This window comes from Rattus norvegicus, chromosome 8 (assembly GCF_021556685.1).
Source record: "Rattus norvegicus strain SHRSP/BbbUtx chromosome 8, alternate assembly SHRSP_T2T, whole genome shotgun sequence".
Taxonomy (NCBI): Eukaryota; Metazoa; Chordata; class Mammalia; order Rodentia; family Muridae; genus Rattus; species Rattus norvegicus.
Window position 1 is genome coordinate 45,716,130 of NC_141541.1, and position 288,358 is coordinate 46,004,487.

Here is a 288,358-nt window from a genome sequence, read left to right on the forward strand (position 1 = left end):
TCCCTCACTCCAGTCTGTCCAAAATCAACGTTCACTCTCCCAAAATGCTTGCGAAGACGGGAATACATGTCTTCCTGTGTATCTGCAAGCAGGGACTGAGAAAAAGTAGGGCACTGGTGGTTACTACAACACTGGTGACATCACAGAGGATGCCAAGAACTCTCTAGGACACAATAGAATGTTCAAGAAGGGTCAGCTGATGTCATGGTGAACAGACTTTGCCTCTCTGCTAATAATCTCCCTGTATAGTGCATAAGCTGAGGTGCCCTTTCCAGGATACCTTCCCAGGGCATAGCCCCTGAGTACCTCCTGCTTCCAAGGCCAAATTTTCCTCAAGGCTTGATTATAAAAACCTGAGTAATTCCTATGCATTTTAATGAATGTTTCCCTCCAAATCCTGCCCAAAAATGTCTCATCTTAAGTCAAATTATCCTTATTCATCAATATTAGCCATTAAAAATTCCTGAGAAATAATACCAGTTTGAATATGCAGTCAAAAGTTTCTCCTGTGTCCTTATGTACATGTGCTTGAAATCACATCAAGAAATAGACTGCAGGATAGGTTGCAACATGGGTGTGTGTTATGGGAAAACTCATGAAGCCTTGTACTTAGCATTCGACAGTTGCCCCAAAATCCCTTAGGAGAAAGAGTTGAAATCATTATGGTGCTAGGAACAGTGTGGAGTCAAATTGCCAGAGGAAAATGAAATGCTTTAGCCACCAATGAAGGCACCCGCATGGTGCTTGTGGGGTTCTCCTCTTTGCACCAACGTCACCAAAGGAGCATTGCTCACAGGCCTATGTAAGCTCTATCATGAGATTCTGTCTGACAGTTTGTATCTTGGGCCTCTCACTGAGCACGTGCTATCTTCTCTATATTTAACCCCACTCTTCTAGTTTGGAGACCCAACGGGTGATTATCTCTTTACAAGTATGCCGTGTTTTGGTCCATATCTCTTCCCTACCATGTCTATTCTGAATCTCCAGCTTCAGCTTGTCTCACCCTATGTTCCTCTGTTTGCCTGGAGTTATGCCCACATACTTTCTGCTGCAGCTCTGGGCCATCAGATCTTTATTTCGTTCAATCGAAATCAGGTGAGACAACAGCTGATAGATCTCTTACCTTAGGTTGAGCTGGTAAGAAGGTCAAACATCTACAAAAAAGCAAACCTCATGCTGGGCCCTAGAAATGACAAGAAAAAGTCCTGCCAGCTCTTAGCTCTATGCCAGTAAAGAACAAAAATTGAAAGCTGACACACCTTAGTACAGAGGGAGGTCACCTAATCATTACCCATTTTACACCTAAAAAATACCTTTATCTTTAACACTGATCAGCTAGATAAAATTAGAATATTTATGGGATGCATCAGATAAGAATGACTGTCACAATATTCAGTCCATTTGTATTTGGCAAAATTGGAAAAGGTACTTCATGAACTAAATTATATTAGTGTAAAATGTTGTACCGGAATCATTTTCTCTCACTTTTTAAGCTTTTATATTCTCTAATTATCATAGTTTGCACTTATTAGCCATAATAACTCTCTTGAAATGAAAAGTAATTTTGTAAATTTTAAATAATATAAGGGTTTATGTCCTTCATCTTTATAATTTTACACCTCTTTTGTGGACATATTGGCATTTTTTTCTTTTTCTTTTTTCAACTTCCACAAGTAGATTATTTTTTCTCTGATATGGAGAAGGATGCAAGGGTGGACTTCAGATATGAGGTGATGGTGGATATCAATGGAGTTGAGCTGCATGATGCGAAATTCACAGAGAACAAAAAAGGAGTTTAAAAAAACTAAAATGAGCACATTGGGGATGAAGAAGTGAATGCTTAGCATGAAGAGGATTGGCAGTGGACTCGGGATTTGTGGCATGGGCTGGGTTTGGGTGGGGTTCTGGAGTAGTCAGAATGTTGTCTGTTCTGGTCCTTCCAGGGAAACTCCTCCCTCTTCTCTCATCCCTCCTCTGCCTCCACCTCCACCTCCAACTGCCATAACTGCCTCCTACTACAGCAGCAGCTTCTGGGCATCTGCCTTTCTCCTCACTCTTGTAAGTGCTCGGGGGTGATACAAGCTTTGAAAAGTCCCGGGCTGCAGTCAGGCCATGCACACTCTATTGTCATCCCCTTCAGGGCTCAGGATTTATGGTGCCACAGCGGTTGTGGCGGGCATTTTTATGCTGCAGTGGGTTGTCTGTCGAGCCCCTCATTCTGGACCTCCCATGTCCCCCCTGGTCCTGTCAGGTTCCTAGTTGTCACATTCCTATGTGATGGTGAACTCGTTTTCTTTTCTGTGTCTCATAACAAGAAAAGGTTAAGAGTAAACTATCTAATCATCTCCATCTGAGACCTGAGAAGGAGAAATGTTGCCTGAGTAAACAGGAAATTCAGAGCAAACAGCTTCCAATTCTACAGAAATGACAGAAAATGTTGGCTACCGTGTCAGACAGTCAGCAAATATTCTTGTGTCATTGTGGTATACCCTGTCAATAGAATAGGCCAGGGGCTCTGACAACCATCCTTTGAAGTAGGTCCTTTGATGGACTATCCTCTTCTTTTTCCCTCCCAAGCCTGGGACAATAGACTTCCCATGATCTCCTTCTCCACAGTCTGGACAGCTTTCTGGCAGCAGTGGAGGTAAGTGGGTAGTATTTCACTCGATGGCCACTTTGCCACATTTGAAGGACACTCCAGTTAGGGTTCTTTAGTGCCCATCATTTTCTTCAGACATACTGGGGACACTGAAAGAGATGAGGTCTCTCCCACTGTGAAAAGCCTTTAACTATTAGGACATCTGAAATGGGAGATTCTTCAGATCTCTACAGGATTTGAAAATCACCTTTAGAAGTAAAGTCTATCTCAGTGGAAAAAAGTGGCTTTTTTCCAAGGGATTTACTTTCAGTTTAACTTTGAAATCATACAAGAAGATTCATAAAGCTGCACTAACTAAACTGTACCTGATTTCCCCAGAAGAGTGAGTATTTATAGTTGGACAGTACTAGCTTGCATTCCTTAATTATCCATGGCAGTGTACAGTGGTAATTTTATACAATTAGAATTTATACCAAAGTGTGAATAAGCTTCATATACTTATATCTTAAACAAGAGTTTAATCATTTATGCAAGTACAATTTTAAATTCTATCATCATTCAAAATCCATGCCATCCTAAAATATTTGAGACTTGGAGTTGCTTTCTAGTATAAAAAGAGATTGAATAATCTATGCTTTTTATCATTTTAGCCCCTTTCTCCTGCTTCCAAAACCATAGATAGCAGAGAAAAAGGTTTGAGGAGAGAAAGAGCAAGTAAGAAATATATCCCTGATTCTAATCTCCTTTACTGTTTCCTCACTGACCATGACCAGTAAAAATTGCAACCAACCCCCTGAATGACAATGAACATCTATAACCCACTGCTGACAAATAAGCAGCCACCCATCCTTCCTTTGAGAGTTTGGGTGTCATGTTCAATAAAGTTGTATCCATATGTTTGTGGGGTGACAACAATTTTGGGGACCTTACAATAATTGGGATATTTTCCAAATCCTGTGAGATCTTGCACTTTCAAATGCTTCCAGGTACTGAATGTGGAGGGATTAACTGAAGTCCTGGCTACATTAACAATTGAAAATATGAACACATACATTCACACCTTTTGAGGAAGGTCACACATTATCTACCTTTGAATTTGCTCAAAACTATTGGTCCATTACTTTTTTATTTAGATTCAGGTATCTTGTTAGTATACAGGCCGAAAGGATATAGATTGTTTGCCAAAATATTGCTAATTGCCTCTAAGCCAGTCACCAATAGAATTCCTCCATCCTTTCAAGTCTCATCAGAGAGGCTCTATTTTGCACACTACTCACAATACTTATGTCACCCATGTGGCAAACTAATAGGGAGTGTTATGATCTGCTTAAATATTTCAAAATTCTCCCTATCCAAAGTCTTACACCGTCCTCCAAAAAAAAAAAAAAAAGAGAGAGAGAGAGATTCCTCACAAGGACAAGTCTACTAGTGCTGGTACCAGTTTATATATCAGTCACATTTCTGTTACTGCAAAAAAATACCATGACCAAAAGCATCTCAAGGAATACAGTTTTTCACCTTATGGTAACCAACCCCCAACTACAAAATTATTTCGTTGCTAAGTCATAAAGTTAGGTTACTACTCTTTTGAATGGTGATGTAAATATCCTGTATAAAGTATGTCTCTATGTGATTGCCCCAGGAAGTAGTTGGAACCAACGGGTTGAAAATTGCACTTTGTGTGTGGAGGTGGTGGTGGTGGTGGGTTTTTTGTTTTGTTTTGTTTCTTAGTTTGGCCTCTTTTTCAAAACTCAGAGGCTGATAAGTACATACACCAATATCTGGGTCTTTTATATAATTCCTATAGACTTTGTGTCTCTTCTCATGATATCAACAGACTTGGTTTCTTTTTTACTATTCCCCAAAATGAACTTGAAATTATTAAAGGTGATGCGTTCTGCAGTGATGTACTGTATACTATGTAGTAGTATCTGACTTCCCTGCTCATTTGTGCTTTCATTGGTTGAGATCTTTATTTCATTCCCTGAAGCCCTACATCAGAATTAGGACGGGATGGATTTAAGCATGTAGATGATTCTGGTAGGATTTGATATAACAATATTAATCCTACTGATGCATGAAAATGAGAAGTGTTTTCATTTTCTGGTTTGTTCAATTTTTTGTTATTTTTCTTAATGTTTTCATTGTAACATGTCTTCACTTTCTTAGATTTATTACAAGATTTTTAAGGCTATTCTGAATGTGTTTGTTTTCTTGGTATGTTTGTTGATATTTATTGTTGGTATACAGGAATTTTATTGATTTTAATGTGATTTCAGTGTGTGGGTCCATGAGCTGGAAGAATTTTCTAGTGGAACCGTAGTGTTCTTTACATATGGATCATATCACCTGCAAATGAGAATACTCTGACTGCTTTCCTTCATATGGACATGCCTTTACATATTTCTGTTTTCATATTGTTTGGAGAAGACTTCCCATACTACTTGGATTAGATGAAAAGATTGAACATCTGTGACATATTCCTTATTTTAGTGGAAATGCATTAAGATTTTCTCCAGTTAGGATGCTGTTGGCCTTCTAAATTGTCTTTATAATGTTAAGGTATATCTTCTCCATATCCCAGAGTCTCCAGGACTATTTCATGTATCACTGTGAGAATTGGCCAAAGAAATTGTCTGCCTCTAGTGCAATGATCATGTGTTTCCTGTTCTTGATTTCATGTTGTGTATTGTTTATTCATTTGTATTTGTTGAAACATTCTTGCTCTCTGGAGGCAAGCCAACTTGATCATGCTACCTGATATATCTGAATTTTATTTGCCAGGATTTTATTGAGAAATTTTTCACTTAAGTGTTCCTTCCAATCTTTTTTTCTAGGCTTCGAAGAGACACCATGAGCAAGGGAAATTTTCAAAAAAAGAGTTTATTGGAGATTTTTGTTTCAAGAATCATGAGTCTGTGATCAGTATGTGGGGGTACATGGCAGCAGGTAGGCCACCATGTTTCTAGAGAACTAGCTGAGATCTTACATCTTATCTGCAAGTTGGACACAGAGAAAGTAAGAGTTAAGTATAAATGGTATGGAATTTGGGAACCTCAAAGCCCAATCCCATAACAATCCGACAAAAAAAAAAAAAAAAAAAAAAAAAAAAAAAAAAAAAAAAAAAAAAAAAAACATATCTTCTACTTCTTCCCGCACATTTCCTCTAATCAGCAACAAACATTCATACATGTGAGTTTATTGGAGCCACTATTATTCAAAAGACCACATTCTACTCCCAATTGTCCATAGGATCTTAAACATATCATAATGAAAAATGCACTTAGCTCGCTTTCCAAAAGCCCTATAGTCTTTCACAGTCTACACAGTTTGTCCAAAGAGCTTCTTAAAACTGCAGGCAGTCCCTTAATTATTCCCTCTATGAAATCAAATGGCCAATTACACACATCCAATGTGTAATGCCAAATCACATATGTTATCATTGCAAAAGGGAAGTTGGGAAGGTGGCAAGCCAATTCAAGGCATAATCCCAATAGCGCACACTCCACATTCTCTACCTCTGACAGAAGATGAAGAGATTATATGGGTTCACTCCTCTGGCTTTGGTGATTGTAACATAATTCATAAACTTTTATTGTATCATATAGATCTGTGGATGGTGGTTGTGTTTTCAATGTCACTCATTTCTAGGAATCTTAATATTTCCTTATTTTTTTCTCACCTGATCCTTCAGTAGTGTATTGTATATGTTACTTACTTTCCATGAGTGTGTGTATTTTCTGTACTTTTAATTGTGTGATACCAGTTTGATTCCTTTGGGCTCAGATAGAATGCACAACATTCCTTCAACTTTCTTATATTTTCTGAGGCTTATTTTTTTTCCTAATCTGTGGTCAATTTTGGAGTAATGTCCACAGGCTGATAGAAAATATATGTATAGTTCACTGTAGTTTTTTAGTTCCATTTGCCTGATCATGTCACTTAATTCTGCTTCTCCTATTTTGTTTATTTGCATATGATCTCTTAAGTTGTCAGAATGGAGAAGTAATACAAATCACAACCACTATTATAACTAATCTGTAGTTTCACTATAATAACTACCTGTAGCTATCTGATAACATATATTTGTAAATTTGGGAAGTCTTTGTTAACATGTATATATTTAGAATTGTAGTAGGTTTTAGTAATTGCAAAGTATGAAGTGAATATCCTTATATCTTCTGGACAGGATGAGTTTGAAATCTATTCTGTCAACTAGATAGAGAAACTGCATAGGATTGCTAAAGGGACATGGTTCTTTGTTCTGTTTCCCTAGTATTCCCTCTATATCTCTCATGATGGCAATCCTGTTTCAGGCGAAATATATGATTGTTTACTAGGGAATTGAGGTTATTGATATGTAAATATTATTTAAACTTCTGTGTTAACTATTGTCAGTTTGTTAATTTTTAAGACTTTTGTAGGCTACTTTTGATTGACTGTCCTAGTGGTGTAAATTTTTTTCCTGTGTCCTCTGGTATTTTATCCTTCCCTGCAAATAAAGTATTCCTATTAGGATCCTCTATAGAGGTGGCTACTGGTTATACGTAGTTTTTAATTTATTTATAATATCACATAATCAGCACAGTAGCTGGGCAGCTGCCTGTTTTGCATGGAACTATGTCTAATTTCCAAATAATGACTCTGAACTCTTTCTTACAGTGTGGCATCTTGGCTGCTCTTTTTTCCACTTGGACAGCCCTCAGGACCAGGTTTTCCTCTGTCGTAACTCATGGCTGCTGTCCTGCTTCCTCCCTCCTCTCCATCACATCCATTCTTCCTTTCTTTTTTTTTTTTATTAACTTGAGTATTTCTTATATACATTTCAAGTGTTATTCCCTTTCCCGGTTTCCGGGCAAACATCCCCCTCCCCCCTCCCCTTCCTTATGGGTGTTCCTCTCCCAACCCTCCCCCCATTGCCGCCCTCCCCCCATAGTCTAGTTCACTGGGGGTTCAGTCTTAGCAGGACGCAGGGCTTCCCCTTCCACTGGTGCTCTTACTAGGATATTCATTGCTACCTCTGGGGTCAGAGTCCAGGGTCAGTCCATGTATAGTATTTAGGTAGTGGCTTAGTCCCTGGACGCTCTGGTTGCTTGACATTGTTGTACTTTTGGGGTCTCGAGCCCCTTCAAGCTCTTCCAGTTCTTTCTCTGATTCCTTCAACGGGGGACCTATTCTCAGTTCAGTGGTTTGCTGCTGGCATTCGCCTCTGTATTTGCCATATTCTGGCTGTGTCTCTCAGGAGCGATCTACATCCGGCTCCTGTCGGTCTGCACTTCTTTGCTTCATCCATCTTGTCCAATTGGGTGGCTGTATATGTATGGGCCACCTGTGGGGCAGGCTCTGAATGGGTGTTCCTTCAGTCTCTGTTTTAATCTTTGCCTCTCCCTTCCCTGCCAAGGGTATTCTTTTTCCTCATTTAAAGAAGGAGTGAAGCATTCACATTTTGATCATCCGTCTTGAGTTTCGTTTGTTCTAGGGATCTAGGGTAATTCAAGCATTTGGGCTAATAGCCACTTATCAATGAGTGCATACCATGTATGTCTTTCTGTGATTGGGTTAGCTCACTCAGGATGATATTTTCCAGTTCCAACCATTTGCCTACGAATTTCATAAACTCGTTGTTTTTGATAGCTGAGTAATATTCCATTGTGTAGATGTACCACATTTTCTGTATCCATTCCTCTGTTGAAGGGGATCTGGGTTCTTTCCAGTTTCTGGCTATTATAAATAAGGCTGCGATGAACATAGTGGAGCACGTGTCTCTTTTATATGTTGAGGCATCTTTTGGGTATATGCCCAAGAGAGGTATAGCTGGATCCTCAGGCAGTTCAATGTCCAATTTTCTGAGGAACCTCCAGACTGATTTCCAGAATGGTTTTACCAGTCTGCAATCCCACCAACAATGGAGGAGTGTTCCTCTTTCTCCACATCCTCTCCAGCATCTGCTGTCACCTGAGTTTTTGATCTTAGCCATTCTCACTGGTGTGAGGTGAAATCTCAGGGTTGTTTTGATTTGCATTTCCCTTATGACTAAAGATGTTGAACATTTCTTTAGGTGTTTCTCAGCCATTCGGCATTCCTCAGCTGTGAATTCTTTGTTTAGCTCTGAACCCCATTTTTTAATAGGGTTATTTGTTTCCCTGCGGTCTAACTTCTTGAGTTCTTTGTATATTTTGGATATAAGGCCTCTATCTGTTGTAGGATTGGTAAAGATCTTTTCCCAATCTGTTGGTTGCCATTTTGTCCTAACCACAGTGTCCTTTGCCTTACAGAAGCTTTGCAGTTTTATGAGATCCCATTTGTCGATTCTTGATCTTAGAGCATAAGCCATTGGTGTTTTGTTCAGGAAATTTTTTCCAGTGCCCATGTGTTCCAGATGCTTCCCTAGTTTTTCTTCTATTAGTTTGAGTGTGTCTGGTTTGATGTGGAGGTCCTTGATCCACTTGGACTTAAGCTTTGTACAGGGTGATAAGGATGGATCGATCTGCATTATTCTACATGTTGCCCTCCAGTTGAACCAGCACCATTTGCTGAAAATGCTATCTTTTTTCCATTGGATGGTTTTGGCTCCTTTGTCAAAAATCAAGTGACCATAGGTGTGTGGGTTCATTTCTGGGTCTTCAATTCTATTCCATTGGTCTATCTGTCTGTCTCTGTACCAATACCATGCAGTTTTTATCACTGTTGCTCTGTAATACTGCTTGAGTTCAGGGATAGTGATTCCCCCTGAAGTCCTTTTATTGTTGAGGATAGCTTTAGCTATCCTGGGTTTTTTGTTATTCCAGATGAATTTGCAAATTGTTCTGTCTAACACTTTGAAGAAATGGATTGGTATTTTGATGGGGATTGCACTGAATCTGTAGATTGCTTTTGGTAAAATGGCCATTTTTACTATATTTTTTTTTATTAACTTGAGTATTTCTTATATACATTTCAAGTGTTATTCCCTATCCCGGTTTCCGGGCAAACATCCCCCTCCCCCCTCCCCTTCCTTATGGGTGTCCCTCTCCCAACCCTCCCCCCATTGCCGCCCTCCCCCCATAGTCTAGTTCACTGGGGGTTCAGTCTTAGCAGGACGCAGGGCTTCCCCTTCCACTGGTGCTCTTACTCGATATTCATTGCTACCTATGGGGTCAGAGTCCAGGGTCAGTCCATGTATAGTATTTAGGTAGTGGCTTAGTCCCTGGAAGCTCTGGTTGCTTGACATTGTTGTACTTTTGGGGTCTCGAGCCCCTTCAAGCTCTTCCAGTTCTTTCTCTGATTCCTTCAACGGGGGACCTATTCTCAGTTCAGTGGTTTGCTGCTGGCATTCGCCTCTGTATTTGCCATATTCTGGCTGTGTCTCTCAGGAGCGATCTACATCCGGCTCCTGTCGGTCTGCACTTCTTTGCTTCATCCATCTTGTCCAATTGGGTGGCTGTATATGTATGGGCCACCTGTGGGGCAGGCTCTGAATGGGTGTTCCTTCAGTCTCTGTTTTAATCTTTGCCTCTCCCTTCCCTGCCAAGGGTATTCTTTTTCCTCATTTAAAGAAGGAGTGAAGCATTCACATTTTGATCATCTGTCTTGAGTTTCGTTTGTTCTAGGGATCTAGGGTAATTCAAGCATTTGGGCTAATAGCCACTTATCAATGAGTGCATACCATGTATGTCTTTCTGTGATTGGGTTAGCTCACTCAGGATGATATTTTCCAGTTCCAACCATTTGCCTACGAATTTCATAAACTCGTTGTTTTTGATAGCTGAATAATATTCCATTGTGTAGATGTACCACATTTTCTGTATCCATTCCTCTGTTGAAGGGCATCTGGGTTCTTTCCAGTTTCTGGCTATTATAAATAAGGCTGCGATGAACATACTGGAGCACGTGTCTCTTTTATATGTTGAGGCATCTTTTGGGTATATGCCCAAGAGAGGTATAGCTGGATCCTCAGGCAGTTAAATGTCCAATTTTCTGAGGAACCTCCAGACTGATTTCCAGAATGGTTTTACCAGTCTGCAATCCCACCAACAATGGAGGAGTGTTCCTCTTTCTCCACATCCTCGCCAGCAACTGCTGTCACCTGAGTTTTTGATCTTAGCCATTCTCACTGGTGTGAGGTGAAATCTCAGGGTTATTTGATTTGCATTTCCCTTATGACTAAAGATGTTGAACATTTCTTTAGGTGTTTCTCAGCCATTCGGCATTCCTCAGCTGTGAATTCTTTGTTTATGCTCTAAGATCAAGAATCTACAAATGGGATCTCATAAAACTGCAAAGCTTCTGTAAGGCAAAGGACACTGTGGTTAGGACAAAACGGCAACCAACAGATTGGGAAAAGATCTTTCCCAGTCCTACAACAGATAGAGGCCTTATATCCAAAATATACAAAGAACTCAAGAAGTTAGACCGCAGGGAAACAAATAACCCTATTAAAAAATGGGGTTCAGAGCTAAACCATTCTTCCTTTCTTCTTTGGTAGCTTCTTCTTCCTTCTTCCCTCCTAGTGATCCTCTCTAGCAAAGCCCTCAAAAACTCACCTCCACCATCTCTCTGCTGTGCTTCTTTATAATCAAAATTAACTGGGAGCAGAGTCACTTTTTTGGGAGGTTTAACCAGTCTTACTTTCTACAAATTTACCAATTAGCTTTAAAATACATGCAGAATTAGGTCAGTCCCCTACAGGGTTTTCTTTTCTTTCTTTCTTTTCTTTTTTTTTTTTTTGGTTGGTTTAATTTTTCCTTTACCTTTTTACTTTTTATTTGATTTTTGGCTATCTCTTATTAATTGTTTATTTTATTTATTTACATTTCCAATGTTGTTCCTCTCTTCAAAATCCCCTAATGAAGCCAACCATCACATTTCTGCTCAGCTTTCCCTATATAACAGTGCTCCCCAACTCACACATATCCATTCCCACCTCACACCTCTAGGATCTCCATTTGGTGGGGCAACAGGCCTAGCAGAATCAAGGTCCTACAACCACATTGATACAAAATAAATCAATCCTCATACACAGTACCTAGGACCATAGACCCATACTTGTATACAAGTTGGCTGGCAGTTAAATCCCTAGGAGCTGTGGGTTTGGTCACAGAGGGTCTGGTTAGATATTAAAGACCAATGATTGCTGCTTTCTCTTCTTTTTCTGGTTATAGAGGAAATTATGTTTGTGTGCTTCTCTTTCTTGAAATTATTGTGAGATGATTAATTTCTTGGATATTCTTGGGTAAAATTTAGTTCGTTGTCTTGTAGTTTAACTCCTATGTTGTGCTTTCTTAGAGAAAAATATTGTTTAAATTTAGTTTTGTCATGTAATATCTTGGTTTCTTCATTTATGGTGATTGTGAATTACACAGTGTATAGGAGCTTGGGTCTGCATTACATCTGCCCAAGATATTCTGGCTATTAGTGTATCTATTGAGAACTCTGGTGTAATTCAAATAGGTCTGAATTCATTTGGTACTGGATATTTATACCTTACCCCTTTTTAATGTTCTTTCTTGGATCTGTGAATTTAGTGTTTTAATTTTTATGTGAAGGGAGGAATTTTTCTGGTACAATTAATTTGGCATTCTGTAGGCTTTTTGTATTTTTTTGGCCATTGCAATTCACTTCTATATCTATTATCCTTAGGTTTGGCCTTAAATTGTGTCCTGAAATTCATGGCTATTTTGGATTCAATACACCATACATTTTCATCTGAGATGGATTCTTTTGCTTTGTGTGGTGACCTCCTTGATCCCAATTCTTCCATTTATTATCCCGCTGGATAATGAGATATGGTCAGGAATGATGACCTCTTACCATAAACTATATGAAAATAGGGAGGTAAATTTGTGTGTCAAGTATCAGTAGCCTCCTGGATAGGTTTCCTTCCTGGTTGGCCATATACAACAGTTTCAAAAGCCCATGATTTATGTTCCCTGGGATTCCTACGATGATGCAATCAGACATGACAGAGAAAGACCAGAATACACATGAGGGAACTTGATTTATATAATAGAGAACATTTGAAAGTTGGGTTACAAAATATCTGATCACACTGTGATCTCCAAGAATGTATTGTTTAATGAAAAACTATTTTGTGGTATAGCATCGCCAGGGCAGAGACATTTATGCAAGAGCTGTTTCCTGTGAACATCGAGTTTATTACTGTATGGCTCACCTACCACACACCTTTTTTGCAAAGGTAAAGAGTGCACTTAGGTCCAGAGCATTCAAGGCAGGACTTGAAAGGAAATGAAGGTAGCTAAGGCAATGGAAAGTCTTAGAGTTGAAGGATTTTTAGGAAAGTGTTCAGAGGGAACAAGAATTCCCTTCTTCTGGGAGGTCAGTGAATTAGGAAGGACCCTTGGGAGTTTTGTTGACAACAGCATCTGAGTCCGGGAACTTCATTGGTAAAATTAATGTCTGGATTTTGTGTTGTAAAACAACACATTGGCTCTGCAGCGTTTGGCAAGGTCCATGGACAGAGAGATCACACCAGCTGGGAACAATCTGACAAGAAATCAGGTTTCCTTTAGTCACCTGAGAGGTCCTCAAGGAGAGAGGAATGGATGGGTAGCACTTTAATAGAAGGCTTTAGGATCTCAATAGTGCTACTCTAGATGTCTTCAATATAGATGCAGAAAAAGAAAAACTAAATGACTTCACAGGAATTAGCTCAATTCTGATCATGATTATTTCATATTGGCAGTTTGTACTTGATTCGTCTTTTTAAATTTAAACAAGAGCATAGGGTGTAAATTCGAGGTAGCATTACAGTCACAGTACGTTTATACCATCTTTAAGGTGCCCAGCATCTAACCCCACGTGGGTGGAGATTCTACTTTTAAATGCATCACCAGAGAAAATTTCCAATTAACCATGCCAGGGAAGCCCGATCAGTGTGTATGCTCTGTCCATCTCCACGACAACCCAATTCAGCAGAAACGCCTCCATTTTACAGGTGAAGAAATCACAGCTCAGAGCCAATTATCATCAGATCCCTCAGTCTCACTGGCTGTCACTTACACCCACATCCTTCTCTGTGAAGGGAAGCTTTGGGCCTGATGTGGGCTGTGCAAGCTGACTCTCCTGAGAAGATCAATGCTATTCTTGAACCTGGGAGAACTGAAGACAAGATGACCACACAGACTCCTGGGATAGATCCTGCCTCTGGGTCCTAGGATGGGACACAGTATCCCTTGCCATGTGCCTCTCCTCATCTGAGGAGTCTGTTCCCATGTGTCAGCTTCTATGGCAATGGGTCTCAAAACACCTAGTGCTGCAACTCTGCAATACAGCTCTTCATGCTGTGGTGACCCCAACCATAAAATTGTTTCATTGCTACTTCGTAATAAATATTGCTGTTCTTATAAGTCATAATATGCAAGGTATCTGTTATCAAGGTATCTGATATGCAATCTGTGTGAGAGGTTGTGCCTCACAGGTTGATAAACATTGCTTTATACAATTTATTTTTAAAAGAAAGGCCTTCATATAAGGAGGACCTGAGGCAGTCCTAAGTGCAGAGACACCATGAAGTAGTGACAAGTTTTAGCAGTCCCAAGGCTGCTTGCATTATCAACAGCAGAGCTTTCTGGCTAAAGGCACAATGTGAAATCACGGTCCCCATTACTTTTCTTACCTCAATTTTCTCCATTACGTCTGTCTGCTTGGACATGTTTGTCCAGGAAGCTAGTCTCTGTAGTCTCTGATAAAGGCAGAATGCTAAAGGCAGGAATGGTTTCCCTCTTTCGGCCCACAGTCACTTTTATAGAAGTAAGTTCAAATCCCCCGTGGGTAACTGTCTGTTTCTCACATAGTGGATGAGAATTGAAATATCATCTGTTTGAGTTGACAAAAACCAACTCCCACTTCAGATTTAGAGCTGACCAACAATTACTTCCAGGAGAATGAAGAAGCCTGCCAGGCCTGGATACTCAGATCCCCTCCCTGCCGGGATAATCCCACCCACAGTAGACTTCAGCTTCACCTAGCAGGTGTTACAGAAAAGTCTGTCCTTAAGATTCTGTAATCCACAATATGCACAAACCCTTTAGTTGTTAGGTGGCAGATTTGGGGAGTTTCTCCATGTTATAATAATTCTGCCCTCTTCTCTCCCCTTGGATGCACTCTGTTCTCTCTTGTCTGTTGGTCCTAGAAGGACCTGGGTCAACTCATGGGCTTCTAGGGGAGGAACTTTTGTTGTAGGAGTGAACATGGATCAAGAATGCAACCCCATTCTGACTGGGCAACTAAGCTCCAGAAAATTTCCCCAGGCAAAGACTTGGGTCATGTGGGAGCCTACACTGTTTAACAATGAGATCTGGTTGCTTTCTCCAGGAAGAAGCACTTGGGGGTTGAGTATCACTTCTCAACCTTCTGTTTTAAGTCACTTCTCAGAAGAGATACTTTGTTCTAACTCCTCCATGGGACCTACCCTTCAGTGTGGCTGGAGGATCCTATGGTGTTAGAGCTCTGAGCTGGGAGTAGGAGCACTCAGAATGACTTGGAGAAGCCTATTTTCAAGTTTATCTAGATGTGAGGAACAGGTGCTTTTAAAGAAGCATGTGAAAGTTTTTCTTGCAGGAAAGCCCACTCTGCTGGCAAAGTCAGGCAGGACAGGGAAAAGGGAGTTCATTTGCTGCCATCACAACCTACCAGACTCTCTGTGGGGTGAAGTATTCCCTCACCTTGGTAACAAGAGCATGTAATAAATGAAGTTTTGCCACTCTCTGTAGTGGAGCCGATGTCAAAGTCTCACTGAGAATCATGCATAGCCTGGATTTAGGCTGTATTAATGTAGGCAACAATTTCAGTGTTATCTGCAAGGTACCATGGGAGAGTAGTAACCCAAGTCTGCATGCACCTCGACAGTTTTCACTGTAATCTTCTAATTCATTTTGTAAAATTTTATAGTGAGTTCATGGAAGAACAGGCTCAAACATAGACATAAACAATCAAAGACACCCACATACACACACAAACACACACACACACACACACACACACACACACACACACACACACGCCCATACTTTACTGACATGGTGCATATTTTTTGCAAACCACAAATATGGTGAGCATTAATGAAAATACACTAATTATTAAATCAATGGAAGAAGCTGTGGTGAAGCTGGGGCTTAGAGTTACTTAAAAGGTCCTATGAAGGCTCTTCTTTTGATGGAGGCTAAACTTCAAATGCAATTGGGGTTCCCTATTTTCTTTTTGCATAGCACATAGGACTAGGGTGGAAACCAGGGTTTTCAGCATGTTTGGCAAGTACTGTAACATTGAATTAAATCCTTAGGCTGGAACACTATTAATGTTACACAAAATTACAGGGCAAGCTGGATGAAGACAGCTAGCTGACAGTGTGGACATCTTAAGATTTGTACTGGACAGTGACAGACTTTTCTGAAGACTGGAAATGTTTACAAAGTCAGAGAGAATGGAAGGCCCCTCAGACTACAATTTACTCTAAGAACAGTTTATTCAAGTAAGGGATAACTTGAACTATTGTCTCCTGTCACAGATGTCAGTAGAAATTATGCAAGGTATTGTATGCCAGTGGTAGCATTAGCAAGACAAAGCACACCTTGTCTTGAAGGCTAATAAATTAGGAATATGTATAGCAAGACCCTAGCTCTTCCAGGTCCTTTCATAGTAACTGAGAAGCTCAAATACACTGGCAATGTGAAAGTGTGGTGGATATCTAGTTACCACTAGCTTCTGTTTTGATACAGACGACACTTTCTGTGGCATGGTCAGCTTATAATGAATGACTAGAGGACCTATGCTTGAGAATAAACAAACAATACATTGCTTCTCTAGATGCTGAGCTCTTAAAAGCCTTGGTGTCGCAGCAACTGTTTGTGGACATTCTGGATCATTCCTTCTGAACTTTAACTTTCTGAGTAACTCAGACTCTGAGTAAGTCAGTTCAATTCCATAAATTGGAAATCAGTCACCTGGAAAAAAATACTTTTAAAACAGGAACCCAGATTTGCCACGGAAAAAGGGCAGCTTGAACTGGCCCACCTAGGTTCTGGGTTTGCACAGGCTTGCTATCCAAAAGAAACATGTGCTCACAGCTGTAGGCTGCATTCACTATGGTTGCTCTTGAGGTTCCTCCCTAAACGGCTTAGATTAAGATAATTTTCTTAATATCTATCAAAAGAATTCATTATGTGCAGCAGGCCTACAGGAAGATGGTTTCCATTCTGTATTTTATAAATGTGCATAGTAGATATGGTCATCACTGATACTAGGTGAAGTATCTGCTCTAATATGGAAACTAAGTGATGCTGGAGGAACATCCTGAATCCTCAATGAGCAGTGGGGCCACCTGAGCCCTGTATGGATGCCTGGTAGACTAACACATTGAGCCTGCACAGCCCAGTAAGAATACACATTTCCTGAGATCTCTCTGTTTAATTTGAGGTACCCTGTCCACCTAAGGGAGCACATGCCCTGGAAAGACAAAAGCCACCTGCAGGATCTGTGGTGATGCCTCACAGGTTAGAACCTGCAGGATCTGTGGTGATGACTCACAGGTTAGAACCTGCAGGATCTGTGGTGATGACTCACAGGTTAGAACCTCTGCTGCTCTCTCAGAAGAAGCATGTGGTTCCCAACAATCATCTACAACAGGGAATGTGATTCTTTCTTTTGGACTATGAGGGAAATTCACCCAGGACAGGCCACAGACATACAGTAGAGAAAAAGACCCATTGACATAAATGATCATTCTACGCCTAATCCACAACAATAAAAACACAGCATATGTATGGTCTAGGACAACAGCATTTATCAAAACCTATTTCCCAACATGACTTTGGAGGTCATTATCTGTGGGGGTATATTGACAGTGTATTGCAAGAAAGACTGAAGCATATGGTTCTCCATTAGGATTACTTCCATATACCTTTGGAAATTTCAATTTGTCTACAGCTCTACAAATATGAGTGTATATTAATCAAAATGTGCTACACAGGATCAATAATGAACGTGTGTTGTAGACTGTTTTATTAAGATTAGCAGAAAACATGACCGCATGGATAAAGTATGGCAGTGATCACATCATAAAATGTGCACCCAAGAAAAGAACACATTATCCACACAAAACACACTATCACTCTAGGTAACCATTGGTGGCTTTGAATTTACTATTTAGCCCAGCAACTCTGGACCGTGCAGAATCCATCTTTAGCTGTCAGTTCTAAGAGCACAAGAGGGGACAGAACACTTGAATAAGCAAGATGGTCTTAAGAGTCAAGAGTTACAAATCAAGTTTTATTCATAAGGAATACAATTTAAAACAAAAAAGGATTAAAATGAATATTAATATAAATATCTAAAAGTATTTTCAGATGTGAAAAATATTAACAAGAACATATAACTATGAAATAACAAAACAAAAACTTCATTTAAGATCATAACAAAAATATTTTAAACAGCATATTCTTAGTGAACATTTAGAAGCACAGTTATATTGCTGTTTCTCCTCTAGCAGGCAAAATGGCAATGCAGTCCCCAAGTGGTCTCTCAAATGGTGTTATCCTAAACAGGAAGAGAATAAGATATCAATCAGTCAGGCTAGCTTAGTGAAAGATAAATTTAGGGTTTCTTAGCAAAAAATAAATTAAACTATGAGGGAGAGTATTCATCCAAAAAATGTTGGTATTATCCAGGATGGAGGTCCACAGGGGAATCCTGAGAAAGCAACCTACTCTTCAGGAGGCTCTCTTCCTGCTGTGTGTCGCATTCCAGCTCTTTTGCAATTTCTGAGACCAGGGAGAGGAAGGCAGTTATTCAGAAACTGATGTGTTGGGGACTTGCATGCCAGCTGTCAGGTTGCTGCCTTCTACCCATTCAGCTCTATTTTAGGTCACCATTGATGTGTTAACTGATAACATTGCTGGTGTGTCTGTGGGCAGGGCAAAATCTACAGCAACCCTGACAGTAATGTGGGCTGCCCATCTGGGCCTCAGACTTTAACCAGTGCAAACCAAGAACAGGGCAATGGGAAGAGACCTCACTGGGTTGCAGGATGAAAGGAGAAGTCAACCTGTCACCAAGATTAAAACCAATGACAAAGAATAATTTGTCATTTGCACTCGGTTCTTATCCCTGAAAGGTGCTTCCCAACTTGGAGGTCACATGACCACAGAATATCATTTATCACAGGAACAAAACTTGTTCAAAGCGCTACATAGCATCCATTCTATCACAGGGACATGCAGTAATATGATAGGTTATTCATCTGTCACCATTTCCAGACTGCAGCTTCAAAAAGAGGACCAAAAATAGTTGTTAATAAGTCAGTTCCTGAAAAGTGGTTGTCTTCCCAGAATACTAGTGCACAGACAGAGGAATGAACATTCCATTGCATGAGGTGGTTGTATTGTTGGAGTGTACATTATTAAGGTGGTAGGGAAAGCAAACATGTATCAAATTGGCAAATGGAATCAGATAATTTTAGGCTGACACAGCTGCTTGTCCCTACCAGATGTTGCTTGGTCTGGAGGTTGCTGGTTTTCTCCTGTTCGTCTTTATCTTTCTTGTTCAAATCAAACAAAATTTCTGTAGCAGCGGTGCAGAATCAAGCTGTTCTGCTTTGCTCTCCTTTCTGAATGAGAACAACTTCTTCTGCATAAATATCTTGTCCATATGGTTCCGGCTGGGCAGGTTCCTGGAAACACACACTGCATAGTTAGATCCTGCACCCTCTTCCTCCCATTCCTACTCCCAAGTCTCACAAACTCGCTCTGGACCCAGATACCAGTGAAAACTTCATAGAATACATCTTGATACACACAAGGCTGCTGCACAAACATCAAACAGCCAATTCAGGGAAGACTAAATTGTTTCTGTGACACAAGTACCAAAAAGCGTTCATTTCTCTCCAAAACAACAGGGGATATACATCTATCCATGGAAGCAAAAGGCATGGGGACAACATTAATAAATAGTGGGCAAATACCCTCAAAGGAGGTCAGTAGAATTAAGGGAAGGTCATGTTATCCATGTGATCCACACACTGAGTTTTGTTAAACCTGGTGTGACCGCAGAGGCCCAGTTCAGCCTATTAGCCATTTGGTGAGCTGAATAAGTACTGGTCTACCTAGAGCCTTCTGAAGATGCCTAGACACTCTCGGTATGAGTAACAGTCTCCTGTGGTCCTAAAAACTGAGTCCAAAAGGCCCAGGACACAGTGATGTTTAAAGAGCACAAGACATGGAGCCAGAGCTGCTAGACCTCCAATCAGAACAAAGGATGGCACCTGTGGGCAAAGCACAGTTAATGGCCTCTCTGACCAGTGCTCACCGATAGAAGTTAATTTCCTTCTGGAGCTCCTGAAATTTCTCACAATGCTCGATGTTCCTCATCTCTAAGTTGTGCAGTAACGACATGACCTCCCTCTCCTTTATCTTCAATTTTTCATAAAATGGATTTGACCTGATGTAGCGGCTGGCCCTAGGAGAGTAAAACCCAATGAACATCTGCGTTTAGGAATATATGAACTCAGGCTGGGTCTTCTAGTACCCCAGCCCTGGGAGGACAATTTCTGACTTCTACATATTGGGAGCTTCTTCAGCTTCAGAAACTTGTTATTCTGGGCCCAGGACCCCATAAGCTTGGCATCGAGATAAAGGGTTCCCAGGTTCCCTTTCTTCACTCAGAAGGGCTGGATCTGCAGTCAAGCTAGTTATGCTAACAAGGGCCTAGGCCACAGCTCTCCCACTTCCAAGACCTAGAAAACTGTGATTTCATTTTTCCTGTTTTGACAACAGGAATTCTACATCCTGAATAATTAATATTGTAGAGACACACAATTCACACAATTATGGAGTTGAGACCATAAATTGCCACAAAAGTATAATCTGCCCAAATGGCACAAATATACAGACAAATGTGACCACATTGTCAAAGAAGTGTGCAGTTGAAAGAGGGGCTCCAAAAACAAAGCACTCACATCACCATGAAATTGTTATACATGAATATACTCAGGAAAGAATATAGACCCCTAGATTCCAAGTGTGGGGGGAAATATAAACATATAAAAATTGCGCATATGCATGTAGGTGTGTACACACAGAGACACAGAAACTGGGACACACACACAGGAAAAGAAAAGTAAACAGTAAGAGAATGAAAAAGGGAGCGAAATATGCAAACGGAGAACACAATCAGAATCAGAAAAAATGCATGCCACATTATTGGTTCAGAGGTAAACAAAAAAGAAGGAAAAGCCCTGTGTCTCTGGCCGTCTAGTCAAACATTGAGATAAACAATTTGGGATCTGTCACCTCAGGCTACTGCAACAAGAGTCCTCACTCAGTCACCTTCCTAGCACACACCCAAACACACAGCAGCTAGAACCTTGCAAAGCTACCACCTGTCAAGGGCTTTCCAAATGCACACTGGGAACTCATGCTCCAGGAACGTTATCCCTGAATCCTCACTAAGGCCACAAGTTCAGATTTTCAGCTGGAGGCAGCAGATGAGACCATTTCCCATCTCACTCCTGACCAAGGGTCAGGTTCTGAATCTCCTCTATATCAGAAATGAGGTTTAGGACAAGTATTTTGGGAGGCACAGCTTTCTAGACCCCTACAGCTTAATAGAATAAGATGTAGGTGACACTGCAGATCCATGAATGACACAAGGCAGTTTGGAGCAATGCATACCTGTTGTTCCTTTATCTCTCTGTCACGTAAGTCAGGAGATCTCTTAGCTCATTTCTCTCCTCAGTAGCTGACTGCAGCTGTCTAATCAGTCTCTGCTCTTCTGTGTTGTCCGTGTTGGTCTCCTTGTTGATTACCACAGGGCCAGGGGATGATGTCAGTCTCCCATCCTCTGTTGGTAGAAGAACACAAGTGAACATTTTTGGGGAAACTGATGAGTGTGCTTAGACCATGGCAAGCCCCAAACAGGAGGAGAACATGTGTACAACACAGTGTCACCACAAAGAGTTTGTTGATGCCTAAGAGACCTCCTCAGTGGAAGTCAACTCTCCCAGCCCTCTATAGAGACCAAGAGATGTCAGATGCCGGGTGTTCCCTATGCCTGCTGACCCATGCTTCATGTACCGCAGAGATGGCTTCTCCGGGATTGTTATCGAGTTAACAGGGTACAACTTTCTTTCAGGACCCTCACCGCTGTACTTTCAGAAGTCAGATGAGAAATTCAACCTCCAAAAGATTTGAGTGATTTGAGATACTAAAATGTCCTGCACTGATACTCTAGGCCACACCATTTGGATTTAAAAAGCATTGCGGGGGATGTCATGGTCAACAGACTTATCAATTCCCCTAACTGAAACACCAAATGCCGCAGAAGTGCCAATTGGTTACAGGCTGAATCTTGGTCTACCTGCTACAAATAGTTTTAGTACTGTAAAAAAAATGTTTGTAACATAAACTCTAATTTATAATGCTAAGGATGTCCCATCTCTGCCAATTAGAAAAAGTCAGAGGAGTTCTAAGAACATAAGGCCAGAAGCATAATTCTCTCCCTGATACTAAAGACAGAGATCTACTTTATTTAAAGAAGCAATGAGAGTATAGTAGATTGATGCCCTGTCTAAATTCAATAAAGTTGGACACTCAGTGTCTCCTGATCGTGTTATTATATCAATGTAACGTATCATATGCACGTTAAAAGTGAAGGCCAGAAGTTCACAGAATAATAGCATTGGCCTTACCATATCCTTCCTTTGGGGATGGGCAAACTAATGTTCTGAAATCCTTGACTTTTAGGAATTGTGATCTTCATGGAAATTCAATTCCTTTGCAGATACTCCAGTTGTTCTGGCCTATTGCTAGACAGGTCAGACTAAGCCTATTCTCCCTCTGACAGAAAGCTCAGCATACAATTCACAGAACTTACTAAGCATTCCCCAGGCCAGCTTTCTTTGTCCATCATATATTTTTGATGAAAGGCGAGATTCCCTCACTCCAGTCTGTCCAAAATCGGCGTTCACTCTCCCAAAATTCTTGTGAAGCCGGGAAAACATGTCTTCCTGTGTATGTGCCAGGCAGGGACTGAGAAAAAGTAGGGCACTGGTGGTTACTACAACGCTGGTGACATCACAGAGGATGCCAAGAACTCTCTAGGACACAATAGAATGTCCAAGAAGGGACCGCTGATGTCATGGTGAACAGACATTGCCTCCCTGCTAATAATCTCCCTGTACAGTGCATAAGCTGAGGTGCCCTTTCCTGGAGACCTTCCCAGGGCATAGCCACTGAGCAACTCCTGCTTGCAAGACCAAATTTTCGTCAAGGCTTGATTATAAAAACCTGAGTAATTCCTATGCATTTTAATGAATTTTTCCCTCTAAATCCTGCCCAAAAATATCTCAAGTCAAATTATCCTTACTCATCAACATCAGCCATTAAAAATTCCTGAGAAATAATACCAGTTTGAATAAGCAGTCAGAAGGTTCTCCTGTCTCCTTATGTACACGTGCTTGAAATCACATCAAGAAATAGCCTGTAGGTTAGGTTGCGACATGGGTGTGTGTTATGGGAACACTCATGAAGCCTTGTCCTTAGCTTAGCATTCGACAGTTGCCACAAAATCCCTTAGGAGAAAGAGTTGAAATCATTATGTTGTTAGGAACAGTGTGGAGTCAAATTGCCAAAGGAAAGTGAAATGTAGGAGCTAGTAATGGAGGCACCCTCATGCTGATTGGGGGTTCTCCTCTTTTTACTAATGTCACCAAAGGAGCATTGCTCACAGGCCTCTTTAAGCTCTACCATGAGATTCTGACTGACAGTTTGTGTCTTAGGCCTTTCACAGGGCGTGCACTATCTTCTCTAAATTTAACCCCATTCTTCTTGTTTTGAGACCCAACCGGTGATTATCTCTTAACCCCTATGCCCTGTTTTGGTCCATATCACTTCCCTACCATGTCTATTCTGAAGCTCCAGCTTCAGCTTTCCTCACCCTATGTTCCTCTGTAAGCCTGGAGTTCTGCCCACATACTTTCTGCAGCATATCTTGGCCTTCAGATCTTTATTCTGTGCAATCGGCAGTTAGACAACACCTAAGAGATCTCTCAGCTTGTGTTGAGCTGGTGAGAAGGACAAACATCTACAAAATAGCAAACTTGATGATGGACCATAGAAATGACAAGACAGTAATTCTGCCAGCACTTAGCTCTATGCCAGTAAAGAACTAACAATTGAAAGTTGACACACCTTAGTACAAAGGGAGCTCACCTCATCATTTCCCCTTTCACACCAAAAAAATAACTTTATCTTTAACACTGATCAGCTAGATAAAATTAGAAAATTTATAGGATGCATCAGATAAGAATGACTGTCACAACATTTAGTCCATTTGTATTTGGCAAAATTGGAGAAGGACTTCATGAACTAAATTATATTAGTGTAAAATTTTGTACCTGAATCATTTTCTCTCACTTTTTAAGCTTTTTTATTCTCTATTTATCATAGCTTGCACTTATTAGCGATAACAACTCCTGAAATGAAAAACAATTTTGTTAATTTTAAATAATTTAAGGGTTTATGTGCTTCATCTTTATAATTTTACACCTCTTTTGTGGACATATTGCCATTTTTTTTTCTTTTTTCAACTTCCACAAATAGATTATTTTTTCTCTGATATGGAGAAGGATGCAAGGGTGGACTTCAGATATGAGGTGATGGTGGATATCAACGGAGTTGAGGTGCATGATGCGAAATTCACAGAGAACAAACAAGGAGTTTAAAAAAACTAAAATGAGCACAGTGGGGATGAAGAAATGAATGCTTAGCATGGAGAGGTTTGGTAGTAGACTCTGCATTTGTGGCGTGGGCTGAGTTTGGGTGGGGTTCTGGAGTAGTCAGAATGTTGTCTGTTCTGGTCCTTCCAGGGAAACTCCTCCCTCTTCTCTCATCCCTCCTCTGCCTCCACCACCACCTCCAACTACCATAACTGCCTCCTACTACAGCAGCAGCTTCTGGGCATCTGCCTTTCTGCTCAAGCAGAAGTGCTCGGGGGTGATACAAGCTTTGAAAAGTCCAGGGGAGCAGTCAGGCCATGCACACTCTGTTGTCAAACCCGTAGGGGCTCAGGATTTATGGTGCCCGAGCAGTTGTGGCGGGCATTTTGATGCTGCAGTGGGTTGTCTGTCGAGCCCCTCATTCTGGACCTCACATGTCCCCCCTGGTCCTGTCAGGTTCCTAGTTGTCACATTCTTGTGTGATGGTGAACTCGTTTTCTTTTCTGAGTCTCATGACAAGAAAAGGGTAAGAGAAACTAATCATCTCCATCTGAGACCTGAGATGGAGAAATGTTGCCTGAAGAAACAGGAAATTCAGAGAAAATAGCTTCCAATTCTAAAGAAATGACAGAAATTGTTGGCTACCAGACAGACAGTCAGCAAATTTTTCCATGTCATTGTGTCATCCACCCTCAGTTGAACGGGTCAGGGGCTCTGACAACAATCCTTTGAAGTAGGTCATTTGAAGGACTATCCTCTTTTTTTCTCCTAAGCCTGGGACAATAGACTTCCCCATCATCCACTTCTCCACAGTCTGGACAACTTTCTGGCAGCAGTCGAGGTAAGTGGGTGGTATTTCACCCCATGGCCACTTTGCCACATTTGACGGAAACTCCAGTTAAGGTTCTTTAGTTCCCATCATCTTCTTCAGACAGACTGGGGACACTGCCAGGAGTTGAGGTCTCTCCCACTGTGAAAAGCCTTTAACTATTTGGACATCAGAAATGGCAGATTCTTCAGATCTCTAAAGGATTTGAGAACCACCTTTTTATGTAAAGTTTATCTTAGTGGACAAACGTGGCTTTTTTTCAAGGGATTTACTTTCTCTGTACCTTTGAATACATATGAAAGAAGCTAAATAAAGCTCATTTTTGTACCAACTGAACTAGTACCTAACATCACTTGAACACTGATTATTTATAGTTGGATAGTACTATTTGCATTCCTCAATTATCCATGGCAGTGTACAGTAGTAATTTTATACAATTAGAATTATACACCACATTGTGAATAATATGCAGATACTTATATCTGAAACAAGATTTCAATCATTTATGCAAATACAATTTTAAATTCGAAATCCATGACATCCTGAAATATTTGAGACTTGGTGTTGCTTTCTAGTACAAAAAGAAATTGAATAATCTATGCTTTTTATCATTTTAGCCCCTTTCTCCTCCTACCCAAAACTTCTAGATAGGAGAGAAAATGTTGAGGAGGGAAAGAGAAAATAATTAAGACATCCCTGATTCTAATCTCCTTTACTCTTTCCTCACTGACCATGACCAGTAAAAACTTGCAACCAACCCACTAAATGACAATAAAAATCTATGACCCACTGCAGACAAATAATCAGCTACCCATCCTTCTTTTGAGAATGAGGGTGTCATGTTCTCTAAAGTTGTATCCCTATGAGTGTGGGGTGACAACAAGTTTTGGGGACCTTACAATAATTGGGATATTTTCCTAATCCTGTGAGATCTTGCAGTTTCATATGCTTCCAAGTCCTGAATGTGGAGGGATTAACTGAAGTCCTGGCTACATTAACAATTGAAAATACAAACACACATTCATACAATTTGAGGAAGGTCACACAATATCTACCTCTTGAAGTTTTCTCAAAACAATTGTTCAGTTACTTTTTTTTTTATTAACTTGAGTATTTCTTATATACATTTCAAGTGTTATTCCCTTTCCCGGTTTCCGGACAAACATCCCCCTCCCCCTCCCCTTCCTTATGGGTGTTTCCCTCCCAACCCTCCCCCCATTGCCGCCCTCCCCCCATAGTCTAGTTCACTGGGGGTTCAGTCTGTGCAGGACCCAGGGCTTCCCCTTCCACTGGTGCTCTTACTAGGATATTCATTGCTACCTATGGGGTCAGAGTCCAGGGTCAGTCCATGTATAGTCTTTAGGTAGTAGCTTAGTCCCTGGAAGCTCTGGTTGCTTGACATTGTTGTACTTTTGGGGTCTCGAGCACCTTCAAGCTCTTCCAGTTCTTTCTCTGATTCCTTCAACGGGGGACCTATTCTCAGTTCAGTGGTTTACTGCTGGCATTCGCCTCTGTATTTGCTGTATTCTGGCTGTGTCTCTCAGGAGCGATCTACATCCGGCTCCTGTCGGTCTGCACTTCTTTGCTTCATCCATCATGTCTAATTGGGTGGCTGTATATGTATGGGCCACCTGTGGGGCAGGCTCTGAATGGGTGTTCCTTCAGTCTCTGTTTTAATCTTTGCCTCTCCCTTCCCTGCCAAGGGTATTCTTTTTCCTCATTTAAAGAAGGAGTGAAGCATTCACATTTTGATCATCTGTCTTGAGTTTCGTTTGTTCTAGGGATCTAGGGTAATTCAAGCATTTGGGCTAATAGCCACTTATCAATGAGTGCATACCATGTATGTCTTTCTGTGATTGGGTTAGCTCACTCAGGATGATATTTTCCAGTTCCAACCATTTGCCTACGAATTTCATAAACTCGTTGTTTTTGATAGCTGAGTAATATTCCATTGTGTAGATGTACCACATTTTCTGTATCCATTCCTCTGTTGAAGGGGATCTGGGTTCTTTCCAGTTTCTGGCTATTATAAAAAAGGCTGCGATGAACATAGTGGAGCACGTGTCTCTTTTATATATTGAGGCATCTTTTGGGTATATGCCCAAGAGAGGTATAGCTGGATCCTCAGGCAGTTCTATGTCTAATTTTCTGAGGAACCTCCAGACTGATTTCCAGAATGGTTTTACCAGTCTGCAATCCCACCAACAATGGAGGAGTGTTCCTCTTTCTCCACATCCTCGCCAGCATCTGCTGTCACCTGTGTTTTTGATCTTAGCCATTCTCACTGGTGTGAGGTGAAATCTCAGGGTTGTTTTGATTTGCATTTCCCTTATGACTAAAGATGTTGAACATTTCTTTAGGTGTTTCTCAGCCATTTGGCATTCCTCAGCTGTGAATTCTTTGTTTAGCTCTGAACCCCATTTTTAATAGGGTTATTTGTTTCCCTGCGGTCTAACTTCTTGAGTTCTTTGTATATTTTGGATATAAGGCCTCTATCTGTTGTAGGATTGGTAAAGATCTTTTCCCAATCAGTTGGTTGCTGTTTTGTCCTAACCACAGTGTCCTTTGCCTTACAGAAGCTTTGCAGTTTTATGAGATCCCATTTGTCGATTCTTTATCTTAGAGCGTAAGCCATTGGTGTTTTGTTCAGGAAATTTTTTCCAGTGCCCATGTGTTCCAGATGCTTCCCTAGTTTTTCTTCTATTAGTTTGAGTGTGTCTGGTTTGATGTGGAGGTCCTTGATCCACTTGGACTTAGGCTTTGTACAGGGTGATAAGGATGGATCGATCTGCATTCTTCTACATGTTGCCCTCCAGTTGAACCAGCACCATTTGCTGAAAATGCTATCTTTTTTCCATTGGATGGTTTTGGCTCCTTTGTCAAAAATCAAGTGAGCATAGGTGTGTGGGTTCATTTCTGGGTCTTCAATTCTATTCCATTGGTCTATCTGTCTGTCTCTGTACCAATACCATGCAGTTTTTATCACTATTGCTCTGTAATACTGCTTGAGTTCAGGGATAGTGATTCCCCCTGAAGTCCTTTTATTGTTGAGGATAGCTTTAGCTATCATGGGTTTTTTGTTATTCCAGATGAATTTGCAAATTGTTCTGTCAAACTCTTTGAAGAATTGGATTGGTATTTTGATGGGGATTGCATTGAATCTGTAGATTGCTTTTGGTAAAATGGCCATTTTTACTCTATTAATCCTGCCAATCCATGAGAATGGGAGATCTTTCCATCTTCTGAGGTCTTCTTCAATTTCTTTCCTCAGTGTCTTGAAGTTATTATTGTACAGATCTTTTACTTGCTTGGTTAAAGTCACACCGAGGTACTTTATATTATTTGGGTCTATTATGAAGGGTGTCGTTTCCCTAATTTCTTTCTCGGCTTGTTTCTCTTTTGTATAGAGGAAGGCAACTGATTTATTTGAGTTAATTTTATACCCAGCCACTTTGCTGAAGTTGTTTATCAGCTTTAGTAGTTCTCTGGTGGAACTTTTGGGATCACTTAAATATACTATCATGTCGTCTGCAAATAGTGATATTTTGACCTCTTCTTTTCTGATCTGTATCCCCTTGATCTCCTTTTGTTGTCTGATTGCTCTGGCTAGAACTTCAAGAACTATATTGAATAAGTAGGGAGAGAGTGGGCAGCCTTGTCTAGTCCCTGATTTTAGTGGGATTGCTTCAAGTTTCTCTCCATTTAGTTTAATGTTAGCAACTGGTTTGCTGTATATGGCTTTTACTATGTTTAGGTATGGGCCTTGAATTCCTATTCTTTCCAGGACTTTTATCATGAAGGGGTGTTGAATTATGTCAAATGCTTTCTCAGCATCTAATGAAATGATCATGTGGTTCTGTTCTTTCAGTTTGTTTGTATGATGGATCACGTTGATGGTTTTCCGTATATTAAACCATCCCTGCATGCCTGGGATGAAGCCTACTTGATCATGGTGGATGATTGTTTTGATGTGCTATTGAATTCGGTTTGCCAGAATTTTATTGAGTATTTTTGCATCGATATTCATAAGGGAAATTGGTCTGAAGTTCTCTTTCTTTGTTGGGTCTTTGTGTGGTTTAGGTATAAGAGTAATTGTGGCTTCGTAGAAGGAATTCGGTAGGGCTCCATCTGTTTCAATTTTGTGGAATAGTTTGGATAATATTGGTATGAGGTCTTCTATGAAGGTTTGATAGAATTCTGCACTAAACCTGTCTGGACCTGGGCTCTTTTTGGTTGGGAGACCTTTAATGACTGCTTCTATTTCCTTAGGAGTTATGGGGTTGTTTAACTGGTTTATCTGTTCCTGATTTAACTTCGATACCTGGTATCTATCCAGGAAATTGTCCATTTTTGAAGATTTTCAAGTTTTGTTGAATATAGGTTTTTATAGTAAGATCTGTTGATTTTTTGAATTTCCTCTGAATCTGTAGTTATGTCTCCCTTTTCATTTCTGATTTTTTTAATTTGGACGCACTCTCTGTGTCCTCTCGTTAGTCTGGCTATGGGTTTATCTATCTTGTTGATTTTCTCAAAGAACCAACTCTTGGTTCTGTTGATTCCTTCTATGGTCCTTTTTGTTTCTACTTGGTTGATTTCAGCTCTGAGTTTGATTATTTCCTGCCTTCTACTCCTCCTGGGTGTATTTGCTTCTTTTTGTTCTAGAGCTTTTAGGTGTGCTGTCAAGCTGCTGACATATGCTCTTTCCTGTTTCTTTCTGCAGGCACTCAGCGCTATGAGTTTTCCTCTTAGCACAGCTTTCATTGTGTCCCATAAGTTTGGGTATGTTGTACCTTCATTTTCATTAAATTCTAAAAAGTTTTTAATTTCTTCCTTTATTTCTTCCTTGACCAGGTTATCATTGAGTAGAGCATTGTTCAATTTCCACGTATATGTGGGCATTCTTCCCTTATTGTTATTGAAGACCAGTTTTAGGCCGTGGTGGTCCAATAGCACGCATGGGATTATTTCTATCTTTCTGTACCTGTTGAGGCCCGTTTTTTGACCAATTATATGGTCAATTTTGGAGAAAGTACCATGAGGAGCTGAGAAGAAGGTATATCCTTTTGCTTTAGGATAGAATGTTCTATAAATATCCGTTAAGTCCATTTGGCTCATGACTTCTCTTAGTCTGTCTACATCTCTGTTTAATTTCTGTTTCCATGATCTGTCCATTGATGAGAGTGGGGTGTTGAAATCTCCCACTATCATTGTGTGAGGTGCAATGTGTGTTTTGAGTTTTAGTAAGGTTTCTTTTACATATGTAGGTGCCCTTGTATTTGGGGCATAGATATTTAGGATTGAGACTTCATCTTGGTGGATTTTTCCTTTGAGGAATATGGAGGGTCCTTCCTTACCTTTTTTGATGACTTTTAGTTGGAAATTGATTTTATTTGATATTAGAATGGCTACTACAGCTTGCTTCTTCTGACCATTTGCTTGGAAAGTTGTTTTCCAGCCTTTCACTCTGAGGTAGTGTCTGTCTTTGTCTCTGAGGTGTGTTTCCTGTAGGCAGCAGAATGCAGGGTCCTCGTTGCGTATCCAGTTTGTTAATCTATGTCTTTTTATTGTGGAGTTGAGGCCATTGATATTGAGAGATATTAAGGAATAGTGATTATTGCTTCCCGTTATATTCATATTTGGAAGTGAGGTTATGTTTGTGTGCTTTCATTCTCTTTGTTTTGTTGCCAAGACGATTAGTTTCTTGCTTCTTCTAGGGTATATCTTGCCTCCTTATGTTGGGCTTTACCATTTATTATCCTTTGTAGTGCTGGATTTGTAGAAAGATATTGTATAAGTTTGGTTTTGTCATGGAATATCTTGGTTTCTCCATCAATGTTAATTGAGAGTTTTGCTGGATACAGTAACCTGTGCTGGCATTTGTGTTCGCTTAGGGTCTGTTTGACATCAGTCCAGGATCTTCTGGCCTTCATAGTTTCTGGCGAGAAGTCTGGTGTGATTCTGATAGGTCTGCCTTTATATGTTACTTGACCTTTTTCCCTTACTGCTTTTAATATTCTTTCTTTATTTTGTGTGTTTGGTGTTTTGACAATTATGTGACGGGAGGTGTTTCTTTTCTGGTCCAATCTATTTGGAGTTCTATAGGCTTCTTGTATGCCTATGGGTATCTCTTTTTTTAGGTTAGGGAAGTTTTCTTCTATGATTTTGTTGAAGATATTTACTGGTCCTTTGAGCTGGGAGTCGTCACTCTCTTCTATACTTATTATCCTTAGGTTTTATCTTCTCATTGAGTCCTGGATTTCCTGTACGTTTTGGACCAGTAGCTTTTTCTGCTTTACATTATCTTTGACAGTTGAGTCAATGATTTCTATGGAATCTTCTGCTCCTGAGATTCTCTCTTCCATCTCTTGTATTCTGTTGGTGAAGCTTGTATCTACAGCTCCTTGTCTCTTCTTTTGGTTTTCTATATCCAGGGCTGTTTCCTTGTGTTCTTTCTTGATTGCTTCTATTTCCATTTTTAATTCCTTCAACTGTTTGATTGTGTTTTCCTGGAATTCTTTCAGGGATTTTTGTGTCTCCTCTCTATGGGCTTCTACTTGTTTATTTATGTTTTCCTGGAATTCTTTCAGGTATTTTTGTGTCTCCTCTCTATGGGCTTCTACTTGTTTATTTATGTTTTCCTGGAATTCTTTCAGGCTTTTTTGCGATTCCTCTCTGTAGGCTTCTACTTGTTCTCTAAGGGAGTTCTTCACGTCTTTCTTGAAGTCCTCCAGCATCATGATCAAAAATGATTTTGAAACTAGATCTTGCTTTTCTGGTGTGTTTGGATATTCCATGTTTGTTTTGATGGGAGAATTGGGCTCCGATGGTGCCATTTAGTCTTGGTTTCTGTTGCTTGGGTTCTTGCGCTTGCATCTCGCCATCAGATTATCTCTAGTGTTACTTTGTTCTGCTATTTCTGACAGTGGCTAGACTGTCCTATAAGCCTGTGTGTCAGGAGTGCTGTAGACCTGTTTTCCTCTCTTTCAGTCAGTTATGGGGACAGAGTGTTCTGCTTTCAGGCGTGTAGTTTTTCCTCTCTACAGGTCTTCAGCTGTTCCTGTGGGCCTGTGTCTTGAGTTCACCAGGCAGCTTTCTTGCAGCAGAAAATTTGGTCTTACCTGAGGTCCCGAGGCTCAAGTTCGCTCGTGGGGTGCTGCCCACGGGCTCTCTGCAGCGGCAGCAACCAGGAAGACCTGTGCGGCCCCTTCCGGGAGCTTCAGTGCACCAGGGTTCCAGATGGTCTTTGGCTTTTTCCTCTGGCGTCCGAGATGTGTGTGCAGCGAGCAGTCTCTTCTGGTTTCCCAGGCTTGTCTGCCTCTCTGAAGGTTTAGCTCTCCCTCCCACGGGATTTGGGTGCAGAGAACTGTTTATCCAGTCTGTTTCCTTCAGGTTCCGGCGGTGTCTCAGGCAGGGGTCCTGCCGCTCCTGGGCCCTCCCCCACGGGAGCCCAGAGGCCTTATACAGTTTCCTCTTGGGCCAGGCATGTGGGCAGGGGTGAGCAGTGTTGGTGGTCTCTTCCGCTCTGCAGCCTCAGGAGTGCCCACCTGACCAGGCCGTTGGGTCTGTCTCTCTCACGGGGTCTGGGAGCAGAGAGCGTTCAGTTACTTTTTTATTTAGCTTTAGGTATCTTCTTAGTATACAGGCAGAAACGAGACAGATCGTTTGCTAAAATAATGTTAATAGCTTCTAAGCCAGTCACGAATAGAGTTCCTGCAATCCTTTGAAGTCTCATTAGAGAGGCTCTATTTTGCACACTACTCACAATTCTTATGTCTCCCATGCAGCAAACTAAAATGGACTGTTATGATCTGCTTACATATTTCAAAAGTTTTCCCAATCCAAAGTATTCCACCCTCCTCCAAAAAACAAGAGATTCCTCACAAAACAAGTCCACTCCCTCTGGTACCAGTTTATATATCAGTCACATTTCTGTTACTTCAAATCAAATACCATGACCAAAAGCATGTCAAGGAATACAGTGTTTCACGTTGTGGTAGCCAACCCCCAACTACAAAATTATTTCATTGTTAAGTCATAAATGTAAGGTTACTACTCTCTTGAATGGTAATGTAAATATCCTGTATAAAGTATGTCTCCTATGTGATTGCCCCAGGAAGTAGTTGCAACCAACGGGTTGAAAACTGCACCTTATGTGTGGAGGTGGTGGTTGTGGGTTTTTTGTTTTCTTTTGTTTGTTACTTTGGCCTCTTTGTCAAAACCGAGATGCTGATGAGAACATACACCAATATCTGTGTCCTTTATTATCTTCTTTTAGACATTGTGTTTGTTCTCATTGTATCAACAGGCTGGGTTTCTTTTTTACTATCCCCCAAAATGAACTTGAAATTATTAAAGATTATGCGTCCTGCAGTGTTTTACTGTCTTACTATTTGGCAGTGTCTGACTGCCCTTCATTTATGCTTTCATTGGTTGAGATCTTTTTTTCATTCAAATGAAGCCCTGCATCACAATTAGGACGGGATGGATTTAAACTTGTTGACGATTCTGGTAGGAATTCGATAAAAAATATCAGTCATATTGATACATGAAAATGAGGTGTCCTCATTTTCTGCTTTCTTCAGTTTTTTCTTATTTTTCTTAATGTGTTCTTTGTAGCAAGTCTTCAGTTCCTTAGATTTATTACAAAATTTTTAAGGCTATTCTGAGTGGGTTTCTTTTCTTGGTATGTTTGTTGATATTTATTGTTGGTATACAGGAATTTTATTGACTTTAATGTGATTTAGTGAGTGGGTCTATGAGCTGTAGGAGTTTTCTAGTGGAAACTTCGTGCTGTTTATATATGGATCGTATCACCTGCAAATCAGAAAATTCTGACTGCTTTCCTTCATATGGACATGGCCTTTCCATCTTTCTATTTTTTGTTTTGGGTAAGACTTCACATACTACTTGGATTAGATGAAAAGTTTGAACACCTGTGACTTATTACTTATCTTAGGGAAATGCATTAAGATTTTCTCCAGTTAGGATGCTGTTGGCCTTGTATATTGCCTTTATAATGTTAATGTATATCTTCTCCATATCCCAGATTCACCAGGACTATTTCATGTATCACTGTGAGATTTGTCCAAAGAAATTGTCTGCCTCTAGTGCAATGTGTTTCCTGTTCTTGGTTGCATGTGGTGTATTGTTTATTCATTTGTATTTGTTGAAATATTCTTGCCCCTCTGTAGTCAAGCCATCTTGATCATGGTACCTGATATGTTTGGTATATGTCTGAATTTTATTTGCCTGTATTTTATTGAGAAAATTTTCACTTAAGTATTCCTTCCAATCTTTGTTTTATAGGCTGTGAAGAGACACCATGACCAAGGGAACTTATAGAAGAAAGAGTATATTGTTCCTTACAGTTTCAAGGATTCTGAGTTATGACTATTATGCTGAGGTACATGGCGGCAGGTAGGTCACCATGTTTCTAGAGAACTAGCTGAGAGCTTACATCTTATGTGCAAGTTGGGGACAGAGAAAGTGAGAGTTAAGTATAAATGGTATTGAATTTGGAAACCTCAAAGCCCAATCCCATAATACTCCTCCAACCAATGCATATCTTATAATACTTCCCACACATTTCCTCTAACAAGAAACCAAACATGCATACATGTGAGTTTATGTGGGCCATTATCATTCAATTCACCATATCCTACTCACAATTTTCCATAGGATCTTAAACATATCAAAATAAAAATGCATTTCCCACACTTTCGAAAATCCTTGTAGTCTTTCACAGGTTACAGAGTTCATCCAAAGAGCTTCATAAAACTCCAGGCAGTCCCGTAATTATTTCCCCCTATGAAATCAAAAGGCAAATTACACACTTCCAATGTGTAATGCCGAATCAGATATCTTATCATTGCCAAGGGAAATTGGGAATGTGGTGAGCCAATTCAAGGCATAATCCCAAGAGCACACACTCCAAATTCTCTCCTTCTGATAGTAGACAAAGAAATTAGACCTATTTTAAATTACCTTATTTATTTCTCCCCTGACCCTTTCAGTTGTTGTATTGTTTATGTTACTTACTTTCCATGAGTGTGTGTATTTTCTGTACTTTTAATTGTGTGATACCACTTTGATTCCTTTGTGCTCAGCTAGAATGCATGACATTACTTCAACTTTATTATATTTCCTGAGGGTTGTTTTGTATCCTTATATGTGGTCAATTTTGGAGAAAGGTCCACAGGCTAATAGAAAAATATATGTATAGTTCAATGTAGTTTGTTAGGTTCATTTGCCTGACGATGTACCTTAATTCTGCTCCTCCTGTTTTGTATATTTGCATGTGATCTGTTAGGTGGTCTGAATAGACAATTTAAACAAATCACAACCACTATTATAACTAATCTGTCGTTTCATATCTATCTGATACTGTATATTTTTAAATTTGAGAAGCTTGTGTTTAATATGTGTGTATTTAGAATTGTAGTATCTTTTTGTCATTGCAAAGTATGAAATGAATTTCCTTACATCTTCTGGACAGGATGAGTTTGAAATCTATTCTGTCAGCTACATAGACAAACTGAATAGAATTACTACAGGGACATGGTTCTTAGTTCGGTTTCACTAGTCTGTTTATACCATTACATAAACAAATGGTAATCCTGTTTCTGGCTTAATATATGTCTATTTACTGGGGAATTGAGTTTATTCAATTCAATTGTAAATATTATTCAAACCTCTGTATTAATTTTGTCATTTTTTTTAAAATTTTTGTCTTTTTCATCGATTTCATTTGATTGACTGTCCTAGTGGTGTTAATTTATTTCCTGTGACCTCTGGTATTTTATCCTTCCCTGCAAACTATAGTATTCCTATTAGGATCCTCTATAGAGCTGGCTTACTGGTTACACATAGTTTTTAATTTATTTATAATATCCCTTAATCAGCACAGTAGCTGGGCAGCTGCCTGTCCTGCATGGAATTAGGTCTACTTTCCAAACAATGACTCTGAACTCTTACTTACTATGCAGCATCTTGGCTGCTCTTTGTTCCACTTGGACAGCCCTCAGGACCAGGCTTTCCTCTGTCTTAACCCATGGCTGCTGTCCTCCTTCCTCTCTCCTCTCCATCACATCCATTCTTCCTTTCTTCTTTGGCAGCTTCTTCCTTCTTCCCCCCTTATGATCCTCTCTAGGAAAGCCCTCAAAAACTCACCTCCACCATCTGTCTGCTGTGCTTCTTTATAATCACAATTAACTGGGAGCAGGGTCACTTTTCTGGGGGTTAAACAGTCTTACATTCTACAAATTAGCATTAAAATACAAGCTGAATTTTATCAATACACCACAGGGTTTTCTTTCATTTTGTTTTGGTTTAATTTTTCTTTTAACTTTTTACTTTTTATTTTAATTTTGGCTATCTTTTATTAATTGGTTATTTTATTAATTTACATTTCAATGTTTTCCCGCTTTCCAGACTCCCCTCATCAAGCCTCATCATCATATTTCTTCTCAGCATTTTCTATATAACAGCCTTCCCCGAACTACACATATCCATTCCCACCTCACACATCTAGGATCTCCATTTGGTGGGGCCACATTCCTACCAGCGTCAAGGTGCTACCACCACATTGATACCAGATAAGTCAATCCTCTTCTACCCAGTACCTAGGACAATAGATCCATACTTGAATACACATTGCCTAGTTATTTATTCCCTAGGACCAAGGAAGATTGGTGAGAGAGGGTCTAGTTAGATATTTAAAACCAATGATTGCTGCTTTCTCTTCTTTTTTTGGTTATAGGTAAAATTATGTTTGTATACTTCTCTTTTTTGTAATTATTGTGAGATGATTAATTTCTTGGATTTTCTTGGGTAATATTTAGTTCATTGTCTTGGAGTTTTCTTCCTATTATCCTCTGGTGTGCTTTATAGAGAAAAATATAGTTTAAATTTGATTTTGTCATGTAATATCCTGGTTTCTCCATTTATGGCGATTGGGAATTACTCAGTGTATAGGAGCTTGGGTCTTCATTACATCAGCCCAAGATATTCTGGCTTTTAGAGTCTCTCTTGAGAAGTCTGGTGTAATTCAAATTGGTCTGAATTAATTTGGTACTGGATATTTGTACCTTACCCCTTTTAATTTACTTTCTTGTATCTGTGCATTTAGTGTTTAATTTTTATGTGAAGGGAGGAATTTTTCTGGTATAATTAATTTGGCGTTCTGTAGGCTTGTTGTATGATTTGGCCTTTTCTTTCTTCAGCTTATGGGAGTATTCTGCAATGATTTGTTGAAGATATTTACTGAACCTATGAACTGGAAATCTTAATTCTCTTCAATATCTTTTATCCTTAGGTTTGGACTTACATTGAGTCCTGAAATTCATGGATATTTTGGATTCAACAAACCGTACATGGTTATCTGAGATGGATTTTTTGTGCTTTGTGGGGTGACCTCCTTGACCTCAACTCTTCCATTTATTATCTTGTTGGATAATGAGACATGGTCAGGAATGGTGACCTCTTGCCATAAACTATATGAAAATAGTGAGGTCAATTTATGTGTGTCAAGTATCAGTAGTCTCCTGGGTGGTTTTGGATCCTGGTTGGACATATGCAACTGTTTCAAAAGCCCAGGATTGATGTTCCTTGGGATTCCCATGATGATGCAATCAGACATGACAGAAAAGACCAGAATACACATGAGAGAATGTGATTTGTATAATAGAGAGAACATTATTAATGTTCTAACTTATTAAGTTAGGATACAGAATATCTGATCACACTGTGATCTCCAAGAATGTATTATTTAACAAAAAACTATGGTTTGGTATAGCATTGCAAGGGCATTTACGCTAGATCTGTTTGTTTCCTGTAAACATGGACTTTATTACTGTATGGTTCACCTACCACACACCTTTATTGCAAAGGTAAAAAGTGCACTTAGGTCCAGAGCAGATCGAGGCACGACTTGACAGAAAATGAAGATAACTAAGGCAATGGAAATTCTTAGAGTTGAAGGATTATTAAGAAAGTGTTCAGAGGGAACAAGAATCCCCTTCTCTGTGAGGTCAGTGAATTAGGAAGGACAGTTGGGAGCTTTACTTGACGTCAGCATCTGAGTCTGCAAACGTCATTGGTAAAATTAATGTCTGGAATTTTGTGTTGTGAATCTGCACATTGGCTCTGCAGCGTTTGGCAAGGTCCATGGACAGAGAGATCACACCAGCTGGGAACAATCTGAAAAGAAATCAGGTTTTATTCAGTTACCTGTGAAGTCCTCAAGGACAGAGGAATGGACGGGTAGCACCTGAATAGAAGGATTTAGGATCTCAATAGTGCTACTCTAGATGCCTTCAAGATAGATGCAGAAAAAAAAAAACTAAATAACTTCACAGGAATTAGATCAATTCTGACCATGATTATTTCACATTGGCAGTTTATACTTGATTCGTCTTTTTAAATTCAAAACAAGAGCCTAGGGTGTAAATTCGAGGTAGCATTAGAATCACAGTATATTTACACCACCTTTAAGGTGCCCAGCATCTAACACTCCGTGGCTAGAGATTCTACTTTTAACTGGATCACCAGAGAAAATCTACAATCAACCATGCTAGGGAGGCCCTGATCAGTTTGTATGCTTTGTCATCTCCACGACAACCCACTTCAGCAGAAACACCTCCAGTTTACAGGTGAAGAAACCACAGCTCAGAGCCAATGATCATTAGATCCCTCAGTCTCACTGGCTGTCAGTTGCACCCACATCCTTCTCTGTGAAGGGAAGCTTTGGGCCTGATGTGGGCTGTGCAAGCTGACTCTCCTGAGATGATCAATGCTCTTCTTGAACCTGGGAGAACTGAAGACAAGATGAGCACACAGACTCCTGGGATAGATCCTGCCTCTGGGTCCTAGGGTGGGACACAGTATCCCTTGCCATGTGCCTCTCCACATCTGAGGAATCTGTTCCCATGTGTCAGCTTCTATGGCAGTGGGTCTCAACACTCCTAGAGCTGCAACTCTATGATACACCTCTTCATGCTGTGGTGACCCCAAGTATAAAATTGTTTCATTGCTACTTCCTAATGAAGTTTGCAGTACTTATAAGTCATAATATGCAAGGTATCTGATATGCAATCTGTGTGTGAAGTTGTGCCTCACAGTCTGAGAAACATTGCTTTATATAATTTTTTTAAAAGAAAGGCCTTCATATAATGAGGACCCTGAGCAGACATAAAGGCAGAAACACTGTGAAGTAGTGACAAGTTTTAGCAGGCCCAAGGCTGCTTGCCTTAATGCCAACAGAGATTTTCTGGCTAAAGGTACAGTCTGAAATCACTGGCCCCATGACATTTCTTACCTCAATTTTCCCCCTTACAATGTCTGTCTGCTTGGACATGTCTGTCCAGGAAGCTAGTCTCTGTAGTCTCTGATAAAGACAGAATGCTAAAGGCAGGTATGGTTTCCCTCTTTTGGCCCACAGTCACTTGTATAGAAGTAAGTTCAAATCCCCTGTGGGTAAATGTGTGTCTCTCACATAGTGTATGAGAATTGAAATATCTCTTTGAGTTGAGAAAAACCAACTCCCACTTCAGATTTAGAGCTGACCAACAATTACTTTCAGGAGAATGAAGAAGCTGGCCAGGCCTGAAGACCCAGATCCCCTTCCTGCCTGGGATAATCCCACCTACAGTAGAGTTCAGCTTCACCTAGCAGGTGTTATCAGAAAAATCTGACCTTAAGATTCTGAAATCCACAATATGCACAAACCCTAGAGTTGTTAGGTGGCTGATTTGGGGGATTTCTCCAGGTTATAATCATTCTGGCCTCTTCTCTTCCCTTGGATGCACTCTGTTCTGTCTTGTCTGTTGGTCCTAAAAGGACTTGGGTCAACTCAAGGACTTCTAGGGGAGGAGCTTTTGTTGTGGGAGTGAGCATGGATCAAGAATGTAACCCCATTCTGACTGGGCAACTAATCTCCAGAAAAATGTTCTGCAGGCAAAGAACTGGGTCCTGTGATAGACTACACTGTTTAACAGGGAGATCTGGTTGCTTTCTCCAGGAAGAAGCACTTGGGTGTTGACTCTCACTTCTCAACCTTCTGTTCTAAGTCACTTCTGAGAAGGGGCACTTTTGTCTAACTCCTCAATGGGACCTACCCTTCAGTGTGGCTGGAGGATCCTATGGTGTTGCAGCTCTGAGTTGGGAGTGGGAGCACTCAGACTGACTTGGAGAAGCCTCTTTTCACAGCTGATCTAGGTGTGAGGAACAGGTGCTTTTAAAGAAGCATGTGAAAGTATTTCCTGCAGGAGAGACCTCTGCAGGCAAAGACACACAGGACAGGGAAAAGCGAGTTTATGTACTGCCATCACATCCTACCAGTCTCTATATGGGGCAAGGCTTTGCCTCACCTTAGTAACAACAGCATGTAAAAAATGAACCTTTTGCTGATTTCTGTCGTGGTTCCGATGTCAAAATGTCAATGAGCACCATGCAGAGCCCGGACTTAGGCTGTTTTAAAGTAGGCCACAGTATCAGTGTTATCTGAAAGGTACCATGTAGTAACGCACGTTTACATGAACCTGGACAGTTTTCACTACAGACTTCTAAGTCATTTTATAAAATTTTATAGTGAGTTCATGGAAGAACAGGCTCAAACATAGACAGGAACATACACACAAACACACACACACACACACACACACACACACATACATACATATACTTTACTGACATGGTGCATATTCTTTGTACACCAAAAATAAGGTGAGCATTAATTAAAATATACTAATAATTGAATAAATGGAGGAAGCTGTGTAGAGACTGTGGCTTATAGTTACTTAAAAGGTCCTTTGCAGGCTCGCCTTTTGTTGGTTTGTAAACTTCAAGTGCAACTGGAGTTGGTTATTTTCTTTCTCCATAGCACGCAGGACTAGGGTGGAAGCTAGGGTTTTCAGAATATTTGGTAAGTACTGTAACATTGAATGAAATCCTAAGGCTGGAACACTATTAATGTTCTACAAAATTACTGGGCAATATAAAGTCAGATATCTACTGTATTTAAGAAGCAATGAGAGCGGGGTAGATTGATGCCCTGTATAAATTCAGAAATGTTTGAGCCTAAATGTCTCCTGATGGTGTTATTATATCAATGTAACATAACATATGTAACATATACTCTTTAAAATAAAGGCCAGAAGTTCACAGAATAATAGCATTAGCCTTACCATATCCTCCCTTTGGGGATGGGAAAACTAATGTTCTGAAATCTTTGACTCTCAGGAATTGTGATCTTCATGGAAATTCAATTCCGTTGCAGATGCTCCAGTTGTTGTGGCCCATTGTTAGAAATATCAGCTTAACCTATACTCCCACTGACAGAAAGCTCAGAATACAATTCACAGAACTTACTCCACATTCCCCAGACTTGTTTCTTTTGTCCATTTTTTTTTTTTTTTGATGAAAGGCCAGATTGCCTCACACTACTCAGTCGAAAATCGCCATTCACTGTCCCCAAATTCTTGGGAAGATGGGAAAACATGTCTTCCTATGTATCTGCCAGGCAGGGACTGAGAAAAAGTAGGGCACTGGTTGTTACTACAACCCTGCTGACATCACAGAGGATGCCAAGAACACTCTAGGACACAATAGAATTTCCAAGAAGGGACATCTGATATCATAGTGAACAGAATTTGCCTCCCTGCTAATAACCTCCCTGTATAGTGCATAAGCTGAGGTGCCCTTTCCAGGAGACTTTCCTAGGGCATAGACACTGAGCAACTCCTGATTCTAAGGCCAAGTATTCCTCAAGGCTTGATTATGAAAACCTTAGTAATTCCTATGCATTTTAATGAATATTTCCCTGCTATTCCTGCCCAAAAATGTCTCATCTTAACTCAAATTATCCTCATTCAGCAAAATTAGCCATTAAAAATTCCTGAAAAATAACACCAGTTTGAATATGCAGTCAAAAGATTCTCTTGCCTCGTTATGTACATGTGCTTGAGATCACATCAAGAAATAGCCTGCAGGGTAGGTTGCGACATGGGTGTGTGTTATGGGAACTCTCATGAAGCCTTGTACTTAGCATTCCACAGTTGCCACAAAATCCCTTAGGAGAAAGAGTTGAAATCATTATTGTGCTAGGAACAGTTTGGATTCCAATTGACAGAGGAAAAGTAAGATGTTGGAGCCACCAATGAAGGCACCCTCATGCTACTTGTGGGGTTCTCCTCCTTGCACCAATTTCACCAAAGGACCATTGCTCACAGGCCTCTGTAAGCTATACCATGAGATCCTATCTGACAGTTTTTACCTTTCACTTGGCATGCCCTCACCTTCTGTAAATTTAACCCTATTCTTCTAGTTTTAAGACCAAACTGGTGATTATCTCTTTTTACAAGTACGTACTGTTTTGCTCCATATCGCTTCCCTACCATGTCTATTCTGAATCTCCAGCTTCAGCTTGCCTCACCCTATGTTCCACTGTATGCCTTGAGTTCTGCCCACATACATTCTGAGGTAGCTCTTGGCCATAAGATCTTCATTACGTACAATCAGCAGTGAGACAAGACCTGATAGATATCTCAGCTTGTGTTGAGCTGATGAGAAGGACAAACATCTACAAAGTAGCAAACCTGATGATGGATCATAAAATTATTAGAAAGAAATCCTGCTATCACTTAGCTCTCTGCCAGTAAAGAACTAACAAATGAAGTTAACATACCATGGTACAAAGAGACGTCACCTCAGCATTTCCTCTTTTACAACAAAAATACCTTTATCTTTACATTGATAAGCTAGATAAAGTAAGATAAATTTTGAGATGCATCACATAAGAATGACAGTCCCAATATTCAGTTCATTTCTATTTGGCAAAATTGGAGAAGGTACTTCATTTACTAAATTATATTAGTGTAAAATTTTGTACCTGAATCACTTTCTCTCAGTTCTTAATCTTTTTTATCCTCTGTCTATCATAACTTTCATGTATTAACCATAAAAACTGCCCTGAATCGAAAAGAACTATTTTTCATTGTAAACAATTTAACGGTCTATGTCCTTCTTCTTTTTAATTTTATACCTCTTTTGTGGACATATTGCCATTTTTTAATCTTTTTCTTTTTTCATCTTCCACAAGTAGATTATTTTTTCTCTGATATGGAGAAGGATGCAAGGGTGGACTTCAGATATGAGGGCGTGGTGGATATCAACGGAGTTGAGCTGGATGATGCGAAATTCAGAGAGTACAAATGAGAAGTTTAAAAAATTAAAATGTGCACATTGGGGATAAAGAAGTGAATGCTTAGCGTGCAGAGGTTTGGCAGTGGACTGGGTATTTGTGGAGGTGGGGTGTATTTGGGTGGGGTTCTGGCATGGTAAAAACAGTGTCTGTTCTGGTCCTTCCAGGGAAACTCCTCCCATCTCTCCTCTGCCTCTATTTCCACCTCCAACAGCTGAAACTGCCTCCTACTACAGCAGCAGCATCTGGGCATCTCCCTCTCTGCTCAAGCTCTTCTAAGTGCTCGGGGGTGATACAAGCTTTGAAAAGCCCGGGGCAGCAGTCAGGCCATGCACACTCTGTTGTCATCCCCATTGGGGCTCAGGATTTATGGTGCCAGAGCGGTTGTGGTGGGCATTTTGATGCTGCAGTGGGTTGTCTGTCGAGCCCCTCATTCTGGACCTCCCATGTCCCCCCTGGTCCTGTCAGGTTCCTAGTTGTCACATTCCTGTGTGATGGTGACCTCGTTTTCTTTTCTGAGTCTCATGACAAGAAAATTTAACAGTAAACTATCTAGTCTTCAACTCCATTTGAGACCTGAGAAGGAGAAATGTTGCCTGAAGAAACAGGAAATTCAGAGCTAATAGCTTCCAATTCTAAAGAAATGACAGAAATTGTTGGCTACCGGGACAGACAGTCAGCAAATATTCTTGTGTCATTGTGGCATCCAGTGTCAATTGAATGGGTCAGGGGATCTGACAACAATCCTTTGAAGTAGGTCATTTGAAGGACTATCCTCACTTTCTCTCCAAAGCCTGGGACAATAGACTTTCCCATGATCCCCTTCTCCACAGTCTGGACAGCTTTCTGGCAGCAGTGGAGGTAAGTGGGTAGTATTTCACCCCATGGCCACTTTGCCACATTTGAAGGACACTCCAGTTAGGGTTCTTTAGTGCCCATCATTTTCTTCAGAATAGCATGAGGACACTGCCCGGACTTACGGTCTCTCCCACTGTGAAAAGCCTTTGACTACTAGGACATGTGAAATGGCAGATTCTTCAGATCTCTAAAGAATTAGAGAACCATCTTTTTATGTAAAGTATATCTCAGTGCACAAATGTGGAATTTTTTCAAAGGATTTACTGTTTAATTTGAATATATATACAAGAAGCTAAATAAAGCTTATTTCTGTACCTAACTAAACAAGTACCTAACATCACTAGAACACTGAGTATTTATAGTTGGATAGTACTATTTGCATTCCTTAATTATCCATGGCAGTGTACAGTAGTAATTTTATACAATTAGAATTTTACACCGTATTGTGAATAAGATGCATATACTTATATCTTAAACAAGAGTTTAATCATTTATTCAAGTATAATATGAAATTCTATCATCATTCAAATTCCATGTCATCCTAAAATATTTGACACTTGGTGTTGCTTCTCAGTATAAAAAAAGATTGAATAATCTATGCTTTTGGTCATGTTAGCCCCTTTCTCCTGCTTCCCAAAACCCTAGATAGGAGAGATAAATGTTTGAGGAGAGAAAGAGAAAGTAAGTAAGATGTCCCTGATTCTATCCACCTTTACTGTTTCCTCACATTCCATGACCAGTAAAAACTTGCATCCAACCCACTAAATGAAAATAAACATCTCTAACCCACTGCAGACAAATAAGCAGCCACCCATCCTCCTTTTGAGAATTAGGGTGTCATGTTCTCTAAACTTGTATCCTTATGAGTGTGGGGTGACAACAAGTTTTGGTGACCTTGCAATAATTGGGATATTTTACAAATCCTGTGATTTCTTACAGTTTCCTATGCTTTCAGGCCCTGAATGTGGAGGGAACAACTGAAGTCTTTGCTACATTAACAATTGAAAATACAAACACACATTCATACAATTTGAGGAAGGTCACTCACTATCTACCTCTTGATGTTTGCTCAAAATAATTGGTCAATTACTATTTTATATACCTTCATTTATCTTCTTAGTATACAGGCAGAAAAGAGAGAGATTGTTTGCCAAAATAATGTTAATTACTTCTATGCCAGTCACCAATAGAATTCCTGCAATCCTTTGAAGTCTTTCAGAGAAGCTCAATTTTGCACAATACTCACAATACTTATGTCTCCCATGTGGCAAACTAAAATGGACTGTTATGATCTGCTTATATATTTCAAAAGTTTTCCCACTCTAAAGTCTTACACCCTCCTCCCAAAAACAAGAGATTCCCCGCAAAAAAAAAGTCCACTAGTGCTGGTTCCAGTTTATATATCCCTCACATATCTAATACTGCAAAAAACTACCATGAACAAAAACATCTCAAGGAATCCAGTTTTTCACATTGTGGTAACCAACCCCCAATTACAAAATCATGTCATTGCTAATTCATAAATGTAAGATTACTACTCTTTGGAAGTGTAATGTAATTATCCTGTATAAAGTATGTCTCATGAGTGATTGCCCTGAGAAGGGGTTGCATGAAACAGATTGAAAACTGCATCTTGTGTGTGGAGGTGGTGGTGGTGGTGGGTTTTTTGTTTTCTTTTGTTTGTTAGTTTGGCCTCTTTTTCAAAAACCAGAGGCTGATGAGAACATACACCAATAACTGGGTCTTTTATATAATTCCTATAGACTTTGTGTCTGTTCTCATGACATCAACAGGCTGGGTTTCTTTTTTACTATTCCCCAAAATGAACTTGAAATTATTAAAGGTGATGAATCCTGCAGTGATGTACTGTCTTACAATTTAGCAGTGTCTGACTGCCCTGCTCATTTGTGCTTTCATGGATTTTGAGATCTTTTTTTCATTCCCATAAAGCCCTGCATCCTAATTAGGACAGGATGGATGTTAACTAGTAAATGATTCTGGTAGTATTTGATATAACAATAATAATCATAATAATGCATGAAAATGAAAGGTCTTTTCATTTTCTGGTTTCTTCAAATTTTTTCTTAATTTTTGTAATGTTTTCATTGTAACAAGTCTTCACTTTCTTAGGTTTATTACAAGATTTTTAAAGCTATTCTGAATGTTTTTGTTTTTTGGTATGTTTGTTGATATTTATTGTTTCTAATAAGGAATTTTATTGATTTTAATGTGATTTTAGTTAGTGGGTCCATGAGCTGTAGGAGTTTTCTAGTGGAACCGTAGTGTTCTTTACATATAGATCATATCACCTGCAAATGAGAATACTCTGACTGCTTTCCTTCATATGGACATGCCTTTCCATCTTTCTATTTTCTGTTTTGGATAAGACTTCACATACTACTTGGATTAGATGAAAAGATTGAACATCTGTGACTTATTACTTATTTTAGTGAAATGCATTAAGATATTCTCCAGTTAGGATGCTGTTGGCCTTGTATATTGCCTTTATATTGTTAAGGTATATCTTCTCCATATCCCAGATTCTCCAGGACTATTTTGTGTATCACTGTGAGACTTTGCCAAAGAAATTGTCTGCCTCTAGTGCAATGATCATGTGTTTCCTGTTCTTGGTTTCACTTGGTGTATTGTTTATTCATTTGTATTTGTTGAAACATTCTTGCTCTCTGGAGTCAAGCCAGCTTGATCATGGTACCTGATATGTTTGGTATATGTCTGAATTTTATTTGCCAGGATTTTATTGAGAAATTTTTCACTTATGTGTTCCTTCCCATCATTGTTTGTTTTATAGGCTGCAAAGAGATACCATGAGCAAGGGAACTTTTCGAAGAAAGAGTTTATTGGGGCTTACAGTTTCAAGGATTATGAGTCTGTGATCAGTATGCAGGGGTACATGGGAGCAGGTAGGTCACCGTGTTTCTAGAGAGCTAGCTGAGATCTTACATCTTATCTGCAAGTTGGACACTGAGAAAATGAGACTTAAGTGCAAATGGTATTGAATTTGGAAACCTCAAAGGCCAATCCCAGAACAATCCTACAAAAAACAAAACAAAACCAAACCAAACCAAACCAAACAAAACAAAACAAAACAAAACAAAACTATATCTTCTACTGCTTCCCGAACATTTCCTCTAACCAGCAACAAACATTCATACATGTGAGTTTATGGAGACCATTATCATTCAAAAGACCACATTCTACTCCCAATTGTCCATAGGATCTTAAACATATCATAATGAAAAATGCTCTTAGCTTGCTTTGCAAAAGCCCTATAGTCTTTCACCGTCTACACGGTTTATCCAAAGAGCTTCATAAAACTGCAGGCAGTCCCTTAATTATTCCCCCTATGAAATCAAATGGCCAATTACACACATCCAATGTGTAATGCCAAATCACATATGTTATCATTGCAAAGTGAAGTTGGGAAGGATGGCGAGCCAATTCAAGGCATAATCGCAATAGCCCACACTCCACATTCTCTCCTTCTGACAGAAGAGAAAGAGATTAGATGGGTTCACTCCTCTGCCTTTGCTGATTGAAACATAATTCATAAACATTTGTTGTATCATATAGATCTGTGGGTGGTGGTTGTGTTTTCAATATCACTCATTTCTAGGAATTTTTCATTTTTCCTTATTTATTTCTCCCCTTACCCTTTCAGTAGTATATTGTTTATGTTACTTACTTTCCATGAGTGTCTGTATTTTCTGTACTTTTAATTGTGTGATACCAGTTTGATTCCTTTGGGCTCAGATAGAACGCACGACATTATTTCAACGCTCTTATATTTTCTGAGGCTTGTTTTTTTCGTACTCTCTGGTCAATTTTGGAGAAATGTCCACAGGCTGATAGAAAATATATGTATACTACACTGTAGTTTGTTAGCTCCATTTGCCTGATGATGTCACTTAATTCTGCTCCTCCTGTTTTGTTTATTTGCATATGATCTGTTAAGTGGTCAAAATGGAGAAGTAAAACAAATCAAGACTACTATTATAACTAATCTGTAGTTTCATATCTATTTGATAACATATTTTTAAATTTGGAATGCCTGTGTTAATATGTATATATTTAGAATTGTAGTAGGTTTTAGTATTTGCAAAGTATGAAGTGAATTTCCTTACATCTCTGGACAGGATGAGTTTGAAATCTATTCTGTCAGCTAGATAGAGAAACTGCATAGGATTGCTATAGGGACATGTTTCTTAGTTCTGTTTCCCTAGTATACCCTCTATATCTCTCATGATGGTAATCCTGATTCATGCTAAATATATAATTGTTTACTAGGGAATTGAGTTTAGTGACATGAAAATATTATTTGAACCTCTGTGTTAACTGTTGTTAATTGGTTAATTTATGAGATTTTTGTAGGCTACTTTTGATTGACTGTCCTAGTGGTGTAAATTTATTTCCTGTGTCCTCTGGTATTTTATCCTTCCCTGCAAATAAAGTATTCCTATTAGGATCCTCTGTAGAGCTGGCTTAATGGTTATACATAGTTTTTAAATTATTTATAATATCCCATAATCAGCACAGTAGCTGGGCAGCTGCCTGTCCTGCATGGAAATAGGTCTCATTTCCAAACAATGATTCTGAACTCTTACTTACTATGCAGCATCTTGGCTGCTCTTTCTTCCACTTGGACAGCCCTCAGGATCAGGCTTTCCTCTGCCTTAAACCATGGCTGCTGTCCTGCTTCCTCCTTCCTCACCATCACATCCATTATTCCTTTCTTCTTTGGCAGCTACTTCTTCCTTCTTCCCTCCTAGTGATCCTCTCTAGCAAAGCCCTCAAAAACTCACCTCCACCATCTCTCTGCTGTGCTTCTTTATAATCACAATTAACTGGGAGCAGAATCACTTTTTTGGGGGGTTTAACCAGTCTTACATTCTACCAATCAGCATTAAAATACAAGCAGAATTAGGTCAGTCCCCTACAGGGTTTTCTTTTCTTTTATTTTTTATTTTTTGGTTGGTTTAATTTTTCCTTTACCTTTTTACTTTTTATTTGATCTTTGGCTATCTCTTATTAATTGTTTATTTTATTTATTTACATTTCCAATATTGTTCCTCTTTCTAAAATCCCCTAATGAAGCCTATCATCACATTTCTGCTCAACATTCCCTATATAACAGTGCTCCCCAACTCACACATATCCATTCCCACCTCACACCTCTAGGATCTCCATTTGGTGGGGCAACAGGTCTACCAGAGTCAAGGTCCTACAACCACATTGATACAAAATAAATCAATCCTCTTATACACAGTACCTAGGAACATAGACCCATACTTGTATACACGTTGGCTTGCAGTTAGATCCCTAGGAGCTGGGGAATTGGTCACAGAGTGTCTGGTTAGATATTAAAGACCAATGATTGCTGCTTTCTCTTCTTTTTCTGGTTATAGAGGAAATTATGTTTGTGTCCTTTCTTTCTTGAAATTTTTGTGAGATGATTAATTTCTTGGCTTTTCTTGGGTAAAATTTAATTCATTGTCTTGGATTTTACCTCCTATCATCCTCTTTTGTGCTTTCTTAGAGAAAAATATTGTTTAAATTTGATTTTGTCATGTAATATCTTGGTTTCTCCATTTACGGTGATTGGGAACTACACAGTGTATAGGAGCTTGGGTCTGCATTACATCTGCCTAAGATTTTCTGGCTATTAGAGTCTCTGTTGAGAAATGTGGTGTAATTCAAATAGGTCTGAATTCATTTGGTACTGGATATTTATACCTTACCCCTTTTTAATGTTCTTTCTTGGATCTGTGCATTTAATGTTTTAATTTTTATGTGAAGGAAGGAATTTTTCTCCTACAATTAATTTGATGTTTTGTAGGCTTGTTGGTTTTTTTTTTTCTGTTTTTCTTTTTCTTTTTCTTTCTTTTTTTTTTTTTTTGGCCTTTTCAATTCTCTCTATATCTGTTATCCTTAGGTTTAGACTTAAGTTGTGTCCTGAAATTCATGGATATTTGGATTCAATATATTGTAAATGTTTATCTGAGATGGATTTTTTGTGCTTTCTTGGGTGACCTCCTTGACCCCAACTCTTCAATTTATTATCCTGATGGATAATGAGACATGGTCAGGAATGGTGACCTCTTGCCATAAAGTATAGTAAATAGGGAGGTGAACTTGTGTGTCAAGTATCAGTAGTCTCCTGGATGGGTTTCTTTCCTGGTTGGCCAAATACAACAGTTTCTAAAGCCCAGGATTCATGTTCCCTGGGATTCCTACGATGATGCAATCAGACATGATAGAGAAAGACCAGAATACACATGAGGGAACTTGATTTATATAATAGAGAGAACATTTGTAAGTTAGGTTACAAAATATCTGATCAGACTGTGATCTCAAAGAATGTATTATTTAATGAAAAACTATTTTGTGTTATAGCATTGCCAGGGCACAGACATTTATACAAGAGCCGTTTGCTTGCTGTAACATGGACTTGATTACTGTATGGCTCACCTACCACACACCTTTATTGCAAAGGTAAAAAGTGCACTTAGGTACAGAGCAGATCAAGGCAGGACTTGAAAGCAAATGAAGATAACTAAGGCAATGGAAAGTCTTTGATTTGAAGGATATTTAAGAAAGTGTTCAGAGGGACCAAGAATGCCCTTCGTCTGGGAGGTCAGTGAATAGGAAGCACACTTGGGAGCTTTACTTGACGTCAGCATCTGAGTCCAGGAACTTCATTGGTAAAATTAATGTCTGTAATTTTGTGTTGTAAAACAGCACATTGGCTCTGCAGCTTTTGGCAAGGTCCATGGACAGAGAGATCACACCAGCTGGGAACAATCTGACAAGAAATCAGGTTTCCTTTAGTAACCTGAGAGGTCCTCAAGGAGAGAGGAATGGATGGGTAGCACTTTAATAGAAGGCTTTAGGATCTCATTTAGTGCTACTCTAGATGCCTTCAATATAGATGCAGAAAAAGAAAAACTAAATGACTTCAGAGGAATTAGCTTAATTTTGATCATGACTATTTCACATTGGCAGTTTGTACTTGATCTGTCTTTTTAAATTCAAAACAAGAGCCTAGGGTGTAAATTTGAGGTAGCATTACAGTCACAGTATGTTTACACCACCTGTATGGCACCCGGCATCTCACCCCACGTGGCTGGAGATTCTACTTTTCAATGCATCACCAGAGAAAATTTCCAATTAACCATGCCAGGGAGGCCCTGACAAGTGTGTATGTTCTGTTCATCTCCACAACAACCCAATTCAGCAGAAAGCCCTCCATTTTACAGGTGAAGAAATCACAGCTCAGAACCATTGATCACCAGATTCCTCAGTCTCACTGGCTGTCAGTTAGACCCACATCCTCCTCTGTGAAGGGAAGCATTGGGCCTGATGTGGGCTGTGCAAGGTGACTCTCCTGAGATGATCAATGCTCTTCTTGAACCTGGGAGAACTGAAGACAAGATGAGCACACAGACTCCTGGGATAGATTCTGCCTCTGGGTCCTAGGGTGGGACACAGTATCCCTTGCCATGTGCCTCTACTCATGTGAGGAGTCTGTTCCCATGTGTCAGCTTCTATGGCAGTGGGTCTCAACACTCTTAGTGCTGCAACTCTTTAATACAGCTCTTCATGCTGTGGTGACCCCAACCATAAAATTTTCATTGCTACTTCATACTTGATATTGCTGTTCTTATAAGTCATAATATGCAAGGTATCTTATATGCAACGTATCTGATATGCTGTCAATGTGAGAGGTTGTGCCTCACAGGCTGAGAAACATTGCTTTATATATTTTTTTAAAAGAAAGCCTTTATATAAGGAGGACCTGGAGTAGTCATAATGGCAGAGACACGGAGAAGTGGTAACAAGTGTCAGCAGGCTCAAGGCTGCTTGCCTTAATGACAACAGAGTTTTCTTGCTAAAGGCACAATCTGAAAACACTGTCCCCAGCACATTTCTTACCTCAATTTTCCCCCTTACAATGTCTGTCTGCTTGTACATGTCTGTCCAGGAAGCTAGTCCCTGTAGTCTCTGAAAAAGGCAGAATGCTAAAGGCAGGAATGGTTTCCCTCTTTCGGCCCACAGTCACTTGTATAGAAATAAGTTCAAATCCCCCGTGGGTAACTGTGTGTCTCTCACATAGTGTATGAGAATTGAAATATCATCTGTTTGAGTTGAGAAAAACCAACTCCCACTTCAGATTTAGAGCTGACCAACATTTACATTCAGGAGAATGAAGAAGCTGGACAGGCCTAGAGACCCAGATCCCCTCCCTGCCTGGGATAATCCCACCTACAGTAGACTTCAGCTTCACCTAGCAGGTGTTATCAGAAAAATCTGACCTTAAGGTTCTGAAATCCACAATAAGCACAAACCCTAGAGTTGTTAGGTGGCCGATTTGGGGGATTTCTCCAGGGTATAATCATTCTGGCCTCTTCTCTTCCCTTGGATGCACTCTGTTCTCTCTTGTCTGTTGGTCCTAAAAGGACTTGGGTCAAGTCAAGGACTTCTAGGGGAGGAGCTTTTGTTGTGGGAGTGAGCATGGATCAAAAATGTAACCCCATTCTGACTGGGCAACTAATCTCCAGAAAAATCTTCTGCAGGCAAAGAACTGGGTCCTGTGATAGACTACACTGTTTAACAGTGTGATCTGGTTCCTTTCTCTACAAGAAACACTTGGGTGTTGACTATAATTTCTTAACCTTCTTTTCTATGTCACTTCTCAGAAGGGGCACTTTGCTCTAACTCCTCCATGGGACGTACCCTTCATTGTGGCTAGAGGACCCTATGGTGGTGCAGCTCTGAGCTGGGAGTGGGAACACTCAGACTTACCTGGAAAAGTCTATATTCACAGATGATCTAGATGTGAGGAACAGGTGCTTTTAAAGAAGCACGTGAAAGTATTTCCTGCAGGAGAGACCTCTGTGGATGGAAAGACAGACAGGACAGGGAAAAGCCTGTTTATTTGCTGCCATCACATCCTACCAGTTTGTCTATGGGGCGAGGCTTTGCCTCACCTTGGTACCAACAGCATGTCTTAAATGAAGCTTTTGCTGCTCTCTATAGTGGTGCCGATGTCAAAATGTTACTGAGAACCATGAAGAGCCCGGATTAAGGTTGTATTAAAGTAGGCCATAGTTTCAGTGTTTCCTGCAAGGTACCATGGGACAGTAGTAACACAAGTCTGCATGCACCTCGACAGTTTTCACTAGAGTCTTCTAAGTCATTTTATAAAATTTTATAGTGAGTTCATGGAAGAACAGGCACAAACCTAGACATGAACACACACGCACACACACACACACACACACACACACACTTTACTGACATGGTGCATATTCTTTGTACACCAAAATAAGGTGAGCATTAATGAAAATATACTAGTAATTGAATAAATGGAGGAAGGTGTGGGGAAATGGTGGCTTAGAGTTACTTAAAAGGTCACATGCAGCCTCTCCTTTTGTTGGAGGTTATCCTTCAAGTACAATTGGGGTTCGTTTTTTTCTTTTGCCATAGCACACAGGACTAGGGTGGAAAGTAGGGTTTTCAGCAGGTTGGCAAGTACTGTAACACTGAATGAAATCCTAAGGCTGGAACACTATTAATGTTCTAGAAAATTACAGGCCAAGCTGGATGAAGACACCTAGCTGACAATGTGGACATCTCAAGACATGTATTGGACAATGACAGAAATGTCTGAAGACTTGAAATGTTTGGGAATCACAGAGAGAATGGAAGGCCCCTGAGATTACACTTTACACTAAGGACAGTTTGTTCAGAAAGGGATGACATGAAATTTTGTTTCCTGTTACAGAAGTCAGTTGAATTTATCCAAGGTATTGTATGCCAATGGTAGCATTAACAGGACAAAGCCCATATGGTCTTGAAGTCTTATAAATTATGAGTATGTGTAGCAAGACCCAGGTCCTTACATAGTAACTGTGGACCTCAAATACAGTAACAATGTTATAGTGTGGTGGATGTCTAGTTACCACTAGCTTCTGTTTTGATACAGATGACACTTTCTGTGGCATGGTTAGCTCATAATGAATGACTAGAGGACCTATGTTTGAGAATAAACAAACACTACATTGCTTCTGTAACTGCTGAGCTTTAAAGCCCTGGTGTGACAGCAACTGTTTGTGGACATTCTGGATTATTACTTCTGTATTTTTACGTTTTGAGTAACTCAGACTCTGAGTAAATCAGTTCAATTCCATAAATTGGAAATCAGTCACCTGGAAAAAATACTTGTTACAACAGGGACCTAGATTTGTCATGGAAAAAAGGCAGATTTTACTGGCCCACCTAGGTTCTGGGTTTGCACAGGCTTGCTATCCAAATGAAACATGTGCTTACAGCTGTAGGCTGCATTCACTATTTTTGCTCTTAGGTTCCTCCCTAAACTGCTTAGATTAAGATAATTTTCTTGCTGTCTATCAAAAGAATTCATTATGTGCAGCTGGCCTACAGGAAGATAGTTTCCATTCTGTATTTTATAAAATGTGCATAGTAGATATGGTCATCACTGATACTAGGTGAAGGATCTGCTCTAATATGGAAACTAAGTGATGCTGGAGGAACATCCTGAATCCACAATGACAGAGGGCCCTGTATGGATTCCTGGTAGCCTAACACATTGAGCCTGCACAGCTCAGTAAGGTAAATTTGAATACACATTCCCTGAGATCTTTCTATTTAATTGGAGGTGACCTTGTCCACCTAAGAGAGCACATGCTCTCAAAATACAAAAGCATCCTGCAGGAGCTGTGGTCTTGCCTCACAGGTTAGAGCATCTGCTGCTCTCTCAGAAGAAGCACATGGTTCCTAACAATCATCTACAACAGGGGATGTGATTTCTTCTTTTGGACTATGAGGGAATTTCACCCAGGACAAGCCACAGACATTCAGTAGAGAAAAAGACCCATTGACATAAATGAGCATTCTATGCCTAATCCGCAACAATAACAACACAGCATATGTATGGTCTAGGACAACAGCATTTATCAAAACCTATTTCCCAAGATGATTTTGAAGGTCATTATCTGTGTGGATATATTGACCGCGTACTACAAGAAAGCATGAAGCACATGGTTCTCCATTATGATTACTTCTATATTTCTTTGGAATCATTGTCAATTTTTCTGCAGCTCTACAACTATGAGTGTATATTAGTCAATATGTGGTACACAGGATCAATGATGAATGTGTGTTGTAGACTATTATATACTAAGATTAGCAGAACACATGACCGCATGGATAAAGAATGGCAGTGATCACATCATAAAATGTGCATCCAAGAAAAGAACACATTATCCAGCCAATATACGCTATCACACTTAGTACCCCTTGGTGACTTTGAATTCACTGTTTAGGCCAGAAACTCTGGACCATGCAGAATCCATCTCTAGCCATCATTTTTAAGAGCACAGGAGGGGACAGAACACTTGAATAAGCAAGATGGTTTCAAGAGTCAAGACTTACAAATCAAATTTTATTCATAAGGAATGCAATTTAAAACAAAAAAGGATTAAAATGAATATTAATATAAATATTTAAAAGTATTTTCACACGTGAAAAATATTAACAAGAACATATAACTATGAAATACCAAAAAGAAAACTTCATTTAAAATCATAACAAAAATATTTCTAAACAGCATATTCTTAGTGAACATTTTGAAGCACAGTTATATTGCTGTTTCTCCTCTAGCAGGCAAAATGGCATTGCAGTCCCCAAGTCTTCTCTCAAGTGGTGTTATCCTAAAAAGAAAGGGAGTAAGACCTCAATCAGTCAGGCTGGCTTAGTGAAAGATAAATTTAGGGTTTCTTAGCAATTAATAAATTAACTGTGAGGGATATTATTCATCCAAAATATGTTGTTACTATTCAGGATGGTAGTCAGCAGGGCACTCCTGAGAAAGCAACAGATTCTTCAGGATGCTCGCTTCCTGCTGTGTGTCCCATTCCTGCTCTCTTGCACTTTCTGAGACCAGGGAGAGGAAGGCAGTTATTCAGACACTGATTTGTTGGAGACCTGCATGCCAGCTGTCAGGTTTCTGCCATGTACCACCTCAGCTCTATTGGACGTCACCATTGATGTGTTATCTGATAACATTGCTGGTGTGTCTGTGGGCAGGGCAAAGTCTACAGCAATCCTGACAGTAATGTGGGCTGCCCATCTGGGACTCAGACTTAAACCAGTGCAAACCAAGAACAGGGCAATGGGAAGAGACCTCATTGGGTTACAGGAAGAAATGTGAAGGCCATGTGTCACCAAGACTAAAGACAATGACAAGGATTAATTTGCCATTTGCACGCGGTAATTATCACTGAAAGGTGCTTCCCAACTTGGAGGTCACATGACCAAAAAATGTCATTTATCACAGGACCAAAACTTGTTCAAAGTGCTACATAGCATCCATTCTATCACTGGGGCAGGAAATATTATGATATCAATTGTCTGTCACCATTTCTAGACTGCAGCTTCAAAAAGAGCAGCAAAGCATACTTGTTAATCATTCAGTTTCTGAAAAGTGCTGGACTTCCCTGAATACTTGTGCATAGACAGAGCAATGAACAGTTCAATTGCATGAGGTGGTTGGCTTGTTTGGAGTGTAAATTAGTAAGGTGGTAGGGGAAAGCAAACAGGTATGAAATTAGCAAATGGAATGAGATGTTGTTAAGCTGACACAGCTGCTTGTCCCTACCAGATGTTGCTGGGTCTGGAGGTTGCTCTTCTTCTCCTGTTCATCCTTATTGTTCTTGTGCAAGTCAATCAAATATTTCTGTACCAGCGGTGTACACTCCAGATGTTCTGCTTTGCTTGCCTTCTTGAATGGGAATAACTTCTTCTGCACACATATCTTGTCCATATGGATCCGGCTGGGAAGGTAGCTGGAAACACACTCTGCATAGTTAGATCCTGCAGCTTCTTCCTCCCATTTCTACTCCCAAGTCCCACAAACTTGCCCTGGACCCAGATACCAGTGAAAACTTCATATACTACCTCTCTATGCACACAAGGCTGCTGCACAAACATCAAGCAGCCAATTCAGGGAAGAATAAATTGTTTCTGTGACCCAAGTACCAATAAGTACCCAAGTACCATGTCTCTCCAAAACAACAGGGGAACTACTTCTATCCATGGAAAGAAAATGCATGGGGGCAACATTAATAAATAGTGGGCAAATACCCTCAAAGGAGGTCAGTAGAATTAAGGGAAGGTCATGTTATCCAGTTGGTCCACACATTGAGTTTTGTTAAACCTGGTGTGACCGCAAAGGCCCAGTTCAGCCTATTAGCCATTTGGTGAGCTGAATCAGTACTGGTCTACCTAGAGCCTTCTGAAGATGTGTAGACACTCTGGGTATGAGTAACAGTCTCCTGTGGACCTAAAAACTGAGTCCAAAAGACCCAGGGCACAGTGATGTTTAAAGAGCACAAGACATGAAACAGAGCTGCAGACCTCAAATCAGAACAAAGGAAGGCAGGTGTGGGCAAAGCACAGTAATGGCCTTTCTGACCAGTGCTCACCGATAGAAGTTAATCTCCTTCTGGAGCTCCTGAAATTTCTCACAATGCTCGATGTTCCTCATCTCTAAGTTGTGCAGTAATGACATGACCTCCCTCTCCTTTATCTTCAATTTTTCATAAAATGGATTTGACCTGACATAGCGGCTGGCCCTAGGAGAGTAAAACCCAATGAACATCTGCGTTTAGGAATATATGAAAGCAGGCTGGGTCTTCTACTACCCCAGCCCTGGGAGGACAATTTCTGACTTCTACATATTGGGAGCTTCTTCACCTTCAGAAACCTGTTATTCTGGGCCCAGGACCCCATAAGCTCGGCATCGAGATAAAGGGTTCCCAGGTTCCCTTTCTACACTCAGAAGGGCTGGATCTGCAGTCAAGCTAGTTATGCTAACAAGGGCCTAGGCCACAGCTCTCCCACCTCCAAGACCTAGAAAACTGTGATTTCAATTTTCCTGTTTTGACAACAGGAATTCTACATCCTGAATAATTAATATTGTAGAGACACACAATTCACACAATTATGGCGTTGAGACCATAAATCGCCACAAAATTATACTCTGCCCAAATGGCACAAATATACAGACAAATGTGACCACATTGGCAAAGAAGTGTGCAGTTGAAAGAGGGACTCACAAAACAAAGCACTCACGTCACCATGAAATTGTTATACATGAATATACTCAGGAAAAAACATAGACCCCTAGATTCCAAGTGTGGGGGGAAATATAAACATATAAAAATTGTGCATATGCATGTAGGTGTGTACACACAGAGACACAGAAACTGGGACACACACACAGGAAAAGAAAAGTAAACTGTAAGAGAATGAAAAAAGGGAGCGAAATATGCAAACGGAGAACACAATCAGAATCAGAAAATATGCATGCCACATTATTGGCTCAGAGGTAAACAAAAAAGAAGGAAAAGCCCTGTGTCTCTGGCCATCTAGTCAAACATTGAGATAAACAATTTGGGATCTGTCACCTCAGGCTACTGCAACAAGAGTCCAGCACTCAGTCACCTTCCTAGCACACACCCAAACTCACAGCACCTAGAACCTTGCAAAGCTACCACCTGTCAAGGGCTTTCCAAATGCACACTGGGAACTCATGCTCCAGTAACGTTATCCCTGAATCCTCACTAAGGCCACAAGTTCAGATTTTCAGCTGGAGGCAGCAGATGAGACCATTTCCCATCTCACTCCTGACCAAGGGTCAGGTTCTGATCTCCTCTATATCAGAAATGAGGTTTAGGACGAGTATTTAGGGAGGCACAGCTTTCTAGACCCCAACACCTTAATAGAATACGATGGAGTTGACATTGCAGGTCCATGAGTGACACAAGGCAGTTTGGAGCAATGCATACCTGTTGTTCCTGTATCTCTCTGTCACGTAAGTCAGGAGATCTCTTAGCTCATTTCTCTCCTCAGTAGCTGACTGCAGCTGTCTAATCAGTCTCTGCTCTTCTGTGTTGTCCGTGTTGGCCTCCTTGTTGATTACCACAGGGCCAGGGGATGATGTCAGTCTCCCATCCTCTGTAGGTAGGAGAACACAAGTGAACATGCATGGGGAAACTGATGAGTGTGCTTAGACCATGGCAAGCCCCAAACAGGAGGAGAACATGTGTAGACCACAGTGTCACCACAAAGAGTTTGTTGTTGCCTAAGAGACCTCCTCAGTGGAAGTCAACTCTCCCAGCCCTCTATAGAGACCAAGAGATGTCAGATGCCGGGTGTTCCCTATGGCTGCTGACCCATGCTCCATGTACCACAGAGATGGCTTCTACGGGATTGTTATCAACTTAACAGGGTACAACTTTCTTTCAGGACCCTCACCGCTGTACTTTCAGAAGTCAGATGATAAATTCAACCTCCAAAAGATTTGAGTGATTGGAGATACTCAGATGTCCTGCACTGATACTCTAGGCCACATCATTTGGATTTAAAAAGCATTGCGGGGGATGTCATGGTCAACGGACTTATCAATTCGCCTAAGTTAAACACCAAATGCCACAGAAGTGCCAATTGGTTACAGGCTGAATCTTGGTCTACCTGCTACAAATAGTTTTAGTACTGTAAAAAAATGTTTGTAACACACAAACTCTAATTTATAATACTAAAGATGTCCCATCTCTGCCAATTAGAAAAAGTCAGAGGAGTTCTAAGAACATAAGGCCAGAAGCATAATTCTCTCCCTGATACTAAAGACAGAGATCTACTTTATTTAAAGAAGCAATGAGAGTGAAATAGATTGATGTCCTGTCTAAATTCAATAAAGTTGGACACTCAGTGTCTCCTGATCGTGTTATTATATCAATGTAATGTAACATATGCACGTTAAATGTGAAGGCCAGAAGTTCACAGAATAATAGCATTGACCTTACCAAATCTTCCCTTTGGGGATGGGCAAACTAATGTTCTCAAATCCTTGACTTTCAGGAATTGTGATCTTCATGGAATCCTTTGCTGATACTCCAGTTGTTGTGGAGTATTGCTAGACAGGTCAGGCTAAGTCCATTCTCCCTCTGAAAGAAAGCTCAGCATACAATTCACAGTACTTACTCCGCATTCCCCAGGCCAGCTTTCTTTGTCCATCATTTGTTTTTGATGAAAGGCAAGATTCCCTCACTCCATTCTGTCCAAAATCGACGTTCACTCTCCCAAAATGCTTGCGAAGAGGGGAATACATGTCTTCCAATGTATCTGCAAGCAGGGACTGAGAAAAAGTAAGGCACTGGTGGTTACTACAACACTGGTGACATCACAGAGGATGCCAAGAACTCTCTAGGACACAATAGAATGTTCAAGAAGGGTCAGCTGATGTCATGGTGAACAGACTTTGCCTCTCTGCTAATAATCTCCCTGTATAGTGCATAAGCTGAGGTGCCCTTTCCAGGATACCTTCCCATGGCATAGCCCCTGAGTACCTCCTGCTTCCAAGGCCAAATTTTCCTCAAGGCTTGATTATAAAAACCTTATTAATTCCTATCCATTTTAATGAATGTTTCCCTCCAAATCCTGACCAAAAATGTCTCATCTTAAGTCAAATTATCCTTATTCATCAATATTAGCCATTAAAAATTCCTGAGAAATAATACCAGTTTGAATATGCAGTCAAAAGTTTCTCCTGTGTCCTTATGTACATGTGCTTGAAATCACATCAAGAAATAGACTGCAAGATAGGTTGCAACATGGGTGTGTGTTATGGGAACTCTCATGAAGCCTTGTACTTAGCATTCGACAGTTGCCCCAAAATCCCTTAGGAGAAAGAGTTGAAATCATTATGGTGCTAGGAACAGTGTGGAGTCCAATTGACAGAGGAAAATGAAATGCTGGAGCCACCAATGAAGGCACCCGCATGGTGCTTGTGGGGTTCTCCTCTTTGTACCAACGTCACCAAAGGAGCATTGCTCACAGGCCTATGTAAGCTCTATCATGAGATTCTGTCTGACAGTTTGTATCTTGGGCCTCTCACTGAGCACGTGCTATCTTCTCTATATTTAACCCCAGTCTTCTAGTTTGGAGACCCAACGGGTGATTATCTCTTTAGAAGTACGCACTGTTTTGGTCCATATCTCTTCCCTACCATGTCTATTCTGAATCTCCAGCTTCAGCTTGCCTCACCCTATGTTCCTCTGTATGTCTGGAGTTCTGCACACATACTTTCTGCTGCAGCTCTGGGCCATCAGATCTTTATTTCGTTCAATCGAAATCAGGTGAGACACAGCTGATAGATCTCTTACCTTAGGTTGAGCTGGTAAGAAGGTCAAACATCTACAAAAAAGAAAACCTCATGCTGGGCCATAGAAATGACAAGAAAAAGTTCTGCCAGCTCTTAGCTCTCTGCCAGTAAAGAACTAAAAATTGAAAGCTGACACACCTTAGTACAGAGGGAGGTCACCTCATCATTACCCATGTTACACCAAAAAATACCTTTATCTTTAACACTGATCAGCTAGATAAAATCAGAAAATTTATGGGATGCATCAGATAAGAATGACTGTCACAATATTCAGTCCATTTGTATTTGGCAAAATTGGTGAAGGTACGTCACGAACTAAATTATATTAGTGTAAAATTTTGTACCGGAATCATTTTCTCTCACTTTTTAAGCTTTTCTATTCTCTATTTATCATAGTTTGCACTTATTAGCCATAATAACTCTCCTGAAATGAAAAGTAATTTTGTTTATTTTAAATAATTTAAGGGTCTATGTCCTTCATCTTTATAATTTTACACCTCTTTGTGGACATATTGCCATTTTTTTCTTTTTCTTTTTTCAACTTCCACAAGTAGATTATTTTTCTCTGATATGGAGAAGGATGCAAGGGTGGACTTCAGATATGAGGTGATGGTGGATATCAATGGAGTTGAACTGCATGATGTGAAATTCACAGAACAAAAAAGGAGTTTAAAAAATTAAAATGAGCACATTGGGGATGAAGAAGTGAATGCTTATTATGAAGAGGTTTGGCAGTGGACTCGGGATTTGTGGCGTGGGCTGGGTGCGGGTGGGGTTCTCGATTAGTCAGAATGTTATCTATTCTGGTCCTCCAAGGAAACTCCTCCCTCTTCTCTCATCCCTCCTCTGCCTCCAGCTCCACCTCTAACTTCCATAACTGCCTCCTACTACAGCAGCAGCTTCTGGGCATCTGCCTTTCTCCTCACTCTTGTAAGTGCTCCGGGGTGATACAAGCTTTGAAAAGTCCCGGGCTGCAGTCAGGCCATGCACACTCTGTTGTCATCCCCGTCAGGGCTCAGGATTTATGGTGCCACAGCGGTTGTGGCGGGCATTTTGATGCTGCAGTGGGTTGTCTGTGGAGCCACTCATTCTGGACCTCCCATGTCCCCCCTGGTCTTGTTCAGGTTCCTAGTTGTCACAGTCCTGTGTGATGGTGAACAAATTTTCTTTTCTGAGTCTCACAACAAGAAAATTTAAGAGTAAATTATCTAGTCTTCAACTCCATCTGAGATCAGAGAAGGAGAAATGTTGCCTGAGTAAACAGGAAATTCAGAGCAAATAGCTTCCAATTCTAAAGAAATGACAGAAATTGCTGACTACCGTGTCAGACAGTCAGCAAATATTCTTGTGTCATTGTGGTATACCCTGTCAATAGAATAGGCCAGGGGCTCTGACAACCATCCTTTGAAGTAGGTCCTTTGATGGACTATCTTCTTTTTCCCTCCTAAGCCTGGGACAATAGACTTCCCATGATCCCCTTCTCCACAGTCTGGACAGCTTTCTGGCAGCAGTGGAGGTAAGTGTGTGGTATTTCACTCGATGGCCACTTTGCCACATTTGAAGGGCACTCCAGTTAGGGTTCTTTAGTGCCCATCATTTTCTTCAGAATAGATTGGGGACACTGAAAGAGATGAGGTCTCTCCCACTGTGAAAAGCCTTTAACTATTAGGACATCTGAAATGGGAGATTCTTCAGATCTCTACAGGATTTGAGAATCACCTTTTGAAGTAAAGTCTATCTCAGTGGAAAAAAGTGGCTTTTTTCCAAGGGATTTACTTTCTGTTTAACTTTGAAATCATACAAGAAGATTCATAAAGCTGCACTAACTAAACTGTACCTGATTTCCCCAGAAGACTGAGTATTTATAGTTGGACAGTACTAGCTTGCATTCCTTAATTATCCATGGCAGTGTACAGTGGTAATTTTATACAATAAGAATTTATACCAAAGTGTGAATAAGCTTCATATACTTATATCTTAAACAAGAGTTTAATTATTTATGCAAGTACAATTTTAAATTCTATCATCATTCAAAATCCATGCCATCCTAAAATATTTGAGACTTGGAGTTGCTTTCTAGTATAAAAAGAGATTGAATAATCTATGCTTTTTATTATTTTAGCCCCTTTCTCCTGCTTCCAAAACTATAGATAGCAGAGAAAAAGGTTTGAGGACAGAACGAGCAAGTAAGAAAGATATCCCTGATTCTAATCTCCTTTACTGTTTCCTCACTGACCATGACCAGTAAAAATTGCAACCAACCCCCTGAATGACAATGAACATCTATAACCCACTGCTGACAAATAAGCAGCCACCCATCCTTCCTTTGAGAGTTTGGGTGTCATGTCCATTAAAGTTGTATCCATATGTTTGTGGGGTGACAACAAGTTTGGGGACCTTACAATAATTGGGATATTTTCCAAATCCTGTGAGATCTTGCACTTTCAAATGCTTCCAGGTACTGAATGTGGAGGGATTAACTGAAGTCCTGGCTACATTAACAATTGAAAATATGAACACACATTCACACATTTTGAGGAAGGTCACACATTATCTACCTTTGAATTTGCACAACACTATTGGTTCGTTACTTTTTTATTTAGATTCAGGTATCTTGTTAGTATACAGGCTGAAAGGATATAGATTGTTTGCCAAAACATTGCTAATTGCCTCTAAGCCAGTCACCAATAGAATTCCTCCATCCTTTCAAGTCTCATCAGAGAGGCTCTATTTTGCACACTACTCACAATACTTATGTCACCCATGTGGCAAACTAATAGGGAGTGTTATGATCTGCTTAAATATTTCAAAATTCTCCCTATCCAAAGTCTTACACCGTCCTCCAAAAAAAAAAAAGAGAGAGAGAGAGAGATTCCTCACAAGGACAAGTCTACTAGTGCTGGTACCAGTTTATATATCAGTCACATTTCTGTTACTGCAAAAAAATACCATGACCAAAAGCATCTCAAGGAATACAGTTTTTCACCTTATGGTAACCAACCCTCAACTACAAAATTATATCGTTGCTAAGTCATAAAGTTAGGTTACTACTCTTTTGAATGGTGATGTAAATATCCTGTATAAAGTATGTCTCTATGTGATTGCCCCAGGAAGTAGTTGGAACCAACGGGTTGAAAATTGCACCTTATGTGTGGAGGTGGTGGTGGTGGTGGTGGGTTTTTTGTTTTGTTTTGTTTTGTTTCTTAGTTTGGCCTCTTTTTCAAAACCCAGAGGCTGATAAGTACATACACCAATATCTGGGTCTTTTATATAATTCCTATAGACTTTGTGTCTGTTCTCATTGGTTTCTTCTTTACTATTCCCCAAAATGAACTTGAAATTATTAAAGGTGATGCGTTCTGCAGTGATGTACTGTATACTATGTAGTAGTATCTGACTGCCCTGCTCATTTGTGCTTTCATTGGTTGAGATCTTTTTTTCATTCTCTGAAGCCCTTAATCAGAATTAGGACGGGATGGATTTAAGCATGTAGATGATTCTGGTAGGATTTGATATAACAATATTAATCCTACTGATGCATGAAAATGAGAAGTGTTTTCATTTTCTGGTTTGTTCAATTTTTTGTTATTTTTTTTAATATTTTCATTGTAACATGTCTTCACTTTCTTAGATTTATTACAAGATTTTTAAAGCTATTCTGAATGTGTTTGTTTTCTTGGTATGTTTGTTGATATTTATTGTTGGTATTCAGGAATTTTATTGATTTTAATGTGATTTCAGTGAGTGGGTCCATGGGCTATAAGAATTTTCTAGTGGAACCGTAGTGTTCTTTACATATGGATCATATCACCTGCAAATGAGAATACTCTGACTGCTTTCCGTCATATGGATATGCCTTTACATATTTCTGTTTTCATATTGTTTGGAGAAGACTTCACATACTACTTGGATTAGATGAAAAGATTGAACATCTGAGACATATTCCTTATCTTAGGGAAATGCATTAAGATTTTCTCCAGTTAGGATGCTGTTGGCCTTGTATATTGTCTTTATAATGTTAAGGTATATCTTCTCCATATCCCAGATTCTCCAGGACTATTTCGTGTATCACTGTGAGAATTTGCCAAAGAAATTGTCTGCCTCTAGTGCAATGATCATGTGTTTCCTGTTCTTGATTTCATGTTGAGTATTGTTTATTCATTTGTATTTGTTGAAACATTCTTGCTCTCTGGAGGGAAGCCAACTTGATCATGCTACCATGTCTGAATTTTATTTGCCAGGATCTTATTGAGAAATTTTTCACTTAAGTGTTCCTTCCAATCTCTGTTTTCTAGGCTTCGAAGAGACACCATGAGCAAGGGAACTTTTCGAAGAAAGAGTTTATTGGGGCTTATTGTTTCAAGGATCATGAGTCTGTGATCAGTATGTGGGGGTACATGGCAGCAGGTAGGCCACCATGTTTCTAGAGAACTAGCTGAGATCTTACATCTTATCTGCAAGTTGGACACAGAGAAACTGAGAGTTAAGTATAAATGGTATGGAATTTGGGAACCTCAAAGCCCAATCCCATAAAATCTTACAAAAAAAAAAAAAAACAAACAAACTTATCTTCTACTTCTTCCCGCATATTTCCTCTAATCAGCAACAAATATTCATACATGTGAGTTTATGGGAGCCACTATCATTCAAAAGAACACATTCTACTCCCAATTGTCCATAGGATCTTAAACATATCGTAATGAAAAATGCACTTAGCTCGCTTTCCAAAAGCCCTAAAGTCTTTCACAGTCCACACAGTTTATCCAAAGAGCTTCATAAAACTGTAGGCAGTCCCTTAATTATTCCCTCTATGAAATCAAATGGCCAATTACACACATCCAATGTGTAATGCCAAATCATATATGTTATCATTGCAAAGGGAAGTTGGGAAGGTGGCAAGCCAATTCAAGGCATAATCCCAATAGCGCACACTCCACATTCTCTACCTCTGACAGAAGACGAAGAGATTATATGGGTTCACTCCTTTGACTTTGGTGATTGTAACATAATTCATAAACTTTTATTGTATCATATAGATCTGTGGATGGTGGTTGTGTTTTCAATGTCACTCATTTCTAGGAAGTTTAATATTTCCTTATTTTTTTCTCACCTGATCCTTCAGTAGTGTATTGTATATGTTACTTACTTTCCATGAGTATTTGTATTTTCTGTACTTTTAATTGTGTGATACCAGTTTGATTCCTTTGGGCTCAGATAGAATGCACATCATTCCTTCAACTTTCTTATATTTTCTGAGGCTTATTTTTTTCCTAATCTGTGGTCAATTTTGGAGTAATGTCCACAGGCTGATAGAAAATATATGTATAGTTCACTGTAGTTTGTTAGTTCCATTTGCCTGATCATGTCACTTAATTCTGCTTCTCCTATTTTGTTTATTTGCATATGATCTCTTAAGTTGTCAGAATGGAGAAGTAAAACAAATTACAACCACTATTATAACTAATCTGTAGTTTCACTATTATAACTAACTGTAGCTATCTGATAACATATATTTTTAAATTTGGGAAGCCTTTGTTAATATGTATATATTTAGAATTGTAGTATGTTTTAGTAATTGCAAAGTATGAAGTGAAGATCCTTATGTCTTCTGGACAGGATGAGTTTGAAATCTATTCTGTCAACTAGATAGAGAAACTGCATAGGATTGCTAAAGGGACATGGTTCTTTGTTCTGTTTCCCTAGTATACCCTCTATATCTCTCATGATGGCAATCCTGTTTCAGGCGAAATATAAGATTGTTTACTAGGGAATTGAGGTTATTGATATGTAAATATTATTTAAACTTCTGTGTTAACTATTGTCATTTTGTTAATTTTTAAGATTTTGTAGGCTACTTTTGATTGAATGTCCTAGTGGTGTAAATTTTTTTCCTGTGTCCTCTGGTATTTTATCCTTCCCTGCAAATAAAGTATTCCTATTAGGATCCTCTATAGAGCTGGCTACTGGTTATACGTAGTTTTAATTTATTTATAATATCACATAATCAGCACAGTATCTGGGTAGCTGCATGTTTTGCATGGAATTATGTCTAATTTCCAAATAATGACTCTGAACTCTTTCTTACAATGCAGCATCTTGGCTGCTCTTTGTGCCACTTGGACAGCCCTCAGGACCAGGCTTTCCTCTGTCTTAACTCATGGCTGCTGTCCTCCTTCCTCCCTCCTCACCATCACATCCATTCTTCCTTTCTTCTTTGGCAGCTTCTTCTTCCTTCTTCCCTCCAAGTGATCCTCTCTAGCAAAGCCCTCAAAAACTCACCTCCACCATCTCTCTGCTGTGTTTCTTTATAATCACAATTAACTGGGAGCAGAGTCACTTTTTTGGGAGGTTTAACCAGTCTTAACATTCTACCAATTAGCTTTAAAATACAAGGAGAATTAGGTCAGTCCCCTACAGGGTTTTCTTTTCTTTTCTTTTTTTTTTTTTTTTGGTTGGTTTAATTTTTCCTTTACCTTTTTACTTTTTATTTGATTTTTGGCTATCTCTTATTAATTGTTTATTTTATTTATTTACGTTTCCAATGTTGTTCCTCTCTCCAAAATCCCCTAATGAAGCCTATCATCACATTTCTGCTCAGCTTTCCCTATATAACAGTGCTCCCCAACTCACACATATCCATTCCCACCTCACACCTCTAGGATCTCCATTTGGTGGGGCAACAGGCCTAGCATAGTCAAGGTCCTACAACCACATTGATACAAAATAAATCAATCCTCTCATACACAGTACCTAGGACAATAGACCCATACTTGTATACATGTTGGCTGGCAGTTAAATCCCTAGGAGCTGTGGGTTTGGTCACAGAGGGTCTGGTTAGATATTAAAGACCAATGATTGCTGCTTTCTCTTCTTTTTCTGGTTATAGAGGAAATTATGTTTGTGTGCGTCTCTTTCTTGAAATTATTGTGAGATGATTAATTTCTTGGATTTTCTTGGGTAAAATTTAGTTCGTTGTCTTGTAGTTTAACTCCTATTATCCTATGTTGTGCTTTCTTAGAGAAAAATATTGATTAAATTTGGTTTTGTCATGTAATATCTTGGTTTCTTCATTTATGGTGATTGTGAATTACACAGTGTATAGGAGCTTGGGTCTGCATTACATCTGCCCAAGATTTTCTGGCTATTAGAGTCTCTATTGAGAACTCTGGTGTAATTCAAATAGGTCTGAATTCATTTGGTACTGGATATTTGTACTACCCCCTTTAATGTTCTTTCTTGGATCTTTGAATTTAGTGTTTTAATTTTTATGTGAAGGGAGGAATTTTTCTGGTACAATTAATTTGGCGTTCTGTAGGCTTTTTGAATTTTTTTGGCCATTGTAATTCGCTCCTATATCTATTATCCTTAGGTTTGGCCTTAAATTGTGTCCTGAAATTCATGGATATTTTGGATTCAATACACCATACATTTTCATCTGAGATGGATTCTTTTGCTTTGTGTGGTGACCTCCTTGACCCCAATTCTTCCATTTATTATCCCGCTGGATAATGAGACATGGTCAGGAATGATGACCTCTTACCATAAACTATATGAAAATAGGGAGGTGAATTAGTGTGTCAAGTATCAGTAGTCTCCTGGATAGGTTTCCTTCCTGGTTGGCCATATACAACATTTTCAAAAGCCCATGATTTGTGTTCCCTGGGATTCCTACGATGATGCAATCAGACATAACAGAGAAAGACCAGAATACACATGAGGGAACTTGATTTATATAATAGAGACAACATTTGAAAGTTAGGTTACAAAATATCTGATCACACTGTGATCTCCAAGAATGTATTATTTAATGAAAAACTATTTTGTGTTATAGCATCGCCAGGGCACAGACATTTATGCAAGAGCGATTAGTTTCCTGTAAACATGGACTTTATTACTGTATGGCTCACCTATCACACACCTTTCTTGCAAAGGTAAAAAGTGCACTTAGGTCCAGAGCAGATCAAGGCAGGACTTGAAAGGAAATGAAGGTAGCTAAGGCAATGGAAAGCCTTTGAGTTGAAGGATTTTTAGGAAAGTGTTCAGAGGGAACAAGAATACCCTTCTTCTGGGAGGTCAGTGAATTAGGAAGGACAGTTGGGAGCTTTACTTGACGTCAGCATCTGAGTCCAGGAACTTCATTGGTAAAATTAATGTCTGTAATTTTGTGTTGTAAAACAGCACATTGGCTCTGCAGCGTTTGGCAAGGTCCATGGACAGAGAGATCACACCAGCTGGGAACAATCTGACAAGAAATCAGGTTTCCTTTAGTCACCTGAGAGGTCCTCAAGGAGAGAGGAATGGATGGGTAGCACTTTAATATAAGGCTTTATGATCTCATTTAGTGCTACTCTAGATGTCTTCAGTATATATGCAGAAAAAGAAAAACTAAATGACTTCACAGGAATTAGCTCAATTCTGAACATGATTATTTCACATTGGCAGTTTATACTTGATTCGTCTTTTTAAATTTAAACAAGTGCATAGGGTGTATATTCGAGGTAGCATTACAGTCACAGAACATTTATGCCATCTTTAAGGTGCCCAGCATTGAACCCCACGTGGCTGAAGATTCTACTTTTAAATGCATCACCAGAGAAAATTTCCAATTAACCATGCCAGGGAGTCGCTGATCCGTGTGTATGCTCTGTCCATCTCCACAACAACCCAATTCAGCAGAAACACCTCCATTTTTCAGGTGAAGAAACCACAGCTCAGAGCCAATGGTCATCAGATCCCTCAGTCTCACTGGCTGTCAGTTAGACCCACATCCTTCTCTGTGAAGGGAAGCATTGGGCCTGATGTGGGCAGTGCAAGCTGACTCTCCTGAGAAGATCAATGCTATTCTTGAACCTGGGAGAACTGAAGACAAGATGAGCACACAGACTCCTGGGATAGATTCTGCCTCTGGGTCCTAGGATGGGACACAGTATCCCTTGCCATGTGCCTCTCCTCATCTGAGGAGTCTGTTCCCATGTGTCAGCTTCTATGGCAGTGGGTCTCAACACTCCTAGTGCTGCAACTCTGTAATACAGCTCTTCATGCTGTGGTGACCCCAACCATAAAATTGTTTCATTGCTACTTCATAATAAATATTGCTGTTCTTATACGTCATAATATGCAATGTATCTATTATCAAGGTATCTGATATGCAATCTATGTGAGAGGTTGTGCCTCACAGGTTGATAAACATTGCTTTATACAATTTATTTTTAAAAGAAAGGCCTTCATATAAGGAGGACCTGAGGCAGTCCTAAGTGCAGAGACACCGTGAAGTAGTGACAAGTTTTAGCAGGCTCAAGGCTGCTTGCATTATCGACATCAGAGATTTCTGGCTAAAGGCACAATGTGAAATCACGGTCCCCATTACTTTTCTTACCTCAATTTTCTCCGTTACGTCTGTCTGCTTGGACATGTTTGTCCAGGAAGCTAGTCCCTGTAGTCTCTGATAAAGGCAGAATGCTAAAGGCAGGAATGGTTTCCCTCTTTCAGCCCACAGTCACTTGTATAGAAGTAAGTTCAAATCCCCCGTGGGTAACTGTGTTTCTCTCACATAGTGGATGAGAATTGAAATATCTGTTTGAGTTGACAAAAACCAACTCCAACTTCAGGTTTAGAGCTGACCAACAATTACTTTCAGGAGAATGAAGAAGCTGGCCAGGCCTGGATACTCAGGTCCTCTCCCTGCCAGGATAATCCCACCCACAGTAGACTTCAGCTTCACCTAGCAGGTGTTACAGAAAAGTCTGTCCTTAAGATTCTAAAACCACAATATGCACAAACCCTATAGTTGTTAGGTGGCCGATTTAGGGGATTTCTCCAGGTTATAATAATTCTGCCCTCTTCCCTCCCCTTGGATGCACTCTGTTCTCTCTTGTCTGTTGGTCCTAGAAGGATCTGGGTCAACTCATGGGCTTCTAGGGGAGGAACTTTTGTTGTAGGAGTGAACATGGATCAAGAATGCAACCCCATTCTGACTGGGCAACTAAGCTCCAGAAAATTTCCCCAGGCAAAGACTTGGGTCCTGTGATAGACTACACTGTTCAACAGGGAGATCTGGTTGCTTTCTCCAGGAAGAAGCACTTGGGGGTTGAGTATCACTTCTCAACCTTCTGTTTTAAGTCACTTCTCAGAAGAGACACTTTGTTCTAACTCCTCCATGGGACCTACCCTTCAGTGTGGCTGGAGGATCCTATGGTGTTAGAGCTCTGAGCTGGGAGTAGGAGCACTCAGACTGACTTGGAGAAGCCTATTTTCAAGTTTATCTAGATGTGAGGAACAGGTGCTTTTAAAGAAGCATGTGAACGTTTTTCCTGCAGGAAAGCCCACTCTCCTGGCAAAGTCAGGGAGGACAGGGAAAAGCGAGTTCATTTGCTGCCATCACAACCTACCAGACTTTCTATGGGGTGAAGTATTCCCTCACCTTGGTAACAAGAGCATGTAATAAATGAAGTTTTGCCACTCTCTGTAGTGGAGCCGATGTCAAAATCTCACTGAGAATCATGCATAGCCTGGATTTAGGCTGTATTAATGTAGGCAACAATTTCAGTGTTATCTGCAAGGTACCATGGGAGAGTAGTAACCCAAGTCTGCATGTACCTTGACAGTTTTCACTGTAGCCTTCTAATTCATTTTATAAAATTTTATAGTGAGTTCATGGAAGAACAGGCTCAAACATAGACATGAACAATCACAGACACCCACATACACACACACACACACACACACACACACACACACACACACACACGCCCATACTTTACTGACATGGTGCATAATTTTTGCACACCACAAATATGGTGAGCATTAATGAAAATACACTTATTATTAAATCAATGGAGGAAGCTGTGGTGAAGCTGGGGCTTAGAGTTACTTAAAAGGTCGGTCCTATGAAGGCTCTTCTTTTGCTGGAGGCTAAACTTCAATGCAATTGGGGTTCCCTATTTTCTTTTTGCATAGCACATAGGACTAGGGTGGAAACCAGGGTTTTCAGCATGTTTGGCAAGTACTGTAACATTGAATTAAATCCTTAGGCTGGAACAGTATTGGTGTTACACAAAATTACAGGGCAAGCTGGATGAAGACACCGAGCTGACAGTGTGGACATCTTAAGATTTGTACTGGACAGTGACAGACTTTTCTGAAGACTGGAAATGTTTACAATGTCAGAGAGAATGGAAGGCCCCTCAGACTACAATTTACTCTACGAACAGTTTATTCAAGTAAGGGATAACTTGAACTATTGTCTCCTGTCACAGATGTCAGTAGAAATTATGCAAGGTATTGTATGCCAGTGGTAGCATTTGCAAGACAAAGCACACCTTGTCTTGAAGGCTAATAAATTAGGAATATGTATAGCAAGACTCAAGCTCTTCCAGGTCCTTTCATAGTAACTGAGAACCTCAAATACAGTGGCAATGTGAAAGTGTGGTGGATATCTAGTTACCACTAGCTTCTGTTTTGATACAGACGACCCTTTCTGTGGCATGGCCAGCTTCTAATGAATGACTAGAGGACCTATGCTTGAGAATAAACAAACAATACATTGCTTCTCTAGATGCTGAGCTCTTAAAAGCCTTGGTGTCACAGCAACTGTTTGTGGACATTCTGTATCATTCCTTCTGAACTTTAACTTTCTGAGTAACTCAGACTCTGAGTAAGTCAGTTCAATTCCATAAATTGGAAATCAGTCACCTGGAAAAAAATGCTTTTACAACAGGAACCCAGATTTGCCATGGAAAAAGGGCAGCTTGAACTGGCCCACCTAGGTTCTGGGTTTGCACAGGCTTGCTATCCAAAGGAAATATGTGTTCCCAGCTGTAGGCTGCATTCACTATGGTTTCTCTTGAGGTTCCGTCCTAAACTGCTTAGATTAAGATAGTTTTCGTAATATCTATCAAAATAATTCATTATGTGCAGCAGGCCTACAGGAAGATAGTTTCCATTCTGTATTTTATAAATGTGCATAGTAGATATGGTCATCATTGATACTAGGTGAAGGATCTGCTCTAATATGGAAACTAAGTGATGCTGGAGGAACATCCTGAATCCTCAATGAGCAGTGGGGCCACCTGAGCCCTCTATGGATGCCTGGTAGCCTAACACATTGAGCCTGCACAGCTCAGTAAGAATACACATTTCCTGAGATCTCTCTGTTTAATTTGAGGTACCCTGTCTACCTAAGGGAGCACATGCCCTGGAAAGACAAAAGCCACCTGCAGGATCTGTGGTGATGCCTCACAGGTTAGAACCTGCAGGATCTGTGGTGATGACTCACAGGTTAGAACCTCTGCTGCTCTCTCAGAAGAAGCACATGGTTCCCAACATCATCTACAACAGGGAATGTGATTTCTTCTGTTGGACTATGAGGGAAATTCACCCAGGACAGGCCACAGACATACAGTAGAGAAAAAGACCCATTGACATAAATGATCATTCTACACCTAATCTGCAACAATAACAACACAGCATATGTATGGTCTACTACAACAGCATTTATCAAAACCTTTTTCCCAACATGACTTTGGAGGTCATTATCTGTGGGGGTATATTGACAGTGTATTGCAAGAAAGACTGAAGTATATGGTTCTCCATTAGGATTACTTCCATATACCTTTGGAAATGTCAATTTTTCTACAGCTCTACAAAGAAGAGTGTATATTAGTCAAAGGTGCTACACAGGATCAATAATGATCGTGTGTTGTAGACTGTTTTATTAAGATTAGCAGAAAACATGACCGCATGGATAAAGTATGGCAGTGATCACATCATAAAATGTGCATCCAAGAAAAGAACACATTATCCACACAAAACACACTATCACTCTAGGTAACCATTGGTGGCTTTGAATTTACTATTAACCCAGGAACTCTGGACCATGCAGAATCCATCGTTAGCTGTCAGTTCTAAGAGCACAAGAGGGGACAGGACACTTGAATAAGCAAGATGGTCTCAAGAGTCAAGAGTTACAAATCAAGTTTTATTCATAAGGAATACAATTTAAAACAAAAATGATTAAAATGAATATTAATATAAATATCTAAAAGTATTTTCAGATGTGAAAAATATTAACAAGAACATATAACTATGAAATAACAAAAAAATTCATTTAAGATCATAACAAAAATATTTCTAAACAGCATATTCTTAGTGAACATTTAGAAGCACAGTTATATTGCTGTTTCTCCTCTAGCAGGCAAAATGGCAATGCAGTTCCCAAGTAGTCTCTCAAGTGGTGTTATCCTAAACAGAAAGAGAATAAGATATCAATCAGTCAGACTGGCTTAGTGAAAGATAAATTTAGTGTTTCTTAGCAAAAAATGAATTAAACTATGAGGGAGAGTATTCATCCAAAAAAGGTTGGTATTATTCAGGATGGCGGTCAGCAGGGGAATCCTGAGAAAGCAACCTATTCTTCAGGAGGCTCTCTTCCTGCTGTGTGTCCCATTCCAGCTCTTTTGCAATTTCTGAGACCAGGGAGAGGAAGGCAGTTATTCAGAAACTGATGTGTTGGGGACTTGCATGCCAGCTGTCAGGTTGCTGCCTTCTACCCACTCAGCTCTATTTTAGGTCACCATTGATGTGTTAACTGATAACATTGCTGGTGTGTCTGTGGGCAGGGCAAAGTCTACAGCAACCATGACAGTAATGTGGGCTGCCCATCTGGGCCTCAGACTTTAACCAGTGCAAACCAAAAACAGGGCAATGGGAAGAGACCTCATTGGGTTGCAGGATGAAAGGAGAAATCAACCTGTCACCAAGATTAAAGCCAATGACAAAGAATAATTTGCCATTTGCACTCAGTTCTTATCCCTGAAAGGTGCTTCCCAACTTGGAGGTCACATGACCACAGAATATCATTTATCACAGGAACAAAACTTGTTCAAAGCGCTACATCGCATCCATTCTATCACAGGGACATGCAGTAATATGATAGGTTATTCATTTGTCACCATTTCCAGACTTCAGCTTCAAAAAGAGCACCAAAGCATAGTTGTTCATAAGTCAGTTCCTGAAAAGTGGTTGTCTTCCCAGAATACTCGTGCACAGACAGAGGAATGAACATTCCATTGCATGAGGTGGTTGTATTGTTGGAGTGTACATTATTAAGGTGGTAGGGAAAGCAAACATGTATCAAATTGGCAAATGGAATCAGATAATTTTAGGCTGACACAGCTGCTTGTCCCTACCAGATGTTGCTTGGTCTGGAGGTTGCTGGTTTTCTCCTGTTCGTCTTTAACTTTCTTGTTCAAATCAAACAAAAATTTCTGTAGCAGCGGTGCAGAATCAAGCTGGTCTGCTTTGCTCTCCTTTCTGAATGGGAACAACTTCTTCTGCATACATATCTTGTCCATATGGATCCGGCTGGGCAGGTTCCTGGAAACACACACTTCATAGTTAGATCCTGCACACTCTTCCTCCCATTCCTACTCCCAAGTCCCACAAACTCGCTCTGGACGCAGATACCAGTGAAAACTTCATAGAATACATCTTGATACACACAAGGCTGCTGCACAAACATCAAACAGCCAATACAGGGAAGACTAAATTGTTTCTGCGACCCAAGTAACAAAAAGCGTTCATTTCTCTCCAAAACAACACGGGATGTACATCTATCCATGGAAGCAAAAGGCATGGGGGCAACATTAATAAATAGTGGGCAAATACCCTCAAAGGAGGTCAGTAGAATTAAGGGAAGGTCATGTTATCCATGTGGTCCACACACTGAGTTTTGTTAAACCTGGTGTGACCGCAGAGGCCCAGTTCAGCCTATTAGCCATTTGGTGAGCTGAATAAGTACTGGTCTACCTAGAGCCTTCTGAAGATGCCTAGACACTCTGGGTATGAGTAACAGTCTCCTGTGAACCTAAAAACTGAGTCCAGAAGGCCCAGGACACAGTGATGTTTAAAGAGCACAAAACATGGAGCCAGAGCTGCTAGACCTCCAATCAGAACAAAGGATGGCACCTGTGGGCAAAGCAGAGTTAATGGCCTCTCTGACCAGTGCTCACCGATAGAAGTTAATTTCCTTCTGGAGCTCCTGAAATTTCTCACAATGCTCGATGTTCCTCATCTCTAAGTTGTGCAGTAATGACATGACCTCCCTCTCCTTTATCTTCAATTTTTCATAAAATGGATTTGACCTGACATAGCGGCAGGCCCTAGGAGAGTAAAACCCAATGAATATCTGTGTTTAGGAATATATGAACTCAGGCTGGGTCTTCTAGTACCCCAGCCCTGGGAGGACAATTTCTGAGTTCTACATATTGGGAGCTTCTTCAGCTTCAGAAACTTGTTATTCTGGTCCCAGGACCCCATAAGCTCGGCATCGAGATAAAGGGTTCCCAGGTTCCCTTTCTTCACTCAGAAGGGCTGGATCTGCAGTCAAGCTAGTTATGCTAACAAGGGCCTAGGCCACAGCTCTCCCACATCCAAGACCTAGAAAACTGTGATTTCAATTTTCCTGTTTTGACAACAGGAATTCTACATCCTGAATAATTAATATTGTAGAGACACACAATTCACACAATTATGGAGTTGAGACCATAAATCGCCACAAAATTATAATCTGCCCAAATGGCACAAATATACAGACAAATGTGACCACATTGTCAAAGAAGTGTGTAGTTGAAAGAGAGGCTCCCAAAAAAATGCACTCACATCACCATGAAATTGTTAAACATGAATATACTCAGGAAAAAACATAGACCCCTAGATTCCAAGTGTGGGGGGAAATATAAACATAAAAATTGCGCATATGCATGTAGGTGTGTACACACAGAGACACAGAAACTGGGACACACACACAGGAAAAGAAAAGTAAACAGTAAGAGAATGAAAAAGGGAGCGAAATATGCAAACGGAGAACACAATCAGAATCAGAAAAAATGCATGCCACATTATTGGCTCAGAGGTAAACAAAAAAGAAGGAAAAGCCCTGTGTCTCTGGCCATCTAGTCAAACATTGAGATGAACAATTTGGGATCTGTCACCTCAGGCTACTGCAACAAGAGTCCAGCACTCAGTCACCTTCCTAGCACACACCCAAACTCACAGCACCTAGAACCTTGCAAAGCTACCACCTGTCAAGGGCTTTCCAAATGCACACTGGGAACTCATGCTCCAGTAACGTTATCCCTGAATCCTCACTAAGGCCACAAGTTCAGATTTTCAGCTGGAGGCAGCAGATGAGACCATTTCCCACCTCACTCCTGACCAAGGGTCAGGTTCTGAATCTCCTCTATATCAGAAATGAGGTTTAGGACAAGTTCTTTGGGAGGCACAGCTTTCTAGACCCCAACACCTTAATAGAATACGATGGAGGTGACATTGCAGGTCCATGAGTGACACAAGGCAGTTTGGAGCAATGCATACCTGTTGTTCCTGTATCTCTCTGTCACGTAAGTCAGGAGATCTCTTAGCTCATTTCTCTCCTCAGTAGCTGACTGCAGCTGTCTAATCAGTCTCTGCTCTTCTGTGTTCTCCGTGTTGGCCTCCTTGTTGATTACCACAGGGCCAGGGGATGATGTCAGTCTCCCATCATCTGTAGGTAGAAGAACACAAGTGAACATTTTTGGGGAAACTGATGAGTGTGCATAGACCATGGCAAGCCCCAAACAGGAGGAGAGCATGTGTAGACCACAGTGTCACCACAAAGAGTTTGTCGTTGCCTAAGAGACCTCCTCAGTGGAAGTCAACTCTCCCAGCACTCTATAGAGACCAAGAGATGTCAGATGCCGGGTGTTCCCTATGCCTGCTGACCCATGCTCCATGTACCACAGAGATGGCTTCTACGGGATTGTTATCCAGTTAACAGGGTACATCTTTCTTTCAGGACCCTCACCGCTGTATTTTCAGAAGTCAGATGATAAATTCAACCTCCAAAAGATTTGAGTGATTGGAGATACTCAGATGTCCTGCACTGATACTCTAGGCCACACCATTTGGAATTTAAAAGCATTGCGGGGGATGTCATGGTCAACGGACTTATCAATTCCCCTAACTGAAACACCAAATGCCACAGAAGTGCCAATTGGTTACAGGCTGAATCTTGGTCTACCTGCTACAAATAGTTTTAGTACTGTAAAAAAATGTTTGTAACACACAAATTCTAATTTATAATGCTAAGGATGTCCCATCTCTGCCAATTTGAAAAAGTCAGAGGAGTTCTAAGAACATAAGGCCAGAAGCATAATTCTCTCCCTGATACTAAAGACAGAGATCTACTTTATTTAAAGAAGCAATGAGAGTGAAGTAGATTGATGCCCTGTCTAAGTTCAATAAAGTTGGACACTCAGTGTCTCCTGATCGTGTTATTATATCAATGTAACGTATCATATGCACGTTAAAAGTGAAGGCCAGAAGTTTTCAGAATAATGGCATTGGCCTTACCATATCCCCCATTTGGGGATGGGCAAACTAATGTTCTGAAATCCTTGACTTTTAGGAATTGTGATCTTCATGGAAATTCAATTCCTTTGCAGATACTCCAGTTGTTCTGGCCTATTGCTAGACAGGTCAGCCTAAGCCTATTCTCCCTCTGACAGAAAGCTCAGCATACAATTCACAGAACTTACTCAGCATTCCCCAGGCCAGCTTTCGTTGTCCATCATTTATTTTTGATGAAAGGCGAGATTCCCTCACTCCAGTCTGTCCAAAATCGGCATTCACTATCCCAAAATTCTTGCGAAGCCAGGAAAACATGTCTTCCTGTGTATGTGCCAGGCACGGACTGAGAAAAAGTAGGGCACTGGTGGTTACTACAACGCTGGTGACATCACAGAGGATGCCAAGAACTCTCTAGGACCCAATAGAATGTCCAAGAAGGGACCTCTGATGTCATGGTGAACAGACATTGCCTCCCTGCTAATAATCTCCCTGTACAGTGCATAAGCTGAGGTGCCCTTTCCTGGAGACCTTCCCAGGGCATAGCCACTGAGCAACTCCTGCTTGCAAGACCAAATTTTCGTCAAGACTTGATTATAAAAACCTGAGTAATTCCTATGCATTTTAATGAATTTTTCCCTCTAAATCCTGCCCAAAAATATCTCATCTTAAGTCAAATTATCCTTACTCATCAACATCAGCCATTAAAAATTCCTGAGAAATAATACCAGTTTGAATAAGCAGTCAGAAGGTTCTCCTGTCTCCTTATGTACACGTGCTTGAAATCACATCAAGAAATAGCCTGTAGGTTAGGTTGCGACATGGGTGTGTGTTATGGGAACACTCATGAAGCCTTGTCGTTAGCTTAGCCTTCGACAGTTGCCACAAAATCCCTTAGGAGAAAGAGTTGAAATCATTATGTTGTTCGGAACAGTTTGGATTCCAATTGCCAAAGGAAAGTGAAATGTAGGAGCTAGCAATGGAGGCACCCTCATGCTGCTTGGGGGTTCTCCTCTTTTTACTAATGTCACCAAAGGAGCATTGCTCACAGGCCTCTGTAAGCTCTACCATGAGATTCTGACTGACAGTTTGTGTCTTAGGCCTTTCACAGGGCATGAACTATTTCTCTAAATTTAACCCCATTCTTCTAGTTTTGAGACCCAACCGGTGATTATCTCTTAACCCCTATGCCCTGTTTTGGTCCATATCACTTCCCTACCATGTCTATTCTGAAGCTCCAGCTTCAGCTTTCCTCACCCTATGTTCCTCTGTAAGCCTGGAGTTCTGCCCACATACTTTCTGCAGCATATCTTGGCCTTCAGATCTTTATTATGTCCAATCGGCAGTTAGACAACATCTAAGAGATCTCTCAGCTTGTGTTGAGCTGGTGAGAAGGACAAACATCTACAAAATAGCAAACTTGATGATGGACCGTAGAAATGACAAGACAGTAATCCTGCCAGCACTTAGCTCTCTGCCAGTAAAGAACTAAAAATTGAAAGTTGACACACCTTAGTACAAAGGGAGCTCCCCTCATCATTTCCCCTTTTACACCAAAAAAATAACTTTATCTTTAACACTGATCAGCTAGATAAAATTAGAAAATTTATAGGATACATCAGATAAGAATGACTGTCACAACATTTAGTCCATTTGTATTTGGCAAAATTGGAGAAGGTACTTCATGAACTAAATTATATTAGTGTAAAATTTTGTACCTGAATCATTTTCTCTCACTTTTTAAGCTTTTGTATTCTCTATTTATCATAGCTTGCACTTATTAGCCATAACAACTCTCCTGAAATGAAAAACAATTTTGTTAATTTTAAATAATTTAAGGGTTTATGTGCTTCATCTTTATAATTTTACACCTCTTTTGTGGACATAGTGCCATTTTTTTTCTTTTTTCATCTTCCACAAATAGATTATTTTTTCTCTGATATGGAGAAGGATGCAAGGGTGGACTTCAGATATGAGGTGATGTTGGATATCAACGGAGTTGGCTGCATGATGCGAAATTCACAGAGAACAAAAAAGGAGTTTAAAAAACTAAAATGAGCACAGTGGGGATGAAGAAATGAATGCTTAGCATGGAGAGGTTTGGCAGTGGACTTGGGATTTGTGGGGTGGGCTGGGTTTGGGTGGGGTTCTGGAGTAGTCAGAATGTTGTCTGTTCTGGTCCTTCCAGGGAAACTCCTCCCTCTTCTCTCATCCCTCCTCTTCCTCCACCACCACCTCCAACTGCCATAACTGCCTCCTACTATAGCAGCAGCTTCTGGGCATCTGCCTTTCTGCTCAAGCAGAAGTGCTCGGGGGTGATACAAGCTTTGAAAAGTCCCGGGCTGCAGTCAGGCCATGCACACTCTGTTGTCAAACCCGTAGGGGCTCAGGATTTATGGTGCCAGAGCGGTTGTGGCGGGCATTTTGATGCTCCAGTGGGTTGTCTGTCGAGCCCCTCATTCTGGACCTCCCATGTCCCCCCTGGTCCTGTCAGGTACCTAGTTGTCACACTCCTGTGTGATGGTGAACTCGTTTTCTTTTCTGAGTCTCATGACAAGAAAAGGTTAAGAGTAAACTATCTAATCATCTCCATCTGAGACCTGAGAAGGAGAAAGGTTGCCTGAAGAAACAGGAAATTCAGAGCAAATAGCTTCCAATTCTAAAGAAATGACAGAAATTGTTGGCTACCAGACAGACAGTCAGCAAATTTTTCCATATCATTGTGTCATCCACCCTCAGTTGAACAGGTCAGGGCCCCTGACAACAATCCTTTGAAGTAGGTCACTTGAAGGACTATCCTCTTTTTTTTTCTCCAAAGCCTGGGACAATAGACTTCCCCATAATCCACTTCTCCACAGTCTGGACAACTTTCTGGCAGCAGTGGAGGTAAGTGGGTGGTATTTCACCCCATGGCCACTTTGCCACATTTGAAGGAAACTCCGGTTAGGTTTCTTTAGTTCCCATCATCTTCTTCAGACAGACTGGGGACACTGCCAGGAGTTGAGGTCTCTCCCACTGTGAAAAGCCTTTAACTATTTGGACATCTGAAATGGCAGATTCTTCAGAGCTATAAGGATTTGAGAACCACCTTTTTATGTAAAGTTTATCTCAGTGGACAAACGTGGCTTTTTTTCAAGGGATTTACTTTCTCTGTACCTTTGAATACATATAAAAGAATCTAAATAAAGCTCATTTCTGTACCAACTGAACTAGTACCTAACATCACTAGAACACTGATTATTTATAGTTGGATATTTGCATTCCTTAATTATCCATGGCAGTGTACAGTAGTAATTTTATACAATTAGAATTATACACCACATTGTGAATAAGATGCAGATACTTATATCTGAAACAAGATTTCAATCATTTATGCAAATACAATTTTAAATTCGAAATCCATGACATCCTGAAATATTTGAGACTTGGTGTTGCTTTCTAGTACAAAAAGAGATTGAATAATCTATGCTTTTTATCATTTTAGCCCCTTTCTCCTCCTTCCCAAAACTTCTAGATAGGAGAGAAAAGGGTTGAGGAGGGAAAGAGAAATTAAGTAAGACATCCCTGATTCCAATCTCCTTTACCCTTTCCTCACTGACCATGACCAGTAAAAACTTGCAACCAACCCACTAAATGACAATAAAAATCTATGACCCACTGCAGACAAATAATCAGCTACCCATCCTTCTTATGAGAATGAGGGTGCCATGTTCTCTAAAGTTGTATCCCTATGAGTGTGGGGTAACAACAAGTTTTGGGGACCTTACAATAATTGGGATATTTTCCTAATCCTGTAGGATCTTGCAGTTTCATATGCTTCCAAGTCCTGAATGTGGAGGGATTAACTGAAGTCCTGGCTACATTAACAATTGAAAATACAAACACACATTCATACAATTTGAGGAAGGTCACACAATATCTACCTCTTGAAGTTTGCTCAAAACAATTGTTCAGTTACTTTTTTTTTATTTACTTGAGTATTTCTTATATACATTTCAAGTGTTATTCCCTTTCCCGGTTTCCGGACAAACATCCCCCTCCCCCCTCCCCTTCCTTATGGGTGTTCCCCTCCCAACCCTCCCCCAATTGCCGCCCTCCCCCCATAGTCTAGTTCACTGGGGGTTTAGTCTTAGCAGGACCCAGGGCTTCCCCTTCCACTGGTGCTCTTACTAGGATATTCATTGCTACCTATGGGTCAGAGTCCAGGGTCAGTCCATGTATAGTCTTTAGGTAGTGGCTTAGTCCCTGGAAGCTCTGGTTGCCTGGCATTGTTGTACATATGGGGTCTTGAGCCCCTTCAAGCTCTTCCAGTTCTTTCTATGATTCCTTCAACGGGGGACCTATTCTCAGTTTAGTGGTTTGCTGCTGGCATTCGCCTCTGTATTTGCTGTATTCTGGCTGTGTCTCTCAGGAGCGATCTACATCCGGCTCCTGTCGGTCTGCACTTCTTTGCTTCATCCATCTTGTCTAATTGGGTGGCTGTATATGTATGGGCCACATGTGGGGCAGGCTCTGAATGGGTGTTCCTTCAGTCTCTGTTTTAATCTTTGCCTCTCCCTTCCCTGCCAAGGGTATTCTTTTTCCTCATTTAAAGAAGGAGTGAAGCATTCACATTTTGATCATCCGTCTTGAGTTTCGTTTGTTCTAGGGATCTAGGTTAATTCAAGCATTTGGGCTAATAGCCACTTATCAATGAGTGCATACCATGTATGTCTTTCTGTGATTGGGTTAGCTCACTCAGGATGATATTTTCCAGTTCCAACCATTTGCCTACGAATTTCATAAACTCGTTGTTTTTGAGAGCTGAGTAATATTCCATTGTGTAGATGTACCACATTTTCTGTATCCATTCCTCTGTTGAAGGGCATCTGGGTTCTTTCCAGCTTCTGGCTATTATAAATAAGGCTGCGATGAACATAGTGGAGCACGTGTCTCTTTTATATGTTGAGGCATCTTTTGGGTATATGCCCAAGAGAGGTATAGCTGGATACTCAGGCAGTTCAATGTCCAATTTTCTGAGGAACCTCCAGACTGATTTCCAGAATGGTTTTACCAGTCTGCAATCCCACCAACAATGGAGGAGTGTTCCTCTTTCTCCACATCCTCGCCAGCATCTGCTGTCACCTGAGTTTTTGATCTTAGCCATTCTCACTGGTGTGAGGTGAAATCTCAGGGTTGTTTTGATTTGCATTTCCCTTATGACTAAAGATGTTGAACATTTCTTTAGGTGTTTCTCAGCCATTCGGCATTCCTCAGCTGTGAATTCTTTGTTTAGCTCTGAACCCCATTTTTTAATAGGGTTATTTGTTTCACTGCGGTCTAACTTCTTGAGTTCTTTGTATATTTTGGATATAAGGCCTCTATCTATTGTAGGATTGGAAAAGATCTTTTCCCAATCTGTTGGTTGCTGTTTTGTCCTAACCACAGTGTCCTTTGCCTTACAGAAGCTTTGCAGTTTTATGAGATCCCATTTGTCGATTCTTGATCTTAGAGCGTAAGCCATTGGTGTTTTGTTCAGGAAATTTTTTCCAGTGCCCATGTGTTCCAGATGCTTCCCTAGTTTTTCTTCTATTAGTTTGAGTGTGTCTGGTTTGATGTGGAGGTCCTTGATCCACTTGGACTTAAGCTTTGTACAGGGTGATAAGGATGGATCGATCTGCATTCTTCTACATGTTGCCCTCGAGTTGAACCAGCACCATTTGCTGAAAATGCTATCTCTTTTCCATTGGATGGTTTTGGCTCCTTTGTCAAAAATCAAGTGACCATAGGTGTGTGCGTTCATTTCTGGGTCTTCAATTCTATTCCATTGGTCTATCTGTCTGTCTCTGTACCAATACCATGCAGTTTTTATCACTATTGCTCTGTAATACTGCTTGAGTTCAGGGATAGTGATTCCCCCTGAAGTCCTTTTATTGTTGAGGATAGCTTTAGCTATCCTGGGTTTTTTGTTATTCCAGATGAATTTGCAAATTGTTCTGTCTAACTCTTTGAAGAATTGGATTGGTATTTTGATGGGGATTGCATTGAATCTGTAGATTGCTTTTGGTAAAATGGCCATTTTTATTCTATTAATCCTGCCAATCCATGAGCATGGGAGATCTTTCCATCTTCTGAGGTCTTCTTCAATTTCTTTCCTCAGTGTCTTGAAGTTCTTATAGTACAGATCTTTTACTTGTTTGGTTAAAGTCACACCGAGGTACTTTATATTATTTGGGTCTATTATGAAGGGTGTCGTTTCCCTAATTTCTTTCTCGGCTTGTTTCTCTTTTGTATAGAGGAAGGCAACTGATTTATTTGAGTTAATTTTATACCCAGCCACTTTGCTGAAGTTGTTTATCAGCTTTAGTAGTTCTCTGGTGGAACTTTTGGGATCACTTAAATATACTATCATGTCGTCTGCAAATAGTGATATTTTGACCTCTTCTTTTCTGATCTGTATCCCCTTGATCTCCTTTTGTTGTCTGATTGCTCTGACTAGAACTTCAAGAACTATATTGAATATGTAGGGAGAGAGTGGGCAGCCTTTTCTAGTCCCTGATTTTAGTGGGATTGCTTCAAGTTTCTCTCCATTTAGTTTAATGTTAGCAACTGGTTTGCTGTATATGGCTTTTACTATGTTTAGGTATGGGCCTTGAATTCCTATTCTTTCCAGGACTTTTATCATGAAGGGGTTTTGAATCTTGTCAAATGCTTTCTCAGCATCTAATGAAATGATCATGTGGTTCCGTTCTTTCAGTTTGTTTATATGATGGATCACGTTGATGGTTTTCCGTATATTAAACCATCCCTGCATGCCTGGAATGAAGCCTACTTGATCATGGTGGATGATTGTTTTGATGTGCTCTTGAATTTGGTTTGCCAGAATTTTATTGAGTATTTTTGAGTCCATATTCATAAGGGAAATTGGTCTGAAGTTCTCTTTCTTTGTTGGGTCTTTGTGTGGTTTAGGTATAAGAGTAATTGTGGCTTCGTAGAAGGAATTCGGTAGGGCTCCATCTGTTTCAATTTTGTGGAATAGTTTGGATAATATTGGTATGAGGTCTTCTATGAAGGTTTGATAGAATTCTGCACTAAACCCGTCTGGACCTGGGCTCTTTTTGGTTGGGAGACCTTTAATGACTGCTTCTATTTCCTTAGGAGTTATGGGGTTGTTTAACTGGTTTATCTGTTCCTGATTTAACTTCGGTACCTGGTATCTGTCTAGGAAATTGTCCATTTCCTGAAGATTTTCAAGTTTTGTTGAATATAGGTTTTTATAGTAAGATCTGATGATTTTTTGAATTTCCTCTGAATCTGTAGTTATGTCTCCCTTTTCATTTCTGATTTTGTTAATTTGGACGCACTCTCTGTGTCCTCTCGTTAGTCTGGGTAAGGGTTTATCTATCTTGTTGATTTTCTCAAAGAACCAACTTTTGGTTCTGTTGATTCTTTCTATGGTCCTTTTTGTTTCTACTTGGTTGATTTCAGCTCTGAGTTTGATTATTTCCTGCCTTCTACTCCTCCTGGGTGTATTTGCTTCTTTTTGTTCTAGAGCTTTTAGGTGTGCTGTCAAGCTGCTGACATATGCTCTTTCCTGTTTCTTTCTGCAGGCACTCAGCGCTATGAGTTTTCCTCTTAGCACAGCTTTCATTGTGTCCCATAAGTTTGGGTATGTTGTACCTTCATTTTCATTAAATTCTAAAAAGTTTTTAATTTCTTTCTTTATTTCTTCCTTGACCAGGTTATCATTGAGTAGAGCCTTGTTCAATTTCCACGTATATGTGGGCATTCTTCCCTTATTGTTATTGAAGACCAGTTTTAGGCCGTGGTGGTCCGATAGCATGCATGGGATTATTTCTATCTTTCTGTACCTGTTGATGCCCGTTTTTTGACCAATTATATGGTCAATTTTGGAGAAAGTACCATGAGGAGCTGAGAAGAAGGTATATCCTTTTGCTTTAGGATAGAATGTTCTATAAATATCCGTTAAGTCCATTTGGCTCATGACTTCTCTTAGTCTGTCTACATCTCTGTTTAATTTCTGTTTCCATGATCTGTCCATTGATGAGAGTGGGGTGTTGAAATCTCCCACTATTATTGTGTGAGGTGCAATGTGTGTTTTGCGCTTCAGTAAGGTTTCTTTTACGTATGTAGGTGCCCTTGTATTTGGGGCATAGATATTTAGGATTGAGAGTTCATCTTGGTGGATTTTTCCTTTGATGAATATGAAGTGTCCTTCCTTATCTTTTTTGATGACTTTTAGTTGAAAATTGATTTTATTTGATATTAGAATGGCTACTCCAGCTTGCTTCTTCTGACCATTTGCTTGGAAAGTTGTTTTCCAGCCTTTCACTCTGAGGTAGTGTCTGTCTTTGTCTCTGAGGTGTGTTTCCTGTAGGCAGCAGAATGCAGGGTCCTCGTTGCGTATCCAGTTTGTTAATCTATGTCTTTTTATTGGGGAGTTGAGGCCATTGATGTTGAGAGATATTAAGGAATAGTGATTATTGCTTCCCATTATATTCATATTTGGATGTGAGGTTATGTTTGTGTGCTTTCATTCTTCTTGTTTTGTTGCCAAGACGATTAGTTTCTTGCTTTTTCTAGGGTATAGCTTGCCTCCTTATGTTGGGCTTTACCATTTATTATCCTTTGTAGTGCTGGATTTGTAGAAAGATATTGTATAAATTTGGTTTCGTCATGGAATATCTTGGTTTCTCCATCAATGTTAATTGAGAGTTTTGCTGGATACAGTAACCTGTGCTGGCATTAGTGTTCTATTAGGGTCTGTATGACATCAGTCCAGGATCTTCTGGCCTTCATAGTTTCTGGCGAGAAGTCTGGTGTGATTCTGATAGGTCTGCCTTTATATGTTACTTGACCCTTTTCCCTTACTGCTTTTAATATTCTTTCTTTATTTTGTGCGTTTGGTGTTTTGACTATTATGTGACGGGAGGTGTTTCTTTTCTGGTCCAATCTATTTGGAGTTCTGTAGGCTTCTTGTATGTCTATGGGTATCTCTTTTTTTTAGGTTAGGGAAGTTTTGATCTATGATTTTGTTGAAGATATTTACTGGTCCTTTGAGGTGGGAGTCTTCACTCTCTTCTATACCTATTATCCTTAGGTTTGATCTTCTCATTGAGTCCTGGATTTCCTGTATGTTTTGGACCAGTAGCTTTTTCAGCTTTACATTATCTTTGACAGTTGAGTCAATGATTTCTATGGAATCTTCTGCTCCTGAGATTCTCTCTTCCATCTCTTGTATTCTGTTGGTGAAGCTTCTATCTACAGCTCCTTGTCTCTTCTTTTGGTTTTCTATATCCAGGGTTGTTTCCATGTGTTCTTTCTTCTTTTTTTTTTTTTTTTTTTTCAGAGCTAGGGACCAATCCCAGGGCCTTGCGCTTGCTAGGCAAGTGCTCTACCGCTGAGCTAAATCCCCAACCCCCATGTGTTCTTTCTTGATTGCTTCTATTTCCATTTTTAATTCCTTCAAGTGTTTGATTGTGTTTTCCTGGAATTCTTTCAGGGATTTTTGTGTCTCCTCTCTATGGGCTTCTACTTGTTTATTTATGTTTTCTGGAATTCTTTCAGGGATTTTTGTGTCTCCTCTCTATGGGCTTCTACTTGTTTATTTATGTTTTCCTGGAATTCTTTCAGGGATTTTTGCGATTCCTCTCTGTAGGCTTCTACTTGTTCTCTAAGGGAGTTCTTCATGTCTTTCTTGAAGTCCTCCAGCATCATGATCAAAAATGATTTTGAAACTAGATCTTGCTTTTCTGGTGTATTTGGATATTCCATGTTTGTTTTGATGGGAGAATTGGGCTCCGATGGTGCCATGTAGTCTTGGTTTCTGTTGCTTGGGTTCCTGTGCTTGCCTCTCGCCATCAGATTATCTCTAGTGTTACTTTGTTCTGCTATTTCTGACAGTGGCTAGACTGTCCTATAAGCCTGTGTGTCAGGAGTGCTGTAGACCTGTTTTCCTCTCTTTCAGTCAGTTATGGGGACAGAGTGTTCTGCTTTCGGGCGTGTAGTTTTTCCTCTCTACAGGTCTTCAGCTGTTCCTGTGGGCCTGTGTCTTGAGTTCACCAGGCAGCTTTCTTGCAGCAGAAAATTTTGTCTTACCTGTGGTCCCGAGGCTCAAGTTCGCTCGTGGGGTGCTGCCCACGGGCTCTCTGCAGCTGCAGCAACCAGGAAGACCTGTGCCGCCCCTTCCGGGAGCTTCAGTGCACCAGGGTTCCAGATGGTCTTTGGCTTTTTCCTCTGGCGTCCAAGATGTGTGTGCAGAGAGCAGTCTCTTCTGGTTTCCCAGGCTTGTCTGCCTCTCTGAAGGTTTAGCTCTCCCTCCCATGGGATTTGGGTGCAGAGAACTGTTTATCCGGTCTGTTTCTTTCAGGGTCTGGCGGTGTCTCTGGCAGGTGTCCTGCTGCTCCTGGGCCCTCCCCCACGGGTGCCCAGAGGCCTTATACAGTTTCCTCTTGGGCCAGGGATGTGGGCAGTGGTGAGCAGTGTTGGTGGTCTCTTCTGCTCTGCAGCCTCAGGAGTGCCCACCTGAGCAGGCGGTTGGGTCTCTCTCTCTCACGGGGTCTGGGAGTAGAGAGCGTTCAGTTACCTTTTTATTTAGCTTCAGGTATCTTCTTAGTATACAGGCAGAAACGAGACAGATTGTTTGCTAAAATAATGTTAATAGCTTCTAAGCCAGTCACGAATAGAGTTCCTGCAATCCTTTGAAGTCTCATTAGAGAGGCTCTATTTTGCACACTACTCACAATTCTTATGTCTCTCGTGTAGCAAACTAAAATGGACTGTTATGATCTGCTTACATATTTCAAATGTTTTCCCAATCCAAAGTATTCCACCCTCTTCCAAAAAACAAGAGATTCCTCACAAAAACAAGTCCACTCCCTCTGGTACCAGTTTATATATCAGTCACATTTCTGTTACTTCAAAAAAAAAATACCATGACCAAAAGCATGTCAAGGAATACAGTGTTTCACGGTGTGGTAGCCAACCCCCAACTACAAAATTATTTCATTGTTAAGTCATAAATGTAAGGTTACTACTCTCTTGAATGGTAATGTAAATATCCTGTATAAAGTATGTCTCCTATGTGATTGCCCCAGGAAGTAGTTGCAACCAACTGGTTGAAAACTGCACCTTGTGTGTGGAGGTGGTGGTTGTGGGTTTTTTGTTTTCTTTTGTTTGTTACTTTGTGTCAAAACAGAGATGCTGATGAGATCATACACCAATATCTGCGTCCTTTATTATCTTCCTTTAGACATTGTGTTTGTTCTAATTGTATCAACAGGCTGGGTTTTTTTTTACTATTCCCCAAAATGAACTTGAAATTATTAAAGACGATGCGTCCTGCAGTGTTTTACTGTCTTACTATTTGCCAGTGTCTGACTGCCCTTCATTTATGCTTTCATTGGTTGAGATCTTTTTTTCATTCCCATGAAGCCCTGCATCACAATTAGGACGGGATGGATTTAAACTTGTAGACGATTCTTGTAGGAATTCGATAAAAAATATCAGTCATATTGATACATGAAAATGAGGTGTCCTCATTTTCTGCTTTCTTCAGTTTTTTCTTATTTTTCTTAATGTGTTCTTTGTAGCAAGTCTTCAGTTCCTTATATTTATTACAAAATTTTTAAGGCTATTCTGAATGGGTCTCTTTTCTTGGTATGTTTGTTGATATTTATTTTTGGTATACAGGAATTTTATTGAATTTAATGTGATTTTAGTGAGGGGGTCTATGAGCTGTAGGAGTTTTCTAGTGGATACATCGTGCTGTTTATATATGGATCATATCACCTGCAAATCAGAAAATTCTGACTGCTTTCCTTGATATGGACATGGCCTTTCCATCTTTCTATTTTCTGTTTTGGATAAGACTTCACATACTACTTGGATTAGATGAAAAGATTGAACACCTGTGACTTATTACTGATCTTAGGGAAATGCATTAAGATATTCTCCAGTTAGGATGCTGTTGGCCTTGTATATTTTCTTCATAATGTTAATGTATATCTTCTCCATATCCCAGATTCTCCAGGACTATTTCATGTATCACTGTGAGATTTTGCCAAAGAAATTGTCTGCCTCTAGTCAATGATCATGTGTTTCCTGTTCTTGGTTTCATGTGGTGTATTGTTTATTCATTTGTATTTGTTGAAATATTCTTGCCCCTCTGTAGTCAAGCCATCTTGATCAGGGTACCTGATATATTTGGTATATGTCTGAATTTTATTTGCCTGTATTTTATTGAGAAAATTTTCACTTAAGTATTCCTTCCAATCTTTGTTTTATAGGCTGTGAAGAGACACCATGATGAAGGGAACTTATAGAAGAAAGAGTGTATTGTTCCTTACAGTTTCAAGGATTCTGAGTTATGACTATTATGCTGAGGTACATGACGGCAGGTAGGTCACCATGTTTCTAGAGAACTAGCTGAGAGCTTACATCTTATCTGCAAGTTGGGGACAGAGAAAGTGAGAGTTAAGTATAAATGGTATTGAATTTGGAAACCTCAAAGCCCAATCTCATAATACTCCTCCAACCAATGCATATCTTATAATACTTCCCACACATTTCCTCTAACAAGAAACCAAACATGCATACATGTGAGTTTATGTGGGCCATTATCATTCAATTCACCATATCCTACTCACAATTTTCCATAGGATCTTAAACATATCAAAATAAAAATGCATTTCCCACACTTTCGAAAATCCTTGTAGTCTTTCACAGTCTACAGAGTTCATCCAAAGAGCTTCATAAAACTCCAGGCAGTCCCGTAATTATTTCCCCCTATGAAATCAAAAGGCAAATCACACACTTCCAATGTGTAATGCCGAATCATATATCTTATCATTGCCAAGGGAAATTGGGAATGTGGTGAGCCAATTCAAGGCATAATCCCAAGAGCACACACTCCAAATTCTCTCCTTCTGAGAGTAGACAAAGAGATTAGACCTATTTTAAATTTTCCTTATTTATTTCTCCCCTGACCCTTTCAGTTGTTGTATTGTTTATGTTACTTACTTTCCATGAGTGTGTGTATTTTCTGTACTTTTAATTGTGTGATACCACTTTGATTCCTTTGTGCTCAGATAGAATGCATGACATTACTTCAACTTTATTATATTTCCTGAGGGTTGTTTTGTATCCTTATATGTGGTCAATTTTGGAGAAAGGTCCACAGGCTGATAGAAAAATATATGTATAGTTCAATGTAGTTTGTTAGGTTCATTTGCCTGACGATGTACCTTAATTCTGCTCCTCCTGTTTTGTATATTTGCATGTGATCTGTTAGGTGGTCTGAATAGACAATTTAAACAAATCACAACCACTATTATAACTAATCTGTCGTTTCATATCTATCTGATACTGTATATTTTTAAATTTGAGAAGCTTGTGTTTAATATGTGTGTATTTAGAATTGTAGTATCTTTTTGTCATTGCAAAGTATGAAATGAATTTCCTTACATCCTCTGGACTGGATGAGTTTGAAATCTATTCTGTCAGCTACATAGACAAACTGAATAGAATTACTACAGGGACATGGTTCTTAGTTCGGTTTCACTAGTCTGTTTATACCATTACATAAACAAATGGTAATCCTGTTTCTGGCTTAATATATGTCTATTTACTGGGGAATTGAGTTTATTCAATTCAATTGTAAATATTATTCAAACCTCTGTATTAATTTTGTCATTTTTTTTAAATTTTTGACTTTTTCATCAATTTCATTTGATTGACTGTCCTAGTGGTGTTAATTTATTTCCTGTGACCTCTGGTATTTTATCCTTCCCTGCAAACTATAGTATTCCTATTAGGATCCTCTATAGAGCTGGCTTACTGGTTATACATAGTTTTTAATTTATTTATAATATCCCTTAATCAGCACAGTAGCTGGGCAGCTGCCTGTCCTGCATGGAAATAGGTCTCATTTCCAAACAATGACTCTGAACTCCTACTTACTATGCAGCATCTTGGCTGCTCTTTGTTCCACTTGGACAGTCCTCAGGACCAGGCTTTCCTCTGTCTTAACCCATGGCTGCTGTCCTCCTTCCTCTCTCCTCTCCAGCACATCCATTCTTCCTTTCTTCTTTGGCAGCTTCTTCCTTCTTCCCCCCTCATGATCCTCTCTAGGAAAGCCCTCAAAAACTCACCTCCACCATCTGTCTGCTGTGCTTCTTTATAATCACAATTAACTGGGAGCAGGGTCACTTTTCTGGGGGTTAAACAGTCTTACATTCTACAAATTAGCATTAAACTTCAAGCTGAATTTTATCAATACACCACAGGGTTTTCTTTCATTTTGTTTTGGTTTAATTTTTCTTTTAACTTTTTACTTTTTATTTTAATTTTGGCTATCTTTTATTAATTGGTTATTTTATTAATTTACATTTCAAATATTATCCCGCTTTCCAGACTCCCCTCATCAAGCCCCATCATCATATTTCTTCTCAGCATTTTCTATATAACAGCCTTCCCCGAACTACACATATCCATTCCCACCTCACACATCTAGGATCTCCATTTGGTGGGGCCACATTCCTACCAGCGTCAAGGTGCTACCACCACATTGATACCAGATAAGTCAATCCTCTTCTACCCAGTACCTAGGACAATAGATCCATACTTGTATACACATTGCCTAGTTATTTACTCCCTAGGACCAGGGAAGATTGGTGAGAGAGGGTCTAGTTAGATATTTAAAACCAATGATTGCTGCTTTCTCTTCTTTTTTTGGTTATAGGTAAAATTATGTTTGTATACTTCCCTTTTTTGTAATTATTGTGAGATGATTAATTTCTTGGATTTTCTTGAATAATATTTAGTTCATTGTCTTGGAGTTTTCTTCCTATTATCCTCTGGTGTGCATTATAGAGAAAAATATAGTTTAAATTTGATTTTGTCATGTAATATCCTGGTTTCTCCATTTATGGCGATTGGGAATTACTCAGTGTATAGGAGCTTGGGTCTGCATTACATCGGCCCAAGATTTTCTGGCTTTTAGAGTCTCTCTTGAGAAGTCTGGTGTAATTCAAATTGGTCTGAATTAATTTGGTACTGGATATTTGTACCTTACCCCTTTTAATTTACTTTCTTGTATCTGTGCATTTAGTGTTTAATTTTTATGTGAAGGGAGGGATTTTTCTGGTATAATTAATTTGGCGTTCTGTAGGCTTGTTGTATGATTTGGCCTTTTCTTTCTTCAGCTTATGGGAGTATTCTGCAATGATTTGTTGAAGATATTTACTGAACCTATGAACTGGAAATCTTAATTCTCTTCAATATCTTTTATCCTTAGGTTTGGACTTACATTGAGTCCTGAAATTCATGGATATTTTGGATTCAACAAACCGTACATGGTTATCTGAGATGGATTTTTTGTGCTTTGTGGGGTGACCTCCTTGACCTCAACTCTTCCATTTATTATCTTGTTGGATAATGAGACATGGTCAGGAATGGTGACTTCTTGCCATAAACAATATGAAAATAGTGAGGTCAATTTATGTGTGTCAAGTATCAGTAGTCTCCTGGGTGGTTTTGGATCCTGGTTGGACAGATGCAACTGTTTCAAAAGCCCAGGATTGATGTTCCTTGGGATTCCCATGATGATGCAATCAGACATGACAGAAAAAGACCAGAATACACATGAGAGAATGTGATTTGTATAATAGAGAGAACATTATTAATGTTCTAACTTATTAAGTTAGGATACAGAATATCTGATCACACTGTGATCTCCAAGAATGTATTATTTAACGAAAAACTATGGTTTGGTATAGCATTGCAAGGGCAAGGACATTTACGCAAGATCTGTTTGTTTCCTGTAAACATGGACTTTATTACTGTATGGTTCACCTACCACACACCTTTATTGCAAAGGTAAAAAGTGCACTTAGGTCCAGAGCATTCAAGGCAGGACTTGAAAGGAAATGATGGTAGCTAAGGCAATGGAAATGGAGTTGAAGGATTTTTAGGACAGTGTTCAGAGGGAACAAGAATCCCCTTCTCTGGGAGGTCAGTGAATTAGGAAGGACACTTGGGAGCTTTACTTGACGTCAGCATCTGAGTCTGGAAACGTCATTGGTAAAATTAATGTCTGGAATTTTGTGTTGTGAAACAGCACATTGGCTCTGCAGCATTTGGCAAGGTCCATGGACAGAGAGATCACACCAGCTGGGAACAATCTGAAAAGAAATCAGGTTTCCTTTAGTCACCTGAGAGGTCCTCAAGGAGAGAGGAATGGATGGGTAGCACCTTAATAGAAGGATTTAGGATCTCAATAGTGCTACTCTAGATGCCTTCAAGATAGATGCAGAAAAATAAAAACTAAATAACTTCACAGGAATTAGATCAATTCTGACCATGATTATTTCACATTGGCAGTTTGTACTTGATTCGTCTTTTTAAATTCAAAACAAGAGCCTAGGGTGTAAATTCGAGGTAGCATTAGAATCACAGTATGTTTACACCACCTTTAAGGTGCCCAGCATCTAACACTCCGTGGCTAGAGATTCTACTTTTAACTGGATCACCAGAGAAAATCTACAATCAACCATGCTAGGGAGGCCCTGATCAGTGTGTATGCTTTGTCCATGTCCACGACAACCCACTTCAGCAGAAACGCCTCCATTTTACAGGTGAAGAAATCACAGCTCAGAGCCAATGATCATCAGATCCCTCAGTCTCACTGGCTGTCAGTTACACCCACATCCTTCTCTGTGAAGGGAAGCATTGGGCCTGATGTGGGCTGTGCAAGCTGACTCTCCTGAGATGATCAATGCTCTTCTTGAACCTGGGAGAACTGAAGACAAGATGAGCACACAGACTCCTGGGATAGATCCTGCCTCTGGGTCCTAGGGTGGGACACAGTATCCCTTGCCATGTGCCTCTCCTCATCTGAGGAATCTGTTGCCATGTGTCAGCTTCTATGGCAGTGGGTCTCAACACTCCTAGTGCTGCAACACTGTAATACACCTCTTCATGCTGTGGTGACCCCAAGTATAAAATTTTTTCATTGCTACTTCCTAATGAAGTTTGCAGTACTTATAAGTCATAATATGCAAGGTATCTGATATGCAATCTGTGTGTGATGTTGTGCCTCACAGTCTGAGAAACATTGCTTTATATAATTTTTTTTTAAAGAAAGGCCTTCATATAAGGAGGACCCGGAGCAGTCATAAAGGCAGAGACACCGTGAAGTAGTGACAAGTTTTAGCAGGCCCAAGGCTGCTTGCCTTAATGCCACCAGAGATTTTCTGGCTAAAGGTACAATCTGAAATCACTGGCCCATGACATTTCTTACCTCAATTTTCCCCCTTACAATGTCTGTCTGCTTGGACATGTCTATCCAGGAAGCTAGTCCCTGTAGTCTCTGATAAAGACAGAATGCTAAAGGCAGGAATGGTTTCCCTCTTTTGGCCCACAGTCACTTGTATAGAAGTAAGTGCAAATCCCCCGTGGGTAACTGTGTGTCTCTCACATAGTGTATGAGAATTGAAATATCTCTTTGAGTTGAGAAAAACCAACTCCCACTTCAGATTTAGAGCTGACCAACAATTACTTCCAGGAGAATGAAGAAGCTGGCCAGGCCTGGATACTCAGATCCCCTCCCTGCCTGGGATAATCCCACCTACAGTAGACTTCAGCTTCACCTAGCAGTTGTTATCAGAAAAATCGGACCTTAAGATTCTGAAATGCACAATATGCACAAACCCTAGAGTTGTTAGGTGGCCGATTTGGGGGATCTCTCCAGGTTATAATCATTCTGGCCTCTTCTCTTCCCTTGGATGCACTCTGTTCTCTTGTCTGTTGGTTCTAAAAGGTCTTGGGTCAACTCAAGGACTTCTAGGGGAGGAGCTTTTGTTGTGGGAGTGAGCATGGATCAAGAATGTAACCCCATTCTGCCTGGGCCACTAATCTCCAGAAAAATCTTCTGCAGGCAAAGAACTGGCTCCTGTGATAGACTACACTGTTTAACAGGGAGATCTGGTTGCTTTCTCCAGGAAGAAGCACTTGGGTGTTGACTGTCATTTCTCAACCTTCTGTTCTAAGTCACTTCTGAGAAGGGGCACTTTCGTCTAACTCCTCCATGGGACCTACCCTTCATTGTGGCTGGAGGATCCTATGGTGTTGCAGCTCTGAGCTGGGAGTGGGAACACTCAGACTGACTTGGAGAAGCCTCTTTTCACAGCTGATCTAGATGTGAGGAACAGGTGCTTTTAAAGAAGCATGTGAAAGTATTTCCTGCAGGAGAGACCTCTGCAGGCAAAGACACACAGGACAGGGAAAAGCAAGTTTATGTACTGCCATCACATCCTACCAGTCTCTAATATGGGGCGAGGCTTTGCCTCACCTTGGTAAAAACAGCATGTAATAAATGAACCTTTTGCTGATTTCTGTCGTAGTTCCGACGTCAAAATGTCAATGAGTACCATGCAGAGCCCGGACTTAGGCTGTATTAAAGTAGGCCACAGTATCAGTGTTATCTGCAAGATACCATGGGATAGTCGTAACGCATGTTTGCATGAACCTGAACAGTTTTCACTACAGTCTTCTAAGTCATTTTATAAAATTTTATAGTGAGTTCATGGAAGAACAGGCTCAAACATAGACAGGAACATACACACAAACACACACACACACACACACACACACACACATATACTTTCCTGACATGGTCATATTCTTTGTACACCAAAACTAAGGTGAGCATTAATGAAAATATACTAATAATTGAATAAATGGAGGAAGCTGTGTAGAGACTGTGGCTTATAGTTACTTAAAAGGTCCTTTGCAGGCTCTCCTTTTGTTGGTGGGTAAACTTCAAGTGCAACTGGGGTTCGTTATTTTCTTTCTCCATAGCACGCAGGACTAGGGTGGAAGCTAGGGTTTTCAGCATGTTTGGTAAGTACTGTAACAGTGAATGAAATCCTAAGCCTGGAACACTATTAATGTTCTACAAAATTACAGGGCAAGCTAAAGTCATATTTCTACTGTATGTAAAGAAGCAATGAGAGCGAGGTAGATTGATGCCCTGTCTAAATTCAGAAATGTTGGAGCCTGAATGTCTCCTGATGGTGTTATTTTATCAATGTAACATAACATATGTAACATATGCCCTTTAAAAGTAAAGGTCAGAAGTTCACAGAATAATAGCATTAGCCTTACCATATCCTCCCTTTGGGTATGGGAAAACTAATGTTCTGAAATCTTTGACTCTCAGGAATTGTGATCTTCATGGAAATTCAATTCCGTTGCAGATGCTCCAGTTGTTGTGGCCCATTGTTAGAAATATCAGCCTAAACCTATACTCCATCTGACAGAAAGCTCAGAATACAATTCTGTTCTGGTCCTTCCAGGGAAACTCCTCCCATCCCACCTCTGCCTCTATCTCCACCTCCAACAGCTGAAACTGCCTCCTACTACAGCAGCAGCTTCTGGGCATCTCTAAGCTCTCTAAGCTCTGAGCTCTTCTAAGTGCTCGGGGTGATACAAGCTTTGAAAAGTCCGGGGCAGCAGTCAGGCCATGCACACTCTGTTGTCAAACCCGTAGGGGCTCAGGATTTATGGTGCCAGAGGGGTTGTGGCGGCATTTTGATGCTGCAGTGGGTTGTCTGTCGAGCCCCTCATTCTGGACCTCCCATGTCCACCCTGGTCCTGTCCAGGTTCCTAGTTGTCACATTCCTGTGTGATGGTGAACTCGTTTTCTTTTCTGTGTCTCATGACAAGAAAATTTAACAGTAAACTATCTAATCATCTCCATCTGAGACCTGAGAAGGAGAAAGGTTGCCTGAAGAAACAGGAAATTCAGAGCTAATAGCTTCCAATTCTAAAGAAATGACAGAAATTGTTGGCTACCTTGACAGACAGTCAGCAAATATTCTTGTGTCATTGTGGCATCCAGTGTCAATTGAATGGGCCAGGGGCTCTGACAACAATCCTTTGAAGTAGGTCGTTTGAAGGACTATCCTCACTTTCTCTCCAAAGCCTGGGACAATAGACTTCCCCATGATCCCCTTCTCCACAGTCTGGACAGCTTTCTGGCAGCAGTGGAGGTAAGTGGGTAGTGTTTCACCCCATGGCCACTTTGCCACATTTAAGGACACTCCAGTTAGGGTTCTTTAGTGCCCATCATTTTCTTCAGAATAGCATGAGGACACTGCTCGGACTTGAGGTCTCTCCCACTGTGAAAAGCCTTTGACTACTAGGACATCTAAAGTGGCAGATTCTTCAGATCTCTAAAGAATTAGAGAACCGTCTTTTTATGTAAAGTCTATCTCAGTGCACAAATGTGGAATTTTTTCAAAGGATTTACTGTTTAATTTGAATACATATACAAGAAGCTAAATAAAGCTTATTTCTGTACCTAACTAAACAAGTACCTAACATCTCTAGAACACTGATTATTTATAGTTGGATAGTACTATTTGCATTCCTTAATTATCCATGGCAGTGTACAGTAGTAATTTTATACAATTAGAATTTTATACCGTATTGTGAATAAGATGCATATACTTATATCTTAAACAAGAGTTTAATCATTTATTCAAGTATAATATGAAATTCTATCATCATTCAAATTCCATGTCATCCTAAAATATTTGACACTTGGTGTTGCTTCCTAGTATAAAAAAAGATTGAATAATCTATGCTTTTTGTCATGTTAGCCCCTTTCTCCTGCTTCCCAAAACCCTAGATAGGAGAGATAAAGGGTTGAGGAGAGAAAGAGAAAGTAAGTAAGATGTCCCTGATTCTATTCTCCTTCACTGTTTCCTCACATTCCATGACCAGTAAAAACTTGCATCCAACCCACTAAATGACAATAAACATCTCTAACCCACTGAAGACAAATAAGCAGCCACCCATCCTTCTTTTGAGAATGAAGGTGTCATGTTCTCTAAAGTTGTATCCCTATGAGTGTGGGGTGACAACAAGTTTTGGGGACCTTGCAATAATTGGGATATTTTCCAAATCCTGTGAGATCTTACAGTTTCCTATGCTTTCAGGCCCTGAATGTGGAGGGAAAAACTGAAGTCTTTGCTACATTAACAATTGAAAATACAAACACACATTCATACAATTTGAGGAAGGTCACACACTATCTACCTCTTGATGTTTGTTCAAAATAATTGGTCAATTACTATTTTATATAGCTTCATTTATCTTCTTAGTATACAGGCAGAAAAGAGAGAGATTGTTTGCCAAAATAATGTTAATTACTTCTATGCCAGTCACCAATAGAATTCCTGCAATCCTTTGAAGGCTTTCAGAGAAGCTCTATTTTGCACAATACTCACAATACTTATGTCTCTCATGTGGCAAACTAAAATGGACTGTTATGATCTGCTTATATATTTCAAAAGTTTTCCCACTATAAAGTCTTACACCCTCCTCCAAAAAACAAGAGATTCCTCGCAAAAAAAAGTCCACTAGTGCTGGTTCCAGTTTATATATCCGTCACATATCTATTACTGCAAAAAACTACCATGACCAAAAACATCTCAAGGAATCCAGTTTTTCACATTGTGGTAACCAACCCCCAATTACAAAATTATGTCATTGCTAAGTCATAAATGTAAGATTACTACTCTTTGGAATTGTAATGTAATTACCCTGTATAATGTATGTCTCATGAGTGATTGCCCTGAGAAGGGGTTGCAAGAAACAGATTGAAAACTGCATCTCGTGTGTGGAGGTGGTGGTGGTGGTGGGTTTTTTGTTTTGTTTTGTTTGTTAGTTTGGCCTCTTTTCAAAAACCAGAGGCTGATGAGAACATACACCAATAACTGGGTCTTTTATATAATTCCTATAGACTTTGTGTCTGTTCTCATGACATCAACAGGCTGGGTTTCTTTTTTACTATTCCCCAAAATGTACTTGAAATTATTAAAGGTGATGCATCCTGCAGTGATGTACTGTCTTACTATTTAGCAGTGTCTGACTGCCCTGCTCATTTGTGCTTTCATGGATTTTGAGATCTTTTTTTCATTCCCATAAAGCCCTGCATCCTAATTAGGACAGGATGGATGTTAACTAGTAAATGATTCTGGTAGGATTTGATATAACAATATTAATCATAGTGATGCATGAAAATGAAAGGTCTTTTCATTTTCTGGTTTCTTCAATTTTTCTTACTTTTTGTAATGTTTTCATTGTAACAAGTCTTCACTTTCTTAGATTTATCACAAGATTTTTAAAGCTATTCTGAATGTTTTTGGTTTTTTTTTGGTATGTTTGTTGATATTTATTGTTGCTATACAGGAATTTTATTGATTTTAATGTGATTTCAGTTAATGGGACCATGAGCTGTAGGAGTTTTCTAGTGGAACTGTAGTGTTCTTTACATATAGATCATATCACCTGCAAATGAGAATACTCTGACTGCTTTCCTTCATATGGACATGCCTTTCCATCTTTCTATTTTCCGTTTTGGAGAAGACTTCATATACTACTTGGATTAGATGAAAAGATTGAACACCTGTGACTTATTATTATTTTAGTGAAATGCATCAAGATATTCTCCAGTTAGGATGCTGTTGGCCTTGTATATTGCCATTATATTGTTAAGGTGTATCTTCTCCATATCCCAGATTCTCCAGGACTATTTTGTATATCACTGTGAGACTTTGCCAAAGAAATTGTCTGCCTCTAGTGCAATGATCATGTGTTTCCCGTTCTTGGTTTTATGTGGTGAATTGTTTATTCATTTGTATTTGTTGAGACATTCTTGCCCCTCTGGAGTCAAGCCAGCTTGATCATGGTACCTGATATGTTTGGTATATGTCTGAATTTTATTTGCCAGGATTTTATTGAGAAATTTTTCACTTATGTGTTCCTTCCAATCTTTGTTTGTTTTATAGGCTGCGAAGAGACACCATGAGCAAGGGAACTTTTCGAAGAAAGAGTTTATTGGGGCTTATTGTTTCAAGGATCATGAGTCTGTGATCAGTATGCAGGGGTACATGGCAGCAGGTAGGTCACCGTGTTTCTAGAGAACTAGCTGAGATCTTACATCTTATGTGCTAGTTGGACACTAGGAAATGAGACTTAAGTGTAAATGGTATTGAATTTGGAAACCTCAAAGGCCAATCCCAGAACAATCCTACAAAAAACAAAACAAAACAAAACAAAACAAAACAAAACAAAACTATATCTTCTACTTCTTCCCGAACATTTCCTCTAACTAGCAACAAACATTCATACATGTGAGTTTATGGAGACCATTATCATTCAAAAGACCACATTCTACTCCCAATTGTCCATAGGATCTTAAACATATCATAATGAAAAATGCACTTAGCTCGCTTTGCAAAAGCCCTATAGTCTTTACCGTCTACACAGTTTATCCAAACAGCTTCATAAAACTGCAGGCAGTCCCTTAATTATTCACCCTATGAAATCAAATGGCCAATTACACACATCCAATGTGTAATGCCAAATCACATATGTTATCATTGCAAAGTGAAGTTGGGAAGGATAGCGAGCCAATTCAAGGCATAATCGCAATAGCCACACTCCACATTCTCTCCTTCTGACAGAAGAGAAAGAGATTAGATGGGTTCACTCCTCTGGCTTTGCTGATTGAAACATAATTCATAAACTTTTGTTGTATCATATAGATCTGTGGATGGTGGTTGTGTTTTCAATGTCACTCATTTCTAGGAATTTTTCATTTTTCCTTATTTATTTCTCCCCTTACCCTTTCAGTAGTATATTGTTTATGTTACTTACTTTCCATGAGTGTCTGTATTTTCTGTACTTTTAATTGTGTGATACCAGTTTGATTCCTTTGGGCTCAGATAGAACACACAACATTATTTCAACGATCTTATATTTTCTGAGGCTTGCTTTTTTTCCTACTCTCTGGTCAATTTTGGAGAAATGTCCACAGGCTGATAGAAAATATATGTATAGTACACTGTAGTTTGTTAGTTCCTTTTGCCTGATGATGTCACTTACTTCTGCTCTTCCTGTTTTGTTTATTTGCATATGAGCTGTTAAGTGGTCAGAATGCAGAAGCAAAAGAAATCACAAACACTATTAGAACGAATCTGTAGTTTCATAGCTATCTGATAACATAACATTTGGTTAATTTATGAGATTTTTTAGGCTACTTTTGATTGACTGTCCTAGTGGTGTAAATTTATTTCCTGTGTCCTCTGGTATTTTATCCTTCCCTGCAAATAAAGTATTCCTATTAGGATCCTCTATAGAGCTGGCTTACTGGTTATACATAGTTTTTTATTATTTATAATATCCCTTAATCAGCACATTAGCTGGGCAGCTGCCTGTCCTGCGTGGAAATAGGTCTCATTTCCAAACAATGACTCTGAACTCTTACTTACTATGCAGCATCTTGGCAGCTCTTTGTTCCACCTGGACAGCCCTCAGGATCAGGCTATCCTCTGCCTTAAACCATGGCTGCTGTCCTGCTTCCTCCTTCCTCACCATCGCATCCATTAGTCTTTTCTTCTTTGCCAGCAACTTCTTCCTTCTTCCCTCCTAGTGATCCTCTCTACCAAAGCCCTCAAAAACTCACCTCCACAATCTCTCTGCTGTTCTTCTTTATAATCACAATTAACTGGGAGCAGAATCACTTTTTTGGGGGGTTTAACCAGTCTTACATTCTACCAATCAACATTAAAATACAAGCAGAATTAGGTCAATCCTCTACAGGGTTTTCTTTTTTTTCTTTCTTTCTTTCTTTCTTTTTTTTTTTTTTTGGTTGGTTTAATTTTTCCTTTACCTTTTTACTTTTTATTTGATTTTTGGCTATCTCTTATTAATTGTTTATTTTATTTATTTACATTTCCAATATTGTTCCTCTTTCTAAAATCCCCTAATGAAGCCTATCATTACATTTCTGCTCAGCTTTCCCTATATAACAGTGCTCCCCAACTCACACATATTCATACCCACCTCACACCTCTAGGATCTCCATTTGGTGGGGCAACAGGTCTACCAGAGTCAAGGTCCTACAACCACATTGATACAAAAAAATCAATCCTCTTATACACAGTACCTAGGACCATAGACCCATACTTGTATACACGTTGGCTTGCAGTTAGATTCCTAGGAGATGGGGAATTGGTCACAGAGGGTCTGGTTAGATATTAAAGACCAATGATTGCTGCTTTCTCTTCTTTTTCTGGTTATAGTCGAAATTATTATTGTGTCCTTTCTTGAAATTTTTGTCAGATGATTAATTTCTTGGCTTTTCTTGGGTAAAATTTAATTCATTGTCTTGGATTTTACCTCCTATCACCCTCTTTTGTGCTTTCTTGGAGAAAAATATTGTTTAAATTTGATTTTGTCATGTAATATCTTGGTTTCTCCATTTATGGTGATTGGGAATTACACAGTGTATAGGAGCTTGGGTCTGCAATACATCTGCCTAAGATTTTCTGGCTATTAGAGTCTCTGTTGAGAAATGTGGTGTAATTCAAATAGGTCTGAATTCATTTGGTACTGGATATTTATACCTTACCCCATTTTAATGTTCTTTCTTGGATCTGTGCACTTAATGTTTTAATTTTTTTGTGAAGGAAGGAATTTTTCTCCTACAATTAATTTGATGTTTTGTAGGATTGTTGGTTTTTTTTTCTTTTTTTTTTTTTTTTTGGCCTTTTCAATTCTCTTCTATATCTGTTATCCTTAGGTTTAGACTTAAGTTGTGTCCTGAAATTCATGGATATTTTGGATTCAATATATTGTAAATGTTTATCTGAGATGGATTTTTGTGCTTTCTTGGGTGATCTCCTTGACCCCAACTCTTCAATTTATTATCCTGTTGGACAATGAGACATGGTCAGGAATGGTGACCTCTTGCCATAAAGTATATGAAAATAGGGAGGTGAACTTGAGTGTCAAGTATCAGTAGTCTCCTAGATGGGTTTCTTTCCTGGTTGGCCAAATACAACAGTTTCTAAAGCCCAGGATTTATGTTCCCTGGGATTCCTACGATGATGCAATCAGACATGACAGAGAAAGACCAGAATACACATGAGGGAACTTGATTTATATAATAGAGAGAACATTTGTAAGTTATGTTACAAAATATCAGACTGTGATCTCAAAGAATGTATTATTTAATGAAAAACTATTTTGTGTTATAGCATTGCCAGGGCACAGACATTTATACAAGAGCCGTTTGTTTGCTGTAAACATGGACTTTATTACTGTATGGCTCACCTACCACACACCTTTATTGCAAAGGTAAAAAGTGCACTTAGGTCCAGAGCAGATCAAGGCAGGACTTGAAAGCAAATGAAGATAACTAAGGCAATGGAAAGTCTTTGATTTGAAGGATATTTAAGAAAGTGTTCAGAGGGACCAAGAATGCCCTTCGTCTGGGAGGTCAGTGAATACGAAGGACACTTGGGAGCTTTACTTGACGTCAGCATCTGAGTCCAGGAACTTCATTGGTAAAATTAATGTCTGGAATTTTGTGTTGTAAAACAACACATTGGCTCTGCAGCTTTTGGCAAGGTCCATGGACAGAGAGATCACACCAGCTGGGAACAATCTGACAAGAAATCAGGTTTCCTTTAGTCACCTGAGAGGTCCTCAAGGAGAGAGGAATGGATGGGTAGCACTTTAATAGAAGGCTTTAGGATCTCATTTAGTGCTACTCTAGATGCCTTCAATATAGATGCAGAAAAAGAAAAATTAAATGACTTCACAGGAATTAGCTTCATTCTGATCATGACTATTTCACATTGGCAGTTTATACTTGATTCGTCTTTTTAAATTCAAAACAGGAGCCTTTGGTTTAAATTCGAGGTAGCATTACAGTCACAGTATGTTTACACCACCTGTAAGGTGCCCGGCATCTAACCCCATGTGGCTGGAGATTCTACTTTTCAATGCATCACCAGAGAAAATCTACAATCAACCATGCCAGGGAGGCCCTGATCAGTTTGTATGCTTTGTCCATCTCCACAACAACCCAATTCAGCAGAAAGGCCTCCATTTTACAGGTGAAGACATCACAGCTCAGAACCAATGATCACCAGATCCCTCAGTCTCACTGGCTGTCAGTTAGACCCACATCCTTCTCTGTGAAGGGAACCATTGGGCCTGATGTGGGCTGTGCAAGCTGACTCTCCTGAGATGATCAATGCTATTCTTGAACCTGGGAGAACTGAAGACAAGATGAGCACACAGACTCCTGGGATAGATTCTGCCTCTGGGTCCTAGGGTGGGACACAGTATCCCTTGCCATGTGCCTCTACTCATGTGAGGAGTCTGTTCCCATGTGTCAGCTTCTATGGCAGTGGGTCTCAACACTCCTAGTGCTGCAACTCTTTAATACAGCTCTTCATGCTGTGGTGACCCCAACCATAACATTTTCATTGCTACTTCATACTTGATATTGCTGTTCTTATAAGTCATAATATGCAAGGTATCTTATATGGATACAGCTCTTTAATACAGCTGCAACTCTTTAATACAGCTCTTCATGCTGTGGTGACCCCAACCATAAAATTTTCATTGCTACTTCATACTTGATATTGCTGTTCTTATAAGTCATAATATGCAAAGTATCTTATATGCAACGTATCTGATATGCTGTCAATGTGAGAGGTTGTGCCTCACAGGCTGAGAAACATTGCTTTATATAATTTTTTTTAAAAGAAAGCCTTTATATAAGGAGGACCTGGAGTAGTCATAATGGCAGAGACTCCGAGAAGTAGTGACAAGTGTCCGCAAGCTCAAGGCTGCTTGCCTTAATGACAACAGAGTTTTCTTGCTAAAGGCACAATCGGAAATCACTGTCCCCAGCACATTTCTTACCTCAATTTTCCCCCTTACAATGTCTGTCTGCTTGGACATGTCTGTCCAGGAAGCTAGTCCTTGTAGTCTCTGATAAAGGCAGAATGCTAAAGACAGGAATGGTTTCCCTCTTTCGGACCACCGTCGCTTGTATAGAAGTAAGTTCAAATCCCCCGTGGGTAACTGTGTGTCTCTCACATAGTGTATGAGAATTTAAATGTCATGTGTTTGAGTTGAGAAAAACCAACTCCCACTTCAGATTTAGAGCTGACCAACAATTACTTTCAGGAGAATGAAGAAGCTGGCCAGGCCTGAAGACCCAGATCACCTCCCTGCCTGGGATAATCCCACCTACAGTAGACTTCAGCTTCACCTAGCAGGTGTTATCAGAAAAATCTGACCTTAAGATTCTGAAATCCACAATATGCACAAACCCTAGAGTTGTTAGGTGGCTGATTTGGGGGATTTCTGCAGGTTATAATCATTCTGGCCTCTTCTCTTCCCTTGGATTCACTCTGTTCTCTCTTGTCAGTTGGTCCTAGAAGGACCTTGGTCAACTCAAGGACTTCTTGGGAAGGAGTTTTGTTGTGGGAGTGAACATGGATCAAGAATGTATCCCCATTCTGACAGGGCAACTAAGGTCCAGAAAATCTTCCCCAGGCAAAGAACTGGGTCATGTGGGAGCCTACACTGTTTAACCGGGAGATCTGGTTCCTTTCTCCACAAGAAGCACTTGGGTGTTGACTATAATTTCTTAACCTTCTTTTCTATGTCACTTTTCAGAAGGGGCACTTTGCTCTAACTCCTCCATGGGACCTACCCTTCATTGTGGCTGGAGGACCCTATGGTGGTGCAGCTCTGAGCTGGGAGTGGGAGCACTCAGACTTACTTGGAAAAGTCTATTTTCACAGCTGATCTAGATGTGAGGAACATGTGCTTTTAAAGAAGCATGTGAAAGTATTTCCTGCAGGAGAGACCTCTGTGCATGGAAAGACAGACAGGACAGGGAAAAGCCTGTTTATTTGCTGCCATCACATCCTACCAGTTTCTCTATGGGGGGAGGCTTTGCCTCACCTTGGTACCAACAGCATGTCTTAAATGAAGCTTTTGCTGCTCTCTATAGTGGTGCCGATGTCAAAATGTTACTGAGTACCATGCAGAGCCCGGATTCAGGCTATATTAAAGTAGGCCATAGTTTCAGTGTTTCCTGCAAGGTACCATGGGAGAGTAGTAACGCAAGTCTGCATGCACCTCGACAGTTTTCACTAGGGTCTTTTAAGTCATTTTATAAAATTTTATAGTGAGTTCATATAAGAACAGGCACAAACCTAGACATGAACACACACACACACACACACACACACACATACACACACACACACACACATACACACACACACACACTTTACTGACATGGTGCATATTCTTTGTACACCAAAATAAGGTGAGCATTAATGAAAATATACTAGTAATTGAATAAATGGAGGAAGGTGTGGGGAAATGGTGGCTTAGAGTTACTTAAAATGTCATATGCAGCCTCTCCTTTTGTTGGAGGTTAACCTTCAAGTGCTATTGGGTTTCGTTATTTTCTTTTGCCATAGCACACAGGACTAGGGTGGAAAGTAGGGTTTTCAGCAGGTTGGCAAGTACTGTAACACTGAATCCTAAGGCTGGAACACTATTAATGTTCTAGAAAATTACAGGCCAAGCTGATGAAGACACCTAGCTGACAATGTGGACATCTCAAGACATGTACTGGACAATGACAGAAATGTCTGAAGACTTGAAATGTTTGGGAATCACAGAGAGAATGGAAGGCCCCTGAGATTACACTTTACACTAAGGACAGTTTGTTCAGAAAGGGATGACATGAAATTTTGTTTCCTGTTACAGAAGTCAGTTGAATTTATCCAAGGTATTGTATGCCAATGGTAGCATTAACAGGACAAAGCCCATATTGTCTTGAAGTCTTATAAATTATGAGTATGTGTAGCAAGACCCAGGTCCTTACATAGTAACTGAGGACCTCAAATACAGTAACAATGTTATAGTGTGGTGGATGTCTAGTTACCACTAGCTTCTGTTTTGATACAGATGACTCTTTCTGTGGCATGGTTAGCTCATAATGAATGACTAGAGGACCTATGTTTGAGAATAAACAAACACTACATTGCTTCTGTAACTGCTGAGCTTTAAAGCCCTGGTGTGATAGCAACTGTTTGTGGACATTCTGGATTATTACTTCTGTATTTTTACGTTTTGAGTAACTCAGACTCTGAGTAAATCAGTTCAATTCCATAAATTGGAAATCAGTCACCTGGAAAAAATACTTGTTACAACAGGGACCTAGATTTGTCATGGAAAAAAAGGCAGCTTTTACTGGCCCAACTAGGTTCTGGGTTTGCACAGGCTGGCTATCCAAAAGAAATATGTGCTCACAGCTGTAGGCTACATTCACTATTTTTGCTCTTAGGTTCCTCCTTAAACTGCTTAGATTACGATAATGTCCTTGCTATCTATCAAAAGAATTCATTATGTGCAGCTGGCCTACAGGAAGATAGTCCCCATTCTGTATTTATAAATGTGCATAGTAGATATGGTCATCACTGATACTAGGTGAAGGATCTGCTCTAATATGGAAACTAAGTGATGCTGGAATAACATCCTGAATCCAGAATGACAGAGTGCCCTGTATGGATTCCTGGTAGCCTAACACATTGAGCCTGCACAGCTCAGTAAGGTAAATGTGAATACACATTTCCTGAGATCTCTCTGTTTAATTGGAGGTGATCTTGTCCACCTAAGAGAGCACATGCCCTAGAAAGACAAAACCCACCTGCAGGAGCTGTGGTGATGCCTCACAAGTTAGAGTACCTACTGCTCTCTCAGAAGAAGCACGTGGTTCCTAACAATCATCTACAACAGGGAATGTGATTCCTTCTTTTGGACTATGAAGGAAATTCACCCAGGACAAGGCACAGACATACAGTAGAGAAAAAGACCCATTGACATAAATGATCATTCTACGCCTAATCCGCAACAATAAAAACACAGCATATGTATGGTGTAGGACAACAGCATTTATCAAAACCTATTTCCCAAGATGATTTTGAAGGTCATTATCTGTGTGGGTATATTGATCGTGTACTGCAAGAAAGCATGAAGCACATGGTTCTCCATTATGATTACTTCTATATTTCTTTGGAATCATTGTCAATTTTTCTGCAGCTCTACAACTATGAGTGTATATTAGTCAATATGTGGTACACAGGATCAATGATGAATGTGTGTTGTAGACTATTATATACTAAGATTAGCAGAACACATGACCGCATGGATAAAGAATGGCAGTGATCACATCATAAAATGTGCATCCAAGAAAAGAACACATTATCCAGCCAATATACGCTATCACACTTAGTACCCCTTGGTGACTTTGAATTCACTGTTTAGGCCAGAAACTCTGGACCATGCAGAATCCATCTCTAGCCGTCAGTTTTAAGAGCACAGGAGGGGACAGAACACTTGAATAAGAAAGATGGTTTCAGAGTCAAGACTTACAAATCAAATTTTATTCATAAGGAATGCAATTTAAAACAAAAAAGGATTAACATGAATATTAATATAAATATTTAAAAGTATTTTCAAACGTGAAAAATATTAACAAGAACATATAACTATGAAATAACAAAAAGAAAACTTCATTTAAAATCATAACAAAAATATTTCTAAACAGCGTATTCTTAGTGAACATTTTGAAGCACAGTTATATTGCTGTTTCTCCTCTAGCAGGCAAATGGCATTGCAGTTCCCAAGTCTTCTCTCAAATGGTGTTATCCTAAAAAGAAAGGGAGTAAGACCTCAATCAGTCAGGCTCGCTTAGTGAAAGATAAATTTAGGGTTTCTTAGCAATTAATAAATTAACTGTGAGGGATAATATTCATCCAAAAAATGTTGTTACTATTCAGGATGGTAGTCAGCAGGGGACTCCTGAGAAAGCAACAGATTCTTCAGGATGCTCCCTTCCTGCTGTGTGTCCCATTCCTGCTCTCTTGCACTTTCTGAGACCAGGGAGAGGAAGGCAGTTATTCAGACACTGATTTGTTGGAGACCTGCATGCCAGCTGTCAGGTTTCTGCCTTGTACCACCTCAGCTCTATTGGAGGTCACCATTGATGTGTTAACTGATAACGTTGCTGGTGTGTCTGTGGTCATGGCAAAGTCTACAGCAACCCTGACAGTAATGTGTGCTGCCCATCTGGGACTCAGAGTTAAACCAGTGCACACCATGAACAGCGCAATGGGAAGAGACCTCATTGGGTTACAGGAAGAAATGTGAAGGCCATGTGTCACCAAGATTAAAGACAATGACAAGGATTAATTTGCCATTTGCACTCGGTAATTATCCCTGAAAGGTGCTTCCCAACTTGGAGGTCACATGACCAAAAAATGTCATTGATCACAGGACCAAAACTTGTTCAAAGCACTACATAGCATCCATTCTATCACTGGGACAGGAAATATTATGATATCAATTGTCTGTCACCATTTCTAGACTGCAGCTTCAAAAAGAGCAGCAAAGCATACTTGTTAATCATTCAGTTTCTGAAAAGTGCTGGACTTCCCAGAATAGTTGAGCATAGACAGAGCAATGAACAATTCCATTGCATGATGTGGTTGTACTGTTGGGAGTGTAAATTAGTAAGCTGGTAGGGGAAAGCAAACAAGTATGAAATTAGCAAATGGAATGAGATGATGTTAAGCTGACACAGCTGCTTGTCCCTACCAGATGTGGCTGGGTCTGGAGGTTGCTCTTCTTCTCCTGTTCATCCTTATCGTTCTTGTGCAAGTCAACCAAATATTTCTGTAGCAGTGGTGCACAATCCAGATGTTCTGCTTTGCTCGCCTTCTTGAATGGGAACAACTTCTTCTGCACACATATCTTGTCCATATGGATCTGGCTGGGCAGGTTGCTGGAAACACACTCTGCATAGTTAGATCCTGCAGCTTCTTTCTCCCATTTCTACTACGAAGTCCCACAAACTTGCCCTGGACCCAGATACCAAAGAAAACTTCATACAATACATCTTGATACACATAAGGCTGCTGCACAAACATCAAGCAGCCAATTCAGGGAAGAATAAATTGTTTCTGTGACCCAAGTACCAAGAAGAGTCTATGTCTCTCCAAAAAAACAGGGGATATACATCTATCAATGGAAGTAAAATGCATGGGGGCAACATCAATTAATAGTGGGCAAATACCCTCAAAGGAGGTCAGTAGAATTAAGGGAAGGTCATGTTATCCTGTTGGTCCACACATTGAGTTTTGTTGAACCTGGTGTGACCCCAGAGGCCCAGTTCAGCCTATTAGCCATTTGGTGAGCTGAATCAGTACTGGTCTACCTAGAGCCTTCTGAAGATGCCTAGACACTCTGGGTATGAGTAACAGTCTCCTGTGGACCTAAAAACTGAGTCCAAAAGGCCCAGGGCACAGTGATGTTTAAGGAGCACAAGACATGGAGTCAGAACTGCAGACCTCCAATCCGAACAAAGGAAGGCAGGTGTGGGCAAAGCACAGTTAATGGCCTTTCTGACCAGTGCTCACCGATAGAAGTTAATCTCCTTCTGGAGCTCCTGAAATTTCTCACAATGCTCGATGTTCCTCATCTCTAAGTTGTGCAGTAATGACATGACCTCCCTCTCCTTTATCTTCAATTTTTCATAAAATGGATTTGACCTGACGTAGCGGCAGATCCTAGGAGAGTAAAACCCAGTGAACATCCTCTTTTAGGAATATATGAACTCAGGGTGGATCTTCTAGTACCCCAGCCTTGGAAGCACAATTTCTGAATTGTACATATTGGCATCTTCTTCAGCTTCAGAAACTTGGTATTCTGGGCCTAAGACACCATAAGCTAGGAATCCAGATAAAGGGTTCCCAAGTTCCCTTTCTTCAATCAGAAGGGCTGGATCTGCAATCAAGCTAGTTATGCTAACAAGGGCCTAGGCCAAAGCTCTACTGCCTCCAAGACCTAGAAAACTGTGATTTCAATTTTCCTGTTTTGACAACAGGAATTCTACTTTGTGAATAATTAATATTGTAGAGACAGACATTTCACACAATTATGGAGTTGAGACCAGAAATCGCCACAAAATTATAATCTGCCCAAAGGCACAAATATACAGACAAATGTGAGCACATTTGCAAAGAAGTGTGCAGTTGAAAGAGGGACTCCCAAAACAAAGCACTCACATCAGCATGAAAGTTTTATACAGGTAAATACTCAGGCGAAAACATAGACCCCTAGATTCCAAGTGTATGTGGGGGGAATATAAACATATAAAAATTGTGCATATGCATGTAAGTGTGTACAAACAGAGATACAGAAAGTGGGACACAGGCACAGGAAAAGAAAAGTAAACAGTAACAGAATGAGAAAGAGAGCCAAATATGGAAACAGAGAAACAATCAGAATCAGTAGAAATGCATGCCACATTATTGGCTCAGAGGTAAACAAGAAAGAAGGAGCAGGCCTGTGTCTCTGGCCATCTAGTCAAACATTGAGATGAACAATTTGGGATCTGTCACCTCAGGCTACTGCAACAAGAGTCCAGCACTCAGTCACCTTCCTAGCACACACCCAAACTCTCAGCACCTAGAACCTTGCAAAGCTACCACCTGTCAAGGGCTTTCCAAATGCACACTGGGAACTCATGCTCCAGGAACGTTATCCCTGAATCCTCACTAAGGCCACAAGTTCAGATTTTCGGCTGGAGGCAGCAGATGAGACCATTTCCCATCTCACTCCTGACCAAGGGTCAGGTTCTGATCTCCTCTATATCAGAAATGAGGTTTAGGACGAGTATTTTGGGAGGCACAGCTTTCTAGACCCAACACCTTAATAGAATACGATGGAGGTGACATTGCAGGTCCATGTGTGACACAAGGCAGTTTGGAGCAATGCATACCTGTTGTTCCTGTATCTCTCTGTCACGTAAGTCAGGAGATCTCTTAGCTCATTTCTCTCCTCAGTAGCTGACTGCAGCTGTCTAATCAGTCTCTGCTCTTCTGTGTTCTCCGTGTTGGCCTCCTTGTTGATTACCACAGGGCCAGGGGATGATGTCAGTCTCCCATCCTCTGTAGGTAGGAGAACACAAGTGAACATTCATGGAGAGACTAGGGGAGTGTACATAGACCATGGCGATGCCCTAACAGGAGAAGAGCATGTGTAGAACACAGTGTCACCACAACGAGTTTGTTGTTGCCTAAGAGACCTCCTCAGTGGAAGTCAACTCTCCCAGCCCTCTATAGAGACCAAGAGATGTCAGATGCCGGGTGTTCCCTATGCCTGCCAACCATACTCAAGTACCACAGAGATGGTTTCTACAGGATTGTTATCAACTTAACAGGGTACAACTTTCTTTCAGGACCCTAACCCCTGTACTTTCAGAAGTCAGATGATAAATTCAACCTCCAAAAGTTTTGAGTGATTGGAGATACTCAGATGTCCTGCACTGATACTCTAGGCCACCCCATTTGGAGTTAAAAAGCTTTGAGGGGGAAGTCACCATCAACAGACTTATCAATTCCCCTGTCTGAAACACCAAATGCCACAGAAGTACCAATTGGTTACAGGCTGAATCTTGGTGTACTTGCTCCACATCGTTTTGGAACTGTAAAAAGATGTTCGTAACACACAAACTCTAATGTATAATGCTAAGGATGTCCTATCCCTGAAAATTAGAAAAAGTCAAAGGAGTTCTAAGAACATAAGGTCATTGCCAGAAGCATAATTCTCTCCCTGATACTAAAGTCAGAGATCTACTTTATTTAAGAAGCAATGAAAGTGAATTAGATTTATACTCTGTCTAAATTCAATAAAGATGGACACTCAATGTCTCCTGATGGTGTTATTATATCAATGTAACTTAACATATGCACTTTAAAAATGAAGGCCAGAAGTTCACAGAGTAATAGCATTGGCCTTACCATATCCTCCCTTTGGGGATGGGCAAACTAATGTTCTCAAATCCTTGACTTTCAGGGATTGTGATCTTCATGGAATCCTTTGCTGATACTCCAGTTGTTGTGGCCTATTGCTAGACAGGTCAGGCTAAGTCCATTCTCCCTCTGAAAGAAAGCTCAGCATACAATTCACAGGACTTACTCCGCATTCCCCAGGCCAGCTTTCTATGTCCATCATTTGTTTTTGATGAAAGGCGAGATTCCCTCACTCCATTCTGTCCAAAATCGGCGTTCACTCTCCCAAAATGCTTGCGAAGACGGGAATACATGTCTTACAATGTATCTGCAAGCAGGGACTGAGAAAAAGTAGGGCACTGGTGGTTACTACAACACTGGTGACATCACAGAGGATGCCAAGAACTCTCTAGGACACAATAGAATGTTCAAGAAGGGTCAGCTGATGTCATGGTGAACAGACTTTGCCTCTCTGCTAATAATCTCCCTGTATAGTGCATAAGCTGAGGTGCCCTTTCCAGGATACCTTCCCAGGGCATAGCCCCTGAGTACCTCCTGCTTCCAAGGCCAAATTTTCCTCAAGGCTTGATTATGAAAACCTTATTAATTCCTATGCATTTTAATGAATGTTTCCCTCCAAATCCTGCCCAAAAATATCTCATCTTAAGTCAAATTATCCTTATTCATCAATATTAGCCATTAAAAATTCTTGAGAAATAATACCAGTTTGAATATGCAGTCAAAAGTTTCTCCTGTGTCCTTATGTACATGTGCTTGAAATCACATCAAGAAATAGACTGCAAGATAGGTTGCAACATGGGTGTGTGTTATGGGAACACTCATGAAGCCTTGTACTTAGCATTCGACAGTTGCCCCAAAATCCCTTAGGAGAAAGAGTTGAAATCATTATGGTGCTAGGAACAGTGTGGAGTCAAATTGCCAGAGGAAAATGAAATGCTGGAGCCACCAATGAAGGCACCCGCATGGTGCTTGTGGGGTTCTCCTCTTTGTACCAACGTCACCAAAGGAGCATTGCTCACAGGCCTATGTAAGCTCTATCATGAGATTCTGTCTGACAGTTTGTATCTTGGGCCTCTCACTGAGCATGTGCTATCTTCTCTATATTTAACCCCAGTCTTCTAGTTTGGAGACCCAATGAGTGATTATCTCTTTAGAAGTACGCACTGTTTTGGTCCATATCTCTTCCCTACCATGTCTATTCTGAATCTCCAGCTACAGCTTGCCTCACCCTATGTTCCTCTGTATGTCTGGAGTTCTGCACACATACTTTCTGCTGCAGCTCTGGGCCATCAGATCTTTATTTCGTTCAATCGAAATCAGGTGAGACAACAGCTGATAGATCTCTTACCTTAGGTTGAGCTGGTAAGAAGGTCAAACATCTACAAAAAAGCAAACCTCATGCTGGGCCATAGAAATGACAAGAAAAAGTCCTGCCAGCTCTTAGCTCTCTGCCAGTAAAGAACTAAAAATTGAAAGCTGACACACCTTAGTACAGAGGGAGGTCACCTCATCATTACCCATTTTACACCAAAAAAATACCTTTATCTTTAACACTGATCAGCTAGATAAAATTAGAAAATTTATGGGATGCATCAGATAAGAATGACTGTCACAATATTCAGTCCATTTGTATTTGGCAAAATTGGAGAAGGTACGTCATGAACTAAATTATATTAGTGTAAAATTTTGTACCGGAATCATTTTCTCTCACTTTTTAAGCTTTTCTATTCTCTATTTATCATAGTTTGCACTTATTAGCCATAATAACTCTACTGAAATGAAAAGTAATTTTGTTTATTTTAAATAATTTAAGGGTCTATGTCCTTCATCTTTATAATTTTACACCTCTTTCTGGACATATTGCCATTTTTTTCTTTTTTCTTTTTTCAACTTCCACAAGTAGATAATTTTTCTCTGATATGGAGAAGGATGCAAGGGTGGACTTCAGATATGAGGTGATGGTGGATATCAGTGGAGTTGAACTGCATGATGTGAAATTGACAGAACAAAAAAGGAGTTTAAAAAATTAAAATGAGCACATTGGGGATGAAGAAGTGAATGCTTATTATGAAGAGGTTTGGCAGTGGACTCGGGATTTGTGGCGTGGGCTGGGTGTGGGTGGGGTTCTCGATTAGTCAGAATGTTATCTATTCTGGTCCTCCAAGGAAACTCCTCCCTCTTCTCTCGTCCCTCCTCTGCCTCCAGCTCCACCTCTAACTTCCATAACTGCCTCCTAGTACAGCAGCAGCTTCTGGGCATCTGCCTTTCTCCTCACTCTTGTAAGTGCTCAGGGGTGATACAAGCTTTGAAAAGTCCCGGGCAGCAGTCAGGCCATGCACACTCTGTTGTCATCCCCGTCAGGGCTCAGGATTTATGGTGCCAGAGCGGTTGTGGCGGGCATTTTGATGCTGCAGTGGGTTGTCTGTGGAGCCACTCATTCTGGGCCTCCCATGCCCCCCCTGGTCTTGTTCAGGTTCCTAGTTGTCACAGTCCTGTGTGATGGTGAACAAATTTTCTTTTCTGAGTCTCACAACAAGAAAATTTAAGAGTAAATTATCTAGTCTTCAACTCCATCTGAGATCAGAGAAGGAGAAATGTTGCCTGAGTAAACAGGAAATTCAGAGCAAATAGCTTCCAATTCTAAAGAAATGACAGAAATTGCTGGCTACCGTGTCAGACAGTCAGCAAATATTCTTGTGTCATTGTGGTATACCCTGTCAATAGAATAGGCCAGGGGCTCTGACAACCATCCTTTGAAGTAGGTCCTTTGATGGACTATCTTCTTTTTCCCTCCTAAGCCTGGGACAATAGACTTCCCATGATCCCCTTCTCCACAGTCTGGACAGCTTTCTGGCAGCAGTGGAGGTAAGTGTGTGGTATTTCACTCGATGGCCACTTTGCCACATTTGAAGGACACTCCAGTTAGGGTTCTTTAGTGCCCATCATTTTCTTCAGAATAGATTGGGGACACTGAAGAGATGAGGTCTCTCCCACTGTGAAAAGCCTTTAACTATTAGGACATCTGAAATGGGAGATTCTTCAGATCTCTACAGGATTTGAGAATCACCTTTTGAAGTAAAGTCTATCTCAGTGGAAAAAAGTGGCTTTTTTCCAAGGGATTTACTTTCTGTTTAACTTTGAAATCATACAAGAAGATTCATAAAGCTGCACTAACTAAACTGTACCTGATTTCCCCAGAAGACTGAGTATTTATAGTTGGACAGTACTAGCTTGCATTCCTTAATTATCCATGGCAGTGTACAGTGGTAATTTTATACAATAAGAATTTATACCAAAGTGTGAATAAGCTTCATATACTTATATCTTAAACAAGAGTTTAATCATTTATTCAAGTATAATATGAAATTTATCATCATTCAAATTCCATGTCATCCTAAAGTATTTGGCACTTGGTGTTGCTTCTTAGTATAAAAAAAGATTGAATAATCTATGCTTTTTGTCATGTTAGCCCCTTTCTCCTGCTTCCAAAACCATAGATAGCAGAGAAAAAGGTTTGAGGAGAGAAAGAGCAAGTAAGAAAGATATCCCTGATTCTAATCTCCTTTACTGTTTCCTCACCGACCATGACCAGTAAAAATTGCAACCAACCCCCTGAATGACAATGAACATCTATAACCCACTGCTGACAAATAAGCAGCCACCCATCCTTCCTTTGAGAGTTTGGGTGTCATGTCCATTAAAGTTGTATCCATATGTTTGTGGGGTGACAACAATTTGGGGACCTTACAATAATTGGGATATTTTCCAAATCCTTTGAGATCTTGCACTTTCAAATGCTTCCAGGTACTGAATGTGGAGGGATTAACTGAAGACCTGGCTACATTAACAATTGAAAATATGAACACACATTCACACCTTTTGAGGAAGGTCACACATTATCTACCTTTGAATTTGCACAACACTATTGGTTCGTTACTTTTTTATTTAGATTCAGGTATCTTGTTAGTATACAGGCTGAAAGGATATAGATTGTTTGCCAAAACATTGCTAATTGCCTCTAAGCCAGTCACCAATAGAATTCCTCCATCCTTTCAAGTCTCATCAGAGAGGCTCTATTTTGCACACTACTCACAATACTTATGTCACCCATGTGGCAAACTAATAGGGAGTGTTATGATCTGCTTAAATATTTCAAAATTCTCCCTATCCAAAGTTTTACACCGTCCTCCAAAAAAAAAAAAAAAGAGAGAGAGAGATTCCTCACAAGAACAAGTCTACTAGTGCTGGTACCAGTTTATATATCAGTCACATTTCTGTTACTGCAAAAAAATACCATGACCAGAAGCATCTCAAGGAATACAGTTTTTCACCTTATGGTAACCAACCCCCAACTACAAAATTATATCGTTGCTAAGTCATAAAGTTAGGTTACTACTCTTTTGAATGGTGATGTAACTATCCTGTATAAAGTATGTCTCTATGTGATTGCCCCAGGAAGTAGTTGGACCCAACGGGTTGAAAATTGCACTTTGTGTGTGGAGGTGGTGGTGGTGGTGGTGGGTTTTTTGTTTTGTTTTGTTTTGTTTCTTAGTTTGGCCTCTTTTTCAAAACCCAGAGGCTGATAAGTACGTACACCAATATCTGGGTCTTTTATATAATTCCTATAGACTTTGTGTCTGTTCTCATTGGTTTCTTCTTTACTATTCCCCAAAATGAACTTGAAATTATTAAAGGTGATGCGTTCTGCAGTGATGTACTGTATACTATGTAGTAGTATCTGACTGCCCTGCTCATTTGTGCTTTCATTGGTTGAGATCTTTTTTTCATTCTCTGAAGCCCTTAATCAGAATTAGGACGGGATGGATTTAAGCATGTAGATGATTCTGGTAGGATTTGATATAACAATATTAATCCTACTGATGCATGAAAATGAGAAGTGTTTTCATTTTCTGGTTTGTTCAATTTTTTGTTATTTTTTAATGTTTTCATTGTAACATGTCTTCACTTTCTTAGATTTATTACAAGATTTTTAAAGCTATTCTGAATGTGTTTGTTTTCTTGGTATGTTTGTTGATATTTATTGTTGGTATACAGGAATTTTATTGATTTTAATGTGATTTCAGTGAGTGGGTCCATGGGCTATAAGAATTTTCTAGTGGAACCGTAGTGTTCTTTACATATGGATCATATCACCTGCAAATGAGAATACTCTGACTGCTTTCCGTCATATGGACATGCCTTTACATATTTCTGTTTTCATATTGTTTGGAGAAGACTTCACATACTACTTGGATTAGATGAAAAGATTGAACATCTGTGACATATTCCTTATCTTATGGAAATGCATTAAGATTTTCTCCAGTTAGGATGCTGTTGGCCTTGTATATTGTCTTTATAATGTTAAGGTATATCTTCTCCATTACCCAGATTATCCAGGACTATTTCGTGTATCACTGTGAGAATTTGCCAAAGAAATTGTCTGCCTCTAGTGCAATGATCATGTGTTTCCTGTTCTTGATTTCATGTTGTGTATTGTTTATTCATTTGTATTTGTTGAAACATTCTTGCTCTCTGGAGGGAAGCCAACTTGATCATGCTACCATGTCTGAATTTTATTTGCCAGGATCTTATTGAGAAATTTTTCACTTAAGTGTTCCTTCCAATCTCTGTTTTCTAGGCTTCGAAGAGACACCATGAGCAAGGGAACTTTTCGAAGAAAGAGTTTATTGGGGCTTATTGTTTCAAGGATCATGAGTCTGTGATCAGTATGTGGGGGTACATGGCAGCAGGTAGGTCACCATGTTTCTAGAGAACTAGCTGAGATCTTACATCTTATCTGCAAGTTGGACACAGAGAAAGTGAGAGTTAAATATAAATGGTATGGAATTTGGGAACCTCAAAGCCCAATCCCATAAAATCTTACAAAAAAAAAAAAAAAACAAACTTATCTTCTACTTCTTCCCGCACATTTCCTCTAATCAGCAACAAATATTCATACATGTGAGTTTATGGGAGCCACTATCATTCAAAAGAACACATTCTACTCCCAATTGTCCATAGGATCTTAAACATATCGTAATGAAAAATGCACTCAGCTCGCTTTCCAAAAGCCCTAAAGTCTTTCACAGTGCACACAGTTTATCCAAAGAGCTTCATAAAACTGTAGGCAGTCCCTTAATTATTCCCTCTATGAAATCAAATGGCCAATTACACACATCCAATATGTAATGCCAAATCATATATGTTATCATTGCAAAGGGAATTTGGGAAGGTGGCAAGCCAATTCAAGGCATAATCCCAATAGCGCACACTCCACATTCTCTACCTCTGACAGAAGACGAAGAGATTATATGGGTTCACTCCTTTGACTTTGGTGATTGTAACATAATTCATAAACTTTTATTGTATCATATAGATCTGTGGATGGTGGATGTTTCAATGTCACTCATTTCTAGGAATCTTAAAATTTCCTTATTTTTTTCTCACCTGATCCTTCAGTAGTGTATTGTATATGTTACTTACTTTCCATGAGTGTGTGTATTTTCTGTACTTTTAATTGTGATACCAGTTTGATTCCTTTGGGCTCAGATAGAATGCACATCATTCCTTCAACTTTCTTATATTTTCTGAGGCTTATTTTTTTCCTAATCTGTGGTCAATTTTGGAGTAATGTCCACAGGCTGATAGAAAATATATGTATAGTTCACTGTAGTTTGTTAGTTCCATTTGCCTGATCATGTCACTTAATTCTGCTTCTCCTATTTTGTTTATTTGCATATGATCTCTTAAGTTGTCAGAATGGAGAAGTAAAACAAATCACAACCACTATTATAACTAATCTGTAGTTTCACTATTATAACTATCTGTAGCTATCTGATAACATATATTTTTAAATTTGGGAAGCCTTTGTTAATATGTATATATTTAGAATTGTAGTATGTTTTAGTAATTGCAAAGTATGAAGTGAAGATCCTTATGTCTTCTGGACAGGATGAGTTTGAAATCTATTCTGTCAACTAGATAGAGAAACTGCATAGGATTGCTAAAGGGACATGGTTCTTTGTTCTGTTTCCCTAGTATACCCTCTATATCTCTCATGATGGCAATCCTGTTTCAGGCGAAATATATGATTGTTTACTAGGGAATTGAGGTTATTGATATGTAAATATTATTTAAACTTCTGTGTTAACTATTGTCATTTTGTTAATTTTTAAGATTTTGTAGGCTACTTTTGATTGAATGTCCTAGTGGTGTAAATTTTTTTTCCTGTGTCCTCTGGTATTTTATCCTTCCCTGCAAATAAAGTATTCCTATTAGGATCCTCTATAGAGCTGGCTACTGGTTATACGTAGTTTTTAATTCATTTATAATATCACATAATCAGCACAGTATCTGGGTAGCTGCATGTTTTGCATGGAATTATGTCTAATTTCCAAATAATGACTCTGAACTCTTTCTTACAATGCAGCATCTTGGCTGCTCTTTGTGCCACCTGGACAGCCCTCAGGACCAGGCTTTCCTCTGTCTTAACTCATGGCTGCTGTCCTCCTTCCTCCCTCCTCACCATCACATCCATTCTTCCTTTCTTCTTTGGCAGCTTCTTCTTCCTTCTTCCCTCCAAGTGATCCTCTCTAGCAAAGCCCTCAAAAACTCACCTCTACCATCTCTCTGCTGTGTTTCTTTATAATCACAATTAACTGGGAGCAGAGTCACTTTTTTGGGAGGTTTAACCAGTCTTAACATTCTACCAATTAGCTTTAAAATACAAGAAGAATTAGGTCAGTCCCCTACAGGGTTTTCTTTTCTTTCTTTCTTTCTTTTTTTTTTTGGTTGGTTTAATTTTTCCTTTACCTTTTTACTTTTTATTTGATTTTTGGCTATCTCTTATTAATTGTTTATTTTATTTATTTACATTTCCAATGTTGTTCCTCTCTCCAAAATCCCCTAATGAAGCCTATCATCACATTTCTGCTCAGCTTTCCCTATATAACAGTGCTCCCCAACTCACACATATCCATTCCCACCTCACACCTCTAGGATCTCCATTTGGTGGGGCAACAGGCCTAGCATAGTCAAGGTCCTACAACCACATTGATACAAAGTAAATCAATCCTCTCATACACAGTACCTAGGACAATAGACCCATACTTGTATACATGTTGGCTGGCAGTTAAATCCCTAGGAGCTGTGGGTTTGGTCACAGAGGGTCTGGTTAGATATTAAAGACCAATGATTGCTGCTTTCTATTCTTTTTCTGGTTATAGAGGAAATTATGTTTGTGTGCGTCTCTTTATCTTGAAATTATTGTGAGATGATTAATTTCTTGGATTTTCTTGGGTAAAATTTAGTTCATTGTCTTGTAGTTTACCTCCTATTATCCTATGTTGTGCTTTCTTAGAGAAAAATATTGTTTAAATTTGGTTTTGTCATGTAATATCTTGGTTTCTTCATTTATGGTGATTGTGAATTACACAGTGTATAGGAGCTTGGGTCTGCATTACATCTGCCCAAGATTTTCTGGCTATTAGAGTCTCTATTGAGAACTCTGGTGTAATTCAAATAGGTCTGAATTCATTTGGTACTGGATATTTGTACTACCCCCTTTAATGTTCTTTCTTGGATCTGTGAATTTAGTGTTTTAATTTTTATGTGAAGGGAGGAATTTTTCTGGTACAATTAATTTGGCGTTCTGTAGGCTTTTTGTATTTTTTTGGCCATTGTAATTCGCTCCTATATCTATTATCCTTAGGTTTGGCCTTAAATTGTGTCCTGAAATTCATGGATATTTTGGATTCAATACACCATACATTTTCATCTGAGATGGATTCTTTTGCTTTGTGTGGTGACCTCCTTGACCCAAATTCTTCCATTTATTATCCCGCTGGATAATGAGACATGGTCAGGAATGATGACCTCTTACCATAAACTATATGAAAATATGGAGGTGAATTAGTGTGTCAAGTATCAGTAGTCTCCTGGATAGGTTTCCTTCCTGGTTGGCCATATACAACATTTTCAAAAGCCCATGATTTGTGTTCCCTGGGATTCCTACGATGATGCAATCAGACATAACAGAGAAAGACCAGAATACACATGAGGGAACTTGATTTATATAATAGAGACAACATTTGAAAGTTAGGTTACAAAATATCTGATCACACTGTGATCTCAAAGAATGTATTATTTAATGAAAAACTATTTTGTGTTATAGCATCGCCAGGGCACAGACATTTATGCAAGAGCGATTAGTTTCCTGTAAACATGGACTTTATTACTGTATGGCTCACCTACCACACACCTTTCTTGCAAAGGTAAAAAGTGCACTTAGGTCCAGAGCAGATCAAGGCAGGACTTGAAAGCAAATGAAGGTAGCTAAGGCAATGGAAAGTCTTTGAGTTGAAGGATTTTTAGGAAAGTGTTCAGAGGGAACAAGAATACCCTTCTTCTGGGAGGTCAGTGAATTAGGAAGGACAGTTGGGAGCTTTACTTGACGTCAGCATCTGAGTCCAGGAACTTCATTGGTAAAATTAATGTCTGGAATTTTGTGTTGTAAAACAGCACATTGGCTCTGCAGCGTTTGGCAAGGTCCATGGACAGAGAGATCACACCAGCTGGGAACAATCTGACAAGAAATCAGGTTTCCTTTAGTCACCTGAGAGGTCCTCAAGGAGAGAGGAATGGATGGGTAGCACTTTAATAGAAGGCTTTATGATCTCATTTAGTGCTACTCTAGATGTCTTCAGTATAGATGCAGAAAAAGAAAAACTAAATGACTTCACAGGAATTAGCTCAATTCTGAACATGATTATTTCACATTGGCAGTTTATACTTGATTCGTCTTTTTAAATTTAAACAAGAGCATAGGGTGTAAATTTGAGGTAGCATTACAGTCACAGTACATTTATGCCATCTTTAAGGTGCCCAGCATTGAACCCCACGTGGCTGGAGATTCTACTTTTAAATGCATCACCAGAGAAGATTTCCAATTTACCATGCCAGGGAGTCGCTGATCAGTGTGTATGCTCTGTCCATCTCCACAACAACCCAATTCAGCAGAAACACCTCCATTTTTCAGGTGAAGAAACCACAGCTCAGAGCCAATGGTCATCAGATCCCTCAGTCTCACTGGCTGTCAGTTAGACCCACATCCTTCTCTGTGAAGGGAAGCATTGGGCCTGATGTGGGCAGTGCAAGCTGACTCTCCTGAGAAGATCAATGCTATTCTTGAACCTGGGAGAACTGAAGACAAGATGAGCACACAGACTCCTGGGATAGATTCTGCCTCTGGGTCCTAGGATGGGACACAGTATCCCTTGCCATGTGCCTCTCCTCATCTGAGGAGTCTGTTCCCATGTGTCAGCTTCTATGGCAGTGGGTCTCAACACTCCTAGTGCTGCAACTCTGTAATACAGCTCTTCATGCTGTGGTGACCCCAACCATAAAATTGTTTCATTGCTACTTCATAATAAATATTGCTGTTCTTATACGTCATAATATGCAATGTATCTATTATCAAGGTATCTGATATGCAATCTATGTGAGAGGTTGTGCCTCACAGGTTGATAAACATTGCTTTATACAATTTATTTTTAAAAGAAAGGCCTTCATATAAGGAGGACCTGAGGCAGTCCTAAGTGCAGAGACACCGTGAAGTAGTGACAAATTTTAGCAGGCTCAAGGCTGCTTGCATTATCGACATCAGAGCTTTCTGGCTAAAGGCACAATGTGAAATCACGGTCCCCATTACTTTTCTTACCTCAATTTTCTCCGTTATGTCTGTCTGCTTGGACATGTTTGTCCAGGAAGCTAGTCCCTGTAGTCTCTGATAAAGGCAGAATGCTAAAGGCAGGAATGGTTTCCCTCTTTCAGCCCACAGTCACTTTTATAGAAGTAAGTTCAAATCCCCCGTGGGTAACTGTGTGTCTCTCACATAGTGGATGAGAATTGAAATATCTGTTTGAGTTGACAAAAACCAACTCCAACTTCAGATTTAGAGCTGACCAACAATTACTTTCAGGAGAATGAAGAAGCTGGCCAGGCCTGGATACTCAGGTCCCCTCCCTGCCAGGATATTCCCACCCACAGTAGACTTCAGCTTCACCTAGCAGGTGTTACAGAAAAGTCTGTCCTTAAGATTCTGAAACCACAATATGCACAAACCCTATAGTTGTTAGTTGGCCGATTTGGGGGATTTCTCCAGGTTATAATAATTCTGCCCTCTTCCCTCCCCTTGGATGCACTCTGTTCTCTCTTGTCTGTTGGTCCTAGAAGGACCTGGGTCAACTCATGGGCTTCTAGGGGAGGAACTTTTGTTGTAGGAGTGAACATGGATCAAGAATGCAACCCCATTCTGACTGGGCAACTAAGCTCCAGAAAATTTCCCCAGGCAATGACTTGGGTCCTGTGATAGACTGCACTGTTTAACAGGGAGATCTGGTTGCTTTCTCCAGGAAGAAGCACTTGGGGGTTGAGTATCACTTCTCAACCTTCTGTTTTAAGTCACTTCTCAGAAGAGACACTTTGTTCTAACTCCTCCATGGGACCTACCCTTCAGTGTGGCTGGAGGATCCTATGGTGTTAGAGCTCTGAGCTGGGAGTAGGAGCACTCAGACTGACTTGGAGAAGCCTATTTTCAAGTTTATCTAGATGTGAGGAACAGGTGCTTTTAAAGAAGCATGTGAAAGTTTTTACTGCAGGAAAGCCCACTCTCCTGGCAAAGTCAGGGAGGACAGGGAAAAGCGAGTTCATTTGCTGCCATCACAACCTACCAGACTTTCTATGGGGTGAAGTATTCCCTCACCTTGGTAACAAGAGCATGTAATAAATGAAGTTTTGCCACTCTCTGTAGTGGAGCCGATGTCAAAATCTCACTGAGAATCATGCATAGCCTGGATTTAGGCTGTATTAATGTAGGCAACAATTTCAGTGTTATCTGCAAGGTACCATGGGAGAGTAGTAACCCAAGTCTGCATGTACCTTGACAGTTTTCACTGTAGCCTTCTAATTCATTTTATAAAATTTTATAGTGAGTTCATGGAAGAACAGGCTCAAACATAGACATGAACAATCACAGACACCCACATACACACACACACACACACACACACACACACACGCCCATACTTTACTGACATGGTGCATAATTTTTGCACACCACAAATATGGTGAGCATTAATGAAAATACACATATTATTAAATCAATGGAGGAAGCTGTGGTGAAGCTGGGGCTTAGAGTTACTTAAAAGGTCGGTCCTATGAAGGCTCTTCTTTTGCTGGAGGCTAAACTTCAATGCAATTGGGGTTCCCTATTTTCTTTTTGCATAGCACATAGGACTAGGGTGGAAACCAGGGTTTTCAGCATGTTTGGCAAGTACTGTAACATTGAATTAAATCCTTAGGCTGGAACAGTATTGGTGTTACACAAAATTACAGGGCAAGCTGGATGAAGACACCGAGCTGACAGTGTGGACATCTTAAGATTTGTACTGGACAGTGACAGACTTTTCTGAAGACTGGAAATGTTTACAATGTCAGAGAGAATGGAAGGCCCCTCAGACTACAATTTACTCTAAGAACAGTTTATTCAAGTAAGGGATAACTTGAACTATTGTCTCCTGTCACAGATGTCAGTAGAAATTATGCAAGGTATTGTATGCCAGTGGTAGCATTTGCAAGACAAAGCACACCTTGTCTTGAAGGCTAATAAATTAGGAATATGTATAGCAAGACACAAGCTCTTCCAGGTCCTTTCATAGTAACTGAGAACCTCAAATACAGTGGCAATGTGAAAGTGTGGTGGATATCTAGTTACCACTAGCTTCTGTTTGGATAAGGACGACCCTTTCTGTGGCATGGTCAGCTTCTAATGAATGACTAGAGGACCTATGCTTGAGAATAAACAAACAATACGTTGCTTCTCTAGATGCTGAGCTCTTAAAAGCCTTGGTGTCACAGCAACTGTTTGTGGACATTCTGGATCATTCCTTCTGAACTTTAACTTTCTGAGTAACTCAGACTCTGAGTAAGTCAGTTCAATTCCATAAATTGGAAATCAGTCACCTGGAAAAAAATGCTTTTACAACAGGAACCCAGATTTGCCACGGAAAAAGGGAAGCTTGAACTGGCCCTCCTAGGTTCTGGGTTTGCACAGGCTTGCTATCCAAAGGAAATATGTGTTCCCAGCTGTAGGCTGCATTCACTATGGTTTCTCTTGAGGTTCCGTCCTAAACTGCTTAGATTAAGATAGTTTTCGTAATATCTATCAAAATAATTCATTATGTGCAGCAGGCCTACAGGAAGATAGTTTCCATTCTGTATTTTATAAATGTGCATAGTAGATATGGTCATCATTGATACTAGGTGAAGGATCTGCTCTAATATGGAAACTAAGTGATGCTGGAGGAACATCCTGAATCCTCAATGAGCAGTGGGGCCACCTGAGCCCTCTATGTTTGCCTGGGTGCCTAACACATTGAGCCTGCACAGCTCAGTAAGAATACACATTTCCTGAGATCTCTCTGTTTAATTTGAGGTACCCTGTCTACCTAAGGGAGCACATGCCCTGGAAAGACAAAATCCACCTGCAGGATCTGTGGTGATGCCTCACAGGTTAGAACCTGCAGGATCTGTGGTGATGACTCACAGGTTAGAACCTCTGCTGCTCTCTCAGAAGAAGCACATGGTTCCCAACAATCATCTACAACAGGGAATGTGATTTCTTCTGTTGGACTATGAGGGAAATTCACCCAGGACAGGCCACAGACATACAGTAGAGAAAAAGACCCATTGACATAAATGATCATTCTACACCTAATCTGCAACAATAACAACACAGCATATGTATGGTCTACTACAACAGCATTTATCAAAACCTTTTTCCCAACATGACTTTGGAGGTCATTATCTGTGGGGGTATATTGACAGTGTATTGCAAGAAAGACTGAAGTATATGGTTCTCCATTAGGATTACTTCCATATACCTTTGGAAATGTCAATTTTTCTACAGCTCTACAAATAAGAGTGTATATTAGTCAAAGGTGCTACACAGGATCAATAATGAACGTGTGTTGTAGACTGTTTTATTAAGATTAGCAGAAAACATGACCGCATGGATAAAGTATGGCAGTGATCACATCATAAAATGTGCATCCAAGAAAAGAACACATTATCCACACAAAACACACTATCACTCTAGGTAACCATTGGTGGCTTTGAATTTACTATTAACACAGGAACTCTGGACCATTCAGAATCCATCGTTAGCTGTCAGTTCTAAGAGCACAAGAGGGGACAGGACACTTGAATAAGCAAGATGGTCTCAAGAGTCAAGAGTTACAAATCAAGTTTTATTCATAAGGAATACAATTTAAAACAAAAATGATTAAAATGAATATTAATATAAATATATAAAAGTATTTTCAGATGTGAAAAATATTAACACGAACATATAACTATGAAATAACAAAACAAAAACTTCATTTAAGATCATAACAAAAATATTTCTAAACAGCATATTCTTAGTGAACATTTAGAAGCACAGTTATATTGCTGTTTCTCCTCTAGCAGGCAAAATGGCAATGCAGTTCCCAAGTAGTCTCTCAAGTGGTGTTATCCTAAACAGAAAGAGAATAAGATATCAATCAGTCAGACTGGCTTAGTGAAAGATAAATTTAGTGTTTCTTAGCAAAAAATGAATTAAACTATGAGGGAGAGTATTCATCCAAAAAAGGTTGGTATTATTCAGGATGGCGGTCAGCAGGGGAATCCTGAGAAAGCAACCTATTCTTCAGGAGGCTCTCTTCCTGCTGTGTGTCCCATTCCAGCTCTTTTGCAATTTCTGAGACCAGGGAGAGGAAGGCAGTTATTCAGAAACTGATGTGTTGGGGACTTGCATGCCAGCTGTCAGGTTGCTGCCTTCTACCCACTCAGCTCTATTTTAGGTCACCATTGATGTGTTAACTGATAACATTGCTGGTGTGTCTGTGGGCAGGGCAAAGTCTACAGCAACCATGACAGTAATGTGGGCTGCCCATCTGGGCCTCAGACTTTAACCAGTGCAAACCAAGAACAGGGCAATGGGAAGAGACCTCATTGGGTTGCAGGATGAAAGGAGAAATCAACCTGTCACCAAGATTAAAGCCAATGACAAAGAATAATTTGCCATTTGCACTCGGTTCTTATCCCTGAAAGGTGCTTCCCAACTTGGAGGTCACATGACCACAGAATATCATTTATCACAGGAACAAAACTTGTTCAAAGCGCTACATCGCATCCATTCTATCACAGGGACATGCAGTAATATGATAGGTTATTCATTTGTCACCATTTCCAGACTTCAGCTTCAAAAAGAGCACCAAAGCATAGTTGTTCATAAGTCAGTTCCTGAAAAGTGGTTGTCTTCCCAGAATACTCGTGCACAGACAGAGGAATGAACATTCCATTGCATGAGGTGGTTGTATTGTTGGAGTGTACATTATTAAGGTGGTAGGGAAAGCAAACATGTATCAAATTGGCAAATGGAATCAGATAATTTTAGGCTGACACAGCTGCTTGTCCCTACCAGATGTTGCTTGGTCTGGAGGTTGCTGGTTTTCTCCTGTTCGTCTTTATCTTTCTTGTTCAAATCAAACAAAAATTTCTGTAGCAGCGGTGCAGAATCAAGGTGTTCTGCTTTGCTCTCCTTTCTGAATGGGAACAACTTTTTCTGCATACATATCTTGTCCATATGGATCCGGCTGGGCAGGTTCCTGGAAACACACACTTCATAGTTAGATCCTGCACACTCTTCCTCCCATTCCTACTCCCAAGTCCCACAAACTCGCTCTGGACCCAGATACCAGTGAAAACTTCATAGAATACATCTTGATACACACAAGGCTGCTGCACAAACATCAAACAGCCAATACAGGGAAGACTAAATTGTTTCTGTGACCCAAGTACCAAAAAGCGTTCATTTCTCTCCAAAACAACAGGGGATGTACATCTATCCATGGAAGCAAAAGGCATGGGGGCAACATTAATAAATAGTGGGCAAATACCCTCAAAGGAGGTCAGTAGAATTAAGGGAAGTTCATGTTATCCATGTGGTCCACACACTGAGTTTTGTTAAACCTGGTGTGACCGCAGAGGCCCAGTTCAGCCTATTAGCCATTTGGTGAGCTGAATAAGTACTGGTCTACCTAGAGCCTTCTGAAGATGCCTAGACACTCTGGGTATGAGTAACAGTCTCCTGTGAACCTAAAAACTGAGTCCAGAAGGCCCAGGACACAGTGATGTTTAAAGAGCACAAGACATGGAGCCAGAGCTGCTAGACCTCCAATCAGAACAAAGGATGGCACCTGTGGGCAAAGCAGAGTTAATGGCCTCTCTGACCAGTGCTCACCGATAGAAGTTAATTTCCTTCTGGAGCTCCTGAAATTTCTCACAATGCTCGATGTTCCTCATCTCTAAGTTGTGCAGTAATGACATGACCTCCCTCTCCTTTATCTTCAATTTTTCATAAAATGGATTTGACCTGATGTAGCGGCTGGCCCTAGGAGAGTAAAACCCAATGAACATCTGCGTTTAGGAATATATGAACTCAGGCTGGGTCTTCTAGTACCCCAGCCCTGGGAGGACAATTTCTGAGTTCTACATATTGGAAGCTTCTTCAGCTTCAGAAACTTGTTATTCTGGGCCCAGGACCCCATAAGCTCGGCATCGAGATAAAGGGTTCCCAGGTTCCCTTTCTTCACTCAGAAGGGCTGGATCTGCAGTCAAGCTAGTTATGCTAACAAGGGCCTAGGCCACAGCTCTCCCACATCCAAGACCTAGAAAACTGTGATTTCATTTTTCCTGTTTTGACAACAGGAATTCTACATCCTGAATAATTAATATTGTAGAGACACACAATTCACACAATTATGGAGTTGAGAACATAAATCGCCACAAAAGTATAATCTGCCCAAATGGCACAAATATACAGACAAATGTGACCACATTGGCAAAGAAGTGTGCAGTTGAAGAGGGGCTCCCAAAACAAAGCACTCACATCACCATGAAATTGTTATGCATGAATATACTCAGGAAAAAACATAGACCCCTAGATTCCAAGTGTGGGGGGAAATATAAACATATAAAAATTGTGCATATGCATGTAGGTGTGTACACACAGAGACACAGAAACTGGGACACACACACAGGAAAAGAAAAGTAAACAGTAAGAGAATGAAAAAGGGAGCGAAATATGCAAACGGAGAACACAATCAGAATCAGAAAAAATGCATGCCACATTATTGGCTCAGAGGTAAACAAAAAAGAAGGAAAAGCCCTGTGTCTCTGGCCATCTAGTCAAACATTGAGATGAACAATTTGGGATCTGTCACCTGAGGCTACTGCAACAAGAGTCCAGCACTCAGTCACCTTCCTAGCACACACCCAAACTCACAGCACCTAGAACCTTGCAAAGCTACCACCTGTCAAGGGCTTTCCAAATGCACACTGGGAACTCATGCTCCAGGAACGTTATCCCTGAATCCTCACTAAGGCCACAAGTTCAGATTTTCGGCTGGAGGCAGCAGATGAGACCATTTCCCATCTCACTCCTGACCAAGGGTCAGGTTCTGAATCTCCTCTATATCAGAAATGAGGTTTAGGACGAGTATTTTGGGAGGCACAGCTTTCTAGAACCCAACACCTTAATAGAATACGATGGAGGTGACATTGCAGGTCCATGAGTGACACAAGGCAGTTTGGAGCAATGCATACCTGTTGTTCCTGTATCTCTCTGTCACGTAAGTCAGGAGATCTCTTAGCTCATTTCTCTCCTCAGTAGCTGACTGCAGCTGTCTAATCAGTCTCTGCTCTTCTGTGTTCTCCGTGTTGGCCTCCTTGTTGATTACCACAGGGCCAGGGGATGATGTCAGTCTCCCATCATCTGTAGGTAGGAGAACACAAGTGAACATTTTTGGGGAAACAGATGAGTGTGCATAGACCATGGCAAGCCCCAAACAGGAGGAGAGCATGTGTAGACCACAGTGTCACCACAAAGAGTTTGTTGTTGCCTAAGAGACCTCCTCAGTGGAAGTCAACTCTCCCAGCACTCTATAGAGACCAAGAGATGTCAGATGCCGGGTGTTCCCTATGCCTGCTGACCCATGCTCCATGTACCACAGAGATGGCTTCTACGGGATTGTTATCAACTTAACAGGGTACAACTTTCTTTCAGGGCCCTCACCGCTGTACTTTCAGAAGTCAGATGATAAATTCAACCTCCAAAAGATTTGAGTGATTGGAGATACTCAGATGTCCTGCACTGATACTCTAGGCCACACCATTTGGAATTTAAAAGCATTGCGGGGGATGTCATGGTCAACGGACTTATCAATTCCCCTAACTGAAACACCAAATGCCACAGAAGTGCCAATTGGTTACAGGCTGAATCTTGGTCTACCTGCTACAAATAGTTTTAGTACTGTAAAAAAATGTTTGTAACGCACAAACTCTAATTTATAATGCTAAGGATGTCCCATCTCTGCCAATTAGAAAAAGTCAGAGGAGTTCTAAGAACATAAGGCCAGAAGCATAATTCTCTCCCTGATACTAAAGACAGAGATCTACTTTATTTAAAGAAGCAATGAGAGTGAAGTAGATTGATGCCCTGTCTAAGTTCAATAAAGTTGGACACTCAGTGTCTCCTGATCGTGTTATTATATCAATGTAACGTATCATATGCACGTTAAAAGTGAAGGCCAGAAGTTCACAGAATAATAGCATTGGCCTTACCATATCCTCCCTTTGGGGATGGGCAAACTAATGTTCTGAAATCCTTGACTTTTAGGAATTGTGATCTTCATGGAAATTCAATTCCTTTGCAGATACTCCAGTTGTTCTGGCCTATTGCTAGACAGGTCAGCCTAAGCCTATTCTCCCTCTGACAGAAAGCTCAGCATACAATTCACAGAACTTACTCAGCATTCCCCAGGCCAGCTTTCGTTGTCCATCATTTATTTTTGATGAAAGGCGAGATTCCCTCACTCCAGTCTGTCCAAAATCGGCGTTCACTCTCCCAAAATTCTTGCGAAGCCGGGAAAACATGTCTTCCTGTGTATCTGCCAGGCAGGGACTGAGAAAAAGTAGGGCACTGGTGGTTACTACAACGCTGGTGACATCACAGAGGATGCCAAGAACTCTCTAGGACACAATAGAATGTCCAAGAAGGGACCGCTGATGTCATGGTGAACAGACATTGCCTCCCTGCTAATAATCTCCCTGTACAGTGCATAAGCTGAGGTGCCCTTTCCTGGAGACCTTCCCAGGGCATAGCCACTGAGCAACTCCTGCTTGCAAGACCAAATTTTCGTCAAGGCTTGATTATAAAAACCTGAGTAATTCCTATGCATTTTAATGAATTTTTCCCTCTAAATCCTGCCCAAAAATATCTCATCTTAAGTCAAATTATCCTTACTCATCAACATCAGCCATTAAAAATTCCTGAGAAATAATACCAGTTTGAATAAGCAGTCAGAAGGTTCTCCTGTCTCCTTATGTACACGTGCTTGAAATCACATCAAGAAATAGCCTGTAGTTTAGGTTGCGACATGGGTGTGTGTTATGGGAACACTCATGAAGCCTTGTCGTTAGCTTAGCCTTCGACAGTTGCCACAAAATCCCTTAGGAGAAAGAGTTGAAATCATTATGTTGTTCGGAACAGTTTGGATTCCAATTGCCAAAGGAAAGTGAAATGTAGGAGCTAGCAATGGAGGCACCCTCATGCTGCTTGGGGGTTCTCCTCTTTTTACTAATGTCACCAAAGGAGCATTGCTCACAGGCCTCTGTAAGCTCTACCATGAGATTCTGACTGACAGTTTGTGTCTTAGGCCTTTCACAGGGCATGCACTATCTTCTCTAAATTTAACCCCATTCTTCTAGTTTTGAGACCCAACTGGTGATTATCTCTTAACCCCTATGCCCTGTTTTGGTCCATATCACTTCCCTACCATGTCTATTCTGAAGCTCCAGCTTCAGCTTTCCTCACCCTATGTTCCTGTGTAAGCCTGGAGTTCTGCCCACATACTTTCTGCAGCATATCTTGGCCTTCAGATCTTTATTATGTCCAATCGGCAGTTAGACAACATCTAAGAGATCTCTCAGCTTGTGTTGAGCTGGTGAGAAGGACAAACATCTACAAAATAGCAAACTTGATGATGGACCGTAGAAATGACAAGACAGTAATCCTGCCAGCACTTAGCTCTCTGCCAGTAAAGAACTAAAAATTGAAAGTTGACACACCTTAGTACAAAGGGAGCTCACCTCATCATTTCCCCTTTAACACCAAAAAAATAACTTTATCTTTAACACTGATCAGCTAGATAAAATTAGAAAATTTATAGGATACATCAGATAAGAATGACTGTCACAACATTTAGTCCATTTGTATTTGGCAAAATTGGAGAAGGTACTTCATGAACTAAATTATATTAGTGTAAAATTTTGTACCTGAATCATTTTCTCTCACTTTTTAAGCTTTTGTATTCTCTATTTATCATAGCTTGCACTTATTAGCCATAACAACTCTCCTGAAATGAAAAACAATTTTGTTAATTTTAAATAATTTAAGGGTTTATGTGCTTCATCTTTATAATTTTACACCTCTTTTGTGGACATAGTGCCATTTTTTTTCTTTTTTCAACTTCCACAAATAGATTATTTTTTCTCTGATATGGAGAAGGATGCAAGGGTGGACTTCAGATATGAGGTGATGGTGGATATCAACGGAGTTGGGCTGCATGATGCGAAATTCACAGAGAACAAAAAAGGAGTTTAAAAAAACTAAAATGAGCACAGTGGGGATGAAGAAATGAATGCTTAGCATGGAGAGGTTTGGCAGTGGACTTGGGATTTGTGGGGTGGGCTGGGTTTGGGTGAGGTTCTGGAGTAGTCAGAATGTTGTCGGTTCTGGTCCTTCCAGGGAAACTCCTCCCTCTTCTCTCATCCCTCCTCTTCCTCCACCACCACCTCCAACTGCCATAACTGCCTCCTACTATAGCAGCAGCTTCTGGGCATCTGCCTTTCTGCTCAAGCAGAAGTGCTCGGGGGTGATACAAGCTTTGAAAAGTCCCGGGCTGCAGTCAGGCCATGCACACTCTGTTGTCAAACCCGTAGGGGCTCAGGATTTATGGTGCCAGAGCGGTTTTGGCGGGCATTTTGATGCTCCAGTGGGTTGTCTGTCGAGCCCCTCATTCTGGACCTCCCATGTCCCCCCTGGTCCTGTCAGGTACCTAGTTGTCACACTCCTGTGTGATGGTGAACTCGTTTTCTCTTCTGAGTCTCATGACAAGAAAAGGTTAAGAGTAAACTATCTAATCATCTCCATCTGAGACCTGAGAAGGAGAAAGGTTGCCTGAAGAAACAGGAAATTCAGAGAAAATAGCTTCCAATTCTAAAGAAATGACAGAAATTGTTGGCTACCGTGACAGACAGTCAGCAAATATTCTTGTGTCATTGTGGCATCCAGTGTCAATTGAATGGGTCAGGGGCTCTGACAACACTACTGTGAAGTAGGTCATTTGAAGGACTATCCTCACTTTCTCTCCAAAGCCTGGGACAATAGACTTCCCCATGATCTACTTCTCCACAGTCTGGACAGCTTTCTGGCAGCAGTGGAGGTAAGTGGGTAGTATTTCACCCCATGGCCACTTTGCCACATTTGAAGAACACTCCAGTTAGGGTTCTTTAGTGCCCATCATTTTCTTCAGAATAGCATGAGGACACTGCCCCGACTTAAGGTCTCTCCCACTGTGAAAAGCCTTTGACTACTAGGACATCTGAAATGGCAGATTCTTCAGATCTCTAAAGAATTAGAGAACCATCTTTTTATGTAAAGTCTATCTCAGTGCACAAATGTGGAATTTTTTCAAAGGATTTACTGTTTAATTTGAATACATATACAAGAAGCTAAATAAAGCTTATTTCTGTACCTAATTAAACAAGTACCTAACATCACTAGAACGCTGAGTATTTATAGTTGGATAGTGCTATTTGCATTCCTTAATTATCCATGGCAGTGTACAGTAGTAATTTTATACAATTAGAATTTTATACCGTATTGTGAATAAGATGCATATACTTATATCTTAAACAAGAGTTTAATCATTTATTCAAGTATAATATGAAATTCTATCATCATTCAAATTCCATGTCATCCTAAAGTATTTAGCACTTGGTGTTGCTTCAAAGATTGAATAATCTATGCTTTTTGTCATGTTAGCCCCTTTCTCCTGCTTCCAAAACCATAGATAGCAGAGAAAAAGGTTTGAGGAGAGAAAGAGCAAGTAAGAAAGATATCCCTGATTCTAATCTCCTTTACTGTTTCCTCACTGACCATGACCAGTAAAAATTGCAACCAACCCCCTGAATGACAATGAACATCTATAACCCACTGCTGACAAATAAGCAGCCACCCATCCTTCCTTTGAGAATTTGGGTGTCATGTTCATTAAACTTGTATCCATATCTTTGTGGGGTGTCAACAAGTTTGGGGACCTTACGATAATTGGGATATTTTCCAAATCCTGTGAGATCTTGCACTTTCAAATGCTTCCAGGTACTGAATGTGGAGGGATTAACTGAAGTCCTGGCTACATTAACAATTGAAAATATGAACACACATTCACACCTTTTGAGGAAGGTCACACATTATCTACCTTTGAATTTGCTCAAAACTATTGGTCTGTTACTTTTTTATTTAGATTCAGGTATCTTGTTAGTATACAGGCCGAAAGGATATAGATTATTTGCCAAAATATTGCTAATTGCCTCTAAGCCAGTCACCAATAGAATTCCTCCATCCTTTCAAGTCTCATCAGAGAGGCTCTATTTTGCACACTACTCACAATACTTATGTCACCCATGTGGCAAACTAATATGGAGTGTTATGATCTGCTTAAATATTTCAAAATTCTCCCTATCCAAAGTCTTACACCGTCCACCAAAAAAAAAAAAAAAAGAGATTCCTCACAAAACAAGTCCACTAATGCTGTTACCAGTTTACATAGTTTACATATCAGTCACATTTCTGTTACTGCAAAAAAATACCATGACCAAAAGCATCTCAAGGAATACAGTTTTTCACCTTATGGTAACCAACCCCCAACTACAAAATTATATCGTTGCTAAGTCATAAAGTTAGGTTACTACTCTTTTGAATGGTGATGTAAATATCCTGTATAAAGTATGTCTCTATGTGATTGCCCCAGGAAGTAGTTGGACCCAACGGGTTGAAAATTGCACTTTGTGTGTGGAGGTGGTGGTGGTGGTGGCGGGTTTTTTGTTTTGTTTTGTTTCTTAGTTTGGCCTCATTTTCAAAACCCAGAGGCTGATAAGTACATACACCAATATCTGGGTATTTTATATAATTCCTATAGACTTTGTGTCTGTTCTCATGATATTAACAGGCTTGGTTCTTTTTTACTATTCCCCAAAATGAACTTGAAATTATTAAAGGTGATGCGTTCTGCAGTGATGTACTGTATACTATGTAGTAGTATCTGACTGCCCTGCTCACTTGTGCTTTCATTGGTTGAGATCTTTATTTCATTCCCTGAAGCCCTACATCAGAATTAGGACGGGATGGATTTAAGCATGTAGATGATTCTGGTAGGATTTGATATAACAATATTAATCCTACTGATGCATGAAAAAGAGAAGTGTTTTCATTTTCTGGTTTGTTCAGTTTTGTGTTATTTTTCTTAATGTTTTCATTGTAACATGTCTTCACTTTCTTAGATTTATTACAAGATTTTTAAGGCTATTCTGAATGTGTTTGTTTTCTTGGTATGTTTGTTGATATTTTTTGTTGGTATACAGGAATTTTATTGATTTTAATGTGATTTCAGTGAGTGGGTCCATGAGCTGTAAGAATTTTCTAGTGGAACCGTAGTGTTCTTTACATATGGATCATATCACCTGCAAAGGAGAACACTCTGACTGTTTTCCTTCATATGGACATGCCTTTACATATTTCTGTTTTCATATTGTTTGGAGAAGACTTCACATACTAGTTGGATTAGATGAAAAGATTGAACATCTGTGACATATTCCTTATTTTAGTGGAAATGCATTAAGATTTTCTCCAGTTAGGATGCTGTTGGCCGTGCATATTGTCTTTATAATGTTAAGGTATATCTTCTCCATATCCCAGATGCTCCAGGTCTATTTCATGTATCACTGTGAGAATTGGCCAAAGAAATTGTCTGCCTCTAGTGCAATGATCATGTGTTTCCTGTTCTTGATTTCATGTTGTGTATTGTTTATTCATTTGTATTTGTTGAAACATTCTTGCTCTCTGGAGGCAAGCCAACTTGATCATGCTACCTGATATGCCTGAATTTTATTTGCCAGGATTTTATTGAGAAATTTTTCACTTAAGTGTTCCTTCCAATCTTTGTTTTCTAGGCTTCGAAGAGACACCATGAGCAAGGGAACTTTTCGAAGAAAGAGTTTATTGGGGCTTACTGTTTCAAGGATCATGAGTCTGTGATCAGTATGTGGGGGTACATGGCAGCAGGTAGGCCACCATGTTTCTAGAGAACTAGCTGAGATCTTACATCTTATCTGCAAGTTGGACACAGAGAAAGTGAGAGTTAAGTATAAATGGTATGGAATTTGGGAACCTCAAAACCCAATCCCATAACAATCCTACAAAAAAAAAAAAAAACATATCTTCTACTTCTTCCCGCACATTTCCTCTAATCAGCAACAAACATTCATACATGTGAGTTTATAGGAGCCACTATCATTCAAAAGACCACATTCTACTCCCAATTGTCCATAGGATCTTAAACATATCGTAATGAAAAATGCACTTAGCTCGCTTTCCAAAAGCCCTATAGTCTTTCACAGTCTACACAGTTTGTCCAAAGAGCTTCATAAAACTGCAGGCAGTCCCTTAATTATTCCCTCTATGAAATCAAATGGCCAATTACACACATCCAATGTGTAATGCCAAATCACATATGTTATCATTGCAAAGGGAAATTGGGAAGGTGGCAAGCCCATTCAAGGCATAATCCCAATAGCACACACTCCACATTCTCTACCTCTGACAGAAGACGAAGAGATTATATGGGTTCACTCCTTTGACTTTGGTGATTGTAACATAATTCATAAACTTTTATTGTATCATATAGATCTGTGGATGGTGGTTGTGTTTTCAATGTCACTCATTTCTAGGAATCTTAATATTTCCTTATTTTTTTCTCACCTGATCCTTCAGTAGTGTATTGTATATGTTACTTACTTTCCATGAGTGTGTGTATTTTCTGTACTTTTAATTGTGTGATACCAGTTTGATTCCTTTGGGCTCAGATAGAATGCACAACATTCCTTCAACTTTCTTATATTTTCTGAGGTTTATTTTTTTCCTAATCTGTGGTCAATTTTGGAGTAATGTCCACAGGCTGATAGAAAATATATGTATAGTTCACTGTAGTTTTTTAGTTCCATTTGCCTGATCATGTCACTTAATTCTGCTTCTCCTATTTTGTTTATTTGCATATGATCTCTTAAGTTGTCAGAATGGAGAAGTAATAAACAAATCACAACCACTATTATAACTAATCTGTAGTTTCACTATTATAACTATCTGTAGCTATCTGATAACATATATTTTTAAATTTGGGTAGCCTTTGTTAATATGTATATATTTAGAATTGAAGTATGTTTTAGTAATTGCAATGTATGAAGTGAATATCCTTATGTCTTCTGGACAGGATGAGTTTGAAATCTATTCTGTCAACTAGATAGAGAAACTGCATAGGATTGCTAAAGGGACATGGTTCTTTGTTCTGTTTCCCTAGTATACCCTCTATATCTCTCATGATGGCAGTCCTGTTTCAGGCGAAATATATGATTGTTTACTAGGGAATTGAGGTTATTGATATGTAAATATTATTTAAACTTCTGTGTTAACTATTGTCAGTTTGTTAATTTTTAAGACTTTTGTAGGCTACTTTTGATTGAGTGTCCTAGTGGTGTAAATTTTTTTCCTGTGTCCTCTGGTATTTTATCCTTCCCTGCAAATAAAGTATTCCTATTAGGATCCTCTACAGAGCTGGCTTACTGGTTATACATAGTTTTTAATTTATTTATAATATCCCTTAATCTGCACAGTAGCTGGGCAGCTGCCTGTCCTGCATGGAATTAGGTCTAATTTCCAAACAATGTCTCTGAACTCCTACTTACTATGCAGCATCTTGGCTGCTCTTTGTTCCACTTGGACAGTCCTCAGGACCAGGCTTTCCTCTGTCTTAACTAATGGCTGCTGTCCTGCATCCTCCGTCCTCTCCATCACATCCATTCTTCTTTTCTTCTTTGGTAGCTTCTTCTTCCTTCTTCCCTCCTAGTGATCCTCTCTAGCAAAGCCCTCAAAAACTCACCTCCACCATCTCTCTGCTGTGCTTCTTTATAATCACAATTAACTGGGAGCAGAGTCACTTTTTTGGGAGTTTTAACCAGTCTTACATTCTACCAATTAGCTTTAAAATACAAGCAGAATTAGGTCAGTCCCCTACAGGGTTTTCTTTTCTTTTTTTGGTTGGTTTAATTTTTCCTTTACCTCTTTACTTTTTATTTGATTTTTGGCTATCTCTTAATTGTTTATTTTATTTATTTACATTTCCAATGTTGTTCCTCTCTCCAAAATCCCCTAATGAAGCCTATCATCACATTTCTGCTCAGCTTTCCCTATATAACAGTGCTCCCGAACTCACACATATTCATTCCTGCCTCACACCTCTAGGATCTCCATTTGGTGGGGCAACAGGCCTAGCAGAGTAAGGTCCTACAACCACATTGATACAAAGTAAATCAATCCTCTCATACACAGTACCTAGGACCATAGACCCATACTTGTATACAAGTTGGCTGGCAGTTAAATCCCTAGGAGCTGTGGGTTTGGTCACAGAGGGTCTGGTTAGATATTAAAGACCAATGATTGCTGCTTTCTCTTCTTTTTCTGGTTATAGAGGAAATTATGTTTGTGTGCTTCTCTTTCTTGAAATTATTGTGAGATGATTAATTTCTTGGATTTTCTTGGGTAAAATTTAGTTCGTTGTCGTAGTTTACCTCCTATTATCCTATGTTGTGCTTTCTTAGAGAAAAATATTGTTTAAATTTGGTTTTGTCATGTAATATCTTGGTTTCTTCATTTATGGTGATTGTGAATTACACAGTGTATAGGAGCTTGGGTCTGCATTACATCTGCCCAAGATTTTCTGGCTATTAGAGTCTCTATTGAGAACTCTGGTGTAATTCAAATAGGTCTGAATTCATTTGGTAATGGATATTTGTACTACTCCCTTTAATGTTCTTTCTTGGATCTGTGAATTTAGTGTTTTAATTTTTATGTGAAGGGAGGAATTTTTCTGGTACAATTAATTTGGCGTTCTGTAGGCTTTTTGTATTTTTTTGGCCATTGCAATTCGCTTCTATATCTATTGTCCTTAGGTTTGGCCTTAAATTGTGTCCTGAAATTCATGGATATTTTGGATTCAATACACCATACCTTTTCATCTGAGATGGATTCTTTTGCTTTGTGTGGTGACCTCCTTGATCCCTATTCTTCCATTTATTATCCCGCTGGATAATGAGACATAATCAGGAATGATGACCTCTTACCATAAACTATATGAAAATAGGGAGGTGAATTTATGTGTCAAGTATCAGTAGTCTCCTGGATAGGATTCCTTCCTGGTTGGCCATATACAACAGTTTCAAAAGCCCATGATTTGTGTTCCCTGGGATTCCTACGATGATGCAATCAGACATAACAGAGAAAGACCGGAATACACATGAGGGAACTTGATTTATATAATTGAGAGAACATTTGAAAGTTAGGTTACAAAATATCTGATCACACTGTGATCACCAAGAATGTATTATTTAATGAAAAACTATTTTGTGTTATGGCATCGCCAGGGCACAGACATTTATGCAAGAGCCATTAGTTTCCTGTAAACATGGACTTTATTACTGTATGGCTCACCTACCACACACCTTTCTTGCAAAGGTAAAAAGTGCACTTAGGTCCAGAGCAGATCAAGGCAGGACTTGAAAGCAAATGAAGGTAGCTAAGGCAATGGAAAGTCTTTGAGTTGAAGGATATTTAGGAAAGTGTTCAGAGGGACCAAGAATGCCCTTCTTCTTGGACGTCAGTGAATTAGGAAGGACACTTGGGAGCTTTACTTGACATCAGCATCTGAGTCCGGGAACTTCATTGGTAAAATTAATGTCTGGATTTTGTGTTGTGAAACAGCACATTGGCTCTGCAGCGTTTGGCAAGGTCCATGGACAGAGAGATCACACCAGCTGGGAACAATCTGACAAGAAATCAGGTTTCCTTTAGTCACCTGAGAGGTCCTCAGGGAGAGAGGAATGGATGGGTAGCACTTTAATAGAAGGCTTTATGATCTCAATAGTGCTACTCTAGATGTCTTCAGTATAGATGCAGAAAAAGAAAAACTAAATGACTTCAAAGGAATTAGCTCAATTCTGAACATGATTATTTCACATTGGCAGTTTATACTTGATTCGTCTTTTTAAATTTAAAACAAGAGCATAGGGTGTAAATTCGAGGTAGCATTACAGTCACAGTACGATTATACCATCTTTAAGGTGCCCAGCATCTAACCCCACGTGGCTGGAGATTCTACTTTTAAATGCATCACCAGAGAAAATTTCCAATTAACCATGCCAGGGAAGCCCTGATCAGTGTGTATGCTCTGTCCATCTCCACAACAACCCAATTCAGCAGAAACGCCTCCTTTTTACAGGTGAAGAAATCACAGTTCAGAGCAAATGATCATCAGGTCCCTCAGTCTCACTGGCTGTCACTTACACCCACATCCTTCTCTGTGAAGGGAAGCATTGGGCCTGATGTGGGCTGTGCAAGCTGACTCTCCTGAGATGATCAATGCTCTTCTTGAACCTGGGAGAACTGCAGACAAGATGAGCACACAGACTCCTGGGATAGATTGTGCCTCTGGGTGCTAGGGTGGGACACAGTATCCCTTGCCATGTGCCTCTCCTCATCTGAGGAGTCTGCTCCCATGTGTCAGCTTCTATGGCAGTGGGTCTCAACACTCCTAGTGCTGCAACTCTTTAATACAGCTCTTCATGCTGTGGTGACCCCAACCATAAAATTGTTTCATTGCTACTTCATAATAAATATTGCTGTTCTTATAAGTCATAATATGCAAGGTATCTGTTATCAAGGTATCTGATATGCAATCTATGTGAGAGGTTGTGCCTCACAGGTTGATAAACATTGCTTTATACAATTTATTTTTAAAAGAAAGGCCTTCATATAAGGAGGACCTGAGGCAGTCCTAAGTGCAGAGACACCGTGAAGTAGTGACAAGTTTTAGCAGGTTCAAGGCTGCTTGCATTATCGACATCAGAGCTTTCTGGCTAAAGGCACAATGTGAATTCACGGTCCCCATTACTTTTCTTACCTCAATTTCCTCCGTTACGTCTGTCTGCTTGGACATGTTTTCCAGGAAGCTAGTCTCTGTAGTCTCCGATAAAGGCAGAATGCTAAAGGCAGGAATGGTTTCCCTCTTTCAGCCCACAGTCACTTTTATAGAAGTAAGTTCAAATCCCCCGTGGGTAACTGTGTGTCTCTCACATAGTGGATGAGAATTGAAATATCACCTGTTTGAGTTGAGAAAAACCAACTCCCACTTCAGATTTAGAGCTGACCAACAATTACTTCCAGGACAATGAAGAAGCTGGCCAGGCCTGGATACTCAGATCCCCTCCCTGCCGGGATAATCCCACCCACAGTAGACTTCAGCTTCACCTAGCAGGTGTTTCAGAAAAGTCTGTCCTTAAGATTCCGAAATCCACAATATGCACAAACCCTATAGTTGTTAGGTGGCCGATGGGGGATTTCTCCAGGTTAAAATAATTCTGCCCTCTTCTCTCCCCTTGGATGCACTCTGTTCTCTCTTGTCTGTTGGTCCTAGAAGGACCTGGGTCAACTCATGGGCTTCTAGGGGAGGAACTTTTGTTGTAGGAGTGAACATGGATCAAGAATGCAACCCCATTCTGACTGGGCAACTAAGCTCCAGAAAATTTCCCCAGGCAAAGACTTGGGTCATGTGGGAGCCTACACTGTTTAACAATGAGATCTGGTTGCTTTCTCCAGGAAGAAGCACTTGGGGGTTGAGTATCACTTCTCAACCTTCTGTTTTAAGTCACTTCTCAGAAGAGACACTTTGTTCTACTCCTCCATGGGACCTACCCTTCAGTGTGGCTGGAGGATCCTATGGTGTTACAGCTCTGAGCTGGGAGTAGGAGCACTCAGACTGACTTGGAGAAGCCTATTTTCAAGTTTATCTAGATGTGAGGAACAGGTGCTTTTAAAGAAGCATGTGAAAGTTTTTCCTGCAGGAATGCCCACTCTGCTGACAAAGTCAGGCAGGACAGGGAAAAGCGAGTTCATTTGCTGCCATCACAACCTACCAGACTCTCTGTGGGGTGAAGTATTCCCTCACCTTGGTAACAAGAGCATGTAATAAATGAAATTTTGTCGCTCTCTGTAGTGGAGCCGATGTCCAAATCTCACTGAGAATCATGCATAGCCTGGATTTAGGCTGTATTAATGTAGGCAAACAATTTCAGTGTTATCTGCAAGGTACCATGGGAGAGTAGTAACCCAAGTCTGCATGCACCTCGACAGTTTTCACTGTAGACTTCTAATTCATTTTATAAAATTTTATAGTGAGTTCATGGAAGAACAGGCTCAAACATAGACATGAACAATCACAGACACCCACATACACACACACACACACACACAGACACACACACACACACACGCGCGCCCATACTTTACTGACATGGTGCATATTTTTTGCACACCACAAGTATGGTGAGCATTAATGAAAATACACTAATTATTAAATCAATGGAGGAAGCTGTGGTGAAGCTGGGGCGTAGAGTTACTTAAAAGGTCCTATGAAGGCTCTTCTTTTGCTGGAGGCTAATCTTCAAATGCAATTGGGGTTCCCTATTTTCTTTTTGCATAGCACATAGGACTAGGGTGGAAACCAGGGTTTTTACCATGTTTGGCAAGTACTGTAACATTGAATTAAATCCTTAGGCTGGAACACAATTAATGTTACACAAAATTACAGGGCAAGCTGGATGAAGACACCTAGCTGACAGTGTGGACATCTTAAGATTTGTACTGGACAGTGACAGACTTTTCTGAAGACTGGAAATGTTTACAATGTCAGAGAGAATGGAAGGCCACTTAGACTACAATTTACTCTAAGAACAGTTTATTCAAGTAAGTGATAACTTGAACTATTGTCTCCTGTCACAGATGTCAGTAGAAATTATGCAAGGTATTGTATGCCAGTGGTAGCATTAGCAAGACAAAGCACACCTTGTCTTGAAGGCTAATAAATTAGGAATATGTATAGCAAGACACAAGCTCTTCCAGGTCCTTTTATATTAACTGAGAACCTCAAATACAGTGGCAATGTCAAAGTGTGGTGGATATCTAGGTACCACAAGCTTCTGTTTTGATACAGACGACCCTTTGTGTGGCATGGTCAGCTTCTAATGAATGACTAGAGGACCTATGCTTGAGAATAAACAAACAATACATTGCTTCTCTAGATGCTGAGCTCTTAAAAGCCTTGGTGTCACAGCAACTGTTTGTGGACATTCTGGATCATTCCTTCTGAATTTTAACTTTCTGAGTAACTCAGACTCTGAGTAAGTCAGTTCAATTCCATAAATTGGAAATCAGTCACCTGGAAAAAAATACATTTACAACAGGAACCCAGATTTGCCACGGAAAAAGGGCATCTTGAACTGGCCCACCTAGGTTCTGGGTTTGCACAGGCTTGCTATCCAAAAGAAACATGTGCTCACAGCTGTAGGCTGCATTCACTATGGTTGCTCTTGAGGTTCCTCCCTAAACTGCTTAGATTAAGATAAATTGCTTAATATCTATCAAAAGAATTCATTATGTGCAGCAGGCCTACAGGAAGATAGTTTCCATTCTGTATTTTATAAATGTGCATAGTAGATATGGTCATCATTGATACTAGGTGAAGGATCTGCTCTAATATGGAAACTAAGTGATGCTGTAGGAACATCCTGAATCCTCAATGAGCAGTGGGGCCACCTGAGCCCTCTATGGATGCCTGGGTGCCTAACACATTGAGCCTGCACAGCTCAGTAAGAATACACATTTCCAGAGATCTCTCTGTTTAATTTGAGGTACCATGTCCACCTAAGGGAGCACATGCCCTGGAAAGACAAAAGCCACCTGCAGGATCTGTGGTGATGCCTCACAGGTTAGAACCTGCAGGATCTGTGGTGATGACTCACAGGTTAGAACCTCTGCTGCTCTCTCAGAAGAAGCACATGGTTCCCAACAATGATCTACAACAGGGAATGTGATTCCTTTTTTTGGACTATGAGGGAAATTCACCCAGGACAGGCCACAGACATACAGTAGAGAAAAAGACCCACTGACATAAATGATCATTCTACACCTAATCCACAACAATAAAAACACAGCATATGTATGGTCTAGGACAACAGCATTTATCAAAACCTTTTTCCCAACATGACTTTGGAGGTCATTATCTGTGGGGGCATATTGAGAGTGTATTGCAAGAAAGACTGAAGCATATGGTTCTCCATTAGGATTACTTCCATATACCTTTGGAAATGTCAATTTTTCTACAGCTCTACAAATATGAATGTATATTAGTCAAAATGTGCTACACAGGATCAATAATGAACGTGTGTTGTAGACTGTTTTATTAGGATTAGCAGAAAACGCCCGGCCCGCAGCAGCTCTCTGCTCCCAAACCCAGTGGGAGAGAGACCTCACCGCCTGGTCAGGTGGGCACTCCTGAGGCTGCAGAGCGGAGGAGACCACCAACACTGCCCACCCCTGCCCACATCCCTGGCCCAGGAGGAAACTGTATAAGGCCTCTGAGTTCCCGTAGGGGAGGGCCCAGGAGCTGCAGGACCCCTGCGCCTGAGACACCGCCGGACCTGAAGGAAACAGACCGAATAAACAGTTCTCTGCACCCAAATCCCGTGGGAGGGAGAGCTAAACCTACAGAGAGGCAGACATGCCTGGGAAACCAGAAGAGACTGCACTCTGCGCACATCCAGACGCCAGAGGAAAACACCAAACGCCATCTGGAACCCTGGTGCACGGAGGATCCCGGAAAGAGCGGCCCAGATCTTCTCTGTTGCTGCTGCTGCGGAGAGGACTTAGGCAGTACCCCACGAGCACACTTGAGCCTCGGAACCTCAGGTAGGACCAACATTTCCCCTGCAAGAAACCTGCCTGGTGAACTCAAGACACAGGCCCACAGGAACAGCTGAAGACCTGTAGAGAGGAAAAACTACACGCCCGAAAGCAAAACACTCTGTCCCCATAACTGGCTGAAAGAAAACAGGAAAACAGGTCTACAGCACTCCTGACGCACAGGCTTATAGGACAGTCTAGCCACTGTCAGAAATAGCAGAACAAAGCAACACTAGAGATAATCTGATGGCGAGAGGCAAGCGCAGGAACCCAAGCAACAGAAACCAAGACTACATGGCATCATCGGAGCCCAATTCTCCCACCAAAAAAAACATGGAATATCCAAACACACCAGAAAAGCAAGATCTAGTTTCAAAATCATATTTGATCATGATTCTGGAGGACTTCAAGAAAGACGTGAAGAACTCCCTTAGAGAACAAGTAGAAGCCTACAGAGAGGAATCGCGAAAATGCCTGAAAGAATTCCAGGAAAACATAAATAAACAAGTAGAAACCCATAGAGAGAAGACACAAAAATCCCTGAAAGAATTCCAGGAAAACACAATCAAACAGTTGAAGGAATTAAAAATGGAAATAGAAGCAATCAAGAAAGAACACATGGAAACAACCCTGGATATAGAAAATCAAAAGAAGAGACAAGGAGCTGTAGATAGAAGCTTCACCAACAGAATACAAGAGATGGAAGAGAGAATCTCGGGAGCAGAAGATTCCCTAGAAATCATTGACTCAACTGTCAAAGATAATGTAAAGCAGAAAAAGCTACTGGTCCAAAACATACAGGAAATCCAGGACTCAATGAGAAGATCAAACCTAAGGATAATAGGTATAGAAGAGAGTGAAGACTCCCAGCTCAAAGGACCAGTAAATATCTTCAACAAAATCATAGAAGAAAACGTCCCTAACCTAAAAAAAGAGATACCCATAGGCATACAAGAAGCCTACAGAACTCCAAATAGATTGGACCAGAAAAGAAACACCTCCCGTCACATAATAGTCAAAACACCAAACGCACAAAATAAAGAAAGAATATTAAAAGCAGTAAGGGAAAAAGGTCAAGTAACATATAATGGCAGACCTATCAGAATCACACCAGACTTTTTGCCAGAAACTATGAAGGCAGAAGATCCTGGACAGATGTCATACAGACCCTAAGATAACAAAAGTGCCAGCCCAGGTTACTGTATCCTGCAAAACTCTCAATTAACATAGATGGAGAAACCAAGATATTCCATGACAAAACCAAATTTACACAATATCTTTCTACAAATCCAGCACTACAAAGGATAATAAAGGGTAGAGCCCAACATAAGGAGGCAAGCTATACCCTAGAAGAAGCAAGAAACTAATCGTCTTGGCAACAAAACAAAGAGAAGAAAAGCACACAAACGTAACCTCACATCCAAATATGAATATAACAGGAAGCAATAATCACTATTTCTTGATATCTCTCAACACCAATGGCCTCAACTCCCCAATAAAAAGACATAGATTAACAAACTGGATACGCAACGAGGACCCTGCATTCTGCTGCCTACAAGAAACACACCTCAGAGACAAAGACAGACACTACCTCAGAGTGAAAGGCTGGAAAACAACTTTCCAAGCAAATGGTCAGAAGAAGCAAGCTGGAGTAGCCATTCTAATACACGTGCTCCACTATGTTCATAGCAGCCTTATTTATAATAGCCAGAAGCTAGAAAGAACCCAGATACCCTTCAACAGAGGAATGGATACAGAAAATGTGGTACATCTACACAATGGGATATTACTCAGCTATGAAAAACAACGGCTTTATGAAATTCGTAGGCAAATGTTTGGAACTGGAAAATATCATCCTGAGTGATCTAACCCAATCACAGAAAGACATACATGGTATGCACTCACTGATAAGTGGCTTGTAGCCCAAATGCTTGAATTACCCTAGATGCCTAGAACAAATGAAACTCAAGATGGATGATCAAAATGTGAATGCTTCACTCCTTCTCTAAAAGGGGAACAAGAATACCCTTGGCAGGGAAGAGAGAGGCAAAGATTAAAACAGAGACTGAAGGAACACCCATTCAGAGCCTGCCCCACATGTGGCCCATACATATACAGCCACCCAATTAGACAAGATGGATGAAGCAAAGAAGTGCAGACCGACAGGAGCCAGAAGTAGATCGCTCCTGAGAGACACAGCCAGAATGGGGCAAATACAGAGGCGAATGCCAGCAGCAAACCACTGAACTGAGAATAGGACCCCCATTGAAGGAATCAGAGAAAGAACTGGAAGAGCTCGAAGGGGGTCGAGACCCCATATGTACAACAATGCCAAGCAACCAGAGCTTCCAGGGACTAAGCCACTACCTAAAGACTATACATGGACTGACCCTGGACTCTGACCTCATAGGTAGCAATGAATATCCTAGTAAGAGCACCAGTGGAAGGGGAAGCCCTGGGTCCTGCTAAGAGTGAACCCCCAGTGAACTAGATTGTTGGGGGGAGGACGGCAATGGGGGAAGGGTTGGGAGGGGAACACCCATAAGGAAGGGGTGGGGTGAGGGGGATGTTTGCCCGGAAACCAAAGAATTATTATTAATTATTAAATAAATTAAAAAAATTTTTCAAAAAAAAAGATTAGCAGAAAACATGACCGCATGGATAAAGTATGGCAGTGATCACATCATAAAATGTGCATCCAAGAAAAGAACACATTATCCACACAAAACACACTATCACTCTAGGTAAGCATTGGTGGCTTTGAATTTACTATTTAGCCCATGAACTCTCAACCATGCAGAATCCATCATTAGCTGTCAGTTCTAAGAGCACAAGAGGGAACAGAACACTTGAATAAGCAAGGTGGTCTAAAGAGTCAAGAGTTACAAATCAAGTTTTATTCATAAGGAATACAATTTAAAACAAAAATGATTAAAATGAATATTAATATAAATATATAAAAGTATTTTCAGATGTGAAAAATATTAACAAGAACATATAACTATGAAATAACAAAACAAAAACTTCATTTAAGATCATAACAAAAATATTTCTAAACAGCATATTCTTAGTGAACATTTATAAGCACAGTTATATTGCTGTTTCTCCTCTAGCAGGCAAAATGGCAATGCAGTTCCCAAGTGGTCTCTCAAGTGGTGTTATCCTAAACAGAAAGAGAATAAGATATCAATCAGTCAGACTGGCTTAGTGAAAGATAAATTTAGTGTTTCTTAGCAAAAAATAAATTAAACTATGAGGGAGAGTATTCATCCAAAAAAATGTTGGTATTATTCAGGATGGCGGTCCGCAGGGGAATCCTGAGAAAGCAACCTATTCTTCAGGAGGCTCTCTTCCTGCTGTGTGTCCCATTCCAGCTCTTTTGCAATTCCTGAGACCAGGGAGAGGAAGGCAGTTATTCAGAAACTGATGTGTTGGGGACTTGCATGCTAGCTATCAGCTTGCTGCCTTCTACCCACTCAGCTCTATTTTAGGTCACCATTGATGTGTTAACTGATAACATTGCTGGTGTGTCTGTGGGCAGGGCAAAGTCTACAACAACCCTGACAGTAATGAGGGCTGCCCATCTGGGCCTCAGACTTTAACCAGTGCAAACCAAGAACAGGGCAATGGGAAGAGACCTCATTGGGTTGCAGGATGAAAGGAGAAGTCAACCTGTCACCAAGATGAAAGCCAATGACAAAGAATAATTTGCCATATGCACTCGGTTCTTATCCCTGAAAGGTGCTTCCCAACTTGGAGGTCACATGACCACAGAATATCATTTATCACAGGAACAAAACTTGTTCAAAGTGGTACATAGCATCCATTCTATCACAGGGACATGCAGTAATATGATAGGTTATTCATCTGTCACCATTTCCAGACTGCAGCTTCAAAAAGAGCACCAAAGCATAGTTGTTAATAAGTCAGTTCCTGAAAAGTGGTTGTCTTCCCAGAATACTCGTGCACAGACAGAGGAATGAACATTCCATAGCATGAGGTGGTTGTATTGTTGGAGTGTACATTATTAATGTGGTAGGGAAAGCAAACATGTATCAAATTGGCAAATGGAATCAGATAATTTTAGGCTGACACAGCTGCTTGTCCCTACCAGATGTTGCTTGGTCTGGAGGTTGCTGGTTTTCTCCTGTTCGTCTTTATCTTTCTTGTTCAAATCAAACAAAAATTTCTGTAGCAGCGGTGCAGAATCAAGCTGTTCTGCTTTGCTCTCCTTTCTGAATGGGAACAACTTCTTCTGCATACATATCTTGTCCATATGGATCCGGCTGGGCAGGTTCCTGGAAACACACACTGCATAGTTAGATCCTGCACCCTCTTCCTCCCATTCCTACTCCCAAGTCTCACAAACACGCTCTGGACCCAGATACAAGTGAAAACTTCATAGAATACATCTTGATACACACAAGGCTGCTGCACAAACATCAAACAGCCAATTCAGGGAAGACTAAATTGTTTCTGTGACCCAAGTACCAAAAAGCGTTCATTTCTCTCCAAAACAACAGGGGATATACATCTATCCATGGAAGCAAAAGGCATGGGGGCAACATTAATAAATAGTGGGCAAATACCCTCAAAGGAGGTCAGTAGAATTAAGGGAAGGTCATGTTATCCATGTGGTCCACACACTGAGTTTTGTTAAACCTGGTGTGACCGCAGAGGCCCAGTTCAGCCTATTAGCCATTTGGTGAGCTGAATAAGTACTGGTCTACCTAGAGCCTTCTGAAGATGCCTAGACACTCTGGGTATGAGTAACAGTCTCCTGTGGACCTAAAAACTGAGTCCAAAAGGCCCAGGACACAGTGATGTTTAAAGAGCACAAGACATGGAGCCAGAGCTGCTAGACCTCCAATCAGAACAAAGGATGGCACCTGTGGGCAAAGCAGAGTTAATGGCCTCTCTGACCAGTGCTCACCGATAGAAGTTAATTTCCTTCTGGAGCTCCTGAAATTTCTCACAATGCTCGATGTTCCTCATCTCTAAGTTGTGCAGTAATGACATGACCTCCCTCTCCTTTATCTTCAATTTTTCATAAAATGGATTTGACCTGATGTAGCGGCTGGCCCTAGGAGAGTAAAACCCAATGAACATCTGCGTTTAGGAATATATGAACTCAGGCTGGGTCTTCTAGTACCCCAGCCCTGGGAGGACAATTTCTGAGTTCTACATATTGGAAGCTTCTTCAGCTTCAGAAACTTGTTATTCTGGGCCCAGGACCCCATAAGCTCGGCATCGAGATAAAGGGTTCCCAGGTTCCCTTTCTTCACTCAGAAGGGCTGGATCTGCAGTCAAGCTAGTTATGCTAACAAGGGCCTAGGCCACAGCTCTCCCACATCCAAGACCTAGAAAACTGTGATTTCATTTTTCCTGTTTTGACAACAGGAATTCTACATCCTGAATAATTAATATTGTAGAGACACACAATTCACACAATTATGGAGTTGAGAACATAAATCGCCACAAAAGTATAATCTGCCCAAATGGCACAAATATACAGAAAAATGTGACCACATTGGCAAAGAAGTGTGCAGTTGAAGAGGGGCTCCCAAAACAAAGCACTCACATCACCATGAAATTGTTATACATGAATATACTCAGGAAAAAACATAGACCCCTAGATTCCAAGTGTGGGGGGAAATATAAACATATAAAAATTGTGCATATGCATGTAGGTGTGTACACACAGAGACACAGAAACTGGGACACACACACAGGAAAAGAAAAGTAAACAGTAAGAGAATGAAAAAGGGAGCGAAATATGCAAACGGAGAACACAATCAGAATCAGAAAAAATGCATGCCACATTATTGGCTCAGAGGTAAACAAAAAAGAAGGAAAAGCCCTGTGTCTCTGGCCATCTAGTCAAACATTGAGATGAACAATTTGGGATCTGTCACCTGAGGCTACTGCAACAAGAGTCCAGCACTCAGTCACCTTCCTAGCACACACCCAAACTCACAGCACCTAGAACCTTGCAAAGCTACCACCTGTCAAGGGCTTTCCAAATGCACACTGGGAACTCATGCTCCAGGAACGTTATCCCTGAATCCTCACTAAGGCCACAAGTTCAGATTTTCGGCTGGAGGCAGCAGATGAGACCATTTCCCATCTCACTCCTGACCAAGGGTCAGGTTCTGAATCTCCTCTATATCAAAAATGAGGTTTAGGACAAGTTCTTTGGGAGGCACAGCTTTCTAGACCCCAACACCTTAATAGAATACGATGGAGGTGACATTGCAGGTCCATGAGTGACACAAGGCAGTTTGGAGCAATGCATACCTGTTGTTCCTGTATCTCTCTGTCACGTAAGTCAGGAGATCTCTTAGCTCATTTCTCTCCTCAGTAGCTGACTGCAGCTGTCTAATCAGTCTCTGCTCTTCTGTGTTCTCCGTGTTGGCCTCCTTGTTGATTACCACAGGGCCAGGGGATGATGTCAGTCTCCCATCGTCTGTAGGTAGAAGAACACAAGTTAACATTTTTGGGGAAACTGATGAGTATGCATAGACCATGGCAGCCCCAAACAGGAGGAGAACATGTGTAGACCACAGTGTCACCACAAAGAGTTTGTTGTTGCCTAAGAGACCTCCTCAGTGGAAGTCAACTCTCCCAGCACTCTATAGAGACCAAGAGATGTCAGATGCCGGGTGTTCCCTATGCCTGCTGACCCATGCTCCATGTACCACAGAGATGGCTTCTACGGGATTGTTATCAAGTTAACAGGGTACAACTTTCATTCAGGACCCTCACCGCTGTACTTTCAGAAGTCAGATGATAAATTCAACCTCCAAAAGATTTGAGTGATTGGAGATACTCAGATGTCCTGCACTGATACTCTAGGCCACACCACTTGGAATTTAAAAGTATTGTGGGGGATCTCATGGTCAACGGACTTATCAATTCCCCTAACTGAAACACCAAATGCCACAGAAGTGCCAATTGGTTACAGGCTGAATCTTGGTCTACCTGCTACAAACAGTTTTAGTACTGTAAAAAAAATGTTTGTAACACACAAACTTTAATTTATAATGCTAAGGATGTCCCATCTCTGCCAATTAGAAAAAGTCAGAGGAGTTCTAAGAACATAAGGCCAGAAGCATAATTCTCTCCCTGATACTAAAGACAGAGATCTACTTTATTTAATGAAGCAATGAGAGTGAAGTAGATTGATGCCCTGTCTAAATTCAATAAAGCTGGACAGTCAGTGTCTCCTGACGGTGTTATTATATCAATGTAACGTATCATATGCACGTTAAAAGTGAAGGCCAGAAGTTCACAGAATAATAGCATTGGCCTTACCATATCCTCCCTTTGGGGATGGGCAAACTAATGTTCTGAAATCCTTGACTTTTAGAAATTGTGATCTTCATGGAAATTCAATTCCTTTGCAGATACTCCAGTTGTTCTGGCCTATTGCTAGACAGGTCAGCATAAGCCTATTCTCCCTCTGACAGAAAGCTCAGCATACAATTCACAGAACTTACTCAGCATTCCCCAGGCCAGCTTTCGTTGTCCATCTTTTATTTTTGATGAAAGGCGAGATTCCCTCACTCCAGTCTGTCCAAAATCGGCGTTCACTCTCCCAAAATTCTTGCGAAGCCGGGAAAACATGTCTTCCTGTGTATCTGCCAGGCAGGGACTGAGAAAAAGTAGGACACTGGTGGTTACTACAACACTGATGACATCATAGAGGATGCCAAGAACTCTCTAGGACACAATAGAATGTCCAAGAAGGGACCGCTGATGTCATGGTGAACAGACATTGCCTCCCTGCTAATAATCTCCCTGTACAGTGCATAAGCTGAGGTGCCCTTTCCTAGAGACCTTCCCAGGGCATAGCCACTGAGCAACTCCTGCTTGCAAGACCAAATTTTCGTCAAGGCTTGATTATAAAAACCTGAGTAATCCCTATGCATTTTAATGAATTTTTCCCTCTAAATCCTGCTCAAAAATATCTCATTAAGTCAAATTATCCTTACTCATCAATATCAGCCATTAAAAATTCCTGAGAAATAATACCAGTTTGAATAAGCAGTCAGAAGGTTCTCCTGTCTCCTTATGTACACGTGCTTGAAATCACATCAAGAAATAGCCTGTAGGTTAGGTTGCGACATGGGTGTGCGTTATGGGAACACTCATGAAGCCTTGTCCTTAGCTTAGCATTCGACAGTTGCCACAAAATCCCTTAGGAGATAGAGTTGAAATCATTATGTTGTTCGGAACAGTGTGGAGTCCAAGTGCCAAAGGAAAGTGAAATGTAGGAGCCACCAATGGAGGCACCCACATGCTGCTTGGGGGTTCTCCTCTTTTTACTAATGTCACCAAAGGAGCATTGCTCACAGGCCTCTGTAAGCTCTACCATGAGATTCTGACTGACAGTTTGTGTCTTAGGCCTTTCACAGGGCGTGCACTATCTTCTCTAAATTTAACCCCATTCTTCTAGTTTTGAGACCCAACCGGTGATTATCTCTTAACCCCTATGCCCTGTTTTGGTCCATATCACTCCCCTACCATGTCTATTCTGAAGCTCCAGCTTCAGCTTTCCTCACGCTATGTTCCTCTGTAAGCCTGGAGTTCTGCCCACATACTTTCTGCAGCATATCTTGGCCTTCAGATCTTTATTATGTCCAATCGGCAGTTAGACAACACCTAAGAGATCTCTCAGTTTGTGTTGAGCTGGTGAGAAGGACAAACATCTACAAAATAGCAAACTTGATGATGGACCGTAGAAATGACAAGACAGTAATCCTGCCAGCACTTAGCTCTCTGCCAGTAAAGAACTAACAATTGAAAGTTGACATACCTTAGTACAAAGGGAGCTCACCTCATCATTTCCCCTTTTACACCACAAAAAATAACTGTCTTTAACACTGATCAGCTACATAAAATTAGAAAATTTATAGGATGCATCAGATAAGAATGACGGTCACAACATTTAGTCCATTTGTATATGGTAAAATTGGAGAAGGTACTTCATGAACTAAATTATATTAGTGTAAAATTTTGTACCTGAATCATTTTCTCTCACTTTTTAAGCTTTTTTCTTCTCTATTTATCATAGTTTGCACTTATTAACCATAACAACTCTCCTGAAATGAAAAACAATTTTGTTAATTTTAAATAATTTAAGGGTTTATGTGCTTCATCTTTATAATTTTACACCTCTTTTGTGGACATATTGCCATTTTTTTCTTTTTTCAACTTCCACATGTAGATTATTTTTTCTCTGATATGGAGAAGGATGCAAGGGTGGACTTCAAATATGAGGTGATGGTGGATATCAACGGAGTTGAGCTGCATGATGTGAAATTCACAGAGAACAAAAAAGGAGTTTAAAAAAAACTAAAATGAGCACAGTGGGGAATGAAGAAATGAATGCTTAGCATGGAAATGTTCGTCAGTAGACTCTGCATTTGTGGCGTGGGCTGGGTTTGGGTGGGGTTCTGGAGTAGTCAGAATGTTGTCTGTTCTGGTCCTTCCAGGGAAACTCCTCCCTCTTCTCTCATCCCTCCTCTGCCTCCACCTCCACCTCCAACTGCCATAACTGCCTCCTACTACAGCAGCAGCTTCTGGGCATCTGCCTTTCTGCTCAAGGAGAAGTGCTCAGGGGTGATACAAGATTTGAAAAGTCCAGGGAAGCAGTCAGGCCATGCACACTCTGTTGTCATCCCCGTCAGGGCTCAGGATTTATGGTGCCAGAGCGGTTGTGGCGGGCATTTTGATGCTGCAGTGGGTTGTCTGTCGAGCCCCTCATTCTGGACCTCCCATGTCCCCCCTGGTCCTGTCAGGTTCCTAGTTGTCACATTCCTGTGTGATTGTGAACTCGTTTCCTTTTCTGAGTCTCATAACAAGAAAATTTAAGAGTAAACTATCTAATCATCTCCATCTGAGACCTGAGAAGGAGAAATGTTGCCTGAGTAAACAGGAAATTCAGAGCAAATAGCTTCCAATTCTAAAGAAATGACAGAAATTGTTGGCTACCAGACAGACAAATTTTTCCATGTCATTGTGTCATCCACCCTCAGTTGAACGGGTCATAGGCTCTGACAACAATCCTTTGAAGTAGGTCACTTGAAGGACTATCCTCTTTTTGTTCTCCAAAGCCTGGGACAATAGACTTCCCCATCATCCACTTCTCCACAGTCTGGACAACTTTCTGGCAGCAGTGGAGGTAAGTGGGTTGTATTTCACCCCATGGCAACCTTGCCACATTTGAAGGGAACTCCAGTTAGTGTTCTTTAGTTCCCATCATCTTCTTCAGACAGACTGGGGACACTGCCAGGAGTTGAGGTCTCTCCCACTGTGAAAAGCCTTTAACTATTTGGACATCTGAAACAGCAGATTCTTCAGATCTGTAAAGGATTTGAGCACCGCCTTTCTATGTAAAGTATATCTCACTGGACAAACGTGGCTTTTTTCCAAGGGATTCACTTTCTCTGTACCTTTGAATACATATAAAAGAAGCTAAATAAAGCTCATTTCTGTACCAACTGAACTAGTACCTAACATCACTAGAACACTGATTATTTATAGTTGGATAGTACTATTTGCATTCCTTAATTATCCATGGCAGTGTACAGTAGTAATTTTATACAATTAGAATTATACACCACATTGTGAATAAAATGCATATACTTATATCTGAAACAAGATTTCAATCATTTATGTAAATACAATTTTAAATTCGAAATCCATGACATCCTGAAATATTTGAGACTTGGTGTTGCTTTCTAGTACAAAAAGAGATTGAATAATCTATGTTTTTTTTTATCATTTTAGCCCCTTACTCCTCCTTCCCAAAACTTCTAGATAGGAGAGGAAAGGGTTGAGGAGGGAAAGAGAAAATAAGTAAGACATCCCTGATTCCAATCTCCTTTACACTTTCCTCACTGACGATGACCAGTAAAAACTTGCAACCAACCCACTAAAGGACAATAAAAATCTATGACCCACTGCAGACAAATAATCAGCTACCCATCCTTCTTTTGAGAATGAGGCTGTCATGTTCTCTAAAGATGTATCCCTATGAGTGTGGGGTGACAACAAGTTTTGGGGACCTTACAATACTTGGGATATTTTCCAAATCCTGTGAGATCCTGCAGTTTCATATGCTTCCAAGTCCTGAATGTGGAGGGATTAACTGAAGTCCTGGCTACATTAACAATTGAAAATACAAACACACATTCATACAATTTGAGGAAGGTCACACAATATCTACCTCTTGAAGTTTGCTCAAAACAATTGTTCAGTGACTTTTTTATTTAGCTTCAGGTATCTTCTTAGTATACAGGCAGAAACGAGACAGATTGTTTGCTAAAATAATGTTAATAGCTTCTAAGCCAGTCACGAATAGAGTTCCTGCAATCCTTTGAAGTCTCATTAGAGAGGCTCTATTTTGCACACTACTCACAATTCTTATGTCTCCTGTGTAGCAAACTAAAATGGACTGTTAAGATCTGCTTACATATTTCAAAAGTTTTCCCAACACAAAGTATTCCACCCTCCTCCAAAAAACAAGAGATTCCTCACAAAAACAAGTCCACTCCCTCTGGTACCAGTTTATATATCAGTCACATTTCTGTTACTTCAAAAAAATACCGTGACCAAAAGCATGTCAAGGAATACAGTGTTTCACGTTGTGGTAGCCAACCCCCAACTACAAAATTATTTCATTGTTAAGTCATAAATGTAAGGTTACTACTCTTTTGAATGGTAATGTAAATATCCTGTATAAAGTATGTCTCCTATGTGATTGCCCCAGGAAGTAGTTGCAACCAACTGGTTGAAAACTGCACCTTATGTGCGGAGGTGGTGGTTGTGGGTTTTTTGTTTTCTTTTGTTTGTTACTTTGGCCTCTTTGTCAAAACCGAGATGCTGATGAGAACATACACCAATATCTGCGTCCTTTATTATCTTCCTTTAGACATTGTGTTTGTTCTCATTGTATCAACAGGCTGGGTTTCTTTTTACTATTCCCCAAAATGAACTTGAAATTATTAAAGATGATGCGTCCTGCAGTGTTTTACTGTCTTACTATTTGGCAGTGTCTGACTGCCCTTCATTTTTGCTTTCATTGGTTGAGATCTTTTTTTCATTCCCATGAAGCCCTGCATAACAATTAGGACTGGATGGATTGTAGACGATTCTGGTAGGAATTCGATAAAAAATATCAGTCATATTGATACATGAAAACGAGAGGTGTCTTCATTTTCTGCTTTCTTCAGTTTTTTCTTATTTTTCTTAATGTGTTCTTCGTAGCAAGTCTTCAGTTCCTTAGATTTATTACAAAATTTTTAAGGCTAGTCTGAATGGGTTTCTTTTCTTGGTATGTTTATTGATATTTATTGTTGGTATACAGGAATTTTATTGACTTTAATGTGATTTTAGTGAGTGGGTCTATGAGCTGTAGGAGTTTTCTGGTGGAAACATCGTGCTGTTTATATATGGATCATATCACCTGCAAATCAGAAAATTCTGACTGCTTTCCTTCATATGGACATGGCCTTTCCATCTTTCTATTTTCTGTTTTGGATAAGAATTCACATACTACTTGGATTAGATGAAAAGATTGAACACCTGTGACTTATTACTTATCTTAGGGAAATGCATTAAGATATTCTCCAGTTAGGATGCTGTTGGCCTTGTATATTTTCTTCATAATGTTAATGTATATCTTCTCCATATCCCAGATTCTCCAGGACTATTTCATGTATCACTGTGAGATTTTGCCAAAGAAATTGTCTGCCTCTAGTCAATGATCATGTGTTTCTTGTTCTTGCTTTCATGTGGTGTATTGTTTATTCATTTGTATTTGTTGAAATATTCTTGCCCCTCTGTAGTCAAGCCATCTTGATCATGGTACCTGATATGTTTGGTATATGTCTGAATTTTATTTGCCTGTATTTTATTGAGAAATTTTTCACTTAAGTATTCCTTCCAATCTTTGTTTTATAGGCTGTGAAGAGACACCATGACCAAGGGAACTTATAGAAGAAAGAGTATATTGTTGCTTACAGTTTCAAGGATTCTGAGTTATGACTACAATGCTGAGGTACATGGCAGCAGGTAGGTCACCATGTTTCTAGAGAACTAGCTGAGAGCTTACATCTTATCTGCAAGTTGGAGACAGAGAAAGTGAGCGTTAAGTATAAATGGTATTTAATTTGGAAACCTCAAAGCCCAATCCCATAACACTCCTCCAACCAATACATATCTTATAATTCTTCCTGCACATTTCCTCTCACCAGAAACAAACATTCATTCATGTGAGTTTATGTGGGCCATTATCATTCAATTCACCATATCCTACTCACAATTATCCATAGGATTTTAAACATATCAAAATAAAAATGCATTTCCCACATCCTTCAAAAATCCTTGTAGTGTTTCACAGTCTACACAGTTCAGCCAAAGAACTTCATAAAACTCCGGGCAGTCCCATAATTATTTCCCTCCTATGAAATCAAAAGGCAAATTCCACACTTCCAATGTGTAATGCCGAATCATATATCTTATCATTGCCAAGGGAAATTGGGAATGTGGTGAGCCAATTCAAGGCATAATCCCAAGAGCACACACTCCAAATTCTCTCCTTCTGATAGTAGACAAAGAGATTAGACCTATTTTAAATTTTCCTTATTTATTTCTCCCCTGACCCTTTCAGTTGTTGTATTGTTTATGTTACTTACTTTCCATGAGTGTGTGTATTTTCTGTACTTTTAATTGTGTGATACCACTTTGATTCCTTTGTGCTCAGATAGAATCCATGACATTACTTCAACTTTATTATATTTCCTGAGGGTTGTTTTGCATCCCAATATGTGGTCAATTTTGGAGAAAGGTCCACAGGCTGATAGAAAGTATAGGTATAGTTCAATGTAGTTTGTTAGGTTCATTTGCCAGACGATGTACCTTAATTCTGCTCCTTCTGTTTTGTTTATTTCCATGTGATCTGTTAGGTGGTCTGAACAGACAATTTAAACAAATCACAACCACTGTTATAACTAATCTGTTGTTTCATATCTATCTGATACTGTATATTTTTAAATTTGAGAAGCTTGTGTTTAATATGTGTATATTTAGAATTGTAGTATCTTTTTGTCATTGCAAAGTATGAAATGAATTTCCTTACATCTTGTGGACAGGATGAGTTTGAAACTATTCCGTCAGCTACATAGACAAACTGAATAGGGACATGGTTCTTAGTTCGGTTTCACTAGTATACCTTCTATATCTCTCAGGATGGTAATCCTGTTTTTGGCTTAATATATGTCTGTTTACTGGGGAATTGAGTTTAGTGATATGTAAATATTTTTCAAACCTCTGTGTTAATTTTGTCATTTTTTTAAATTTTTGACTTTTTCATCGATTTCATTTGATTGACTGTCCTAGTGGTGTTAATTTATTTCCTGTGACCTCTGGTATTTTATCCTTCCCTGCAAACTATAGTATTCCTATTAGGATCCTCTATAGAGCTGGCTTACTGGTTATACATAGTTTTTAATTTATTTATAATATCCCTTAATCAGCACAGTAGCTGGGCAGCTGCCTGTCTTGCATGGAATTAGGTCTAATTTCCAAACAATGTCTCTGAACTCCTACTTACTATGCAGCATCTTGGCTGCTCTTTGTTCCACCTGGACAGCCCTCAGGATCAGGCTTTCCTCTGTCTTAACCCATGGCTGCTGTCCTCCTTCCTCTCTCCTCTCCATCACATCCATTCTTCCTTTCTTCTTGGCAGCTTCTTCCTTCTTCCCCCCTCATGATCCTCTCTAGCAAAGCCCTCAAAAACTCACCTCCACCATCTTTCTGCTGTGCTTCTTTATAATCACAATTAATGGGAGCAGGGTCACTTTTCTGCGGGTTAAACAGTCTTACATTCTACAAATTAGCATTAAAATACAAGCTGAATTTTATCAATACACCACAGGGTTTTCTTTCTCTTTGTTTTGGTTTAATTTTTCTTTTAACTTTTTACTTTTTATTTCATTTTTGGCTATCTTTTATTAATTGGTTATTTTATTAATTTACATTTCAAATGTTATCCCGCTTTCCAGACTCCCCTCATCAAGCCTCATCATCATATTTCTTCTCAGCATTTTCTATATAACAGCCTTCCCCGAACTACACATATCCATTCCCACCTCACACATCTAGGATCTCCATTTGGTGGGGCCACATTCCTACCAGCGTCAAGGTGCTACCACCACATTGATACCAGATAAGTCAATCCTCTTCTACCCAGTACCTAGGACAATAGACACATACTTGTATACACATTGCCTAGTTATTTACAGCCTAGGACCAAGGAAGATTGGTGAGAGAGGGTCTGGTTAGATATTTAAAACCAATGATTGCTGCTTTCTCTTCTTTTTTTGGTTATAGGTAAAATTATGTTTGTATGCTTCTCTTTTTTGTCATTATTGTGAGATGATTAATTTCTTGGATTTTCTTGGATAATATTTATTTCATTGTCTTGGAGTTTTCTTCCTATTATCCTCTGGTGTGCTTTATAGAGAAAATATAGTTTAAATTTGATTTTGTCATGTAATATCCTGGTTTCTCCATTTATGGCGATTGGGAATTACTCAGTGTATAGGAGCTTGGGTCTGCATTACATCGGCCCAAGATTTTCTGGCTTTTAGAGTCTCTCTTGAGAAGTCTGGTGTAATTCAAATTGGTCTGAATTAATTTGGTACTGGGTATTTGTACCTTACCCCTTTTAATGTACTTTCTTGTATCTGTGCATGTAGTGTTTAATTTTTATGTGAAGGGAGGAATTTTTCTGGTATAATTAATTTGGCGTTCTGTAGGCTTGTTGAATGTTTTGGCCTTTTCTTTCTTCAGCTTACGGAAGTATTCTGTGATGATGAAGATATTTACTGAACCTATGAGCTGGAACTCTTAATTCTCTTCAATATCTATTATCCTTAGCTTTGGACTTACATTGAGTCCTGAAACTCATGGATATTTTGGATTCAACAAACCGTACATGTTTATCTGAGATGGATTTTTTGTGCTTTGTGTGGTGACCTGCTTGACCCCTACGCTTCCATTTATTATCTTGTTGGATAATGAGACATGGTCAGGAATGGTGACCTCTTGCCATAAACTATATGAAAATAGTGAGGTCAATTTATGTGTGTCAAGTGTCAGTAGTCTTCTGGGTGGTTTTGGATCCTGGTTGGACATATGCAACTGTTTCAAAAGACCAGGATTGATATTCCTTGGGGTCCCATGATGATGCAATCAGACATGACAGAAAAAGACCAGAATACACATGAGAGAATGTGATTTGTATAATAGAGAGAACATTATTAATGTTCTAACTTATTAAGTTAGGATACAGAATATCTGATCACACTGTGATCTCCAAGAAGGTATTATTTAACGAAAAACTATGGTTTGGTATAGCATTGCAAGGGCAAGGACATTTACGCAAGATCTGTTTGTTTCCTGTAAACATGGACTTTATTACTGTATGGTTCACCTACCACACACCTTTATTGCAAAGGTAAAAAGTGCACTTAGGTCCAGAGCAGATCGAGGCACGACTTGACAGAAAATGAAGATAACTAAGGCAATGGAAAGTCTTAGAGTTGAAGGATTATTAAGAAAGTGTTCAGAGGGAACAAGAATGCCCTTCTCTGGGAGGTCAGTGAATTAGGAAGGACAGTTGGGAGCTTTACTTGACGTCAGCATCTGAGTCTGGAAATGTCATTGGTAAAATTAATGTCTGGAATTTTGTGTTGTGAAACAGCACATTGGCTCTGCAGCGTTTGGCAAGGTCCATGGACAGAGAGATCACACCAGCTGGGAACAATCTGACAAGAAATCAGGTTTCCTTTAGTCACCTGAGAGGTCCTCAAGGAGAGAGGAATGGATGGGTAGCACTTTAATAGAAGGCTTTAGGATCTCAATAGTGCTACTCTAGATGTCTTCAGTATAGATGCAGAAAAAGAAAAACTAAATGACTTCACAGGAATTAGCTCAATTCTGAACATGATTATTTCACATTGGCAGTTTATACTTGATTCGTCTTTTTAAATTTAAAACAAGAGCCTAGGGTGTAAATTCGAGGTAGCATTAGAATCACAGTATGTTTACACCACCTTTAAGGTGCCCAGCATCTAACACTCCGTGGCTAGAGATTCTACTTTTAACTGTATCACCAGAGAAAATCTACAATCAACCATGCTAGGGAGGCCCTGATCAGTGTGTATGCTCTGTCCATCTCCACGACAACCCACTTCAGCAGAAACACCTCCATTTTACAGGTGAAGAAACCACAGCTCAGAGCCAATTATCATCAGATCCCTCAGTCTCACTGGCTGTCACTTACACCCACATCCTTCTCTGTGAAGGGAAGCATTGGGCCTGATGTGGGCTGTGCAAGCTGACTCTCCTGAGATGATCAATGCTCTTCTTGAACCTGGGAGAACTGAAGACAAGATGAGCACACAGACTCCTGGGATAGATCCTGCCTCTGGGTCCTAGGGTGGGACACAGTATCCCTTGCCATGTGCCTCTCCTCATCTGAGCAGTCTGTTCCCATGTGTCAGCTTCAATGGCAGTGGGTCTCAACACTCCTAGTGCTGCAACTCTGTAATACAGCTCTTCATGCTGTGGTGACCCCAAGTATAAAATTTTTTCATTGCTACTTCCTAATGAATTTTGCAGTACTTATAAGTCATAATATGCAAGGTATCTGATATGCAATCTGTGTGTGAAGTTGTGCCTCACAGTCTGAGAAACATTGCTTTATATAATTTTTTTTAAAAAGAAAGGCCTTCCTATGAGGAGGACCCGGAGCAGACATAAAGGCAGAGACACCGTGAAGTAGTGACAAGTGTCAGCAGGCCCAAGGCTGCTTGCCTTAATGCCAACAGAGATTTTCTGGCTAAAGGTACAATCTGAAATCACTGGCCCCATGACATTTCTTACCTCAATTTTCCCCCTTACAATGTCTGTCTGCTTGGACATATCTGTCCAGGAAGCTGGTCCCTGTAGTCTCTGATAAAGGCAGAATGCTAAAGGCAGGTATCGTTTCCCTCTTTTGGCCCACAGTCACTTGTATAGAAGTAAGTGCAAATCCCCCGTGGGTAAATGTGTGTCTCTCACATAGTGTATTAGAATTGAAATATCTGTTTGAGTTGAGAAAAACCAACTCCCACTTCAGATTTAGAGCTGACCAACAATTACTTTCAGGAGAATGAAGAAGCTGGCCAGGCCTGAAGATCCAGATCCCCTCCCTGCCTGGGATAATCCCACCTACAGTAGACTTCAGCTTCACCTAGCAGGTGTTATCAGAAAAATCTGACCTTAAGATTCTGAAACCACAATATGCACAAACCCTAGAGTTGTTAGGTGGCCGATTTGGGGGATTTCTCCAGGTTATAATCATTCTGGCCTCTTCTCTTCCCTTGGATGCACTCTGTTCTCTCTAGTCTGTTGGTCCTAAAAGGACTTGGGTCAACTCAAGGACTTCTAGGGGAGGAGCTTTTGTTGTGGGAGTGAGCATGGATCAAGAATGTAACCCCATTCTGACTGGGCAACTAATCTCCAGAAAAATCTTCTGCAGGCAAAGAACTGGGTCCTGTGATAGACTACACTGTTTAACAGGGAGATCTGGTTGCTTTCTCCAGGAAGAAGCACTTGGGTGTTGACTCTCACTTCTCAACCTTCTGTTCTAAATCACTTCTGAGAAGGGGCACTTTCGTCTAACTCCTCAAAGGGACCTATCTTTCAGTGTGGCTGGAGGATCCTATGGTGTTGCAACTCTGAGTTGGTAGTGGGAGCACTCAGACTGACTTGGAGAAGCCTCTTTTCACAGCTGATCTAGATGTGAGGAACAGGTGCTTTTAAAGAAGCATGTGAAAGTATTTCCTGCAGGAGAGACCTCTGCAGGCAAAGACACACAGGACAGGGAAAAGCGAGTTTATGTACTGCCATCACATCCTACCAGTCTCTAATATGGGGCGAGGCTTTGCCTCACCTTAGTAACAACAGCATGTAATAAATGAACCTTTTGCTGATTTCTGTCGTGGTTCCGACGTCAAAATGTCAATGAGTACCATGCAGAGCCCGGACTTAGGCTGTATTAAAGTAGTCCACAGTATCAGTGTTATCTGCAAGGTACCATGGGACAGTAGTAATGCATGTTTGCATGAACCTGGACAGTTTTCACTACAGTCTTCTAAGTCATTTTATAAAATTTTATAGTGAGTTCATGGAAGAACAGGCTCAAACATAGACAGGAACATACACACACACACACACACACACACACACACACATACATACATACATACATATACATATACTTTACTGACATGGTGCATATTCTTTGTACACCAAAAATAAGGTGAGCATTAATGAAAACATTCTAATAATTGAATAAGTGGAGGAAGCTGTGTAGAGACTGTGGCTTATAGTTACTTAAAAGGTCCTCACCAGGCTCTCTTCTTGTTGGTGGGTAAACTTCAAGTGCAACTGGGGTTCGTTATTTTCTTTCTCCATAGCACGCAGGACTAGGGTGGAAGCTAGGGTTTTCAGAATATTTGGTAAGTATTGTAACATTGAATGAAATCCTAAGGCTGGAACACTATTAATGTTCTAAAAATTTACAGGGCAAGCTAAAGTCAGATATCTACTGTATTTAAAGAAGCAATGAGAGCGAGGTAGATTGATGCCCTGTCTAAATTCAGAAATGTTGGAGCCCGAATGTCTCCTGATGGTGTTATTTTATCAATGTAACATAACATATGTAACATATGCTCTTTAAAAGTAAAGGCCAGAAGTTCACAGAATAATAGCATTGGCCTTGCCATATCCTCCCTTGGGGATGGGAAAACTAATGTTCTGAAATCTTTGACTCTCAGGAATTGTGATCTTCATGGAAATTTAATTCCGTTGCAGATGGTCCAGTTGTTGTGGCCCATTGTTAGAAATATCAGCCTAAACCTATACTCCATCTGACAGAAAGCTCAGAATACAATTCACAGAACTTACTCCACATTCCCCAGACTTGTTTCTTTTGTCCATTATTTTTTTTTTTGATGAAAGGCCAGATTGCCTCACACTACTCTGTCGAAAATTGCCATTCACTCTCCCAAAATTCTTGGGAAGATGGGAAAACATGTCTTCCTATGTATCTGCCAGGCAGGGACTGAGAAAAAGTAGGGCACTGGTTGTTACTACAACCCTGGTGACATCACAGAGGATGCCAAGAACTCTCTAGGACACAATAGAATTTCCAAGAAGGGACATCTGATATCATAGTGAACAGAATTTGCCTCCCTGCTAATAACCTCCCTGTATAGTGCATAAGCTGAGGTGCCCTTTCCAGGAGACTTTCCTAGGGCATAGACACTGAGCAACTCCTGATTCCAAGGCCAAGTATTCCTCAAGGCTTGATTATGAAAACCTTAGTAATTCCTATGCATTTTAATGAATATTTCCCTGCTATTCCTGCCCAAAAATGTCTCATCTTAACTCAAATTATCCTCATTCAGCAATATTAGACATTAAAAATTCCTGAAAAATAACACCAGTTTGAATATGCAGTCAAAAGATTCTCTTGTCTCATTATGTACATGTGCTTGAGATCACATCAAGAAATAGCCTGCAGGGTAGGTTGCGACATGGGTGTGTGTTATGGGAACTCTCATGAAGCCTTGTACTTAGCATTCCACAGTTGCCACAAAATCCCTTAGGAGAAAGAAATCATTATTGAAATCATTATTGTGCTAGGAACAGTTTGGAGTCCAATTGACAGAGGAAAAGTGAAATGTTGGAGCCACCAATGAAGGCACCCTCATACTGCTTGTGGGGTTCTCCTCCTTGCACCAATTTCACCAAAGGACCATTGCTCACAGGCCTCTGTAAGCTATACCATGAGATCCTATCTGACAGTTTTTACCTTGGGCCTTTCACTGGGCATGCCCTCACCTTCTGTAAATTTAACCCCATTCTTCTAGTTTTAAGACCAAATGGTGATTATCTCTTTACAAGTACGTACTGTTTTGGTCCATATCGCTTCCCTACCATGTCTATTCTGAATCTCCAGCTTCAGCTTGCCTCACCCTATGTTCCTCTGTTTGCCTGGAGTTCTGCCCACATACATTCTGAGGTAGCTCTTGGCCATAAGAATTTCATTCCGTACAATCGGCAGTGAGACAAGACCTGATAGAACTCTCAGCTTGTGTTGAGCTGGTGAGAAGGACAAACATCTACAAAGTAGCAAACCTGATGATGGATCATAAAATGATTAGAAAGAAATCCTGCTATCACTTAGCTCTCTGCCAGTAAAGAACTAAGAATTGAAGTTGACACACCTTAGTACAAAGAGACCTCACCTCAGCATTTCCTGTTTTACACCAAGTAATACCCTTATCTTTACATTGATAAGCTAGATAAAGTAAGATAAATTTTGAGATGCATCACATAAGAATGACAGTCCCAATATTCAGTCCATTTCTATTTGGCAAAATTGGAGAAGGTACTTCATTAACTAAATTATATTAGTGTAAAATTTTGTACCTGAATCACTTTCTCTCAGTTCTTAAACTTTTTTATCCTCTGTCTATCATAACTTTCATTTATTAACCATAATAACTTCCCTGAATCAAAAAGTACTATTTTTCATTGTAAACAATTTAAGGGTCTATGTCCTTCATCTTTTTAATTTTATACCTCTTTTGTGGACATATTGCCATTTTTTATTTTTTATTTTTTCATCTTCCACAAGTAGATCATTTTTTCTCTGATATGGAGAAGGATGCAAGGGTGCACTTCAGATATGAGGGGGTGGTGGATATCAACGGAGTTGAGCTGCATGTTGCAAAATTAACAGAGAACAAATGAGAAGTTTAAAAAAATTAAAATGTGCACATTGGGGATAAAGAAGTGAATGCTTAGCGTGCAGAGGTTTGGCAGTGGACTGGGTATTTGTGGGGGTGGGGTGTATTTGGGTGGGGTTCTGGCATGGTAAGAACACTGTCTGTTCTGGTCCTTCCAGGGAAACACCTTCTCCCATCTCACCTCTGCCTCTATCTCCTCCTCCAACAGCTGAAACTGCCTCCTACTTACAGCAGCAGCTTCTGGGCATCTCCCTCTCTGCTCAAGCTCTTCTAAGTGCTCGGGGGTGATACAAGCATTGAAAAGCCTGGGGCAGCAGTCAGGCCATGCACACTCTGTTGTCATCCCCGTAGGGGCTCAGGATTTATGGTGCCAGAGTGGTTGTGGCAGGCATTTTGATGCTGCAGTGGGTTGTCTGTCGAGCCCCTCATTCTGCACCTCCCATGTCCCCCCTGGTCCTGTCAGGTTCCTAGTTGTCACATTCCTGTGTGATGGTGAACTCGTTTTCTTTTCTGAGTCTCATGACAAGAAAATTTAACAGTAAACTATCTAGTCTTCAACTCCATTTGAGACCTGAGAAGGAGAATTGCCTGAAGAAACAGGAAATTCAGAGCTAATAGCTTCCAATTCTAAAGAAATGACAGAAATTGTTGGCTACCGTGACAGACAGTCAGCAAATATTCTTGTGTCATTGTGGCATCCAGTGTCAATTGAACGGGTCAGGGGCTCTGATAACAATCCTTTGAAGTAGATCACTTGAAGGACTATCCTCACTTTCTCTCCAAAGCCTGGGACAATAGACTTCCCCATGATCCCCTTCTCCACAGTCTGGACACCTTTCTGGCAGCAGTGGAGGTAAGTGGGTAGTGTTTCACCCCATGGCCAATTTGCCACATTTGAAGGACACTCCAGTTAGGGTTCTTTAGTTCCCATCATTTTCTTCAGAATAGCATGAGGACACTGCTCGGACTTGAGGTCTCTCCCACTGTGAAAAGCCTTTGACTACTAGGACATGTGAAATGGCAGATTCTTCAGATCTCTAAAGAATTAGAGAACCATCTTTTTATGTAAAGTCTATCTCAGTGCACAAATGTGGAATTTTTTCAAAGGATTTACTGTTTAATTTGAATACATATACAAGAAGCTAAATAAAGCTTATTTCTGTACCTAACTAAACAAGTACCTAACATCACTAGAACACTGAGTATTTATAGTTGGATAGTACTATTTGCATTCCTTAATTATCCATGGCAGTGTACAGTAGTAATTTTATACAATTAGAATTTTACACCGTATTGTGAATATGATGCATATACTTATATCTTAAACAAGAGTTTAATCATTTATTCAAGTATAATATGAAATTCTATCATCATTCAAATTCCATGTCATCCTAAAATATTTGACACTTGGTGTTGCTTCCTAGTATAAAAAAAGATTGAATAATCTATGCTTTTTATCATGTTAGCCCCTTTCTCCTGCTTCCCCAAACCCTAGATAGGAGAGATAAATGGTTGAGGAGAGAAAGAGAAAGTAAGTAAGATGTCCTGATTCTATTCTCCTTTACTGTTTCCAAACATTCCATGACTAGTAAAAACTTGCATCCAACCCACTAAATGACAATAAACATCTCTAACCCACTGAAGACAAATAAGCAGCCACCCATCCTTCTTTTGAGAATGAGGGTGTCATGTTCTCTAAAGTTGTATCCCTATGAGTGTGGGGTGACAACAAGTTTTGGGGACCTTGCAATAATTGGGATATTTTCCAAATCCTGTGATTTCTTACAGTTTCCTATGCTTTCAGGCCCTGAATGTGGAGGGAATAACTGAAGTCTTTGCTACATTAACAATTGAAAATACAAACACACATTCATACAATTTGAGGAAGGTCACACACTATCTACATCTTGATGTTTGCTCAAAATAATTGGTCAATTACTATTTTATGTAGCTTCATTTATCTTCTTAGTATACGGGCAGAAAAGAGACAGATTGTTTGCCAAAGTAATGTTAATTACTTCAATGCCAGTCACCAATAGAATTCCTGCAATCCTTTGAAGTCTTTCAGAGAAGCTCTATTTTGCACAATACTCACAATACTTATGTCTCCCATGTGGCAAACTAAAATGGACTGTTATGATCTGCTTACATATTTCAAAAGTTTTCCCACTCCAAAGTCTTACACCCTCCTCCAAAAAACAAGAGATTCCTCGCAAAAAAAAGTCCACTAGTGCTGGTTCCAGTTTATATATCCTTTACATATCTATTACTGCAAAAAACTACCATGACCGAAAACATCTCAAGGAATCCAGTTTTTCACATTGTGGTAACCAACCCCCAATTACAAAATTATGTCATTCCTAAGTCATAAATGTAAGATTACTTCTCTTTGGAATTGTAATGTAATTATCCCCTATAAAGTATGTCTCATGAGTGATTGCCCTGAGAAGGGGTTGCAAGAAACAGATTGAAAACTGCATCTTGTGTGTGGAGGTGGTGGTGGTGGTGGGTTTTTTGTTTTGTTTTGTTTGTTAGTTTGGCCTCTTTTTCAAAAACCAGAGGCTGATGAGAACATACACCAATAACTGGGTCTTTTATATAATTCCTATAGCCTTTGTGTCTGTTCTCATGACATCAACAGGCTGGGTTTCTTTTTTACTATTCTCCAAAATGAACTTGAAATTATTAAAGGTGATGCATCCTGCAGTGATGAACTGTCTTACTATTTAGCAGTGTCTGACTGCCCTGCTCCTTTGTGCTTTCATGGATTTTGAGATCTTTTTTTCATTCCCATAAAGCCCTGCATCCTAATTAGGACAAGATGGATGTTAACTAGTAAATGATTCTGGTAGGATTTGATATAACAATATTAATCATACTGATGCATGAAAATGAAAGGTCTTTTCATTTTCTGGTTTCTTCAATTTTTTTCTTAATTTTTGTAATGTTTTCATTGTAACAAGTCTTCACTTTCTTAGATTTATTACAAGACTTTTAAAGCTATTCTGAATGTTTTTGTTTTTTTGGTATGTTTGTTGATATTTATTGTTGCTATACAGGAATTTTATTGATTTTAATGTGATTTCAGTTAGTGGGTCCATGAGCTGTAGGAGTTTTCTAGTGGAACCGTAGTGTTCTTTACATATAGATCATATCACCTGCAAATGAGAATACTCTGACTGCTTTCCTTCATATGGACATGCCTTTCCATCTTTCTATTTTCTGTTTTGGATAAGACTTCACATACTACTTGGATTAGATGAAAAGATTGTACACCTGTGACTTATTACTTATTTTAGTGAAATGCATTAAGATATTCTCCAGTTAGGATGCTGTTGGCCTTGTATATTGCCTTTATATTGTTAAGGTACATCTTCTCCATATCCCAGATTCTCCAGGACTATTTTGTGTATCACTGTGAGACTTTGCCAAAGAAATTGTCTGCCTCTAGTGCAATGATCATGTGTTTCCTGTTCTTGGTTTCATGTGGTGTATTGTTTATTCATCTGTATTTGTTGAAACATTCTCGCTCTCTGGAGTCAAGCCAGCTTGATCATGGTACCTGATATGTTTGGTATATGTCTGAATTTTATTTGCCAGGATTCTATTGAGAAATTTTTCACTTATGTGTTCCTTCCAATCTTTGTTTTTTTATAGGCTGCAAAGAGATACCATGAGCAAGGGAACTTTTCGAAGAAAGAGTTTATTGGGGCTTACAGTTTCAAGGATCATGAGTCTGATATCAGGGGTACATGGCAGCAGGTAGGTCACCGTGTTTCTAGAGAACTAGCTGAGATCTTACATCTTATCTGCAAGTTGGACACTGAGAAAATGAGACTTAAGTGTAAATGGTATTGAATTTGGAAACCTCAAAGGCCAATCCCAGAACAGTCCTACAAAAAACAAAACAAAACAAAACAAAACTATATCTTCTACTTCTTCCCGAACATTTCCTCTAACCAGCAACAAACATTCATAATTGTGAGTTTATGGAGACCATTATCATTCAAAAGACCACATTCTACTCCCAATTGTCCATAGGATCTTAAACATATCATAATGAAAAATGCACTTAGCTCGCTTTGCAAAATCCCTATAGTCTTTACCGTCTACACAGTTTATCCAAAGAGCTTCCTAAAACTGCAGGCAGTCCCTTAATCATTCCCCCTATGAAATAAAATGCCAATTACACACATCCAATGTGTAATGCCAAATCACATATGTTATCATTGCAAAGTGAAGTTGGGAAGGATGGCGAGCCAATTCAAGGCATAATCGCAATAGCCCACACTCCACATTCTCTCCTTCTGACAGAAGAGAAGGAGATTAGATGGGTTCACTCCTCTGGCTTTGCTGATTGAAACATAATTCATAAACTTTTGTTGTATCATATAGATCAGTGGATGGTGGTTGTGTTTTCAATGTCACTCATTTCTAGGAATTTTTCATTTTTCCTTATCCCCTTACCCTTTCAGTAGTATATTGTTTATGTTACTTACTTTCCATGAGTGTCTGTATTTTCTGTACTTTTAATTGTGTGATACCAGTTTGATTTCTTTGGGCTCAGATAGAACGCACGACATTATTTCAACGCTCTTATATTTTCTGAGGCTTGTTTTTTTTACCTATTCTCTGGTCAATTTTGGAGAAATATCCACAGGCTGATAGAAAATATATGTATAGTACACTGTAGTTTGTTAGTTCCATTGGCCTGATGATGTCACTTAATTCTGCCCCTCCTGTTTTGTTTATTTGCATATGATCTGTTAAGTGTTCAGAATGGAGAAGCAAAAGAAATCACAAACACTATTAGAACGAATCTGTAGTTTCATAGCTATCTGATAACATATATTTTTAAATTTGGGAAGCCTGTGTTAATATGTATATATTTAGAATTGTAGTATGTTTTAGTAATTGCAAAGTATGAAGTGAATTTCATTACATCTCTGGACAGGATGAGTTTGAAATCTATTCTGTCAGCTAGATAGAGAAACTGCATAGGATTGCGATAGGGACATGTTTCTTAGTTCTGTTTCTCTAGTATAACCTGTATATCTCTCATGATGGTAATCCTGTTTCAGGCTAAATATATAATTGTTTACTAGGGAATTGAGTTTAGTGACATGAAAATATTATTTAAACCTCTGTTAACTGTTGTCATTTGGTTAATTTATGAGATTTTTGTAGGCTACTTTTGATTGACTGTCCTAGTGGTGTAAATTTATTTCCTGTGTCCTCTGGTATTTTATCCTTCCCTGCAAATAAAGTATTCCTATGAGGATCCTCTGTAGAGGTGGCCTACTGGTTATACATAGTTTTTAAATTATTTATAATATCCCTTAATCAGCACAGTAGCTGGGCAGCTGCCTGTCCTGCATGGAAATAGGTCTCATTTCCAAACAATGACTCTGAACTCTTACTTACTATGCAGCATCTTGGCTGCTCTTTGTTCCACCTGGACAGCCCTCAGGATCAGGCTATCCTCTGCCTTAAACTGTGGCTGCTGTCCTGCTTCCTCCTTCCTCACTATCGCATCCATTAGTCCTTTCTTCTTTGGCAGCTACTTCTTCCTTCTTCCCTCCTAGTGATCCTCTCTAGCAAAGCCCTCAAAAACTCACCTCCACAATCTCTCTGCTGTGCTTCTTTATAATCACAATTAACTGGGAGCAGAATCACTTTTTGGGGGGGTTTAACCAGTCTTACATTCTACCAATCAGCATTAAAATACAAGCATAATTAGGTCAATCACCTACAGGGTTTTCTTTTCTTTTATTTTTTATTTTTTGGTTGGTTTAATTTTTCCTTTACCTTTCTTTTTACGTTTTATTTGATTTTTGGCTATCTCTTATTAATTGTTTATTTTATTTATTTACATTTCCAATGTTGTTCCTCTATCCAAAATCCCCTAATGAAGCCTATCATCACATTTCTGCTCAGCTTTCCCTATATAACAGTGCTCCCCAACTCACACATATCCATTCCGACCTCACACCTCTAGGATCTCCATTTGGTGGGGCAACAGGCCTAGCAGAGTCAAGGTCCTACAACCACATTGATACAAAATAAATCAATCCTCTCATACACAGTACCTAGGACCATAGACCCATACTTGTATACAAGTTGGCTGGCAGTTAAATCCCTAGGAGCTGTGGGTTCGGTCACAGAGGGTCTGGTTAGATATTAAAGACCAATGATTGCTGCTTTCTCTTCTTTTTCTGGTTATAGTCGAAATTATGTTTGTGTCCTTTCTTTCTTGAAATTTTTGTCAGATGATTAATTTCTTGGCTTTTCTTGGGTAAAATTTAATTCAATGTCTTGGATTTTACCTCCTATCATCCTCTTTTGTGCTTTCTTAGAGAAAAAAATATTGTTTAAATTTGGTTTTGTCATGTAATATCTTGGTTTCTCCATTTATGGTGATTGGGAATTACACAGTGTATAGGAGCTTGGGTCTGCATTACATCTGCCTAAGATTTTCTGGCTATTAGAGTCTCTGTTGAGAAATGTGGTGTAATTCATATAGGTCTGACTTCATTTGGTACTGGATATTTATACCTTACCCCTTTTTCATGTTCTTTCTTGGATCTGTGCATTTAATGTTTTAATTTTTATGTGAAGGAAGGAATTTTTCTCCTACAATTAATTTGATGTTTTGTATGCTTGTTGGTTTTTTTTCTTTTTTTCTTTTTCTTTTTATTTATTTTTTTTTTGGCCTTTTGAATTCTATTGTATATGTTATCCTTAGGTTTAGACTTAAGTTGTGTCCTGAAATTCATGGATATTTTGGATTCAATATATTGTAAATGTTAATGTGAGATGGATTTTTGTGCTTTTTTGGGTGACCTCCTTGACCCCAACTCTTCAATTTATTATCCTGTTGGATAATGAGACATGGTCAGGAATGGTGACCTCTTGCCATAAAGTATATAAAAATAGGATGGTGAACTTGTGTGTCAAGTATCAGTAGTCTTCTAGATGGGTTTCTTTCCTGGTTGGCCAAATACAACAGTTTCTAAAGCCCAGGATTTATGTTCCCTGGGATTCCTACGATGATGCAATTAGACATGACAGAGAAAGACCAGAATACACATGAGGGAACTTGATTTATATAATAGAGAGAACATTTGTAAGTTAGGTTACAAAATATCTGATCAGACTGTGATCTCAAAGAATGTATTATTTAATGAAAAACTTTTTTGTGTTATAGCATTGCCAGGGCACAGACATTTATGCAAGAGCCGTTTGTTTGCTGTAAACATGGACTTTATTACTGTATGGCTCACCTACCACACACCTTTCTAGCAAAGGTAAAAAGTGCACTTAGGTCCAGAGCAGATCAAGGCAGGACTTGAAAGCAAATGAAGATAACTAAGGCAATGGAAAGTCTTTGATTTGAAGGATATTTAAGAAAGTGTTCAGAGGGACCAAGAATGCCCTTCGTCTGGGAGGTCAGTGATTTAGGACGGACACTTGGCAGCTTTACTTGACGTCAGCATCTGAACCAGGAACTTCATTGGTAAAATTAATGTCTGTAATTTTGTGTTGTGAAACAGCACATTGGCTCTGCAGCTTTTGGCAAGGTCCATGGACAGAGAGATCACACCAGCTGGGAACAATCTGACAAGAAATCAGGTTTCCTTTAGTCACCTGAGAGGTCCTCAAGGAGAGAGGAATGGATGGGTAGCACTTTAATAGAAGGCTTTAGGATCTCAATAGTGCTACTCTAGATGCCTTCAATATAGATGCAGAAAAAGAACAACTAAATGACTTCAGAGGAATTAGCTTAATTTTGATCATGACAATTTCACATTGGCAGTTTATACTTGATTCGTCTTTTTAAATTCAAAACAAGAGCCTTTGGTTTAAATTCGAGGTAGCATTACAGTCACAGTATGTTTACACCACCTGTAAGGTGCCCAGCATCTAACCCATGTGGCTGGAGATTCTACTTTTAAATGCATCACCAGAGAAAATTTCCAATTAACCATGCCAGGGAGGCCCTGATCAGTGTGTATGTTCTGTCCATGTCCACAACAACCCAATTCAGCAGAAACACCTCCATTTTACAGGTGAAGAAATCACAGCTCAGAGCAAATGATCATCAGGTCCCTCAGTCTCACTGGCTGTCACTTACACCCCCATCCTTCTCTGTGAAGGGAACCATTGGGCCTGATGTGGGCTGTGCAAGCTGACTCTCCTGAGATGATCGATGCTATTCTTGAACCTGGGAGAACTGAAGACAAGATGAACACACAGACTCCTGGGATAGATCCTGCCTCTGGGTCCTAGGATGGGACACAGTATCCCTTGCCATGTGCCTCTCCTCATCTGAGCAGTCTGTTCCCATGTGTCAGCTTCTATGGCAGTGGGTCTCAACACTCCTAGTGCTGCAACTCTTTTTCTATTTTTTTTTCACTTTTTCGTGCTGCAACTCTTTAATACAGCTCTTCTTGCTGTGGTGACCCCAGCCATAAAATTGTTTCATTGCTACTTCATAATAAATATTTCTGTTCTTATAAGTCATAATATGCAAGGTATCTGTTATCAAGGTATCTGATATGCAATCTGTGTGAGAGGTTGTGCCTCACAGGTTGATAAACATTCCTTTATACAATTTATTTTTCAAAGAAAGGCCTTCCTATGAGGAGGACCTGAGGCAGCCCTAAGTGCAGAGACACCATGAAGTAGTGACAAGTTTTAGCAGGCTCAAGGCTGCTTGCATTATCGACATCAGAGATTTCTGGCTAAAGGCACAATGTGAAATCACGGTCCCCATTACTTTTCTTACCTCAATTTTCTCCGTTACGTCTGTCTGCTTGGACATGTTTGTCCAGGAAGCTAGTCTCTGTAGTCTCTGATAAAGGCAGAATGCTAAAGGCAGGAATGGTTTCCCTCTTTCGGGCCACAGTCACTTGTATAGAAGTAAGTTCAAATCCCCCGTGGGTAACTGTGTGTCTCTCACATAGTGGATGAGAATTGAAATATCACCTGTTTGAGTTGAGAAAAACCAACTCCCACTTCAGATTTAGAGCTGACCAACAATTACTTCCAGGAGAATGAAGAAGCTGGCCAGGCCTGGAGACTCAGATCCCCTCCCTGCCTGGGATAATCCCACCCACAGTAGACTTCAGCTTCACCTAGCAGGTGTTATAGAAAAGTCTGTCCTTAAGATTCTGAAACCACAATATGCACAAACCCTATAGTTGTTAGGTGGCCGATTTGGGGGATTTCTCCAGGTTATAATCATTCTGCCCTCTTCTCTCCCCTTGGATGCACTCTGTTCTCTCTTGTCTGTTGGTGCTAGAAGGACCTGGGTCAACTCATGGGCTTCTAGGGGAGGAACTTTTGTTGTAGGAGTGAACATGGATCAAGAGTGCAAACCCATTCTGACTGGGCAAATAAGCTCCAGAAAATTTCCCCAGGCAAAGACTTGGGTCATGTGGGAGCTACACTGTTTAACAATGAGATCTGGTTGCTTTCTCCAGGAAGAAGCACTTGGGGGTTGAGTATCACTTCTCAACCTTCTGTTTTAAGTCACTTCACAGAAGAGACACGTTGTTCTAACTCCTCCATGGGACCTACCCTTCAGTGTGGCTGGATCCTATGGTGTTACAGCTCTGAGCTGGGAGTAGGAGCACTGAGACTGACTTGGAGAAGCCTATTTTCAAGTTTATCTAGATGTGAGGAACAGGTGCTTTTAAAGAAGCATGTGAAAGTTTTTCCTGCAGGAATGCCCACTCTGCTGGCAAAGTCAGGCAGGACAGGGAAAAGCGAGTTCATTTGCTGCCATCACAACCTACCAGACTCTCTATGGGGTGAAGTATTCCCTCACCTTGGTAACAAGAGCATGTAATAAATGAAGTTTTGCAGCTCTCTGTAGTGGAGCCGATGTCAAAATCTCACTGAGAATCATGCATAGCCTGGATTTAGGCTGTATTAATGTAGGCAACAATTTCAGTGTTATCTGCAAGGTACCATGGGAGAGTAGTAACCCAAGTCTGCATGCACCTCGACAGTTTTCACTGTAGTCTTCTAATTCACTTTATAAAATTTTATAGTGAGTTCATGGAAGAACGGGCTCAAACATAGACATGAACAATCACAGACACACACACACACACACACACACACACACACGCGCGCGCGCGCCCATACTTTACTGACATGGTGCATAATTTTTGCACACCACAAATATGGTGAGCATTAATGAAAATACACTAATTATTAAATCAATGGAGGAAGCTGTGGTGAAGCTGGGGCTTAGAGTTACTTAAAAGGTCCTATGAAGGCTCTTCTTTTGCTGGAGGCTAAACTTCAATGCAATTGGGGTTCCCTATTTTCTTTTTGCATAGCACATAGGACTAGGGTGGAAACCAGGGTTTTCAGCATGTTTGGCAAGTACTGTAACATTGAATTAAATCCTTAGGCTGGAACAGTATTGATGTTACACAAAATTACAGGGCAAGCTGGATGAAGACACCGAGCTGACAGTGTGGACATCTTAAGATTTGTACTGGACAGTGACAGACTTTTCTGAAGACTGGAAATGTTTACAATGTCAGAGAGAATGGAAGGCCCCTCAGACTTCAATTCACTCTAAGAACAGTTTATTCAAGTAAGGGATAAATTGAACTATTGTCTCCTGTCACAGATGTCAGTAGAAATTATGCAAGGTATTGTATGCCAGTGGTAGCATTAGCAAAACAAAGCACACCTTGTCTTGAAGGCTAATAAATTAGCAATATGTATAGCAAGACGCAAGCTCTTCCAGGTCCTTTCATAGTAACTGAGAACCTCAAATACAGTGGCAATGTGAAAGTGTGGTGGATATCTAGTTACCACTAGCTTCTGTTTTGATACAGACGACCCTTTCTGTGGCATGGTCAGCTTCTAATGAATGACTAGAGGACCTATGCTTGAGAATAAACGAACAATACATTGCTTCTCTAGATGCTGAGCTCTTAAAAGCCTTGGTGTCACAGCAACTGTTTGTGGACATTCTGGATCATTCCTTCTGAACTTTAACTTTCTGAGTAACTCAGACTCTGAGTAAGTCAGTTCAATTCCATAAATTGGATATCAGTCAACTGGAAAAAAATACTTTTACAACAGGAACCCAGATTTGCCACGGAAAAAGGGCAGCTTGAACTGGCCCACCTAGGTTCTGGGTTTGCACAGGCTTGCTATCCAAAAGAAATATGTGTTCCCAGCTGTAGGCTGCATTCACTATGGTTGCTCTTGAGGTTCTGTCCTAAACTGCTTAGATTAAGATAATTTTCTTAATATCTATCAAAAGAATTCATTATGTGCAGCAGGCCTACAGGAAGATAGTTTCCATTCTGTATTTTATAAATGTGCATAGTAGATATGGTCATCATTGATACTAGGTGAAGGATCTGCTCTAATATGGAAACTAAGTGATGCTGTAGGAACATCCTGAATCCTCAATGAGCAGTGGTGCCACCTGAGCCCTGCATGGATGACTGGTAGCCTAACACATTGAGCCTGCACAGCTCAGTAAGAATACACATTTCCTGAGATCTCTCTGTTTAATTTGAGGTACCCTGTCCATCTAAGGGAGCACATGCCCTGGAAAGACAAAAGCCACCTGCAGGATCTGTGGTGATGACTCACAGGTTAGAACCTGCAGGATCTGTGGTGATGCCTCACAGGTTAGAACCTCTGCTGCTCTCTCAGAAGAAGCACATGGTTCCCAACAATAATCTACAACAGGGAATGTGATTCCTTCTTTTGGACTATGAGGGAAATTCACACAGGACAGGCCACAGACATACAGTAGAGAAAAAGACCCACTGACATAAATTATCATTCTACGCCTAATCCACAACAATAAAAACACAGCATATGTATGGTCTAGGACAACAGCATTTATCAAAACCTTTTTCCCAACATGACTTTGGAGGTCATTATCTGTGGGGGTATATTGACAGTGTATTGCAAGAAAGACTGAAGCATATGGTTCTCCATTAGGATTACTTACATATACCTTTGGAAATGTCAATTTTTCTACAGCTCTACAAATATGAGTGTATATTAGTCAAAATGTGCTACACAGGATCAATAATGAACGTGTGTTGTAGACTGTTTTATATAAGATTAGCAGAAAACATGACCGCATGGATAAAGTATGGCAGTGATCACATCATAAAATGTACATCCAAGAAAAGAACACATTATCCACACAAAACACACTTTCACTCTAGGTAACCATTGGTGGCTTTGAATTTACTATTTAGCCCAGGAACTCTGGACCATGCAGAATCCATCTTTAGCTGTCAGTTCTAAGAGCACAAGAGGGGACAGGACACTTGAATAAGCAAGATGGTCTCAAGAGTCAAGAGTTAAAAATCAAGTTTTATTCATAAGGAATACAATTCAAAACAAAAAATGATTAAAATGAATATTAATATAAATATCTAAAAGTATTTTCAGATGTGAAAAATATTAACAAGAACATATAACTATGAAATAACAAAACAAAAACTTCATTTAAGATCATAACAAAAATATTTCTAAACAGCATATTCTTAGTGAACATTTAGAAGCACAGTTATATTGCTGTTTCTCCTCTAGCAGGCAAAATGGCAATGCAGTCCCCAAGTGGTCTCTCAAGTGGTGTTATCCTAAACAGAAAGAGAATAAGATATCAATCAGTCAGACTGGCTTAGTGAAAGAGAAATTTAGTGTTTCTTAGCAAAATATGAATTCAAATATGAGGGAGAGTATTCATCCAAAAAAGGTTGTTATTATTCAGGATGGCGGTCAGCAGGGGAATCCTGAGAAAGCAACCTATTCTTCAGGAGGCTCTCCTCCTGCTGTGTGTCCCATTCCAGCTCTTTTGCAATTTCTGAGACCAGGGAGAGGAAGGCAGTTATTCAGAAACTGATGTGTTGGGGACTTGCATGCTAGCTATCAGCTTGCTGCCTTCTACCCACTCAGCTCTATTTTAGGTCACCATTGATGTGTTAACTGATAACATTGCTGGTGTGTCTGTGGGCACGGCAAAGTCTACAGCAACCCGGACAGTAATGTGGGCTGCCCACCTGGGCCTCAGACTTTAACCAGTGCAAACCAAGAACAGGGCAATGGGAAGAGACCTCATTGGGTTGCAGGATGAAAGGAGAAGTCAACCTGTCACCAAGATGAAAGCCAATGACAAAGAATAATTTGCCATTTGCACTCGGTTCTTATCCCTGAAAGGTGCTTCCCAACTTGGAGGTCACATGACCACAGAATATCATTTATCACAGGAACAAAACTTGTTCAAAGTGCTACATAGCATCCATTCTATCACAGGGACATGCGGTAATATGATAGGTTATTCAATTGTCACCATTTCCAGACGGCAGCTTCAAAAAGAGCACCAAAGCATAGTTGTTAATAAGTCAGTTCCTGAAAAGTGGTTGTCTTCCCAGAATACTCGTGCACAGACAGAGGAATGAACATTCCATTGCATGAGGTGGTTGTATTGTTGGAGTGTACATTATTAAGGTGGTAGGGAAAGCAAACATGTATCAAATTGGCAAATAAAATCAGATATTTTTAGGCTGACACAGCTGCTTGTCCCTACCAGATGTTGCTTGGTCTGGAGGTTGCTGGTTTTCTCCTGTTCGTCTTTATCTTTCTTGTTCAAATCAAACAAAAATTTCTGTAGCAGCGGTGCAGAATCAAGCTGTTCTGCTTTGCTCTCCTTTCTGAATGGGAACAACTTCTTCTGCATACATATCTTGTCCATATGGATCCGGCTGGGCAGGTTGCTGGAAACACACACTGCATAGTTAGATCCTGCACCCTCTTCCTCCCATTCCTACTCCCAAGTCTCACAAACTCGCTCTGGACCCAGATACCAGTGAAAACTTCATAGAATACATCTTGATACACACAAGGTTGCTGCACAAACATCAAACAGCCAATTCAGGGAAGAATAAATTGTTTCTGTGACCCAAGTACCAAAAAGCGTTCATTTCTCTCCACAACAACAGGGGATATACATCTATCCATGGAAGCAAAAGGCATGGGGGCAACATTAATAAATAGTGGGCAAATACCCTCAAAGGAGGTCAGTAGAATTAAGGGAAGTTCATGTTACCCATGTGGTCCACACACTGAGTTTTGTTAAACCTGGTGTGACCGCAGAGGCCCAGTTCAGCTATTAGCCATTTGGTGAGCTGAATAAGTACTGGTCTACCTAGAGCCTTCTGAAAATGCCTAGACACTCTGGGTATGAGTAACAGTCTCCTGTGGACCTAAAAACTGAGTCCAAAAGGCCCAGGACACAGTGATGTTTAAAGAGCACAAGACATGGAGCCAGAGCTGCTAGACCTCCAGTCAGAACAAAGGATGGCACCTGTGGGCAAAGCAGAGTTAATGGCCTCTCTGACCAGTGCTCACCGATAGAAGTTAATTTCCTTCTGGAGCTCCTGAAATTTCTCACAATGCTCGATGTTCCTCATCTCTAAGTTGTGCAGTAATGACATGACCTCCCTCTCCTTTATCTTCAATTTTTCATAAAATGGATTTGACCTGATGTAGCGGCTGGCCCTAGGACAGTAAAACCCAATGAACATCGGCGTTTAGGAATATATGAACTCAGGCTGGGTCTTCTAGTACCCCAGCCCTGGGAGGACAATTTCTGAGTTCTACATATTGGAAGCTTCTTCAGCTTCAGAAACTTGTTATTCTGGGCCCAGGACCCCATAAGCTCGGCATCGAGATAAAGGGTTCCCAGGTTCCCTTTCTTCACTCAGAAGGGCTGGATCTGCAGTCAAGCTAGTTATGCTAACAAGGGCCTAGGCCACAGCTCTCCCACATCCAAGACCTAGAAAACTGTGATTTCATTTTTCCTGTTTTGACAACAGGAATTCTACATCCTGAATAATTAATATGGTAGAGACACACAATTCACACAATTATGGAGTTGAGAACATAAATCGCCACAAAAGTATAATCTGCCCAAATGGCACAAATATACAGACAAATGTGACCACATTGCTAAAGAAGTGTGCAGTTGAAGAGGGGCTCCCAAAACAAAGCACTCACATCACCATGAAATTGTTAAACATGAATATACTCAGGAAAAAACATAGACCCCTAGATTCCAAGTGTGGGGGGAAATATAAACATAAAAATTGCGCATATGCATGTAGGTGTGTACACACAGAGACACAGAAACTGGGACACACACACAGGAAAAGAAAAGTAAACTGTAAGAGAATGAAAAAAGGGAGCGAAATATGCAAACGGAGAACACAATCAGAATCAGAAAAAATGCATGCCACATTATTGGCTCAGAGGTAAACAAAAAAGAAGGAAAAGCCCTGTGTCTCTGGCCATCTACTCAAACATTGAGTTGAACAATTTGGGATCTGTCACCTCAGGCTACTGCAACAAGAGTCCAGCACTCAGTCACCTTCCTAGCACACACCCAAACTCACGGCACCTAGAACCTTGCAAAGCTACCACCTGTCAAGGGCTTTCCAAATGCACACTGGGAACTCATGCTCCAGGAACGTTATCCCTGAATCCTCACTAAGGCCACAAGTTCAGATTTTCAGCTGGAGGCAGCAGATGAGACCATTTCCCATCTCACTCCTGACCAAGGGTCAGGTTCTGAATCTCCTCTATATCAGAAATGAGGTTTAGGACGAGTATTTTGGGAGGCACAGCTTTCTAGACCCCTACACCTTAATAGAATAAGATGTAGGTGACACTGCAGGTCCATGAGTGACACAAGGCAGTTTGGAGCAATGCATACCTGTTGTTCCTGTATCTCTCTGTCACGTAAGTCAGGAGATCTCTTAGCTCATTTCTCTCCTCAGTAGCTGACTGCAGCTGTCTAATCAGTCTCTGCTCTTCTGTGTTCTCCGTGTTGGCCTCCTTGTTGATTACCACAGGGCCAGGGGATGATGTCAGTCTCCCATCATCTGTAGGTAGAAGAACACAAGTGAACATTTTTGGGGAAACTGATGAGTGTGCATAGACCATGGTGAGCCCCAAACAGGAGGAGAGCATGTGTAGACCACAGTGTCACCACAAAGAGTTTGTTGTTGCCTAAGAGACCTCCTCAGTGGAAGTCAACTCTCCCAGCACTCTATAGAGACCAAGAGATGTCAGATGCCGGGTGTTCCCTATGCCTGCTGACCCATGCTCCATGTACCACAGAGATGGCTTCTACGGGATTGTTATCAACTTAACAGGGTACAACTTTCATTCAGGACCCTCACCGCTGTACTTTCAGAAGTCAGATGATAAATTCAACCTCCAAAAGATTTGAGTGATTGGAGATACTCAGATGTCCTGCACTGATACTCTAGGCCACACCACTTGGAATTTAAAAGCATTGTGGGGGATCTCATGGTCAACGGACTTATCAATTCCCCTAACTGAAACACCAAATGCCACAGAAGTGCCAATTGGTTACAGGCTGAATCTTGGTCTACCTGCTACAAATAGTTTTAGTACTGTAAAAAAAATGTTTGTAACACACAAACTCTAATTTATAATGCTAAGGATGTCCCATCTCTGCCAATTAGAAAAAGTCAGAGGAGTTCTAAGAACATAAGGCCAGAAGCATAATTCTCTCCCTGATACTAAAGAAAGAGATCTACTTTATTTAATGAAGCAATGAGAGTGAAGTAGATTGATGCCCTGTCTAAATTCAATAAAGTTGGACAGTCAGTGTCTCCTGACGGTGTTATTATATCAATGTAACGTATCATATGCACGTTAAAAGTGAAGGCCAGAAGTTCACAGAATAATAGCATTGGCCTTACCATATCCTCCCTTTGGGGATGGGCAAACTAATGTTCTGAAATCCTTGACTTTTAGAAATTGTGATCTTCATGGAAATTCAATTCCTTTGCAGATACTCCAGTTGTTCTGGCCTATTGCTAGACAGGTCAGCATAAGCCTATTCTCCCTCTGACAGAAAGCTCAGCATACAATTCACAGAACTTACTCAGCATTCCCCAGGCCAGCTTTCGTTGTCCATCTTTTATTTTTGATGAAAGGCGAGATTCCCTCACTCCAGTCTGTCCAAAATCGGCGTTCACTCTCCCAAAATTCTTGCGAAGCCGGGAAAACATGTCTTCCTGTGTATCTGCCAGGCAGGGACTGAGAAAAAGTAGGACACTGGTGGTTACTACAACACTGATGACATCATAGAGGATGCCAAGAACTCTCTAGGACACAATAGAATGTCCAAGAAGGGACCGCTGATGTCATGGTGAACAGACATTGCCTCCCTGCTAATAATCTCCCTGTACAGTGCATAAGCTGAGGTGCCCTTTCCTAGAGACCTTCCCAGGGCATAGCCACTGAGCAACTCCTGCTTGCAAGACCAAATTTTCGTCAAGGCTTGATTATAAAAACCTGAGTAATCCCTATGCATTTTAATGAATTTTTCCCTCTAAATCCTGCTCAAAAATATCTCATTAAGTCAAATTATCCTTACTCATCAATATCAGCCATTAAAAATTCCTGAGAAATAATACCAGTTTGAATAAGCAGTCAGAAGGTTCTCCTGTCTCCTTATGTACACGTGCTTGAAATCACATCAAGAAATAGCCTGTAGGTTAGGTTGCGACATGGGTGTGTGTTATGGGAACACTCATGAAGCCTTGTCCTTAGCTTAGCATTCGACAGTTGCCACAAAATCCCTTAGGAGAAAGAGTTGAAATCATTATGTTGTTCGGAACAGTGTGGAGTCCAAGTGCCAAAGGAAAGTGAAATGTAGGAGCCACCAATGGAGGCACCCACATGCTGCTTGGGGATTCTCCTCTTTTTACTAATGTCACCAAAGGAGCATTGATAACAGGCCTCTGTAAGCTCTACCATGAGATTCTGACTGACAGTTTGTGTCTTAGGCCTTTCACAGGCCGTGCACTATCTTCTCTAAATTTAACCCCATTCTTCTAGTTTTGAGACCCAACCGCTGATTATCTCTTAACCCCTATGCCCTGTTTTGGTCCATATCACTTCCCTACCATGTCTAATCTGAAGCTCCAGCTTCAGCTTTCCTCACGCTATGTTCTTCTGTAAGCCTGGAGTTCTGCCCACATACTTTCTGCAGCATATCTTGGCCTTCAGATCTTTATTATGTCCAATCGGCAGTTAGACAACACCTAAGAGATCTCTCAGTTTGTGTTGAGCTGGTGAGAAGGACAAACATCTACAAAATAGCAAACTTGATGATGGACCGTAGAAATGACAAGACAGTAATCCTGCCAGCACTTAGCTCTCTGCCAGTAAAGAACTAACAATTGAAAGTTGACATACCTTAGTACAAAGGGAGCTCACTTCATCATTTCCCCTTTTACACCAAAAAAAAATAACTGTCTTTAACACTGATCAGCTACATAAAATTAGAAAATTTATAGGATGCATCAGATAAGAATGACGGTCACAACATTTAGTCCATTTGTATTTGGTAAAATTGGAGAAGGTACTTCATGAACTAAATTATATTAGTGTAAAATTTTGTACCTGAATCATTTTCTCTCACCTTTTAAGCTTTTTTCTTCTCTATTTATCATAGTTTGCACTTATTAACCATAACAACTCTCCTGAAATGAAAAACAATTTTGTTAATTTTAAATAATTTAAGGGTTTATGTGCTTCATCTTTATAATTTTACACCTCTTTTGTGGACATATTGCCATTTTTTTCTTTTTTCAACTTCCACATGTAGATTATTTTTTCTCTGATATGGAAAACGCTGCAAGGGTGGACTTCAAATATGAGGTGATGGTGGATATCAACGAAGTTGAGCTGCATGATGTGAAATTCACAGAGAACAAAAAAGGAGTTTAAAAAAACTAAAATAAGCACAGTGGGGAATGAAGAAATGAATGCTTAGCATGGAAATGTTCGTCAGTAGACTCTGCATTTGTGGCGTGGGCTGGGTTTGGGTGGGGTTCTGGAGTAGTCAGAATGTTGTCTGTCCTGGTCCTTCCAGGGAAACTACTCCCTCATCTCTCATCCCTCCTCTGCCTCCACCTCCACCTCCAACTGCCATAACTGCCTCCTACTACAGCAGCAGCTTCTGGGCATCTGCCTTTCTGCTCAAGCAGAAGTGCTCGGGGGTGATACAAGATTTGAAAAGTCCAGGGGAGCAGTCAGGCCATGCACACTCTGTTGTCATCCCCGTCAGGGCTCAGGATTTATGGTGCCAGAGCGGTTGTGGCGGGCATTTTGATGCTGCAGTGGGTTGTCTGTCGAACCCCTCATTCTGGACCTCCCATGTCCCCCCTGGTCCTGTCAGGTTCCTAGTTGTCACATTCCTGTGTGATTGTGAACTCGTTTTCTTTTCTGAGTCTCATAACAAGAAAATTTAAGAGTAAACTATCTAATCATCTCCATCTGAGACCTGAGAAGGAGAAATGTTGCCTGAGTAAACAGGAAATTCAGAGCAAATAGCTTCCAATTCTAAAGAAATGAGAGAAATTGTTGGCTACCAGACAGACAAATTTTTCCATGTCATTGTGTCATCCACCCTCAGTTGAACAGGTCAGGGGCTCTGACAACAATCCTTTGAAGTAGGTCACTTGAAGGACTATCCTCTTTTTGTTCTCCAAAGCCTGGGACAATAGACTTCCCCATCATCCACTTCTCCACAGTCTGGACAACTTTCTGGCAGCAGTGGAGGTAAGTGGGTGGTATTTCACCCCATGGCAACCTTGCCACATTTGAAGGGAACTCCAGTTAGTGTTCTTTAGTTCCCATCATCTTCTTCAGACAGACTGGGGACACTGCCAGGAGTTGAGGTCTCTCCCACTGTGAAAAGCCTTTAACTATTTGGACATCTGAAACGGCAGATTCTTCAGATCTGTAAAGGATTTGAGAACCACCTTTTTATGTAAAGTGTATCTCAGTGGACAAACGTGGCTTTTTTTCAAGGGATTTACTTTCTCTGTACCTTTGAATACATATAAAAGAAGCTAAATAAAGCTCATTTCTGTACCAACTGAACTAGTACCTAACATCACTAGAACACTGATTATTTATACTTGGATAGTACTATTTGCATTCCTTAATTATCCATGGCAGTGTACAGTAGTAATTTTATACAATTAGAATTATACACCACATTGTGAATAAAATGCATATACTTATATCTGAAACAAGATTTCAATCATTTATGTAAATACAATTTTAAATTCGAAATCCATGGCATCCTGAAATATTTGAGACTTGGTGTTGCTTTCTAGTACAAAAAGATTGAATAATCTATGTTTTTTTTATCATTTTAGCCCCTTTCCCCTCCTTCCCAAAACTTCTAGATAGGAGAGGAAAGGGTTGAGGAGGGAAAGAGAAAAAAAGTAAGAAATCCCTGATTCCAATCTCCTTTACACTTTCCTCACTGACGATGACCAGTAAAAACTTGCAACCAACCCACTAAATGACAATAAGAATCTATGACCCACAGCAGACAAATAATCAGCTACCCATCCTTCTTTTGAGAATGAGGGTGTCATGTTCTCTAAAGTTGTATCCCTATGAGTGTGGGGTGACAACAAGTTTTGGGGACCTTACAATAATTGGGATATTTTCCAAATCCTGTGAGATCTTGCAGTTTCATATGCTTCCAAGTCCTGAATGTGGAGGGATTAACTGAAGTCCTGGCTACATTAACAATTGAAAATACAAACACACATTCATACAATTTGAGGAAGGTCATACAATATCTACCTCTTGAAGTTTGCTCAAAACAATTGTTCAGTTACTTTTTTATTTAGCTTCAGGTATCTTCTTAGTTACAGGCAGAAACGAGACAGATCGTTTGCTAAAATAATGTTAATAGCTTCTAAGCCAGTCACGAATAGAGTTCCTGCAATCCTTTGAAGTCTCATTAGAGAGGCTCTATTTTGCACACTACTCACAATTCTTATGTCTCCTGTGTAGCAAACTAAACTGGACTGTTATGATCTGCTTACATATTTCAAAAGTTTTCCCAATCCAAAGTATTCCACCCTCCTCCAAAAAACAAGAGATTCCTCACAAAAACAAGTCCACTCCCTCTGGTACCAGTTTATATATCAGTCACATTTCTGTTACTTCAAAAAAATACCATGACCAAAAGCATGTCAAGGAATACAGTGTTTCACGTTGTGGTAGCCAACCCCCAACTACAAAATTATTTCATTGTTAAGTCATAAATGTAAGGTTACTACTCTTTTGAATGGTAATGTAAATATCCTGTATAAAGTATGTCTCCTATGTGATTGCCCCAGGAAGTAGTTGCAACCAACTGGTTGAAAACTGCACCTTATGTGCGGAGGTGGTGGTTGTGGGTTTTTTGTTTTCTTTTGTTTGTTACTTTGGCCTCTTTGTCAAAACCAAGATGCTGATGAGAACATACACCAATATCTGTGTCCTTTATTATCTTCCTTTAGACATTGTGTTTGTTCTCATTGTATCAATAGGCTGGGTTTCTTTTTTACTATTCCCCAAAATGAACTTGAAATTATTGAAGATGAAGCGTCCTGCAGTGTTTTACTGTCTTACTATTTGGCAGTGTCTGACTTCCCTTCATTTATGCTTTCATTGGTTGAGATCTTTTTTTCATTCCCATGAAGCCCTGCATCACAATTAGGACGGGACAGATTGAAACTTGTTGACGATTCTGGTAGGAATTCGATAAAAAATATCTGTCATATTGATACATGAAAACGAGAGGTGTCTTCATTTTCTGCTTTCTTCAGTTTTTTCTTATTTTTCTTAATGTGTTCTTTATAGCAAGTCTTCAGTTCCTTAGATTTATTACAAAATTTTTAAGGCTATTCTGAATGGGTTTCTTTTCTTGGTATGTTTGTTGATATTTATTGTTGGTATACAGGAATTTTATTGACTTTAATGTGATTTTAGTGAGTGGGTCTATGAGCTGTAGGAGTTTTCTAGTGGAAACTTCGTGCTGTTTATATATGGATCATATCACCTGCAAATCAGAAAATTCTGACTGCTTTCCTTCATATGGACATGGCCTTTCCATCTTTCTATTTTCTGTTTTGGATAAGACTTCACATACTACTTGGATTAGATGAAAAGATTGAACACCTGTGACTTATTACGTATCTTAGGGAAATGCATTAAGATGTTCTCCAGTTAGGATGCTGTTGGCCTTGTATATTGTCTTTATAATGTTAATGTATATCTTCTCCATATTCCAGATCCTCCAGAACTATTTCATGTATCACTGTGATATTTTGCCAAAGAAATTGTCTGCCTCTAGTCAATGATCATGTGTTTCTTGTTCTTGGTTTCATGTGGTGTATTGTTTATTCATTTGTATTTGTTGAAATATTCTTGCCCGTCTGTAGTCAAGCCATCTTGATCATGGTACCTGATATATTTGGTATATGTCTGAATTTTATTTGCCTGTATTTTATTGAGAAATTTTTCACTTAAGTATTCCTTCCAATCTTTGTTTTATAGGCTGTGAAGAGACACCATGACCAAGGGAACTTATAGAAGAAAGAGTATATTGTTGCTTACAGTTTCAAGGATTCTGAGCCATGACTATTATGCTGAGGTACATGGCAGCAGGTAGGTCACCATGTTTCTAGAGAACTAGCTGAGAGCTTACATCTTATCGGCAAGTTGGAGACAGAGAAAGTGAGCGTTAAGTATAAATGGTATTGGTTTTGGAAACCTCAAAGCCCAATCCCATAATACTCCTCCAACCAATACATATGTTATAATTCTTCCTGCACATTTCCTCTCACAAGAAACAAACATGCATACATGTGAGTTTATGTGGGCCATTATCATTCAATTCACCATATCCTACTCACAATTTTCCAGAGGATCTTAAACATATCAAAATAAAAATGCATTTCCCACACCACCAAAAATCCTTGTAGTCTTTCACAGTCTACACAGTTCATCCAAAGAGCTTCATAAAACTCCAGGCAGTACTGTAATTATTTCCCCCATATGAAATCAAAAGGCAAATTACACACTTCCAATGTGTAATGCCGAATCATATATCTTATCATTGCCAAGGGAAATTGGGAATGTGGTGAGCCAATTCAAGGCATAATCCCAAGAGCACACACTCCAAATTCTCTCCTTCTGATAGTAGACAAAGAGATTAGACCTATTTTAAATTTTCCTTATTTATTTCTCCCCTGACCCTTTCAGTTGTTGTATTGTTTATGTTACTTACTTTCCATGAGTGTGTGTATTTTCTGTACTTTTAATTGTGTGATACCACTTTGATTCCTTTGTGCTCAGATAGAATGCATGACATTACTTCAACTTTATTATATTTCCTGAGGGTTGTTTTGTATCCCAATATGTGGTCAATTTTGGAGAAAGGTCCACAGGCTGATAGAAAGTATATGTATAGTTCAATGTAGTTTGTTAGGTTCATTTGCCTGACGATGTACCTTCATTCTGCTCCTCCTGTTTTGTTTATTTGCATGTGATCTGTTAGGTGGTCTGAATAGACAATTTAAACAAATCACAACCACTATTATGACTAATCTGTTGTTTCATATGTATCTGATAATGTATATTTTTAAATTTGAGAAGCTTGTGTTTAATATGTGTATATTTAGAATTGTAGTATCTTTTTGTCATTGCAAAGTATGAAATGAATTTCCTTACATCTTCTGGACAGGATGAGTTTGAAATCTATTCTGTCAGCTACATAGACAAACTGAATAGGGACATGGTTCTTAGTTCGGTTTCACTAGTATACCTTTTATATCTCTCAGGATGGTAATCCTGTTTCTGGCTTAGTATTTGTCTCTTTACTGGGGAATTGAGTTTAGTGATATGTAAATATTTTTCAAACCTCTGTGTTAATTTTGTCATTTTTTTAAATTTTTGACTTTTTCATCGATTTCATTTGATTGACTGTCTAGTGTTGCTAATTTATTTCCTGTGACCTCTTGTATTTTATCCTTCCCTGCAAACTATAGTATTCCTATTAGGATCCTCTCTAGAGCTGGCTTACTGGTTATACATAGTTTTTAATTTATTTATAATATCCCTTAATCAGCACAGTAGCTGGGCAGCTGCCTGTCCTGCATGGAATTAGGTCTAATTTCCAAACAATGACTCTGAACTCCTACTTACTATGCAGCATCTTGGCTGCTCTTTGTTCCACTTGGACAACCCTCAGGACCAGGCTTTCCTCTGTCTTAACCCATGGCTGCTGACCTCCTTCCTCTCTCCTCTCCATCACATCCATTCTTCCTTTCTTCTTGGCAGCTTCTTCCTTCTTCCCCCCTCATGATCCTCTCTAGCAAAGCCCTCAAAAACTCACCTCCACCATCTGTCTGCTGTGCTTCTTTATAATCAGAATTAATGGGAGCAGGGTCACTTTTCTGCGGGTTAAACAGTCTTACATTCTACAAATTAGCATTAAAATACAAGCTGAATTTTATCAATACACCACAGGGTTTTCTTTTGTTTTGTTTTGGTTTAATATTTCTTTTAACTTTTTACATTTTATTTTAATTTTGGCTATCTTTTATTAATTGGTTATTTTATTAATTTACATTTCAAATGTTATCCCGCTTTCCAGACTCCCCTCATCAAGCCTCATCATCATATTTCTTCTCAGCATTTTATATTTAACAGTCTTCCCCGAACTACACATATTCATTCCCACCTCACACATCTAGGATCTCCATTTGGTGGGGCCACATTCCTACCAGAGTCATGGTGCTACCACCACATTGATACCAGATAAGTCAATCCTCTTCTACCCAGTACCTAGGACAATAGACACATAGTTGTATACACATTGCCTAGTTATTTACACCCTAGGACCAAGGAAGATTGGTGAGAGAGGGTCTGGTTAGATATTTAAAACCAATGATTGCTGCTTTCTCTTCTTTTTTTGGTTATAGGTAAAATTATGTTTGTATGCTTCTCTTTTTTGTAATTATTGTGAGATGATTAATTTCTTGGATTTTCTTGGATAATATTTAGTTCATTGTCTTGGAGTTTTCTTCCTATTATCCTCTGGTGTGCTTTATAGAGTAAAATATAGTTTAAATTTGATTTTGTCATGTAATATCCTGGTTTCTCTATTTATGGCGATTGGGAATTACTCAGTGTATAGGAGCTTGGGTCTACATTAAATCGGCCCAAGATTTTCTGGCTTTTAGAATCTCTCTTGAGAAGTCTGGTATAATTCAAATTGGTCTGAATTAATTTGGTACTGGATATTTGTACCTTATTCCTTTTAATGTACTTTCTTGTATCTGTGCATTTAGTGTTTAATTTTTGTGTGAAGGGAGGAATTTTTCTGGCATAATTAATTTGGAGTTCTGTAGGCTTGTTGTATGTTTTGGCCTTTTCTTTCTTCAGCTTACGGAAGTATTCTGCGATGATTTGTTGAAGATATTTACTGAACCTATGAACTGGAACTCTTAATTCTCTTCAATATCTGTTATCCTTAGGTTTAGAATTACATTGAGTCCTGAAATACATGGATATTTTGGATTCAACAAACCGTAAATGTTTATCTGAGATGGATTTTTTGTGCTTTGTGGGGTGACCTCCTTGACCCCTACGCTTCCATTTATTATCTTGTTGGATAATGAGACATGGTCAGGAATGGTGACCTCTTGCAATAAACTATATGAAAATAGTGAGGTCAATTTATGTGTGTCAAGTGTCAATAGTCTCCTGGGTGGTTTTGGATCCTGGTTGGACATATGCAACTGTTGCAAAAGCCCAGGATTGATGTTCCTTGGGATTCCCATGATGATGCAATCAGACATGACAGAAAAAGACCAGAATACACATGAGAGAATGTGATTTATATAATAGAGAGAACATTATTAATGTTCTAACTTATTAAGTTAGGATACAGAATATCTGATCACACTGTGATATCCAAGAATGTATTATTTAACGAAAAACTATTGTTTGGTATAGCATTGCAAGGGCAAGGACATTTACGCAAGATCTGTTTGTTTCCTGTAAACATGGACTTTATTACTATATGGTTCATTTACCACACACCTTTCTGCAAAGGTAAAACGTGCACTTAGGTCCAGAGCAGATCGAGGCATGACTTGATAGGAAATGAAGTTAACTAAGGCAATTGAAAATCTTTGACTTGAAGGATTATTAAGAAAGTGTTCAGAGGGAACAAGAATCCCCTTCTCTGGGAGGTCAGTGAATTAGGAAGGACAGTTGGGAGCTTTACTTGACGTCAGCATCTGAGTCAGGGAACTTCATTGGTAAAATTAATGTCTGTAATTTTGTGTTGTGAAACAGCACATTGGCTCTGCAGCTTTTGGCAAGGCCCATGGACAGAAAGATCACACCAGCTGGGAACAATCTGAAAAGAAATCAGGTTTCCTTTAGTCACCTGAGAGGTCCTCAAGGAGAGAGGAATGGATGGGTAGCACTTTAATAGAAGGCTTTAGAATCTCATTTAGTGCTACTCTAGATGTCTTCAATATAGATGTAGAAAAAGAAAAACTAAATAACTTCACAGGAATTAGATCAATTCTGACCATGATTATTTCACATTGGCAGTTTATACTTGATTCGTCTTTTTAAATTTAAAACAAGAGCCTAGGGTGTAAATTCGAGGTAGCATTAGAATCACAGTATGTTTACACCACCTTTAAGGTGCCCAGCATCTAACACTCCGTGGCTAGAGATTCTACTTTTAACTGTATCACCAGAGAAAATCTACAATCAACCATGCTAGGGAGGCCCTGATCAGTGTGTATGCTCTGTCCATCTCCACAACAACCCAATTCAGCAGAAAGGCCTCCGTTTTACAGGTGAAGAAATCACAGCTCAGAGCCAATTATCATCAGATCCCTCAGTCTCACTGGCTGTCAGTTACACCCACATCCTTCTCTGTGAAGGGAAGCATTGGGCCTGATGTGGGCTGTGCAAGCTGACTGCCTGAGATGATCAATGCTCTTCTTGAACCTGGGAGAACTGAAGACAAGATGAGCACACAGACTCCTGGGATAGATCCTGCCTCTGGGTCCTAGGGTGGGACACAGTATCCCTTGCCATGTGGCTCTCCTCATCTGAGGAATCTGTTCCCATGTGTCAGCTTCTATGGCAGTGGGTCTCAACACTCCTAGTGCTGCAACTCTGTAATACAGCTCTTCTTGCTGTGGTGACCCCAAGTATAAAATTGTTTCATTGCTACTTCCTAATGAAGTTTGCAGTACTTATAAGTCATAACATGCAAGGTATCTGATATGCAATCTGTGTGTGAAGTTGTGCCTCACAGTCTGAGAAACATTGCTTATATAATTTTTTTTAAAGAAAGGCCTTCATATAAGGAAGACCCAGAGCAGATATAAAGGCAGAGACACCGTGAAGTAGTGACAAGTTTTAGCAGGCCCAAGGCTGCTTGCCTTAATGCCACCAGAGATTTTCTGGCTAAAGGTACAATCTGAAATCTCTGGCCCCATGACATTTCTTACCTCAATTTTCCCCCTTACAATGTCTGTCTGCTTGGACATGTCTGTCCAGGAAGCTAGTCCCTGTAGTCCCTGATAAAGACAGAATGCTAAAGGCAGGTATGGTTTCCCTCTTTCGGCCCACAGTCACTTGTATAGAAGTAAGTTCAAATCCCCCGTGGGTAACTGTGTGTCTCTCACATAGTGTATGAAAATTGAAATATCTGTTTGAGTTGAGAAAAACCAACTCCCACTTCAGATTTAGAGCTGACCAACAATTACTTCCAGGAGAATGAAGAAGCTGGCCAGGCCTGAAGACCCAGATCCCCTCCCTGCCTGGGATAATCCCACCCACAGTAGACTTCAGCTTCACCTAGCAGGTGTTATCAGAAAAATCTGACCTTAAGATTCTGAAATCCACAATATACACAAACCCAAGAGTTGTTAGGTGGCCGGTTTGGGGGATTTCTCCAGGTGATAATCATTCTGGCCTCTTCTCTTCCCTTGGATGCACTCTGTTCTCTCTTGTCTGTTGGTCCTAAAAGGACTTGGGTCAACTCAAGGACTTCTAGGGGAGGAGCTTTTGTTGTAGGAGTGAACATGGATCATGAATGTAATCCCATTCTGACTGGGCAACTAATCTCCAGAAAAATCTTCTGCAGGCAAAGAACTGGCTCCTGAGATAGACTACACTCTTTAACAGGGAGATCTGGTTGCTTTCCCCAGGAAGAAGCACTTGGGTGTTGACTCTCACTTCTCAACCTTCTGTTCTAAGTCACTTCTCAGAAGGGGCACTTTCGTCTAACTCCTCAATGGGACCTACCCTTCAGTGTGGCTGGAGGATCCTATGGTGTTGTAGCTCTGAGGTGGGAGTGGGAGCACTCAGACTGATTTGGAGAAGCCTCTTTTCACAGCTGATCTAGATGTGAGGAACAGGTGCTTTTAAAGAAGCATGTGAAAGTATTTCCTGCAGGAGAGACCTCTGCAGGCAAAGACACACAGGACAGGGAAAAGCGAGTTTATGTACTGCCATCACATCCTACCAGTCTCTATATGGGGCAAGGCTTTGCCTCACCTTAGTAACAACAGCATGTAATAAATGAACCTTTTGCTGATTTCTGGCGTGGTTCGGACGTCAAAATGTCAATGAGCACCATGCAGAGCCCGGACTTAGGCTGTATTAAAGTAGGCCACAGTATCAGTGTTATCTGCAAGGTACCATGGGACAGTAGTAACGCATGTTTGCATGAACCTGGACTGTCTTCTAAGTCATTTTATAAAATTTTATAGTGAGTTCATGGAAGAACAGGCTCAAACATAAACAGGAACATACACACAAACACACACACACACACACACACACACACATATACTTTACTGACATGGTGCATATTCTTTGTGCACCAAAAATAAGGTGAGCATTAATGAAAATATACTAATAATTGAATAAATAGAGGAAGCTGTGTATAGACTGTGGCTTATAGTTACTTAAAAGGTACTTTGCAGGCTCTCCTTTTGTTGGTGGGTAAACTTCAAGTGCAATTGGGGTTCGTTATTTTCTTTCTCCATAGCATGCCGGACTAGGGTGGAAGCTAGGGTTTTCAGCATGTTTGGTAAGTACTGTAACATTGAATGAAATCCTAAGGCTGGAACACTATTAATGTTCTACAAAATTACAGGGCAAGCTAAAGTCAGATATCTACTGTATTTAAAGAAGCAATGAGAGCGAGGTAGATTGATGCCCTGTCTAAATTCAGAAATGTTGGAGCCTGATGGTGTTATTATATCAATGTAACTTAACATATGTAACATATGCTCTTTAAAATTAAAGGCCAGAAGTTCACAGAATAATAGCATTAGCCTTACCATATCCTCCCTTTGGGGATGGGAAAACATCTGATATCATAGTGAACAGAATTTGCCTCCCTGCTAATAACCTCCCTGTATAGTGCATAAGCTGAGGTGCCCTTTCCAGGAGACTTTCCTAGGGCATAGCCACTGAGCACCTCCTGATTCCAAGGCCAAGTATTCCTCAAGGCTTGATTATGAAAAACCTTAGTAATTCCTATGCATTTTAGTGAATATTTCCCTGCTATTCCTGCCCAAAAATGTCTCATCTTAACTCAAATTATCCTCATTCAGCAATATTAGCCATTAAAAATTCCTGAAAAATAACACCAGTTTGAATATGCAGTCAAAAGATTCTCTTGTCTCGTTATGTACATGTGCTTGAGATCACATCAAGAAATAGCCTGCAGGGTAGGTTGCGACATGGGTGTGTGTTATGGGAACTCTCATGAAGCCTTGTACTTAGCATTCCACAGTTGCCACAAAATCCCTTAGGAGAAAGAGTTGAAATCATTATTGTGCTAGGAACCGTGTGGAGTCCAATTGACAGAGGAAAAGTGAAATGTTGGAGCCACCAATGAAGGTACCCTCATGCTGCTTGTGGGGTTCTCTTCCTTGCACCAATTTCACCAAAGGACCATTGCTCACAGGCCTCTGTAAGCTATACCATGAGATCCTATCTGACAGTTTTTACCTTAGGCCTGTCACTGGGCATGCCCTCACCTTCTGTAAATTTAACCCCATTCTTCTAGTTTTAAGACCAAACTGGTGATTATCTCTTTACAAGTACGTACTGTTTTGGTCCATATCGCTTCCCTACCATGTCTATTCTGAATCTCCAGCTTCAGCTTGCCTCACCCTATGTTCCTCTGTATGCCTGGAGTTCTGCCCACATACTTTCTGAGGTAGCTCTTGGCCATAAGATCTTCATTACGTACAATCGGCAGTGAGACAAGACCTGATAGATCTCTCAGCTTGTGTAGAGCTGGTGAGAAGATCAAACATCTACAAAGTAGCAAACCTGATGATGGATCATAAAATGATTAGAAAGAAATCCTGCTATCACTTAGCTCTCTGCCACTAAAGGACTAACAATTGAAGTTGACACACCTTAGTACAGAGAGCCGTCTCCTCAGCATTTCCTCTTTTACAACAAGAAATATCTTTATCTTTACATTGATAAGCTAGAAAAAGTAAGATAAATTTTGAGATGCATCACAAAGAATGACAGTCACAATATTCAGTCCATTTCTATTTGGCAAAATTGGAGAAGGTACTTCATTAACTAAAATATACTAGTGTAAAATTTTGTACCTGAATCACTTTCTCTCAGTTCTTAAGCTTTTTTATCCTCTGTCTATCATAACTTTCATTTATTAACCATAATAACTTCCCTGAATCGAAAAGTACTTTTTTTCATTGTAAACAATTTAAGGGTCTATGTCCTTCATCTTTTTAATTTTACACCTCTTTTGTGGACATATTGCCATTTTTTATCTTTTTCTTTTTTCATCTTCCACAAGTAGATTATTTTTCTCTGATATGGAGAAGGGTGAAAGGGTGGACTTCAGATATGAGGGGGTGGTGGATATCAACGGAGTTGAATTGCATGATGTGAAATTCACAGAGAACAAATGAGAAGTTTTAAAAAATTAAAATGTGCACATTGGGGATAAAGGAGTGAAAGCTTAGCATGGAGAGGTTTGGCAGTGGACTGGGTATTTGTGGGGGTGGGGTGTATTTGGGTGGGGTTCTGGCATGGTAAGAACAGTGTCTGTTCTGGTCCTTCCAGGGAAACTCCTCTCATCTCTCCTCTGCCTCTATCTCCACCTCCAACAGCTGAAACTGCCTCCTACTACAGCAGCAGCTTCTGGGCATCTCCTTCTCTGCTCAAGCTCTTCTAAGTGCTCGGGGGTGATACAAGCTTTGAAAAGTCCAGGGCAGCAGTCAGGCCATGCACACTCTGTTGTCATCCCCATTGGGGCTCAGGATTTATGGTGCCAGAGCGGTTGTGGCGGGCATTTTGATGCTGCAGTGGGTTGTCTGTCGAGCCCCTCATTCTGCACCTCCCATGTCCCCCCTGGTCCTGTCAGGTACCTAGTTGTCACATTCCTGTGTGATGCTGACCTCGTTTTCTTTTCTGTGTCTCATGACAAGAAAATTTAACAGTAAACTATCTAGTCTTCAACTCCATTTGAGACCTGAGAAGGAGAAATGTTGCCTGAAGAAACAGGAAATTCAGATCAAACAGCTTCCAATTCTAAAGAAATGACAGAAATTGTTGGCTACCGTGACAGACAGTCAGCAAATATTCTTGTGTCATTGTGGCATCCAGTGTCAATTGAATGGGCCAGGGGCTCTGACAACAATCCTTTGAAGTAGGTCATTTGAAGGACTATCCTCACTTTCTCTCCAAAGCCTGGGACAGCAGACTTCCCCATGATCCCCTTCTCCACAGTCTGGACAGCTTTCTGGCAGCAGTGGAGGTAAGTGGGTAGTATTTCACCCCATGACCACTTTGCCACATTTGAAGGAAACTCCAGTTAGGGTTCTTTAGTGCCCATCATTTTCTTCAGAATAGCATGAGGACACTGCCCGGACTTGAGGTCTCTCCCACTGTGAAAAGCCTTTGACTACTAGGACATCTGAAATGGCAGATTCTTCAGATCTCTAAAGAATTAGAGAACCATCTTTTTATGTAAAGTCTATCTCAGTGCACAAATGTGGAATTTTTTCAAAGGATTTACTGTTTAATTTGAATACATGTACAAGAAGCTAAATAAAGTTTATTTCTGTACCTAACTAAACAAGTACCTAACATCACTAGAACACTGATTATTTATAGTTGGATAGTACTATTTGCTTTCCTTAATTATCCATGGCAGTGTACAGTAGTAATTTTATACAATTAGAATTTTACACCGTATTGTGAATAAGATGCATATACTTATATCTTAAACAAGAGTTTAATCATTTATTCAAGTATAATATGAAATTCTATCATCATTCAAATTCCATGTCATCCTAAAATATTTGACACTTGGTGTTGCTTCCTAGTATAAAAAAAGATTGAATATTCTATGCTTTTTGTCATGGTATCCCCTTTCTCCTGCTTCCCAAAACCCTAGATAGGAGAGATAAAGGGTTGAGGAGAGAAAGAGAAAGTTAAGTAATATGTCCCTGATTCTATCGACCTTTACTGTTTCCTCACATTCCATGACCAGTAAAAACTTGCATCCAACCCACTAAATGACAATAAACATCTCTAACCCACTGAAGACAAATAAGCAGCCACCCATCCTTCTTTTGAGAATGAGGGTGTCATGTTCTCTAAAGTTGTATCCCTATGAGTGTGGGGTGACAACAAGTTTTGGGGACCTTGCAATAATTGGGATATTTTCCAAATCCTGTGAGATCTTACAGTTTCCTATGCTTTCAGGCCCTGAATGTGGAGGGAATAACTGAAGTCTTTGCTACATTAACAATTGAAAATACAAACACACATTCATACAATTTGAGGAAGGTCACACACTATCTACCTCTTGATGTTTGCTCAAAATAATTGGTCAATTACTATTTTATATAGCTTCATTTATCTTCTTAGTATACAGGCAGAAAAGAGACAGATTGTTTGCCAAAATAATGTTAATTACTTCTATGCCAGTCACCAATAGAATTCCTGCAATCCTTTGAAGTCTTTCAGAGAAGCTCTATTTTACACAATACTCACAATACTTATGTCTCCCATGTGGCAAACTAAAATGGACTGTTATGATCTGCTTACATATTTCAAAAGTTTTCCCACTCCAAAGTCTTACACCCTCCTCCAAAAAACAAGAGATTCCTCGCAAAAAAAAGTCCACTAGTGCTGGTTCCAGTTTATATATCCGTCACATATCTATTACTGCAAAATCTACCATGACCAAAAACATCTCAAGGAATCCAGTTTTTCACATTGTGGTAACCCACCACAATCACAAAATTATGTCATTGCTAAGTCATAAATGTAAGATTACTACTCTTTGGAATTGTAATGTAATTATCCTGTATAAAGTATGTCTCATGAGTGATTGCCCTGAGAAGGGATTGCAAGAAACAGATTGAAAACTGCATCTTGTGTGTGGAGGTGGTGGTGGTGGTGGGTTTTTTGTTCTGTTTTGTTTGTTAGTTTGACCTCTTTTTCAAAAACCAGAGGCTGATGAGAACATACACCAATAACTGGGTCTTTTATATAATTCCTATAGACTTTGTGTCTGTTCTCATGACATCAACAGGCTGGGTTTCTTTTTTACTATTCCCCAAAATGAACTTGAAATTATTAAAGGTGATGCACCTTCAGTGATTTACTGTCTTACTATTTAGCAGTGTCTGACTGCCCTGCTCATTTGTGCTTTCATGGATTTTGAGATCTTTTTTTCATTCCCATAAAGCCCTGCATCCTAATTAGGACAGGATGGATGTTAACTAGTTAATGATTCTGGTAGGATTTGATATAACAATATTAGTCATACTGATGCATGAAAATGAAAGGTCTTTTCATTTTCTGGTTCCTTCAATTTTTTTCTTAATTTTTGTAATGTTTTTATTGTAACAAGTCTTCACTTTCTTAGATTTATTACAAGATTTTTAAAGCTATTCTGAATGTTTTTGTTTTTTTTTGTATGTTTGTTGATATTTATTGTTGCTATACAGGAATTTTATTGATTTTAATGTGATTTCAGTTAGTGGGTCCATGAGCTGTAGGAGCTTTCTAGTGGAACCGTAGTGTTCTTTACATATAGATCATATCACCTGCAAATGAGAATACTCTGACTGCTTTCCTTCATATGGACATGCCTTTCCATCTTTCTATTTTCTGTTTTGGATAAGACTTCACATACTACTTGGATTAGATGAAAAGATTGAACACCTGTGACTTATTACTTATTTTAGTGAAATGCATTAAGATATTCTCCAGTTAGGATGCTGTTGGCCTTGTATATTGCCATTATATTGTTAAGGTATATCTTCTCCATATCCCAGATTCTCCAGGACTATTTTGTGTATCACTGTGAGATTTTTCCAAAGAAACTGTCAGCCTCTAGTGCAATGATCATGTGTTTCCTGTTCTTGGTTTCATGTGGTGTATTGTTTATTCATTTGTATTTGTTGAAACATTCTCGCTCTCTGGAGTCAAGCCAGCTTGATCATGGTACCTGATATGTTTGGTATATGTCTGAATTTTATTTGCCAGGATTTTATTGAGAAATTTTTTCACTTATGTGTTCCCTCTAATCTTTATTTGTTTTATAGGCTGCGAAGAGATACCATGAGCAAGGGAACTTTTCGAAGAAAGAGTTTATTGGGGCTTACAATTTCAAGGATCATGAGTCTGTGATCAGTATGCAGGGGTACATGGCAGCAGGTAGGTCACCGTGTTTCTAGAGAACTAGCTGAGATCTTACTTCTTATCTGCAAGTTGGACACTGAGAAAATGAGACTTAAGTGTAAATGGTATTGAATTTGGAAACCTCAAAGGCCAATCCCAGAACAATCCTACAAAAAAACAAAACAAAACAAAACAAAACTATATCTTCTACTTCTACCTGAACATTTCCTCTAAACAGCAACAAACATTCATACATGTGAGTTTATGGAGACCATTATAATTCAAAAGACCACATTCTACTCCCAATTGTCCATAGGATCTTAAACATATCATAATGAAAAATGCACTTAACTCGCTTTGCAAAAGCCCTATAGTCTTTACCGTCTACACAGTTTATCCAAAGAGCTTCATAAAACTGTAGGCAGTCCCTTAATTATTCCCCCTATGAAATCAAATGGCCAATTACACACAGCCAAATCACATATGTTATCATTGCAAAGTGAAGTTGGGAAGGATGGCGAGCCAATTCAAGGCATAATCGCAATAGCCCACCTCCACATTCTCTCCTTCTGACAGAAGAGAAAGAGATTAGATGGGTTCACTCCTCTGCCTTTGCTGATTGAAACATAATTCATAAACTTTTGTTGTATCATATAAATCTGTGGATGGTGGTTGTGTTTTCAATGTCACTCATTTCTAGGAATTTTTCATTTTTCCTTATTTATTTCTCCCCTTACCCTTTCAGTAGTATATTGTTTATGTTACTTACTTTCCATGAGTGTCTGTATTTTCTGTACTTTTAATTGTGTGATACCAGTTTGATTCCTTTGGGCTCAGATAGAACGCACGACATTATTTCAATGCTCTTATATTTTCTGAGGCTTGTTTTTTTCCTACTCTCTGGTCAATTTTGGAGAAATGTCCACAGGCTGAGAGAAAATATATGTATAGTTCACTGTAGTTTGTTAGTTCCATTTGGCTGATGATGTCGCTTAATTCTGCTCCTCCTGTTTTGTTTATTTGCATATGATATGTTAACTGGTCAGAATGGAGAAGCAAAAGAAATGACAAACACTATTAGAACGAATCTGTAGTTTCATAGCTATCTGATAACATATATTTTTAAATTTGGGAAGCCTGTGTTAATATGTATATATTTAGAATTGTAGTATGTTTTAGTAATGGCAAAGTATGAAGTGAATTTCCTTACATCTCTGGACAGGATGAGTTTGAAATCTATTCTGTCAGCTAGATAGAGAAACTTCATAGGATTGCTGTAGGAACATGTTTCTTAGTTCTGTTTCTCTAGTATAACCTGTATATCTCTCATGATGGTAATCCTGTTTCAGGCTAAATATATGATTGTTTACTAGGGAATTGAGTTTAGTGACATGAAAATATTATTTAAACCTCTGTGTTAACTGTTGTCATTTGGTTAATTTATGAGATTTTTGTAGGCTACTTTTGATTGACAGTCCTAGTGCTGTAAATTTATTTCCTGTGTCCTCTGGTATTTTATCCTTCCCTGCAAATAAAGTATTCCTATTAGGATCCTCCATAGAGCTGGCTTACTGGTTATACATAGTTTTTAAATTATTTATAATATCCCTTAATCAGCACAGTAGCTGGGCACCTGCCTGTCCTGCATGGAAATAGGTCTCATTTCCTAACAATGACTCTGAACTCTTACTTACTATGCAGCATCTTGGCTGCTCTTTGTTCCACCTGGACAGCCCTCAGGATCAGGCTTTCCTCTGCCTTAAACCATGGCTGCTGTCCTGCTTCCTCCTTCCTCACCATCACATCCATTAGTCCTTTCTTCTTTGGCAGCTACTTCTTCCTTCTTCCCTCCTAGTGATCCTCTCTAGCAAAGCCCTCAAAAACTCACCTCCACAATCTCTCTGCTGTGCTTCTTTATAATCACAATTAACTGGGAGCAGAATCACTTTTTTGGGGGGTTTAACCAGTCTTACATTCTACCAATCAGCATTAAAATACAAGCAGAATTACGTCAATCCTCTACAGGGTTTTCTTTCTTTCTTTCTTTCTTTCTTTCTTTCTTTCTTTCTGTCTGTCTGTCTGTCTGTCTGTCTGTCTGTCTGTCTTTCTTTCTTTCTTTCTTTTTTGGTTGGTTTAATTTTTCCTTTATCTTTTTACTTTTTATTTGATCATTGGCTATCTCTTATTAATTGTTTATTTTATTTATTTACATTTCCAATATTGTTCCTCTTTCTAAAATCCCCTAATGAACCCTATCATTACATTTCTGCTCAGCTTTCCCTATATAACAGTGCTCCCTACCTCACACATATCCATTCCCACCTCATACCTCTAGGATCTCCATATGGTGGGGCAACAGGTCTACCAGAGTCAAGGTCCTACAACCACATTGATACAAAATAAATCAATCCTCTTATACACAGTACCTAGGACCATAGACCCATACTTGTATATACGTTGGCTTGCAGTTAGATCCCTAGGAGCTGGGGAATTGGTCACAGAGGGTCTGGTTAGATATTAAAGACCAATGATTGTTGCTTTCTCTTCTTTTTCTGGTTATAGTCGAAATTATGTTTGTGTCCTTTCTTTCTTGAAATTTTTGTGAGATGATTAATTTCTTGGCTTTTCTTGGGTAAAATTTAATTCTTTGTCTTGGATTTTACCTCCTATCATCCTCTTTTGTGCTTTCTTAGAGATAATTATTGTTTAAATTTGATTTTGTCATGTAATATCTTGGTTTCTCCATTTATGGTGATTGGGAATCACACAGTGTATAGGAGCTTCGGTCTGCATTACATCTGCCTAAGATTTTCTGGCTATTAGAGTCTCTCTTGAGAAATGTCGTGTAATTCAAATCGGTCTGAATTCATTTGGTACTGGATATTTATACCTTACCCCTTTTTAATGTTCTTTCTTGGATCTGTGCTTTTAACGTTTTAATTTTTATGTGAAGGAAGGAATTTTTCTCCTACAATTAATTTGATGTTTTGTAGGCTTGTTGTTTTTTTTTTTTCTTTTTTTTTTTTTTTTTTTTTGGCCTTTTCAATTCTCTTCTATATCTGTTATCCTTAGGTTTAGACTTAAGTTGTGTCCTGAAATTCATGGATATTTTGGATTCAATATATTGTAAATGTTTATCTGAGATGGATTTTTGTGCTTTCTTGGGTGACCTCCTTGACCCCAACTCTTCAATTTATTATCCTGTTGGATAATGAGACATGGTCAGGAATGGTGACCTCTTGCCATAAAGAATATGAAAATAGGGAGGTGAACTTGTGTCAAGTATCAGTAGTCTCCTAGATGGGTTTCTTTCCTGGTTGGCCAAATACAACAGTTTCTAAAGCCCAGGATTTATGTTCCCTGGGATTCCTACGATGATGCAATCAGACATGACAGAGAAAGACCAGAATACACAGGAGGGAACTTGATTTATATAATAGAGAGAACATTTGTAAGTTAGGTTACAAAATATCTGATCAGACTGTGATCTCAAAGAATGTATTATTTAATGAAAAACTTTTTTGTGTTATAGCATTGCCAGGGCACAGACATTTATACAAGAGCCGTTTGTTTGCTGTAAACATGGACTTTATTACTGTATGGCTCACCTACCACACACCTTTCTAGCAAAGGTAAAAAGTGCACTTAGGTCCAGAGCAGATCAAGGCAGGACTTGAAAGCAAATGAAGGTAACTAAGGCAATGGAAAGTCTTTGATTTGAAGGATATTTAAGAAAGTGTTCAGAGGGACCAAGAATGCCCTTTGTCTGGGAGGTCAGTGATTTAGGAAGGACACTTGGCAGCTTTACTTGACGTCAGCATCTGAGTCCAGGAACTTCATTGGTAAAATTAATGTCTGGAATTTTGTGTTGTAAAACAACACATTGGCTCTGCAGCGTTTGGCAAGGTCCATGGACAGAGAGATCACACCAGCTGGGAACAATCTGACAAGAAATCAGGTTTCCTTTAGTCACCTGAGAGGTCCTCAAGGAGAGAGGAATGGATGGGTAGCACTTTAATAGAAGGCTGTAGGATCTCATTTAGTGCTACTCTAGATGCCTTCAATATAGATGCAGAAAAACTAAATGACTTCACAGGAATTAGCTTCATTCTAATCATGACTATTTCACATTGGCAGTTTATACTTGATTCATCATTTTAAATTCAAAACAAGAGCCTAGGGTGTAAATTCGAGGTAGCATTACAGTCATACTATGTTTATACCACCTGTATGGCACCCGGCATCTCACCCCATGTGGCTGGAGATTCTACTTTTAAATGCATCACCAGAGAAAATTTCCAATTAACCATGCCAGGGAGGCCCTGACAAGTGTGTATGTTCTGTTCATCTCCACAACAACCCAATTCAGCAGAAAGGCCTCCATTTTACAGGTGAAGAAATCACAGCTCAGAACCAATGATCACCAGATCCCTCAGTCTCACTGGCTGTCAGTTAGACCCACATCCTTCTCTGTGAAGGGAAGCATTGGGCCTGATGTGGGCTGTGCAAGCTGACTCTCCTGAGATGATCAATGCTCTTCTTGAACCTGGGAGAACTTAAGACAAGATGAGCACACAGACTCCTGGGTTAGATTCTGCCTCTGGGTCCTAGAGTGGGACACAGTATCCCTTGCCATGTGCCTCTACTCATGTGAGGAGTCTGTTCCCATGTGTCAGCTTCTATGGCAGTGGGTCTCAACACTCCTAGTGCTGCAAATCTTTAATACAGCTCTTTATGCTGTGGTGACCCCAACCATAAAATTTTCATTGCTACTTCATACTTGATATTGCTGTTCTTATAAGTCATAATATGCAAGGTATCTTATATGCAAGGTATCTGATATGCTGTCAATGTGAGAGGTTGTGCCTCACAGGCTGAGAAACATTGCTTTATATAATTTTTTAAATGAAAGCCTTTATATAAGGAGGACCTGGAGTAGTCATAATGGCAGAGACACCGAGAAGTAGTGACAAGTGTCAGCAGGCTCAAGGCTGCTTGCCTTAATGACAACAGAGTTTTCTTGCTAAAGGCACAATCTGAAATCACTGTCCCCAGCACATTTCTTACCTCAATTTTCCCCCTTACAATGTCTGTCTGCTTGTACATGTCTGTCCAGGAAGCTAGTCCCTGTAGTCTCTGAAAAAGGCAGAATGCTAAAGGCAGGAATGGTTTCCCTCTTTCGGCCCACAGTCACTTGTATAGAAATAAGTTCAAATCCCCTGTGGGTAACTGTGTGTCTCTCACAGAGTGTATGAGAATTGAAATATCATTGTTTGAGTTGAGAAAAACCAACTCCCACTTCAGATTTAGAGCTGACCAACACTTACTTTCAGGAGAATGAAGAAGCTGGCCAGGCCTGGAGACCCAGATCCCCTCCCTGCCTGGGATAATCCCACCTACAGTAGACTTCAGCTTCACCTAGCAGGTGTTATCAGAAAAATCTGACCTTAAGATTCTGAAATCCACAATATGCACAAACCCTAGAGTTGTTAGGTGGCCAATTTGGGGGATTTCTCCAGGTTATAATCATTCTGGCCTCTTCTCTTCCCTTGGATGCACTCTGTTCTCTCTTGTCTGTTGGTCCTAAAAGGACTTGGGTAAACTCAAGGACTTCTAGGGGAGGAGCTTTTGTTGTGGGAGTGAGCATGGATCAAGAATGTAACCCCATTCTGACTGGGCAACTTATCTCCAGAAAAATCTTCTGCAGGCAAAGAACTGGGTCCTGTGATAGACTACACTGTTTTTTTTTTTTTGTTTGTTTCTTTTAATATTTTTTTTTTATTAACTTGAGTATTTCTTATATACATTTCGAGTGTTATTCCCTTTCCTGGTATCCGGGCAAACATCCCCCTCCCCCCTCCCCTTCCATATGGGTGTTCCCCTCCCAACCCTCCCCCCATTGCCGCCCTCCCCCCACCAGTCTAGTTCACTGGGGGTTCAGTCTGAGCAGGACCCAGGGCTTCCCCTTCCACTGGTGCTCTTACTAGGATATTCATTGCTACATATGAGGTCAGAGTCCAGGGTCAGTCCATGTATAGTCTTTGGGTAGTGGCTTAGTCCCTGGAAGCTCTGGTTGCTTGGCATTGTTGTACATATGGAGTCTCGAGCCCCTTCAAGCTCTTCCAGTTCTTTCTCTGATTCCTTCAACGGGGGTCCTATTCTCAGTTCAGTGGTTTGCTGCTGGCATTCGCCTCTGTATTTGCTGTATTCTGGCTGTGTCTCTTAGGAGCGATCTACATCCGGCTCCTGTCGGTCTGCACTTCTTTGCTTCATCCATCTTGTCTAATTGGGTGGCTATATATGTATGGGCCACATGTGGGGCAGACTCTGAATGGGTGTTCCTTCAGTCTCTGTTTTAATCTTTGCCTCTATCTTCCCTGCCAAGGGTATTCTTGTTCCCCCTTTTTTTTTTTTTTTTCAAAAAACTTATTTTTTTTTATTAACTTGAGTATTTCTTATATACATTTCGAGTGTTATTCCCTTTCCCGGTTTCCGGGCAAACATCCCCCTCCCCCCTCCCCTTCCTTATGGGTGTTCCCCTCCCAACCCTCCCCCCATTGCCGCCCTCCCCCCATAGACTAGTTCACTGGGGGTTCAGTCTTAGCAGGACCCAGGGCTTCCCCTTCCACTGGTGCTCTTACTAGGATATTCATTGCTACCTATGGGGTCAGAGTCCAGGGTCAGTCCATGTATAGTCTTTAGGTAGTGGCTTAGTCCCTGGAAGCTCTGGTTGCTTGGCATTGTTGTACTTTTGGGGTCTCGAGCCCCTTCAAGCTCTTCCAGTTCTTTCTCTGATTCCTTCAATAGGGGACCTATTCTCAGTTCAGTGGTTTGCTGCTGGCATTCGCCTCTATATTTACTGTATTCTGGCTGTGTCTCTCAGGAGCGATCTACATCCGGCTCCTGTCGGTCTGCACTTCTTTGCTTCATCCATCTTGTCTAATTGGGTGGCTGTATATGTATGGGCCACATGTGGGGCAGGCTCTGAATGGGTGTTCCTTCAGTCTCTGTTTTAATCTTTGCCTCTCTATTCCCTGCCAAGGGTATTCTTGTTCCCCTTTTAAAGAAGGAGTGAAGCATTCACATTTTGATCATCCGTCTTGAGTTTCATTTGCTCTAGGCATCTAGCGTAATTCAAGCATTTGGGCTAATAGCCACTTATCAATGAGTGCATACCATGTATGTCTTTCTGTGATTGGGTTAGCTCACTCAGGATGATGTTTTCCAGTTCCAACCATTTGCCTACGAATTTCATAAAGTCGTTGTTTTTGATAGCTGAGTAATATTCCATTGTGTAGATGTACCACATTTTCTGTATCCATTCCTCTGTTGAAGGGCATCTGGGTTCTTTCCATTTTCTGGCTATTATAAATAAGGCTGCAATGAACATAGTGGAGCACGTGTCTTTTTTATATGTTGGGGCATCTTTGGGTATATGCCCAAGAGAGGTATAGCTGGATCCTCAGGCAGTTCAATGTCCAATTTTCTGAGGATTCTCCAGACTGATTTCCAGAATGGTTGTACCAGTTTGCAATCCCACCAACAATGGAGGAGTGTTCCTCTTCCTCCACATCCTCGCCAGCATCTGTTGTCCCCTTAGTTTTTGATCTTAGCCATTCTCACTGGTGTGAGGTGAAATCTCAGGGTTGTTTTGATTTGCATTTCCCTTATGACTAAAGATGTTGAACATTTCTTTAGGTTAGACTACACTGTTTAACAGGGAGATCTGGTTCCTTTCTCCACAAGAAACACTTGGGTGTTGACTATAATTTCTTAACCTTCTTTTCTATGTCACTTCTCAGAAGGGGCACTTTGCTCTAACTCCTCCATGGGACCTACCCTTCATTGTGGCTGGAGGACCCTATGGTGCTGCAGCTCTGAGCTGGGAGTGGGAACACTCAGACTTACCTGGAAAAGCCTATTTTCACAGCTGATCTAGATGTGAAGAACAGGTGCTTTTAAAGAAGCACGTGAAAGTATTTCCTGCAGGAGAGACCTCTGTGCATGGAAAGAAACACAGGACAGGGAAAAGCCTGTTTATTTGCTGCCATCACATCCTACAAGTTTCTCTATGGGGCGAGGCTTTGCCTCACCTTGGAACCAACAGCATGTCTTAAATGAAGCTTTTGCTGCTCTCTATAGTGGTGCCGATGTCAAAATGTTACTGAGAACCATGCAGAGGCCGGATTCAGGTTGTATTAAAGTAGGCCATAGTTTCAGTGTTTCCTGCAAGGTACCTTGGGACAGTAGTAACGCAAGTCTGCATGCACCTCGACAGTTTTCACTAGAGTCTTCTAAGTCATTTTATAAAATTTTATAGTGAGTTCATGGAAGAACAGGCACAAACCTAGACATGAACACACACACACACACACACACACACACACACACACTTTACTGACATGGTGCATATTCTTTGTACACCAAAATAAGGTGAGCATTAATGAAAATATACTAGTAATTGAATAAATGGAGGAAGGTGTGGGGAAATGGTGGCTTAGAATTACTTAAAAGGTCATATGCAGCCTCTCCTTTTGTTGGAGGTTAACCTTCAACTGCAATTGCGGTTCTTTATTTTCTTTTGCCATAGCACACAGGACTAGGGTGGAAAGTAGGGTTTTCAGCAGGTTGGAAGTACTGTAACACTGAATGAAATCCTAAGGCTGGAACACTATTAATGTTTTAGAAAATTACACGCCAAGCTGGATGAAGACACCTAGCTGACAATGTGGACATCTCAAGACATGTACTGGACAATGACAGAAATGTCTGAAGACTTGAAATGTTTGGGAATCACAGAGAGAATGGAAGGCCCCTGAGATTACACTTTACACTAAGGACAGTTTGTTCAGAAAGGGATGACATGAAATTTTGTTTCCTGTTACAGAAGTCAGTTGAATTTATCCAAGGTATTGTATGCCAATGGTAGCATTAACAGGACAAAGCCCATATGGTCTTGAAGTCTTATAAATTATGAGTATGTGTAGCAAGACCCAGGTCCTTACCTAGTAACTGAGGACCTCAACTACAGTAACAATGTTATAGTGTGGTGGATGTCTAGTTACCACTAGCTTCTGTTTTGATACAGATGACTCTTTCTGTGGCATGGTTAGCTCATAATGAAAGACTAGAGGACCTATGTTTGAGAATAAACAAACACTGCATTGCTTCTGTAACTGCTGAGCTTTAAAGCCCTGGTGTGACAGCAACTGTTTGTGGACATTCTGGATTATTACTTCTGTACTTTTATGTTTTGAGTAACTCAGACTCTGAGTAAATCAGTTCAATTCCATAAATTGGAAATCAGTCACCTGGAAAAAATACTTGTTACAACAGGGACCTAGATTTGTCATGGAAAAAAAGGCAGCTTTTACTGGCCCACCTAGGTTCTGGGTTTGCACAGGCTTGCTATCCAAAAGAAACATGTGCTCACAGCTGTAGGCTACATTCACTATTTTTGCTCTTAGGTTCCTCCCTAAACATCTTAGATTAAGATAATTTTCTTGCTATCTATCAAAAGAATTCATTATGTGCAGCTGGCCGACAGGAAGATAGTTTCCATTCTGTATTTTATAAAATGTGCATAGTAGATATTGTAATCATTGATACTAGGTGAAGGATCTGCTCTAATATGGAAACTAAGTGATGCTGGAATAACATCCTGAATCCAGAATGACAGAGGGCCCTGTATGGATTCCTGGTAGCCTAACACATTGAGCCTGCACAGCTCAGTAAGGTAAATGTGAATACACATTTCCTGAGATCTTTCTATTTAATTGGAGGTGATCTTGTCCACCTAAGAGACAACATGCTCTCAAAATACAAAAGCAACCTGTAGGAGCTGTGGTCTTGCCTCACAGGTTAGAGCATCTGCTGCTCTCTCAGAAGAAGCACATGGTTCCTAACAACGATCTACAACAGGGGATGTGATTTCTTCTTTTGGACTATGAGGGAATTTCACCCAGGACAAGCCACAGACATTCAGTAGAGAAAAAGACCCATTGACATAAATGAGCATTCTATGCCTAGTCCGCAACAATAACAACACAGCATATGTATGGTCTAGGACAACAGCATTTATCAAAACCTATTTCCCAAGATGATTTTGAAGGTCTTTATCTGTGTGGATATATTGACCGCGTACTGCAAGAAAGCATGAAGCACATTGTTCTCCATTATGATTATCATTGTCATTTTTCTGCAGCTCTACAACTATGAGTGTATATTAGTCAATATGTGGTACACAGGATCAATGATGAATGTGTGTTGTAGACTATTATATACTAAGACTAGCAGAACACATGACCGCATGGATAAAGAATGGCAGTGATCACATCATAAAATGTGCATCCAAGAAAAGAACACATTATCCAGCCAATATACGCTATCACACTTAGTACCCCTTGGTGACTTTGAATTCACTGTTTAGCCCAGAAACTCTGGACCATGCAGAATCCATCTCTGGCCGTCAGTTTTAAGAGCACAGGAAGGGACAGAACACTTGAATAAGCAAGATGGTTTCAAGAGTCAGACTTACAAATCAAATTTTATTCATAAGGAATGCAATTTAAAACAAAAATGGATTAAAATGAATATTAATATAAATATTTAAAAGTATTTTCAAATGTGAAAAATATTAACAAGAACATATAACTATGAAATAACAAAAAAAACTTCATTTAAAATCATAACAAAGATATTTCTAAACAACATATTCTTAGTGAACATTTTGAAGCACAGTTATATTGCTGTTTCTCCTCTAGCAGGCAAAATGGCATTGCAGTCCCCAAGTCTTCTCTCAAGTGGTGTTATCCTAAAAAGAAAGGGAGTAAGACCTCAGTCAGGCTGGCTTAGTGAAAGATAAATTTAGGGTTTCTTAGCAATTAATAAATTAACTGTGAGGGATACTATTCATCCAAAATATGTTGTTACTATTCAGGATGGTAGTCAGAAGGGCACTCCTGAGAAAGCAACAGATTCTTCAGGATGCTCCCTTCCTGCTGTGTGTCCCATTCCCACTCTCTTGCACTTTCTGAGACCAGGGAGAGGAAGGCAGTTATTCAGACACTGATTTGTTGGAGACCTGCATGCCAGCTCTCAGGTTTCTGCCTTCTACCACCTCAGCTCTATTGGACGTCACCATTGATGTGTTAACTGATAACATTGCTGGTGTGTCTGTGGGCAGGGCAAAGTCTACAGCAAACCTGACAGTAATGTGGGCTGCCCATCTGGGCCTCAGACTTAAACCAGTGCACACCATGAACAGGGCAATGGGAAGAGACCTCATTGGGTTACAGGAAGAAATGTGAAGGCCATGTGTCACCAAGATTAAAGACAATGACAAGGATTAATTTGCCATTTGCACGTGGTAATTATCACTGAAATGTGCTTCCCAACTTGGAGGTCACATGACCAAAAAATGTCATTTATCACAGGACCAAAACTTGTTCAAAGCGCTACATAGCATCCATTCTATCACTGGGACAGGAAATATTATGATATCAAATGTCTGTCACCATTTCTAGACTGCAGCTTCAAAAAGAGCAGCAAAGCATATTTGTTAATCATTCAGTTTCTGAAAAGTGCTGGACTTCCTAGAATAGTTGAGCATAGACAGAGCAATGAACAATTCCATTGCATGAGGTGGTTGGCTTGTTGGGAGTGTAAATTAGTAAGGTGGTAGGGGAAAGCAAACAGGTATGAAATTGGCAAATGGAATCAGATGTTGTTAAGCTGACACAGCTGCTTGTCCCTACCAGACGTGGCTGGGTCTGGAGGTTGCTCTTCTTCTCCTGTTCATCCTTTTCTTTCTTGTGCAAGTCAACCAAATATTTCTGAACCAATGGTGCACAATCCAGATGTTCTGTTTTGCTCTCCTTGAATGGGAACAACTTCTTCTGCATACATATCTTGTCCATATGGATCCGACTGGGCAGGTTGCTGGAAACACACTCTGCATAGTTAGATCCTGCAGCTTCTTCCTCCCTTTCCTACTCCAAAGTCCCACAAACTTGCCCTGGACCCAGATACCAGTGAAAACTTCATATACTACCTCTCCACGCACATAAGGCTGCTGCACAAATATCAAGCAGCCAATTCAGGGAAGAATAAATTGTTTCTGTGACCCAAGTACCAATAAGAGTCCATGTCTCTCCAAAACAACAGGGGATCTACATCTATCCATGGAAAGAAAATGCATGGGGGCAACATCAATTAATAGTGGGCAAATACCCTCAAAGGATGTCAGTAGAATTAAGGGAAGGTCATGTTATCCAGTTGGTCCACACATTGAGTTTTGTTAAACCTGGTATGACCCCAGAGGCCCAGTTCAGCCTATTAGCCATTTGGTGAGCTGAATCAGTACTGGTCTACCTAGAGCCTTCTGAGGATGCCTAGACACTCTGGGTATGAGTACCAGTCTCCTGTGGACCTAAAAACTGAGTCCAAAAGACCCAGGGTACAGTGATGTTTAAAGAGCACAAGAGACGGAACCAGCGCTGCAGACCTCCAATCAGAACAAAGGAAGGCACCTGTGGGCAAAGCACATTAATGGCCTCTCTGATCAGTGCTAACCGATAGAAGTTAATCTCCTTCTGGAGCTCCTGAAATTTTTCACAATGCTCGATGTTCCTCATCTCTAAGTTGTGCAGTAATGACATGACCTCCCTCTCTTTTATCTTCAATTTTTCATAAAATGGATTTGACCTGACGTAGCGGCAGACCCTAGGAGAGTAAAACCCAATGAACATCTGCATTTAGAATATATGAACTCAGGCTGGGTCTTGTACTACCATAGCCCTGGAAAGACAATTTGTGAGTTCTATATATTGGCATCTTCTTCAGCTTCAGAAACTTGTTATTCTGGGCCCAGGACCCCATAAGCTAAGCATCCAGATAAAGGGTTCCCAGGTTCCCTTTCTTCAATCAGAAGGGCTATGTCTGCAGTCAAGTTTGTTATGCTATCAAGAGCCTAGGGCATAGCTGTCCTGCCCCCCACACCTAAAAATCTGTGATTTCATTTTTCCTGTTTTGACAGCAGGAATTCTACATCTTGAATAGCTAATATTGTAGAGACAGACATTTCACATAATTATGGAGTTGAGAACAGAAAGTGCCACAAAATTACAATCTACCCAAAAGGCACAATGAACAGACAAATGTGACCACATTGCAAAGAACTGTGCAGTTGAAAGAAGGGCTTGCAAAACAAAGCACTCACATCACCATGAAAGTGTTATACACATAAATACTCAGGGGAAAACATAGACCCCCTAGATTCCAAGTGTGGGGGAAAATATAAACATATAAAAATTGCGCATATGCATGTAGCTGCCTACACAGAGATACAGAAACTGGGACACACCCAGAGGAAAAGAAAAGTAAACAGTAAGAGAATGATTAAGGGAGTCAAATATGGAAACAGAGAACACAATCAGAATCAGTAGAAATGCATGCCACTTTATTGGCTCAGAGGTACACACACACACACACAAAAAAAAAAAAAAAAAAAAAAAAGAAGGAGCAGGCCTGTGTCTCTGGCCATCCAGTCAAACATTGAGATGAACAGTGTGGGATCTGTCACCTCAGGCTACTGCAACAAGAGTCCAGCACTCAGTCACCTTCCTAGCACACACCCAAACTCACGGCACCTAGAACCTTGCAAAGCTACCACCTGTCAAGGGCTTTCCAAATGCACACTGGGAACTCATGCTCCAGTGACGTTATCCCTGAATCCTCACTAAGGCCACAAGTTCAGATTTTCAGCTGGAGGCAGCAGATGAGACCATTTCCCACCTCACTCCTGACCAAGGGTCAGGTTCTGAATCTCCTCTATATCAGAAATGAGGTTTAGGACGAGTATTTTGGGAGGCACAGCTTTCTAGACCCCAACACCTTAATAGAATACGATGGAGGTGACACTGCAGGTCCATGAGTGACACAAGGCAGTTTGGAGCAATGCATACCTGTTGTTCCTGTATCTCTCTGTCACGTAAGTCAGGAGATCTCTTAGCTCATTTCTCTCCTCAGTAGCTGACTGCAGCTGTCTAATCAGTCTCTGCTCTTCTGTGTTCTCCGTGTTGGCCTCCTTGTTGATTACCACAGGGCCAGGGGATGATGTCAGTCTCCCATCCTCTGTAGGTAGAAGAACACAAGTGAACATTCATGGAGAGACTGGGGGAGTGTACATAGACCATGGCGATGCCCTAACAGGAGAAGAGCATGTGTAGAACACAGCGTCACCACAAAGAGTTTGGTCTATGCCTAAGAGACCTCCTCAGTGGAAGTCAACTCTCCCAGCACTCTATAGAGACCAAGAGATGTCAGCTGCCAGGTGTTCCCTATGCCTGCCGATCCATGCTCCATGTTCCACAGAGATGGCTTCTACGGGATTGTTATCAACTTAACACGGTACAACTTTCTTTCAGGACCCTCACTCCTGTTCTTTCAGAAGTCAGAATATAAATTCAACATCCAAAAGACTTGATTTTTTGAGATACTCATTTGTCCTACCCTGATACTCCAGGCCACACCATTTGGATTTAAAAAGCATTGCGGTGGATGTCATGGTCAACAGACTTATTAATTCCTGTAACTGAAACACCAAATGCCACAGAAGTGCTCATCTGTTACAGGCTGAATCTTGGTCTACCAGCTCCAAATAATTTTGGTACTGTAAAAAAAAATATTTGTAACACACAAACTCTAATTTATAATGCTAAGGACGACCCTGCCAATTAGAAAAAGTCAAAGGAGTTCTAAAAACATAAGGTAATTGGAGAAGCATAATTCTCTCCCTGATACTAAAGTCAGAAATCTACTTTATTTAAAGAAGCAATAAGAGTGAAGTAGATTGATTCCTTGTCTAAGTTCAGAAAAGTTGGACCCTCAATTTCTCCTGATGGTGTTATTATATCAATGTATCGTAACATATGCACGTTAAAAGTGAAGGCCAGAAGTTCACAGAATAATAGCATTGGCCTTACCATATCTTCCCTTTGGGGAAGGGCAAAATAATGTTCTGAAATCCTTGACTTTCAGGAATTGTGATCCTCATGGTAATTCAATTCCTTCCCAGATACTCCAGTTGTTGTGGCCCATTGGTAAACAGGTCAGCCTAAGCCTATTCTCCCTCTGAAAGAAAGCGCAGCATACAATTCACAGGACTTACTCCTCATTCCCCAGGCCAGCTTTCTTTGTCCATCATTTGTTTTTGATGAAAGGCGAGATTCCCTCACTCTAGTCTGTCCAAAATCCCCATTCACTCTACCAAAATGCTTGCGAAGACGGGAATACATGTCTTCCTGTGTATCTGCCAGGCAGGGACTGAGAAAAAGTAGGGCACTGGTGGTTACTACAACGCTGGTGACATCACAGAGGATGCCAAGAACTCTCTAGGACACAATAGAATGTCCAAGAAGGGACAGCTGATGTCATGGTGAGCAGACTTTGCCTCCCTGCTAATAATCTCCCTGTATAGTGCATAAGCTGAGGTGCCCTTTCCAGGAGACCTTCCCAGTGCATAGCCACTTAGTACCTCCTGCTTCCAAGGCCAAATTTTCCTCAAGGCTTCATTATAAAAATCTTAGTAATTCCTATGCATTTTAATGAATGTTTCCCTCCAAATCCTGCCCAAAAATGTCTCATCTTAAGTCAAATTATCCTTACTCATCAATATGAGCCATTAAAAATTCCTGAGAAATAATACCAGTTTGAATAAGCAGTCAGAAGGTTCTCCTATCTCCTTATGTACATGTGCTTAAAATCACATCAAGAAATAGCCTGCAGGTTAGGTTGCAACACGGGTGTGTGTTATAGGAACTCTCATGAAGCCTTGTCCATAGCATTTGAGTTGCCACAAAATTCCTTAGGAGAAAGAGTTGAAATCATTATGGTGTTAGGCACAGTGTGGAGTCCAATTGCCAGAGGAAAGTGAAATGTTGGAGCCAACATTGAAGGCACCCTCATGCTGCTTGTGGGGTTCTCCTCTTTGCACCAACGTCACCAAAGGAGCATTGCTCACAGGCCTCTGTAAGCTAAACCATGAGATTCTGTCTGACAGTTTGTATCTTAGGCCTTTCACTGGGCATGTGCTACTTCTCTAAATTTAATCCCATTCTTCTAGTTTTGAAACCCAACCGGTGATTATCTCTTTAGAAGTATGCACTGATTTGGTCCATATCTCTTCCCTACCATGTCTATTCTGAATCTCCTGCTTCAGCTTTCCTCACCCTATGTTCCTCTGTAAGCCTGGAGTTCTGCCCACATACTTTCTGCAGCAGATCTTGGCCATCAGATCATTATTACGTACAATTGGCAGTGAGACAACACCTAAGAGATCTCTCAGATGTGTTGAGCTGGTGAGAAGGACAAACATCTACAAAATAGCAAACTTTATGATGGACCATAGAAATGACAAGACAGTAATCCTGCCAGCACTTAGCTCTCTGCCAGTAAAGAACTAACAATTGATAGTGGACACACCTTAGTGCAAAGGGAGGTCACCTCAGCATTTCGCCCTTTACAACAAAAAATACCTTTATCTCTACCACTGATCAGCTAGATAAAGTAAGAAAATTTATGGGATGCATCAGGTAAGAATGACTGTCACAATATTCAGTCCATTTGTATTTGGCAAAATTGGAGAAGGTACTTCATGAACTAGATTATATAATTTTTAAATTTTGTACCTGAATCATTTTCTCTCACTTTTTAAGCTTTTTTATTCTCTATTTATCATAGCTTGCACTTATTAGCTATAATAACTCTCCTGAAATGGAAATCACTTTTGTTAATTTTAAATAATTTAAGGGTTTATGTCCTTCATCTTCATAATTTTACACCTCTTTTGTGGACATATTGCCATTTTTTTCTTTTTCTTTTTTCAACTTCCACAAGTAGATTATTTTTTCTCTGATATGGAGAAGGATGCAAGGGTGGACTTCAGATATGAGGGGATGGTGGATATCAACGAAGTTGAGCTGCATGATGTGAAATTCGCAGGGAAAAAAAAGAAGTTTTAAAAAACTAAAATAAGCACAGTGGGGATGAAGAAATGAATGCTTAGCATGGAGAGGTTTGGCAGTGGACTCAGCATTTGTGGGGTGGGCTGGGTTTGGGTGGGGTTCTGGAGTAGTCAGAATGTTGTCTGTTCTGGTCCTTCCAGGGAAACTCCTCCCTCTTCTCTCATCCCTCCTCTGCCTCCACCACCACCTCTAACTGCCATAACTGCCTGCTACTACAGCAGCAGCTTCTGGGCATCTGCCTTTCTGCTCAAGCAGAAGTGCTCGGGGGTGATACAAGATTTGAAAAGTCCCGGGCTGCAGTCAGGCCATGCACACTCTTGTTGTCATTCCCGTCGGGGCTCAGGATTTATGGTGCCCGAGCGGTTGTGGCGGGCATTTTGATGCTGCAGTGGGTTGTCTGTCGAGCCCCTCATTCTGGACCTCCCATGTCCCCCCTGGTCCTGTCAGGTTCCTAGTTGTCACATTCCTGTGTGATGGTGACCTCGTTTTCTTTTCTGTGTCTCATGACAAGAAAAGGTTAAGAGTAAACTATCTAATCATCTCCATCTGAGACCTGAGAAGGAGAAATGTTGCCTGAAGAAACAGGAAATTCAGAGAAAATAGCTTCCAATTCTAAAGAAATGACAGAAATTGTTGGCTACCATGACAGACAGTCAGCAAATATTCTTGTGTCATTGTGGCATCCCTTGTGAATAGAATGGGCCAGTGGCTCTGACAACAATCCTTTGAAGTAGGTCCTTTGAAGGACTATCCTCTTTTTCCCTCCAAAGCCTGGGACCCTTCTCCACAGTCTGGACAGCTTTCTGGCAGCAGTAGAGGTAAGTGGGTAGTATTTCACCCCATGGCCACTTTGCCACATTGAACGATACTCCAGTTAGGGTTCTTTAGTGCCCATCATTTTCTTCAGAATAGACTGGGGACACTGCTAGGAGTTGAGGTCTCTCCCACTGTGAAATTGCCTTTGACTACTAGGACATCTGAAATGGCAGATTCTTCAGATCTCTAAAGTATGTCTCTATGTGATTGTCCCAGGAAGTAGTTGCAAACACGGGATTGAAAATTGCACCTTGTGTGTGGAGGTGGTGGTGGTGGTGGTGGTGGTGGTGGGTTTTTGTTTTGTTTTGTTTCTTAGTTTGGCCCCTTTTTCAAAACCCAGAGGCTGATAAGAACATACACCAATATCTGGGTCTTTTATATTATTCCTATAGACTTTGTGTCTGTTCTCATGACATCAACAGGCTGGGTTTCTGTTTTACTATTCCCCAAAATGAACTTGAAATTGGTAAAGGTGATCCGTCCTGCAGTGTTTTACTGTCTTACTATTTAGCAGTGTCTGACTGCCCTGCTCATTTGTGCTTCCATTGGTTTTGAGATCTTTTTTTCATTCCCTGAAGCTCTGCATCAGAATTAGGATGGGATGGATTTAAACTTGTAGATGATTCTGTTAATAATCCAATAAAAATATCATTCATACTGATACATGAAAATGAGAGTTGTCCTCATTTTCTGGTTTCTTCCGTCTTTTCTTATTTTTCTTAATAGCAAGAAACTATTGCTATTAAGAAAACTATTTCTTAATAGTTCTTTGTAGCAAGTCTTCACTTCCTTAGATTTATTACAAGGTTTTTAAGCCTATTCTGAATGGGTTTTCTTTCTTGGTATGTTTGTTGATATTTATTGTTGGTATACAGGAATTTTATTGACTTTAATGTGATTTTAGTGAGTGGTCCATGAGCTGTAGGAGTTTTCTAGTGGAAACATCGTGCTGTTTATATATGGATCATATCACCTGCAAATCAGAAAATTCTGACTGCTTTCCTTCATATGGACATGCCTTTCCATCTTTCTATTTTCTGTTTTGGATAAGACTTCACATACTACTTGAATTAGATGAAAAAATTGAACACCTGTGACTTATTACTTATTTTAGGGAAATGCATTAAGATATTCCACAGTTAGGATGCTGTTGGCCTTGTATATTGCCTTTATATTGTTAAGGTATATCTTCTCCATATCCCAGATTCTCCAGGACTATTTCATGTATCACTGTGATATTTTGCCAAAGAAATTGTCTGCCTCTAGTGCAATGATCATGTGTTTCCTGTTCTTGGTTTCATGTGGTGTATTGTTTATTCATTTGTATTTGTTGAAATATTCTTGCCCCTTTGGAGTCAAGCCAGCTTGATCATGGTACCTGATACGTTTGGTATATGTCTGAATTTTATTGGCCAGGTTTTTATTGAGAAGTTTTTCACTTATGTGTTCCTTCCAATCTTTGTTTTATAGGCTGTGAAGAGACACCATGACAAAGGGAACTTATAGAAGAGACAGTTTATTGGGGCTTACAGTTTCAAGGATTCTGAGTCTATGATTATCATGCTGAGGTACATGGCAGCAGGTAGGTCACCATGTTTCTAGAGAACTAGCTGAGATCTTACATCTTCGTCTGCAAGTTGGAGACAGAGAAAGTGAGCGTTAAGTATAAATGGAATTTAATTTGGAAACCTCAAAGCCCAATCCCACTATACTCCTCCAACCAATACATATTTTATAATTGTTCCCGCACATTTCCTCTAACAAGAAACCAAACATGCATACATGTGAGTTTATGTGGACCATTATCATTCAATTCACCATATTCTACTCACAATTTTCCATACGATCTTAAATATATCATAAGAAAAAATGCATTTTGCACACCTTCAAAAATCCTTGTAGTCTTTCAAAGTCTACACAGTTCATCCAAGGAGCTTCATAAAACTCCAGGCAGTCCTTTAACTATTCCCTCTACGAAATCAAAAGGCCAATTACACACATCCAATGAGTACTGCAGAATCATATATCTTATCATTGTCAAGGGAAATTGGGAAGGTTGTGAGCTAATTCAAGGCATAATCCCAATAGTGCATACTCCAAATTCTCTACTTCTGATAGTAGACAAAGAGATTAGACCAGTTTCAATTTTTCCTTATTTATTTCTCCCCTGACCCTTTCAGTCGTTGTATTGTTTATGTTACTTACTTTCCATGAGTGTGTGTATTTTCTGTACTTTTAATTGTGTGGTACCACTTTGATTCCTTTGTGCTTAGATAGAATGCATGACATTACTTCACTTTATTATATTTCCTGAGGGTTGTTTTGCATCCCAATATGTGGTCAATTTTGGAGAAAGGTACACAGACTGATAGAAAATATATGTATAGTTCAATGTAGTTTGTTAGGTTCATTTGCCTGACGATGTACCTTAATTCTGCGCCTCCTGCTTTGTTTATTTGCATGTGATCTGTTAGGTGGTCTGAATAGACAATTTAAACAAATCACAAGCACTATTATAATTAATCTGTCATTTCATATCTATCTGATAATGTATATTTTTAAATTTGGGAAGCTTGTGTTTAATATGTGTATGTTTAGAATTGTAGTATCTTTTTGTAATTGCAGAGTATGAAATGAATTTCCTTACATCTTGTGGACAGGATGAGTTTGAAATCTATTCTGTCAGCTACATAGACAAAGTGAATAGAATTACTAGGGGCCATGGTTCTTAGTTCGGTTTCACTAGTATACCCTCTATATCTCTCATTATGGTAATCCTGTTTATGGCTTAATATATGTCTGTTTACTGGGGAGTTGAGTTTTGTGATATGTAAATATTTTTCAAACCTCTGTATTAATTTTGTCATTTTTTTTTAATTTTTGACTTTTTAATCGCCTTCTTTTGATTGACTGTCCTAGTGGTGTTAATTTATTTCCTGTGACCTCTGGTATTTTATCCTTCCCTGTAAACTATAGTATTCCTATTAGGATCCTCTATAGAGCTGGATTACTGGTTATACATAGTTTTTAATTAATTTATAATATCCCTTAATCTGCAGAGTAGCTGAGCATCTGCCTGTCTTGCATGGAATTAGGTCTAATTTCCAAACAATGACTCTGAACTCTTACTTACTATGTAGCATCTTGGCTGCTCTTTGTTCCACTTGGACAGCCCTCAGGATCAGGCTTTCCTCTGTCTTAACCCATGGCTGCTGTCCTCCTTCCTCTCTCCTCTCCATCACATCCATTCTTCCTTTCTTCTTGGCAGCTTCTTCCTTCTTCCCCCCTTATGATCCTCTCTAGGAAAGCCCTCAAAAACTCACCTCCACCATCTCACTGCTGTGCTTCCTTATAATCACAATTAACTGGGAGCAGGGTCACTTTTCTGGGGGTTAACCAGTCTTACATTCTACAAATTAGCATTAAAATACAAGCTGAATTATATCAATACACCTCAGGGTATTCTTTCATTTTGTTTTGGTTTAATTTTTCTGTTACCTTTTTACTTTTTATTTTAATTTTGGCTATCTTTTATTAGTTGGTTATTTTATTAATTTACATTTCAAATGTTATTCCCCTTTCCAGACTCCCCTCATCAAGCCTCATCATCATATTTCTTCTCAGCATTTTCTATATAACAGCACTCCCCGAACCACACATATCCATTCCCACTTCACACATCTAGGATCTCCTTTTGGTGGGGCAACAGTCCTACCAGAATCAAGGTGCTACTACCACATTGATACCAGATAAGTCAATCCTCTTCTACACAGTACCTAGGACAATAGACCCATAGTTGTATACACATTGCCTAGTTATTTACTCCCTAGGACCAAGGAAGATTGGTGAGAGAGGGTCTGGTTAGATATTTAAAACCAATGATTGCTGCTTTCTCTTCTTTTTCTGGTTATAGGTGAAATTATGTTTGTGTGCTTATCTTTTTTGTAATTATTGTGAGATGATTAATTGCTTGTTTTTTCTTGGATAAAGTTTAGTTCATTGCCTTGGAGATTTCCTATTATCCTCTGGTGTGCTTTATTAGAGAAAAATATAGTTTAAATATGATTTTGTCATGTAATATCCTGGTTTCTCCATTTATGGAGATTGGGAATTACTCAGTATATAGGAGCTTGGGTCTACATTACATCGGCCCAAGATTTTCTGGCTTTACAGTCTCTGTTGAGAAGTCTGGTGTAATTCAAATTGGTCTGAATTCATTTTGTACTGGATATTTGTACCTTACCCCTTATAATGTACTTTCTTTGATCTGTGCATTTAGTGTTTAATTTTTGTGTGAATGGAGGAATTTTTCTGGTACAATTAATTTGGCATTCTGTAGGCTTGTTGTATTTTTTGGCCTTTACTTTCTTCAGCTCACGGACGTATTCTGCAATGATTTGTTGAAGATATTTACTGAACCTATAAACTGGAAATCTGAATTCTCTTCTATACCTATTATCCTTAGGTTTGGACTTACATTGTGTCCTGAAATTCATGGATATTTTGGATTCAACAAACCGTACATGTTTATCTGAGATGGATTTTTTGTGCTTTGTGGGGTGACCTCCTTGACCCCTACGTTTCCATTTATTATCCTGCTGGATAATGAGACATGGTCAGGAATGGTGACCTCTTGCCATAAACTATATGAAAATAGTGAGGTCAATTTATGTGTGTCAAGTATCAGTAGTCTCCTGGATGGGTTTCTTTCCTGGTTGGCCATATACAACAGTTTCTAAAGCCCAGGATTAATGTTCCCTGGGATTCCTGATGATGCAATCAGACATGACAGAAAAAGACCAGAATACACATGAAAGAACTAGATTTATATAATAGAGAGAACATTAACAAGTTAGGATACAAAATATCTGATCACACTGTCATCTCCAAGAATATATTATTTAATGAAAAATTATGGTTTGGTATAGCATTGCAAGGACATGGACATTTATGCAAGATCTGTTTGTTTCCTCTAAACATGGACTTTATTACTGTATGCCTTACCTACCACACACCTTTCTTGCAAAGGTAAAAAGTGCACTTGGGTCCAGAGCATTCAAGGCAGGACTTGAAAGGAAATGAAGATAACTAAGGCAATGGAAAGTCTTAGAGTTGAAGGATTTTAAGAAAGTGTTTAGAGGGACCAAGAATACCTTTCTCTGGGAGGTCAGTGAATTAGGAAGGACAGTTGGGAGCTTTACTTGACTTCAGCATCTGAGTCCAGGAACTTCATTGGTAAAATTAATGTCTGGAATTTTGTGTTGTAACACAACACATTGACTCTGCAGCTTTTCCAAGACCCAAAGACAGAGAGATCACACCAGCTGGGAACAATCTGAAAGATATTAGGTTTTCTTAAGTCACATTAGAAGTCCTCATTTAGAGAGGAATGGATGGGTAGCACCATAATGGAAGGCTTTAGGATCTCGTATAGTGCTACTCTAGATGCCTTCAATATAGATGCAGAAAAAGAAAAACTAAATGACTTCACAGGAATTAGCTCAATTCTGATCACGATTGTTTCATATTGGCAGTTTGTACTTGATTCTTCTTTTTAAATTTAAAAGAAGAGCTTTCGGTTTAAATTTGAGGTAGTCTTAGAATCACAAAATGCTTCCAACACTTGTATGGCGCCCGGCATCTAACACTATCTGGCTAGAGATTCTACTTTTAAATGCATCACCAGAGAAAATCCAATTAACCATGCCAGGGAAGCCCTGATCAGTGTGTATGTTCTGTCCATCTCCACGACAACCCACTTCAGCAGAAACACCTCCATTTTACAGGTGAAGAAACCACAGCTCAGAGCAAATGATCATCAGATCCCTCAGTCTCACTGGCTGTCAGTTACACCCACATCCTTCTCTGTGAAGGGAAGCATTGGGCCTGATGTGGGCTGTGCAAGCTGACTCTCCTGAGATGATCAATGCTCTTCTTGAACCTGGGAGAATTGAAGACAAGATGAGCACACAGACTCCTGGGATAGATCCTGCCTCTGGGTCCTAGGGTAGGACAGAGTATCCCTTGCCATGTGCCTCTACTCATGTGAGGAGTCTGTTCCCATGTGTCAGCCTCTATGGCAGTGGGTCTCAACACTCCTAGTGCTGCAACTCTGCAATACAGCTCTTCATGCTGTGGTGACCCCAACCATAAAATTATTTCATTGCTACTTCATAATTAATATTTCTCTTGTTATAAGTCATAATATAAAAGGTATCTGATGTTTAAGCTTTCTGATATGCAATCTGTGTGAGTGGTCGTGCCCCTGAGATTGAGAAACTTTGCTTTATATAATTTTTTTAAAAGAAAGCCTTCATATAAGGAGGACCTGGAGTAGTCATAAGGGCAGGACCCCCTGAATTAGTGATAAATTTTAGCAGGCCCAAGGCTGCTTGTCTTAATGACAACAGAGATTTCTGCTAAAGGTACAATCTGAAATCACTGTCCCCATGACATTTCTTACCTCAATTTTCTGCCATTACAATGTCTGTCTGCTTGGACATGTCTGTCCAGGAAGCTAGTCCCTGTAGTCTTTGATAAAGACAGAATGCTAAAGGCAGGAATGGTTTCCCTCTTTTGGCCCACAGTCACTTGTATAGAAGTAAGTTCAAATCCCCCGTGGGTAAATGTGTGTCTCTCACATAGGGTATGAGACTTGTAATGTCATCTGCTTGAGTGACAAAAACCAACTCCCACTTCAGATTTACAGCTGACCAATAATTACTTTCAGGAGATTGAAGAAGCTTGCCAGGCCTGCAGACTCAAATACCATCCCTGCCTGGAATAATTCCCCCCACAGTAGACTTCAGCTTCACCTAGAAAGTGTTATCAGAAAAATCTGACCTTAAGATTCTGAAGTCCACAATACACACAAACCCTAAAGTTGTTAGATGTCCGATGTTGGGGATTTCTCCAGTTTAAAGTCGTTCTGGCCTCTTCTCACCCCTGTGATGCACTCTGTTCTCTCTGGTCTGTTGGTCCTGGGTCAACTCAAGGACTTCTGGGGCAGGAGATATTTGTGGGAGTGAGCATGGATCAAGAATGTAACCCCACTCTGACTTGGCAACTAAGCTCCAGAAAATCTTTCCCAGGCAAAGAACCTGGTCCTGTGGGAGCCTCCACCATTTAAAAGGGAGTTTCTCATGGAAGAAACACTTGGGTATTGAATGTCACTTCTGAACCTTCTGTTTTAAGTCACTTCTCAGAAGGGGCACTTTGCTCTAAGTCCTCCTTGGGACCTTCCCTGCACTGTGTCTGTAAGACCCTATGGTGTTGCACCTCTGAGGTGGGTGTGGGAGCACTCAGACTGACTGGAAGAAGCCTATATTCACAGCTATTCTAGATCTGAGGAACAGGTGCTTTTAAAGAAGCATGTGAAAGTATCTCCTGGAGGAGAGACCACTCTGCAGGGAAAGTCACCCAGGACAGGGAAAAGTGAGTTTATTTCCTGCCATCACATCCTACCAGACTCTCCATGGGATGAGGCTTTGCCTCACCTTGGTAAGAACAGCATGTAATAAATGAAACTTTTGCTGCTTTCTGTAGTGTTGCTGATGTCAAAATCTCACTGAGAACTATGAATAGCCCGTTTTAGGCTCTATTAAAGTAGTCTACAATTTCAGTGTTACCTGGAAGGTACCATGGGACAGTAGTAATCCAAGTCTGCATCCACCTTGACAGTTTTCACTATGTCTTCTAAATCATTTTATAAAATTTTATAGTGAGTTTTTGGAAGAACAGGCACAAACATAGGCATGAACACACATAAACACACACCCACACACACATTTTACTGACATGGTGCATATTCTTTGCACCCCAAAAATAAAGTGAGCATTAATGAAAATATACTAGTAATTGAATCAATGGAGGGAGCTGTGGGGAAACTGGGGCTTAGAGTTACTTAAAAGGCCCTTTGCAGGCTCTCTTTTTGTTGGAGGCTAAACTTCAGGTGCAATTGGGGTTCTTTATTTTCTTTCTCCATAGCACATAGCACATAGCACATAGGGTGGAAACTAGGGTTTTCAGCATGTTTGGCAAGTACTGTAACATTGAATTAAATCCTAAGGCTGAAACATTATTAATGTTCTATAAATTACAGGGCAAACTGGATGAAGAAACCTAGCTGACAATGTGGACATCTCAAGACAGGTACTGGACAATGGTTGAGAGACTTGTCTGAAGACTGGAAATGTTTTGCAATCTCAGAGAGAATGGAAGTCCCCTCAGACTACACTTTACTCTAAGAACAGTTTATTCAGGTAAGGGATGACATGAAGTGCTGTCTCCTCTCACAGATGTCAGTAGAAATTATCCAAGGTATTGTGTGCCAATGGTAGCATTAGCAGGACACAGCACAACTTGACTTGAAGTCTTATAAACTATGCATATGTGTAGCAAGACCCAGCTGGGCAGGTTGCTGGAAACACACTCTGCATAGTAAGATACTGAAGCCTCTTCCTCCCATTCCTACTCCCAAGTTACAGAAACTCGACCTGGACCCAGATACTAATGAAGACTTCATAGAATACATCTCAATACACATAAGGCTGCTGCACCAACAGCAAACAGACAATTTAGTGAAGAATAAATTTTTTCTGTGATGTAAGTGCCAATAAAAGTCCATGTCTCTCCAATACAATAGGAATTTACATCTATCCACGAAAGCCCAATGCATGGGGACAACAACAATTAGTAGTGGGCAATACCCTCGAAGGAGGACAGTAGAACTAAGGGAAGGTCATGTTATCCATGTGGTCCACACACTGAGTTTTGTTAAACCTGGTATGACCCCAGAGGCCCAGTTAAGCCTATTAACCCTTTGGTAACTTAGTACTGGTCTACCTAGAACCTTCGGAAGATGCCCAGACACTGTGACTTTGAGTAACAGTCGCCTATGGACCTAAAAATCTGAGTCCAAAGATCCAGGGCACAATGATGTTTAAAGAGCACAAGAGATGGAACCATAGCTGCAGACCTCCAATCCAGAACAAAGAAAGGCAGATGTGGCCATTTCACAATTGTTGGCCTTTCTGACTAGTACTTCCAGATATAAATTAATCTCCTTCTTGACCTCCTGAGATCTTGACCTCCTGTACTACACCAGCCCTGGAAGGACAATTTCTGAATTCTACATATTTGAATCTTCTTCAGCTTCAGACTTTTGTTTTTCTGGGCCCAGGACCCCAGAAGTAGGCATCCAGATAAAGGATTCCCAGGTTTCCTTTCTTCAATCAGAAGTGCTGGATCTGCAGTCAAGCTAGTAATGCTAAAAAGAGCTTAGGCCACAGCTCTCCCGCCTCTAAGACCTAGAACTGTGATTTCATTTTTCCTGTTTTGACATCAGGAATTCTACATCCTGAATAACTAATATTGTAGAGACAGACATTTCACATAATTATGGAGTTGAGACCAGAAATCGCCACAAAATTATAATCTGGCCAAAAGGCACAAATATACAGACAAATGTGACCACATAGGCAAAGGACTGTGCGGTTGAAAGAGGGGCTCCCAAAACAAAGCACTCACGTCCCCATGAAAGTGTTATACAGTTAAATGCTCAGGCCAAGCCATAGACTCCTAGATTCCAAGTGAGGAGGGAAATATAAACATATAAAAATTACGCATATGCATGTAGATGTGTGCACACACAGACACAAAAACTTGGACACACCCACAGGAAAAGAAAAGTAAACAGTAAGAGAATGAGAAAGGGAGCCAAATATGGAAACAGAGAACACAATGAGGATCAGAAGAAATGCATGCCACATTATTGGCTCAGAGAGTAAGGCACTCAGAAAAGGAGCAGGCCTGTGCCTCAGACATTCTAGTCAAACATTGAGATGAACAGTTTGGGACCAGTCACCTCAGACTACTGCCCTGAGATTCCAGCATTCAGTCATCTTCCTAGCACATTCACAAACTCACAGTGACTAGAAACTTTTAAAGCTACCACCTGTCAAGGGCTATCCAAATGCACACTGGGAACTCACACTCTAGTAACTTTATCCCTGAATTCTTCACTCAGACCACAAGTTCAGCTTTTCAACCGGAGAAAGCAGATGAGATTATTTCCCATCTCCAAACCAAGGGTCCGGTTCTGAATGTCCTCTATTTGGGAGATGAGGTTTAGAACAAAGTTGGGAGGCACAGCTTCCTAGAACCTAACACCTTAATAGGATAAGATGAAGGTGACATTGCAGATCCATGAATGACACAAGATCATTTGGAGCAATGCATACCTGTTGTTCATGGATCTCCCTGTCACATAAATCAGGCGATCTCTCAGCTCATTTCTCTCCTCAGTACTTAGCTGTACCTCTCTAGTCAGCCTCTGCTCTTCCTTGTTGGCCTGCTTCTTGCTTAGGAGAGGGCCAGGGGATGATGTCTATCTCCCAACCTCTGTAGGTAGAAAACCACAAGTGAACCTGCATGGGGAGCATGCATAGGATGTACATAGAGCACAGTGAGGCCAAAACAGGAGAATATACCTGGAATCCAGTGTCACTGCAAGGAGTTTGGTCTAAGCTTGAGACCTTCTGGTGGATCTCAGTTCTCCCTCTACTCTATAGAGACCAAGAGATATAAGCAGCCAGGTGTTCCCTATGACTGCTGATACATGCTTACAAGTACCACAGAAGTGGCTTCTCCAGGATTATTATCAACTGAACAGGGTACAACTTGGTTTTAGTTCCCTCACCTCTGTGGTTTCAGAAGTCATATGATAAATTCACAATCCACAAAGACTTGAGTGATCAGAGATGCTCAGATAGCCTACACTGTTACTCTAGGCCCATAACTTTGGATTAAAATGCCGTGCAGATGGAGGACATGGTCAACAGGCTTACCAATTTGCCCTACTGAAACAACAAATGTCCCAGAAGTGCAAATAGTATATGGCCTCTATCTTGGTCTACTCATTCCAAATAGTGTAGCTAATGTAGAAAAATGTCTTTCATACAGAACCTCTAATACATATAGCTAAATTTGGGCCTGTCAGTCAGAGGAAGTCAGAGGAGTTCTAAGAACATAAGGTCATGCCAGGAGCACAATTCTCTCCTTGTTACTACTGTCATATATCCACTGAATTTAAAGAAGCAATAAAAGTGAAGTACACTGATGCCCTGCCCTAAATTCAGAAAAGTTGGACTCTCCATGGCTTCCGATGGTGTTATTATATCAATGTTACATCACTGATGAGCTGTAAAAGTAAAGGCAAGAGATTCCCAGCATAACAACATTGGCCTTCCCATATTCTCCCTTTGAAGATGGAGAAACTAATGTTCTGCAATCCTTGACTTTCAGGAATTGTGATCTTCATGGAAATTCAGTTCCTTTGTAGATGCTCCAGTTGTTGTGCCCCATTGCTAGAAAGGCCAGCTTAAGCAGCCCCCCACCCTCTGACAGGAAGGTCAACATGTACTGCCCAGAACTTACTCCACATTCCCCAGGGCCACTTCCTGTGTCCATCATTCCTTTTCGATGAAAAGCCAGCTTACTTTTGCCTCATCTAGTCTCTCCACAATCAGCATTCACTTTCCCAAAATTCCTGTGAAGATGGGAATATAAGTCTTTGGATATATCTTCTAGACACTGAGAGAACTTAGGGCACTGGTTGTCACTACAACACTGGTGACATCATAGGGATGCCAAGAACTCTGTAGGAGACAATAAAATATCTAAGAAGATGTCATTGAGAACAGACATTGCCTCCCTGATAATGGTCTCCCTATACTGAGCAAAAGCTGAGGTGCCCTTTCCAGGAGACTTTCCTGGTGCATAGTTACTGAGCACCTCCTGCTTCCAAAGCCAAATTTTGCTCTAGGCTTGATGGGAATAAACCCAAGTAATTGCTATTTATCTAAATGAAGGTTTCCTTTCCAAACCCTGACCAGAAATATCTCATCCTACCTCAAATTCTCCTCATTTAATGGGTAATTTTAATTACCCATTAAAAATTACTGAGAAATCACACCATTTTAAATATGCAGCCAAAAAGTTCTCTTGTCTCATCATGTGCAGGTGCATGAAGTTATATCCAGACATAGCCCGCAGGGTAGGTTGCAATGTGTGTGTGTGCTATGGGTACAACATGAAGCCTTGTGCTTAGCATCTGACAGTTGCCACCAGATTCCTTAGGAGAAAGAGTTGCAAACATTATGGTGTTGGCAACAAAGTGGAGAACTGTTGCCAGAGGAAAGAGAAATATTGGATCCACCAATGAATGCACCCTCAGGCTAAGTGTGGTGCTCTCCTCTCTGCACTTAATTTACCAAAGCAGGATTGTTTACAGGCCTCTGTAAGCTATACCGTGAGATTCTATCTGAAAAATAAAATAGTCAACAGATGTGGGTGGGAATGTGCAGCTAAAAGGGTAGGGCAATGCTATAGACATAACTCAGTGAACAGAGTAAGGACCCAGCAACTTGTGTTCTGGTTCATGGATCACCCCACAAAACACAAAAGCATCTATCACAGTAAAAAAAATTGCTTTATTGAGTGCACACACTAATACTGATTGATCACATCTATACCTCAAATTTTGAGGGCAGATCTATGGCTCTAAGAATCTTCCTCTCAACTTATAAAGCAGAAAGAAAGAAAGAAAGAAAGAAAGAAAGAAAGAAAGAAAGAAAGAAAGAAAGAAAGAAAGAAAGAAAGAAAGAAAGAAAGGAAGAAAGGAAGAAAGAATACAAAAAGCACAAGCTTCTCATATGAAGTTTGCAGTAAGAATTGTCCCGTTGTCAGTCCTGATTAGGCCATTTTAGATATAACAGTGCATAGTGACCCTTAATTTGATGTGTCTTATACAAAGCTTTCTGCAATATTGTAATTTTAACAAACCTCGTCCAGGACATACAGGACAGGAAAGGATGTGATCACCGTGTCCTTGCTCTGTATCAGGTTGTTTTTCTGTGTCCTTGATTGTCAGGCATATTACAGCAACAATCTGAAATAGCTGGTAGACATGGAACAATGTGTCTAAAACTATACTTGTGGGTTACACACTTCAACTCTCAATGGCCAATGCTTTCCTCACAGTCCTTGGATGCCACTCTTGTAACACTATCTATTGGAAAGTGGAAGCAGTTCACTGAGCTCAAAGTGAACCTGGCAAGCCAGGGAGAGGGCAACATGAGATACTTGAGACCCTGTCTAAAACCAGCACTGAAAGCCACCCTTCATTCACAGCATTATTTCCCAGTTCTTGATTATTTACCATTCTCTCCCTACCAGTCTTTCATTCTGGAATGGTAGAAAAGAACAGGAAATGATCTATTATATTGACCTCAATCTCTCTTTCCTTTGGTCCACATTAAGAACAAATGCAAATGCATATCACCTTCTGAACAACTTAGTATCATCTACTCAGTTTATCTAGCATAATATTGTGCCTATGACAATCTCAAGCTTCCCTGAATGTTGCTGCCCCACCAAGAATTATGAAGTACTGAGGCCAAACCCCAGTGATCCTTTCAAGGGGTTAGAAGAAAGCCATCAGAGATACTCCACTTCTTTGTCCTAGATTAAATCAAGCTGACACAATGTGAACCTGGTGGGCTATTTAACCATACATCTTTCTCCCAACTCCACCTTTCTGAGTTCAGTCCATGGCAGAATTCATGCACCACTGTCATACATATTTCTTGATACATTTCCCAAGGGCCACGTCTCTTTGTTTTTGAATTTTATAGAATTGGGTGTAGTCAATCAATTGCTGCTCTCTGTAAGAAATGACTAGCATCTATACTAACTGATCTCACTGTATTTGTGTATAGAAATACATTCGTGGAAAATTCAGCATAGCAGAGGAGTGAGAAACCAGCAGTGTGTCCTGGCCTTTCTGTGCCTATCTGGCTCACAGGCAGGTGGGGGCAGACCTTGAGTTCCTCTGTAGGAGGAGAGTGATATCGCATGGGCACTGAGCAGGCAAAGCAACATAGCTGTCAAGCTTTGGGATCTAATCTTGCGACCTGATCAGTCAATAGTTTAGCTATTTTCTCAGGGGTAGTATCTTCTAGCTGTTTACCAAAAGATGTAAACAGAGGAATGAACAGAGGAATTAATAAATGAATACAAACTAAAGTTAATACAAGCAAATCTCTTAGTAAAATTAAATCGACCCATTAAAACAAATATGACATAGGAATACAAGTAGTAACCTTTTCTTTCTTAAATGTGGCAAAATTATACTGAGAAGCAGATTGAGCAGTCCCAGAAAAGCTTCCATTAGCAAGCATGACTTCTTTTAATGCAGTGGCAGTCTTCCACAAATGAGTTTGAAACTCAGTAGGATCTTCCACAGAGGCCAGTCGATTATCAACAATGCCACCATCTCCCCATTCCATCAGCAAGGATCCATTAAGGTGTTCATTCTCCTCTCCACTCATCCTGGTAACATTTGATAAATCACAAGTGCTAACATTCCATTCTGAACATGTATTAATAAATTGGCCATAAGGACCTCAACTTATTCATTTATCTTGAATAATTTTTCCAAATGTGCCAGGGCAATTTTGACAAGTGAATGGGTGATATTTTAAGCCTATATAAGTAAATTGAGCACAAATAGGATATACTGACTTGCTAACAAATGTAATGTTATTCCAATTTTGGTTTATAGACCAAGCTGTCAACTGCTGTAGAGGAGTCCTGGAGCCTGTAACATTTATTCCCGGTAATAGCTAATTTTGATAACCCATTTGGAGGTATGGTCCCTGTCCTAAACATAAAGGCATCTTTGAGCCAGCATAAGTAAAATCATACAAACCTCCATCATGTCTATTCAAATAAGTCAAATTATTCCAAGGAGATGATAAAATGTTTGGAGTGGTGTATAAAACCACATCTGTTTCTCCCCCAATTAGCAGGCTCAAATAAAGGTGGATTAGGAATATAAGCCCAGGGGCTGGGGATTTAGCTCAGTGGTAGAGCGCTTACCTAGGAAGCACAAGGCCCTGGGTTCGGTCCCCAGCTCCGAAAAAAAAAAAAAAAAAAAGGAATATAAGCCCAGTAAGTCACATTGGCCTCAGCAGAAGATACCGTTGAGTAAAGCTCACATTGCTAAAAATAAATGCTTAGCAGTAAAGGACTTTCCCATAGGAGACAACATTTTTTGCCCTTCAGTGGTCTACAGCTTCACTTGACCCCACGTAGGTAATGGGGTTGTCACTGCACGGATCCTTCTCCCTTAGCGTTTGTTGACACTAAGAGCAGTCAGGGTCTCAGTAATGGAGGACACCTCCTTCATCTCCCAAGGAAATTCATCAGGAGAAAATGTAGCTGGCTTAATTGGATTCCTGTGAGGATAGGGCATGGTTCTTATCAGTCCATGCTTGGATTCATCTCCCGGGTAACCAGAATTGTCTCCCATCCTGTAATGAGACAAAACCCTATCCCCTACCTAAATACAGTAATGTCCTCTTCTGCCATTCAGCATCTCGGGCAATTTTTATCCATACTGGCTGTTTTATGCCTTCAGGGGGAAGTTCAATTAAGTGCCTATCTGATCTTGATAAAATTTCACCTTGTGGTAAATTAAGAAAAGTAATAAAAAATAATGCTTGTGCCAATATAGCTCTTGGATTAGTCTGTAAACTCCATTCAAGCTGTGTAAGGTTATCTCTTTTCTTCCTTTTTAATTTTTTAATTTGTGTTTCAAGGTATGGTGAACTCTTTTAACAAAAGCTTGTCCTTTTGGATTATATTCTATACTAGTAATTTGTGCAATATGATATTGTTGACAAAATTGTTTAAATTGATAAGAAATATATGTTGGTCTATTATCAGTTTTCATTTTAGAGGGTAGTCCCATAACAGCAAAAGTTTCCAGTAGATGCTGTATAACATGAGCAGTCCGTTCTCCAGGCAATGGCAGAACCCATACAAATTTTGAAAAAGTATCTAAGCTTACAGGTGTATATGAAAGGCGACCATCCTCAGAAATATGGGTTACAGCCATCTGCCATGATTTATTAGGTTTCGTTCCTCTGGGATTAATGTCAGATGGAATATATTTTATATGTAAAGGCTTACAAATAGTATGATTAGCAATAATTTGTTTGGCATGTAAATATCCTGCATTGGCATGATTATGACTATGTTCTTTTTCTGGGGTAGCAAATGCCACTAATTGATCTACCGTGTGATTGCCAAATGTTAAAGGTCCTAGCAATCTTGAATGTGATCTATTATGTGTAATAAATATTCTAGAGTTTTGTAATAACAATAGTATTTTAATATGTGAAAACAACATATTTAATATAGGCTTAGATGTAGAAACAGGAGTCGCAATGTTCTGTAACATTCTTATCACATAAGCTGAATCAGCTATAATGTTTACATCATGAGTAAAATCCTGCAATACATTAATTACTGATAATAATTCATTTTGTTGTACTGACCCAAAAGAAGATTCTTGTACCCAAAATTTATCTTTGGTCCAATAAGCCATCGGTAACATAGTAACAGCAGATGGTAATGCATCAACAGAAATTAGTGTATTTATCTCAATTTTTTTGTTTTCTAAAGCAATTCCACAATTTACTATGGGGAAAATGAAATTCAATATTTCCAGTGTAAGAAATTATGGATAATTGAAAAACTTCAGACATCTGCTTTAAATATTCCACTTTATCTTTGCTTAATGGGAAAACAATAGCAGCACAATCATATCCCCACAGTGTAACAGATCTTTGTATGCCTTGCTGAATAACTAAAGAAATTTGTTCCTCAGAAGTTGTTAATGTTTTGTTAAAATTACATTTAATATATATCCATTCTAAAGGCAACTCATCTTGAGCTAAAGTGCCTGTAGGATATTCAAAAGCATTTAAAATATATAATTTAATAACGCTATCTGAATCAATATGTGCCAAAAATGCATCTTTCCATTTTCAGAAAAGATATCCTTACATGCCTTCATATAAGCATTAATATCTCCAGTCTCCTTTACAGGTAATCATGCTCTCTTATAGTCTTCATTAGAATTTTCAAAGCAAGCATTTTCAGCATTTTCAGTCCTCTAGCTTCCCCTCCTACCACTGTTCTTTCCAATGTTAATTTTAGTACAGATAAAAATACATGGTTCATATAAAGTTACTGCCTTTTTCAACCAACCAGTATCATCCTTTGTAATAAGTCGGTTGGACCACACCTTGAACCGATGCTGGCCTAATGATAGGAAAAGACAAAGTAGGTGAATTCATCATCATCATCCTCTGAATCTAATCGGTAACATGTCATCCTCGGGAAATGATGTAGAAAAAAAACTGTTTCAGGCAGTGGTGCAGACGGCAAAACTTTTACTTTCGCTTTCGTCTTATCAAAGCTGTAGCTTCTTGTTCTATATTCACTATCACCATGTCTTCATTCATGGCCTTGAACACAGTAAAAAATAACACCCCAAATAGACCAGGAATTGGAATCTTTTTACCCTGCCAGATAGTCTTTTCCACGTTAGCTTTCACTTTGACCCAGATACCAGAATCTCTGGAACCCTCATGAGGGAACTAAGGAGTATATACTCTCTTGCTGTCTTTAAATACATTTCTAAACCAGACTGAGAAACATGAATTCCTTGCACTTTTAAAGATGTTTAAGCACAGCGAGATGAAGAAAAGATTTATCTTGTCTCATTTCCCTGTAAAAAAAATATACTTACCTTATCTGACTGTCCTGACTTATTTTCAGGGACCCCGTTCCGGCACCAAAGGTCAATGTCTAGTGCGTTGGGAGCCCTGGGTATGGTCGCACACCACCAGGACATGGGGGATGCAGAGCAAAGGCAGAAGTGACTACATGCAGCTGCGAGCTTTATTAATTCTTATATAGATATGAATATGCATTACTTCAATTTCCATTTGGCAAGATACCATAAGACCCTTATTCCCACGAAACCAGGAACAACTGAAGCAGGACTAAACAAAGAAATATGACTAAACAAAGGCTTCTTCTCAAAATATTCATAAAACAAATCACCCCGCTTCTTATTATCAAAATATACTCACCATAATGAAGAGAGCATGAGAACGGCTTCCACAGAAACAGGACACAGCAGAACACGGTTTAAGGCCAAGTGAGAAAAACATTTTCTTCTCAAGGGTGGCGTTCCAGCCCCTACTTGCTCCTCTCACTAGTCCTTGCTTGATCCTGCCTGGGAGCTGCATCTCTATGTCTTAACATAATGTCCCCCAGAGAAGACTAGAAATAACCACAGCAGTGTTATAACAACCAGTCGGGGAGGTATGGCCTCACGACTCAGGACAGACATGTCAGCTGCAATTCACCTTTTCACCATCAAGGAAGGCTTTCAGCTTATGTTAACTGCCAGCGGCTACTCTTTTCTTTTTTTCAAATAGGTTAGGGACAGTTTTACTCCATTCGTAGCACAAACAGGCTTTAAACTTGGAACAACCTCCGGGATGACCAGAGCATGCCCCTGTGCTCCACCACCCAGGCTATCACTAGATAGCACTACTCTTCCTTGAGCTCAGGCACTGCAGTCCAGGACGTTGGTTGAAGACTGAGTAACTAGAAGGCAGGTAGCAGTTAACCCCTGGGTCCATTGGATAACCAGATGAGGCCTGACCCAGATGAGGTACAACGTCTCAAGATGCATCAAAGCTACATCACAAGTGCTTGTTTTTTTGTTTGTTTGTTTGTTTGTTTGTTTGTTTGTTTGTTTGTTTTTTTTTTAGTATGGTTGTTAATTTCTAGAATTTTCTGATTTGGGAGCTCCAAATATCAGAAAGTGTAGATAAGTGAGGAGCCAGAGCGAAGCCTGAAGCATTCCTTTCTGTGTTTCCTGATGCTCAGTGGCCATGCCACTCCAGCATCCTTTGAAACGAACCAGTACACCCCCTCGCCGCACCTACCCCCCCCCGCCCCATCACCACCACCAATTTGGTTTTGTAAATAAAGTTTTATTGACATCGCCATACTCATCATTTATATCCTGTTCAGTGCTGCTTCTGGCTCCAGCTGCCCCGCCTAGTAGCCACAGAGCCCTTCAGGCTCGGAAAGCTGAGAGCATTGACCATTTGCTTTGTTTACGAAAGAGGTGACTGACCCCTGTGCTCCAGGTGGCCTTTCTGTGACCCTCAACCCATAGGTCTCTGTGCCATCCTCTCCCTTTGCTGTGGTGTGCTCTTCCTGGTACATTTCGGTTAGCTCTTGACATGTCCAGAGCATTGGAATTGCAAATTGAACTTGGATGGCTCTGGGAAAGAACCTGATAGCAGGGTGTGGGACACTCCCTACGGGGACCTTGCCCAGGGGAATAAGCTTACATTTCCAGCCCGCTCCATGGACAGTGAACCTTTGTGGGACAAGGTACTTCTTGACACCACTTGACCTCTCTGCAGTACACCCAATCCCTGTTTGGCTCAGATGTCCCCCAGAGAAGTTGTGTAAGTGAGTGTCCCCAGTAGAGGTAGCACTCTGTATCGTAACATTGCCATGGCATCCAGGAAAGTCAAAAACAGTTGGAAGAAGATGTCTGCGTCCATGGGGAGAAGGATGGACTAGACACTCCTACAGGGGGTGTGCCGAGAAGCACTTCCTTGGCTGTTTCACAGCCATGTAGGCTGCATGCCATGCTGTGTACCCATGCTTTGCTGAAGCCCCAGGCTTTGAGTCTCCCACAGCTGCTGTGTCCTGGGGCCAGTGTAGAATTAAGCAGACTTCAGAAGGAGAAAGGTAAAAACCCTGGTTGAGGGGTGGAGATGGCACAGTCATAACACACCTGTATATGAGGCCCCAGATTCAGAGCCGTATAGGACCTGTGACAAGCCAGCTGTGGTGACACTCATCTGCAATCTCAGTCCATAGGGGTAGAGGCAGTAGGATCAGTTGTTTAATTATCCTTGGCTACATGGCAAGTTCGAGGCAAGCCTGGGCAACTTTGTCTATGAAAATAAGACAGAACTAACCCACCCCAGGTAAGAACCTCCTCTGTCCACAGGCCATAACTGCCGGAGACTCCCTGGCCAAGTCTCTATACAGTGCCCTATTTGACTGGATTGTGCTGAGGATCAACCACATCTTCCTCAACAAGAAGGACATGGAAGATGCTGTTTCTGTGAGGTCCCAGGCCCTGAGACGGCCAAGAACAAACCCTGTCTTTGGGGAAAGCCATGGAGACTAGGAACCCACGGGATCTCTGCAAATACCAGGGCTGGCAGAGGACTCTTATCCTCTCAATCTCAGTTCTCAATCTGTGTGTTCTCTATCAGAGCTCCTGCACACCAAGTATTTATAATACAATTCCTACCGGGAACAAAATTACACTAATGAAGCAGCAGTGCAATAATTTTATGGTTGGAATCACCACACCATGAGGAACTGCAATAGAGTCACATTAGGAAGGGTAAGAACCACTATTCTACAGGAACCCAGGCATCTTCAATTGGTGTCTGGAAGTGTGATAAGCTAGGCTGCACCCTCAGTGATGCCGGCATGTGGGCACCAAGCCCTAGGTTCAACTCCATTGCTTACTGGATATGTGCAGGCCTGGTTCCATTAAGAAGTAATAAAGGAACCCTGTGCAAAAAACAGTGGGTACAAAGCTGGTCAGAAAAACACATCCCCTCTTCTGCAATCCCTCTCAGGAGGGCTAGTCTTCCCAGGAGGCCCTGGCAATGACCACGACTTGTCTCCCTGTGCTTGCCCATTGGTGTCTTGGACATATTCAGATTTGAGGACTTTGAACAGAATAGCCTCGAACAGTTTTGCCTCAACTACACCAACAGGCAGTGGCAGTATTACTTCACCCAGCACATCTTCAAGTTGGAGCACGTGAGAGTGGGCACCTATTCCCCAGCCAAGCCCAGCCATCACCCTGCAAGTCAGCTGTGTCCTTCAGTATCAAGCAGGACGGATCCTGGGCACCAGAGGTTCCCCAGATACTAAAGCTGTGTCCTTGAACTCAGTGCCATGCTCAGTCCTTCCAGCATCCTTTGACCCTTCTGGATGCTCAGCTGCTCCCGCAGCAAGGCAGTAGTGTGCAATTCTGTCACATCATTTGTGTGTGTGTGTGTGTGTGTGTGTGTGTGTGTGTGTACAGGTGGTCAGGGCTTGTCCCCTGTGTTCTTTTCCTTTGCCATGTTTGCCTTTCTGTGGGCAGAACCCACAGGTGTATGGGAGGGAGCCACATGCACATTCTGCAGCCGTATTCTGGCTCATATGAGGCTCTGTCCCACTTACACACCTACCCTCCATCCTCCCCGTCCCATGTCACCCCTGGGGCTCTGTAGACCTTCCTGCTTTCTGTCTTTATATAATCGGTGACACTCCAGCCCTCAGTCAGTGGTGTCATACAGTGTTAGTTTGTCTTTGCACTGCCTGGAGGTCTGACTTAGGAGAATAGCTACCATTCTTATTCCTTTTCAAGGGTCAGAATCCCATTCCTATGTAAGGTTGAATAATATTCCAGCACATGGATGGGCCATGTTGAATTCATGCAGTCACCCATGGATTTTATATTTTGGCTTGAAAATACACGCATATAAGCCTCAAGTCACACTCAAGTGGAGAGTTGCTGGAGTCCGCCATGGCTTTCTGAACTGTCTGAGAGACCATCCTGTCCACAGTTTATAGGGCACCATCTCCTCATTGCTCCCACAGCATGAGGGGATAAGCAGGGGTTAACCTGGCTTCTCTGGCTCATACATGCTGCCACACTAGCCCTAGCATCTTTCTGGTTTGCAGCGATAGTTTAGAACCCAGGAGGATGCCAGTTTACTTGCTCAAATATAGAAAGTTTCTCATTGCCTGCTTTGAGACTGACTCTCATGCAGCCCAGGCTGGCTTTGATCTCACCATTAGTCAGGATGGCCATGAACTCCTGGTTCTCCTGCCTCAGACTTCTCTGAGTGCTGGGTGACAGGTATGCACCACTTTTAAGTCCTGCCACTGGGACAAGAGTGAGCAGAGCCAGCTCTAAAGCGCACACTTTGCTGGCATCAGTGATGGCTCACTTATGTTTCCTGTCTTCCTTGCCCATGGCTCTGCTCCTTGATGCATGCCATCCTTCCTCCCTGTGACTCGTGGGGGACACCAAGCCTGAGGATGTTAGGAAGAAGTTTACTTACTTCACTGGGCTGGAGGCTGTTAGGTTCCTGCTTCAGTAGTGAGATTCAAGCTAGAAAGTTTGTGGCATGAGAAACTAGAACAGAACTGGCATGGCAGGAACAATTGTCCCCTGGCTCTGAGAAGGCCAGGTGGGCAGGAATTCATTGTTGGGCAGGTAGTGAGCTCACGAGCAGGCTGGGCATTGATCAGTGCATGTGAACAGGTGTGCTTACATGGACGTGTGTTCCCCCAACACGGTCACCACTTATCCAAGTATCATGAACAGTCCCAGGAGCTTTTTATGTTTTAACATTGTGTGTGTTTGTGTGTCCATACATACATATACACACATGCACTCATACATGAACATGCATTCATACATGTACATGCATACATGCAAACACACGCATACACATGCATAACACATACAGGCATACATACACATACATATATACACACACAAACATGCATACACACATACACATACATACACACCTACACACATACACATACACACATACATGCACACATACACATACATACATACATGGATACACACATACATACGCACATACACACACATCATATACACCCATATAAACAGACCTATACACATATACATACAGACATATACACACATACACACATGCATGTAAGCCCATGAGTGGAAGCCAGAGGAATGCTTGACCCTTGGTTCTCTCCTTTTTACCATGTGGGTCCTGGGGATTGAGTCAAGGTCATCAGGTTTGACAGCAAGTCACTTTAACTGTAGAGCCATTTTGTTGGCTGCCAATTGCCTCTTTCCACAAATTCTATCCATGGTGGGAATGTTTATAGTTGTGATTCTCATCATTCCTTCAGCAATAGAGCAGCCATCACTTACACTGCATTAGGAGTTATAATTCATGTAGACGTCAGGAGAGCTGAAGGTGTGGATCAGGAGTAGAGCCTAGAATCCCCAGTGAGGGAATGGGGGTGTTTCAGTGGTTCTGCCCCTGCTGAGCTTGTGCAAGGCCCTCAGTTCAACCACACTGTGCTAGGAACCCCTTTCTGAATCCAAGTCAGTGAATGCCCTCCTTAACCTTCCTCACCTTGCAAGAGAAGTACCACAGTGAGGTGAGGGCATCTCATGGCACAACACCCACCTCATCAGCATAAAGCCCACTGGCATCTTCTTCCTGCTGGATGAGGAGAGCAAGTGAGTGTCCTTGCCCCATCTGCACTGTCACATGCCAGTGTGGGGACAAGTCAGGTTCCCTGAGCTGCTCAGGTTCCCACATTCATCTTCTGAGTCCCTGGGCATCACTTCTGCTCAGCACAGGCAGCTCACCATGCCAAGAGCAGGGCTAGGGCTGTGCAGAGCCAGCAGTGTGTACCCCAGGAGGAAGGGAGGGAGGCATCTCAGTCACCCAGGTGCCCTTGCAGAAATAAGATGGCTTTGACTTTGTTGTTACAACTGTAATGACAAATCATTCCCTCCCTTGGTCCTGGAGACTGTCAGAGACTTAGTGTCCCACTCCATGACAGGCTCCTCTAGAAACAAAAGGAGAGACCTGAGGAGCTTCCCTGTCCATGGTGCTTCCCCTGTGCTGAGGCAGGAGGCTGCTCACCATGCATAGGGCAAGAAGTAGAGAGGCAGGTGAAGCTTCTGCCTGATGTGGCCAAAGCCCTAGGCTCCATCCCAGCACCAAATAATGTACCTGTTCTTCTAGCACCTGGGAGATGGAGACAGGAGGATAGGGAGTTCAAGGTCATTCTTGGGTACATGTGACATCAAGGCCAGCCTGGGCTACATAAAAACCTGTGTTAAAAACAAAAGTCAAGAGCAGGTGTAGAGTCTGAGAGTCTCCTGCAGCTTTTTATCCTCAGAATCCTGACTCCTCCCACAAGGCACAACCCTGTATGTACATCAGGCCAAATCTCCACCCAGTGAGGCAGAGCTCAGACAGGAGAAAAGGAGACAGCTCTTGACCAGCAGTTGCACGAGCCAGGCTCTGTCTGAGGAAAACAGCAAGGAGGATCTGTGGCTGCCACTACAGGCAGTGTGACAGGGCAGTCATTTGTCAGGCTGGGTGCATTTGTAAGGTGTGGTGTGTTGTGGGTGGCAGGTATGCACTGAACATGCAGAAGCTGAGAAACTTCTTTGTTGACTTGTTTCCTCCAGTCGTGTGCTTCCTGGGACTCAGGTCATCGAGCTTGGCCACAAGTACCTCACCTGCTCAGCTGTCTCCCTGGCTCTGACTTGAATCCTGAAAGAGTCATGCTAACATTACTTGTCGCACGCCCAACGTCCCGCCAGCAGGAAACGCACGCACGGACACACGAATCCTTCTGCAGCAAAACGTTTTTATTGTATCTTAAAGAGAGGGGGCACGCCGGGTGCCAACATGGCGCGGCTTATATACACCCTAGTGCAGCGCATCCACACCTGATTGGTCGCTTACCCATGATCTCATAGGCACGCCCCGGAGTGGGCAAAGACCTGGCACGAAGACACTCTTGTACATGTGCACACCGTTAACTTCCTGAAAGGAAGTCGGGCTGGCTCGGCGGAGGCCAGCACCATCTTATAATGGCAAATGCTATCTCGGCTTTCCATGTGGGGCACAGTGAAAGCCAGCGCCATCTTGTGGTGGCGAATGTTATTGCGGCTCTCCACAATTACTGCAACATTTTCTTCTCTTCTTCTTTTGTTCTTGTGCCCAGACATTGAGTGCTGCAACTCCCAGACCTTCTTCCCAGCCTGAATGGTTATATCTCCATTTCCAGACAGACCTCCTCCCCCATGTAGCTGTGGATTTCCCAGGGCTGGGCATCTGCCACACATCTGGCTCTACCTATATTTACAGTGAACTCAGGACCAACAAGGTGTGCCAAAACCCAGGGAGGTGTTGCCATCCCTGGAGACAAAATAGCGAGGTACAAGGAGCCTCTTGCTTGCTCCATCTGCGTCCCTCCAGGGGCAGAACAGAATCTGGCTTCACCTGTTATACTGTGCTCACACTCCCTGTGGGGAGCAGGAGCCTGACACCACAATTCCAAGACACTCATGCAGGTACACATGGATCCAAAGCTAGAGGCTCCAGTGTGGGATGTGAGATGCTGCATGGGAGATCGATAGAAGCCAGCAAATCTGGTCAACAGTGGAGGGGAGAGCAGAGACAGTCTATTGGAGTGTATGAGGGGCCAGGATGCCCAATGATTGGTTAACCCTGCAGTCCCACATTTGCCGCAAAGATATGTCCAGTACATGGTGAGAAGCTGTCAATGAGCCAGCTTGGTAGGTCAGTCAGATTACAATGACTGCCACCAAGCCTCCCCACATGACTGAAGTGTGTGTGTGTGTGTGTGTGTGTGTGTGTGTGTGTGTGTGTGTGTGCACATGAGTTTACATGTTTGTATGAGAGCCCATGCCCAGCATCAGGTGTGTGTGTGTGTGTGTGTGTGTGTGTTCATGTGTGTGCGCGTGTGCGAGTTTACATGTTTGTGTGCGAGTCCATGCCCTGCATCAGCCTCCTCGCAGCACCCAAGGTGCCTTTTCAGTTTGCATTCATTGTGTACTCTAAGCTGAGTATGTCCACGTGTCCACTCCTATCTGCAGCTTCCTGTATGCCACAAGCCACCCTCACTGTTAAGTTCAAGCATCAGCGTGAGGACAAGTACTTCCTGGGTATATTAGTATTGGATCCTTCCTTCATCATCCAGCACTTTGTGGACAGAGTGAAGTAGCAGATCAAGGAAGGCACAACCCAGTGCCCACACTGTTCTCTGACCCTTTGCTGTTACTCAGCTGGAACAGCACATTCTGGAGTGCTTGGAATCATCCCAAACCTCAACATTAGCCAGTTGAGGGTTACTGAGACCCATCTGGGTCCAATCCTGTAAGCCATTTACTCCTGGGGCATCCATTGGCTCTGAGGGATGGCCAACCACTTCCCCCTCACCAGGATTTCTGGGAGAAGAACATAGACTACATGTGGCCTGACATCATGGCACTGCTAAGGGGCAGTGACAGCTCCTATGTGTGCCAGGTCATCTGCACCGACCTGGTAGCTGTGTTCTGCTGGGCAGTACTACCAGCAGCCATCAGAGCCATGGCTGTGCTGCAGGAGGCCGGGTGCCTGTGTGCAGGGAGAGCAGAGAAGGCAGCAGGTATGGACTGAGGAGCTGCCCTCTCTGGCGCCATCCCTGGGAACAAGCAACATGACAGGCTGTGCCAGCTCATGCTAAAGCTGAGCGTGGCTGCTTAGGAGGCAGAGCCAGAAAAATCATAACTTTGGGGCCAGATTGAAAAGTTAGGGAGGATCTGTTTCCAGGACTACAGAGGGCTGAGGTGCAGCCCAGCAAGAGGTGCCCTTGCCCTAATTTCCTCAGTGAAGAGCTGGGGGCAGAGTTCAGGGGTGGACGCTGCCTAGGGTTTCCCTTGTGGAGGTTGGGGGAAAGGCATTGGGGTAGAGCCCCTACCTAGAGTCCCCATAAGGGGCTGGGACCTGATTGGGTTAGGGTACATGTATAGTATGGAAAAAGTATTGAGTTCAGTTCCCAATTTCTCAAGAGAAGAACTGACTTCTCATTCCATGAGTTGTTGCTATGGGAGACCTTGTCACACAGTGTGTGCCCACTCTGTGTCCCCAGCAGGTATAAGTAGCCCTGCCACTCGAAGTCACGTGGAAGAGCTGACAAGAGGAGCCAATACCCTTCAGAGAAACTGTACCAGTGAGCGAGACTTCAATCTATTCTACCCACCAACCTTGTGAGGTGCCATTGTTCACACTGTTGTGGAACCCTATACTGTCAACCAGGGTCCTTATGACCCTGAGTGGCAGAGTGGACTCAAAAGACCCAGAACAGAAAAGTCCTTGCTTGGACCTTTCTGCACCCCAACAGACATTGGGGAGGAATGGTCAGCACAGAGGATGTTTTCAGGCCCCTGGCTTCAGGAGCAAAAGGGAACTTTGCAACTGCAGAGTAACACACTGAGAAAGAGACAGTCTCCCAGCCACTGAGGGAGGCATCACCATAAGCATGCTGGACTCTGGAGTCCTGTGTTCTGTCTCCAGGGCTAAGAATAACAGGGATACTTCTTCCCTTACCATTCTCTGGACAGCTGAGTACCTTCTGCTGAGGTTTTCCTTCACACTCATTAGAGAGGCACCTAGTGAGCCTGTGCAGTGATCCAGGGTCTACTTTTGGCTCCAGGAGGGATAAAAGTGAATATGAGCTGAGATGGAAGTGTTGGCCTGTGCTTGCCTCTGATTGGGGGAGGGAGAAGAATTGAAGGACCAAGGCTGACCTGGGCTGCAGAGGGAGACCCTGTGGACAGACAGTAAAAGGTCAGGAGTGGACATCTGTGTTGTGGCACTTGTCTCACACAAATGAACTTCTGGGTTCACTTTCCTGCACATCACTTGGCATGGGGCAGGTTAGCTCAACATGCTCCATGGCTGCCAGAGGAAGTTGCAAGTCAGGAAAGTCATGTCCCAGCAGCCTTGGAACCAGGCAGGCCCCTTGGATATGGAAACTGTCCAGGCAGTGATGGTTGTACATACCTATCTTCCTAGCTATGTTCCTCCTGAAGTAGGAGGATGGTGGCTGAGTTCATCTGGGCTGCTGAGCAGGGCCCTGAACCAAAAAGCAGAAGTTAGGAGTGCCACGTAAATGAGAGGCAGGCCTCAGACCACACAGTAGCCCATGCTTGGCCAAGGTGTGTCAGTGCTATGTGTCTGTTGGCTTCACCGAGCTTCTCCCCTGCAGCTGCACAGGGCTAGACTTCTCCTTTGAGATTCTGAGGAGCTGGATGTTAACACTTTTGAGAACATCATAGCTTTCTATGAGAGCATGAAGTAAGTAGCAGCCTTTGCACCAAGACCAGGGAGGTAGAGGCCAAAGCCACCTTCTGGGAGCTCAGAGCAGCAGCATTCCTAGGAACACAGTGCAACATTTGGCTGAGTCAGGGCATATGTAAGGCTGGTAGAAGCCCCTGCTCTGGGTTCTCTAGTCAGAAAGGCTGCACAGGAAGTAAAGGGACCCACCAACCCTGTGTCACCCATGTTGATTTTGCTCTTGTGCCTTCTTGGAGGGCAAGCGAGCAGAGGTATATATGGCATCCATCCAGGCATGAAGCATGGTGTAAAGGGCCGCAATAACATTCGCCACCACAAGATGGCGCTGGCTTCCACTGCACCCCACGTGGAAGACCGGGACAGCTTTCGCCATTACAAGATGGTGCTGGCCTCAGCCGCGCCAGCTGACTTCCTTTCAGGAAGTTAACTGTGTGCGCATGTGCAAGAGTGCCTTCATGCCAGGTCTTTGCCGACTCTGGGGCGTGCCTAATGAGATCATGGGTAAGCGACCAATCAGGTGTGGATGCGCCGCGCTAGGGTGTATATAAGCCGCGCCATGCTGGCGCCCCGCTGCCGCCCTCTATTATTAATAAATATAAGCATTTTGGCTACAGAAGGATTCATGTGTTCCCGCGTATTCTTGCTGGCGAGAGGTCGCGCGGGACATCTGGTGCCGAAACCCGGTAGAAACGCCACACCATCGCCAGGCGCCAAGAGGGGGGTCTTCCGTCTGCGGAAGGAATCCAGAACTGTTGTGTTTAAAAGGTAAGATCCTGAGAGACAATGCTTAGCCTTGACCTGTTCCACTTCACTCCCCTGCTAGATGCGGCGGAAGTTTTTATTATCGTTTTGGCAGCCCTCGGGCTTTCTCTATTGGCCTTTGAGTTTCTAGCTACTGCCAGACGGCATCAGAGGTCGCATGGGAGCCGCCCAGCTGTAATAGCAAAGCAAAGAGCGCTAGGGGAGGGACAAGGCGGCATGTCAGAAACAGGGTGGGATAAAAAATTAAAGAGCTCAAGGAAAGATAATAAGCAGACAGTCCCCTCCAATGTGGAGGCGAGAGATTGGGGAAAAAAACGCTCCGGGAGAGAAAAAGGGAGGAGATAAAAGGAACACAGTATTTCGGGAGAAAGATTTTGTCTTTGTGCTTGTAAAAGGTGTGATTAGGCGCTGGAAGCTTCACAGAGTCATACTGATCAGACTTGATAGAGGTAGACCGCCTGAAAATTTATTCAGGAGAATCAAACAAAAGGACATCTCAACGCCCATACACAGCTTGATGGAGTTAATGTAAATGGGTTGTGAGTGGAAATATTCAGGACTGTGTTTCACTTCCATGCCATTTGTGAATGTCAGTCGTGCTGCTCAGATATCCCGTAATATATCTCAATATCTTACAGGAATTGGGTTTCAACACGTTGATGGACTAGTCCAGGAATTGAGACAATCCATCGTCCATATCAACTCCACTCGAGTGGATAGTCACCGTGAAAGTGGTGGGAAAGGGAAAATCCTACCTCTCTGCTGACACCATCTGGTTTTTTCCCTCTTTGTCTATTGTCTGTCCTTGGTGCACCAAGCTGTCCCTATATGTCATTTTATGTCTGTGGTTTTTGTTTCTTGTTGCTTAAATGTTTTATGTTTCATGTTCAAAAGAAAAAATGGTAAAAACTTTATCTGCTGGTCGTTCACATCTTGATTTGGTTTTGACTCATTTCAAAAAAGGAACAAATGAATAAAAAGCAGTTTCAATCAGGCCTTTAGAGCCCTGTACCTGCAGCCAAGAGTCTAGGTCAGCTGGAGAAACTGCCCAGGGGCTAAACGTCTGCACGAGCTGATCTTAAAGGCGCCAACAGCTCCTCAGCTTCTTTGGTACAAGAGCTGATAGCTGTTTCTCTTAGAAAAATCCCTGACTTATTATTTGACTCAACAGGTGACAAGGTGCTTCTCTTAAAATCATAGCTAAAAAGGTAAAAATGGTGCTTGGTCTAAATATTAAAGATATGTGTAGCCACTTCAATTTTGTTTCTCATTGGTTTTAAATGTATAAATATGCTCTACATGCCTTGGTTATGGACTATTGGCTTTTAAGTTATTGGATATGGTTAAAAAGGTATAATATTGGTAACAGAAAGTTGACATAAAGCTGGTAATTTGTATAGAGTCATTCTAGACAACATGTGACATGAGCCCACCTAGGGAAACAGGTCTAAATTGAGATAATATTTTTATGGAACTCTTATTCTAGAAACCAGGCTTCTAAAAGAATTTAGGACAATGTCTCTTTGTTGAGGTGCTGGAGACTACACCATCGTGCGTTCATATGTAGGAATTGGCAGTCAAACTTAGTAACATAAAGGATAGACTCGGTATCCTAGAGATTTTAGAAGCTAGTTTGTTAGAAGTTGAGTTTTTACTTTCCATAATTGTGGTTTGCCCTGAAGCTATCTGTATTTTGATGCTAATTCCACTGCCCCAAGAACAGCTGCCTAATCACTACTCAGAACTCAGGTGACCTGTGGTTGTGCTCTGGTGTTACAAGGAGAACTTAAGGATTTGATTAAGGATTGCCAGTGTTACATTGACTAACTCAAACTTATTTGTAATTAAGAAAAATCAAACAGGTAGAGATTGTTACAAGATTTACAAAGGATTGATGAGGTTTTGAAACTTGTGAGAGCATTACAGCCAGTTTGTTTATAATTTTAGAGAGCCCATAAAGTGATATCATTAGGAATAGCTAACAGCCTTATATTATGTAATTTTGTTGCTTCTTCAGTGTAAGGAGTTAGAACTTTGAATCTTTCAGTGTATACGGAAATTTTTACTACAAACCTTTGCTCTCAAAATGAGCTTTTATATTTGGGGAGTAGCTGTTACACTATTCCAGAAAAGAAGATTTAAAACTAATTTTAAGCTTCTAAGGATATGTTAATTGGCTAAGTACCTCACCTTGCCAGAGGACTTAGGTCTTTGTTATCCACATTGGAAATAAAGCTTCAGTTGTGTTAATACAAAATTGTAGGCTAGAGTCATGGAAGTATTTTAAAAAGAAACTGGTAAAACATATCTTATTCCGAACAACAGTTAATTGGTTATTACAAAATACTGATATTTGGCCTATCACTTATACAAATTTTTCAGGCAAAATTGATAATTTTACTCTTTACATGCTTTTGTATTTATTGTAAATTTGTACATACAACCCATAGGAAATGCGCTTACTATATTTATAGGTGGTTCATCTAATGAAAAGGCTACATATATGATTGGATCACTTGCTTATTCTCTTGAGTTTCTGTTGCTTCAACACAGATTATTAAATTCCATGGTTTAGCCACTGTTTTTAAATCAAGCTTTCAATTCACATACTGATAGCCAATGTGTGGCTTGTGGTTTACAATTGATTTCAATTACTTAATGCTTTACTAGAGATAGGTTTTCTATATAAAATCAATGAGTGATTTCAGTGTGAATGTCTGACAACTCACTGTCCTTTCAGTGCTCTGGCTCAGACAACTAAATTAAACCTTAGACTCATACCTAACTTTGAAAATGGTAATAGAGTTGATATGAAAAGAAGAAGACTCCATTTGCTTACTTTAAATTCTCAGCCTCGCCCTGCCAGCTCAGGGATTTCTAGTAAGACTGAAATTGGACAATATTTACAGGATTTGACATTTCTAATTAATGCTTAGGTTTAGATAAATAAAGCTGGTGAGGGGCTGGAGAGATGGCTTAGTGGTTAAGAACACTAAGTACTGTTCCTTAATAGACCATTTAAGAACTCAAACTGGATTGCCTAGATTCCTTAACAAGGGAGGACAATGATCCAGACAGATTATAGGCCTTACATAGGAACAATTAGTCAAAAAATCTCATTCTTTATATATCCAAAACAATAATGCTAGAAACAATAATTTGGTATACAAGTCAATTTATAAATACAAGTGCTCAGTGTCCTCAATTTAATCCTCGAGGACTTACCTTAATAAATAATATCTTTACTATATCTTAATAAATAAAAAGGGGGAGTTATCCCTTATGCTAAATAATGCTCCTTTTATTTCAATTTTAAAATTTGGATGCCAAAGTTTATGGCACCCTACAACTAGGCATACTTCTGCCTAGGTGAAATAGAGAGATCCACGTATTGACATGATCCTGTTCAGATATTTTATATGGGGAAGAGGGAATGTTTGTGTTTTTTCTACACGATGCTACAAGAGTGTGCCAGCTGCCTGAGTGTCAGGAGAGACTTGCTGATCCTGGGAGCATGAAGATTCAGCTCTCCTGGTTCGGGTCCCTGAAGTCATTCCTCTGCCCTGAGAGGAAGATGGAAGATTCCCCCTCATCTTTTGTCATCACAGAGATTTTGCCGTTGCTGAAGTCAGTGTTACCGCTGCGTGTGTCCCGTCCCACTGTGGCCTGTTCTCTGACCCTCTGTGCACTGCTGCTTGCTTGCTGGAGAAGACTGGACTCCAGCCGTTGCTGCCCCCCTCATTTCCCTGGTGACTCTTGCTGCCTTAACTGGTGTTGTCATTTTGCAGACTGTAGCTTCACAGGAATGCCATCTGCATGAAGCTGCTGTAGACTGGGGAACTCTGTCCTGGTTGTACAGATCTCAGACATGGTTCCATTGCCTGCTGGTTGTTCCAGAGATCCTGAACTGTCCTGGAAAAGACCTTGACCCTTTCGCTGCTATTGTACCAGCCATTACTGCTACAGACATTGTGTCTGCAGTGTCTGGAGTTATCCTCCCCCAATCTATTGTTAGACAAGCACAGTGGGTGAACTTTCTGGAGTAGTTGCTAACAATTGGGAATTCTAAATTTTATTATAGGAGCGGCTTGACTACAGCCCTTGGTGGTAACAGCTGAGGTAAAACAAATGAGGTGCCCACTACTTATTGGGAGTGGCTCTGTTTGGTGCAGCCCTGTGCTGTGGATTAGTGTTCATGCTATGGTTGGTTTGCAAACTCAGATCTCAACAGAAATGTGACAAGGCCCTTATCACTCAAGCACTTGTGGCCATTGAACAAGGGGCCTCCCCTGGAATTTGGTTATCTATGCTTAGGAATTAGTCAGTATCTGAGTTCTCTTCTCTTGCACCCCATGGATCTGTGGATCCATTACACTGGGATGAGAGAGACTCAATGATGCTTTGATCAGCCCTTCCACATCACTGAGGTTTCCTCATTGCACGTGATAGGGTGATCATGATTTCCCCACTAACTCATCTTCTGGCTGGCCTCCTTTTAGAGTTCGCCCTAGGTCATTAACAGTTACTTTCACACAGCACTGTGGTATCCAGAGATGGGCAACTTTCCTCAGGCACAGTACACGGGGCCCGGTGGCGATAGGGTTACCCTTCGATAAGGCTGTGACATAGAGGAACGACCTAAGACAGGAGCCACAACAGATGGACGTAACTACAGGGACCTAGACCAGCCTAGACAATAATTTATTGTTATTAATTAATAAAATAATAAGGGGGAAATGTAGAGGGCCGCAATAACATTCGCCACCACAAGATGGCGCTGGCCTCCACCACGCCAGCCGACTTCCTTTCAGGAAGATAACTGTGTGCGCATGTGCAAGAGTGCCTTTGTGCCAGGTCTTTGCCCACTCCGGGGCGTGCCTAATGAGATCATGGGTAAGCGACCAATCAGGTGTGGATGCGCCACGCTAGGGTGTATATAAGCCGCGCCATGCTGGCGCCCCGCCGCCGCCCTCTATTAATAAATATAAGCATTTTGGCTACAGAAGGATTCAGACACATACACATAAACATTTTGTTAAATACTGAAGAGCAATTGAGAATCAGGGCGAGACTCAGTAGCAGAGTAACTGTGCAGGTACGTGGGGCCTTGGGCACCATGCTGGCAAATGTGTGGGCTGCAGAAGTGACTCGGTGTTGTTGTAGGGGTCCCAGCTGCCAGTGCTCTCATAAGCCAGCTCACAATTAACTATCGTTTCAGTGCCAAGCATTCTGATCTTATCTTTTAGCCTTCATGGTCACCACACTTGGGTTCACAACTCCATACGTATCTACACACTTATGCACATAGTTTAAAAAAAGTGTTTGTGCCAAAAGTATCAAACCCTAGAAAGAACAGTCAAATGTCCCCATGTTTGAATACAAAATGGTCCCTTGGAAAGAGGCAGTTTGGCCACCTGCTGAGAAGTATCAGGTGATGAAGGGTCTCTATGTGCACCAGGGAGGTCAAGTTTGGTCTATGCTCTACAGACCCAATCAATTTCATAGAAAGCACAAAAGTTCATACAGACAAGATCCCAGCTGGCGGAACAGCTCAGGAGAAAGGTGCTTGCAGCCATACCTGATGTTCTTACATTTGCTCTGTAAGTCCCCACATGATAGGAGGAAAATTGGTTGCCTGGAGCTGTCCTCTGACCTCCACAGGCTGTGGCATGTCCTGAGGTATAAATAAAAGCCACTTAAAAATAGAAGACTGTGTGTGGCGCTTGAAAGATAACACCGCGGTTCAGAGCATTCACTGTTTGACTAGAATCTGAATTCCAGCACCCAAGTGGGCTACTCACAAATGCTTGTCATTCCAGGTTTGAGGCACCCAGCACCAGCTCTGGCCTCTAGCATACCTAAGCTGTGATGTACTTACTACCCCTGCCTGAGCAGATCTCCCACTGGAGAGTGTTCTTCACCTGCCTCGCCATCCTGGGCTGCTTTTTGTCACTGCTGGCCATGGGCATGTGCTATGGCTTCACCCTTCATGCACTGGCAGTCAATGGCCAGCACTACAGCCATGCACTGAGACTAACAGCCCTGGGACTGTTCTCAGCAGTGGCCGCTTTCACACCTAGCAACTTCTGCTGGTGCTGCACTATTCAAACCCAAGTCCTGAGGCCTGGGGCAATCCCTTTCTGACTCTCAACACCCTCAACAGCTGCATAGAGCCTTTCACCTACTGTTATGTGACTCATGAGTTCAGGGAGAAAGTATTGGCTATGTTGTGTCACCAGCTGGATACCAGCAGCTCCTCTCATGCCTCCATGGAGGCTGGAAGCCAAGGGACTGCCATTTACATCTCTACACTTCTGTGACTATTAGCTGAGTTGGAAAGGGGACACTCAGGCTTGACTGGATCTCCCCTTAAGCTATGTCCCTCCTGAACCATCAGGACATGACCTTATTCGGATATGCACTTGGTTCAACCTTCATTTGTGGGGCTGAGATCTACTGGAAATGCCCTCGTAAAAGGTCTGGGTAATATACACTGTCACCCCAGCACTAGGGAGGTGGAGAAGAGGGTTGAGAGCTTAGGAGTATCTTTGATTATGCAATGAATTTGCAACTGGGCTGGGCTATGTGAGAGTCCAGAGGCAGAAAGGTATAATGAGGTCACTTACTAGAAGATGCTGAGAAACCATAATCGAGTCTGTTTCCTCCTTAGAGCTTCAGAGGATCCAGCCATAGACACCTTGATTTTGTCACAGTACCTCTTAGAACTTCAAACAGTTGTGCTTTGCATGTGTCTACACGGGTTAAATGTGCTTGCACATGTATATTATATGCGCCTTTGGGTACTCGAAGAAGCCAAAGGATGATGGGTGTCTACTTCAATTCCCTCTCTACCTTTAAATTTTATAAGAAGATTGTGTGTGTGTGTGTGTGTGTGTGTGTGTGTGTGTGTGTGTGTGTGTCTTCTGCCTGCATATGTGCCTGATGCCCACAAACATCATAAGAGGGTCTGATTCCTTGGAACTGGAGTTACAGCTGGTTGTGAGGTGTCATTTGGATACTGGAGAACAGCTAATGCTCTTCATTGCTGAATTATCTCAACAGGCCTCCACCTTAATTTTTGAGATTAGGTTTCTCGGCAGATCTGAAACTCATTTTCTGTGGCTAGGCTGGTCTGCCAGCAAGGTCCCTGCATCTTCTGTCTCTGTATGCCACACCTCTCTTTTACATGGGTTCTGGTCCTATGCACACACAGCACATACTACCCACTGAGCAATCTTGCCTTCTGTCTATGCTTTCTTTTTAAAGGTACATGGGTCCTTCACACTACTCTGCTCTTTGTTCAAAGATGCTGCAAGGGGTGAATGTGGATTCCTAGGCCCACTTGGCTTCTCAGCTCTGCTCTTGGGGTCCCTGAACTTAACAGGACTTTCAGGGGCTGGCAAGATGGCTGTGTGAGTACAGGCTAAGGGCCTGAGTTGGATTCCCTAGGTAAGAGAGAACCCACTCTATCAACTTGACCTTCAAATGTGACCTGCACACATGTGCTGTGGCATGTATGATAGTACCTTATGTCCACGATTAGTATCTTCTTGTCACCCTAGCCCAAAGTTGAGCTGCAGGAGGACTACTGGTACCTTGGGGTAGGCCACTGTGCAACTATGTCACCTCTAGCCAGGTCGTGCATGAGAAAAGAACTAGCCCTATCCTATTGTCTGCAGAAGGCTGAAGATTGCAGGGAGGGTGTGAGGATCAGCTTGTACTTACTTGTGACCTAGTGGTCTCTAGAGCAGCAGGCATAGCACCTCTTCCTGGCTAGCAGAGCTGAGTTCCAGCTGTGTGCATGACAGACATCCCAGGCAGCAGCAGTCTTGGGCCATGGCCTTTCAAGTGTGTGGCATCTATTATGAGTGCCCCCAGACCTGCTAGAACACAGGTCATAATAGGAGGTCTCTGCTCTCCAAAGCAACATTTGTTTGGGTTGGGTTGGGTAGTGGTTGCGGTGAGGTTGGTATTAGTGATGGGGTATAGTTGGCTTTTCTTTCACATTCCAGAGATAAAGAGGAAAAGGAGAGAGGCTCTTCACAGAGATCTCACTGTCTCCAGCCAATGTCAGTGCCAATGTCAGTGCCAAGGGCACAGGCTGGAAAGTGAATGCCCAGACAGCTGCCCAGGAGAGCTCCCTGTGATCATCTCCACAGATGATCTGGAGCCAGCCCTGAGGACCACCCTCCAGCTCCTGGTTGATCTGAGCATCTGTTCCCCAGATGATAGTGCACAGGTGCAGGGGGACAGCACACAGCAGCCTGGAGCCAGTGCCCAGCTGAATTACTTGCTGAAGGAACTTAAGGGCTCCTTTGCTGAGAAACACCTGGGAGCCAAGGGAGTTGAGCCTCCAGACTGCCTGCTGCTCTCCTGTCCTCTCTCATCCTCTGTTCTTCCACTGGGCCCTGTCCTTCCTGACCTCCCATTACAAAGTGCCAAGCTTCTGGCACTCTCAGCATCTGAGGGAGGTGTTGGTGCTCTGACAACCACAAATGGCCCAGGCCTGCAACACACATCCAAACAAGCACAGTTCAAGGGGCTTAAAATCCCCACTCCCAGCAGGTGTCTGCAGTACATACAGCCTGCCCTTCTGGCCTCACCTTGGCAGGCAGTGCAGAGACCGGTGATGAGTACAGCAAGACACCTATGGGGAATTTAGTTTATGGAGGATGTCTGTAGGTTCCAGGTCAACAGTGGGCCCTTTTTTTGTTTGTTTGTCTTTGTTTGTTTGTTTGTTTGCTTGCTTTTTAGCCAGGTTCTTACTTCCTAGCTTAGGATAACCTGGATCTCACAGGCTCCCAAGTGTTGAAACCACAGCTGTGGGCCACTGTACCTTTTACGGTTTGTTGTGTAACCCAGGAACTACTGAGTTTTAGTGATTCCCCTCCTGCCTCAGTCCACAAGAACTGGGGTTTCAGACATACAACTATACCCAATCAAACTCTGCTACTTCTAGAAGAAACTTAAGGGTCCATAGCTTCAGTTGTGCATAGGGGTTCTGAAAGCAACCACTAGACATGAGGGTAACAGAGCAGTAAGCAAACCCCATACAGCTAAACCAAATCCTTGAAGTGGACTTCTGCAGAAAACCACCAAAGTGCATTAGCACTGGTCTACCAGTGACCTCCTCACTAACACCCTTACCCCACTGGTAGGGCCCAGCGCTCAGCTGTGAGGTCAGCAGCCCTGGGACAGAATCTCTTACTCAATTGCCAATTATCCTACCCACACTGTTGAGGACACAAGTTCTGAGACCAAGCCAGAGCTGAAGCGCCTAGGATATCACATGTGGGTCTCGGGGCTCTTTTTTCCCGTGGAGATGCCTACCTAGGAGCTCCTGCCCACATCCCATCCTTCCATGTGGATAGTCTGCATGGACAGTTCATGTTGGGTGGTGTCCAGGGCTCTGCCCACTGTATTGTATTCCTCTTGGAAGCATTTTGACACAGGCTGAAGAGGGCTTAGCACCTCAATCGGCAAGTGGGAGGGGACATGGTAAGACATGATGTGCTCACTCGAACGGAAGGGAACTATGCGTGAAATGGAACAGTCCTTGCATATGACAAGCCATGCTCTGGCATGCATGACTGCAGCCTCATGGACCAGCCTGTCCAGGCAACAGGATCCACTCTGACCTGCCCTGGATGGGACACGGTTGCTGTGTTAAGCACCAGGGTGGGATTGCAGCCGATTTTCCTTCCACCTGAGCTGACAGGTGACAAAGATTATTCTGCACAACATGTGGCAGCCAGATATCCATACACAGTATGGTTTTGTGTGTCAGGTTGACATCAGAAAGAAAGGAGCCTCAGTCGAGGAAATGCCTCCATAAGATCCAACTGAAAAGCATTTTTTTCAATTACTGATGGGGGAGGGCCCAGTCCCTTACGGGAGGTACCATCCCTGGGCCCATGGTCCTGGCCTCTATAAAAAAGTAGGCCAAGCAAATTATAGAGCACAAACCAGTAAGCAGTACTCCTTCATGGCCTCTATATCAGAGCTTCTGCCTCCAGGTTCATGCCCTGTGTGAGTTCCTGACCACCTTCAATGATGAACAATGATATAGAAGTGTAAGTTAGACAAAGCCTTTCCTCTCAAGGATTCTAATACAGCACTATGCTGACACCAGGAGCCTAAGCAGAATTGTGGGAGTGCAAATGGTGACACCCTGATTGTCTCTCCCTTGTGTGTCCGGGACACTTCAGGAGCATGCTCAGATACACCTGGGCATCAAGGGCAGCGGCCAGCTCCTGATGTTTCTGTCTGAGAAGCAGCTGACACCTCAGCTCCAGTGCCTGCCTCTGCAGCCTCTCCTTCTCGTGGCACATGGCTGCCAAGTCCTTCTCCGCCTTCTCCTCCAGCAGAGCCAGGTTGTTCTCCACCTGTGGGCACCAGACTGACTCAGGTGGGGTGGGAAGATGACAGAAGACACACAGGGACACATGAGGCTGAACTATGCTCACCTTCACAGACAGCAGGGTCATCAGCAGCGTCTGCGACTCCATCATGTCCAAGGTCTCCTGCAGATCCTGCAGGAGTCCAGCTCTTCAGTTCCCAGTGGACTGGCTGTACCCATGGCAGAACCCCCACTTTTGTGTGCTTTATAGGTTCAAATAGAATATGTCTGCCCAGCTTAAATGGAGCCACATTCTCATCTGGCCTGTGATAGAATTATGGGTGTCCTTGCTCACGATGTGGGCACACTGACCTGAGCAAGGAGTCATGGGCATCATAATCCTGGATTCCACCCAGAGGTCCAGTTCACTCTGCCTCCAGAGCCCTATCTGTAGCGAGTGAGACCTGTTCTCTGTCCCCATGCTCACCCATCTCTTCTTTCAAAATGTCCTGTTTTAGTCAGGTCTCAAAAGGGATGTGGGCTTATCATTTCCTGCTACTTTCCTTTCTAGCTGGGGAGCCTTCCTGGACATGCTTTCTTCTGAAATAAAGGCTATTGTTGTAAAAATATGTAATTAAAATGTATAGTTGTCTTTTACCCCGCTAGGTCTGACACCTCAGTGCCCCAAGATATCTGCTAGATATCTCGGCAGAAACACATCCCAACTCCGCGGCAGCCCAGTGTCTCCTGCCACCACATATTTTCTACACTCAAACTGTCACATAAAAGAACACACAACACAATAACCTTTGACCGAAATGGTAAGATATAATTGCCCACTTAAACATACAAAGCCCAGTACCATCCATCCCTTAGGAACATTAATAACAACCTGTAAATACACAGAGCAGAATCTTAACATCACCTGCCATGGCTTCTCACCCTCTCCTCTGTCCTGTCTCTCCCTTTCTGTTCCAGTCTCCTCCTCTTCCTTCAAACTTCTCTCCCACCCATCCTTCCTTCTCCTCCAATGACAGGCCTCCTTCTATCCTGTACCTGCCTCACCTGTATTTTACAAATTCAATGAGGAGGTTCTGGTGAAGTCACCTGATTGTGACTAGGCAGCTGTCCTTGGGGCAGTGGAATTAGCATCAAAATATAGATAACTTCAGTGCAAACCACAACAAAAGGCCACGTCATCTATTTTAAAGAAGAGTGTTTTCCACTAGGTTTTTGAAGTGGTAGCCCAGGCTGGCCTAAGGCTCCAATCCTCCTGCCCCAGCACTGCCAGGAACCTGCACCTGTGGCTGCCATTAAACCTGGGACCTACACCTGCTGCTGTCACCCCACCTGGCAGGAGATCTGTCCTGCCCAGAAAGCTGAGCCGGAACCACATTGAAACTCATGGACCCAGGCTTCATGTGCATGAAAGGTACCTGCTGTTCTCACAGAGTGAGTCAACCTAGCAACAGGGCTATCCATGCTTGGGGACCATCCTTGCAAGCTTTGCTGTAAAATAAAGAAACCACTTACCATCGATATCGGAGAGGCCTAGGTCTGGTGGATTTAAGTCATGCCCTTCCAGCATGATAGACTGCAGGTTGCCTGTCCCCATCACTTTGCTCTCTTCTGCCTAAAGAAAGCCAAGGTCAGTGCCATTGAGCAGTGAGGCAGAAGCCCACAACCCTCAGTACTGCGTAAGGCCCCTCGAACTGTTTCTTTTGGGTGTGTGCATGCTAGACCCTCATGGACCCTGAGAGCTCTGCAGCTGAGGTGAAACAGTGCCCGAGCCATTGCGGTGAATGCACACATTTGGTTTTGGAGCTGGGCCACCTTTTGACTTTTGGTGAGTGCAGAGACACTGTTGATTGAGACTTTGGTGAACAGGATGGCCCCTGGCCAAGTCAGCAGTCAGCAGTATCAAAGCTGAGCAACCAATTTTTTATATTCCATTTTGTCATTGCTGGTCATTGTTCCTGATGCCACAGCACATGGCTGGTCTCAATCTCCCCATGTGGCCAAAAAGCCTGAACTGATATTGCCTCTGTTAAGTCCGAATTCCTCGGCCTTACTCAATTCGGGAAGGAGAGGCACCCAAGAATGACAAGAGACCCAGTTCGATGCAAAAGCAACAAGCTGTATTCGGGCAGAGCTCTGGACCAATAGAAACCTCAAGCAGGAGGCAGAGGGATTGACCCCGAACCACAAAAGCACAGAGTTTATATAGGGTTTTGGAGAAGGCACAGGAAAAAGATGGTGGGGAGATACATGATTGGTCCTTGCGCTTATTCAAACTTAAGCAAGTTTTGAGTGGGCAAAAGGGATATCTGGGGTCCCACAGATGTTCTTTGTGGCTTTTCTCGGAACTGTGGGTACAGGGTGGAGGAGGTCGTTTTCTCGGAACTCACCCTTGGAGTATAGCTATCTAATCTCATGGCCTCCGAGTTCCTGGAACACAAACCCCCTGGTACATGAGTCATGTCAGAATCAATTTGTACAGGCTGAAAGCCAGGTTCGGGCCTGGAGAGGGTGGGCAACAGGGACGAGTTTTTGAACATTTCACCTCCCCCTTCCCAAGGGATGTAATTTCTGCAGAACCGTAGCAAGCAGGAGCTCCTGGCCATTCCCTCCCTGTTCTCTGGATCTGCAAGTCGTTCTGTGGACTATAGCTATGCCCTCATAAACTCTGTCCCAGGATGCCTTAATAAACACTTGAATCATTCCCATTCTTATAGAGACCCCATGATGGCCAGTTTTGAATTGATACCTGACAGAATCTATAATCACCTGGGAAATGAGGGACTGTCTGGATCAGACTGGCCTATGAACATGACTATGCGTGGCTGTCTTCATGCTGTGGGAGATGCCAGACAGCCTCTTTTCTGACCCTAGAGTCCCTATACCCAGTCACTTGTCCCTTCTACAGCCAGGCCCCACAACCTGTGGTTCTGGCTCCTAGGCACTGTGCTGGACTTCCTTCCCTCAGGTGGCTTCTCTCCTTTGGCTGGTACAGAAACCTGTTATGAGGACAGGAACAGAGAGTTAAGAGGTCAAGCCATCTTCCAGTTGATGTTCTTTCTCAGAGGTCAGTGGGACACTTAAGAGTTTTGTGTATACATTTGGTTAAGCAGGGGATAATCACATGCATCAGACACAGGAAACTAACAGCACATCTACCGGACCTCCTTCAACACCTGGGCACCTCTTCCGGCCTGTGCTTCTGTGTGCTGAAGCCTGGGGACCAACTTCCTGTAGTGTTCCCAGCATGACTATACACATTACTACGCTGGCATAAATCCTCAAAGCTTGCAAACAGCAACAGGGCTACAACAGGAATGGTTCTATGTCAACAGATTCCACAGATCAGCAAGCAGAAGCATGGTAGGGGTGGTGCTGTGGTTCACAAGCTTCTCTTTCATCACTAGAGCAGGTGACACACTGAAGAAAACAAGAAGGCAGCAGGATGGAACGGGAAAACTAAAACCCAGTCCTTGCATTAAACACCCAAGCATATTCAGACAGGAAGAGAGAAGTTTGCCAAGAATGAGGGCCACTCTGGGCATCCATCATCAATAGCCCTGGCTGTCTAGGCCATCCTCAGATCCAGGAGTCTCCAGGCTGGTAACAACCAGGCCCTCATGGGCACTAAGAGCATTAACCATGAAGAATAGAACAAGATCTCTGCCTCTTGCCTGCCTGACAGCCAAGCATGTGTTTACCCTGGTAATGCTCACGCTGGGACTCCTGCTAGATATTGAGATATAGAGAGCTGGTAGTTGATTAGACCCTGTTCCAAAAGGAAGATACCGGATATTTCACTCTGGCACCCTTATGCGCATGAATGGTTGCACAAGCTGTCAGAATCTCTCTCTCTCTCTCTCTCTCTCTCTCTCTCTCTCGCTCTCGCTCTCGCTCTCGCTCTCGCTCTCTCTTTCACACACACACACACACATACACACTCTCAAAGTTTTGAAGCACAGCAGCAGAAGGATCTCTGGAACTCTAAGCCTATCCAGCCTAATCTGTATGAGAGTTTTTTTTTTTCTTTCTTCCTTTCTTTTTTTTTTTTTTTTTTTTGTAGACAAGGTGTAGGGTGACTGAGGAAGGTTGCTGCTGTCCATCTCTGGCCTGCATGTGCATGCATACAGACACATGGACACATGCACACACTGAGTACCTCTCATCCAAAACCTGAAATCTGAAAACACTGAATTTTTAAATCCAGGCATTCTCCTGCCCTACACCTTCACTCAGGAATTGGAGATGAGGCCTTGTAAGAATCCTCAACCAGTGAGACTGGCCTGGACCTTCTGAGATTCATTCTGCCCCAGGAGAAAACAGTAGGTGTTATCAGGACAACATAGATACTCAAAACCCCAACCTGATGCAGGGACACCTGCTGGGGTAGGAGAAGACTCAGCATCAGGGTCCTTGAACGAAAACATCACATGTGAACACACGGGGGCGCTGTGGCTATGCCTTCAAGGCATCTTCAGCAGCAGCTTAAATGAACCAGGGATATCTTTGGGAACTATCTTTGGGAATCTGCCTAAAGGGTGATATGAGAATTCCTTCGCTAAGGCTTGGTCACCAGATGCTGCACTGGAAACCCTTGGACCCCCGTCACTCTTCTTGGAGTACAGTCCAGGCAGAGGAGGAACACAAAACATTCTGATTATAAACTGAGTTTAACAGATAATCCAGAACCTGAAGGCCACAGGCCCAAAGGCCTGCACTGCAGGGATGACCACACACTGCGGTGGTGAGGTGTCACTTCAGGGATGACCAGGAAGCTGATTGAGCTCCTCAGGACACTTCCTGTCCTGAATGTGCTTCCCTTCTAGGTGGGCACTGCAGCTTTCAGGGTGCTGGAGGACTGTGTGGGCAGCAGTAAAAATTGCTAGTCTTGTCATTCACAGCTGAAAATATCATACAGAACATTCCAGAAGTGAACAGCACCTAAGTGGGGCCTTTCACAGCATTCTGGGTAGGATGGCAAAAAGCCCTATGACAATTTTGCCTGTGATCAATACCAAATATCCGCTGTCAATGCCTATCTCTTAGGAGCCACCTGGATGATCCAGGGGATGGTCCTGAAGAAAAGACTTCACAAAATAGAGGTCCCAAAAGCAAGGGGACCAGTGAAGAGGTACAGGGGCTATAGACCATGGAGACTTACATATGCTGACTCTACACTACCCAGACTCGTCACTGTGTCCAAGTCTGGATGTCACAGAGGCACCTGACAAAGGCCCCAACAGTGTCGTACAGAATTCGACTGGCTGCCTACTTGCCCTCCACCTCACCCACTCCAAGTGTCTCTGGGAGTAAAGGACTTCACCACCGCTTTTGTTTTCTTGTCATATTGCAGGTACTGTGACTCGACCACTCTTCCTCCTGAGGAGACACATTGTTCGTCATAGATCATGACTACTGCACCAGGAAGACCCAGAGCATAACCAGGATCCTACAGTGAAAAGCAGGACTGGCCCTTCATGCTGAATGACAGGAAAAGCACCCAGACTTCTATTCGCTGCAGACTGGATTCTTCAGCCTTCCTGTTATGAACAGGGCAACAGTAACCTTCACAGGATACTTAGTGTTTATAAAACATTTATAGAATGCATCTTGTATATAGGCCCTTGGACTAGGAGCCGGCATCAAGACATCAAGTAGGAGGAAGTACAGAAACATTCTAGAAAGAGAGAGGCAGGGGCCAGTGGGATGGCCCAGTGACTGAGGACCAGAGTTCAGTTCCCAGCACCCACATGGAGGCTCACAATCATTTATAGAATCAGATCTAGGGGGTCCTATGACCTCACTAGCTCCCAAGCAGCTACATGTGTGCGTATTAGACACTTCTCACTCACCATGAAACAACCTAAGCAACAAAACATCCCATGCCTTCTCAGATGAGCCCATCCCTGAGGAAGCCTTATTTGTTCTGGGAAGGCTTAGCCTTGTTTTATAGGACATCTTATTCCTCATATCAGCAGAGAGGAAATAAAAAGAAAGATCGAGCCCTGGAACCCTAGAGGATACTGCCATGATGTCACTGCTGTGCTGGCATAGGTTTAGGGATCTCTCCAAGATCCATCTCAGTAGTCTAGATCTCAGGGAATGATGTAAACGGCCAACTGAGTTTGCCCAGAGCTTGCAACCATGAAAAAGCTTGGAAAACACAGGCCACATGTGGCATTCTGATCCTGGGTCAATTCAATCCTCTTGAGCCTACAGATAAGACAAACAGGCACACTGGCTTGAGTGCACAGACCAGATCTCAGAGCCTGTTTGCCAACCACAGAACACTCTAGATCCCTCCTCTCAGCTGGACCTTGTTCCTCTACACCTCATCCACCAAGCTTTTCAAGAAATGAAGCTAGCAGGTTAATACAACAACAAACTGAAGGCAAGAAGAGCCTTCAGCAGCCCAGTGGCAGTGAGGTGAGTGCATAGGTCTACTGTCCCTGCACCGTCAGTACCTGGGAGAGCCATAGCCACCTATTCCCTTCAGAGGTGAGGACAATTATGCCTACAATCTTGCTCCTTCGACAATTCCTGCCTTGACCATTGGTGGGACCCTCATGAGACTCAATCTGATGCAAGCCTCCTCACACACTTTGGCTTCCTTTCTGGCTGCTGGAGCTTGGACCCTCTGGCCTGGCCTAATGTAGGATCAGCAAGGTCCAACTCTGCCAGGCCTCAGCCATCCCACATTGTGGGCCCTGCTTCACTCCTAGGTGTATTCTTTTCCCACAACTCCCCAGTCTCTCCCTCATCCCTAATTCCCCTTGCCTCCTAGGTCCATCCCTTCAGTCTCTGATGGAGACTGTCTGGGAAGGACAGGAGCCCCTCCCCTAAGATACTCTCCTACCCCATGCTGCTGGGCTCTGACAACTCCGCCCTTGGGCTGACTCAGCTCTATAAGACACAGCCTGCTGCTCCCCTTCCCCTGCAACCCACTTCCTAGCTCTGCTTCACACAAACACTCTAAGATCTCTACACTGGTTCCCCATTCTATTTTGCTCCCTCTCTATCCCCCAGAAGCTCTACTGAACTCTCTTAGCACAGCAGGACCCCACCAAGACACTGCTCCTGAACCCAGCAGCCATCTGCAGCCCAGGACATGGAGCCACCAGCAGCTTTGGTCCAGGACTCAGGGCTCCTTCCTCCCTCAGTAGTGAGTCCAGGCTGAGACAGTCTGGCCTGCTGCTGGGTCCCTGAAACCCTCAGTGTCACAGCCTCTGGGCACTCTGAGCCCTATTCCTTATTGCTAGCTAGTAGCTGCCAAGTCAGAGAAACATGGGCCTCACTGGCTTTCTGGTGTGCTATGCTGCTTTCCCTGCATGGTTGGTATGTCTGCATGCTAGGATTATGTCTGGAACTAGACCTGCAGGTAACATCTGGTGGGTTGCCCAGGCTGTCCTCCTACTCCTGTTCTCAGGAGATGCTCCTGACTAAGCCTCCCAAGTGCTGGGATGACAGGTATGTTGCCACCATGCCGGCTAGGGATCTTCAGGTGAGATGAAAGACTGGAATCTGTGGTCCTGGTTACGTCCAACAGTGGGGACACCAGTGTTCTGAGCAGTCTGTCATCTTGGACTTACATTCCATGTAGTTCACATGAACACTGTGAGATTTCTGCACTGGTTGCCTGTTCTCATTTGAAACCTGTCTGCAGATATCTAACAGTGGGAGTCTCCATGAAGTTTGTGTCACCCTGAGGATGTGGCTATACTAATAAAATCAGACAGCGTACAAACATAGCCGAGGTTACAAACAAGACTACCAGGCTGGGGCCACTAAGTGATAGGGTGCTACTCTGGCATGGTGAGGGCCCAAGTTCTGTCCTTGTCAACTTAATAAGCAAGCAAACCAACATCTGCTGGGGATGTAGCTCAGTGGTTAAGCACTTCCCTAGCATATGTGAGGTCCTGGGCTCCATCCCTAGGACTAAACCCTCAACCCCTACCCAAAACTCAGCAGGTTGAGGCATCACTGTCAAACCTGAGGGCTTGAGTTTGATTCTCAGGCCCTCTCTGATACAAAAAGAGAACCCCCCCCCGGTTTGGGTTTGACCCCCACATGTGTGTCATGCCTGTCCCATGTCGAGAGTATAATTAAGGAAAGCATGAGTAAGTGGTTGAGAAGCACTCACTGCTCTTGCAGGAGACCTGAATTTGCATCTCAGAACAAACTGCATGTGGCTCAGAAGGTTTCAGGGTAGAACTGGATATGTGACCCTGTGCTAACAGCACTGTCCAGAGTGGGGAATGCAGCTTCTGAAGTGGAATGCAGGCCTGGCCTCCAGACCTCCACCTTCAAGGCCTCTCTTGAGAGCCTGATGCCATGGCAAAAGAGACTCCATCTTTCCAGACGACCACTGTAGTCAAATGACACCTCAGTGATGAAAACTATCAGTCCCCAAAGGCATGCCACTAAGCAGAGATAGCCTCAGTCTTGCACCTCTGCCCACCCCTAGTTCTTCGTGTCAATAACTCAATCCTTTCATGAAGTAGATGGCAATACTTTGAGGCAGGAGGATCAGGATTGGCCAATCTGGGCTCTATGAGACTCTCTCCCAGAAATCAGAGCTAGCAAGAAATTCAGCATGTAAGCTCTTTGTAACCAAGCTCAATGACTCAGTGCAGAGCCTGGGACCCCACATGGTAGGATAAAGTGACTCCCATGGTTTTTCCTCTACCTTCAACACCCATGCTTGGCATGCACACCCCTACAATGAGATTAATACACATGGAACAAAAAAATTAAACAGAAACATTAATGAAGACAATGCAGATAACCCCCCTTTTTTTTAAAGGATCCTGGGCGCCCTCACTTTTCACTTTACTTCCCTTTGTCTTGGGAACCACACCTGCACCAGAGGCAGCAGGCTTTCTGCAAGAAAGACTGGAGAAATGTACTGTTCATCCAGCCAGAGAGCTGTGTAAAGACCAGAGCCTTCTGCCTTTTTCTGATAGTGGGAGCTGGGCCCAAGTGTGGGCTGCTCCTACTAGAGGCACCAGAAGAAGAGTACCATCTTCCTCGCACCTTCCCTCAATCCTCAGATGATTCTCTTTCAGAAATGGCTCAGAGCCTCTTAGGACAGAGAGGGACCAGAGCTTCCCCCAAAGCAAGATCCCTGTCTTATCTGACAGGTATGAGGACTTAGGGATGGGACAGAGGATTTGACAAGGCTACATGTAGCACAGGGACTGGGTTAATAATGCAATCAAAGAGGAAAGAAACCTGGAACATTCCTCACCTGTTCTTTTGCTCTATTCATAGGGATGAGGTAGCAGTGTGGGGTAGAGGACTATGATACAACACAGCCTTCTCTGCAAATGGTAACTTTTCTAGGTTGCCTGGCCACTATGGCCAGCAACTCTTCAACTTTGCCATTCTACTACCAAGGCTAACATGACTGGTGGACCAGGTAGCAATAAGACTTTACTGACTTAGCGACATTTGGAATCACACAATGATCATGTGTCATAGAAGAGTTTTTTTTTTTAGAAAAGGATTAAAAAAAACTATTTATTCTGTCCATATGAGTACACTCTCCCTGTTTTCAGACACAGCAGTAGAGGATATTAGATGAGATTAGAAATGGTTATGAGACACAATGTGGTTGCTGGGAATTGAACTCAGCTCCTCTGGAAGAGCTTAACCACTGAGTCAGCTCTCCAGCCCCAGTATATTGTATTTTCAATATTGTTTGTCTTTATTTCTTTTTTCACCTATGTCTGTATGGTGTTTCTGTGAGTACAAGTGCTCACGTGTCCCTGTATATACCATGGTGCCCGTGTAAAGTCAGGGACAACCTGAGCATAGGTTCTCACTTTCTACCTCTCATCCATGGCTGTGTATGCTAGGCTAGCCCTTCCCCCTAATCCTAGAGACTGTCTACTTTAGGCTCTTATCTCCCTGTGGGAAATGCTGGATGACAGACACTATTGCATCCAGTTTTATGTGGCTTTTAGGGACCTAAACTGTTGTTGGGCTTGTTCAGTATGACAATAAATCCCATTTCATAGCCCTGGCTGGGCCAGGCAGCTCACAGGTGTTTGCCGCTCTTGCAGAAGACTTGAGTTCAGTCTCTAGCACCCAGGTCAGGTGGCTCACAACCACCTGAGACTTAGATCCAGGGAATTCCAACCTCTTCTGGATTCACCTACATGTTGAAAGCAGGGCTGGGAGCTGGAGGCTTCTGGTGTTGGCTTCTCCCTGCAGCAGGGGGCAAATCATGGGAGAACATGGGACCCTGTAACTCTACAAACTGCAGAAGCTCCTCTTGTCCCTCAGAGTGCCCCAGAGCTTGCCCACCGCTCATGGAGGCTTCAGTAACATGGCCTTGTCCTGACCTGTGTGCACTGTGCATCCTCACTCTCTACCCCCTCCTTTTCGGGGTTGGAAGTCTCAGGTGTAGGAGGCTCCTACCATAGGAATCTTCTCTTAGCATTTCAGCATTTTACATTTTATGTAGTTTGTGGTGTTCCTGTGCCATGATATGCACATGGAGAGCAGTGGACAAAATGTGGAGTCAGTTCTCTAGTTTCACCAGATGATCAATCTGAGGTCATGAGGCTTGGCGGCAAAAGCCTTTACCTGCTGAGCTGTTACACCCACTTGACCTTTACCGAAAATCCTTTGCTGTACACAGTTACATCAGCCTGTGACTCACATCCTCCAGAATCTTATGACTCTCCATGGGTGTGGAGCTCTCATAGTTAGTCAGTGCTAAAGGGGAATGCAGCAAGTCTTTCGGGAACTTAGAGCTCCTAAGGCTTAGGAAAATGTCTGTACTGGGATTAAACTCATGCTGCCATGTAGAGCTACATTTTTCCTTTAAAACTAAACTAAAAGAAAAAAAATCACATTGATTATCTCACTAGATGTTGAAAAAGCCTTTCAGTACATCCAGCACCCCTTTATAGATTTTAATAGATTTGGAGAACTCTTGGATTCAAGAGGCATAGCTGAAAATAAGAAAAGATATATATATATATATATATATATATATACACATATATATATATATGTATGTGTGTGTGTGTGTGTGTGTGTGTGTGTGTGTGTATCTCAAGCCAATAACAACATTAGATTAAATGGAGAGAAAATTAAAGCAAAACACTAAAATCACAAATAGGACAATGGTGTGAACTCTCCTTCTCTATCTATTTAATATAGAACTTGAAGTTCAAGCTAGACCAATAAGACAACTAAAGCTCACCAAGGTGATTCAAATTGAAAGAGACAAAGTCAAAGTATTGCTATTCACAGATGATATTATAGTATACATAAGCAACCCCATAAATTCTACCAGACACTCTTACAGATACCTTCGGTAAAGTGGCTGGATACAGTATTAACTGTATCCGTAGCTCTTCTTTATCTATAAACTGGCTGACAAAGAAAGAAAGGAAACAGCACCCTTTACAATAGCTACAAATAGTACAAAATATCTTGTTAAACTTTAACCAAAAAGTGAAATACATGTACTCCATGAATTTCAAGTGTCTAAAGAAACTTGAGGAATATATCAGAAGATGGAGAGATCTCCCATGCTCATGGATGGGTAGGCTTTACCTAGCGAAAATGGCCATATGACCAACAGCAACCTACAGTTCTCATAAAAATAGCAACACAGTTCTTTACTGAACTTGAAAGAACAGTTAACAACTTCATATGGAAAAGCTACAAACCCAGGATAACTAAACAATCCTGACCAATAAACGAACTTCTAGAGGTATCACCATCCATGACCTCAAGCTGTACTACAGAGAAGTAGTAATAAAAACTGCATGGTACTGGTTATAAACAGACATGATTATTAATTGAACTGAGTCAAAGATCCTGAAATAAACCCATACACCTCTGAAAATTTGATTTTTGACAAAGAAGGCAAAACCATACAATGGAACAAAGACAGCATCTTCAGCAAATGGTGCTGGACTAACTGGACGTCAGCATGTAAAAGAATGGAAACAGATCAGTTTTATCACTGCATGAAACTCAATTCCAAGTGGATTAATTGTAAAAACAGGTACCGTAAGTCTAAAAAAAAACAGTGGGCAATAGCCTTTAACACACTGGTACAGGAGACAACGTCTTGAACAGAACACCAATGGCTCAGTTTCCAACAACAGCAGTAAATAAATGGAACATTTTGAAATGGACAAGCTTCTTAAGATAAAAGACACTGTTATTAGGAAAAATGGCAGCCTATAGATTGAGAAAGTATCTTCACCAATCGTACATCGGACGGAGGGTTAATACCCAAATCTGTAGAACTCAAGAAATTAGAAACCAACAACCCAGTCCCTGACACTACTAATGATATTCTGTTATCATTGCAGAGTAGCTAGAAATTCTGCTCTGAGTGGCTCTACCCAGTAGCAGACAGAAAGAGCTACAGAGACCCACAGTCAAACATTTGCTCGAGCTCAGGGAATCCTGTGGAAGAAGTGGGCAGAAGGATTGAGGGACCTAGTGGGATAGGAAATCCACAGGAAGGTCAGCAGAGTTAACTCACCTGAACCTTTGGTGTCCCAGAGACTGAACCCTCAACCAAAGATAATACATGGGGTAGACTGAGACCTCCTTCCCTTTCCACCCTTCACATATGTAGCTTGCTTTTCACACAAGTCTCCCAACAAATGCAGCAGGAGCTATTCCTGTCTCTGTTGCTTGCCTATGTATCCTGTTCATCTAACTGGGCAGCATTGTCTGGCCTCAATCAAAAAGGTTGTGCCTAGTCGTGCAGTGACTTGATGTGCCAGGGCTGGTAGGGGGACCGAGGGGGAGTGGCTGCTCCCTCTTCTCAGAGAAGGGGAGTGGGAATGAGGGGAGAAGCAGTGTGAGGGAGGGGGTACTGGGAGGATTGGGGGTGGCTGTGCTACAGCTGAGTAATAAATAGACAAATCAATGGGGAAAAAAAGAGCCTAGTTTATACTATTTTAAGAAAAGTGATCATTTACAATATAAACAAAAACAATTTGCATTGCAGGAAACTGTCCTTGGTAATTTTATTTACTGATAACATCTTGCACTCACACAGAATAGAAAACACATGATGTTTTTCTGACTTAGGCTTGTTTAATTTACTTAGTAATATCTCCATGAGATGAATCCAGTTTCCTACAAATGACATAATTTCAATATTCCATATGGTTGAAAAAATCCGCTGTGTATATAAACTTCATCTTTATCTATTCTCTGGTTGTTTAACAACTAGGTAGTTTCCATTATTTACTTACATTTTTTAAAAGTTGCATGTTCTTGAGCATCTCTGAGACCATTGTTTCATTCCTTGTAGAATCATTGTGCTACAGTTGGCCATATCTAAGTAGATAATGTGGATTTGGTTTTCAATAAACACTGTTTTATACACAGCTGTTTAATTTCTTGTAACTCCTCCTATATGAGGGATGGAGTCTTATTTACTTTTCTGTTCATAATGCCTCTGCATAACACATTGAGGGCCTGAAAATTATTTCATGAATATAAATATACATAGATGATCATTTACATAAAAATTTTCTCTATAAATGTTGACTTGGGAGTTTTGTGTGATTACTAAAAAGTGATAGAGCTGGGTCATATAGTAATTCTATTTCTGGTACCTTGAGAAACATCTATACTGATTTTTATGTTGTCTAAAAGAATTTATTCTCCCACCAGCAGTACAGAAAAATTCCTTTTAATTCATACCTTCCTCAGCATTAATGTTGCCTGTTTGCTTGGTGGTTGCCATTTTGAATGAGGTGAGATGGAATCTCACTGCAGAGCCTACATGCTTTTCTTTGGTTACTACTTATTTTTGAACTTTTGAAACTGTTTACTGTATGTTATTACTTTGCTATTTGTCAACTCTTCGAACATTTTATTAGCTTTGCTACTAACTCTTTTGTTTGGTGTCAGGTATTTATTTTTTATTTAATTTTTTACATATCCCAGATCTTGATCCACCATACAACACATAGCTACTAAAATATTTTTCTAATTGGTTAGCTATCTACTCTAATTACTGCTTTTTTCTAGTGTAGAAACTTTTTAATACTATGCAAATCAATTTTTCTATTATATTCCTAGTTGTTGAAATCTTCTCAGAAACACTTTGCGTATGTTTATGTCTTAAACTATTGTCTCCATAGTTTTCTATAAGACTTTCAGGTCTTCTACCATATTCTTTGATGGGGTTGCAACTGATTTTAGTACAGGTGAGAAATAGGCATCTACGGACATTCTTTACATTGGTCATATTAGCTTGCTTAACAATGTGTGATCAACAGACTGTCCTTTTTACAATGCAGGTTTTGGTATAGGTGACACTGTTAGTAGAGAAAAGAACCTGTGACTGGGTAAGTTTTAGTACCATGGGGAATTAGATACTATTATTATCCTGTTAACGTATGTAAAACTCATTCTTAGTAAGTTATTGCTGTACCCTTAGTTCAATGCATTTATCAACCCACATCAAAAAAAGCATCTTATAATAGATGACAACTGATATAGAGACTCTGTTCTGATTAACATACAGAGAGTAAGAGACTTGGTTGCTTGACAATAAATGGGAAGCTGATATCATGCCTCTCCCTCAGTTTCAGGGACGTTCACAGTTTAGGGGACAGAAAGATCATAAGAGCCTGAGGTGGTAGCAGATAATTTCAAACAAGAAGGCAACCAGTACTAAAGGAGTTTTGAAATGCTTTGTGGAACCCTAGTACTGTAGAACTTTCCTAACATAATTCCAGAAAGTGGGTTATAGCTTGTTAAATTGTTGACCAAAGTGGTCCCATAGGGTGGAGGGCGGCAATGGGGGGAGGATGGGGAGGGGAACACCCATAAAGAAGGGGACGGGGAGGGATTAGGGGGATGTTGGCCCGTAAACCGGGAAAGGGAGTAACACTCGAAATGTAAATAAGAAATACTCAAGTTAAAAATAAAATAAAATAAAATAAAATAAAATAAAATAAAAGTGGTCCCATAGACTGACCCACACCAAACATCACAGACTTATTACCAAGAGTATTATTGGTTTCACTTAGCACACTGACAATAAGGTCTTCTTATTAGTATCACTGAATAAAGAGACATTTAGGTAGTCCTAAGAACTCCTACTATCATACACAGTGCAGGAGTCATCTTGCACGATACTAGACTAGAGAAGTGAGTAAAAAGATAAGAAAAATAAAACTAACCTATAGAAAAGTTCTTAACATTTTCTATGGAAAATAATGAATCACCAAGTCCTGATCACTGGGACCCCAAATAATACTAATTCTGTGGAGTTAATTTCAAGTATCCCGTAATGAATTTTTGGTCATTTAGTAATTTTGGAGAATCAGAAATAATTGAGATTCATTTTAGCAGAGGTTGTTTTCCTTTTATCTTAAGTAAAAACAAAAAACAAAAAACAAAAAAACAAAAACCCTGCAATGTGAGCTATCCAATTCTTTTCTCCTTTTTTGCCAAATTTATTTACTTTTATTTTTAACTAAGTAATCTTTACCAATACTGTTTTGTTATCTAGAGAAACGACCTGCGATTGTTCTCATGCTCTGACAGTTGTTTCGAATTTATTTAGACTTTTTGGACATTTTCCTACTTCAAACTTGTACTTTCAAGTCCAGTTGTTCAGGATTAAATGTAAAAATCTCACCAAAATTTCATCTTTGTAACATCTTGCAACAACACCACAACTTAGTCAGCCCTTAGGAGAGTGTCTTGGAAAATTTTTGCTTCTGTTTCCTTGTTTCCCTTTAATGGGAAATCTTGCTGAATACTCACTTTAATGTCTCCTTTATATATTTTGTTAATCAAAACTTTTCACAGCATTAATCTTAATTCAGAAAACTTTCTTTGTTTTTTCCTCTTTTCTTCCCCCTTGATCTTGGTCTCTTATCCTTTCTTTCCAGCTTTCTTTCTCCCAGTTTTCTTCTCAGTCACCGCCTATTTTAATTCCCTCTGAAATTCAACCTAGTTCTTGCTACAGGGCTAGACAATTTTTTTGTTATTCCGTGGACATGTTAATCTTTGTAAACACTAAAGTTGTTTCAATTTTTGTGACTAAAGCGGAAAAAAATTCATGACTCCCAATGGCATCTCAAAAGAAATTGAAGATTGATTTTGGCATTTTAGAGCTCGTTATAATTTACTGTGACAAATGTTCTACCGATCTGAGTCCATGTTACAGGTGTATGAGTAAAGACATTGGATATTGTTAGCATTTCAAGAAATTTAAGGTGAAATTCAGAGATGAAAGCTATAGGACTTCTTTCTTTCTTTCTCTCTTTCTTTCTTTCTTTCTTTCTTCCTCTCTTTTCACCTTTTCTCACTTCTGAGCTTAGTAACTCTTATCTGGAGTTCACTTTGGTGGCCTTTGATAAATAGCTATGGCTCTACATCCCTTATAGATGTGGCCATTGTCCACATCTATAAATAATAACATATGCACTCTATAAATCTTTGACTGTGAAAAAAATACTGTGTTTTATCCAGTTTGTAGTCTTTGAGGGCTGGGAAGAAATACTCATTTTTTCATTCTTCTACATGTATTTATAGAGCACCCCATGCATATGTCAAGCTTAATTGCCTAAGTGCTTTATAAGTTGCTCGGAAGAAAACAGCCAGCATCCCCTTTACATTATAGATGTAACATTAAGAAATATGTAGGATATGAAAGAAAACATTATAAAGAAGCACATAAGATTTTATTTAGTGAGTGAAAGTGTGGGGAGTCCCGGTCATGTGAGACAGTTTTTCATGCTTTTCTATTTGGAGAGTGGACAAAGTGGCAGTAATTAAAAGTATGTAAAGCTGGAGCCTGGGTTATGTGAAGACTGAGGAATAAGGAAGCAGGAAGGTTAGGGTGTGACAATAGACAGAATGGCAGAGTAGAGGAATGAATTTCAGAATAGTTAATTAACATTAAACTTTGAGCGACTCCTGTGTAAATCTACTAATATACAAACTTCCTATACTCACATATAAATAGTTAAATGGAGTTGCCCTACATTTGGGAAAGAATGTTCCTCTTAGACATCATAGGAACTCAAGTTAAAACCCCAACCAGGAATGGACTTGTTTGCCATTTAACGTCCGAAAGACCCCCCCACCCCCTGAATTATAGGCTATTGCATCTGCTGCTGGTTACCTCCAAACTTGATGATTGGACTCTATTGCAGAAAACACCATACAATCAAGTCATAATGTGGAGAAAGAAAGCTGGTATCTCCCTAGTAGCTTATTGTCTACAGTTATTAAGAAATAAAAATCCCATGTCTACATATTTCCTTTTTTGTACTTTCATTTCTGCTTAAATCTTTGCTAATTTCATACATAAAAACAATGGACATCGCTCATGCTCATCCACTTACAATCTGAACCTCTAAACTACCAATTTAAACATGGAGAGCTGAAAAGAATGATATGATATTTCTATGTGTATTATATAAACTCATCATAAGCACTTTTTTCTATCAGCATGATTCAAAGGTTGGTGAGAAATTATTCCTTTCCTCACAGCAATTTTTCAACCCATCCATGTTATTAAAAGATATAGCAGTATGTGACATTTTTTAAAGTTGGTCTTGTCTTATATAACCAGTTGGAAGATGAACCTGGTATTATCCTGTTTTATAGAGTTAAAACTCTAAATATGCTATCACAGGAAAAAAAATAACCGTTTATTTTACTGAAGTATGAATAAAAGTAGCTTCAGTAATGGCTTGACAGGGCAGAATATACCCACTGGCACAATATTGACAATAAGTTTTAGAAGTAACCAACCACTTATGAATTGTTTTAAGCCTTGCTATACAGACATGGTTTTGGGGCCAACTATTGAGGCTAGATGAATCATAGGTCCTAGGAAGGAACACACCACTATTTCTTTTCTGTAGACACAGCATTGATCTCGGTACACATACTGATAGATTACCATATTTGCCAACCATCATCAAAGATGCTCTTTTTAGCAGTAAATTGAGATTAACCTAGATATCTATAGCCAGTCAATGGGTATTGAATTAGAGACTGGGAGTGCTCAGTCTTCTCCAAATCACCCAAGTCTCAGAAATCATTAGAAAAGTAGGGGTGGAAAGATTGTAAGAGCCAGAGGTCACAGATGATTACATTATAACAAAATTTTCAGTATATCTCAAAGAATTCAGTGTTAACAAAAATATGCATAAGAACTGAGTAAAATCAAGCCTGAAAAACATCAACATGAAAGGGATAACCTGATCATGAATTCTACCTGTATCTGAAAACTATTGGCAGTTTATAGATAACTTGAAAAACAGGGTCAGTTTCAAGGATGCAGCCGCTGAGAAGCTACCTACTCTCAAGTTTATGATCCACATATATGTGTACATACAAGAAGTTCTGAGTGAACTCAGGGGGTTAAAAATGGAAATGAACAAATGAATTAAAGGGTGAGTAGTGGTAAAAGGATGGGAGAGAATTTGAGGGAAAGACATCAGGGATAAACTTCATTATAACCCATTGTATACGTGTATAAAATTCACAAACAATAAAAGAAAATTGTATACCTCTAATAAGCCAATGTCATTACTATTGAACTAATTTGTAAGTTACATAGCAACAAAGCCTGATCTCTTGGGAAAACACTTGGCAAGCATAAGCCTTTCAATTTTTAATGAGGTCTTTAAGATGAAAAACTCTTAAAAGCCTCCTAGGTCAGTGTCAGATGGCTCTCATGACATCAGTAGTTGCTGTCTATTAACCTCTGTGATAGAAAAGGCATTCTGGTAAACATCTGCAGCAGAAATCATGATTGAGACTCATGGCTTCTTAGAACCTGGAGGAATGAGGACTCTAGATTCCCCGCTTCAAATTTAGTTCCCTCACCACCAAAGAGCCAAACCCAGGAACAACAGAATAGGTTTTGTTTCCTCTGAACTCTATACCTTTACAGTTCATCCATGGTATGTGCACTGGCCCTTCTGTGAGAGTATAGACTCAGTAAGGTCCCTTGCGCTGTTCTCATGAACAAAGGTAAGTGTTGAATTGGATGCATGAATTTCATTCCCTGAAACTAATTATGAGAGAGACCCAGTGAGTCTTTGATGTAGTTTGTCCCTTCTCTTTTGTGATTACCACTGAGCTTTAAGTAGAAGGTAGATTGTCAAGGTAGATGTAGAAATGAGATGCTACAGAGACAATAATAATCATTGCTTCCATGAAAATTATTCCCTACGAAATTGCCTTTCATATATTTATCTGCACATTAAGTTCCATAAAATGTGGGAGGCAAAGGAACAAAGAAGGGCGATCTTGAAGTTATCGTATTCTGGTTCTTAGTCTTTCTTTAATGTTATAGGCTGAAGAGGGTTGTGTTCAGGTTACAACTTTTACTGTTCTTGCAGATCCAACCTAAGGAAGAATGACTTTAGGAAATGTCTCTTCAGTGAAAGAATTTATCCTGCTGGGCCTCACACAGAAGCCGGAGCTCCAGCTGCCTCTCTTCTTCCTCTTCTTGGGAATCTATGTGGTCTCTGTGGTGGGGAACCTGGGCTTGATTGTTCTGATTGTTTTGAGTCCTCACCTGCACACCGCCATGTACTACTTTCTCTTCAACCTCTCCTTCACAGATCTCTGCTACTCCTCTGTCATAACCCCCAGAATGCTGGTGGGTTTTGTGAAGCAGAACATCATCTCTCATGCTGAGTGCATGATTCAGCTCTTTTTCTTTGCCTTCTTTATTATTGATGAATGCTATATTTTGACAGCGATGGCCTATGACAGATATGCTGCCATCTGTAAGCCCCTGCTTTACCAGGTCACCATGTCCCATCAGGTCTGCCACTTGATGATTGTGGCGGTGTATGTAATGGGGTTTGTTGGTGCCATGGCCCATACAGGTAGTGTTTTAAACATGACCTTCTGTGATGGCAACATCATCAATCACTATATGTGTGATGTACCACCTCTCAGGAAACTCTCCTGCACAAGCACCTCCAGCAATGAGCTGGTGGTTTTCATTTTTGTGGGTGTCAATGTAATAATACCTACATTGACTCTCTTTGTTTCTTACACCTTGATCCTTTCCAACATCCTCAGCATCCATTCTGCAGAAGGTCGCTCAAAAGCCTTCAGTACCTGTGGCTCCCATGTAGCAGCTGTTTCTCTTTTCTTCGGAGCTGTAGCCTTCATGTATTTTAAGCCTTCTAGTGCACCTGTAGATGAAGAGAAAATCTCTACCATTTTTTATACCATTGTGGGTCCAATGCTGAATCCTTTCATCTACAGTATAAGGAATAAGGATGTCCACATTGCACTGAGAAAAGTTTTGAAGAGAATTCTTTTACCTAAGTAGAATGTGTACTTTTTATGAATGTATTTGCTAAGAAATATGATGTTTACGACTAGTGAGAAGACCGGAGAAGTAGTTCATCGTTAGAACATTTGTTTACATTCCTATGGCTCTGAGTTTTCCCCAAAATTTTGTAAACTAATAATTTGAACAACTAAAAAAACAAATATTTCAAAACAATATTTTGAAAATAGTGTTGAATCAAAATTATTTGAAACTAAATTAATTATTGAGGAAATTTCAGAAGTGAAAACAGTGAATGATGATTAACCCATTTTTTAAGGAAGAGAGAATAGTTTACTGTAATTTTCCAAAATCATATTTATCTTTCTCAGTATTGAAGACTGAACAAGCATATTTGTGTATCTATCTATCAGTACAGTTTTCTCTATCCTTAGAAATCATGAAGATTTATCTAAAAACCACCAAATAATATTGTACTTAGAAATGTAAAAGTCAAGAATTTTTTTACCTGTATATATTTATTTTATTATTTTTTAGTCTGTGTGTGGGGGCGTCATATCCTGACCCTTTTTCATTCTTGGCAAGTATCTGTCCACATGGCTACATCATTTTTTATTGGATTTTTTAAACTTATATTTCAAATGTTATTCCCTTTCCTGATTTCCCAGACAAAAGCCCCCTATCCCATCCCCCTCTCCTTCTTCTATAAGGGTGTTCTCCCATCCACCCTCCCGTTTCCACACCCTCCCCCAACATCTCAATTACTACTGTGGTTTGTTACATTTACAAGTTTTATGTGGCTATCTCAGAGACAGTGTCTCACTTCTTCACTTAGTAAACCTCTGGTATGATTTAAAGGAGATTTCAATTTAAAGACTTTTTTGCTTCCCATAAGCCTGAAGTCAGGAGATGATGTGAATGCCCTTTCAAATTTTGTCTATTTCATCATCTTAAAGCAGTTTCATTAAGAGGAAGTAAAAAGTCTATTGTAATTCTGCTGCACTGAAACAGTAACTTTCATCATTCATGATAAAGGGAACCTACACTAGGTTTTCCCCTCATGGAATTGAGGGCATATTTGTGAATATAGGGACTTGCTATGTCTTCATTGGATAGATTATGACTGTAAGTTCACTATGTGATGGCGAACATTATATTTTAAGTTTAACTCACTGTGTTCAATAGATTTATGAAACAAAATTTTCTCTAGACTGAAAGCTCCATGGGCCCAAGTGTAGATGGAAAGTTAAGGAATGTTAAGAACTCCTTCTGCTCAGTTATAAGGAAAGTGTTGTTTATCACAACAACGGTCAAAATGTCAACCACTGCTCCTGCTTCTGTAACCAAAGATTGCTTGTTCAAAATAACCATGAAGTATGCCAGACATATGTTTGCTAAAAGCTGTGATTATGCTGACACATGGCTGCACTTAGACAAGGATACATGTGTGTATATCAACAGAATGTAACCCCCTGACTGCAGGATGTATGTCTGCACATAAATGGAATGTAAGCATATGTTTTATTGCCATTATAAAGCCCTGTCTTACGTGGCTTGGCATGACATCATGGAAATGCCGAGTCCTAGGAATTAGGACTCAGACAACAGCTGGAGCTACCAGTTTTTATGACTTGTTTTGCAGTCCTGAAGGTTCTCACTCTGGGGATATATATACACACACATATGAGAAACCCAGTGCTTGGGGAAAATCACCAGCAGTTTCTCCATGCCAAGAATGTGGAAAAGAAATATCTATATGTCTTCATATGTCTTTAACAGTGTAGTCTAGCACCCTGTCTGTAGCATGCTTTTTGGTGGAATTAAGGAAAGGCTGTGCCCAGAGTTAATTTTCAAGTCAGAAGCTCAGTCTAGACACTGCTCACCCTCATTGTTTAGTTCCATAAGGACTCTTGGCCTGGGTACAGAGAAATTGGGATGCTCCTTACCTGAGGGAGCTGCAGCAAAAATTGAGATGATACTTGGCTGCCTAGTATATGAATGAAGTTGTCCCCTAAATGTTTGTTTTGATATGATTTCCACTGACTGAATGAACTCTGTCTTTTTAAGCTTCTGTTTGATCAACATGTATTCTTTTTATGGTTTGCTCATAAGTTTGTTGCAGTGTTGAATAGTTTTTTTTTGTTGTGTTGCTTACTGCACTTGAGAACATTAAAACAATGGGTCAAATCTTTGATTCATCAAACAGATGATATGTGTTGTTCTGTATTTGTTAATTTCAATTTTATTGTCTCTGTCTCTTGCATGTGTTTTTGTGATCTCGTTGATCTTTTCCAGTTACAGACAGACATAGAAAACTGTGTCTTGATGCTGCTGGTTCCCAGAGCTTTCTACTCTCTCTGTTTTATGCACCTCTGTCTGTTTTGACCTACTGCAGCTGCCTCACCAGGGTCTCTTATCTCTCAGGTTTCCCTTTTCTCTACTATCTCTGATTCCTGTCTCTGGTCACGGGATTCAGTCATGTAGCAGTTCAAGTGATGTTAGACATGGGTAATATTAAAATGTTATTTTATGTTGTTGTACTTTATTAAAAAGCTAGCTCTGGAGTTTGAATATAGCTTCTTCTACTCCCATCCTGTTGCAAGCATGCTTATTTAAAGTTTCTTCCAAATTCATGTTTTATGTCAGGTGAGCCACCTGACTTTGTGAGAAGTAGAGAAAAAAAAACAGATCAAGAGAAGGCACTGTGTGCTTTAATACAGCTAAAATGTAGACTATTCATAATGGGGATTGTTGGTACTCCTCACAATTTTGGTTTCATGTAGCGCTCTAAGACTTTTGCTGCATTATCAACTTTATCGCAAGATTTGTAAGATTATTGCTTAAACTCTTTTTAAGTCCATTGAATATGGCTTAACTTTTGTAAAATCTATAACACAATTTTTATTTAAACTTATATTAAAAGGCTTTGATAATTGAATATTTACTAATAGATATTCTTTATTTATTACAACATAGTACATATATAACTTAAATTTACATCTAATTGTAAAGAAAAGAAAAGCATCCCAAATAATACCTATGCAACTTCACCACCATCTTGATTAAAGTGACTTTATGATATAAACCAACTAAGGAGGGAAAAACTGGTCTCAAAGACTTTCAAATTAGGATGGGTTTTTATCCTTAAGCTAAAAATAAAACATGTAGAAAAAAATCATTAAAAAAGAGTTTACGGAAATAGGATTTTAAAATAATGCATATTTACTAAGACATTAAAATGCATATACATGCATTTATATACAAAGATTGAAAATAAAAATGAAATGCCTTACAAATGGGAGTACATAGGCAATTATCTTTTATCTTAGCCATGTTCTTTACTGTAATACCTAAGCAAACAGTAGCATTTGGGAAACAACATCGAAGGGGCTATAATAATTAAAGATGTAAATAAAAGGTTTTAATAATTTTATTCCTCAAATATAGAAATATAAATGAGACTTTATTTACTATGCTCAGTAACTTTTTACTCTATTTTTTGAAAAAGGCTAAATATCATGTCTTCTGGGTGTTAGTGTGTCTCAGAATATTGACAAAACCAAAATGTTTGTCTTTGAATATCCACAAAATTCAATAGGTCAAAAAACTTCTCTGGTTTTATATCTGCAGAGATTCTTCTAGTTATTTTACAAACTCTATTTTTCACTTTAAATAGAGGGCTATGGCTAGATACATACCTGAGTTAATAGAATGCACCTGCTCAGAACCCAGAGTAGCAGACCTTATAAATCTATTTAAAAATTGTTAAGACAAAACTACTGCTAGAAGAAAATCCAAGTAGAAAAGGAGATGGGGAAAGCTGTTTCATGGAAGAGATCAGTCCAAGTCACATATACACCCTTCCCCCTGCTTAGGGATACTTGCCTTTGACCAGGTTTTTTGATGCCTACCTGATAGTCACTAGCAGGGACTGACATACATTGTCAGGTATTTTGAGTGAAAAATACAAGCTGGATCCAGTGGTGGGGGCCTGTTAGTCAGCCCTATTATGGGCAAAAGAGTGGATCTGGCCTTGATGGAAAAGGCACAGTTGAGCCAATCCTGAGGATGTGAGGGCAGGAGAGCTGACTTTGGATGCAGACACGATGTCCTCAAGGGCATGATGGCAGGAACGCTGACCTTGCCTCTTGAAGTGAGTAGCTTTGAGAGAATTAGCTGGAGCTGTGTTGGAGAGCTCCTGTTGATGGTGCTGATACAGAAGACTCAGTGGTCTGACCAGCTCAGCTCCCATCCATGCACAGATCCAGAACTTCAAGTCAGCCAAACCCCATATCTATATCATCTGTTAACTCTCGGAACATATGGAAGGACTAGGCTAGTTCTACTGATCCAAAGCAGCAGGATCTCCATGACATAAAACAACAACAGGATAACTAGGAGGAGGCCCAGTGAGGATCCAATGTTGATGATGTCACAGAAGCCAGACTCATTGCAATGAACATGTGCAAGAGAAGGTATGCAGACAGAGGGATAGACTGTGGGGGCACCCTGTGGAGATACACTGTGGGGTCACATTGTGACACACTATGGCCTCCATGACAAGCATTTCTATGCATTGTTTTATTTTGTTTGTTTTTTTTTTATTTTTATTTGGGAGGAGGTTACAAGAGTAAAGTCCTTCCATATGTTCCCAGAGTTAACAGATGATATAGAGTAAAGGACAGAATTGAGGTGATGGGAGATGATAAGGATTGGGGTACATGATGCAAAATTCACAATGTATCAATAACATTTTGAAAACAGAGAAAATATGGCTTACAAGAGACCACCAGAAGTTTAATGTCTTGAGCTAGGGTCTGGACAGAGTTTTATATAGACTAAGATGGCAGAGATCTGTATCATTATAGATAAAGAATAATAGACACTGGGGGAACAGATGAATGACTTAGGATGCAAGGGATAAAAGAGAAATTAGAAATGGGAAGAAGTCTAAGAGAAGCTAAGAATTAGGGTTATATCTAGGAGAATCATGAATTGAGGAATGATGCAGCAAGATAATGCTCAAAGCAGTTTGGCATAAGGCTTATAGAATACTTTTCCTTACCTAATGTCTATTCAGGCTAACAGAAACTTCCTTAAGAAAGTAGGTCTGCCGGATGATCAAAATGTGAATGCTTCACTCCTTCTTTAAAAGGGGAACAAGAATACCCTTGGTAGGGAAGAGAGAGGCAAAGATTAAAACAGACACAGAAGGAACACCCATTGAGAGCCTGCCCCACATGTGGCCCATACATATACAGCCACCCAATTAGACAAGATGGATGAAGCAAAGAAGTGCAGGCAGACAGGAGCCAGAAGTAGATCTCTCCTGAGAAACACAGCCAGAATAAAGCAAATACAGAGGTGAATGCCAGCAGCAAACCACTGAACTGAGAATAGGACCCCCATTGAAGGAATCAGAGAAAGAACTGGAAGAGCTTGAAGGGACTCGAGACCCCTTTTGAACAACAATGCCAAGCAACTAGAGCTTCCAGGGACTAAGCCACTATCTAAAGACTATACATGGATTGACCCTGGACTCTGACCTCATAGGTAGCAATGAATATCCTAGTAAGATCACCAGTGGAAGGGGAAGCCCTTGGTCCTGCTAAGACTGAACCCCCAGTGAACGTGATTGTTGGGGGGAGGGCGTCAATGGGGGGAGGGTGGGGAGGGGAGCACCCATAAAGAAGGGGAGGGGGAGGGATTAGGGGGATGTTTGCCTGGAAACCGGGAAAGGGAATAACATTTGAAATGTAAATAAGAAATACTCAAGTTAATAAAAAAATACTTAAAAAAAGAATTAATCAACACCAAATACCATACTTGAAAAAATTCTAGTCTAAACTGAAAAAATAATTATAAAATAATCATCACACAGAATATTCTATTTTGCTACAAAATTGTATTTATATTGTCATTCTCTTATATTTCTGTACAACTGAGGAATTAACTTTTATATGTCAAATGTATAAGTCTTGTACTCTTTAAAATAAATTAATTCTTAGGCAAAATAAAAATGCAGCTAAGAAGTCAGAAGTTTAAAAAAACCCCAAATACCTCAAATTCCAGACCCTGCCCTGTACCTGTACTAGCTGACCATAAAGTTAGATTAAAATCTTAGAGAATAATCTTGAGAATCAGGAAGCTTCTCCCAGGAACTGATGGACCATAAAGTAAACAATCTTGAGAAACAGGGAAAAAAAAAAAAAGAAGAAAGTAGGTCTGGCCTCTTTGTCTTTGCTGACTTTGTTAAACTTTAGGTATTTGTATAAACTGAGTCATAAAATAAACTGTGGTATTCTGTAATGATGCAGTATGAAAGAACGAAAATAAGATTTTCATTCTTTCTATAGGCTTTACTATAGAGAAATCTTACTTCAGCAACATGGGTGGTCTGGCAAGAGATGGTATCCAAATACCTTCTCTGTCTGTGTGATATCACAGGAATGACATACATTTAATCCCTCTGGCTGGAATACAGGGACACCCTTAGTATATATCTTTAATCTGAATCAATGAAGGTAAAGTTAGTGTGTAGAAGGAAGCAAGCACGTTTGAAGTGATGTCTAACTGAGGAGACGACAAAATGATGAATCAGAGGATGATTCAACAGGATGAGTCAGAGATAGGGTATGCTCAACTCAACTCTCATGAGAAAAGCACAGTGGGGAGATGGGGGGAGAAAGAGAGGAAGGGAAAGAGGGAGGGGGGAAGGAGGGAAGGAGGGAGATAGGAGTAGGGAGGGAGGAGGAGGAGGGGAGGAGGAGGAGGAGGGGAGGAGGAAGAGAAATG

The 288,358-nt window shown here is 40.8% G+C and overlaps 9 protein-coding genes and 2 pseudogenes across 20 annotated transcripts in view; 1 reads left to right on the forward strand and 10 right to left on the reverse strand.

The window, feature by feature from the left end:
- The window catches only part of Dlg5l17 (discs large MAGUK scaffold protein 5 like 17), a 4,822-nt gene extending 4,686 nt beyond the window's left edge, over window positions 1–136 (reverse strand). For 2 of the 4 annotated variants that reach the window (NM_001430182.1, NM_001430181.1), the window contains 1 exon segment: window positions 1–136. This exon segment is cut by the window's left edge and continues 59 nt beyond it. In NM_001430182.1, the coding sequence (NP_001417111.1) occupies window positions 1–68 (68 nt within the window). In that variant the 5' untranslated portion in view covers window positions 69–136. 4 annotated transcript variants of the gene reach the window in all.
- Window positions 137–17,842: 17,706 nt separating this feature from the next.
- Window positions 17,843–133,688, reverse strand: LOC148004078 (disks large homolog 5-like). 4 transcript variants are annotated; one of them, XM_087564068.1, is made up of 5 exons: window positions 133,516–133,652; window positions 132,314–132,482; window positions 130,950–131,099; window positions 130,128–130,314; window positions 17,843–18,130 (listed from the first exon to the last, which is right to left on the reverse strand). In XM_087564068.1, the coding sequence occupies exons 1-5, from the start codon at window positions 133,640–133,642 to the stop codon at window positions 18,116–18,118; spliced, it is 648 nt and encodes a 215-aa protein (XP_087420194.1). In that variant the 5' UTR covers window positions 133,643–133,652; the 3' UTR covers window positions 17,843–18,115. The 4 variants fall into 4 exon arrangements, with proteins under 4 accessions (XP_087420194.1, XP_087420195.1, XP_087420193.1 ...); XM_087564067.1 differs by lacking the exon at window positions 17,843–18,130 and adding an exon at window positions 128,886–129,180 and having other exon boundaries at window positions 133,516–133,655; XM_087564069.1 differs by lacking the exon at window positions 130,950–131,099 and having other exon boundaries at window positions 17,846–18,130; window positions 133,516–133,688.
- On the reverse strand, window positions 18,830–22,589 carry LOC148004079 (disks large homolog 5-like; annotated as a pseudogene).
- On the reverse strand, window positions 55,653–60,444 carry LOC148004080 (disks large homolog 5-like). 2 transcript variants are annotated; one of them, XM_087564280.1, is made up of 5 exons: window positions 60,272–60,444; window positions 59,077–59,245; window positions 57,712–57,861; window positions 56,886–57,072; window positions 55,653–55,938 (listed from the first exon to the last, which is right to left on the reverse strand). In XM_087564280.1, exons 1-5 carry the CDS (start codon window positions 60,396–60,398, stop codon window positions 55,924–55,926), a joined length of 648 nt encoding a protein of 215 aa, XP_087420406.1. In that variant the 5' UTR covers window positions 60,399–60,444; the 3' UTR covers window positions 55,653–55,923. The 2 variants fall into 2 exon arrangements, with proteins under 2 accessions (XP_087420406.1, XP_087420407.1); XM_087564281.1 differs by lacking the exon at window positions 57,712–57,861 and having other exon boundaries at window positions 55,657–55,938.
- On the reverse strand, window positions 74,407–79,213 carry LOC148004081 (disks large homolog 5-like). Of its 3 annotated transcripts, XM_087564071.1 has the most exons (5): window positions 79,025–79,213; window positions 77,823–77,991; window positions 76,460–76,609; window positions 75,638–75,824; window positions 74,413–74,690 (listed from the first exon to the last, which is right to left on the reverse strand). In XM_087564071.1, exons 1-5 carry the CDS (start codon window positions 79,149–79,151, stop codon window positions 74,676–74,678), a joined length of 648 nt encoding a protein of 215 aa, XP_087420197.1. In that variant the 5' UTR covers window positions 79,152–79,213; the 3' UTR covers window positions 74,413–74,675. The 3 variants fall into 3 exon arrangements, with proteins under 3 accessions (XP_087420198.1, XP_087420197.1, XP_087420196.1); XM_087564072.1 differs by lacking the exon at window positions 76,460–76,609 and having other exon boundaries at window positions 74,407–74,690; window positions 79,025–79,208; XM_087564070.1 differs by lacking the exon at window positions 74,413–74,690 and having other exon boundaries at window positions 75,165–75,824; window positions 79,025–79,175.
- Window positions 110,428–114,900, reverse strand: LOC148004082 (uncharacterized). The gene is made up of 5 exons (XM_087564300.1): window positions 114,774–114,900; window positions 113,575–113,743; window positions 112,211–112,360; window positions 111,390–111,576; window positions 110,428–110,442 (listed from the first exon to the last, which is right to left on the reverse strand). Exons 1-5 carry the CDS (start codon window positions 114,898–114,900, stop codon window positions 110,428–110,430), a joined length of 648 nt encoding a protein of 215 aa, XP_087420426.1.
- Window positions 133,689–150,761: 17,073 nt separating the features above from the next.
- On the reverse strand, window positions 150,762–157,758 carry LOC102555114 (disks large homolog 5-like). The gene is made up of 5 exons (XM_087564073.1): window positions 155,393–157,758; window positions 154,191–154,359; window positions 152,827–152,976; window positions 152,005–152,191; window positions 150,762–151,056 (listed from the first exon to the last, which is right to left on the reverse strand). Exons 1-5 carry the CDS (start codon window positions 155,517–155,519, stop codon window positions 151,042–151,044), a joined length of 648 nt encoding a protein of 215 aa, XP_087420199.1. The 5' UTR covers window positions 155,520–157,758; the 3' UTR covers window positions 150,762–151,041.
- Window positions 157,759–182,125: 24,367 nt separating this feature from the next.
- LOC134478906 (disks large homolog 5-like) lies at window positions 182,126–186,942 on the reverse strand. 3 transcript variants are annotated; one of them, NM_001430174.1, is given in 5 exon segments: window positions 182,126–182,412; window positions 183,360–183,546; window positions 184,181–184,330; window positions 185,544–185,712; window positions 186,747–186,942. In NM_001430174.1, coding segments are annotated over 5 exon segments (648 nt in total). In that variant the 5' UTR covers window positions 186,874–186,942; the 3' UTR covers window positions 182,126–182,397.
- A 27,979-nt stretch (window positions 186,943–214,921) lies between these two features.
- LOC134478815 (uncharacterized) lies at window positions 214,922–219,756 on the reverse strand. The gene is made up of 4 exons (XM_087564074.1): window positions 219,573–219,756; window positions 218,368–218,536; window positions 216,160–216,343; window positions 214,922–215,216 (listed from the first exon to the last, which is right to left on the reverse strand). Exons 1-4 carry the CDS (start codon window positions 219,697–219,699, stop codon window positions 215,202–215,204), a joined length of 495 nt encoding a protein of 164 aa, XP_087420200.1. The 5' UTR covers window positions 219,700–219,756; the 3' UTR covers window positions 214,922–215,201.
- Haus8-ps1 (HAUS augmin-like complex, subunit 8, pseudogene 1) lies at window positions 260,240–270,155 on the reverse strand (annotated as a pseudogene).
- Window positions 280,670–281,602, forward strand: Or8b101d (olfactory receptor family 8 subfamily B member 101D). The gene is given in 1 exon segment (NM_001000488.1): window positions 280,670–281,602. A coding segment is annotated over 1 exon segment (933 nt).
- The last annotated feature ends 6,756 nt before the right edge of the window (window positions 281,603–288,358 follow it).

What these genes read in the sequence shown, in the direction of transcription:
- LOC102555114 (XM_087564073.1), bottom strand. Translation starts at nt 155,519, where the DNA reads ATGTTTTCCCGGCTTCGCAAGAATTTTGGGAGAGTGAACGCCGATTTT. An exon ending in GAGAGATACAGGAACAACAG is followed by an intron (nt 152,977 to 154,190) that starts GTATGCATTGCT and finishes TTACTCTCCTAG; the next exon opens with GGCCAGCCGCTACATCAGGT. An exon ending in AAGGAAATTAACTTCTATCG is followed by an intron (nt 152,192 to 152,826) that starts GTGAGCACTGGT and finishes GTGTGTTTCCAG; the next exon opens with GAACCTGCCCAGCCGGATCC.
- LOC148004080 (XM_087564280.1), bottom strand. Translation starts at nt 60,398, where the DNA reads ATGTATTCCCCTCTTCGCAAGCATTTTGGGAGAGTGAACGTCGATTTT. An exon ending in GAGAGATACAGGAACAACAG is followed by an intron (nt 57,862 to 59,076) that starts GTATGCATTGCT and finishes TTACTCTCCTAG; the next exon opens with GGCCAGCCGCTATGTCAGGT. An exon ending in AAGGAGATTAACTTCTATCG is followed by an intron (nt 57,073 to 57,711) that starts GTGAGCACTGGT and finishes GTGTGTTTCCAG; the next exon opens with CTACCTTCCCAGCCGGATCC.
- LOC148004078 (XM_087564066.1), bottom strand. Translation starts at nt 133,642, where the DNA reads ATGTTTTCCCGGCTTCGCAAGAATTTTGGGAGAGTGAACGCCGATTTT. An exon ending in GAGAGATACAGGAACAACAG is followed by an intron (nt 131,100 to 132,313) that starts GTATGCATTGCT and finishes TTACTCTCCTAG; the next exon opens with GGCCAGCCGCTACATCAGGT. An exon ending in AAGGAAATTAACTTCTATCG is followed by an intron (nt 130,315 to 130,949) that starts GTGAGCACTGGT and finishes GTGTGTTTCCAG; the next exon opens with GAACCTGCCCAGCCGGATCC.
- LOC134478815 (XM_087564074.1), bottom strand. Translation starts at nt 219,699, where the DNA reads ATGTATTCCCGTCTTCGCAAGCATTTTGGTAGAGTGAATGGGGATTTT. An exon ending in GCTGGCCTGGGGAATGAGGA is followed by an intron (nt 218,537 to 219,572) that starts GTAAGTCCTGTG and finishes TTCTACCTACAG; the next exon opens with AGGATGGGAGACTGACATCA. An exon ending in GAGAGATACAGGAACAACAG is followed by an intron (nt 216,344 to 218,367) that starts GTATGCATTGCT and finishes GTGTGTTTCCAG; the next exon opens with CAACCTGCCCAGTCGGATCC.
- LOC134478906 (XM_087560201.1), bottom strand. Translation starts at nt 186,873, where the DNA reads ATGTTTTCCCGGCTTCGCAAGAATTTTGGGAGAGTGAACGCCGATTTT. An exon ending in GCTGGCCTGGGGAATGCTGA is followed by an intron (nt 185,713 to 186,746) that starts GTAAGTTCTGTG and finishes TTCTACCTACAG; the next exon opens with ATGATGGGAGACTGACATCA. An exon ending in GAGAGATACAGGAACAACAG is followed by an intron (nt 184,331 to 185,543) that starts GTATGCATTGCT and finishes TTACTGTCCTAG; the next exon opens with GGCCAGCCGCTACATCAGGT.
- LOC148004082 (XM_087564300.1), bottom strand. Translation starts at nt 114,900, where the DNA reads ATGTATTCCCGTCTTCGCAAGCATTTTGGGAGAGTGAACGCCGATTTT. An exon ending in GAGAGATACAGGAACAACAG is followed by an intron (nt 112,361 to 113,574) that starts GTATGCATTGCT and finishes TTACTCTCCTAG; the next exon opens with GATCTGCCGCTACGTCAGGT. An exon ending in AAGGAGATTAACTTCTATCG is followed by an intron (nt 111,577 to 112,210) that starts GTGAGCACTGGT and finishes GTGTGTTTCCAG; the next exon opens with CAACCTGCCCAGCCAGATCC.
- LOC148004081 (XM_087564070.1), bottom strand. Translation starts at nt 79,151, where the DNA reads ATGTTTTCCTGGCTTCGCAAGAATTTTGGGATAGTGAATGCCGATTTT. An exon ending in GCTGGCCTGGGGAATGCTGA is followed by an intron (nt 77,992 to 79,024) that starts GTAAGTTCTGTG and finishes TTCTACCTACAG; the next exon opens with ATGATGGGAGACTGACATCA. An exon ending in AAGGAAATTAACTTCTATCG is followed by an intron (nt 75,825 to 76,459) that starts GTGAGCACTGGT and finishes GTGTGTTTCCAG; the next exon opens with GAACCTGCCCAGCCGGATCC.